The sequence below is a fragment of the Nyctibius grandis genome, chromosome 7 (assembly GCF_013368605.1).
Source record: "Nyctibius grandis isolate bNycGra1 chromosome 7, bNycGra1.pri, whole genome shotgun sequence".
NCBI lineage: Eukaryota > Metazoa > Chordata > Aves > Nyctibiiformes > Nyctibiidae > Nyctibius > Nyctibius grandis.
Window position 1 is genome coordinate 10,206,768 of NC_090664.1, and position 288,358 is coordinate 10,495,125.

Genomic DNA, 288,358 nt, shown 5'->3' on the forward strand with positions numbered 1-288,358 from the left:
TATCAATGCTAGTACAAAAGACACAAAATTATGCTTAACCCATAGAGTGGTGACAAGTCCTTCTTGGGAAGAGGAAAAAGGACAAGAGCAGAACAAAGAAAACCCCCCCCACTAACCGCAGCTTTCCCATATATAGTGACCCTGATGTAAATATTACAGAACACACCTGTGGGCCAGCCTGGGGCGGCTGCCCTGGCTTTCACTGCTAATGGCCTTGATCACCATACCACAGCTGGCCACAAACTGAAACAAAATGTAACAGAAAAGTGATTCTGTAATTTTATCCCCATGAAACCAGGACAGATGTATATGAAGAAGGGAGCATAAACGCTAAGAAAAAACATAAACAGTAACCACGTGCAAGCCAAAAAATTCAGTTTATTGTTCCGTGTACAATGAATTTGATCTAAAACTCAGAAATTGCAGCAGGGATTCCTAGCTATAGCTCCAGCCTCATGTCTCTGTCTCTATACATGCACACGCATACAGTCAGATATCTTTTTGCCTCTGTGGATATACACACCTATCTCTGTGTATCTGAGTATGCATATACGTATACAACTATGCATGTATGCACCTTTTTCACATTTCCTTTGAAAGTCACACACATTAAATGCAGTCCTTTTGAACAATGAATAATAACAAGACAATTAGTGGCTGAGTGGCCATACATACACATGTGTATGTTCAAGGGTAAGTCTGCCAAAGTACAAAAAATATGTATTTGGATGCATGAGGACCAGTTAACACAGGGATCAACAGCAGCTGGAGTCTAATCCTGCACCATGTCCATCAGAGGCAGCTTTGCCAGTGATTCTCTGAGTGCAGGACTGACCCCTGGCCAAGCTCCAGGAGAATACCTTTCTTTATGTCCTAAGCAGCGAAAAAGGGACAGTGGTAACGGTGAATCCTTCCCTCTGTTGTCACAAACATTTGTTTTTCTTCCTGCTCCTGTAAGCTATACCATATTTACACACTTCTCACTATTGTCTGAAATCTCAAATGCAGTTTGCCCACATGCTTAAATACTACGTTACCTTCAGTAGTTTCCTCCAAATACCTCCCGTACTTGTTTGCTGGCCTGAAGAAGGCAGCTCAGCACCTTCACTCCTCCTTGCCATTTCCAGCCCTGTTACTGACACGCACTTTACAGCTGCAGACGGGCTTCTGAAGCCTGTAGCTGCTCCTCAAAGTACAGAAGCTGATCCACTTCAAAGCAATCGCTTGCTCTAGAAACCAGTTTCTCCAGGCGTCTCCTGATCTCCTCCTCACTGGCATTCTGCTGTCTCGCTTGCTTGAGATAGCTGTACACAGTCTCAAATACCTCTGCTCCCAGCTTCCCAATGGCAGACCTGGGGATAAATATTACATAAAGGTCAAGTAAATGTTAATTCACATTATATATTAATACAAGCAACAGCTAGTACTGATATTTTTAAATTTTGTAGCTACCTTTGATTAAAATGATATAACGATGAACTGTATTTGTCTGACAGTACAAGGAACTAAAAATTCCTGAGGAATTTCTCTATGATTTTTTGTTATACAAAGCGGCCGGGAGTAAAAACCTGGCCATAGTAAAGTCATGAGAAGCACGGCCATCGTTGTTATTACAGACTAAGATTCCTTTTCATGCCAAATCTGATGTACCATTTTATCTACAGCAAGCCCAGTATACACACATGTATTATTGCCTCTGGGTCTCATTAAAACCAAAAGGAGCAACCCCAGTCAACCGTACACCAGTGGCATTTTATGTGAACAAACACATTTCAGGATTCATTGCTTTATTTTAGCTTCTATCAAATAACAAGGAAACCATTGTGCCAGCTCAGCATGAGCTAACTGACAATTTTTTCTTTTCCTACAGCACTCTCCTTTTATCAGAAGACAGATCTGTAATTCAGTGACAAAGAATACACTCACAGAATCTTAATGCTGATTTATAAAGACGATCCATTCGCAAACTGCAAGACAATGAACAGAACTTCTTTTGCTAAAGGCAAATATCTTTAAATTTGGGTATCGCAAGCCACAGGTGACATAAAATTTTCCACTCAGTGATGGGTTCATAATATTTTGAGGAAAATATTGGGGTAATTTTCCTTCAGCGTATCAGAAACTACCTGCCCACTCTGCACACGTCTGCCAGAGGAACTGTGTTTACCACACTGTTTTTAAACAAAACAGCTTCGTCACGCACAGCAGAAGTCAGGTCTCCTCCAGCTTCCTGCTGGAACTCAATGGGGTCCATCCATACAATGTCCATGGCAGGACTGCAACCTGAACAGCACCAAGCAAGAGGGTTTGCTGGCATATGTGCTGTGTACTGCTGTTCAGTCCTGGCAGGGTGCTCTCCTAGAAGAATTTGAAGCAGTGGGTGAGATGATTTGGGGCTGAATGGGTTTCAAAAACATCTCCTTGAGTGCCATTTATCAAGGAAGTTTGAGGATACAAGTGGATTAGTGGAGCTGGCAGATGTAATGGCACCACACCTCAGTGCAATGCTGACACACAAAAGAGCATGGCTGGCTGTGCAGCCTCTTCCTGGTCATTTTCTTTCACCAAATTTTTATATGTTAGAGCAGTTGAGATTTGATTGTCTTTAACTTCAGACCTGCACATTTCAGGAGTAATGATGCCCTTCACTTAGTCAGAAACTGAGCTGGAATAATTGGGATCACCTTGTGGAATCATCAATTTGCATTAAATAATGTCTTATTTTGGTTAGGTAAAGTTGTGGTAAGCAGCCTTTCCTCCCACTAGCATTTTGCTAGGATTTCAAGAGTATCTGGGGTTTGGTTGGATTTTGTTTGGTTGGGGTTTTTTGGGTTTTGTTTTTTTTGGGTTTTTTCCCCCAGAAAATCCATTGTGGCACGAAGACCTCTTCAATAAACCTCCTCAGCATATCTGAACAAGGTTTCTCTGACAAAGTATTCTTACATACAGAATAAACTAATGGTATCTGAGATTCTAATGCTCTCACATATTTCTCAAGCATTACACATATTGTGTCTCTAGCATGTTAAAATATTTGATGCCTTAACATTTTCCTTGGTGGAAATTCTTTTAAACAAAAAGGAGGTACTAGGAAGTGAACCATAGAGTATTCCAGAGTTTCAGCCTGAATATCTGCACTCATGTTTCCTTTCCATTAAGTCTCTGTCATACACTGCTTTCTGCAAGTTTAGACCACGGTAAACTGAGAGGATGACCCCCAGAGTTGTCCCAGGATGGCAACTGCCTCATTTAGCACCCCAGCAGAAAGCTGCCTGCTATTTATAAAGGATTAGCATGCCTTTACAGTATTTGCTGTCTCACAGGTATGTCTATACTGTCTCTGATGGGGGCTTTGAGCTGCTCCCCACTTCCCAGAGTTCTGCCCGTGACCCTGGGCTCATCCTGCCCACAGGCAGGGTCTGGCCAGCGCCCGGGGCAGAGGGCACCAGGGAGCTGGGACATGCTCATCTTCTGTCCACGCAGGGGATCGCCCTTTCTGAGCTGTACAGGAGTAGGAAAGGGATCGGAGCCATCTCCTGGTGCAAGCATTAAGGCTTAGCACTCTAATACTCTGCACGTGGACTCAGAGGGAGTGTGCACAAGACTTCCCGAAAGCAGTTTAAATGGTTAAACCTGCACATTGCCCCCTGATAACATCACACACTCCTGTTGTACTTTTTTTTGCTGATTTTGCACTGATTTTTCACTGATTTTGCTACGTGTCTAACACCAGGGCGAGGCCACCAGTTCTAACCCAATAGCATAATTCACCTAAAAGAGTAACTGCTTTTCATCTGTGGTCATCCTGTTATTGCTGAGCAATAACGTCGTTATAGTGAGATTTACACATTATGTAAATTCCTCCATTCCTAGAAAACCGTTGCAAAGAATTTTACTTTATTGTTTCTCAAACTTCATTTGATATGAAAGCATACAGTTTGCTCAGTAACACACAGAACCACTTTATTAGCATACAAGAGACTTCTGAAAAATCCTGTTGTTATATATAGCAGGACCTACTGCTGGTAAAAATGGACAATACATCTAATATGGGTTTTTTTGCCTGAAGAATATCCTGTATGACTGCTCTGATCTCACAAGGAGGAAACACTTCTCAGATCCCACCCGCTCTCTGTTTTTCTGCAGCTCAGTCATGCTCAGCTGTGATCCCCCCTTCAGCTATACATTACCCCTTCTGCTGGCTCCTGACACAGAGGTGGATTGGGAACTTGGGGCAGAGAAAACTGAGATCCAGGATTAGAAGCCACAGGGCCAAGCTGGAATGTCTGCAGGTCCAGACCTGACTTAGTCCTGCTTCCCGTAACTAGAAACTGCCTTTTTTTCCCTACCAACAGTGCTGTTTAGGGAAAACTAAAAATTTTGGAAGTGATTAATTGTCAGACACTGGAAACATAGGGATTAGATTAGCAGAGAAAGATAAAGAAGGATTTGTTTGGCAAATAATGTACATGTCTTCACAAAACTTCATCAGAAATATCAAAGTATTTCTCTCCAACGGTTAAAAATCAATACATGAGAATCTATTCTGAAATCACTGCTACTGCATCAATGCCTTTACTGACTCCTCTCTCCCTCTTAGACAAGTATGTTTCATTTTTTGGCAGTCCTGTCTATTTAAAGATGAAAAATTAAGCAAACATGTACCTCAGGAGTATTGCTTCTGCTAATAAATGTGACCTGCAGGCTTGAATCTTTTCAGTTAAGCTTGGCAGAGCATGCAAATCAGCTAATCTATATAACAGCTGATACAATAGAATTAGGGAAAAAGCGTTCCTACATTGAAAATTAAGGGGTAGGTAACAAAAATTGTCACCTGCTTTTACAAAAGACAATGGTCTCTGTTCGGACTTGAGAGCTGCATTAATGTGAGCCTGCTACCACATCATGCATTTTTGTGTGACGGAGGCAGAAATGTGGGATCTAAGACAGTAAATGTCAAACAGATATTACCGAGTGAATCTATCATCTTGATGGAGGGAGCAGGGAAGTGGTTTCCTGGAGAGCGAAATTTGCCCATTATGGCCCCAGTCCTGTGCTAGGGGATATTTTTCCATCCCTGTGAAGTCCTACAGAGGCGCAATTATGGATTTTGCATTGCCCTTCTGTTTATAGTTACTTCTATTTCACATGAAGTCTGGGACACCTGCCTTTACAGTTTTGAAATGGTTAAAAGCCTTACCACCAAATGTGCTGTGAGAACAAGTACAGAGCTCCCGTTTGGCCCTGTTTTCTCACTTACTGGCATTTATTCTCTTTGTGCTATCTTATAGCTCACTCACCTACAAACTCACTATTTTCCCCCCAGAAATGAGCCATCATCCCTTTCTCAGCCAAGACTACACAAGCAAAGGGGATACGTGACACCTGGGCTTTCATTAGTCTGACAAGCTTTTTGGGCCAGAACCCCATCCCACACTGCCCTAAATTGTTTTTCACTGTGCTGAAATGAAAGGAGTTTACATCAGTCTCTACCAACCAAGGGTCTGACCCAGGATCATACACACTAACATGCTTAAATGTGAAATCTCAGATTGTCCTTTCTTTTCTTTCACTGTGTTACAAAGGCTTAGATATACGGAGGGATTCATTGCTGGCGTTTGAGCACTGTGTTCCCTAACTTTTCAGCTTGTTCATACAATGAGATTTACAGGTCTGTGGTTGAACCCTCTTCTTCCTGTACAATGCAGTCACCCAAAAAAGGCATCCACCCAACACAACAGCCCACAACAACCGCAGAAAGACATATCCTAAATCTGACGCTTGTCTGGCTTTAGTAAAGTTGGGAATCACCTCTGTCTACCCAGGACTCGCAGCAATTCAGCATGACCACATAGGTACCCAGTTGTCCCCTTTTATCCCAAAGTCCATGATTAGAGCATTCACTCAGAGAGCTGGAAACCTGGGGGTAGAAGGAAATTCAAAGCCACACCTCCCAGAGCAGTACCATAATCACCCGTCAGACTGGGGGATGAAGGACTCTCCTTCACCTTCATTTTGATTTGTATGAAAGCAGATGTATTGGTCCAGAAAAGAAGCAGCAATAATGGAGGCTAACTCTGGATGGATTGAGGACTAGGGACAACACTGGAGGTATATGCAAACATTATTTTTATGAAACAGTCCCTGGATAAAATAGTATGAGCAGTGATCGGAGTCCTTGAGTCCTTGGGACTGAAATCCAGGTTACCACATGTAAGTGAGTGCCCTCACTGCAAACTACAAGAGATTCAACAGTGAGACCAACTTCCTTCACTCCTCACTGCAGAGGGCAGTCCCAATGCTCCAGGCAGAGGAGGCACAGGGCTGGGGACCTCCACAGCCTAGAGGCATGCTCTGACCACCAACCTACTGGCTGGACAGCAGATATTGCCAGTCCCCACACTGTCATCCGTGGAAGCTGTGGTTTAAAATAAAATGTCTCTTGCTGCCAGCTTTTGTGCAACACGCAATCATGCCTGGGGAAAATTAACTGAAACAAGCCCCAGAGGGCATAGAGGCAGACAAGATATCTGACTTGTGGATAATGATGGGGTTTGGGCATGAGATAGGTATGGTGCTTCTGAGAATGTGAAAAGCAGTATGAATATCAGCAAAATCATAGGCACTTACAGCTTTGACTCACTGCCAGCATTAGAGGGGAGTTAAACAGGAGCCTTGAGAACTCCAATTTTATACTCAAGGTGTCTAAAAATGTTCCAAGTTGTTTAGTTGATCTGGGCCCAAATGAATTTATCAGGTTATCTGGTGATTTGCAGTTGATTTCCTACGCATCAGTGCAAAATAACTAAAATTTGACAGTATAATAATGTGTTCTCAACTGGCTGAGAAAGTTATAAATCTTTCCCTGAGTGAACAAAGAATTTTCTGTTATCCTGCAGGTCTTTATTTTGACTATTCTGCTACTAGCTACATATTAACATTTCCTTTCTGATCTGGAGATCAATTACAATACACCTACCTTTATACAGCACTGACAAAAGCCACAAAACAAGATTAATGCTTAAGTTTGTGCTCCTCCATGGGCATAGGCAGCTGGGTTAATATCTCTCAACAGCTTGTCATTGCCTGCCTTGAAGGATAACTATGACACAAATCAGCAGCTAAGAGGGTTTTCAGCTTCTCATTTTCAAATGTCATCCGGCACGATAGCAACTAGCACTAAAACCATTCTGCTCTCCCTCATCCATCCCCAAAGGGAAGCAGCACATTTTGCTCGCAAACACCTAGTTTTCACTGGTGTCCCCAGGTAGGCTGCCGTGTGGTCCATGCTCGGGAGCAAGGAGAGGATCTGCAGCTGCTGAGTCACCGTGCTCTGCACAAGTCACTACTGAGCACACCAGAATAACACCATGAAAGTCCCTCTCCTCTGCCATAGCAGACAACAAACACACGGCTCATAAGCCAACCACAGAAAATTCAGTTATTTCAAGATCACAGAATCACAGAATCAACCAGGTTAGAAGAGACCTCTGGGATCGAGTCCAACCGCTGCCCTGACACCACCCTGTCAACTAGACCATGGCACTAAGTGCCATGTCCAGTCTTTTCTTAAACACATCCAGAGATGGTGACTCCACCACCTCCCTGGGCAGCCCATTCCAATGTCTAATAACCCTTTCTGAGAAGAAATGCTTCCTAATGTCCAACCTGAACCTCCCCTGGCGAAGCTTGAGGCTGTGTCCTCTTGTCCTATCGCTAGTTGCCCGGGAGAAGAGGCCGACTCCCACTTCACTACAACCTCCCTTCAGGTAGTTGTAGACTGCAATAAGGTCACCTCTGAGCCTCCTCTTCTCCAGGCTAAACCACCCCAGCTCCCTCAGCCGTTGATCAAGATGTTGATGTTATTCACGGCTACCTCAATGTAAACCTTATAAAAGAAGCTTTCTGTGCATGGAATATCCCCCTTCCAGTGGGCATTTATTTATCCCTTCAGATGCAGCCAGGCTGCCTCCTACACCAACAAGCATACTGTAAAGTAGGAAGCAAATCTGTTGTGATTAGGGCTCATGGGGCATAAAAGCAAGTGCAGGGATCTTTGAAAAAGTAATTTCAGCAGATTTCACTAAATTATGTTCTCTGTAACTCGAAGGTATTCCTATGGAGTCCAGCAGTATTACTTAGGATTCCCATCAATATATCCAACTTTGATTTGTCCCTGAACATGCTATTTCTAAGCATTTATTTATTAACCTTATATTTATCTTTAAAACAGAGTACAAATGTGCCATTTTGCAGCCAACCAGAAGTAACATGAATCTTGGTGAAAATGATTGTTATATTTATCTCCCGAAATGACTCTGCAAAAGAATCAGGAAATTACCTATCTTTGATCTCGTACAAAATATTGTTTTCTAACTGTACCAGAAAATCTTAGGATATCTGCAACGGCATCTCATGGTTCAGTGAACAAACAGGTCTATCTCAGTCACAATACAAAAGGTCCCTTTCCTTTCAAGTTATCTTCCTGTCATTTGGTATGTTGGCATTACTGACTATGAATGATTAAAACTTCTCTGAAACTTGAAAGAAACTGCTCTGGGTTCAAAAATGCATTTGCAGCAAAGCTGCTCTGTTGCTTTATAAAGACCCTTTGAGATCTGCTAGGAGAAGTGCATTATAAGTTCCATGATTTATTTTTCAGGAACTTATTTCTAAAGATAGGGCAATACCTTACTAGTTCTGACAGCTGTTCAATCTTGGGAATGTGAAAAGTATGGCAAAGTCTAAGAAAAGGGCTTATTTAAAAAAATAAAAAGAAAAAAGGAAATTGAAAGAATCATTATATAAAAGCTAGTAAACTAAAATCTTAATTGTTAATATTAGCCTCTACCTTCACCTTCAAGCCTCAGTGGACTTTGAATTTCATCATATTACTGCTGAATGAAAATTTCTTCACTTGAAGACACAATAATAATTTTCATAATTCTTCCTTAATTACTTCATAATTTCTGAATTAAAGCACCTTAATTTGATTGCAGACAAAACTCTCTGACGTCCTACTTCAAAGACCGTCAAAATCTAAAGCATATTTAGGACAGGTTTTCCCAAGAGCTAAGCAGGATCTTATTATTAAAAGCTGTAGACACAGAGCTGAAGAAATACCAACAATAATATTCTCCATGCATCTCATTTTCTGAGATAAATGAATTTGTAAAATAGTAATTGAAGCTGACATCTGCTCTTGGAAGAAGCATGAATTAGAATTTAGAGCTGCTAGTTGAATTCTAGCAGCCCTAGTCGAATTTAAAATATAGTTCGTCATACGAGGATATATTTTTTTAGTTTTTCCCACAGAAAAAAAAAACAAGTCACAACAAAACAAGGCCATTTAAATCAATCTTGAAAATTGCAATTTTAAAGTCTTCCTATATTAACAAATTTACTGCTGATACTAAAAATGAGAGAGGAAACAAGTTTGCTTATATAGAGCTGTTCTTCAGGAAGTAAGACAGGTGAAAATGATACCTTTTAGTGCCCATAAAGGATAATCTGAAACACACTTCCCCAGGCTGCGGTCTCTTTATACACATTCTGAGATTTCCTAGCTTTGGTAGAATTATTTTAAGCAACATCCTGGTTTTTAACAGTGTCATGGCATACAAAGAGTCTCTGAAAAGTCATTAGTTTAACTCATTCAGCATCACTGATCAAGATCAAGCAAAAATTGAAAGCACATTTAACCTGATGCCATATACTTTGTTTATCAATGCATTTGTTTTAGACAGATGTGTCTGAAGAGCAGCGTAATATACTCCTGCATCTTGAATATGGGCATGCAAGGATACAGTAGTTATCTCTGAAAAGTCAAAAATTATATACAGTTCTCATAAGAGTTTAAGAGTAGGAATATGACTGCAATCTCTCTTGTTCAGCTGTGCAGTAATTCAGAGTTAATGCTGATTTCCTTTTACGTGGCTTGAATTTCGGGGGGGAGGGATGTCTCTCCTGATTTAGGGTCTCACACCAAAATGACAGTTATAAAACTAACAATTTGCCCATCAGACAAAGTAAAAGATACAGACTTATACACTTCAATGAAACAATCATAATATTACATATTACTACGTTTATTTTTGGTCAACCTGAGCATTGTCTTTAGCCATATTGTATTAAACGTTAATACTGTATGTAAAACAATGCATTTCTGAGTTACCAATAAGCCAGTCCCATCAAAAGGCTGTCAACACGTCAAGCACGTCAATGGAGAGATTAAGGTAATCATCTGGTATGGAGCTGGACAATTCTTGATAGCGACATCACAAGCCCACAGTAATTTACTAACGAAACCCTCAGCTGGGCTTGTGTACTGTACAGCAACAGAGGGAGATGAAGCAGCACTCAAGTGCTGAAGTATGCTAAACAACCACACAAGGTTATCATAAAAGTAGTAATACTTTTAAGTAATCCAATCAAAAAGACATTTTAAAAGTTAAAAATAAAAACAACTGCTGTGTATCCTGAGATGCCCAGTTATGACAAGTATACATGCATGTATATACGTACACATAAAAATACATATTAACATAGACACAAATAACTGTTTGCGTGAAGTTTTTGTACATCAAACATTTGGGCTTTGTTCACATCTATATCTACTGGAAGGGGCCTGAAGGTAGGTGGATGAAGTCCACAACTTCTTTGAGGTCCCTTTCCATGTCTGGAGCCCTGGAAAAAGTTCATAGCACAAAACAGGATTAAGACCAATTCACCTTCTGGCAGAGCCACACAATGATTACACCACATTGCAGAGGAAGAAAGAAAAGCAATTACCAACTATGGACAGTAGATCTATGATTTTCAGAAAGGCCTAGAAAGGTTTATGCATTCAGTTCATTCTGGCTTTTCATCAAAACAAGACAAGATTGACATTTAAAGAGGCAGATAAGAGGTCTAGTCCTTTTATTTTTTTCTCAAAGAATAAACATTTAATACCTAAACACTTTTCAAAATAGGACCCTGGTCATTCTTCTGTCTCAAATCTCTTGGAAAATCAAATAAAACTATAACTGCCTGAAAATACGACATATAGAAGACTAATTAAGATTTCTATTAACATTAACAAAAACATAGTACATGTACTACTGTAAATGTAGTACAATTGGTTTGGTATCTCCAAACTCTGAGGACCAATGACTCACGAAAACAAGCTGTTCAGCAATGAGGTTCACTGCAGAAGGAGACAGACCTGCAACAAATCTTAAACTTTAAGGGTTGGACCTGAGGTTTAAGTAACATGCCAAATGAGAACTAGGATGAGCATCCTAAGAAAATATATCAAAGTTTAATCGTGCCCTTTTGTATGTCAGCTAATAGATACAGCTACCGAGTTTGTTCACTTTATTCATTCCAAAGTTCTAAGTAACGCCGCTAAGAACTGCTGAAATGATGGCATTGGCAGGTGACGTGCTCTTCCCATCCCCAGATGCAGGATGGAGAGAAGCAGTATAAGCTTCTCAAAGAACAATCTACAACTTGCAAGAAATACAAGTACAGGCAAAAGCAAAGTGAATGGTCACCCAGCCTAACTTTATACACTTACCTTAGTTGGCTACCACCTTTGGCATCGGCATGAGAGAAACAAAACTCTTACAGGTAAATTCAGAATAGGAGCCTAAAACATATGCAGTGAACTATCCTGTGCCTTTCCACAAAGAGGGCCCAGAGAAGTTCATAGGCACCTAGGAAAGGTTGCTAGAATTGGGCTGTGTGAATACCCTCCTGTACAACTACTCTATTCAATGCCTGATAAAGCCAGGCAGTTGAATATTTGCGTAATCTTAGACATCTGTTGTCTTTCTGAAGACAATGGACTGCTTGTGTTTAACATTATGTACATTCTGAAGTACTTTGCTGAACTGGGGCCTTAATCTTTGGCACCTTTACTAGGACAACAAATGAAGCAACTAAACATCAATGTTTGTGGCCAGTTTTACGCTGAGATACAGCAAATAACCTAGTGTTGATTCAATCTAGGCTACATACCTGGGGGCTTCATATGGGAGACTACTTCAGAGAAGCCAACACATGCTCTATATTACAGACTGGTTGAAAACCCAAGAACATTTGGATTAGTGACCTGGGACTTTAATATGTAATTGCATTTTCCATAATCATCGGACTGGAGCAATACATACATACTATTTTCAAAAACAAACAAATCAAAATTGGTAAATCATACTTTTGTCCTTTCAGTAGCAGCTGTTCAATTCCTACATTGCTCATAGCTGGCAGGGCAGCACATTAAGATCTATATAATCAGTACACCCCCATCGAAAAAATAAATTATGGATCAGTTCCAACTTTCGCTGAGCTCAGGCATATTGAACTTGTTGTGAAGAATGAGACATGCCCTAAAGCTGAACAACCACTAAAGTTGAAGGCCAACAGCTGTAATACTCTGGGCACATGGAATGAATGCTCCTGACCATTTTAAAGATGTCATCATTTCCAACTCAAATGTACAGAACTTCTGTCCTGTTATGGCAAGGAAACAGATTCAACCTCCAAGCATGAAACCTGAGGTTTGTTAATTCAATTGCCATTGCTTTCTGTGTGACTCTGCATGTATTAGGGAGAAAAGGAGAAGCCACTAGTAACAAAATATTTCTAGAGAAAATGGGATCTTATCAAGTATTTTAGTTTATTTCTTGTATGGAAGCTAGGCAAGGTCAAAGTTAATACAATGGATTTTTCCAAGGTTCATACATTTTCACACCTCTCCCCACCTGCCATTCTAATCTTGAAGATGCAATTTGATGCATCTGGATATCAGGCAGGGATCACACTGTTCCTGATGTAAGGATGAAATGCTATAAATGCTATGTGCATGCAGTCTGAATGAGAACCAGGACAGTATCCTAAGAGGAGTCCAGGAGATCAGGACCCTGTCAGGAATTGAGCAGTAACTGTCAAACTATCATCAGGAAGATATTCACAGGATAACCATCTCCAGGGTGCCTCAGTCCTTTTGGAAGTGCGTGGAACTTTACCACTTTGGGTGCTCTAAGATTTTACCTAGTTTTCCCTTCCTGGGTGATAACAGTCCAAACCACAGAGGTGAGGAAGGCAGAGGCAGAGGGCCAAGATAACAAGAGATGTAGCCAACCCTCACTGTGCGAAGGAGAACAGCATGGACAACGGGAAGAAGGTGAATGAAGACCCACGGAAAACGCCTGGGGAATTAGACCATCAGCACCAACTTTAGCCTTGAGATGGGACTACTATGTCTGCTGCAGAGGACTCCTACACTCCTGGGCAGTAACCACTGCCTCGCTCATCTTCATTTCTTCTTAGGCAGGAAGAGCCCAGGATTCATCCATTCCCACTTTCTCTCTCAGTTGTTGCCTTGGGACAGCAACGACTCACAAGCTGGGAGCGTTCACTCACTTCTCCCTGACAGGGGCTAAGAACCGAGTTCCCAGCTTGGTCACGTAAAAGCGGGTTCAACTCTCCTAGTGTTCCCAGTTAGTTTTACTGTATTCTCACTTCACTTGCTTGTAAAGCAAACAGTCAAACCAAAATACTTCAGACCTTCAAATCTGGGTCTGGAAGGTAAGTACGCAGTTATCTTGAAATAGATTAACACTAAAAGAAAGAGAAACTCATGGGCTAAGATGTTTAATGTGTTTCTGTAGTGAGCTCATATAGCCCTAAACAATTAAGAGATGGAGACTGGCCTTCAAAAATGAGGTGCGAGAAAGACTGTGACAAGGAGGATGGATATGTAAGTAATATTTTGGCTTAGTCTATGAGAAGCAAAAAGCTACAGTTACACTGTAAGATGTCTTGGGATCACCAGACAGCACTTATTACCAGAAAATGGAGTGTTGAACAGAACAACTGCGGTGTGTGTAAGAGGAAATTTCATGCTCAAAAACATTCCAGGATCAATACTCTCAAAAATAATGTCCTCTATTCATCTGCAAAAAACAGCCATAGCTCAGCCAGCGTCAATAATCTTCCTTACCAAATATGTCTTTTGTGTGTGTGAGAAGACATCTTATTCCTCATGCATGTTTACATCACGACACCTTCAACATGACAGTCAATGGCAATTAAAAGGTCACTGAGAATTTTTTTAAGGAAGTCTGAAAACCCAATTAGCTTTTCTGTATTTGTTGCTTTTGTCTTCACCTAAAACCACCCTCAATGATGTCAATAACAAAACTGGTTTCAGAAGGCTCAGAGATGGCCCTTAGGACAGTCCACCCAGCATCTAAAAGAACACTAAATCAAACAATCAGTTTCTTTACCACAGTAGTTCAGAAATGTGCAGAAATAAATGTACAAAAAGTCTTCTATATTTTAGGCATTTTTAGGACTACTTGTCTTAAAGAATATCCAATGCCTATTCAATGACTTCAATATGACCTTTCTTTCTGAATTTTTAAAATAAGTGATACATTTGACGCCAACGTCACAAGCACAAGCAGCATATATGCATACTGCTCATGAGTCTAAACCAATAGTGTTATGAGCATTCACAGGAACAGAATAAAAATATCACAAAATGCCTTTTCTCCACGACTTCTGAAAGACGGCTTTACTTACTCAGCAGGTGATGATGAAGACTTTTGCCTGATCATAGTATGCTGCTGTGTGTAAGACTTCAGGGACTGACTAAGAGGTGCTTGCTGCTGTGCTAAAGGATTTTAATTTACTTAAAATTTGGGGCATAAAAGGCTTTTCCTTTTACTGACATACATTTTACTGCATTCTAAACTGCACATTAAAGTTCATGGCTATTAAAATGACTCATGGCTACCTCCACAAAGGAGCACAAAACTCTCTGGACTAAGTTTTTTTTCTTCATTTCCTACATGTTTATTTTTCTTTATATTTTCAGGAAAGAGAGAATAAGATATACATTCTCTTCCATAGCTATTCTGCTATTCAAAAACTAGCCTTACTCTGTAAAACACAAATCCTGATTTTACAAAGCCCAAAAATGCCTTTTGACTACAGTGTTGAAGAGGCTTCAAGGGGAAGCCTTCACTCACTGGACACCTGGGACACAAATACGACATGATATAGGGAGGTGTGATTGTGAATATAGCCACAGGCACCAAAATCCCTCATAAGGCTTGTTCTTTTCCACAAATTTCTGCATACACTTGTCTTTTTTCTCATCTTTGCTTTTCCATTTTAGATCATGAAACCCTGCACAGACTTGAGATGTCAAGCATGCATCATAAAACTTTCCACAGGCTTCTGTGCTTCTGCCAGGCCCTTCACTGTGGTCAAATTGTGGCTGAGGTGGTCAAAAACTTGGAAAGAAGGGCCTCAGAATAAGATAGAGTAAGCTGAAAATAAGCAGAAAAACTTTTTCAGTTAGAGATCTAAACAAGTTGGGTCTGTCTCTTTTAATGTAGATTTTGACCTCTTTAGCCTCTTACAAGCTATCAGTGCTGTTAGTCCAACCCTGAAGAAAGCTTTGGATTTGTCTACCAAGTTTTTCAGAAGCTGGCAGAAAACAAACTAGCGTTTGCTACAATGACTCTTCTAAAGTCTTTCCTTAGGGACAAAGTCAGTCTTTCAGGCAATGTGTACTGCCAAAGCTTCTGACATCTTGCAAAGAACAATTTGACAAGCTGCATGGACCTCAGGGGGAAAAAAAAGGAATAGGTGGTATAACAATTTGATCTGATGGTGGAAAAAAAAGCTTTGGCTTGAGGAGTTGTTTCTGAAGAATAGCGTGGTTCTCTTCCGAGACGCATAGTTGGAAAGTGTCTACAGGGGAGCATTGATGAAACTGACATTAGTTTTTTCCTCATGGATCTCTCTGGTGAAGAAAATTTGGCTCTGGATAGTATGTGAGAGTAGAGATTCTCAGACTGAGGCAGGCACCAAGTTACCCGGTACCATGGATGGGAACCACCATAATAATGAGATGGTAGCCATGAGAGAAAATAACCACAAAACAGCTTCTCCTGTTTCCTGCATCTAACATGGTTACTCAGCCTAAAATCCCAATATGAGGAATATGAGTCACACAACTCTGATTTTTATATTTGCTTGACTTCCCACTGTTAACATGAAAGGCTGGGAAGGAGGATAATGAGAAAAAGCTCAGATAACCTTTGATGGAGCTAGTTCAAGAAATAGAGATTTCTTATTAACACTGCAGAAGATCCCAATATCGAAATGCTTAGCACCGAAGTAGAAGGTTTTGCAGAGAGAATGAACTCCACTTGAAAAGTAAAGTTAAATCTCTGCTGCTATAAACTTTATAATGAATACTGATACCAAGTAAAACAAACTAGAAATTGTTGTCACTGGAGTAGGCAATTTTATAATGACTTTTACTGAGAGGACAGCAATTCAAAATGGTGGAACCGAACGGAATGGGAATTGGAAAGAACATGCCAGGGAAAATATTCAGGGACTGTAGTGAAGGAAGCTGGTGACTGAATCATAAACACTATCAGGCTGTTTATAGTTTAAGACCTGAGCCTGTTATTTTACTTAAAATAGGAGAAGACAAAGGACTCCTACCTACTATATTCAAGAAAATCTGTGGCTTCCTTCTGCACGCCTGTAAGGACTTTTAGCACAACTTCCCTCTCACATGAACATAGGTATAAAGCTCTGCACAAGAATACAGTAGAAGCTACCTAAATTGGCACTCTGATAAACAGTAGGTCTCTCTATTGTCAAAGAACGCATTCAGTGCAGCACACTGTAATGACTCAAGCAATGAGCACATCACATCTTGTCAAGTGACTGTCCTGCAGCAGTTGTTTGTAAGCCCATATCGTTCACGCATCGATTACAAATGGCGAAAAGGCCTTTTTGCTGTTAGACTCCATGTTATTTTACATTACCATTTTTCCAGAATTAATGAAAGAGTTTCTTTCATTAATATAACTGCTAATGTGTGGGCACAATGCTTATTTCTGAGCAATTCATGACATAAAAGAGAGTCTCCCTCATCAGAATCTATTGCTGTTAGCATCTGAAAATGGCATCGATCCCAAATCTTCATACTTCTGTTTCTATAGTGACTTTCCACCTAGATAGATTTCACTGCGTTTCCACATTGTCTTCACTGCTCTTCTTTTCTGTTTCCTCATAAGGACTCCAGCTACTCAGTTTCTTTAAGTCAAAAAAACTACATTCACTATTTCATTAGAAGCTGTCAACTGGAAGACCCCACCATAAATCTGTGGATTCCTGGGTAAAAATGACTGGCACAAGTTTAAATTATATTAGCCTTGCCTAAGCAGCACTGCTGTGTGGATGAAGTCCAACACATCATGTGAAGTTTGCTAAGGGATGAGCAGAGCAGAGCAGCTGAGGCTTCATGCATCACTCTGCAGTCAGATGTACTTCCTTCTCTGAAAGTTTTCCACTGAAAACTCCCCCACTGTGCTCTGTGTGCAGACTGGCCACGTGTAAGACTTCGCAGGGATCTCCTTGTGTATGCGTGTGTGCTGGGTACTGTGCTTACTCACTTGTTTCTTAACACTCTAAATTCCAAGCAATTAACATACTCGCTCACCTTTACATATTAAGAAAATGGCAAGGTCATAGTATGTTTAGGAGAAAGGGCATTAACCTGAGTAAATATTTTGACAGACTGCTTTAAAGTAGCTATTATAGTGGACAAAAGGAGATCTGTACTTTTATTTACCAAAAAAAGCCCAAACAATTTGTTCTCTTAATGAATGTAACGTGAAAATCATTCATGGGCATGGTCTGCTGGAAGTTCTCAAGATGCTGGTTGGATGGGTCTTTTGGCCTACAGACCCAGCTGACTCTTCTCGTTCAGGAATGAAATTACTAGGAAAGTGTTCCAAAATCAGGAAGTCTAATGCATTAAATGTGAATTAATGAAGTTAATCAGTCTTTTTATTAGCATATGGCTAGTTTATAAACCATTCTGAAATGTGACATTTCCAAGGGATCATATAACAGCACTTCCAAATTTTTCATCATTTAACCACCACTATGTGCTTATCCTATCAAAACCAACAAACTGAAAACCATGAAACAGCACTGGAAAAACAGAATCTAAAAGAAGCGAGTGATTTAATCGTACCTCAGCCCTAAAGGCAATGACCATGAAGTTCAAATAGTTAAGGTTTATCCTGTAACCATGAGAAGACAAGGTGAAGGCTGTAAGATTAGTGGGCACTTTGACTAAACAATCTCACTTTGCAAATAGTTGGCACAACATTACGCATTTTTTTATTTTTATAAGTACTTCCCATGAAAAGGGAATGGAAAGCAATCAGAGTGGCAGGCTGTGAGATCTGCTGCTGGTTGCACAATAAAGGCTAAGCCCTGAAGTGAAACCCTAGGAGCTGCTGCATCCTGAAAGATCATAAAACTGAACAACTTCTATCTGGAGTAAGTCTGATTGGTATTTCCCTTGAATACATGGTGCATTTGGCACTGTAATTTGTTTTAAACAATGATTGGCATCAATGCTGTTGCATTCATTTTCTTTAGGGGATTCACTTAAATAACTACTAGTATTAACTGTTTGAACTTATTTATATTCTGATAACATACACATATTGTTGGCGTTGTCCACCCACACAAGAGAAAACTGCCCTTTTTTAAAGAGTTTACAATCTGAGATCCATTGAATGTTGCAACACCGCAAAGAAAATTTGAGTTCAGAAATAATACATATCATTATGATTATCAGATCAGTACCTACATTAGGGTGCAACAAATCTTGGAAGGCCAGAAATTACTGAATCAAGATAAAAGCTCAAGATACATTAACCAGCACATTCTAGAAAGGAAGCACAGATCTTTGTTTTATTAAGACACTGAAATCTTTATTAATAAAACTGGGGTTTCAATGATGCTGAATACAATTAGTGAGTTTCAAAGGGAGCTGCACATGTAAATTCCTCTGTCTCATTTGAAAATCTCAGCCAACAGCAATCATGTTTGGTTTAAATCATCATATCGTCATGAGAAACAAATCCATTAGTCTTTTGTTTCAGGCACGAAGTAACTGTGGCTGAAGGAGCAGACATGGTGGGAACATGCATATCTGCAGGTGATTTATGGGCATATGCTGAGCTAATAAAGAAAGCAAAGTTCAGAACGACACTGAGAGCAGTGAAGGCAAACTAGATCCTGGAAGGATGACAGTGATTGTGCAGATTATGAGAAAACAATCAGAAGTGACAGTCAACCTTCCTCCTCTGTGGAGGAAAGTAGGAATCCGGTCTGTAAAGAATACTTACCATCCGCTTCTTTTTGTTGAAGGGATTTTTTTAGGTGGCGAAACAACACAAGGTTTTCTTAGCTGTGTTCTGCAGCCTTTCAAATCCATCCTCTTTGTCTGAATATTGGTATCACATAAATATGCTACTTACTCCCTCATGCGATTCAGTTTGGTCTCGGCCATAGTACTGTTGAGAGCTCTGAATCCCTGGGGTGCCCCTGGAGACACTCTGGTGACAGTCCCCGAGCCTACAAATCAATGCACAGACACACAACCTTATTCACCTTCATCCCCTGAGCTCTATTGCAGAGTCAAGGGCAGGCAGAAGGAGGAGACTATTCCTGCTTCTCACAAGGTAGTGTCACATTAATTAAATATGAATTAGATTATTAAATGCACATTAAGGGCAACTCCTTTCTGAGGGACAAGCAGATTTATAGCTTAAAGGCACTAGAATTGTAACAACAATTTTCCTTCTGTGCAGCGTACGGGGAATTACATTACAACAGAAAGGACAGTCACTTGAGGAGGTGCTGGGACAGACAAATATTCAACAAAATGAAATTTGCTTAAACAATATATATTTTCCTTCATTGTTCTTGCACTTATTTGTAAGAGCAAGAACCTTCTTCCTAACAGGAAAGTCTCTGCTTTAGCTTGACCATTACTGTAAATTGAAAGTATTTAGCTTATGACATCACTTTCCCCTTCAGATGAAGGTACTATTTTTATATATGCGTGTATATATTAAAAATCATACCTGTATATGTAAATGCATATATACATGTGAGAAATATACATATACACATATGCACACTCTTTCTGTTTACAGGCCTCGTGAGCTGCTGCAACATTTAAGGACCTAACACTCACAGACCACTGTGGTATCCATCCACAGGAACACAGAAGTACTGCATCACAGAGGACTGTCAGGGTTGTCAGCTCAAATATCCTGCAATTTCATGTTGCCATTCCATCACACAAGTCCCTGCTTAATCTAAGGAATTTATGTACTTATTCCCCCTACTGCTCCCATTGGAAGACAATACCAGAGCCTCACTGTGACCTGCTGGCTAAAATCTCTCTTCTATTTCCCCAACACAACTTCTTTATTGACCAGTCCATGCTCATTTTTCTCCCATGCCAGTCCTTTTCTTCGGCATACTCAGTTCTTCCCTTGCCTTTTGCACAGTCCTTTCATTTATTTACAATTGGAAAAAGAGATCCTAACTTCAGCTTTCAATTTGCCAAGCTAAACAAAGCAGTTATGTTAGTTTCTTTTTGCAAAATACTTGGCATTAAGATTTCACTTCCCAAAAGAGGAGACTATGTATCACAGTGAAACTACATCCTGCACGAATGTGTGGGCTGTGGCACACAGCACCCAAGTGCTGAACAAACACAGGCGGGCTCTGCACAGGGCATGAACAAGCCAAAAGTCACACAAACACATTAACACATGCCTTGTCTAAGCGAACACACACTCCCCTTCTAGCAGGGGTTATAAGCTTGGACTCAGCTGGGGTTTAGTTCGGATTGTGTTAACATTGACCACATGCTGCCAGAGGGAGCTTGCACCTACCATCCTGCTATAAGCAGTATAGACATCCCCAGAGAGTACTGAATGCTTCCCTGGGATGCGTAATCACGGCTTTCCCGAGAGTTAAGCTCTTATGTCTTACATGAATCTAGATCCTGATTACATAAGGTTGAATACTGAGATAAAAACTTTCTATCATGAGGGAATCCTACTGAATTGCTCACAGTAAGTGTCTGCTGGATTCAGAAGACAGGAAGCAGGTGTGGAGAGAGACCACAGAAGAAGTGGATTCCCGAGTCTGTTATCTGGCTATGGACAAACAATTTGACCTTTTAAAACATTTTCCTAACTTCTCTTTACACCTAACGGCTAGCAGTTGCCTGGTGCCTAAGTATTACAACTCAGGTATAGTTAACCTGGTTTAAAAGATGAAAAATGACAAGCTCAGTTCTTACTAGCAACCAATAACTTCACCCATCAATACAAAAAACATTTCCTGATCATTTACTGTAACACTACACCAGCATATCCATAAATTTTTGCACGGGGTCTGTAAGCATTCAATTACTTTAGCAGTATTGGAAAATCCAGCTATCCTCAAAGTGGCCATGATGAAACCCCAAGCGCTGTGCAAAGCAATGCTCATGACTGACTGGGTGGCACACTCCTCTTTGAGTTGGCATAGAATTAAGGCCCAGGTGTGGGGCTTTGAAAGCAATAAAAAAATTGACACCCTGAGTACCAGTGATCTAAGGAAAATATAATCATCATACAATGGTTTGGGTTGGAAGGGACCATCTAGTTCCAACCCCCCTGCCGTAGGCAGGGACACCTTTCCACCAGACCAGGTTGCTCAAAGCCCCATCCAACCTGGCCTTGAACACTGCCAGGATAATCTTTGCATTCTCTTAAGAAAGAGCACATTTAACCACAGGCCCCAGCTAAATTCTGATATTACTATTATTATGGGATATATCACTGTAGGAAGAGCTCAGCATACTCTTTCTGCTTAGTGGGTTCAATCTATTTATTGCTACAATATCTTCTTCTCCTCCGACATTTCATTATTAAAGACATCCTTTTTGTTTTTTCTGGGATTCCAGGCTAAATAATTTGTACTTTGTCTACTCTCCACGTTGGCAGTTGGCCAAGCAAAATTTATTCTCTACACACAAACTAGTATCTATCTTCCTCTCCATTTAATATGATTTTCTGGGTATTACGAGGCAGCTGCAAGGACTACAGATTGCAGGATGCTGCAAAGGAATGGTTAGTCATAAAAAAATGAGTTCTCGGTGAAAACTGCTAAGAGCTTTCCATGTTGTTGCTACAACAAGCCTCAAAAGTTTTTCCTGGGGCGATTCATAACCTACACCAACTTCTATATCAGAGGCATTTTCTTAGAAGCAGTTACTCGATTAATAATATATTTTGCACCCAGCTTCGAGCAGTTTGCCTACCCATACATCAAAACAGAACGAGGAACTATGCTTCTTCAAAAAGTGGCCAGGTAACTATTTGCATTTTTTATGCAATATATCATTCCTGATTCATTAAACAAAATCAAATGAAACAACAGCAGCATTGACTTTTCAAAAACAGGTATTGTGGCTTTCTAAATGTATTTCAAAGACGAATAGTCTCCCAGTGTCTAGCCCAGTACTGTAGAGAACATAGGGCAAAAGGGCAAAAGATCTTTGTCCTCTCAAGTCATGGAGCACCAGTGTGAGGTTCTCACTGCGTCCTTCCTGCTCTGTTGAAGGGAAGATGAAAGGATCTGTAGGGAAACAAATCCTCTGGCTGTCATTGATTCACAGATACTTGCATTTAAAATGGGTGATTATGATTATCTGGTGAGACTTTTCATACATTATGGCCCAAAGGCATTCCTACCAACATTTCTGCTAACAACTGAATAATTGGTGATAGACATCCACTGCATCTCTTGGTAAGCCAGTATGTGCTGTGGAGCTATTATCCCCACTGAATCATTGACTTCTGTTTGGATTTCTGATTTCTTTCTTCAGCTTTCACTGCTACATATGAGATCCTACAATGCCTTTTTCTACAAGATTAAAAAGCTCCTTAGAATCAGATGTATTTTCCTGAGTTTATAAACAATACAAAGTAACTCACTGCCTCCAACCTTCTAACCTTCTCCTCCTTTAAGCTAAGTAGATTTAGTAAATTGTAAAACCAGGTTTTCAAACTTCCTTTCATTTTGCAGTTCTTTTCTGGGATCTTCCCAATTTTTCAAACTTTATCAGCATGGACTATCTCATTTCAAATATACTCCACATGGAACTGTATAGCCAACCCAAAATGACCCCTGTACCACACTAAAGCACTGGTATTCACAGTGACTCACTAGGTACTCTTGAGGAGAAAACTCAGTTACTTCAAAAGTCCTTTTACCATTCACCACTGAGGTTTATACTAAAGAAACTCCACCGGTGGAAAAACAATGCATATTTATTTCATCGTCTTTATCACAGCCCTTGCTGACATAAAAAAAGTTCTAGTTTAATTCTACTCAGATGTTCTTTAACATCTGCTTGAAATGGCACATAATTTTTTCACAATACCTTTAACAATGAAAGATATTACAAGGAATTCTGGCCAAGCCAGATTTCTGCATCTGCCCTATTATTGCCATGAAATCCATACTGTATTCAGGAGTAGCCATTATAATGGTGGTGTTGCTCTGTAGCCCAAAAATATGGTATTGCCACTGCTAGTACCAAGTCACACACTTGGGTGTGAGTTTGCAAGGCTTCAGGCTTTGTCTGAACTTGTCTTGACCTGTCAGGAACTTTGATTTAATTGCTTAAGCCGAACAGCAGTTCTTCTAATGACTAGGTAGTTGTGGCTATTTTGTTTTATTTCCACTTATTTTTGTATGGTACAACCCACATTTTTAGATGGATAGTAGTATTCTGTGTAGAATAATATATTTATAACTAACTTAATTCAATTAATGTAGAGACACACAGGCCTGGTACAACAGCAGGTGCCTTGAAAAGTGGGGACACAAAGGATGAGGTGTAAAGGACTACGGGCATGGGATGATAAAAGGTGGGGCACAGGCTGGTACTGGCAATCCCATGGCTATAACCAACGTGCTAGTGATAAATTAAAGAAATGTGGATGTGGAAGTGGACATAACTAGCTTTAGGGTGAACAAAAAGAACAAGTACCTAATATATGTAAAATGCACCATATACAAAAAATTTTGATGCAATATGAATTTGCAGCCCAGTGAAGAAAAAGCAAGGTATAAATGAATGTTAGCAAACACATAAAAATTACCCCAACATCAGCTTTGTAGCTTGACATTGGAAGAACTTAAAATAGTAAATGTTTAAACTTCCCCAGTGACACTGAGCATACAAAGGCAAAAGGGACCCTAGCAGATTCCTCTCTTATTATCATCACATACATTTGTTTGGAACTGATCATACAAACCTAATTACTAACTCAGCTTGAAGAAAGGCTTTAAGTTTCAGCACAGACTGGCCAGAGATTTTTTAATGATTAAAGCACAATTTAATTCTTTAATATTATAATTTAAAAAGGCATCTTCTTGTTCTTAATACTGAAAGAAAAAGAGGAAGACGAGTCTCTTTAACGCTAAGATTTTTTTAAAATACCACTGTTTGACTAATACTCTGGGTTATTCCCAGAAGCCCTCAAGGCAATTCCTCTCTTTCATTAAAATAACAAAATATTGAAGCATAGAGCTAAATTTTGCCCCTATTTCCACTTCTGCAAACACATTGCAGACAATGATGCTGCAAATGCATAAATGAGTGTAGAATTTGAAGACCATGAGATCTCCACTAGTGTGAAGACAAACTGGATGTGAATGTTCTTTCCTTCAGTCCTAAGGATCTTCCTGACATGGGATGCAGAAGGTGACCAGACACAATTCAGTGGCTACAAGACTATGACCGCTACAGCTTTGATCACTCCCTTTCGTCCTTTTTCTTCTTTGGTTTTCTCTTCCCATCAGTCCACACTCATGAGCAGGGATGAAACAGAGCTCGGTACTGGAGGAACCTCTACAAGGAGGACTTCCCAGGCTTCCCCTACATTCTCGTGTCAGAACCACAAGACAATACTGAGGTTTATCCTGACTGAATGAGTTTAAATGAGGCAGCTAAACAAGATTGCAGTTCCTGTGGGAGCCTTTGGGCTTTCATGGAACCCACACGCAGGCTGCTACTGGCACAGTTCAACCTGGTGGTCTCCAAGGACAGTTGATTATGCCAGCCTTCAGTAAATAGTCTTCTTTCATATAAGTTTTCTTTTTAGTTTTCAAGTAGAACATGAGAAAACAGTCTTTCAAACTCCAAATTTACAGACAGAATTTGCAGGAGATTTTAGGATTAAATTGCAAATTTAAATTCTCCGTGATTTTTCTGTGCCTATAATGAGATACTGTAAAATAAAATAAATATTATCCAAACCTGGATCATCATTTAAAATTTTTTTTTAAATCTTTTAATTCATTTTCTCTTATTGTTACCAGTACTAAACTATGAAACAAGCTACATATCCTTAAATATTTTCCTCTGGAGAAAAGATGGCAGAAGCCAAGTTTTTAAAACCTTTTGTTATAACATTGCACACTTCTGACCAACATGCTTTATGGCTCTATTATTTTCAACAAAAGCACTTAACTGTGTATGCCTTTTCTTTTGGCATATTTATACTTCTCTGCAGTAGATTAAGGAAGCAATTTTCAAGAATACCATATTTTTGAGTTGTTTTGTAGCAAAATGGAAATAATTGGACTGTGATGAATACAGACTGCGAATAACTGCTGCTATTACATTTAAAGAAGAGATAGCATCGTACCCAATGAGCTGTTATTCAAGACACTTTCCAAATACTTGACCATTGCCTCGATATCACTGTCCTGAAATGAAACAAGGAACAGCATCAGTGTGAGCACAAATTTAAATATAAACACTACATACCAGAGGCATGATCCAACAGACATAAAGGATATCACTTACATCAATGAGTATCAACACTGAACTACAAAGAAGAGTCTACATTGCTCAGGAATTTTTCCATGTTTTCTTCTCCTAAAACACCAGGCTTGGGAATGATATTATATACAAACAATTACGTATGTCAGACTCCTTGCAGAACGCAAATGTGTACAACTGTGTGTGGAGTTTAAATAAGATATGTTTACCATGGATGGTGGTGTGCAATCTCTGAAAATACACCAGCATTTTATCATTGATTAGTCCTGGAATACCTAAAACAATATTACATTGAAAAAGGCAAGTAAGTACTACTTAACCATGCCAAAATTTCTTATGCTTATGATAGTTGCCCACTGCAAATTAAAACTTATGCTTCATGTAATTGCATCTGCTTACATATCTAGTAACAACAACTAATTGAAAAAACTTTAATTAAGAAGAGATTTTAGCACTTTTCTATTTCAAGTTTTCTGTTACCAGATAGATGATTAACAGTTTTGCCATGATATCTTTCATGTAAAATGCTGTTTGTGTACACAGATGAAATTTAAAGATCTAGCCATTAAGCACTGATTGTGCTCCAGGAAGTAGATCAAAATTTTATTAAAGTCCAAGAGAAACTTAGGCTCTCAGTTTCTAGAGCTGCTGCCATATCACATTTGACAACATGGCATTTCTTGACTATTTAAAACTGAAAGTCAAAATCTTGACCTTGCAGAAAAATCTGCCAAAAATCTGTATTTTAAAAAAGATTGAGCAGCCTATGGTTTTAAAATTTAAAACACTGGAATAAAAAGAAACAATATTGACCTCAGCTTCTACAATTGACAATCTGTTTTATATTTCTCTGTGATCTTTCTCAAAATGCTTGTTTTAAGTTTCTCAAACTGAGGAACTGCCAGTATACCTTAACAGGATAACAATAATTGTTGGCCATGACTGTTAGCTGGTTAGTGACGTTTCAGTGCAAGTGAGAGCTGTCATGGATGAGCACAATCTAACTTCTTATCACCCTTAGTTGTTTCATGGGCTTATATTTGAAACAGGCTCTGCTATTTTAGCTGAGATTTGCAAGATGGGAATTAACTTCTTGGTTGGCCATTTCAACAGACAACCCAAAGGCTCGTAGGTTTGAAGGAGCCGCTTTGCCCTTTTGGAGCAGCCTGTGGGGTCCTGGCTGGATAAAGTCAGCACCAGGGTCTTCAGTTCTGCAGCCCATCCAAAGTGCCTGAGTTACCTCAGATGACCAAATAAATCTGACTCTGCTTAACTGTGGCTTTTGCCAGTTAGTAGTAAAGTGTTCAGGAAATGCTACGGAATGCATTACATTTATATATACAATATATATTGAATATTGAATTAAGACAGACTTAATATTACAGATATAATTTTTCTGTATTTGTAAAAAAAAAAAAAGATTAAATGCACCTTTAGGACTTCATTAAAAAGTTATTAAACATTTTTAATTCAAAACTAAAATTCGGTATTATTTTTCTGCTAATCTAAATTTGTAATTATTTTTATTTTCATTATCACCAACAGTTAACTGCAAATCTGTAGACAGACAGACAAAAACATGGTAAATGGCCACAATACAATATTAATACAATTGCTTTAATAAAACCTATTTTTCTTTTTTAATGGGATAAAGATTGTAATTCCCAACCTTTCACTTTTCACAACAGGACATCATATTTACTCCAAATATCACAACAGAGCTGATTTTTTCTCATTATGCTGTAAGGCAAAACATACACTTTCACCACTTTCATCACCACTGGTTTTCAAGGAAACTAGCTGGCTTAACTTGGCTATCTTGAAATAAAATTTCAATGAGGAAGAGAATGTGGTTTTCACACAGTGGCAGATAGTTGAATAAAGGGTTAATCAGCTTACACTGAAGTAGAAACTACCTGTGCCTTTTCTCCACTTGGGTTTAGCAATCCAAAAGGATTTTACCTGATTTATTTAATATGCTTATCTATTTAATATATTTCTTTAATGTTTCTCTTTTTTTGCAGAGAAAGCAAAGCCCTACAGAATAGGCAAAGGACTCTGACAGATGTGCAGAAGAGAGGCACTCTTACACCTAAGAGCCAGCATGGATGAATGCTTGCACACTTCAAATTCAGAAAGAACGAACCCCTTTCTAACAGCAACACGCCATGCCAAGGCGCGTGCTAGGAATCCAGTGGAGCATTTTTTGGGTGACAGCACACAGACCACTCACAGCTGCTGGAGCTATGATAATTTATGCCAGCTGATGATCTGGTTTGACAATATCAGAAGTTACATGGAAATTGAAAATAGGAAGCTAATGTACCACATCAGTAGACTTTGTCATAATGAAGAGGGTAAATTTGCTATTATTGTCACTGAAAGAACACACAAAGAACAAGGGGATAAACTTCAGTAAAAAGCATCCATTAGCATCTCAGCTAAACCAAAGCCAATGAAATCTGCACTGTGTACTAACTTTTTGAGATGAAACCTCTCCTAAGCTTCATATTATTAAATTTTTTTAGAAACAGTTTCTCACAGAATCACAGAATCAACCAGGTTGGAAGAGACCTCAGGGATCATCGAGTCCAACCATTGCCCTGACACCACCATGTCAACTAGACCATGGCACTAAGTGCCATGTCCAGTCTTTCCTTAAACACATCCAGAGATGGTGACTCCACCACCTCCCAGGGCAGCCCGTTCCAATGTCTAATGACCCCTTCTGAAAAGAAATTCTTCCTAATGTCTAACCTGAACCTCCTCTTTCATGTTTTCCTCCTAATTAGAAACCAGTGTTTCTAGAAAAAAAACATGTGGAAAAAGAGCCACTGGCTTCAAGAGGTAGAGGTCTGGAAAAGTAATTGGCAAGTTGCTCCTTGAAATCTCGCAATCTGCATTTCTGCTCCAAAAGAGAGGGATAAAGGACACTAAACTCCAATGCTACAACCAAGTTGAGAGGTCAAGATGTGCTTAGGGTCTGAAATTGGTGGTAACTCCACATCTGTAACTGGAAAATGTAGCTGAAAACACAGAGTCTGCATTGAAAGATACCAACATGGGAAAAATAGCTGTCTCCGTTCCCATCCTAAACCTTTAAAATTATACCATTCCAGTGCCTAACTCTACCTTCTTAACTGAAGAGGTGTTGCATCCCACGCAAGGCCACTACTTCTCAGTCTGTCTTGACATCTGTGGGAGCCTAATATAGCTTGAATAAATACCTCAGATCTCTTTCTACATCATGCACCCCAATGTGCTGTTCAATTAGATGACTTTTCTGACCCCATGCTACTGCATGAACATCAGATTTTTTTTTTTAATCTTTGTTTGAAGTAATGGGGTCACCAGGGAGCACTGCCAGTTGCAGCATTTCCACACTCTGCACAGAGGTAACTAGTAAAGCAATCTTGGCTTTGGAAAATGAAGAGATTTGCACAGTTTAGGAAAGTAAATATCTTACAAGTCCTTATCCTGTGTTGCAGTGGAATGACTTCTTTATCAGCACACACCTCCAAAAGCTTAATTTATGAAGGTATTTTTGAAGAAAGGGTTTAAGAGTATGAATCCAATCATAGAAATAGGAGTAGGAGTTTTGGTATTAAGTAAACAACTGCAAAAGCAAACCCAGTTATATACTAGCAAGGTCAAATCTATTCTGGTAGGATTTGAAGCTTATTATTAATATTGAGCATGATCCCACCTACCTTTGAGTGGGATTCATCTCATGTAACTGTTGACATCCAGAATTAGGATGTCCCATGCATGCTAATAACTGCAGATCCCTTTATAATCACCAGAGAGAAAGAGAGACCTTTCAGTATCTTCCATATAACCTATATTAGATGTTTATGCCAAGGTAACATTATTCCCTAAAAATGCTTGCTTTCTTCCCCTTACTGTATAGACTTTCCATTCAGTTAGTTCAGACACAGGTGTCCAGATTTGCACAGATAAGTTCAGTCTGCTTTGACCTCAGACTTACTGCAGAATTTTTCACTTGAGAAAGGGAAAACTGAAAATGATGCTCATTTCCAAGAAAAAGAAAAGGTGACTGTGTCAATACCCAAAAACACACTTCTGTTTTAGCTAAAGTGCTGGGGTGAACATGAGAAAAATCACAGACAGACAATTAGTTTCTTCGATAGAGGAAATCCCAAAAGGCAAATGCTCAGAGGGGGTACTTCCCAGTCAGTTTATGCATGCCAGTTTGCAGAAGGTTAATGCTCTGTGTACACACAGGCTGCTGGGAGAGCGAAGCCACATGGCTGTCGGGGCTGGATAGAGAAAAGAGGTGCCAGTGGAAGAGCTCTTCCAGTCCACAGCGCCGGTTCTTGTCATTACCGAAGTCTGAGTCACTGCAAGATGAGGGAATGTTGCTGCTCAGATCTGACTGCCAACACCTAATTTATTCTGCATTGTTGAGAAATCTATTTTTGTCTTCTGCCCTTAGTTAATTTTAAGCACCAGTCTGCCTGTTCAAAAACACTACAGATTGACACTTAATGATACCGTCAATGAAAGTTGAATGAAAATCTTAACAGGCATTCTAAAAAGAAAAAAAAAAATTATCTCAGAGTCTGATGAAAGTGAGCAATAATTTATTTTCAAGAGTATCTTGTAGTAGACTTTCTGGGCAACAGAGTGTTTGCAAGTCTGTGTGTTGTGGATAAGCACAGACTCAGCAAACCGAAGAAAAAGCATTGACTTAGATATTCCACTGATTTACAATTGACTAATAATTTCTTTAGACCACTACTGTATAAACCGATCCTGAATTTTAAACCATCGTGCATGTTTAGTTTGAAAGCTAGGAGGACATTTCTAGATTGAATGAAGCTGTTCTGAGTAAACTTCAAGTGTAACTGGTGAGAGAATTTCAGGACTCCCTGCTGCTGTGGTAGAAGTTGAGTTCTGATTTCTCACACAAACATTTTATTTTTGCCTTAAAAACTACATCTGAAAGAAGCAATTAGTCCAAAATTTTCAAAATTCAGTACAAGTTATTTATAATTTAGTGAAGAGTATTAGTGTACTTGGTTGGTTCCCTGAAATGCAGAAGACATCACACTCTGTTCTGCAAAATTTGCACATAAACATGAAATAATATATATGATCCTAAGCAGAACCAGACAGTACCTTTCAGAGGCACTGTATGCAATGCTTTAAGCTGGTGGCCCAGGGAGCAATGAATTGTTCCTGAATATCTTAGAAAGATCCATTTTCAGAACTGACTTGGGCATTTAAGTTCATTGATTGCACTGAGACTTGATCACTGCAGACAAGACTCATCTCAGCTCATTCTGATCAGATCTAAATTAGGTGCCTTTTCCAATAATCTTCAGCTTTCTTCACATTGCAATCCCTAAGATTTTCTTGTGGCAGCCTCACCTGATAAAGCTACTTTTAGCCTTTCAATAGTAAGTTTTCTCTTCACTGACACTTTCTGAGATTCTTGGGAAAGTCTATAGATTTGCTGGTCAAGTCTTGCAGTTGTTTAGGCTCATAGTTCATCACACTGTCCTAGAAAATATGTCTAACACAGGTACAAAGAAGTGGCAACTAGAGGTGCCTATCTTTGCCTGGGAATTAGAGCTGGAACTTAGAGCTTATGCGTGAAGTACACTTTCAGCTTTAACTTAATTTACCCATAGCTAACATGTGAGAGAACCCCGCTCAGAGTGTTTTACAGTCACAAGGAAGTTTACTGACAACGATCCACCTTCAGGCATTCATGGGAGCATTACTCTTAATCTTGAAGGAATGCAAGAATCTTTCTCATCAATGTCTCACAAGAATTACATAACACATACATACATAATTAATTCATGGTATTGATATACACACACATTCCTAACAAAAACAAATTTCAGTAATGTCAGTAGGACAAAATCTTGGAAGGAGATTAATTTTCCCATGGAAAATGAGCATCAAGTGCATACTGTTTTCCAAAGGTCACATATACCTGGTGATTTGTCTTAGAGACAGTCTGTGATGCTTCCGCATCCTCCTCCTCTTCACTGCTTTCTGAACAGGATTCAAACTCATCATTATAATATTCTTCTGCAATTTCTGGGTCTTCAGGGATCTCTAAAGGCAATTATGAGTTTACAGCATATAGACAGAAAAAATGTATGACCTTAAAAAGATAAAATGGATTTTATAGCACCCATCTTATGTTACTAGCAATGCATTCTGTAATTGAAATCAAGGGCTAGGTTCTCAGATTAAAATGTTCGCCTTTGATGACATGATAAGCAGGGTCAAAGCTGTCTCTGGCAAAAGGTCAGATCCTCATCACATTTAAATTAATGACCTTAAAGTATCTATATTGATTTTGGGCTAAAATCACTGAACCATAGAATAAATCAGGCTAGAAGGGACCTCATGGGATCACTCAGTCAAAGCAGGGTCAGCATTGAATTGAATCCAACTTCTGTGGGCTGAAATTATGCCCCGGTTTGGTTTTCTCTAACACACATAACCTGTGGTGAATACAACTTCTAAGTTAATTGGAAAATAATATATACCAGGCACATGTTTAAAAGACATAAGAAATAAAATCTATATCTTTTTCCAAACTTCCCTGAAGCAAAAGCATAACAAAATAAAAGACACTGGGGTAAAGTCAAGCTATGCATACTTGGGTGTCACGCTCTCTCAATTTATTACTATCACAAGTTTTAGTAATAGTAGTGAGTGCAATATTAATATAGCCAATGAGCCTATGAAATACAATAATTGTTATTAAAATTCAACATATTCATCACAGCATGAAAGACACCCCAGCCACTCTGCTTCAAGTGAAATCCTTTAGCATCCCAGAGTCTGTAAGTAAGGAGTTAGTGAAATGGCTCAAGGCCTGATTGCACCTGCTTCAGCGAGCTGTCCTTTCTCTGCAGAAGCACTTAAGCATGTGTTGAATTTTAAGCAGAGGCTGGACTGTGGTGACTATTTGAATAAAAAGCAGAATTCCCACTTTTCTAGACAGAAAGCTGCAATGCAAAGTTACCCACAGGAGACACGGCTCAGCAGCAAGAGACAGGAGGAGAAGACAAGGGAGCCTGGTTTGCCAGCAGTCCCATCAGTAGCCCTAAGTGTTCTTGGAGAGAGATACTCCAGCAGAGCTAACCCCCATGCTTTGGTTTTAGGCAGTCCCTTACTGACTTATCAAGATAAGTTACATCCCAGCCCAAGAACAATACTTTTGTGCTAACAGTTTTCAAAAAGAAAATGTTTGGTATCCATCTTTGCCTGATATTATTACAAGAAATGTTAGCTGAAGATAAAAAAAGCTTCATATTCAGCTGTCATAAATCACCATAGTCCTAACTTCAGCTAATGATGATTTCCACCATTCTCCCCATTTAAATCTACCACTTTAAAGAAATATAAACCAACTTACCTTAAATATTACTGCATTGAAAGAAATTAAATTCAAACAATATGACATAAAAAATGCTTAGTAGATTTTTTTTTTGTTTCACATGGGTAAAAAAAAACCAAAAGGATTTAAACAGGGGAATACAATTAAAATCCATTAAAAGACATTGGAGTTTGGGCAGGAGGAATAATTCTGAATTTTAAAGCATAAGAAAGAGAACTCAGGAAAAAAGCGAAAATGTATTTATCTGCAGCACCAGGTGGTTGAAGCTCTCCTGTTGAGATACGATCTCTACTATCTACTGTCTCCAAAGTATTTTAAAAAATACTTCCTTTTTTTATAAACTTGATTTACCTCCAAAATGCTGACACATTTTCACTCAGGTTTCTCTGTTTTAAGATATTTATGGAAGCTGCATATCAGCACCATGCTCCCTTGCCACAATTTCTAATCCTTCCTGTTTCTATTCTTACCTTTCTTAGCTTGGGAAAAAAAAAAAAAAAGGGAAAAAAAAAAAGAGGATCGATACATGGGCTTCCAGGAGAAGAACCCCCCCAACTGAAAAACTTTTTCCCACAAAAGAAAGCATTTATTACTGTGTTTAATTGTTGGAGTTCTACAAGGTGCCATTTGACAGAAAAACCTAACAAACACTTCATTTTAAAAAAAAAAAGAAATCTTAAATATTCACCCCTTCCCAACCAAACAATGTATCAAAATCAGTCTTTTTACTCATAATTGTAACTTCAGAATGTCTGCTCTGGCTATAGTAAAGCTCTATGCTTTGTGAGTAGCCCATGACCACCCAAAACTACAGATGCCTTTGAACTATGAGGAGAGGCTGGCACTGGCCGTATCCCACTTCCATGCCAGCTTTTGCATCCTTGTCAGAATTGCTCACTTCACCATTTGTGAAATTGTTTTGACAGCTGTTCATATACAGACAGTTAATCCGAGCTCAGTAATACAATTTTAAGTGCTAATTCAGACACTAGAGATGTTCCAGGGCACACAAATTTACTGGTCCAATTCAGAAACTATTTCAAGTTAGACTTCCGAAAGAAGACAGCAGGTCCAGTGGATGGGCACTTCAGATTTAGCTAATACAAGTCCCTAAAACTTCTTGGGTTTTATGACAAACATCTTTAAAGAAGGTGCCTTCAAAACATCAACACATTCATTTAGACTATCTGGTTCCATATAATACTTCCCTGAGTCCTACTAAGTAGAGCCAACTCCCAGTCCTCCACATGCGACAGATGCAGAGTGACATCTCTGGTTCTCTGCAGAATTAATCTGAGTATGGAACAGCTTATTTAGCAGAGTCCCAGGATCAACCACATTTCAAGAACACACAAACCACCTTTAGCACGGCAGATACCATAAATCAACACAGCAAGCTGTACCCATGCTGGCCCCTAGTAAAGTCTAAGTGCAGATGACTTGAGCGAGCTGGTATTTTCAGCTCAGGGCAGGCACTGTCAGAGAAGGCTGGGCCCCAAGTGCTTCCATTCCCGTGTCTGCCATCCATCCTCCAGAATATTTGCTACCTGAGTTTACCCATGATCCTGGCTATTTCACACACATCCCAAATTCCCACTAACCAGGTAGCAAAAGGCCAGTTACTGCCACCATCTCTGAACATTATTGGTGCAGTTGCACACCTCAGCAACGTAGCACGGAAGAAAACTCCTTGATTTGCACTTTCAGAGGAGTACTTTTAATAAAAATTATGCTCTTTGGGCTGGGTCTGTTTGACTTTTGTTTACACACCTTTGCAGAGCCTAGCATGGACTCCAAGGCCAGGACCCTGACCCTGTCCTTTGCTCTGACATAAAATAGAAATTAATCCTATTTGTATCTGGAAGGTATTTTGGTAAAAAATTGGTGCTAGTGAGGTGAACATCAAGTCTATCATATCACAGGAGGAAACAAAACCACTGCTGCAGAACCCAGAGTACCCTGCCTCTTCATTTCAACAGCTGGACTGTGAGACCAGTGTCGCATTTAAGAAGGTCCCAACACTGTCTGCAGCCCATTGGACCCCCTTGCTCACACACCACTCCTGACCTGCCCGAGCACAGCGAGTCCAAATCACCCCAATTCCCTGCATGCAACAAAGTCACCCCGTGCAGCATAAACGCGGTAGGAAGAGTCTCTGCTTTCCTCGCAGACTCTTGGAAAAGAAAGATGATGTTAACAGCCGATACAAAGTTTTCTAATCCTGTGCCAGCTGGTAAAACATGCAGCCTGGTGACTGCAACATAGCTGTAAAACACTTGTCCCTCAGATGCCTGTTTTCCCTCTGATACAGCATGCTTATATGCTCCACATGGAGCACAAAGGAAGGTCCGTATGGCTGCTTATGCTCCACATGGAGCACAAAAGAAGGTCCGTATGGCTGCTTTTGCCCCCTCACGCCCCCCAATCTGTCAGCTGATCTCTGAAAATACATTGTGTTTTATGTAGCTGTGCGTATCGCACTAAGGCCAGCCACGGTACGTTTTATTTGCTTACAAAGCACTTAATTCAGAACAAACTCAGCTACTGCTTCTATACTGCTAGGTGGCTTAGGTGTAGCATTGAGACACTTGATATGTACTATTAGATATTCAAAAGAAAACGAGCTCTGAATAATAACATTCCTCTTTAGATTTCTTTCTGTATAGTAACATGATGCTAACAGTGGAAGGAAGGAAAAAAAACCCCATTATCTAAAAATGTCATAAAAGCATGGTTATTTCCCAAGAAGACAAGCTAAGCAGAAAACAAAGGAATGTGATACTTGTAATATTTTGCTTAAATCCACTAAGAGCTTGTTTCAGGTAGCATGGTAACTTGGCAACAACAACCGTTTTCTCCAAAGAGATGAAAATACTTTGATAAATAGCTCTAATTTTCTTTTGCCTTGAAGTCATACTTATAATTGGTGCATTGATGCAGCATTCTCACATTCCAGAAGACAATAAGTAAGGTCCCTTTTAGTTAAAAAAGTGAGAAGAAAAAAAGAAAACAGAACAGTATAACATATGTTCATTTTCAGCACTTGTATTTGCAGTAACGAAGTCCCACTTAGTTCTTAAGGACTATTGTACTGTTTTTATTCCCAAGGCTTCATCGCATCTCTGGAAAAAGGCAGATTTTCTCAGCTGTCACTTTCCCATCTTAAGGAAAAGAGTTGTTACAGTTCCACGTAGCTCCATTCCTCGGTCTGCGCAGTCCTACAGATAGCAAAGTGAGGAGCAAAGCATTCGACTGCCCTGACAAACATGTACTGTCATGAGATATAATGCACTCTTAATGTTACGGTGCCTTCTGCTTCTGCATTGCGCTGGGCTGCAAGACAGCCCACTGGCAGGACCTCACCAATAACACAAAGGTGCCCCTGGTCCTTTCCTTTCTGTGGAAACTCATCAGCAAATTCCAGTTTGATCCCATCTGAGCAAGTGTTACCTACCAGAGCAAACGCCACAGCAGCCCCCAAGCGGGGCAGGGGGCTGGAGTGCCTGGTGTGCAGGGAAGGGCTGGGAAAGCAGGGTCCATTCAGCCCTAAGAAGGGAAGGTAAAGGGGAAACCTTACTGCTGTCAATGACTATCTGCTCAGAGGATAAAAGGAAGGCAGAGCCAGACTCTTCTCAGAGGTACGTGGTTGTAGGACAAGAGGAAACAAACATCAGCTGGAACATCATAAATTCCAGTTTGACATTAGGAAAAAAATTTTTACAATGAGGGTGATCATTGGAATGGGGCTTAAAGAAGCTGTAGGATCTCAGTCCTTGGAGATGTTCAAGACTTGACCAGATACAGCCTGCAGCAACCTCATCTGATCAGACCTGCTCTGAGCAGGGGATTGAACTAGACTGCCAGAGGTCCCTTCCGACCTAAACTATTTTATGATTCTGTGGTTACATGATGCTTCACAAACAAACTGTTTAGGATTACCCCAGATGTATTTGTGTGTGTGTGTGCACATATTTAAAATACACACTCACAAGCTAAGCAGAAATGTGCCTGTTTCTGTACACCCCTGCAACGTGTACACATTCTCACAAATCACTGGCAAAAGGAGATGGTGAACAGGGCTGGCCAGCACTTTTCAGAACAGTGCATCCATTGTCACAGAGCTTACTTCGAGGGAGAAAACAGAAAGAGATGAAGCATTGTCGCTAGGAGAGAGGCTCGAAACATAGAGATGCTCTGTGCCCCTCTGCAGTTCAGGTCAATACTCATACGATTAGGAAAAATAAAGTAACTCCATTACTATAATTTAAACTCACTCAGATTGGTTTGGGGTTTTTTTCCATTGCAGGACAAAAAAAATCAACTTTAAAAGTTTCCATCAAAAAGAATCACCATCCTTTGGTCAGCCACAGACGAGATATGCATTATTAAGCTCTGAAGCTTCATTGTTCAGAAAGTCAGTGGAAGCTTTTGTCCAGCTCTTCTAAACCATGCTGAAAAAGACTCTCGGAAAATGCCTTGTTTAAGAAATGAACTAAGGGATGTAACAGGACTTTTGTGCCCATGAAAGTCTTGTACGATGCTTTTGGCTAAGCACAAAAGGACTATGAAGTCATTAAAAGAATTACCTTCTGACATGGCCATGTACAGCACAGACGTAAAGCAAAATGGGTTGTTCTAAATGAGAACCAGAAATATAACCAAAGTTAAACATTAGTGTTTTATAATTCTCCTTTTAGCATTTTAAAAGGGAAAAAAGCTTCAATTCACTCGTGGGCTTCACTGAGTGATGATTTACCTATTGTGAAATGTCTAAGAAAAATAGAGATAAAGAGGATGTAAATCAGAGTAGCCTTATGGGGATCTTCTACTACTTGATGTTAGAAAGGAAGTAGTTAGTTTCAAAATGTTTTTCCAAAGAAAATTACTTTTTTTAACCAAAATGAAATTTCCAAGAAAAATGTTTTATTTGAAGGACACAGTTCCTTTCTCCAAACCTTCCACCTCCTGGTATTTTATCAGTATGTACAGAGAAAAAGCACGAAAGGAAGCAAGGAGCTGCTAAAAGGAGTTATTAACAAAAATGAACAGCAAGAAGGAACACTTTTGTCACATTTTTTCCCTAATTTTCTGAGTGGTTCTGGTTTTTGTTTTGTTTTTTTTTTTTCTTTCTTCTGATTTTCTAATTGTCGTGTATACAGAAATGGGAGCTCTCATAGGCAGTGACAATGAAGGTGAAGCATGCTGCCTTTCAAGCACAGTTTAAAGTTCAGCAAATCTAAAAATTTTCCTAATATTCAGAAACCCTTTTAGTACAGGGAGCACTTAGTGAGTCTTGGAAGCCATTTGCTTTATGCACAAAGAGGCCCTATTATTGTAAATGTTGCCCTATTATTTGCACAGTTTCCAGCAGGAACAGAGCAAGAGCTACAAATTAAAGGAAAAATGACCATGAAGCTACCTTATGACATCAATTTAAAACTACCTTAGTCCTTGAGTTATTTTAAACTTTTTTTTGATCAGTCAAAGCATACTTTCAAATAAAAACTCAGTTTTCCTGCTGAATCTGGCAGAGACGGCCTGATACTTTCCCTTTCAATCTGATTACATTGTTGGGAAGGAAAGAGTCCATGTGTTAATGCAAAAAGTTGCCCCTTAAGACAGTCACTTCCTTCTCCCCAAGATTCAGTTCAAGAATGCCATTTTTAAGACATAAATTGGGGACTTTTTCACAACTAGGACTTACTGAAAGAGTAGAAAACAAATGGGAATGGTTCAGATCCAAACTTGGTGTAAGCAGCTGGATGTAGCAAAGATGTAAAATACATTTAATTTGGATATAAGCAGTAATATAAGTTATATGTTGGACAAGTACAAAAGCAAGTAAATTATTGCAACCAAGCAAATCTAGGAAAAAAGTACTGAGACCTTAAATACCTAGATAAAATTAACTGGTGAAAGTCAATGTATTTGCTAGATTGCAGGGGCGCACTTTGCCCCGTGGAGCAGATAAAATAGCAGGAGAACGTAAACAAGCTCTTTCATTGCTATCATCTTCACATTTCCTCCAGCTAGTTGTCTTGAGACTCAAATGCACTGAAAGCTAAACTGGTAGAAACTGCAAACTAATTCGGTATTTACAGCTACTTTTTGAGTAAATTCTCCCTCACTTGGAATTGGCTCCAGCTTCTTACATCACCATACAATTTGGCCTAGCTCCCCAGAAATGCTGTTTAGTTTGATAAGTGAGCCAGAAAACTGCAACTTGTGGGTGGACTGGGATTCCTTATTGAGCCTTTTTCAACACCACCCTGTCCACAGATGCTTTGTTTGCAAGTAAATGCCTGGTGTGTCTTTATTTACATCAGTTTAATCTTGAGTCTAAAGTACAGCATAAAGTTATACTGCCCTGTAAGTAGGACAACATGGAACAAAAACTAGTACCTTTCTGAGGAGGATTTAAAACACTGAAATTATCATAAAGTATCTCCCATAGAATAGTATATAGTATTTTTTGTACATATACAGTCTTGGTGCATTTGCTTCTAATTGCTTCCTAAATTCACACAGTGTTTCGTAAATGTTTTTTAACATAATGCTTTGGAAGGAGTTAAGGGACTTCCCATGTAGGCTTTAAAAAGACTTGTCCAGAATAACTTTAACTGTAGTCATTGACCAAGGTGAATTTTGAGGTAGGCTCTATTTATCAATGCCAAACTAAATCAGTATGAAAAATAGATCAGAAAAAGCTAGGAGCTATAGAGTAACATAATTTGCTCTCTCCCCATACTTTCAAAGTGTTTGGGATTTTTAAATAACTGCTGTGTAAAGACTTCATTCTGCAAGCTTCCCTCTGTGAAGCTGTAAGAGCAAGACTTCTCATAAGAAGTAAGCTGTGAATTTTTGTGAAGCTGTGAAAAGATTGAAGTAGCTAGGCATACCAAACAGTACCTTTGGAAAAGATTTCCTGAGGGGGTTATGAGTAGAGTTCCATTCCTGATGGCCCTCAAATAAGCTAAAGCATTTGAGTAAAAACTTGAAGATAATGAACTATGCATAGAAACCTCTACATAGAATTTTCTAAATTACTCTAAACACTAGACTCCAAAATGCCATAAAATTCCCAAGAATATCTCTTTAATTCTATGGTTGCCCTCATAGAAGAAGGGTTTAAATGACGAGCTATAACCAAGCAAGAAATCAGCTCTCCAAAGACAATACTCCTAAGGAAGATCTCCTTAAACCAGAACAATAACGCTTCAGGTAAATAAAAAAAAAAAAAAAAGCATTGATTCATCTTTGTGGCTAAAACTTGCAAACTTTGTTAAACCTTGCTTTTGCTAGAATAAATAATATCTACTATTCCTTTAATTGAATCTGGGACAAGGTGGGATCTCAGTGTGAAACCAAGCAATGAAAACACGAGACAGATGAGCAGGTCAGAGGGGCACGCTCCCAGCGTGCCTACGCCCTCAAACCCTGCGAGAGTCTTGGAAGTTTTGTCACCCTAGGTGCCAAGGGCAAGTGAAGGACTGGTAACTGCAAATGCCAGAACTAAACAGGCAAGTTTCTCTCAGCAAGTGTCCCATGGTATCATTTCAGCAAGTAGCAAGCCAGGGAATATGCCTTATGATCCTGGAAGTAGGGTAACCATAGGAAAGAGAAGACCAATGGGTAACCCACAGTAGAACTCGCCGCAACACTATCATCTTCTTAATTGAGACAAGTCTTTCTGGTTACAAAGGATACTACAACAATAATGATGCAGAGAGGTTCTTAATGCCACTTCTTATAAATATTAATTCTGTTCTATTTTGACTTGCCAGACTGAAAAACAAACAAGACATGATTTTCCTAGAAGTCTTCAAGTGGTATGATTGCCTGTATGTTCAACTGTTACTCAGTTGCCCAATCAGTATGCATAAGTACCATTTTACAGGCACTAAACAAAATGTGTATGTGCAGAGATGCTCAAAGATGTGCTCAGAAATATTACAGGCTTTTAACCTTCCAAGATTTAAAAAAATACCTCGAAAACCCTTCAACAAAGCTTGTAAAAATAACAATAGAAAAAAACCCCACAATATTTTATAATGAGTGAACATTTCCTTTTTGAGAGTCAAGTGAACTTTGCCCACTTGAAATTCAAAGCAATATATCCATAACTTACAATTAGCAATGGAAATACAGAAATAATATATGCAATTACTGTAATGTACTTAGCTATTTTGGAATTGTAATGAAATCAGGGGTTTGCCAGGTGTAATGCATTGCAACACATTAAGCTAAGGAATTTAACATGTTACAATCTTTGCAGTACACAGAAATAAAAAGGAATAGAATACAGATCAGAGAGATCATACACTATGTCCCTTTAATTTATATGCCTTTAATTTTTTACATTCTTTTTCCGTACAAAGAATTTAAATAACGCAAGTAGCTAGCTTAAGCTATTTTGCTCCTTTAACTTGACCCCTTCCCACACACAAATATGCCTATTAAGAGCAGAGTAGTAGTTTCTGCAGACCTGGGGCTCTCACAGAAATGGATGTGAATGCAGGCGAAGCCCCAACTAGTAACATACTGGCAATCCAAAAATGCAACATTCAATATTTTATTGGTGGCCCTTACATCCAGTGCTGGTTTGCTGCATTTTTTTCATTCCAGGCACTTCAATGCTGCAATGAGGACAAGCCCTTCGAAATATGGATGCATTTGCATATATAATTTCTGGAATGCTTTTTACAAAAAAAATACTTTCCCACTCTTGTTTACCATGTCTCATCAGCTGTGAAATTGATATGAATATAAAGTGGCACTTTATGTGACACGAATGCCAGTGCGTGGCTTTAAAGTTTTCATGCCTGTTAGACTGTAGCTTGTTGAATTTACTGCTCCTTATGGCTCCTCTAAAAAGTATGTGGTTTTGGTAATGGAGATAGCTTTCAACCCAGTATCTTTCAACTGTAAAAACTGATCCAAATCAGAAAGATCAAAGATGATGGTAAGGAAATGGTAGTTTTTGTTGCATCTGTAATTGCACTGAGCTATCTGGAAGCACTTTTAGATACAGTTTCTGATTTTGTAGCCAATTTCAAGGCAAGTTCTACTGTAGAAATTGAATCAGAAACCTTGAACATTTAGCTATTACAGTTGTATAACGGGATTATGCCTTGCTGTTCATGCTTTTTTCAACTGCAAAGACTGAGCTTCTCTACCTAGAGGATTTTCTGTGTAGTAAACTAAGAAACTTCAGATACTCCACACTAATTTCCCACATGGATAAGTACAATGCATGCTCTGATAAAGGTTTCTCTGGATTTTTTACAAGTCAGTCCCCATAACTAGTGTTTCCTATTTATTAAATACGGCTGCAAACTTAGAGCCATTCAATAGGAATCAAGCTGTACGCAGAGCTGAGAGGAATTATGCTGTAAAATCTGGCTTCATTAGAAGACACTGTAACCAAAGCAAAAGGGCTTGCACTCAAATAATTAATGTGATGTAGCGACAGAGCTGCAATATTCCGTCCTACTTAGCCCAGTGTGTGGTAGCCCACACAGAAAAGCCACAGTGGTCTACCAGTAGTACAAAATCCATGGAAAAGACGACCCTCAGCATCTGAAACTTCTCCCAATATCCAGTTCTCTGGAAAAACAGGCATCTGCTCTTCTGGTTACTTTTTTTTTTATAAACAGAAAAGTAGACTATGAGCTCAATAAAGTTAATTAGTAGATGAAGATGAACTATATTGCTATATTAGAAAGCGATGCATTTACACTTATCACTTACATGATGGTTCCAGTAGCTCTTTAGAAGGAGGCCACATCATTAAGCATCTCATGAACCTGCCTAGCTGCAACAGCCTCGTTCTAGCTGGCATAGGAGGGCACTGACCGTATTCATCCATAACATCAAGGCTGCATGTAGCTCATGGATACTTTTTTTTTTTTGGTTGATAATTTTTGCTCATGTTTTAGAAAAGAAATAATTTTATACCAATTGCACTCATTATCATTCATGGGAATGAGCAGTTAAATACAGACAGTTCTTTTTTACAGCACTTTTTTTTCTTATAGATAAACTGACTTCTAGTTGCCAGCACTACAATATAATTTGCCTCACCATTATTTTCACAAAACCACTATTGAAAGCTAAGTGCATGCACTGAACATACAGTGATCTCCAGAAAAATATACATTTGCATATCTATCCTAGTCCAAATGGAGATAATCTCAGAATGAAACTTACTTAGCTCTTTTGTCTCTTGCTTGTACTTGGAGAAACTGGAGATGGAAAAGACATGAAGATATCTATAGTAAAGCAAAACTGTTCCCAGTAGTACAATATATTCTTAACTGCTCTGTCCACCCTAGTTTTAAATTATTTATATGATGACAGTTCCATAAATTCCTGGACACATAAGATGGAGTCATCAACATTTTTCAATGAATATTAAATGCAACTGTAAAATATCTTTCCATAAATATCTCATTATCAAAATATAATTTCTTTTAAGCTTTGTTTCTAATTAAAAATTGAAAAAATTGAATGCAGATTAAAACTATTACATAAAATAGTTGCAAATTAGTAAAGCCATTTTTCATTGGTTTATATTTACAAAGGTTTATATTTCCAAGGAACACGTTAGTGGTCCAATTAGCTGAAACAATACAGTAGGAGCATATACCATTCTAATGATGCACTCAACATACCACTTCAGCTATTTACTTAATATGGTTAATAACAATTATAAAAGTAATTTTTCTAGCTGACTCTTCCTTAGCAACTCTGTTGCCTGTCTTTTTACAAATAAAGGGAACATTTTTTACTCCAGATTGTATAAGTAAATATGCAAAACTGTTAAGAAACTTACAGTAACTTAAGAGAAATAGAAATTTAAAGCACATTTTTTAAACCTTCACTAGTGCAAGGAAGGTTACCTATCTGTCTGCCATGACTCTCTGAAGATGTGCAATGTGGAGAAAAGTTAATAGCTGAACCAAAAACAATCCTTTGCTCTAGCATGCATGCAAAATGCAGCTAAATCAAGGAGATGGAGAGACAAAGTGCCAGAACCTGAAGATTTACAGAGATATTCCTTAATAACCCAGGGTGCCTGCCTACTTACCCTGCTGCCAAGAGGATGCCCCATGCTTGTGTGATCATGAGTTCTCCTAACCGTCTAGCCTGATGTTTCAAGAAAAGACACTTGATTTCCCTTCAAGCTCATCCATCACTGCAGAGCAGCCTTCAAACGCTTCCCATTGCTGCAAGCGTGCTGACCACAAGGAAGGTGGGAAGGGCACAGAAGCAACATGCCACAGGGTAACCAAGAGCAGCACTGCACAACGGGCCAGGGAGAAGTCTGCTCTGCTCAAGTTAGCATGCACAGCACTGCTTTCCAGAAGCTACGATGGAGTGCATCACCAACAGAAAGCAGGACCAGGACAGTATAACAACATACACTGGGTGACCCTGAGAACTGGAATGATAGAGAAAATTCAAACAGAGTCATGAGTTTAAGCATTAAAACTAAAATAATCTGTTGTAAATTGGGAGATAACAGTGTGGAAGCATCTTAAGGAAGGAATAAGTAGGGAAGGTTCAGGTATGCTAAAAGTGACCAGTGTTAAAACGCATGAATAATACAGAAGTATTATATAGAGGTATTACACAGAAGGATATTACTGCTGCCTATGAAAACATGAGGAGAATAAGCAAAGGAAGGAAAAGAACTACTTAAGCTGCAATGCAATAAGGCAATGCATCTTAAAGATGTTGGCCTGACACAGCCAAAAGTAAATTAAGCCAGAAATAAGCAGGTTCACAAGCACTGCAATATTTTGACCCAGGAAGAGCTTTCTATGCAGAGAAGCAGGGGGAACTGTCTAGAGTGTATAAAACAGGTCAAATTCTTTAGGAAAAGGGCAGTGCAAGTACATGCCTATGGTAGCCACTGTCTGGACTTGTGGTCAAATTGATGCTTGTACTCTCTCCATTGAACAGAAGCAAATGGTGGGAAAGTGGTGGGACTGGGGGACAGGGCTTTCTCTCTAGCAGAGCACCAACAGGAGGCAGGATAATGGCTCTGGAATAGGTGTGTTTAACACACAGCTTCCTCTTTTGGCTTATTAAAACAAAAATAGCATAACTTGCTCCTCACATAATTTTTCACTGCTGCCCACTCGCAGGTTAAAACTGGATCCCTTTCTTCTTAAGCTTAAGTAACACAAGCACAGAAGATTTTCAAAGTTATTTCTGTCCACAAAAGCTTGTGTTTCTTTGATGTTTCCCCCTCCCCAAGTTCTCCATTTTCTGCTGAGGCATGGAGGATGCTGCAGAACATGTGTCCAGAATCCCAGAAGTGAACAGGGAGAAAGGCAACAGCATGCCAAGGTGCACCAGCCATCACAAGCTGGTCTGGCTCAGCAAGTGACATCTGAACAGTCAGATTTAAAAACCACACTCTTAATCAGTCCCACAGAACTCAGCAGTGTTCCCAGTCTCTACAAGAAAATAATAAATCTGCATAGTATAGCTGGATGGCACAGTAAGGAACATGATGTTGAAGAACTAACTGAATTTTATTGTTAAAAAATAGTATTTACATTGCCTGAAGCATTTCTCTGTAAGAATAAGAATCAGATTATTCCCTTAAGTTTCTGAAGAAATCGTTGTACCAACTGCCAACAATCTGGATGAACCTTTCCCCTAATAGACTGAGTTCATCTCAACATCAAAAGCACAGGGTCCACTCAGATCTCTTTCATACTCTGAAAAATAAAACCTGCTTGAAGACTAACAAATTGGTCAGCAATTTGTGATTTCAGACAACTCTTTTAAATGTTCCTCAAGTGCACAGGGGTGTTAATTAGATGAAAAATGTTCAGAAGATTATTTCAGATTACATAAAACAAACATGGAGAAGCTTAAACTTCCCAGGAAAGTCTACAGCAGTTAAATGTTTTTGACATTGCTGAAACTTGTCCACCATGAAGTCCAAAACCCCAAACTGTCATAATGATTTTCATTTATCAAACTACACTGCCTTGTTTTTCCCAACTTTCAGTAAACGTAAGTACCACTGCTAAAACCGTATCAAGCTGCCATTGTTTTTAAATCTACTTACTAAAGCTAAACTTTAAGCTTAGTGTTTGACACCTTCCCCAATGACATACACCTGTGTTTCATAATGCTTTAGATAATCTTCAGTGAAATCAGAGTGTAAGTTGTTTTATTCTCTATGCCTCTCCTTAGCCCTTTAAGAGCCTGATCTTCCAGTCCCCCAAGTCCTGCTCTTCTCTTCTACTTATGTTGCAAATTTTTTTGAAGGACTGCAGGATATGAGCCAAACATAGTTTGAACTTTCCTCCCTACCTGTTGGGATTGGGGTACTATCCCTAGCTGTTCCCCACCAGCTTTTCCCATTTCTAAGAGGATTTCTTAGGTCTGCCCTGAAGTAACTTAAAGGCTGTTCTTGCTGTGCCTCCTTGGCGTTCATCAATACACTACCTTTCTCCCCTTCCTCAACTGCTTTTAGCTATTAGTTATAACTAGGGAGCTTTTTAGTCTGGTATTTGCAGCCTAACTTCTTCTGCTAACCTAGTATAGGATAACAAGATTTATTAACATGTAAGACAACTTTATAAAACCATTTCATAGCCTTGCTTCTAATTTTCTTGGTTTTTCTGTTGTATAGCCCATTGATCAAGAACCAAATTCTATTGAAAATCAATAGCTGGAACTGTTTCTACAGTTTCAAATACAAAGTGCCATTAATAACTTAATAATTAGACATGTAGGACATGCATGGCTGCACTGAAATGTTTAAAGAAAAGAAGAGTATGAATACTGAATAGAGTGAGTAACAACCTTTGACATCAGCTTCAGGAATAACAGGTATTCACAAAGCGAAGAAGAGAAACCATGTAATTTCTCTTGCCTATCCGTAACTCCTTTTTCTCCTGAACTCACCACTTCAATGTCAGAGACTCTGGCAAAAGCTTCTAAACATGCATTCAGTTTTGTACAATGGATTGACCCAACTTTTGCGTCACAGATACAAATGCATCTAATTTCTGTCATTATAGTTTAACAGCTTAATGACCTCTAAAGGCAGAAACATCAGTTTCTTTCCTTTCACGCACGTTGTTCTGTTTCTATTTAGGTATCTTTGTATGCTTCCCCTGGTACATCTCCCACCCGCATTTACTGCTTTCTCTTAGTCTTCTGTTTGCAAGCTTCCCCACCCTGCCCCCAGGATGTATTGCTAGCAGCTGGGTTCTCTCCTACACAGGTCATCCCTCCTTATACTCTGAAACAGCAAGCCAACCACGTAGACATAAATGAGGCTACACTGAAAAAAAAGCCATTTGCTATTAAAAAAAAAACAGCTCCACCACAAACAAACTGATTTTGATGGCTTTAATTTAATGGCGTATACCCTCACAGACATACATAAACCAACATTAAAAGGCAGAGTTATTAGAGAAAAGTAGTTTTCATACTTAAAAGTATATTAATACATACTTGCAAGATTCTAACCTGATTAAAAATCTTTCACCATAATAGTGCTTACACAATGATTCTTAAATATTTGAGTATGACACTATTCCAGAACATTGTGGAAATAAAACATATAAATGTGCTCTTAAAAATATTTTCCTCATTAAGCACAACATTTCCACAGTCTGACTCTTTTTGAAAAGCTTTACTATTTGTTAATCTATCTACACAAAAGTACATGTTATGTAGTACTTCATATCCTCCAGACAGTAGCTAAGTATTTGGGGACAGTATAGATAAGCACAGTTTAAAGAGTTTCCATCTGCTTCTCTCATTGTTATAGATAAAGAAAATGGAATCAAAGTGTACCAAAGGTGCAAACGCTCTGAATTCTTGTACTCATTTTTGCACTGGAGAGATAATTTAGGAAATGCTTCTCTAACACCGGTGATTTAATACGTGCAAAGTTAAAGCAATTTCCTTCTAACTCAGCATCTCATTTGGAGAAGGTTCATTCACCTCCACCACTGCTCACAGACCTCCTGCCACATAACCTTGCTGTACATCTGCTGTACTTACACCCACCTAGATTATTTTCCTTCTCTCTTTGTAGTTTTTTTGACAATTTTAGAAATTTGACCACTTCTTATACTGCCGTTTCCCCACCATAAATTAACTACGAGGGACAAAATCAAATCTTGCTTTGTTTATAGGAAGTTTCATTTCAACATCAAATTCTGAATTCTTACCATGGTCTGTAAGTTCAGACATGCAGAGTTGACTTGTCTCATTTCCACTTGGTTCATCATGTCCTACGGACACATAGTTGCATGTAATGACTGGCTGAGAATGAATTAGGTGTTTCGAAGTCTGCTCTTCAGATTCCTTAGTTGAGCGAAGCAGGATGGAGAAACAGGTACAGTTAGAGCTTTCAGCGGGATCACAATACAATGGTCACCATGATCTACACAACTGCTGGGACTTGTATCAGGCAAACACTAAAAAAAAAATCCTAACTTTTTTGTAAATGATCAGTAGCGACTCAGCCATAAGCAGAGACAGATTTAACGTATTTTTTTCTCCAGACACAATGGGAAATAGAAATCAGACTGCATGTGAAAGAAAAGGTAGAAGACAAAAGCACTAACCAAAATCTCATTATTTCTGTGATGCTTTCACTATTTCCAAACTGACACTGTTCTCTCTACAATAAGACGTAGTGCTAGAATTGAACAGGCCTATCTTCTGTTGCAGATAGCTTAAAAGCAAAGGACAGCTTACACTGGGCATCATTCCAAGACTTCATTCTTACTAAAAAGCCAGTGGAAATGTTAATATTCTTAACTAATCAAATTAAAAGAACCCATAGCCATGCCAAATTAGAATGTTTAAAGGATTACAATTCTAAACTTCTCTTGAAAATAAATGTATTTTGAAAACTGATGTCACATAGACTGTCAGTAAGTACATTTCAGAGAGCAGATTTAGATTTAAGGGTGACTTAATAAAAGAAAATTGTGCAATGAATAGAGAGTTTGTTGAATCATGTCTGAATAACTGAATGCACTTTCCCTCATCACAGATCCACAGGTTCACCGAAGCGGTCCAGACTTTGATGTACTTCCAAGTTATTAGTCTTAGAACAGGACTGTGCCTCTAGTGCTAAAGAAAGCACATGGAAACAGAAAAGTGGTGTACACAGAACGTGCATAAATGAGACCTCTGTAACAACAGCCCGTGCTTACATGAAGGACATTGACATTCAGCTGCTGAAAATTACGGGACCTGAATTCTCGCATTCTTTTGATATTTTCTTGATATTTTTCTTCTGCCAGCTGTCTGTAAATACAGAATACTTGTGTTTAGGATGTGACATCAGGGACTGCACAAAAGGATCTTCTAAAAGTAGACGTGGAAAATCAAATTCCACAATTAGACTCCCATGGTGCCAAACATTCATGGCATCTACTGAAGGTGAGGCTAGTTTTAGTGAACTCACAAATAGATTTCAGGCCTTATTTCCAAATGCTATTATATTTTTCTTTCACAATTTGCATAATATAATTGAGAAATCGTAAATTATTAGTCCCAGTCTTTTTTGTTGCTTTCAAAGATCTTAAATACTTTGGACTTTATTCCACCACGTAGTCCAGGGACCTTTCAGCCGAACACAGGCAAGCAACACTTGCGTGCTGTGAACTCTTCACCTGGGGGAGAGTTGGTAACAGCATTTTTTCTTTATGGGACTACTTAAACCAGGTGCTACATGAAGCAGCTCTTACAGTTTCCATTACTATATTCCCTTCCCATCCATCTCTAGATTTGCACTGCTGAAAGCAGATCTTCAGTCTGAGAAGGTTCTGGTTTTGCACTGTTTCAAATACTTTCAATGAGAGTGAGCTGGCAATAACCCAGAGCTGAATATCGATCAATGTTAAAGATTCATGACTGAGAACAAGATTTGGAGATTAATATGTTGCCTTCATATTACAAAATAAATCTATTTAATTTTATTGCCGGGGAAAAAAACATGAAAATCTAAATAGAAAACACTAAAGTGCAAGAAAGCAAAGAAAATGAAAAGCAAGCTAGAACTATCCTGCAATTAGTATTACTTCCTAATCTCCACCCATTTTAAAAAAGTGAAAGGGACAGACTTCTTATTTATAAATTTCACATAAGTACAAAAATTGGCCTACCATATTATTGAAAAAGCCATGCAGAGGAGGTGCTAAATTCATACAGTGGTTTCAATTCAAGGAGATTTTTTTTAAATGAGAAGAAATTGAGATACCCTCTCCAGTACCAAATGCAATGATAGGTGTCACACAGACATACACCCTGATAAGACATGTTTTCCAAAAGGAGATGAAGGCATTTAGTTTTTTTCTGTAGCCTTTAGATGTGGGCATCACAAGTTGGCACAAGTAATGCTAAGACGTGATTTTACTGAGCATTTTCACCCAACTGCAATTGCTATTGATTTGCAGGTATACGTAGCTGCAGAGTTTCTGAGGCCATAAATTCAGGCGTCATGTCACCTCGCAATATTTTTCTATACTAGGATGTCATTGTCCTACTGAATTGCTAACTTGCTTTGGCAGAACAGGGTTAAGATGCCAATTCTCATGATCAAAAATAATTATTCCCTCTATTATCCTCTATAAATAACGGAGTAAACATCTGTTAATTTACATTGCACTTTGCAAAATGCTTTTGAAGAAAACAATAAAAATGAATTAAAAATTAATGTGGTGCTTTTCCAGTTTTCATTCACAACAAATAAAATATTGAATATTTTTAACTGGAAAAACTCAAGTGTGTCATCAAAACGGTATATTCTTTTTATCTAAAAAGGAATCCATGCATACACACATAGCTTTCCAGCTGTTTCTCATATTCCACCCAGAAACAGTACTTATTCTCCTTCAAATCCCCCCTTTTATTATGTCTCACTCACTTAATAAAAAAAAACATAAATCATAAAGCCTTTATATGTCCATTCTCCCCATTTGATCATTTGATAAGACTATCCTCTGAGCTATTCACTTCCATTGGCAAATCTCTTAGGCCAAAACAATTGACAAAAGCTGGATTGTAACTAAATGTCCGACTCCTCAGACTGTGCAATCCTTAAAATGACAAGTAATTAAAAAAAAATCTGCTATTGTAATACATGTGAAAATATCTCATATAATTATTTAACCAGAAACGGTGCTCAAAGTATCACTTTCAGGCTAATGTTCTGACTTTTTTTTCCCTATATAAATAATTACTGTGATTTAACTCACGCAAAATCCCCATTTACTTTGAGTAGCTGAAGACCCTTTCTATTTTTATTTTTACCTTGACAGTTCTAACTCTCTCATCAGACTGTTGGATGGGGAAAACTGCATGGTTAGGGCATGATGCTAATGTTATGCTCAACTTACTTCAACTTCTTTGCTTTCTCATCTGCAGCATTTAACTTCCTCAGCCTCATTCGTTCCCGCGGTGTCATTTTCTGCACTTCAGACAGTTCCTGCAGAGTTTGCAAATGAACTTTCCTCTGCCTGAAATTGAATGCATGGCAAGCCCATTTTCATATAAAAATGTAAATATCAGTATTTTGATTTGATATTGAAACATAGTGACACTTCAAATGGAATAATTAGAAAGTCACAGGTACTATAACAGACTAAATAGACCTTAGGTTGGAAAGCAAATGCCTCTTTTAAATTGAAATATTTTAAATTGAATATTGAACTTAGACTTAGATTCACGAAGAATGTGAATCATTTCAGGTGAGAATGGACAAAGCTAAACTCAGCTCCTTAAAAGAACAAACGTTGAAGCAGAGTGAAATATTTACCCTGTCAGGCTTCATTATTGAGCATATTCCAAGTACAAAGGCAGTTTTTAAATGAGCACCACAGAAAAAAGCAGTATCATCCATACATTTTACATTGATTGTTACAAGCTGTCTAGAATAAAATAGAATATTAATGTGTCTTTAATGACAGTTATAATTATCATGTTCTCCTCTTGAATTTCTAGTCCTAATCAATAATAACAATTCACCAGTACAATGGTCTCCACAGACCATCTCTGAAAGATGAGCATGAATTATTAACATGTATCTCAGCTGTATTTATCAACACAGGAGAGCAAGATTAGTCCTATATCAGAAAAAGGATATTAATCTCAGATTTTTATCTCACATCCTACAGTAACTACAAAAATTAAACCATAGTTTGCAATGCCTTGACAGTCATATTTCACTTACATCACTTTTTCTATTGTTTATATTTATGATACCAAGTATTCATTTCAAATTACTATTTTTGCTGTTAATAAGCCAATTATTTTCTATCTTAATAATAGAAGATAAATTCACTTCTGATCATCTAAGAGCCCAGTTTTGTAACCATATAAATTGCAACACTCCTTCTGGACTATCATTTTGAAATCAGGATTTTAATAAACGAGAAGAGAAGTTTTAATTAGGCTTTTCAAATGTTGACTATAGAGGGAAATAGTGTAACAATATGAATATTAGTGTGAAATATAAAAGGCTAAGGACAAAGACAAGAGGAGCTCAATTATTCATAAGAATGGAACTAACTCTTCAAGTATGAATAATGTAGACATATTTCTTGTCCCCTGTAAAAAACTCTAATTTAAATTGTAAGAACCTCTTGGGAAAAAAAAGCTATTTTTTATCCAAGTTGAAACTGAACTTGTACAGCTTTGTGCTTACTTAAATATTTAAAATTTATGACTTGCATGGAACTGGAATAAAGTAAGCCATTAGAGGCCTTTACTAGAAGAAACTAGACAACTATACATGGCAAAAATAATTCCTGGTGAGAAAAAAATATCATAAATATAAAGTAGCAATGACTGGGGACGACACCATAACAAGTAGCTCCTTGTACAGTCACTCAGACTAGAGTATTGCTTCATTACAGCAGATGTGGAAAATTCACTATGTTTAAATTATTTCTCCTTCATTTTTCTGCTCTCTACCATTTTTCGGGTATTTTTATTTCATTTTACTTACCTCTTTAGATCCAGTATTGCAGAAATTATTTGGCATTTTGCTTACCAGTAGCAATACAGACAGCTAACATTCTCAAAAATACAATGGAAGTTATAATTAGATTATGAGTTTATGCATAATCCAAACATTTAGCCAAAAATAATTAGACTGCAGCACATTTGAAGATAATTTATAGTGAAGCTTCATTTAGGATTTTTTTCTCAAATTGATGCCCTGAATTTGAAAACCGCAAGGTAAATTTCCATGCTCAAACAAAAACAGTTGCCATCCATGGCTCCCCAATTTTTAAGACCTCTAGACCTCTGCACAGAAGCAGCTGACTTTCTATTTCCTTTTAACAAAAGTATAAGAACATGATTTTTGTAGTTAGAACTTGCTCTTCATCTTAGAGACTACAGACTTGCTTTTGAGCAAGAATAGTTACAGATTTTGGGATATACATGAATGTCCTCCCCATATGGTAGCTCTGTCAATATATGATGTCCATTTGGAAGGTGATGAGACTCAATACATTCAAATAATTACAATGGATCGGGGATGGAACATAGTATATGTTACAAGTAATAGGAAGTGATTTTATCAGTCAGGTCTAGAAGCATGGGGATATATGAAGCCCAGGTATATATTTTGCAGGTAAAAATACTGCTTCCTCAAAGCATCTATAATCTATTGGTGCATATAGATAACTTGAAATCCTATACCCACAAAATAAAGGCATGGATTATAAGTTTCTGCAAGATTCTCAAACTTTATGTTTTAATAAGCATTAAGCTCTTAATATAATTCAGATATAGCTGGCACAATATCTGGGCAAGATTTCAGTGCCCCGAAGCTATTTAAGGTATCTCTCTGAGAAACATCTCTGCAGTTAACTATATTTCATTTGAAGAGGCAGGAATCCACTCAGAATTAATTCAATCAACTCAAATACAGCAGCCACAGATGAAAGATACATCTAATATATCCCTGGCTATTGCATATCTACCTGTCTGATTCTTTTATTTCCAGTACAGTAGCAAAGGGTTATTTCTAGCAGAAGCAATCACAGAACAGTAAGAAGGCCCAAAACTTGACAGCAGTCTCAGCCAGCTCCATTTGCTGTTATCTATGAGATAAATGGTACCTGTATTGGCTAGTGACAGCTATTGTTGCATTTTACATCTATGCTTGCAAAGTTCAACAATCTATTTATACTAAAGGTACTTATTTATACCAAAACAGAGAACTTTGGTCTGATAAAAAGACAGATACTCGTCTGTCAACAAGAGATGGCAAGAACAGAAGTGACAGGGTGGAAACCCAAACCACAGTTTCTAGAGATGAGAGCTTTACAGATACACTCCCAGTAGTTAAACTGATGTACAGTAAAAAAGATGTACAGAAGATTTTGCTGTGTTGAATCCTACTGTCTTTGCTCCGCTTTCTTCCTATGGCTGATATTAAATAACACTTTCTCTAGAAAAGCTGAAGCTGGTCACCTCTCCCGAAGGGATGATTGCAAGCAGCAGAATTGGCAGCATCTGCAAAGTGACCACAGCTGCAAAACTGCAGGTCCTCTCGCAGAGGTCACAAAAAAAAGAAGGGGAAAGGCCTATTGCCCCAAAGGCACTGCTAATTCTGGATTGGAGCATGGGCTTCTTTATTGCTGTTGCCTAATAATTCGAAAGAAATTTCAGAAAGCTGTTAAAGTCTTGACAGTTATTTAGAGGAAACATGAAGCAGGGATGTCCATTGCATCCACCCAGGACCACAAACTCCTGATTTTGAGTGTGTTGGCTCCTAACAGAGCAAAACTATGTACAGAAAACTCAGGGACAGGAAGCAAAGGGGAGGAACAGCTGCCATCGAAACTGCAGCGCTAATTTACAAAGGTAAGATGAAATTGCATATGTTGACATTTGCTTTAATCATTGCAGCATTGTAATTTAATGCAATTAATTAATTTAATATATATTCAGTGTCTATCATGTGCAAAGGGACTACTGATGTAAGAGCCAAGAAACATTGCTAGCCTTAATTTCTCACTATAGTTACAAGACAAATATAATCATATCCTACAGATGTATTAGCTGAATATTAGTTTAAGTGTATACACTTTTAGTTTGGTGTCATTTAGGAAACATAGCTTTCACATTCAACAATCAGTAGGTACACAAACAACAGCACCATAAATTAACATGACATAACTAAAATGATGATCTAAACCCTCAAGATGTAAAGACAAAGGTAATAATTTACATACCAATTGGTACTAAATTAATGTATGCATATACTACACATGCATGAGCAATTTACAGTTATATAATAAAAATATTTGATCTGCAAATCCTTTTTTCCCCCCCCTAAATCTTAATTACGCATCTCACTAATGTGGTTTCTTTTCTGTATTTCTGGGGAATGGGTCCTTCTAAATATAAAGCACTTTGAGATTAACACAAGTGTTTACAACATTATATTATTTGGCAACTGTAATTTCATATACTGCTGCCCATAAAAATACTTACACATCATCAAAAATGGGAGCAGCTTCTTTCTGCCACTTAAGTGCCTTGTCTTTCACAGTCATGTTTGTGAACTTGTACTGTATATTCTGCAAGGAAATAAAATAGAAGTGGTATCAATAGTGGAGACTAAAGTGATCCAGACTTCAGCTGGACCCAATACAGTCCTAATGTAAAAACTGACTGAGCAGTTTCCTCCCTCACCTTCTTAGAAAGACAAATAATATATACAGTGGAGGAGGGACCAAAAGAGCAAGATGCACTGTTTTTCATTAAAACTACGACTAACCAGAACAGTTTAAAGATTATATGCACCCCGGCCTGAATGATCTCCACTTGTCACACATAAATGCCCATTCTCCTTATTGCTCATAACATTTAAAAGAGGATACATTCAGCATGTAAAGTGACAAGGGCTTCATTTCTCACTACCTTGCTACCTCGGTCATATTTGTAATTTAGCTCTGAAAGTCCCCTGGATTAATTTCCTATGAACTGCTATCTAATTATTTTTGCTCAACACATTTTCTCTGCCTCCATTCTGCTTTTGCAAAATACATACTCAAACAGTAAGTGTACAGCTATCACTTTTTCTTATATACCTTTAGTTGTTCATCAATATAAGGGATTTTTAGGATCTGTGCTGCTGCTGGTCTCAATGAAGGATTCTTATTTAACATGCTGAAACATTAAAAAAACAGAAATCATAATTAAGTGATTTTCCAAATTAACTTAAAAACCTGCTAAACAAGAAAATAACATACCTGCACAGCACAGCATTCAGTCTGCTTGGATATCGATCAGGAAGAGAAGGTGTATCACCTTCTACAATTTTTAACACAACAGACAAAAAATTGTGTCCAGTAAATGCATGGGTCATACAGCACATCTCATATAAAATGCATCCCAGAGACCTTGAAGAATAAAATAATAGGAACAGTATAAACAGTATTTTTGAAAGTAGCATGCAGAGTGACATTACAGTAAGTAAAATCACAATTGTATGCCCTTTTCTCCTGGGAATAGCATATTTCATGACCATGCTGTCCTTTTCATCTGAAATATTTTTATTCAGATCACAAATTAGTAACTTTATAAACAGGAGAAATCATTCTAGTTCCATAAGCACAGGCACAAACTTAAATTCTGTATATAAATACACATATTCATGTATATATATATAGATATATATATGTAAAAAGAAAGTAAAACCCTATTATATGAACTACCTTAAGTGGTTACTCATTAAATTAAGAATGAAGTTTTTTAATTAGCGACTGACTGAGAAAATACTTTAGTAGTGTTTAGACATAGGTTTCTTTAAATTTGCTTTGCAAATTAATTTCTGACAACAAACTGAGGCTAAAATTCAAGTTCAAATTAAATAATGCCAGTTTCAAATAACAGAAGTGTCTTCTGGTGTGCTTTCACTCATTTGGCCACATACTCAAAATAGATTACTAAATCAATTTGTACTCAAAGAAATATCAAATTTTAGATGAGAGCATCATATTGCAACATCTAAAACTAAATTTCCTCAAAATTTTATCTGGAGAAGAAGAAATCTGAACATGTAGGTCTGGAGACCTAGCTAAGAACCTGTGTCAGTTTAAAATCATTAAAAACCAGGAGGAATGATTACAAACAATTTTAAATGGGCCTCTGGTTTACCATCACGTTATTCACCAGACTTTTATTCACCAGTCCTAATGGAGGTCATAAAAGATCACGAAGTTGAACATTGTAACATAAACACTCTCATAATAATTTATATAATGACTATTCATAACAGTTTGCACTTCAACTGTGTTCTGTCTGACAAATGTTTTTTAAGAAACAGGGGAGTTGAACTTTCCAGGCTTTGAAGGATGCTCAGCGTCACCTCCAGTTTGCAGTCAGGAGAACTGCGGCACTGATTAGTGACTTGATCAAGGTCATAGAAAATGTTGGTGAGAGCCAGCTACAGGACCAGACTCACCTAAGTAACCTACTTAAACATCAGAGCCACTTTACTCTTAATGTTGTATTTGATTGTGGTGTTTATAATTTACAGAAGCAGTATGAAAATAAAGCATAGTGATAATAAGTAGAAGTACATATAGGTGAATGGCTTTGATGAAATGGGTATAAACATTATCTTTGAAAGCGAATAATGAATAAAGTTTCAATTATTCATTTTGGTTAAAGAAGAGGAAGTGATTCGGTCCATCTGGCAATAAAAGAACAAGAGCAAATAATTTTAAAGCTGAAATCCAGGCTCTACATACAAGGCAAATAAGGAAGAGAAGAGAGAATAGGGGGGCTCGCTCACTGGTACTTTTCAAGCGGTACATGAAAACAATTAGCAGATCATTTTTGCTAACAGCTGCATAAAGACCAGCTACTGAGGCACATAAATAATTGGCTAGTTTTTTAGAGATTTAACTGTCAACCAGCTTTCAAACTTCCAAAATCAGTAAACAGTAACACACAGATGATGATCTATATTTATGATGTTTGTTCAAACTCTGAAACAAGATGATTACTACATGAGAAAATACTTAAAAACAAAAAGAACAACAAAAAAAAACCCTGCACACATGGCATCTGAAAGCATCAAACAAAAAGGGAAACCAGCCAGAGGGAAGAAAAAAAGGAAGGAAAATCCCAACCTGACAGACTGTACTATAACTGCTCTTTGCAGAATCAATCTGTTTTGGAGGCTGCTTGATTCTGGCAGCTAGAAATTGCTTAATGAGCCATTAGGAGCAGAGGATTTGCCACATCAGGGAAGCCCATTTATCCAGCTAGTTTAGTACTCTGACTACACCTGAGACTTTGGAGAAAGATGAAAAGAACACCCAGGGCATTCTGCTGCAGTCAGGGCCGTGAACAGGCTACCCAGGGAAAACCCCATCTGTCCCATGAAAGAAAAATAAAGGAAAAAGTAAAAGAAAAATGAGGGGAAAATCATAAAGTTTTTACACAGAATACAATTCTTTGAAATTAAATAAATCCCTCCTAAGCTGAGAAATGCTGCCCTGGGTCGCAGAGCAAGGCTATTTCTTCCCAGGACAGCTGCTGAGCTGCAATTTCCCGAGGGAGTTACCGTCAAGCTTTTGCCTCAAGACTGCATTTCTCAGTTGTGTTACTACAGTTCTGGTCTAAGCATCTTGTAAAGAGCATATTCAGCAAGAGAAAATTGCTTCCCGATTCCCATAAGCAATCTGCACGACCCAAACATATAATTTAATTACTTTTATAACCTTAGCTTGTATAACCGCCAGGGTTATAAAATTCTAAAATGGTCATTAAACAATCCAGCCAGCGCATTTGGTTTGAGAGCTCCCTATATTCATGAACAGGTTTGACAAAGGTCCTAAACAGCACTTCATTTCAGCACAATTGATGTATGACCATTTCACATTGAAGCTACTTACGCTCAATTACATCATAAAACGGAGCATCTGGAGAGGCTTCAGCGTATTCTCTACAGTATCAACTGACAGACCTCTAACTTCTCCTGCTCAGGAGAAATCACCCTGAGGTTTTAGGTGCCAATTGTTTACATATGCATTGCTGTCCTTTTAACATCTTCTGATCTTTTGTAGATCTTTCTAAACTATGTTATGGTTCTTCAAATGCTGTAAGATCCAGGTTAGCTTTGAAATTAAACTGCAAAAGCCAGACAATGTATATGCATATACCTTTGTGGCTTATATCTCCCAGTCTGATCATATCAGAAGGTCTTAAGAATTTGCTGACTCCAGAGTCTATGTATGTACATGTACACACATACCATCACAACTCTCTCAGCCACTGCTTTTCAGGTCTTCACTGCTTTTACTGCTATTTTGGGTAACTATTCTACATAAAATTTGGCAGTAAATAATAAATCATTTTTTGATTGTTAATATTAAAGACGAGGACAAATTGAGGGAAAAGCACAGACAAGCAAGCACAACTAAAATGAAAGTCCCAAGATCTGTGGTGTAGGGAGCCCAATTTACCCAAACCCTACAGACAAACCATCTGTCAAAATCTGAGTGCTTGATGGAAGACAGAGTAAAATGGATTTACATGTGACTGTGATATTGCTTTGTTTCTGAAAGACAAAAAGGAAGTTATTTATACCTCTCTTAAAAAGAATTTCCTAAGTCTTTAAGTGAAAAAAAGCATTTGTTTTTCAACTAAATTATTTCTGTTATCATTTCTGCCTCTGAGATAATTTATGACATATACCATGCACAAATCCTTTGAAAAGTTCCTGGATAGAGTTTACCTTATATGCTCATAGCTTTGAAAAGAAGAGAGAAATGTTATTGCTGATAACTGTTTGCATACACTTTATTTCATGCCCTCAGAAACAAAATACGGTATAGTTAGAATAGCCACTGCACAGATGGGCACTCAGTATTTGCACTCGAGGACCTATACTGATCCTTGGCAGACTCCCAGCCAGTACAGATTTCGGAGTCTCATCTGAGAAACCCTAAGTTCTCACAGTTAGAAAACCTACAAAAAACTGCGGATGTAATACAGGCTAACCACTAGTGGCAGGCAAATCGTGGTAACATTATTCAGCAGCTGAACAGTGATGGGCAAGAGTGATGCTCAGTCCCCAGTATGAATAAAGCAGGACCTAAACTCGCTGGGAGCCCTTGTGCCAAGGGAACCCCAGTCTTCTGGAACAAAAGAGATCTCTGGGGAAGATAAAACAGCACCCTTTAGCTTTAGGACCATTTGCAGGAGTTATCATTGACCTATTTGGTAAGTCTGGGCTTTCTAGGTTGCATGAAGATAATGGAAAGTACAAAGGTCTCCCTGTTGTTCAGAAAACCTCAGATAAAAAGTTAGTGCTCACCTAATGCATTAGTGAGTAGTCACAACTGCCCTGAATGCACTAAATATCTGCTTTTAGTTTATTCTTCCCTGGAAAGAAATGCTTCCATTTTGTTTGAATAGTTCTGGGAGTTAGGGGATGCCGATTCTTCTCAGCCTTATCTCACAAAGCCCGAGTCTGTTTGGGATGGAGTGATGATTTTCAGTCACTGTATGAACTGAAATAAAAGCTGATTAAAATTGTTAGTTTGTTGGTAGACTTTCATGTAATTCCCCTGGATCTCTGATTGCTTTCATAATATCGTTGCTGATGGGTCTCCATCTGCATTTGTTGGTGCTGAGAGACCTGTTCTGCCATTATTCGTCAACAGTCTTAGTTGGATGACACTGATGTAACCTGGGTAGATTCTGACCCACTATTTCCTACCAACAATATTTAAAAAAAAACCCTCCCAAATAACAAAACAAAACCCACACATGCCTTGTAAAACAAAAGAGATAATAAGCTAAACCAGCCTAAGGCCAAAGCTTCTAATATATACACCCGGCACATGTGGTTTAACACCGGGGATGAGTCACACCTGTTGTGCCCCTGTAAGTACAGAGATGGTCAGGCATTTTCCAGGGAAAGAGGGCGTCACTGGAACATGAACTTAGGTTAAACAAGAATTTTGGAGGCTTTGTCAGCCACAGAGGTTTGATGAAATTTTTGCCTGGAGGGGTTTGAAAAATAACCCAGCTGTTCCTCATGGACATGAGAGGTTCAGACCAAGGTCTCTGATTCAGACCAGAAATGCTAACTTTGGTCCCTCACACCACCGGGGACCATCTTAGCCAGAAGGCTACTGGCAGTTTCACATGGCTCCCTCTGTGTTCTGTTTTCTATAAATTATAAAATACCCACTGTCCCAGAGAAGCAGATTGCAACCACGTCCCACCACATGACTTCATCTTTCCTGACCCTAAGAAATGCCTTTAAATGACACACACAGTCATCAGTTTGCTTGACACATGAATGCAGTACCATAGTGCTGGTGGCATGGGAACGCTGTCCGACCCCCAACACCAGCGCCGGTCCCACCACATGGTGCATAAGGCCAGGAAGGGTCACCAGGACCCTGGCACAACAGTGCCGCTGGGTCACATTGTGTTCATGTAAAAGTGAGTCCCAACTGCCAAATGCGTGCACACACATCACCGGCTTATCCTCAGCCTGTCCTTGCCTCTCCAACTAGTCACTGTTTCAGCTCGGCTGCTGGCGCTGCACTGACTCTTTTGTCTGCCGGGTCATTAAGGGGAAGCACCACAGGCAGGGGGGCTGGCGAACTACTGAACTGAGGCCAGCTCCCTGAGAAAGCTCCTCACCTGGAAAGGAGGAAACCCCAGACTGTGTCATCTGCAAAGGCTTTCACTTACTGCCTGGCCAGTCCAGGCTCAGGGGTGGTAAGGAAAACACGTGCCAATTTTAATTTGCCTCCTGTGAATTAAGATTTGGCATAAAGTATGGAATAGCAAAGAACTCCAGCCCTGAAATTCTAGCTGAGGACAAATATAAATGCTGCAGCTTCTCTATCCTAATTGCAGAACTTCTGTACGTAAAAATTGTAAAACAGGAGGCTTTTTCCCATCTATTGACCTTGGGTTATAAAGCATACTTCCTGCACCAGCTGCTGCACTGTGAATATTCAAGCCAGTTTTGAAGAGCCAGTTGCAGAACATTTCAGTGAACCTGAAAAGCACAATGTCTCTTTAGAGCACATCATTAATGCAGCGTAAATGAAGGTCTTTGCAATGAACAATGATTAACCAGACTGAACAGTGAGAGGACCATGATAACTTAGTGAGACAGCAATAGCTGCCTTTTCTAGAAGATATTTTAGATTTTCTTACATTTAACAGGGGAACACTTGTAATTCTGAATTTTTGTGTGTAATATTTTGAGTCCTGCTAGAGATCAGAAGGACAAGTCTGAAAAGAGAACGTCACTTCAGCTACACATAAAAGACTCAGGCAACTTCCTGATGAGCAACTGAACTTCCTGCAAAGTGGCACAAGGATTTCACCTCATCTGGAGCCTCCAGGGCGGGCACTCCTGGGTGCTCAGGGACTTTTTGTCTTTTGGCCCCTGTTAAATGGGGCAAACACAAAAAAACCCACACAGAATCATTATTAAAAGACTAAATGAAGAGATGAAATGATGGAAGTATCAATCAAACATATGAGTCATGGTACTTGACAAGTCCTGATCAAAGAGAGTTTCTTGGCTCAGAAAGAGAAGGGGTTTGTGGGCTGGGAGTCTAGTGAGTCAGGATACACCTCCTCCTTAGTGCCCCTACAGTGAGGGCCCAGAAGCTCCTACTGAAGGCAGTTTCACCCTCAGATGAGTGCTCCTGGTCCTGTTTCGGAAAGATTACAAAATGCAGAAAGCCAATAGCTAGTGACTTGGCGTGGGGGTTTCTGATATTTTGTAAATTTTAAAAGGGTGATCAACACATCATCTGTAAAAATATTGGATCAAACTCTGCTTTCATTTACTCTGTAAAACTTCAATGACTTATAGGGATTGATACTTGTAACCACAAATAGCACTTATACATGTATTTTACATTCCATTTCAACTGCAATAAAATAAATTATTCTTTACAGTAAAACAGCACAAAAGGCAGGTTTCCCTGTCTATTCACTTGTTTTGACATCTTTTGAAATCTTCTCTCAATATATTTTTATTGACTACAAGTAGTAACTGATATTTGTTTTTGATACAGATGAACAAGAGAGGATCTGACATCAAATCCATCTCAGTTTAGCTACACAGACTGTGAGATAAGATTCCTGACACATCCGTTGACTGGATTGAACATGATAACTGTGAAAAATGGTTGCTACCAGTTGAAAATATAGACGACTGTTCTCAACATTTAGAATTATATCCTACAGTCAAAAGTATATTTTGAAACGGCAGAACAGAGCAGAGGCTAGAGTAAATTATCAAGTAAACAAACTACATTCCAGTGGCCAAGTGTTTTATGAAGGAAATTTCCTGATATGAAATATTCATAAAAAAGGAACCTTCAGGTATGCATACCTACAGAAAAGAACACCTCTTAGCAGAAGAAAACAAGCCCATTTTATATAAAAATACTATGACAGAATTAAAAAACACAATAGTTTTAACTGCAATCTTAAAACATGAGATGTTTTAGGACACACATAGAAACAAGCCAGATATTTTCCCCATTCCAAAAAGCATTCATCTTAGCTTGCAATAATACCTGCACACCTAAAGGTTTCCTAAAGTCACAGAATCACAGAATGTTAGGGATTGGAAGGGACCTCGAAAGATCATCTAGTCCAATCCCCCTGCCAGAGCAGGATTACCTAGACCATATCACACAGGAACGCGTCCAGGCGGGTTTTGAATGTCTCCAGAGAAGGAGACTCCACAACCTCTCTGGGCAGCCTGTTCCAGTGTTTGGTCACCCTCACCGTAAAGAACTTTTTCCTCATATTTATGCGGAACCTCCTGTGTTCCAGCTTGCACCCATTGCCCCTTGTCCTGTCAAGGGATGTCACTGAGAAGAGCCTGGCTCCATCCTCATGACACTTGCCCTTTACATATTTATAAACATTCATGAGGTCACCCCTCAGTCTCCTCTTCTCTAAGCTAAAGAGACCCAGCTCCCTCAGCCTCTCCTCATAAGGGAGATGTTCCACTCCCTTAATCATCTTCGTGGCTCTGCGCTGGACTCTCTCTAGCAGTTCCCTGTCCTTCTTGAACTGAGGGGCCCAGAACTGGACACAATACTCCAGATGCGGCCTCACCAGGGCAGAGTAGAGGGGGAGGAGAACCTCTCTTGACCTACTAACCACACCCCTTCTAATACACCCCAGGATGCCATTGGCCTTCTTGGCCACAAGGGCACACTGCTGGCTCATGGTCATCCTGCTGTCCACTAGGACCCCCAGGTCCCTTTCCCCTGCGCTGCTTTCCAACCGGTCTGTCCCCAACTTGTACTCATATCTGGGGTTGTTCTTGCCCAGATGCAGGACTCTACACTTGCCCTTGTTATATTTCATTAAATTTCTCCCCGCCCAACTCTCCAGCCTGTCTAGGTCCCTCTGAATGGCTGCGCAGCCTTCCGGCACATCAGCCACTCCTCCCAGTTTTGTGTCATCAGCGAACTTGCTGACAGTACACTCTATTCCCTCATCCAAGTCATTAATGAATATATTGAATAGAACTGGTCCCAGTACTGACCCTTGAGGGACTCCGCTAGACACAGGCCTCCAACTGGACTCTGTCCCATTGACCACCACTCTCTGGCTTCTTTCCTTCAGCCAGTTCACAATCCACCTCACTACCCGATCATCCAGACCACACTTCCTCAGTTTAGCTGCGAGGATGCTGTGGGAGACCGTGTCAAACGCTTTACTGAAATCAAGATAGACCACATCCACAGCTTTACCATCATCTATCCACCGGGTAACATCCTCATAAAAGGCTATCAAGTTGGTTGAGCATGACTTCCCCTTGGTGAAGCCATGTTGAGTGCCCCTAATGATCCCCCTGTCCTTGATGTGCCTAGAGACAGCATCAAGAACAAGTTGCTCCATCACCTTTCCGGGGATGGAGGTGAGGCTGACTGGTCTATAGTTACCCGGGTCCTCCTTCTTGCCCTTTTTGAAGACTGGAGTGACATTCGCTTTCCTCCAGTCCTCAGGCACCTCTCCCGTTGCCCACGACTTAGCAAAGATGATGGAGAGTGGCCTAGCAATGACTTCCGCCAGCTCCCTCAGCACCCGCGGGTGCATCCCATCAGGGCCCATGGATTTAGGGACGTCCAGGTTGCTTAATTGGTCCCTGACCCAGCCCTCATCAACCAAGACAGATTTCTCCTCTATCCTGACTTCTTCTGGGGCCTCAGGGGTCCGGGGCTCCTCAGGACAGCCTCCAACAGTATAGACAGAGGCAAAGAAGGCATTCAGTAACTCCGCCTTCTTTTTATCCTCTGTCTCCAGGGCCCCCACCTCATTTATCAGTGGGCCTACATTGCCTCTAGTGTTGGTTTTACCTGCAATGTATTTGAAGAAGCCCTTTCTGTTGTCCTTGACCTCTCTTGCAAGGTTTAATTCCAAGGAGGCCTTAGCTTTCCTAGTTGCCTCCCTACATCCTCTGACAACAGACTTATATTCCTCCCAAGTGGCCAGCCCCTCCTTCCACGATCTGTACACCCTCTTCTTCCACTTGAGTTTGCCCAGCAGTTCCCTGTTTAACCATGCAGGTCTCCTGGAACCCTTCCTTGACTTCCTACCTGCTGGGATGCTCTGATCTTGAGCTTGGAAGAAGCAGTCCTTGAATGCTAACCAACTATCTTGAGCCCCCTTACCTTCTAGTACCCTGTCCCATGGGATTTCCCCTAGCAATTGCTTGAAAAGGCCAAAGTTGGCCCTACTGAAGTCCAGGGTTGTAATTCTGTGTCCTGGTTTGGCCTAAACCAGGCCGATTTTCCTTTCAGTGATTTTTACTTTCAGCTAAGTCTCCTCTAAGTAACTGCACTTTCTGAAACTAACTGCATGTTTTGCAGACAGTGTCTGCTTCCAGGACTGATAACGCTCGAAGTTTGTAGTTATCGCTGAGGCACCGGTAGGGATGTTGTGCAGTAAGGCTCTTGCTGTACTTAGTCTTAGAGAAACCAAGGTCACTGCTGAATTCCTCACTGCTTACGAGTGAAGAGCCGAAGGGAGGTCGCAGCTGCAGGGGGGAGCAGACAGGGCAGGTGACCCAAAATTGACCAACGAGGGTATTCCATCCCATACACGTCATTCTCAGTATAAAGCGGGGGGATCACGAGGGTCTCGCTCTCTTTCTGCTATGGCTGGTGTCCAAGGAGGACTCTGTCTGTTTTCCTGCTGCCCCCGATCCCGATCCGTGCATCCCTGAATCCAGCTCTCGACCGTCGCTAGGCCCAGCCTGGGCCTTCCCGGAGCCTGCCCTGCAGTGCCGGTGGTGACGTGGCTGACTTCAGGGGAGCTCAGTCTTGGTTTTGTATATATATTTGTATATATTTGATTATTTCTATTATTATTATACTCTTTTCCATTATTATAGTTTATTAAAACTGTTTTAACTTTCCAACCCGGAAGTCTCTCTCCCTTTTCCCTTTCCCTTTCTCTTTGGGGGAAGCGGGGGGGGATAACAGAGAGCATCTGCCACAGGTTTAATAGCCAGCCCAGCTTTAAACCGTGACATTCTGCTAGCTATTCTGTTCCTGCCACATGAGAGCCTGAACTCTACCATCTCATGGTCACTACAACCAAGGCTGCGCTCAACCTTCACCGCTTCAAGTCTTTCAACAGATCCCAGCTTCTCAACTTGATTCTCTTAATCATCACCTCAGAAGTCTTGATCTCAAGAATTTGTGCCACCTAAGTGCAGAACTGACACTTTTCTTTCTATCTTTGAGACTTTTCTAAAACAAGGTGCCTTTTTGCTTCTGTCATAGAATCATAGAATGATTTTGGTTGGAAAGGACCTTTAAGATCATCAAGTCCAACCGTTAACTTAGCACTGCCAAGTCAGCCACTAAACCATGTCCCCAAGCACCACATCTACATGTCTTTTCAATACCTGCAGGGATGGTGACTCAACCACTTCCCTGGGCAGCCTGTTCCAATGTTTGATAACCCTTTCGGCAAAGACATTTTTCCTAACATCCAATCTAAACCTCCCCTGGTGCAACTTGAGGCTGTTTCCTCTTGTCCTATTGCTTGTTACCTGGGAGAAGAGACTAACACCCACCTCACTACAACCTCCTTTCAGGTAGTTGTAGAGAGTGATAAGGTCTCCCCTGAGCCTCCTTTTCTCCAGATTAAACAACCCCAGTTCCCTCAGCTGTTCCTCTTAAGACTTGTGCTCTAGACCCTTCACCAGCTTCGTTGCCCTTCTTTGGACTCGCTCCAGCACCTCAATGTCTTTCTTGTAGTGAGGCCCCCAAAACTGAACACAGTATTTGAGATGCAGCCTCACCAGTGCCGAGTACAGGGGGACAATCCCTGCCCTAGTCCTGCTGGCCACCCTATTTCTGATACAAGCCAGGATGCTGTCGGCCTTCTTGGTCACATGGGCACACTGCTGGCTTATATTCAGCCGGCTACCGATCAACACCCCCAGGCCCTTTTCCGTCAGGAGAAGTGTCCTAACACTCCAGTTATTCTCGTTTTCAGCTCCCCTTCCAAGTACCTTCTTCCTTTTTACATTTGCCACTGTTTTTCAGTTCAGTTCCTAAGAAGGTCCTTCTGCTTCCCTCTAAGCCAGGAATCACTGTTTCCTCGTCCACTTGGAAGTTTCACAGAAAGCTGCTTCTTTCCATTCATCTATCTCAATATGAGAAAGGAAAAGATTTCCCCCTTCCTAGCAAAACCCGACCTTCATCTGCAATCATCCTGCGTCATGGCAGAGACTGGACCTGAATCTTACTCTCCTTTGAAGTTCCAGATAACCCAGAATAACAGCAAACTACATGCTTCTTAACACAAAGAGCAAACCTTCAAATTGCAACATATGATACAAATGTTCTGGAATAGTTTTAGTGGAGTAGTGTGAGCACCCTACTAAGAGAGCCATTTAAAAAAAAAAAAAAAAAGTCATTCCTAAATAAAGTCAAATGCTGACCTAGAAAATAAATGCCTAATCCAACCAAAATAGCATGCTGACTACTCACCAAATGTCAGATTTTGTGTTATATCCCTGATGCTTCAGTGCTTCTGGACTCATGTAGTATGGTGTCCCAGTAAATGTAGTTGCCAGATCACATGAACCCATCAAAAGACAAGAAACTCCAAAGTCACCTAAAAGTAACAGCAGAAACAATAATCTATTCATATAAATCTATATCTATTCATATAAACCCTTTGTGTTTATTGTTAGACATGATTCCATGACTGTACTTCCAAAAAACCTGCCAGTATTTTAAAATATGGAAAAAAACAATTTTCTGTAATTCTTCAAAATAAAAACACCACAAAATCATAGAACTATAGAATGATGTAGGTTTGAAGAGGCCTCACAAGGTCATCTGATTCAAACCCCTGGCTCAAAGCAAGGCCAACTTCAAAGTTACATGAGGCTGCTCAGGTCCAGGTCCAGCCAAGCTTAGAGCACTCTCAAGGCCAGAGATTTCACTGCCTCTCTGGGCCCCTGTTCCTGTGCCTAACTGTCAAACAAATGTTTGACCACAAATCAAAATACTGCATTAGACATGACTTTATTTAAATCTCCATATTGACAAAATATCTGCTGGACTGTTCTATTGTACTAAAATGTATCTTTTAAAAGAATGGAAATCTCACCAATTTTAAGAAGATTATTTTTCAAAAATATATTCTTGGCTTTCAAATCTCTGTGAAGTATCAGCCTGGAATATAAAAGGAAATTCAGTCTCATCCAGCTTGAAGCATTCACAGTCACATAACAGGTATCTTAAGTATTTATCTTCATTCCATGTTAGGAAGGCCAGCCCACCACTGCTACAGTCTAACCCTGCGACACCGCACAGATGATGGAATTAAGGAGCTTCATATAAACACAGAGGGGCATTCACAGACACCCTCATGCAGGATGAGAGCCTAAGCAGCCAGGACAATAAAAATACACCCTGGGATCCTACCTTGAGAATAGAGATACAGGCTTAACATGAGCTGCAGAGGAAAGGAGAAAGGCAAGTCTTTCTATCTGGCTCTTCTTAAAAGCATTACATCTTATTTTCTACCAGGAGAATGAGATGTCTCACAATAGAATAAGGGATGAGAAAAACAGCAATAAGAGATTCTTAAAGCTCAGGGAACTCTCCTTCAGATAAAATGTATTACTTGAAAGACAAATATGTACATAGTCTAGGCTAGTAGTTCAAATTTTTACATTAATGGTGTGGAAGATAAAAGAACTTTACAAAGACAGAGATCAAAAGGAAAAGAAAAAGAACAACTGGCTTTTGCAGACTTATTTTTCCATCAAAGACCAAAAAAACATCATAAGCTACACACCATGTGGGCATAAAGAGCATCTTCTCGATTTCTTGAAATCTTAATGTGTGACAGTAAGTAATTCTCCAGCCCCTTAGGAAAACAAAATATCTCTACAGTACACAAAACATGTTCTCAATTAATTATTGTTATTAACACTTCCAAAAGGATTCCCTACAACCTCAACTAAACTAGAACTCATCCACTTTTAAATAGCTTGATAACACACAGTACTAGTTATCAGCTTTGCTCAGGAGGAGATTAGAACAGCATTTGGTACATGCTGGCTACAGAAACTGTATTTGCTAATAGAAATACAGTAGTCATTCAGCCATTTAGAACATGTGAAGAAAGCAACTGACGCTCTAAGATTCTTGAAATATGGGCAGGAAAAACAAACATAATAATAGTTTTTAATTATTCTTGAGCAATCCTCAAGTATTATCTCAAATTTCATTGAATTATTAAAGTCTTATGCACTGAGATACTGAAATGATTTCCAAAATAGTTACCATATTAAGACTAGAAATACAAATTCTACAGCACAATTTAAATAAGTCATTTAGTCCACAACTCATTTGAAAATAATTTTTGCAAGAAGATAAAAAAATTATTAAATTCAATATACTCAATTCACAAATGGGAAAAAATGTGAAAAATAACTACTAGAAGACATTGTAGTATGCACAGAGACTGAGCATGAAATGGAAACATCTCTATTTTTATGGGTCATAAAGAAAAGAATTCTTTATGCTTCTTATGGCAATCTTTCCAGTTTTTGTCCTTAAAGCAAAGCTTGTAGAGAAAGGTTTGCACATTGGGAAAAATGGAAGTTTTATTCAGTGTGCCTCCACTGATGTTTATAAATAATTTGTTCTCTATTATTTGGCAAATTTCTTGAGCAATATATGTACACTCATCATACATTACATCAGTAAGGAAATTAAGCTAAGGTGATATTCATACCTCATAAGCCTGTATATACACACCTAGTTTTACATAAATCTTGCTCTGTTAATTTAGATTCATAAAGTCTTTCCTTACCATTCATCACATAGAGCCTTTGAAAAAACTTGACTTCACTGAGTTAGATTTTTCTTGCATATTGTTGTTGAGCATTAGTAGGTTTTAACCTTTTTTTTTTATTATTATTACTTTGTATACATATAACCACAGACTCTTCGAACCTAAAAGTTTCCTGGATATCTGTGATTTGAATAACAGGTATCTTGAAGTGCAAAAACTATCCAGAAAGCTTTCAGTAGCATATTATTTCAAAAGGAGATGAAGAGAAGATATTTGGGTCACATTAGTTTGAATTTGAATGCAATGCTAACATAAGCTTGCAACATATTGATGAAAATGTTATGCACATTATTTGGATCACCAATAATTATAAGATGCTTTTATATGCTAATATGACTAAGAAATACATGGGGTAATTCTTTGGAACTTCCCATGATCATGTCTCTCAGCGCAAACCACCTTATTCTGCCAGGATATCACAGAATCACAGAATATGTTCGAAGATAAACAAGTTACAAGCTGAAACCTTAACTGAAACAACTACTTTAATTCTAGTAAGAAATAAATATTTTGCATGCACTGTAAATCTAGTTTAAGAAAGAGTGTGACTTTTTGTTGTAGCAAGAGACAGACCTATAAAGGTAACGTGAATTAACTGGGATCCAGCGAAACTTAATCCAACTTGATAGTCAGTGAAGTAGTTATTGATATTTTGGATAGAAATTAACAGTTAAGGGTAGTTTCAAATGGGCTATAAATATACCCATACTTATGTTCTATAGAGCACCTGCTTGCTCTCTCACAGTCATAAAAAAGCAGCATGAAGCACTGTGCAGTGGGCAGCTTCCTCGAATAACGCTTCCTCTGCAACGTGCCAGCAAGTGAAGCTGATTGAAGCTGAATTAGTTTACTACTGTGAAATATTCGGCAATTAATTTCTCTTTCCTCTATCTGAAGAGCTATTTAGAGAAGTAAGAGGCTCTGTGTAAGTCTGAATCCTGTACTAGGGAAGACAATGTGAAATCCAGATAAAGTACTTTGGGCAAAGCCTGCTATCCTGTAGATTGAAAGCAACAGATTTGTTTGCATAAATGGTAACCTTGTAAAAATCCCTGTGTTGGCATATTGCTCATAAAGATTAGCAAAGTGATGGATAATGTAATGGTCAGCTTTATTCAAACTGAAGTTAAATGAATCAATGGCTGAATTGCCAGATTGCTGTGGGATCAACTTTGTGTACCAATGTGCGATGGGTTACAAGTGTGCCAGAGAGACTAGATGATGGTTGCATGCTAACTGTGTCCATCTAGATAAGACCACCAAACTATGCTACCTCTCCTTTACTTCTGTCTCTGGTTATGTCAATGACAGATGAAGACTGAATCTATTTAATTCTAGATAATTTAGCTTTCAAGTTTAAAATTAAAAAATCCATCCAGTTATGCAAAATAGCCATCAGATAGCATAATGATCACAAGATATTCATGCTCCCTTTGGGACTTATGAAGCAGAAGTAAAGGACAGGAATGTCTAATCTGTATAATCTTTATTATCACAGGAAAAGAAAAACAATCTCAGGCAGTGAAAAAGTCCTGTATTAAAATAAGTTTTCAAAAAGTGCAGAAGTTCAACTAAAGCTATGCAAGAAGGACAACCAAGTGAACAGTCTATGTCTAAAACCAGAAATAATAATTCTTGCTGCTCTGGAGTAAAATCTCCCATCTACAGCAGCTGGATATTCTAAGGAACGGCACAAGGAAGTCCAATCCACAGATAATGAACGCTTCAAGCTTCTAATTCTGGAGCAAAGTTTTCTTTGCATTAGAACATAGTTCAAACATATTACAGCTTTTTTCCATATCTGTAGAGATGAAATCATATTTGACTCCTCTATACATAAACAGAGGGCTATTGTTATGTTTCAGTAATTCAAATTAATTTCTGTAAGTAGTTTTAAATTCTTTTAAACCTAACCCTTTCCATTTAAGCTATTGTTTGGTTCTAAACTAATAAGACAAAGATTAAATTTTCTAATGTGCATACAGTCAAATAACACATAATATAGCAGAGGAAATGCAAAAAAAAATAAAACTGTCAAGTCATTTCTATGTGTCTGGAGAGGTGCTATTAAATAGCTATGATTCAAAGAGAGAAAATGAAATGCTGTTTGAAAAATCAAATTGCTGCTTTCACTAGAGAATTAAACTGTACTTTTCAGGAAACCCAGTAATTTAATACACATATTTACCAAAGAAAGGTTATTTATAAGATTATTTTTAAGATTTATTTGAGAACAAGTAGAAGAAGATGAGAAAAATAGAAAAGTAGAAAAAAGGGACATGTGGGAAAAGAGGAGATAAAGAAGGCATGAGGAAATATAGAAAATGGAAGACAAAAATAATAACTTATACAATAGAACAGAATAGTTCAGTTGGAAGGGACCTACAATGATCATCTAATCCCACTGCAATGTCATTAATATTCTGCATTAGTCTGCACAATGCATCATCTAAACATATACATTCAAGAAAGGATTTCACCAAAAGCAGGCTTTCCAGATCACCAAAACTTTTAATGATAAATTGTTAAATTGGAGTTCAAGAAGGGGAAAAAACCCCGTACTGCTAGTTTAGTTAAACATCAGGATTTTTATTTCCATTTCCATCTGTCCTTTCCACGTGAGGTGAATGCTGAGGATCTCTTGTTTTCTGAGTACTCACGCAGGATAGAAGACTATGAATTCTAGTTTACCTTCAGCTTGAAAAATTCTGAATTCTCATCTCCAGATTTTGGGTGTAACCTACTCTTCAAACATAAACATCTTCTCCCTACTGGCTGTATTAGTAATTCAGGCCATTATTTTAGTCAGATTAGCTCATCTCCCCAAAACATGGAGGTGATTACAGACAAACATCCTTAGCCTCTGCTAAGACAATCCTTGCAGCCATGACATTCTTATTTCTAAAGGTTCAATAGGAATAATAGTCCAAATAGTTCAGCTTGACAGGATGAAAAATCTTGGACTTCTGGGCTACAATGCTCTTTAGAAAGGATTCTCTGTCTTGTTCATTCACATGACATTTCAGAGCTGCCAATAGGCAAAAGCAACAGGGAGGAGACAGAGGAAATGAGAAGATGCTGAAAGCTGGGTTGACTTCAACTGGCTCACTGCTTCTGAAAAGCTGCTAAGAAAGGAGCCTGGTATTCCCACTTGCTCGGCCATTCCTCCAGCTCTCAATGTGGGAGGCAGCATGCTAACTCTTCTGCTCCTGGCTCAGCACAGTACTTGGTCTCCCTCATACCATGCTAAATAGGCCCACCTACCTCAAATGTGACAGCACTGCATGATGCAGGAAGGGGACCAGGCAGGGCTCATGCACATGTCCAGCACACTGGCAACGGGGAACTGTTTAAATCACTGAAGTCAGTCTGCCTAAATCATATTGCAGGCAAGAACTACACCCATGGATGTGGTCAGGTAGGTATTCACCTGTATCTACCCCTGCTCAAACCAAGTGTGATCTCCACACATCACTGTCTGGATGACCTGCGGCAATTTTCTAGGTTAATCTTTGATGTGTTATTAAACATAATGTCTGTTTTCAAAGAAGGTATGTATGTATGTAACTTCAGTGATCTTAGTGGGAGTACATCAAGCATATATATTGGATTCTTCACATCAAATATCTGCAAGAGATCCTTGTTGACTCCCCTTGAAAAAGCTGACTTTTTTTTAACCTTTTAATCCATTTTCTTCTAACAATATTGAACTACTTCTGTTGTGCTAAATTTTTCACTTGGTTCTTAGAAAAAGTGTGTCTAATGCTGAAAGACATCTACCACTGCGCTGCTAAAAGATATAATACACAATGCTCTTGCAGGATAGATAATTAATTACACTTCAGGTATACAACAAATACTACGGTAGTCTGGTGAACAGGACTTTATATCAATATAAGACAATCCATATGGTCCCATTTCTGTTTGAATATCTGCAACTAGTCAGTAAGTCTACTCACTCCCCTCCCAAGTTAAATGCTCTCATATTAAATGACTGTACCTTTCATGCATATAGTTGACTCCGAGTAACAACTGTATAAACCAGTCTATTATTTGTCTTTGCGTGAATATCTTCCCAGATTCTTTGTACTCTTGAATTTTAAAGTCTAGATCTCCACCCTGAAAAATATCACAACATATTTGTACATTTAAAGTAAGTTTTTAAAGTCTTCTCCTTCATCAAAAAACAGGACTCCACTTTATTAGACCTTCAGGCTCCCTACCACACAGTCTGTAAAATTAATGCTTGCACATGAATTCTGAACTCTCTCAGCACCAAAAGCACATGCAACTGAGGATAAAAATGAGATCAAGCAGTCTGGCTGCACAGGGAAAGGAGGTCAGTTTTCTCTTAGTGTTACACAATATCATCAAAGTTTTCAACTGTTCTCACTTCATGTCACCCAACTTTAGACATGTGCATCTGAGCTGGTCACCTCAACCTCCCTTTATAGTTAACACAAAGGAACAGGCACTTGTATAGTGCAATTATCTCTGCTATCTAGCTGTCTGCCTTAGGAAGGGATGGGTCATGCAGAAATGCTGTTTCTCTGCAAAGGTTTATGATGAGGGCCTACACTGACTGGCTGTAAACACCTAAATCAAGTAAAATGAATCTGCGTCGATTGGTCCAAATAAGTTTATAAATTTGGGAAAAGCATTTCCACATAAGTCAAACATTGCACAGTGAAGAGACACTCTCATTTATTATGCTGGAATAACCATGTCAGCATCAAAGAAACTGTACTGTTCTCTTAAGAATTAAAATACAGCCTCTTTAATTATGATACTTTGTCCTTCTTCCAAACTCACTTTTGCCAGAACAAAGCAGAATTAAAGCTTCAAGAATCTGTAGCATGTGTTACTGTAAATACTTCATTAAAACTACAATTGATCTTGAAGTAACACTAGAAATGGAGCAATATGACACACATTAGGCAGTGAAAATAAACCAGAAAATATATACAGAAAAAGACTACTTGAAAACTGTAAGTCAGACATTTGGAAAAATCACTTGAACAACAGCATGATGAAAGGTTTTTGAGGAGACTTATATGAAAACTGTTCATTTTGCTAAAAAATAGACAGATGGTTGTCAGCTGGTTGTTTATCCTGTTTATAAAATAAATGGATATTGTCTACAAGAATATGCATTAGTGGCAAACACAGTGTTGAAGTAACTAATCCCAAAGCAAAATGACCGTAAGTCTCATTGTACTCTAGTGACTAAGTATCTTATATCAGGGCAGCTTATTCTCCATAAATCATTACTTTTCCATTATACATTCTGCATAAAATCAGAAGTTTTATGTGCCATATATAAGAAAATAGTTTAACCTGTACAACTGTACTTGTACCACCATTTCCAATCATCAACCTTTCCCTTCTCTGCACTGTTGACTCTCAATGTTTCCTGATCTCTTCAGCATTTCTTTTTTTTCTGTTCCCAACACCACAGTGCTTCATACTGCTGCTACAAAATAAGCAAGTTCTGTCCTTGAAGATCCATAGATTTCTGTCCTGTACTTTGACATGAATTTACAGTAATTTCTGTGGTCCCTGAGGTTCTAAGTTACAACATTTAAGAGTGAGTGTGTTAAAAAAAAGAAAATACGTTTTGTCATATATGTAAAGTGTGTTCCCTGACAATGTCCTGCAATTGTTTAATTGAAATGTCTGAATCATCTCATTCACTAGGGAAGGGAATATGGCTTCAGCTCTCCATCTGCCTCCCTGCTGCAGCCCAGAGAGAAGCTCTTCTGGGAACCTGGAGCTCTCAGCAGCTGCTTCCCCTTTGCAACTCCAAATGTTCAACAGCTTTCCCCTGGTTGCTTGCAGCAGAAGCAAGAGGAAGGAAAGGAAAAAGTGTTGCTGGGTACTCTGCTGCATGGCAACCAGATGGGCTGTGTCTGAGCCTACTCACACACCTCAAAAATAATGAGTCACCTATTCCAGACGGCTGCCCCAGACCGTCCAGAGCCAACTGCAGCGACAGCCCAAGACTCAGGGACTGTTCAAACATGTGTCAGCTGGCTACTGGCCACAAGGGACTATGTACTACCCAGGTGAGGAGAGATGAAGTGCAGCACGCTCCAGTTACTGTTTCTCCCTGTCCCAATGTGTCCTCTATCACACATTGCCATGAAAAGCGCAAAGAAAAGAAGTGCAGGACCTGCAGAGTTAGGCTGGTGGGTTGTCTCTTAAGTTGAGGGACATTTCCTGCAAAAGGTCTAAGGAGAACAAAACCAGCTGAATAAAGTACTGCGTGTGCCCTCAAGTAACAGTATGGATTTTTACCTTCAAGCAGAGAAGATTGGTCTCAATGTCCTACAATTAATTTAACCTTGATTTTGTGTCTAAAAAAGGAAAACGAAAATGCACCATAAAAGATTTGCTGAAATTCTGCTGCCATGAAACGCTGAAGAAGTTTGTTAATCCAATTTTGCATTTTGGAAGGTCAGTATAATGAAGTTGATGAAGAATTTAACAAATTAAGTATACAGGGAGTTTCCAAGCTGCAGTTTCTACTTAAATGTCAAGAGTATCAAATATACCAGTAACTTATTTGAAAAAGCTTAGCATCTAGAGCTGATAAAGTGAATAGACACTGATTGCTTTAGTTATTCCTTTTGCTCAGGTTTCCTCAGTATGTGTACACTCATATCACAGCTGAGACCACAATGAAGAGACAGAACTAATTGCTTGGGAGAAAGTACAACTAGTTCCGGTTAATGATGTATTAAAATGATGCAACTTTTAAAGCAACTGTTCGTAAAAACTGTTTTTTATTGAAGTCCAATTTATGTTACAAAATGAAACCCAAGGTTCATGAAGGCATTTTTGTTCGAAATCTGACTTATCTGACGATGTTTATATTGCCTGTAAGATTTTGATTTGGGAAAACTGACAAAGCAGCTCAACAAGAAGACCAAAACAGAACACATACACTTCTTTTCTACAATTTTGAGTCAATTCAGTTATAATAAAAGACACTGAGCTGAGCAATGGAGACCAATGTTCTCTTTTTGTTCACAGGACAGGTAAAGCATGGGGCAGCTGCATTGGAGGCTCACTCTATGCTACTCAAGCAAGAATGAACAAAGTACTGTGGCTAATGAATAAGTCACAGTACTTCGGAGAAAACACAACAAGGCTCAGAGGGCAGTTCTCTTTCCATGCCAACTTAATGTTTCTTCTTTGTTTTGAGTCTGCCCAAGAGTACCAATTACTGCCAATCTGGTAATTATTCTATGCATGAGAAACTGAATGAACTAGATTTCCAAACAAGGATCAGGTAGCAACACACTTTTCTCATTCTCAATTAATGTGTGATTTAAACAGGCGTCTTTCAGGTAAAAAGATCCAAATCCCACCACACACAAAGGCAGGTTATAGATAAGTAAATGCAAAAGTATACCTTCAGGAAATACTCCCACTAAAATAGAAAAGAAACCTTATAGCACTATGCAAAACCTTGCTTTGTTCTTTCCTTGTCTGAACATTCGATTAAATACATCGTAATTGCTTAAATGCAATGCTAGTACATAGTGTGACCTTTTGGAAAAAGTCAGAAGCGAATCCTAGTGGACCCACTGTCATTCTGGCCTGACCTAGCAGACTCAAAACTGAAGAGAGGCAGCTGCGTAGCCAACGCATCCATTTCCTCCTCCTCCATTTTCCTTGCTCTAATACATTCTCCTGGGTTTGAGTATATGACTCCCAGATCCTAGGGTAACTCCACACCAAAATGTTTTCATGCACGGTAGTTTACATTGACTGAATAAAAAAATTTCCAAGAAGTAATCACAGCAGCATGTGATTACTATGGTGATTGCTATCATGCTCTTTTTTATTCACCTATAACTTTATTCCAGATTTAAAAAAAAAAAAAAAAAAAAAAAGGCAGTGGACCAAAGCCACTAGTCCAGCTCTACAATGGTGCTGAAAGAGGCTCCTTTATTCCTATAGGTTTAACTGATCTGGTGTTGGGCCACTTTCTACCACTGGCAGACAGAAAATGAATCTTAGTGCATGGGGATATCTGGGCAGTTGGAATAATCCTTCAGTTCTGAGCTCTGGATTTCCACAGAAAGTTGGCAATATCAAATTTCCGTCAAGCCCCAGCTGTCAGACATTTAAGGAATGATGCAAAGAGCTTCTGCATGAGTGTTAAAATAATATGTGAACAAATACTCAGACTGCATAACTGAATTGAACATTTCAGATTTAATTTTTACCAGCAATAAATAGGCATTTATCTGTCATCAAAGAAAGCTTCTAAGGAAGCAATGACTGGCAGGAATAACACTTCTTTAATTACTCACATCAAAGCTGAATGCTTGAAGAAATGTGATTAGCTAATACAAGTTGGATTGGTGGACAGGTAACCCAGTAGTCCAGGGTCATTAGCTTCCAAAGCATTTCAAATGTGTAGCAGAGCACAACTGAAAAGTCTGCTTCACAGTTTCATGAAAAGATCACTGTATGTATAACAGATTACATTTTTTTAAAACAGCACATCTAATATTTAATATAAAGTAGGCACTTGTTTTATATAAACTCTTTAAAAGCTGGCCTAAATATGTTTAAATTCTTATTTTAAAGCCTTAAGACAGATTTCAGCAATACATTTTTAAACCAAATGCTGGAGTCAAAAAACCTAGTAATTATACTGCAGTATATCCTGCTTTAATATCTGTTGTATCCTCTACACTCTGGTCTTTGACTCACACTATTCTCCATAAAGTCAATGCTGCTACCAAACCCATCATCCATATGATCAGGCCTAAGCTTCTTGTAATCACTACCAAATCACAAGAGAACTTTCTCTTCCTCATTTACATCAGATTTCATACCATGCCCTGTACTCCCAGTTTCATCCTTTCTTACCTACCAGTAGTACATATGTGGTAAAACTTTTGAGTTCACCCAGAGATCTGGTAATGTGTCTGCATTTAAGTCTTTCTTGTAATACTGATTATAGTGAATGAAATTAACTTGTGTTTTAAACTACCTCTTCTCTACTTTGTTTGTCTATGAGCTATGAGTCTCACGTGAGCAGGTAACACTGCTTATTTGAAACAAGTGGTTTAATCCCAGCTAGCAACTAAGCACCACACAGCTGCTCACTCACTCCTCCTCCCCCCTGGTAGGATGGGGAGGAGAATTAAAAAAAAAAAGTAAAACCCATGGGTTGAGATAAGAACAGTTTAATAATTGAAATTAAAAAAAAAAAAAATTGTATGAAAAGGAAGATAACAAAAAGAGAGAGAAATAAAACCCAAGGAAGACAAGTGAAGCGCAACGCAATTGCTCACAACTCGCTGACCAATGCCCAGCCAGTCCCTGAACAGCCATCAATTTCCCCAGCCAACTTCTCCCAGTTTATATACTGAGCATATAACATCATACGGTATGGAATATCCCTTTGGCTAGTTTGGGTCAACTGTCCTGGCCATGCTCCCTCCCAGCTTCTTGTGCACCTCCTCGCTGGCAAAGCATGGGAAGCTGAAAAGTCCTTGACTTAGGACAAGCACTACTTAGCAACAACTAAAACATCAGTGTGTTATCAACATTATTCTCATACTAAATCCAAAACACAGTACTGTACCAGCTACTAGGAAGAAAATTAACTCTGTCCTAGCCAAAACCAGGATGATGCCTAACAAATAGCAGGTAATGCCACAAGTAAGAAATAAGTAAAATTCAAACTAAAACATTAAAGAAAACTGGACTAGGTTTCTTTTAAGACCCTATTTTAATGCACGCATTCTGTCAAAGTTCTTCTAAGTAATCTACATGTCTCACCTCGCAGTATTCAGTGATAATGCAGAAACTATCTCGCTCCGCAAAGCTTGCATAAAATTTGACAATGGCTGGATGGTCTAATTTGGAGAGTAGTTGTGCTTCCAGATTTGCTTTAACTGTTTCATTAGGCTTTAGGTCTCCAACAGATATTTCCTTTAGAACCTTTCTAGAGGAAAACAAGAAATCTTTATATTAATAAAAGTAGAAAACCAGAAAATCACATAATGCTTAAAAATCCATCATAATTTCTTTAAATGCAAAATAATAACATTAACCAAGTATTTGGCAACATGAAATGATGAGGCAAATATGGGTAAACAAAGAGAATGCATTAAAATGCAAATAAATATGCTAGTTACCATAGCAATTAAGCAACATTTTAAAAATACAATTTTGAAGTATTTTTCCCACTAACTCCCTACTACACTTTTTTCTTCATGACATGTTTTCAGTGCTATGGATTAGTGCATAATAGCAAACATAAATAACAAAATCAAATCTAAGTGATTTCAAACCCACTCAGAACATATGCTGAAGATTCATACATGAAATAAGGAGTAGCAAGAAACGGTTTGGTTTTGCTGCTTCTGCCAAAGTCTCTCCATGGAGGCAGGAGAAAAATCAGAGGATAGTATTTCTGTGACTGTTGTTCTGGTGATAAAATCAGGTCACCTATTTTTTTTCTAAAGATCAGCCTGCCCTTCACCTGAACACCTAAGCAGAAAACGCAAATCTGGATTTGTGACCAAAACCTAATTCTACTGTTTCAAATAACTATAAATTTCAGTGTTTAACATTTGTTTTGGGAGGCCCTAAACCCCCTAAAGCTGAAAAAACTAAAGGGATTTTTCATACTCTTCAACTTCAACATGTGTACATGCCATAGGAGAAACTGTGGTTCAGACTTAGCTCTATATGGTATCTGGAGTTGGGGAGTTTACTGTCAACTTGTCCTGGAAAAAACCCTTAGTGCAGGGCACTACGAGGAAGCATATTTTGCTGGGATCTTCCTGATGTTTAAACAAGGCACACATCACACAAAGGCATGCCATTACCATCTACTTTACCAGCCGCTGAAGAATGGATCATTGGTCTACGTCTGAAGGAGCCGTTTGAGACTATTAGAGAATATCATGGTATTTTACTGAAACAAAGTAATGAATTTCCAGTAACTTTTTAATACATGGAAAGTAAGTTCCACACTGAAGGGATGTCTTTACAGTGCTTTTAGTAATTTCCCATTCAATACTGCATGGTTGTAAAGTCACAGTAGCTAAACATGACAGCGATAAAACCACAGTAATTCACTTGATCTAAGGAAAAAAAGCTGTATTTCTTCATAAGAAAATTTATTCTTAAATCTCAACCATCAGTTTCTGACTAACAATGCATGAATTTTTACATAAACTTGCCTAATCCCCATCTGGCAGTGTGAGGAAAAAAAACATACCATTTGATTTGTCTGCATCTCTGCAGACAAGCTTCATACCATGAAGACAGGTAATACCTACTGCAATCTTCTCATCTTCAGTCGACATGGGGACATTATTCCTTCTTTCATATAGATCGTGTCACAGAACTGACAAACAGAATGAGTCCTTGTTAAATACCACTTAATACAAGTTTCTTGAATACCCAAGACAGCAATTAAAGCCTGATGTGTTGACGTGTAGGGATAGCTTGTCATCTTAGTCACTCAGTGATTTTGATGCTGTCATCAGCTGTCAGACAACAAGACGCGTGTTTTTCTTATTAAAATTCATTCCCAGAAGAACAAATCGGGAAAATGTACTTTTGTAAATAAGGTATTGGTTTTCTGCAACACAATGTTGATTCATACCCAGAAGTGGAAGTCATTTGCATCTAGAAAGAAAATGTTTGTGGTGCAATCGAGATCAAGCATATCTGCAGGCCACTGGTATGTGTGTACTGCTTCCATATGTAGACAAGGTTTGACATTACTGAGATTAAGACAACAAACCTACTTTATACTTTCTGCAAAGCTTTTGATATCTACTTTAGTAAATGTGCTAAAAATTAGATATTTAAAAAACTCTACATTGATTAAGTATTGACAAAGAAGTTATGTCAGGGTCTCAGAAGTCTTACAGAGAAAATGAAGAATAGCCTCCAGATCTAAAGTGGCTCTTTCCTGCTAACCTTAGAAAAAAAACAATGAAGCTAAAAGTCTTCAGTCAGAATTTCATCTATGTAAATTAACTATACTTTTCATTATATAAAGCACTTAAAGAGTGCTTAAATTTACTCTACCCCATTTCAGTATTTACACAAGTACCTTCTACCCTAACAGGTAGCTAAAATGGGCACTTTCTGTGATATACAGGATTCCTAAGATAACTCAAATTTGGCACCCCAAAATGATTTCAAATAGGCTGATAGATCCGTAAGCTGATAGTCTTTCTGCCTATCAAAAAGAAAAAAAGGTTAGTAATCATAAGAAACAACAAACTTTTCTTAGCTAAACAACCCTGACTGCATTTCCCCTCTACCAAGAGAGCCCAGTGTTTCTTTTTATACGTTCCAACCTGCATTTTAAGGTTGGCTTATAATAAAAAGTTATCACTGCTCATAATTCAGCCATTGTACTTGTGTATCGTCTGCTGAACATTGAACAGTTTAGAAACACACAGTTAGATAACACAAAGTATTTTAAATAAAACTTTTGAAGCATGTGACATGAATGTTTATTATGGATATTGGGAATAATAGACTCTCCTGTGAAGATTTTGTCAAGACTCCATCTGGAGTATACAGGTCCATCTGAAAGTCAAGTTTTTTCTTAAAACCTGCCCTTATATTTTCTGCCACTTAGGCTCAAGTATTAAGCAGGATTTAAAAGGGCCAAAAGTATTTGCATGAACTAAGAAATCATAGATTTAGGTGGCACATACAGAAAACCAGGTAAAACCACTAAAATGTGGATGCCCTTCAAATACAATACTTAAAACTACCCCTTTTGACATAAAGCTAAGAGATGTACTAATTTATTTATTACTATAAATTCCACTGAATTTAGAATACAGACACATAAGCAGATCATAGATTCATAGAATCATTTTGGTTGGAAAAGACCTTTAAGATCATCAAGTCCAACCACAAACCTAACACTGCCAAGTCCACCTCTAAATCATGTCCCTAAAGATAAGACAAAACATCAGTGAAGGCACAACTAGAAAACTTTGTTACAGAAGTGCTAGCAGATATCTTAAACTTAAATACAGAACAAAAGATTTTAACTGTGTGGAAAAAAACCCATAGCCTTGCAATTTAATAGCGCAAAGATACTTCAAACTTGATCTTGAACTGACCACAACTGGAAGTCTTGTAGTCAATGTATTTGCATCTTAAGAGTAAAAAGCACTGGCTGTCACTATTTACACCCATCCTGGAGGAAGCTGGGTCTGGTACAGGTAACAGCATCCATCCCCCCAGGTTGGGAAAATAACATGAGAGAGAAGCCCACTCACCACAATACAGAAAGCAGCTGCCCTACCTCCGCAGTGCCCGTGCCTCGACACACTCACAGACCATCCCCGGGAACACCTTCTGGCTTTCATCAGCAAAACCTTGCTGGCTTGCTTTGTCACACTTTGAAACGCAGCCAGGCCAGCACACCATGTCTGAAAGCGCAGTAATGTGGAGCAAATGGTGATAAATAGAGCAAGACTTAAAACAAGAGAAAAACAAGCGCAAAGGTGGAATCCTCCAGGATACAGACACCCAGTGGGAATGCCTTTTGGAGCTTTACTAGTGACTGACAATATGCCACAGCAGTGTTTATCTCAGTCTATTTGCACTGATCTAAAACTAAATGTTTTACAACCCATCTGGTATTTATTTACATTGATGACATACTTTATTATTATATAATTTGGTTTATTGGATCAGATGTATTAAAAGAAGACAGCCTTTCTCAAAACGCACTCCGTTTAGGGAGTAAACTGCAACATGAATTATTGACTAGGTACACTTGCTTGTTGATAATGAAGTAAAAGAAATAAAAACATAACTCTCAATGTCAAGAATAAATAGGTCTAATAAAATACCACAGAGAAGGTGTGCTGTAGGAACATACGATCAAAATTTGAAGGTTTTAATTAAACAGAAACTTCATTTTACACAGGCAGTTGTTCATTTAATTGCAGCCTGAGATGAGCAAGACCTGCTAGCAGGTAACCAGTGTGCAAAAGCTGTCAACTTATTATTGCATATAGTTTATATTTCCGAGTCGTCAATATGGAGAGTTGTGGCATAACCCATAACTGCATATTGTATTTCTATCTACTCTGACCTTTGTAGGACTACCTCCTCACCCTGGTAACTCCTCAGTACAAGGACCAGATGCAGTTCTGTAAAAATGTATCACCTTGTACTGACTCTGCAATTGGATCTGAAATTTGTTGTAAACAATAACAATAAAGGGGTGCCTGTCTAATTATTGATGTCTTAAATTCTATTTATCAAACGGCAAACAGAGAAAGTATGGTACTACAAATGGGGACCAAAATGAAGAAGAGGCAACAACCCTCACGCTCAAGTCCCGTCTGCACAACAGCTTCCACCGTATTAAAACTGTTTGGGAAATTCAGTAACAAGGACACCATCTGCATACAAACAAGATGAAGTCACCCGTCATTACTGCTTCTCACAGTCAGTTGCTTTCTAGAATATCGCACAGTTGATAAGATTTGCATGCTACAGCTGACAGCATAGTTCTAAAATCATTATTTTAGATTTCTGTTGATAACTTCCACACTGAAAATATATTACTAGAATCTATTTTTTGATACACAGTCCTGCATATCCCAAACTTAAACTGTCCTTACCGTACAGTTTATATCCGGATATTACAGGATCCCTTTGATTTGACATTCCACTGTGCACATGAGGTACTCCTCATGTAAAGTTATTTGCCCACTGTCAGGCATTACAGTTCCCTCATGTTTCCTTTCAGACCTCTCACATTTGCACTTTTGTACATCCACCTTTTATTTGCAGTTAAGATACTTGACTGATTTTATATGGCACGCTAGTGCCTGGAATCTATTCCCTCACTTAGGTTGATCTTCTAGTTCCATTGTAATTTTCGTCTTATTCTTACCCATCATACATACAGCTATCCTCTTAACTAATAATCTTACCAGATTTCTCTGCCTGGTGTCAGTGACTGGCTTTCCTGCAGTTTACAAGCTTAGTATCAAAAATTCAAATAATCATTCTTTACATTTTATCCATTGTATATGGAGCACCAGTATCTGCATGCTCAGATAATTTAAAGATGTTCATCTATCTGTTAGGGAAAGAAGGAGCTGGTGAGAATATGAAATGCAAAAAGTCAGCGCACACACACATCAGTCCTACCTAGAACGTATGCTTGGTTTTAGTTAAGGAAAGAAACACTCTCAGTAAATTAAGAGCACTTGATTTCTGTGGGAAAATCAAGATTACCACACTTCCAATGAAAAACAATGAGTGCTTGTTTGCTATTCCTACTTACATATATATGTTTACTCATTAGCCAAAACATTTCAAGCCTACACAACTTCTTAAATCAAATGTTGGGCTCCTTTTATCATTCCCATGGCCATTACTGATTTATTACTCAAACCATAAACTCATTTCAAACCTAAGTATTGCTGCACAACTCTTTAAATCAAATCCTGGACTTCTTTTGTCATCCTCATGGACACTATTGATTTATTAGTAAAGCCATAACAGTCGTCAATGACTGTTTTTTACTATCCTCAAAAATAGCCTATTCATGCTGTTCACAAACATTCATAAACATTAAGAACTAATCCCTGAGTTAGCCACTAAGAATTCAATCGCTATATGAGCACTGTAATATCCACAGATGGATTAAATATAATTTCATTTTCTGAATAAGCACTTTAAAGAATTTAACAGTGCTTAAAAATCTTTGAATGGTGCTGAGATTTCATAAATTTACAAGTGAAATGGATGACTCACTTTTCATTTCCATCAGCATGTCACAATTATAGCACCTACAAGCATTTTTCAAGATGCCTCATTTTCAAATGCTCTAACAAATGCACTAACACTGAACAGTTCAGCTCATGATGTAAACAGTTTATGGTTATTTGAAAATTACCAGTTCCTAATTAGTATCCCAAAGAAATGAGAATATATTTTTCCGGGACAAGATCAAGAAAGAGAACACTGTTGAAATACATTAGCTTCAAGGAATATAGCTTTTCTTCTGCAAGGAATCGTTTTCTTCTGCACTGAGCAAAATCTCATGTATACAAAGGGGCATACTTCAAATTATTTTGGGTCAACCATATGTGTATTTTTGGTCAACCAATAATTATAAAGCAAAGCAGAGTACTTGTGTTATCCTCCACAGAACCGAACAAGTCATATTACTCCTGCACAAAAGCAGACATAAACATTATTTATTTAGATATTCAAATATATTTATTTTGAGTAATGCTTTGGGACATTTTGGGTTGTCATCTACACTGATTAAAACTATAAAATAAAAGTGGAGATAGATTAATAAAGGAAGAATTTTCCTCTAAAGCCACATTTTTGAAACCTAGATTTTTTTCGTTGACTGGAATGAAAAAATAAAATGTAATTACATTTATAATCTATTAATATGTTTCAGTTCTAAATCAAATACTAATTGACTGAACTGAAGAAATTTGTGCCTACTCAGGAAAACTATTAAAAATTATTATGAGGTACAGACTAAATACCTGTCAATGTACTTTTTTTTTTAGCAATACTTCATCTCTACATGTTGCATTATCTCCATCTGCTGTTCATTCACCCTTTTTTTCTACAGCCTAGTCTTGTTTAAGAATGTAATTAGATGTCATGCTGCCACTAACCTAAATGGAATTTGAGAGAGAAATATGACAAGGACTACATAATTTGTTTATTCTCTGTATCTTTGAAGACTTAATTCCATCAAACATCAAATCATCTAAACCAGGCATTTCTCCATCGTGATATCATTACACATACTCGATACATTTCACTATTAACTGCTCTCCGCTAATTAATGTTCCCTTTCAGAAAAAGGAGATACTGTTAGAGAACTAAAGCTTGGATACAGCATTTTGTTTTTAAGCATTATAATATGATTAAAAATCTCACAATTGCCATGTTACATTTCTTCAACTTCCAGCCTTGGGCTACAGCATCTGCCAAAAAGAATTGTGCCTGTATAGGAATTAGTTTAAAAGTTGAAATTAGTTTCAATTAGAAATTTTGAAGGAAGACGCTCATATCACCTGATCGGTATGAATCAGTTTACAGAAAACAAACAATTTTGAAGAACAGGAGTTGCGAAGGAAAACCAGACACACTAATAATCGTTATAAGAATGCATTCCATAGACATTCAACAAGAACATTTCCTCCTGTAAAATTTAATCGTTTCTTTCCTGAATGTAAATATATTTGTAAGCAGAATTATGTTCCTTTCAATGTTGCAAGGATATTTATGTCAACAGTATTGTCCCTTCAGTGGAACTAATTCCCAAAAGTAATTTAAATACTAATTGCTGCAACTTTAATAAGAAAACTCACTCTTCCTACATGTCTCTTTCCAGCAGGCATCTCCTTCAATGTTTATTTCTGATATGCATTCAATTATCTATGGTACAAAAAAAAAGGGGGGGGGGGGCGGGGAGAGATAAAGGACAGTTTATAGCTTTACAAAAGCATATTACTAAATAGTCTACAATCAGAAGCAAAGGGAATCAAGCAATGCCGAGGAAATTAATTGTGTATAACATCTATTGTTAGATAAAAATCTTGTATTACTTTCTAGCCCTCCTGTGTATGATACTGTGGTCTTAGAAATCAGTGAAACATGTGCAATTCAAAAATGAAGCAATTACCCAGCAACACTGAAAACTTATTTTAGAACACATGAAGGGCACACCGTGCATGTAAGAGAAATGGTGAACTAGGAATTACATTTACTAACGTGTCACATAAGCACAACCAAAAAAAAAACCCAGAAAAAAAAAGGAGAAAAAATACACTGACTGTCCAGCAAATGCAGAATTTATTCCACTCACTGCAGCAGTTTCCTCATTACAATGTACTGAATGCAACAAAGAGCCAGAAGGCTCGTTCTGCATGGAAAAAACTCCGATATCCTTGATGCAGACTTAAGAGAAAACACCTTGCCAACAAGGGTAAACCGCAACAAGATACAACAGACAGGCATATTCAAAGGCATATTCAAATATTGCAAAAACATACTGCATCCTTGAGGCAGGTGGTCACAGTTTGACCTAAAGTAGTAATGCTGTACCTCTCCATTTTCTTACTAAAGCTAGCTTATAAATGCATAAAAACTAAACATCAGTTTTAACAAAATGAATAAGATAAGTGATCTGAAGGCATTTGCTTAATTGCAAAATCATTAAATTCTGTCTCTGCCATGCACCTCAAAGAACCAGTAATTTACCAACAATGTTTTAAGCACAATTCTCTCCTCAATGTTGAAAATAATGCTTGTAAGCATTTTGAAAAACAATGAACTTAACCATCAGCACCACTGACTGACTGCACACAAGATCACAGCGTGGCGGGGGCTGCCGCACTGAGCTCCCAGGGGCTCAGCTCTGTGGGGGATGAGATTTAGAGTAAACCCAAGTAATATTTTCTTTAAAGAATTCCGCCTCCCACTCACATAATGACCTAGTTAGAATACACTCCAGTCAAATGGACAAATCCCACTGAAAATGAAAAAGTTGGCTAATTAGTCAAAGAAAGGTATACTAAAAGGAGAGGGGTAAAAAAAAAAAAAAAAAGAAAAACCCCAATAACAACACCACCGAAGCTCTAAAAGATGATTGAGAAGATGTAAAAACCATATCAGACACAGCTACAGAGGATTTTCACAGGCAGCTATGTTACACCAGCTGAACAAGAGGTCCTGAGATGTTCCGAGTATTCACCCTTTGATTTCAAAGAACCCACAGAATATCAGGTTTTACATTTTTTGAAAATGAGGGAACTAGACATTTTAACAAAAGGAATTGCTTGCGCAAAGGCCTGCAGCATGGCTGTAGCTTTGAATTGCCAAATCCATCACCAGCATGGGCAGTACAAAATCTCACATCCGTGCTCCAATGCCAGGCTATCCTGCAGCCCCCACTGGGGACTTATCAAGCACAGGGACGTTCCAAACTTTCTTACACTGAGCTCTAAATGAATTGTTCTAGTGCGAGATGGTCCATTTTTTGGATTCCTGTGTGTTGTAACGATCAATTCTGTTGTTATATCAGTTTTAGCAGAGCATGCCTGTGCGAAGATGCACGTGTGTGTCTGTTTCCACACCTTTGTGATAGTTGTGTAAAAGCACAACTCTACTGGAGAGCGGAACGCAGAGCTGTAGCGGGCTCTGACGGTAGCTCCTGCCTTCTGTACCTGTGTGGTACTTCGGCACTGTCACATTCCCACTGCAAGGCTGGTCTACAGCTCCTGAACTCCATGTGCTGAAAGCTGGGAGCTGCAGCTGCTGGGCTGCAGGAAAAGCTGGGCACTGACAGGGATGCAGGAGGTAGGGACTAAAGCACCTTCCACATAGTCTCCAGTGAGAACTGCTTTGAATGAGTCTGGGGTTATCAAACTGGTCTCTGAACCACTATTGGCCTGCACTAGAAATTATCTGAAACAATTGTGGCCACAGCTGCAACTGCCTACCAAAACTGAAACAAAACATTTACAGTTTCACTCTCTGGCAACCTCCATTTGCAGGTGTACTCTTAAACCAAGGAACAAGAGCATCAGCCACTGTGACAGAGGTCTCAGCAAGGACTTTGACACTTAGCTAGGTCTTGACTCCCGTAGCATTGCTCACAGAATATGAAAGTCACGCTCAGCCACTCAGATGGAACGCTCGTGAAGGCTAACTTCCTAAACTGCTCTAGCTAAATCTGCAAGACCTCTCTGCCAATGTCCTTATTATCTCTTATTTGGGGCCAAGAATGACTGTACACCTTAGTAGCGATGGCAGCTCAGCTGATACACAGCAGCCTGAGCCTTACATGAAGAAGCAGAGGCACACTTGACTGAACCAAGCAAAAGACAGTTCACTAAGAAAAGCTTATTTAAAAATAAGCAGCAATCAGGAAGGTCCTACAGGAAATGCGCCTTTGTTCAGTTGCCAAGGAGATCACTACTATCTGTTCACAAATCTAAAATGATCTGATGGATTCCAGTTTTAATTTCTAGTTTTTACTATTAAATCAGGGAGAAGAAAAAAGGAAAGTAGCACAATTAGATGAACATGCACACGACAACTGGCAGGGAGTCATTTGTTACTGTTTTAATCAATTCAGTATCAAACGACCATTCCCTTGGAATACCTTCAGAGAAGCAAACATGCAGCAAAAACAGGGATTTGACAACACAGCAATCTGTTGATTGTCGCTTAGATATTTGTAAGTTACAAAACTCTTTCACCTTTAGATTTTATTTCATTTGTTATAAGAAGCCATAAATAATTGAAAGTCATGGGATAAATTATTCAGCTAAGTGCACAGTTTCCAAGGAATCATAGCATGAGTCTGGATTAATGGTACAATGCCAGTCAGACACAGAAGTTGAGCTGACACCCCACAATTACCACACACAGGAGCGGTCCAGGGAGTTTGGCACTTCTCAGCGTGTGCTTTCCACCACAGGGATGTATAAGCACCTTGTGAATATTTATGAACTCGAAGTCCCTATTGCCTACTGTGTATTGCAGCTGCTTGCCTATGCATGGTTGCAAATTAGTGAAACTTAACCCAGAGCTTCACTTGGCACAATTGATTAGGACATTCATTATCTATAAGTGACAGCACTGTCCTTCAAGACTACTGCTGAATGTAAATCTCTACTTTAAGAGACTTTGTCTTCAACAACCATAATTACCTGTTATAATTAACTGATAAACTACTCACAGGGACTGGGATAGAAGCGACCGGAGGGATATTACTGTTTGCTGTAAAAATGCTGGTACAATCCTGCTACTTTCCTTATACAAACCAAGTTATCTAATTATTTTGGGTAGATCTAGGTCCATGATGTCCAGAAACAAAAGCAAACTCCTCAAAAACTGAGATAGACTTTTGCAAAATCATACACGAGTCAAGAATCTGGAGGAAAAAAACCCAAACACCTGTAGATATCCTGCATTTTGAAGGTGGTTTGTAAATTTAAGTAAATTTGCTCTGCATGTACCAGTAAATTAAAAGCTATACTGACACTTCATTTACAAAAAGTCACATAGACTGTTTCCTAGACAGAATATTGAAAAGCTTTCCTTCTCTTCATCATTAGAGATTGCATTTGAGCAGATCATTGAGATGGTAGAGTTTTATAAGACAGCTTGGTAACTACTGAGCTGCTAAATAAGTTTCGCTTGTAACTTTGCCAATGAAATTAGCATTGTATTCACATACATGTGTGACTTGAATTTCCTATCAAGTAAGATCTAACAAGCTTCAAAGCATTTACATATTATATGTTAGCAAAGAACTGAAGGTAGATATTAAAGATCAAGTACACTGGAAAGCTGCAGAAGAATTCACAGTTTAATTGTCCCACCAGCATTTCCAAATTTTTCCAGTTGTCCTAAGTTTAGTAGCCTTATCTACCAAGGAAAAAATTGCCTGTCTAGCAATCAGCAGTCAACTTCGGGAGTTACCATCCACTTTCAACCAAACCTGTCAGAAGAGCAGCAATTTCACAGATCTTAAGATGACTTTATTTAATGACATAAGTAGGAAGCACAAGAGCCTTGGATTAGTGACCCCCGGATCTCAAAAGGTATACACTGAGCTGCCAAAGGGCCACTGTATGTCTACCAATCATCTCACCTGTGTATGTCCTCAGAGACCACCATGGCTTGACCTGTCTCTTTTTGAGCCACTAATTAGGGAGTACAGAAGGAAAATACAAATATTGGAGGGATATGAGATGGAAGGGAGAAGCTGAAGCTACAGTTAGAGGTAGTAAAAGAAAATGGGGAACATTCCAGAAAAGGAAATGTTGTCATAATGGGTGTGGTGAAAAAGTAGGGCTTCTTGTGGTAGGATAAGGGGACAGAGGATGCAAGCCTACAGGAAACTAGGCTTTCTTCCCACCACACACAGAACAGCTTGTTTTCAAACTGTAGAACTGACCCCCGTGATATTAGGCTCTAGATGAGGATCAAGCACCTACAGTGTAACTAAAGGTTCTGCTAATATTTAGCAAGATTAAGATATCAAGGAATGATTTCTCAGGTAGGGGCCCAGTTATTTTCCAGGCATAACACAGCCTCGCTACGTGAATGCAGGCAAACTGTTTAATCTCCCTGTTTATTGCCCATTGGCAAAATGGATAATAATACTTCACAGCTCTGAAAAGTGTTTTCAGGTCCCAGAATGGAAAAGGTACTAAATGCATGCAAAGAGTCATTCTAAACAGACAGTATTCCATAGTGGGCATACATGGGTGTAAAAAGGTGACTGAGTAGCACTGTTTGTCCCTTGCTAGTAACATTAAATTATACAAATATAAATAAGTCCAACTTCACTACTGGTGCAACTTCTACAAAAGAAAAAAAAGGAAAGCAAACAAAAATACATAAGAAGTAATTTTTACCTTAATTAAAGCTACCATTTTTTCTTGTTAAAAGAGCCAAACCCAGAGCCTCTAAAAATTTGTGAAATTCCACTAATGGGCAACTAGTGATATGCATCCCCATCTAACACGCCTAAATTCAGTTCAAACCCTGGAAAAGATTAAAAAACACAGCAAATATTTGCAGGAGCATCCAATCCTTATTTGGACTCTAGTAACCTATTAGCTAAATCAGTTTGCAATTTGAAATTAAGATTAGCCAAAGCTCATTTTAGAGACCATTAGAATGGAAAGACAGTGTCAATATTAAGCAATTCAATCTCAGTTTCAGTGAATGTACAGTACCTGGCTCAAAATTGGAAGATTTGCAAATATTTAACAGGGAAAATATCAAATAATACACAAACCAAGCCATTTTGTGTAAACTGGAACTAAGAAGCTTGCTTTCATACAAATACATCCCTTGTGTTTAACTGATTTTAGGCTCTAAGATGATATGAATTCTGACCATAGTTTCTTCCAAACTGAGGGAAAATGATGATCTCTCTCCCGTGTGGATTGTCTGGTACATGAGAAATTTCTTTCATAGTGAAAGTCTCCCAAGGTTCTGGCCTTTCTCTTTATGAGGGCATTTTGTTCTCTGCTGTCTGTTTTCACATAAGTTGCAGGAACCTTTGAAGTTTAACCCTCCGTCATACTTGGTGAGAATCATCCCAACAGGATCAAAAGCAGCCAATGGCAGAACTTTCTACACATACATGGAAGAAAAAAGTCACCTTCCCTATCCATAAATCTAAAATCAAGAACTTGCATTTTTCTTTTTAGGAAATTATTTTGAAATTCATAAAAGTTATTCATCACATGTCTGCACAAAGCAGATATCTCAGAATGAGGTAATTGTGATCGTTAAGTCTAACAGCCAGTCTGAAATAACTCCATGGTGGCACCATCTCACTCCAGAATACTAATCACTGGTTTGGTTTTCTCCCTCTCCATTGTGGATAATATACCTTGGGAAAACAAAAAAAACCACAAGCAATACAACCAGAGAAGCTATTGTTCAGTAAACTTAAATGTGAACAGAATCTATGAAAGCATATTTAAGAATATATGACAACTTGCAACTATTTTCTAAAGGAAAATGGAGTTCATCGACAGAAGATGTTGTATTGTATGACTAGGGATTTTCCTGGCTTAGACATAAGGTGTTTAGTCTGTCTGTAGCTGACAGCTATTTACAGCTATGTATCATTTTCTAGTTGAGACAGGGTAGAAGGCAAAATCAAAATGAAAAAGGTTTTTGGAGCCACATAATAAAAAAGAAGGCAAAATTGTAGAAACCCCACAGGACTATGAACATAAGAAGTTACCAGAAAATACAATTTACAAAAAATACAAATTATAAAGTTAAAGCAACAAGCAAGGAATGTGTCATGCAACACAACACTTAAAAGGAACTTAGAGTAAGAGACCTACATACACTACTATACTGGTAGTATGTCATAATCTTATTATTTATACAGTATGCAACTCAGCTATATCACACTGGATGTCTCTGATCTAGTACAACCTCAGAAAGTCAGTAATCCTGATCCCATTCATTCACAGAACTGGAGATCAGCATGAAGCTGGCATGTACTTCTACAAGAGGCAAGTATTGCTGGCCTGAGCAGCTCTGTGTGGAGAGTTTTATGTGAAATAAGTCTGTCAACTTGAGGCATGCCCCAAATAATCAACCTTCTCTCCCTCCCATCTGAAGCAACTGTGTGCTGTGTACTTCACTCACCAGAGCTAAGATCCTTTAGGGGTAACAAGGTACAAGGCATACCCAAAAACTATTTCTAAAATCATGCAAAAGCTTTGCTGAGCATACATGAAATTACATGATAACCATTGTTAGTCCCTGCATTAACTCATTCTGTAGACATTGCACTAATAGAAAATTGAAAAACATATCCCTGAACAGCTTCTGTACCAATTTCCAAGATGCCATTCTTCCTGGGAACTTCTATTCTTATGATTTATTCCTATGCTCTTTCACAGTGCTTTAGACTGTAGCAATTTTCAGGAAACTATCTGTGGCTGAGTTCATGCTGTATATAACATTTATCTCAGCAGGTTCTAGATCATCTCTGAAACAATAAGAATAGACTTCCAATTCTGCTGAGGTCATTTGGGACCTAAATATCTCAGTTCCTTTTTTTTTTGCCTAAGTGCTTTCATAACTGTATTAAGATTGGCTTTTTTTTTTAAAGAGTAAGAAACATAACTACCTAATTTGTCATTCAAAAGTGCATATATACACTTCCCAATGGAAAACATAACAGAAGCAGTAACGAGTACAGTTCCATAAGAGATTATTTTCTGATTTGAAAGTTGAAAATGTGACTTCTAGTATATTTTACCACCTTAAGAAACCAGTATTTTTAAATAGAAGAAAGTGTCTACACTCTATCTCATTATGCTACCTGAGCTTTCATGTTCATCTGGGCCAGTATTTTTGTCATCTAGTAGCATATAAGTGATAGAAAGTTCGGGGAATCTGTTCTTCAAGCTGCATTTGAGGCTCAGAAGGAATGAATAACTGTGATACGCAAGTACCCCCTAGTGATGAAAGGATGAACTACGGTATTACACTAGCACTTTGGCTTGTTAAATATTGTCGTAGTCACAAAAAGATTGATAAAACAAAAAAAAATATGCCATTTGATACTCATCCTCCATCCTGAGGATGGCAGAGGACACCCTCAGCCTCATCCCTAACAGGCATGAAATGCTACAGGCAGTGAATGTTCATTCAAAACACATTCACTCAGAATTAAAGTTCTCAAAGAAAAATTCTTAAGGAAAAAAATAGAGATAACTACTTAAAGGCAAAGCACACATTCCTTGTTTATGAGGTATGGCTGCTTGTGCTATAGCAGCAAATGTGTAAAGACACACATTTCACTATACTGTTAATATCCTAAGAATGAGTTCAGTAATAGCTAAATTCTGAAGGTTCTTACAAGCTCCGGTAGTTCCTGTCACCCTATTTGCATGATAAATTATTTAACAGAAAAATGACAAATATTTTCTATTGTTTTTAATGAAAGTTTTCATTAAAGAACATTTTTGTAGAAAACTGTAGCTGAGGCTAAGAGATCCAAAAGTCTTATAAGCCAGCAGGAAAAAGCTAAGAGCTTAGTAGCCTCTAACCCTAATTCAGGGAGCTAAGAAGCTGTAAATTGATGTAGAAGGAAAACAAGTGAAAGAATTATGTTTTGGCTGCACATTTATTAAAGCAATATTGCCAAGAATGCATTGTCATAAATAGCAAAAGTGAGGCACAAATGGATTCAGAAAAAGCTCTTTTATCATATAATTGGTCATTAATGTGTCCATCAATAAGGACTGATAGACCCCCATATTTAAAGGAAGAATGTATTTCTGGCTAAAAAGCACATTGATTAGATGTTTCAGACTTCAAACAAAAAGCCTCACAAATTTTATAGGATAAAACCAAAAATATTCACATTTAAATTTCACTCGGTGTAAGTATCAAACCAATAGACAAACACAGTTCTACACAACAGGAAGTCCAGCCAGTAATGCATTACCCAGGCACTCAACTTGAAACTCACACACAGAAATGCCAACACTCCGAAAATGTTCTTTTGTCTTTGTGGTTTCAGAATCCTAAAGGGTTTATCAACCAAACTGATGAGACCCGTTCAAGCTCAGGCAGGTTAAAAAAAAATTTTTTTCAAAAAATCAAGATTTGCTGGCAATTTAAAAAAAAAAAAAAGTGCTATCAGTCAGGTATACAGCTAATGGAAAGGTGTTTACTGGAATTTCTGTAACTATTCCTTCTCAGGCTTCATTTAGACAACTCTTTTATAAAAAAATAGGACATCAATACAATACAGTTTCTTTTGAGATCCCTCCAACAATCTGAGTCCTTACAATGACACAGAATCAATTCCTGAAAGCATCCAATTAAGTGTTATCAAGAAAACCTTACCTACAGGAATTAAATAAGAAATCATCAGAAACGAAGAAGAAAGTCCATTAAAATACATTCAGAAATTCTGACGTTTTCATGCTCCCTTTAAAGGTTCCATGCTTTAATGGGCATGTGTAACTGCATGAAGCATTATAGAGCTAGATACTGCAGTAGCTGGACCTGATTAGACTAAGGATTCTCTTTTTCCACATTTTTTAAAACAAAAACATCATGTTCATGAAGATGGTTAAGCATGGGATGGAAGGCAAATGCCCAGCACCTCAGTAAGTGTTCTGAAGAAAGAACCTCAAGAACCTATAAATACAAAGACCTGAAACATAAACTATACAATTATATTATACACATATATATTATATATTGACATATTTATGAAATGATAGCTTATAAATTCTGTGATTCTGTGAAATTATAAAGCTTTAAGACTTTAACAAACAATTTTGTTACAAAGAAGAGCAAATTTGTGAAACCTGCCATATACCTTTGCCCTGTTTCTTGTCAGGACCATAAAATTTACCTCGGTTCTGTGTAAATACAAGGGTCTTTTCCACAGTGCATATCTCACATTAGCAACTTGCCCAAGGTATGACACCAGGGAATAGGTAAGTTACATATATTATTACTGTTTTTATTATTTGTTACAAAGCTTAAGAGGTGTACACCACTATGGAGATGAGGGTCTGAGATTTTCTATCGACCTTCACTCTGTCTTGGACAAGTAAATTAAAAAGGACTTAGATAAGCAGATCGAGTTGGAATGCTGAGTCAGCATAAAGTCTGCTCCTATGTCCTCAGTAAGTTAAACAGTTAAGGTTGCAACGTTAACACCAAACTGAGCAATGAGACACAAATACAAAGAAAACATCTACAATGCAAGAAATATGTTCCAAACATTTTTATTTAAAGTATGTGAAGAATTTACTTACAATTCTTCTCCATGTTTTGCTTTTCTGTCAGAAACCAGATATACACTTCCAAAGCTTCCATTGCCAAGTTTCCTCTGAATAGTGTATCTTCTTGCAATCACAGTATCTGAGCAAGCAGAATTAAATCTGGCAACAGTGACATGCTTAGCAGTTTCTTGAAATTTCAGCATTTCTCTGTGTAACAGAAACTACACAAATTTCTCTAGAATGTAGCTTTCAAATCATTTTACTCTTCCATGGATGCTCACAGGAAACACTTGAAACAAACAAAAAAATGATGTGTCAATGTATTATTCTTATAAATCTTATAAATCTTCATTTAATTCTATGGCAGTGCTTACAGTGCTCAGCTTGCAGCAAAACACATATTAAGTAGAATCATTATTTGCTAAGCTGTGGGCAGCAGACTTGATGAAGAAACTCCAGATAATGTAGATGTGACGTAGTCAGTCTTCCTCTAAATCAACATTAAATGAATTCATGGAACTGACAACACAGGGGAAATGAAATGCAGGTGCTTATACATTCATTTATTTAAAAGTTCACGTGCTTTTTGCAAGCAAAACTGTATCTGTATTTCTCCTGACAGTTCCTCTAAATATGACACTCTTACTCACCACCTGTCTAAACCACCACCACACCTGACACCAAAAATATCTGCATTTCAGGATACAAGTTTTTTTATACAGTAAAGCATAACCTCCACCTGTAATTTGAGTTCACTCCTATCAATAACTACAAAGCTGTTTTCTCTGCTCTTTCATTTGCCCCTCAGATTTCACCATCTGTTTCAGTGCTGACCTCACAGTTTCTGTGTGATTCACTACTACTATCTTCTGCAAATTAGAGCTTCATGTCTACCCACAAGTCTACAAGACTTTCAATAAAATCCAATTCTTCCAAAAGTTCTTCATTTCTCCTTCGCTGTAATAATTCTTTCTTGACCCACCTTTCTAACAATTTAGCTTTGATTCGGAATTCTTGTCTAATTGAGGTTCTAATTCTGCAAACACAGGGACTGCAAAGGCAAACCTCTAGTGTTTCTACGGTTTTCAATAACTGAACAGGAGTTTAGAGTAACTTTGTTTACTCAACCTTCCTCATTCCAAATGATAAAGGGTAGGAGTTTCACTGCGCATAAAACAATATTGCTTTCATTACCTTGCCTTTATACAATGCTGCCTGCATCATTTGTGCTTGAGGATCCTTTGGAACAAATAAAGATGTTGCAAGATCCTACAATCAGTGCAACTAATTACTATCTATCAGTGCAGGGTGCCCACACCAGGTCTGTTCACCAGAGCATTTTAACACCAATGCAAGCACATCAAAATGCGGTTTTTGTTTGTTTGTTTTGGAAGAGAAAAGACAAATTACTTAATTTTAAAAGCTGTATAACTGCTGGTTCCAAGTCACTGTCTTCACTTCCTAACAAATGCAGATTACAAATTTGTGTCTTACAATGTGTGGTGTGTGTGCATGCAAGAACCTACTTTAATACCCATCTGCTGCCACATTATACCAAGGAGCCTCACATTGCAGTGTCACTATATTATGAAACACAGCCAAATTTTAATTACTACAAGCCATCTTAACAATGATACAAACCCTGTTATGGTTTTAAACAAAAGCACTCCTGAGATTCTGTTTCTGTATTCTCTTTCAGACAGCAACAGTGACAAAAATTTTGAATTGCAAATGCTGAGCAAAGAATGTCAGCTAGAAAATTACTTCTTCTGTAACTCCAAATCTGTCTGAAGGAGCATAAAAGGATCATGTTGAGGTGTGGGGGAGGGGAGGGAAGGAAGACGAACTCCATAAATTATTACATTGCCAGTTCTGGGAAGTTCACATATTTTTTATTCACTATTCTATTCTCCTAGGAAGTTGCTGTTTTATGGATACCTTCATAAATTCCAAACAGAATAGCTTTGAAATATGTAACCTTTGGAAATAACTACACTTCCAAAAACTGCTGAGCTCTTTATTCCTTTTTTCTGGAGAAGAATCACTTAACACTGCTCATCTTCAATTTTTCATACTTACTTGGGCCCTAGGAATACAGTACAATGCTTTACACCAAAATATCACACTTCAGATCAAGCAGCCCATTTAGTTTAATTGTTGTGTTTTATTTCCAACCCTGCCTCTCACCTGCTACACTCTATGTTTCCCCCTACATATAATAATAGTAATAACTATCAATCATATAAACTTTGTGAAATACTTTGATATCTACTGCTGAATAGCATTATAAGGCAGGGGACAGTGATTGCCGTTGTAGTGTCACAGGCACATTTTAATGGCACAGAGAGATTGATTGCTGAGCCACTGCATTTGAAATACCCTGTGAGAGTCAACAGACTCTAGAGCCTGACTCAACCATAAGACTGACTGATTCTTCAAGAAGTATACTAACTGGCAGCTTCTCCTACCTCACTCAAACCTTTAGCCCAGCCTTCCTTGTATTTTTTTACCAATGTCCATCCTCTCCACCTGAGCAGGTATTTCCCAAGCAGCAGTACATCAATTGCTTCATTAAAGTTCAGAACAACAAGAGATAACTCAAAGAAATCAACTGTCCAGCCCCCTTTCCTCAAAAATCCCAGTATACCCTATACAGTAACACTCAGGTAAACAGTTTATGTTCTTAATTTTCTACACACACCCCCCGCCCAGCCCCATTCCAGAGCCTGGCAGACTGCTGATGCCAAACTAATGCCATTTCATTGTCTGGATCACTTTTGTAATTTTTCCTTCTTCCTTGGCTAGAGTTAAATCTCCTTACTCTTTTTTTGCTGTAAGCTAAAGCAAAGTTGTTTAGGGTTTCATAGTTCCACCTACGCATGCTAAGTCCACTTCTTCCCCTGACCTTCCTTCGCTTATATAAGTAAGATACTGTTTTTAATTTCCTTTACATAATCTTCAGCTTTCTTTAGCAATGGCTAACACACTCTGACACTTCCTGCCTCCGAGACAAACTCTTCTTTGTCAATCAAGGCCATTTTTCAATTCTATCAGGTTTTCTTTTTATTCCTTAAGAACCCCTGTGCTACATCAACATTTTCTGCCCCCATCCCTTGCAGTACAAATTCCAGAGTTTTTATATTTAAAATCCAAATATCCTCAGTATTTACTACCATGAATTTTTTCCTGCCAATGACTTCACTGGCCTGCTCCTTTAAACTTTTTGAAAATAAAAAAAAAATGAGGTATTCCTTTTTTTTTTTTTGTCCTTCATTTAAAAAAAAACCCAACTCCTGAACACTGGCTCCATTGTTATTTTCTGCACCATCTTTATAAATCTACCCAAGTCTAAAGTAATATCATTTCAGTTGGCTCGGTTTTTTACTGCTCCCAGACAAAGGATAACTAAGAATGATTCTATTAGTAGTGTCAGTAGCAGAGGAGGTTGCCGGTGATGGTAAAACAAGGTCAAATGTATTCGACTATCAACGAAGCTAAGTCATCTCTCCCTGACTCACATTGAGGAAGCCGAGATCCCCAAGGATAACCTCAGAGACGTTGTTACTTTTGAGTCTTACGCGGTCTATTAACAAGGTAACAACGCCTGAGGGTCTGGGGACACACGCACACACAGAGGTACGCAGTGTCCCCGCTTTCCTGCCCAGCTGCCCTCACGCAGGGGGGGCGAAGGCAGCGCGCCACCATCCCGGCCCCCTTCCTCTCCCCTCCAGGGAAGGCCGTGCTCCCCGGGGCCCCGCTGGACTCGCCGGTAGCTAAGCGACCTCCCCACCGGTTTCTGCCCCTCCAGCGCCCGGCCCCGTACGGCCGCCAGGGCCGCCTGATGGCGGAGACTACCGTCCCTCAGGATCCCCCGGGAATGGCCTGAGGCAGGGCGCTGCCAGCCCGGGGCGAAAGAGGAAGCGGCCACAGCCTCCTACCTCGCCCGGCCTCGGGAGCCAGACGGGGCCGCGCCGGGACGCTGCGCCGCTACCCTGCCCGCCCCCGCCGCGCCGCCGGGCCCGTGTTTGCGGCGCCGTCCCTAGGAGACGCCGCGCACGCGCACTGAGAGCCAGCGGGCGGGAAGAGGGAGAGGGAGAGGAGCTCCGATTGGAGGACTCCGTCCTGTCACTCCCAGCGGTACTTCCGGCGGCGTGGTGCCGCTCCCGGGGGAGGGGGGCAGGGGGCCGCCGCCATGGGCGTCCAGGGGCTGACGGGCTTCGTGGAGGAGCGCGGGGCGTTCTTCACCGAGCTGCGGGTGAGGGACACCAAGCTGGTCATCGACGGGAGCAGCCTCTACCACCAGCTGTGCTTCGCCTCCGCCGTCGACTTCCGCCTCGGCGGCGACTACGGCCCCTTCGCGGCGGCCGTGCGCGACTTTTTCGGCAGCCTGCGGGCCTGCCGCGTCGCCCCCTTCGTGGTGTTGGACGGCGGGCGCGGCGCCGACGACAGGAAGCTGCCCACGCTGCGGAGCCGCGCCGCCGAGCGGCTGCGGGCGGCCCACCGCCTCTCCCGCGGGGACGGCGGCTGCTTGGTGCCGCTGCTGACCCGCGAGGCCTTCGTGCAGGCGCTGGGCCGGCTCGGCGTGCCCTTCGTGCAGTGCTTCGCCGAGGCCGACCGGGAGATCGCCGGCCTGGCCAACCGCTGGGGCTGCCCCGTCCTCTCCCTCGATAGCGACTTCTACATCTTCGAGCTGGCGGCCGGCTACTGCCCCCTCACCCACTTCCAGTGGCAGAGCGTCTGCGCGGGAGGGGGCGCGCAGGGCTGCTACGTGCCCGCCCGCTGCTTCTCCGCGGAGAGGTTCTGCAGGCACTTCAGTCACCTGAACAGAAGCCTGCTCCCTCTCTTCGCCGTCATGCACGGGAACGACTACCTCGATGCGGCGGCTCTCGAGGTGTTCTTCAGCAAGGTGCGCTTGCCGAGGGGCTGCGCGGCGGGGAAGGGGGGGAAGCACGTCCGCCTTCAGGGGCTTCTGAGCTGGCTCTCGCAGTTCGCTGAGCCCGCCGAGGCCGTCGACAATGTGCTGAAATACCTTAGGAAGCACCAGAGAGAAGAAATAAGGGAGCTTCTGTGCACTGCTGTGGAGGATTATACTCCGGCTGACGTGAACCTTGAGGCCTTTTGTCAGGATGGAAAGTACGAATGCGAGGCTGCCCGGAAAGCAGACTTACCGCAGTGGGTACTTGATGCTTTGGCACAAGGTAAGCTGGCCCCATTCATCAGCGATGCCCTGATACTAAGAAGCACCTTCCTCCACGTTCAGGTGGAGAACATGCAGAGACCTAGCGCACATAGCACAGCTTTGCCCATTCGACGAGTTATCTATGGACTGCTGCTGAAAGCATCTCAAAAAACTGAAGCTGCTTCTCCAAGTAAGCAGACCAGCGAGCTGCCAGTTGTATGTGAATTTGACAGACTCCAAAAGACACTTAAAAAAACATTTGTTCCAGCAGCAAGCCTACCAACAGATTTTTGTGATGATCATTTTCCTTTGGACAAGTTAATGGAGGTAAATGGTTGTCACAACAGATCACGGTTAACAGTGTTTCACGAGTGACAAAAAATAGCTGGGACTCATGTTTGCCAGCTGGTCACTAAATATGATGCCACCTCAGTAAGTAACTGCTTAATACAGAGGTACCTATAGGGCTCTGAGCTTGGCCTAGGATACTTGAGAAGCTACATAGATTGCCTTTATCTTCTTCCCTTCCTGCCCCCCCCAGTTGTATCAAGACAAATTATATGAAAAGTTGGTTGTGTGTATATGTAGTATTGCCTACATTTTTCATTCTAAGCCTTCTTTCATCCTATGTATTCTGTTACACAAATAACTTGCTTTTATAATTATAAGAAGGAACTCAAGTTTCATGAAATTTAGAAAAGTGCAATTTAACACTAGAAGATTTGTATTTGATCAAGCTATGGATGTTTCAGAGCAATGTTCTGAAACAAAATCTGACCCATGCTTTTTTACTAAAAATCACCATTATTTCGTGGATGAATCTTGCAGCTGCCCAGCAACTTTACCTGCCACAAGTATGCGTCCTGCTAACCTGGAGCCCTGCTGCTTGCCAGACACAACAGCACCTGAAAAAGAGCTTGTGATCAAAGGAAAATTGTACTAGGTTAGTTCCAGTCACCATTAGCAATTCTGTATATTTACATTCTAATGATTAAGACAGTAACTCTTGCTGTGAATGGAAAGTAATCTCCCATTCCCAGAGTTGCATAACTGAGGTTTTGTATGCAGTAATTTCTGAAACATCTAGAAATACAATCTCTGTCTTTTAATACTGTATATTTAAGTCACATGCTCTATCCGCTCTGGCATTCAGATCAACTGTTAACTCATGTCTCTGCGTGGGCTGTGCTGTATGTTTTTATCACTTGCTGGTGGCTATTTCGTATAAGAACCAAGTCTATCACTACTACAACCATTAAATGCTACAGATAGATAGCTATGCATCCAAAGGCCTACATACAGGCTATTTTACACAGGTTATTGTTACAGGCCGTTTAAACGAGAAATATGCATTTGAAAAATCATGTTTTGGGATTTTAAGAAACATTAATAACACCTCAATTTGGTCTTGGTATGTATGCTGTTTGTTCAACAAATTTGAGCTTATGCTGTTTTAACAACTCTCCTTACTAAATATATGGCAATTATCAATTCAACAGGTTAGAAGAAGAAAGGTTATTCTGCATTTAAAGTACTCTAGGCAAAACTGATTTCAGTTTGTCTTCTACTGTGGGGATGTCTGCCTAAGAATAGGCAAAACCATCCCCATCATAGTTCACAAAGCAGTCGAATTACAGTTGAACAGCCTGCTGCAATTCTGCTGCATGCATGAAGTAATAGACAAAGTTTCTAACACCACTTTTTAGAAGTTAAATAGCACAACAAAGAGGGAATACGTCCTAGGAATTAATACATTGCAGGTGAAAAAACGCAAGCTTCACAAACTTAAGATTTCATTGTGATTACAGGTAAGTGTGTTTTCAACATATCAATAACATACATGACCATTACATCTCACAGAAGTTACCCTTGCTTTAATAAGAGGCACAAAATGAAGTTTTTTTAATGTATATATATTTTTGCCATCCCAAGTAATTTTAATGCATTATGGTTACAAGATTTTCCAAGCAAGTCAACTTTTACACAGTAGCTTAAGTCACCTGATTTGAAGATGACTCTGAAACCTCTTAAGATCTAACCTGAGGCAATTGTAAAAGATGACTTTTATCCTTCTACCTAACATTTAACTGTGTAGTTTTTAAAGCTTAAATAGTTAAAAAATATTTCCTGTTCAGAATATCTATGAAACTTAAATAATTTTTTATCGAAAACATGAAGTACTAGCTAGTTTAAACACAAGCTTATTTGCCTTTTGGAGATTGCTCACAGCAAATAAAGTCTCTTACCTTTATTTTTCCACTCCAATTTTTTTCCAATTTACTTCCAGGTGCCCATGTCGCACCGTCAGATGCTTTTACTGGAGACTCTAGGAGTAAAAATGAGTTTCCTAGAATCTATCCCCAGTCACTTACAACTCCCTGTTGCTGTAACGTGTTACTGGATACGTTGTTCAGAACCAAAAGTTAAGTTGCATCAATTAAAGGCTTTACTTCTAATGATCGTATCTGGAGAACTGCACAGGATAACAAATGATCCAGGTATGTCTCCAAATAATACAATTTTAGATGTTCAGCTACTATGAAAATCTAGACCGTAATTCATTTTTCCTCATTTATGGCGAGTTGTCCAAATTCAGATGAATTAGCATTGATTTACACTATATCCTGAGGTGTCACATTCTTTGCATTGATACTGAGCAGAGAAACAGTGCTAGCCATCAGTTTAACATTTTATATAGGTAAAACTACTTTGCCATCTTGTAAAACATTAATTTGCATTTATAAATGCTTCCTTTAGGACTAAAAGATTAATTTAGATATAAAACTTTTAAGAAAATAAGCTTAACATACTCATGCATCAAAAGAGAATAACTACTATTGATGCATTCGATGGAATTTTTTTTTTCTCATGAGTTTTTCTAAAAGCATCTGTACTTAAAAATGTTGAGTCACATAGGCACCCTTTATCTGTCTGTGTATTGCAGGAATTTGAAAGTACTAAATTATCACAGAAATTGTTTCAGTAATATTTATACCTATTAAGAGTTATGGTGGCATTTCCTCTAGGAGTCCTTCATTTAATGGCAAAGATTACACATGCCGGGGTTATATAGTTTCTTTAGGTTCTAGTTTATAGAAACTGGACTGATGTGGTTGCCACCTGCTTCCCAGGTGGGTGGGAGTGAGATGGAAATCTTGTTTGCAATTGATCCACTCACAGAACAGTGTAGCAAATTACCTAACAAATAGAGTTCCTGATTTCACAATTTCAGATTCTCACAGATATTCACACTTGAATTTTTACTCCATTTTATGTCTTAAAGTTCAGCTTGAGACATTTGAAAACATGAGTAATGCTTCCTGAAATAGAACCAGAGGTCTGAAGACCCTATACATTGCAGATACCTTTTGTACTGTTCACAGCAGAACATTTATTTGCATGTCATTTTTCATTTATAACCTAGATCCCACAGTTGTATGTGCTGAAGATGACAGTATTGCATATCATGAATTTCTGAAATGGAAGGAAAAGAAATTGCAAAATAAAGACTTTGACTTGGATGCTGCACACAGTTTTTGCCAGTGGCAGTGCTGTCTTCAGATGGGATTGTATCTCAACCAGCTACTTTGCACTCCTCTCTCTGAGCCAGACCTAAGTAGGTAAGGATGTTTAAGAGATCTGCTTTCCACAGGAGCCCTTGATGAAATGTGTTCACATGTTGCTTTATTTTCTGTGTTAACTACTACATTTGAACTCCCTTCTTTAAAGATACTAACATGGAGAAAAACACTTGAGTACAATAGGTATCACTTAGGAGCCCACTGTTGGATCCTGTGTGTAGTTAAGATCTGTTGTTTCACTAAGCAGCATGTTTCTGTCCCTGTCCTGCTGAGATGCGATTCTAAATGAGGATTCTTTTCTTCCTTTGAGCAGGCTATACAGTGGGACCCTTGTGCACAGACTGTATCAAGAGCTTAAATCAACACCTGCAGTGGAAAATCTGTTTAGTTCATCTCCAAAAATGACTCAGCTTTATCAGGTTTTGTTAAATATGGTGGAGTCAACTGTATCTCCAGAGTTCTTTCAAAAGATGTCCAAGACCAAATCTGAGCCCTGCAAAAAGAAGAAAGCGTCTAGTAAGAGAAGAAAGGCCGTCAGGTGTGCTATACCAGAAACCCAGCATTTATGCAACGTTAATAGGTTTGCATCACTTGGAGTGGATGACTGAAGGTGTTACTTCTGAAATAACTTTTAATGCCATGCAGATGGAAGAAATTGTATTAAAATATGTGACTATTGGAATTTGCTCAGCTGTTTTCACACAAGTTCCTGATTCAGTCTTTACCAGCAATTCTTGCTTCAGGGAACTTTTCTATTTACTTTTTTGTAACAAACACTCTTCTTATAAAAGAGGTGCTGTATAAAAGTTGTAGTGTTTTCTTTTTCTTTAAAGGTATCAGTCTAATTGAAAATGAGAGTAAAGTTGTTCAGCATTTCAGAGCTGGACTATTTTAGAGGAATTCTTTTCCTGAACATTTCTAGTTGGCTATCCCTCAGTCTCCCTGAACACGTTGAACTTCCAAAAAATCCCATTTTTAAGTTTGTGTTTAAGGAACACAGTGATTACCATCTTCAATGGAAATTGCCAAGTTATTTAAAAATATTTTAGAATCAGTCTTTACAGGTGGAGTATTTGTACTTTTGGGGAGAGCTAGCTTTACTCAGAACTGTGTTCAGTTGTGCTTGCAGTATTATATACTCAGGGAGAAACTTCAGCTTCTCTTTCCCCACCCCCCCCCTTTGGTATGTAAGAGTTAAATGCTTACATGCATACACAAAGCTACTGGATGGTAGCAAGTTTCAGCACGTTTGATAATTCAGAGTAATTTTGTACGCTCTTCTGCCATTAACAAATAGTTGTCATTGGACTTAACCTCCTTTCTGTAATGGTTATAAAATTAAGAGACATGTTTAACTTGCCCTGATGTACATTAAGTTACTTGACAAACCCTTACTATCAATGTGGTAATACTGAAAAACAATTTATATTTTAAAAAAATCCTACATCATCAGTATTTCTCAGTTAGTATTCTCTAACTTTCCAGCAAAATTAGTCAATTTACATCAGTGGTTTTCTTATAAAACTCTTTGTTTTTCCAGTGTCTTCCCAATGTGAAATCTAATTACTACATTTGTGTTTTTTTCTCAACAATCCATATAGCTTCTCTTAAATATTCAGGAAAAATCATTATTTCCACCTTTAATCACTGAAGTTTTGCCCATTACTTACCAGAATTCAAGCTTGATTTCTGCGTCGTCACGTGCTCAGCTTTCAGTCCTGGTTATGTCCCCTATCTGACAGTGATCCATGTGGAAGTAACTGACTAGATCTTGTGACTTTTTCAGGAAGGGTCTCTGATATCATACAGCTGAGTCTTGATACTGCCTTAATATATTTAATGAGAAAAGAATAGATTTATAACATCTCTTAAATTAATGAGACTATTTTTGAGATACAGTCTGAGATGATAATATTTAACATCTTCCCGTACAAAACTGCTAGTTATTAAACTACCAGCAGATGGCACCTAAGCTCAATCATACAAGTTATTAGAACTTTGCAACCCATTTCTAAATATGCTTCTATTTGCAGCAGTCTGCAAAGTCATATTTCCATCAGGTGACACTATTTATGTTGAAAGGGGTTAAATTTCAAGTTCTTGATTTTAATAACTAGAACTTAAAACGTTAATAATCTAAGTCATCCTCTGATCTATTATGATCCCACGTTTCATTTTACCAAGCTTCTTCTTTCTTATGGTTTTTAATCATCAGAGTCAGATTTAAAATAAGTCTTAAATATAAAAATACAGGCATGTTTGATTCCACTTCATTAAGTGCTTTAAGAAGAGAGATCTTAATTTACTCTGAATCCCCTACTAGAAAAATGCTGGGGAACAAAAATTATTGAGACTTGCTGAGAAGAAGCATCTTCAATGAGATAGTTCAGAAGACTGGGATGAACTCAAGTATTTCACGTTCAGGTAAAAACGCTGCTGTAATCACGTGGCATTTTGAGAATATCTTTGAGAGTGCTGACTCGATTAAGAATTAACTCTACTGGAAATGTGTTCTCAGTGCAGAATTCAGCTGTTCTTTGTTGCTGATAAAATGAAATACACCTCATTGCGAATACCAGTCCGGTATGCGGAAGAAAATAATTACTGATTCTAGGGTTACTATTCAGAATTTAAATCAAATGTTCTAGTTTTCTTTTTTGAGTCATTATAGGTTTTCAGTCTTCTTTGAGGGAAAAAATAAAAAATAAAGGATTCTTATTAAAAGTTCTCTATTGCATGCTTTAGTAAGAGCAACTAAATTTCTTGGTTGCTGTCTATTTTCACCCCACATTAAATGCCTCAATTTTTGTGGAAAAATCCCACTATTGATTCAATTGTTCTGGAGAAAAATCTCTCAAACTTGCTGTTAGGTGGTAATGATCAAAAGCAAAGCCAAAAAAGGGCAATGGAATTCAGTCCACATATTTTTCATAAATAATGAGACTGAGCTAGATGAATTACTTGTTACTGTTTCATCTTCCATTGGAAAACACAGCAAAACTTAGTTTGGCATATTTAAAGTGAACTGCATTCAATTAAATTCACCCTGCAAGAAGGCAGAATTAATTGTTCTTGAGACTGAAGTTTTATTTCTTATTTAGACTGACATACCTTCTTCAGAAAGTGAGACTTATGCTGGGAAAGGGGCACTTCATAAAATTTGTTTAAAGACGAGGCAATAACATTTCCAAGCTAAGGTGACAAATCGGTGTTCATCTGCACTTCTGTACTTACCTGGATTTCTGGGACTTCAAAACCTAAGTGCAGAGCACAAAGCAGTCAAATCCCATGGAAGAATATCAGCTGGTTAAGACTTACTATTTGAAAGGTAGAGTTGCTGTTACTTTCTCAAAACCCAAGTTGTTTCAAGAGACTCATCAGCATGCATTGTCAGTTTTTACTACCCGTCTTTACTGAAGAGTATGAACTATTTTATTAATAAGCGTTCTGAAACTGTATTGAAATACTGAACACACTACAACAATACTGACCAACTACAGCCCCACTTGCCAAAGATGGTAATGGTTCAACAGGAGGAACACTGACAAATCTGTTCAACTTCTGCAAAGCAGAACTGCTGGAAATAAGAAATGCTTGAAGACATGAGAGCATTTCTGTAACCGGTCATCTTGTTCAGGCGCTACCAGCTCAGTGATTCATGTAACACCCTGAAGGAAGAGATGAGGGCCATATGCTACAGTCTTTCTCTTTACACAATTAGAGTTCCTGCGCATTGGTAGTCCAGGTAACGTGCATATTGAGCAGGCCCAAGGTCAGCCAGAGCGATGGAGGAATTGAATGTGTAAAGCAGACTCGATGGTGCACTCATGTCCTGTTTGCAGCCCCACTTCCTGACCAAGTCTGCAAATCTCCGGGGGGAAAAAAAGAAGAGAACAATTAAAATAACCTCTTAGCAGAGGAATTCATACAGCACTTTCCAAACTGCCTTGTTTTCCATGAAATCCCCAGACTTTGAGCATGGCATGTGGGGCAAGCCACAAAGGTAAATGCAGAATATCCCAGTGCCTGTTTATAACAATTCCTCATTAACCGACAAGATGACCACTGTGACAACATGGCCCAGAGCCAATACCAATGCTACACTTTCAGGCTACAGTGTGAAAAGATGTGTATCCACACACTTTCAAGAAAAAGAGATCCCATTATGTCTCCAACTCCCCCTAGAGATCTTAGAGATCCTCTTTTCAAGACTCCCTATGTGATTGTTCCTTGCATTTCCTCAAGGGATGATGAGTCCTACTCTGATGAGAAGACACCGATGACAACAGCTGCAAGTCTATTTTGAGGAAGAACACCATTTCCAGTTAGTGAATATTAGAGTAGTCAGACATCATATATTAAAAATACTTCTAACATATCCAGACACAAATCTATTATAATGCTTTTCTAGCCACAAAAAGTCATTTTGTAGGTTAGAATTTTAAGTTACACTACCAGTAAAAAGTTTATTTTTATGATCAGGGTGGAAGAAGGAAGAGGAAGGAAAACCAAGCTTCTTTGAAAGAGGGGTGTGGGTTTTTTGCCATTAGAGTGAGGATTAGTGCATTCATTTTCTAATTCAATACACTACAAATCATTTCAATAACAGTGCTGTCTTATAATCACTCAAGTGATCTAACAGTCATAAGCTAAAGTAAATACGGAAAAAGACATGAAACAAAGTTTGTATCTAAAATTATATCAAAACAAGCATGCTAATCTGGTGTAAATCCCAGTTTCTTTTAAAACAAAGAGACAACACACTTTTAAGAAAAGCAAACATTTACTTCAAATTGCAGTATAGGCTTTGCAATCACGGAAAAAGAAAAGAAAAACAGTGATCCAACAGCGGTCACATCCTGTGCAAAAAAAACTCGGGATACAAAAAAACTGTAGCACAAGGTACTTGAGCCGCTTACACATTGCAGGATAAAGTAAATAAATACAGTAGCTAGAATATGGCACTCTTGTGACACTCTAAACCCAGTGGAATGCCTCTGAAATATTTTTTTATCCTTTTATTAGTAACAAAGTCCCACCACCATATAAGTAAAATAGTACAGTGTTTTAAATAAAAACAAACTAAAATATTTATATCTAAGAGAAGGATTTTACACAGTTATAACTTTTAAGTGCAGAAAATGGGACTTGGGCTTAGATTTTTTTTTTTAAATTAAACCCCTCTCCCCCCCCAAATCCTGTTCAATCTCAAAAGTAAATTTATGTTTGAGGAAAAATGTTACCAAAGTTGCATAATTTCATTTGTTACTCCCACAGCTGGAAGTTAAATTCTGAACAGTCTTGAAACATGAACATTCATCGTTAGCCAGTGAAACAAAGGACTTGTCAAAAGCCCTCAGGATTTCTTTATTGTTTTGCTTTCTCCTACATCTTTAGACAGCAATCCCTAAGTTTCCAAACAGAAGAATGCAATATGCATCATACATCAAGAAAAGATGAAGTTGACGAAGAAGAACTTCCACGTTTCTGGATCTTTTCCTTGCTTCTTTCAAACTTCTTTATGATCTCAGTCACTATGCACACAGAGGAAGTGAGTCCCAGAAGAAACAGTAAATCTGGAAAGAGATAATTAGGCCTTTTGAAAATTTGCTATTTAAGGCTGAGGGCAGACTTACAAAAGAACACGACTTAGAAGACTTTCAAATTGTCTCTCCATCATTGGGTAAATTCAGGAGAAATGAAGCAACAATCAATTTTTGCAGGAGCAGAAGACTAACATGCTTAGTTTATGCACAAACCATAAGTACACACATGATATTTCAAACTTTTAAAGTATTTCATAACCCTATTTTTATTAACACCTATGAAAACAAAGAACACTAAGCAACATAATTAACTGCATACTGAAAAAATATTATAATCAGAAATGACACTACAATAAAAAGAATTATGTAAAAACATGTATTTCATTACAATCATTTATCTTTAACCCCAGAAAACTGCAGAAGTAATAAACGTAAGTCTTAATGAGGCCAACAGCATTATGTATGTATAGCTTCTTAAAATCCTCATGTCTGTTTATCCTGTGACAATGCAGTTGATTATTTAATAAAGAATCAAGATTTCTAAGTAAGGTGTTTAGAGAAAAAACTTGCTAAATAGCAAGCTTAATAGTGCTTAAAAAAACTTCAATAAACTCTATGCTTCATTTTTGCCTGCACCAAAATATATATTAAAAAACCTAATATACATAAGCACCTAAGAAATTTAAGAACACACTGATCAGTTGTGTACTGTACGCATTTAAATCATGGTTCCCAAAGAAAACATCTAAAAGGATTTTTTTTTCCTTAAAAAAAGTCAGCAGGCTTTGTATTCCTGTTGGATGCAAACAGCCAGAAAGTGCTCTTATAGCACTAATGCTAATGCATTTACAAATTAATCCTTCATGTACAATTTTGGGAAGGGAACTGTTCTTACCCAAGACACTCAAGCTCTCTGTTTGGAAAACTTTCTGAAGTGGAGGAAAGTAAATGACCAATAACTGCCCCATTATAGATCCAAGGACGGCATAGCAGAACATTTTGTTACTGCAAAGTCCAATCTCAAACACAGATTTTGCCTGTAAAATAAAAAACACATTACACTGTATATGTGATCTTAATTATCTAGACAAGAAAATAATTCAAAGCTACAATTTCTTTTCATACAGACTTTTAGAAAAATGTAAAAAGTTATTGTTGACCTTTTAGATAATTCAGAACAAATTCCTGAACAGGCTAATTGCATTTTCTCTCTGGTAAACAAAGTACAAATCTTCATAGTCAATGACCTGCATATTGAGCTCACTGTTCTCCAAGTACAGTGCATTAGAAGGTGCCCTCGACACTAGAAGGAAGTGTTTTTGTTGACCCTGACAATTCACACCAGCAAATAGACCGCAAATTAGAGTAAACGTAGTAATGTATACTAGCAATGTACTTTTCTCCAACTGGCACAAAATTTCAGACTTGTTTCCTTAAAACAAAAATATAGACAGAAAGAACAGTTTAAGAAATTTTCCTTGGATTATGGGTTTAGGGTTACAAAAGGAAAAAAGTTAAGGCCTTCAAGAAGTTTCAGATTCTGGCCAGGATGCTGAACTGACAGAATTTTCAGGAAAAAAAACCAACCAGGTATACACAGCAATACAAAGTACCATTACACTTCAGCTTTTAATAAAAAATCTTAATTATCTTTGCTTTGCTTAATATGCTTTGCTTCTGTCAGGACAGAAGCATTACTAACAGCTCTGCATCACATAAACAAATTAAGGAAACTAATACTTACCTGTAATTTAAGAAATCCTACCTAGTAAATATGTGAAACTCTGAAGCTTAATAGCAGATGTGAAGTAAATCTGCAGGAAAACATTTGAAACAAACACAGCAAGATCCTCCCTCAAATAAAATTCTGCTTACTGTGTAACTACTGTGTAAATGCACAATACGAATCACTTACCTGAGATCTAGAACTCAAAGCATTGAACATATCAAAAAATACAAAACAGGTGAAAGTCATGGTTGTATCTCGAGGCGTTATTACATTGTCTCTTAACTGCCAACAAAAGAAAATGAAATGGCTTTAGCATGCTTTAAACCCTCCACAACTAAACAAAGTTATTACAATAATTCAAGTTCTACAAGCTAGCAAATGGAAGCAAGAGCAACTTGTTTGCCTCAAGCCGATTTAATAAATCATACAGCAAAAATTACACACCTGTAACTTATAACAATTAGTAATTCCAAGCTGTGATTAAATGAAGCCTCCTGACAAACATTTATGCAAGCACATGGAATACCAAGAATTCTCTGACGCACTACCAAAAGTTCAAACAACATTTTTCTCTACTGAGAAAAGAAAGTCAAATGGCTGTTTCACAACAGTCTGGCTAGAAGATTTGTACAATTACTTTCTATGGGCCAAGGTTTCCCAAGTAGATTTGGGACCTGGAAAAGTCTGTGTGAGACTGGGGAATAACACTGTATTCCTCATTTCAACAGCTACTTTGAAAATCTTCCTCTCTAATCTGCTAGCTGAATAGATTATTAAATAAGCACGGACAAAATTTGCAACTAAGTTCTTACAAATTCTGAATTCCAACTCTGGTATAAAAAGGACTTCTTCTAGATTAGTTTGTTACTGCTTTAAGTTTTGTTCTTTTGTCATACCTCTCTCCAGAAGACGAACAGTGTTCCACACACGATAATTACTGATGAAACCAGTATTTTAACAATCAGATTTTTGGTCAGAATGCTGTCCTTCAGATTTCTTGGAGGCTTCCGAATAACATCTTTATCCACAGGCTCCACCCCAAGACTTACAATGAAAAGAACATCTTAGACTTTTATCATCATAAGTTAGAAGCAGTGAATTATTTTTAAGGACTAGATTTTCTGAGTTGAAAGAGAGATTTTAATCTTCTCTCTACAGCCTAAGAATCATCTCATTCAAATAAGCACATATTTTCACTCTCAGAAAAATGAGTTATATGTATTAGTAAAAGGCAATATTCTACCACTGCAGTTTCAGACTCCATAAATACCTTATATCAGACAGTATTAAAATTACCAGATGTTAATTTTAAAGGAAGCTGCAATATTAGTTATGTTCCCCATTTCTGTTACCACATTTCTGTTCAACCTAGCTAAGGAATTTACTGCTAGTTCCTTTCCACCTCTCCCTCCACCATCTATCTGCAGTGAAGAGGGTCAGAGGAGGAACCCAGAGGGAAACCAGAATCCTGCATGCAAGTTTTGTATCTGTTGATCTTTAGGTATCCATGCTGCTCCCATAATTATCGTTAGATACTAAAGCAAACCAAAAGGAATGAACATAGAACTATATTGCAAACGTTGTAATTCGAGTAAAGAGTTTGCTGCTTTGGAAACATTTCACTGAAGTTTAACGCTTCACAGAGTTCCTTGCTGAAATAAAAGAACTACAAACCTCTAACGTAATTTAAAGTAATTACTTACCTTTGAGCTGGAGGTCCATCCATAATAATATTGATCCATAAGATCTGCATGGCATTGAGAGGATTAGGAAAGTTCATTAATGTAGCCAGTGAGATTAAAGTCAGTGCTGCTATACTCCTGTTGAAAGAATCCATTTTTATAACTGTCAGCATGGAACAATTCTGAAGATCCACTGATAACTGCTTTGTAATCAACATTTCAGCTGTTTAGGAGTAGATACAGATTTTGACAGTGTGAATCATGACTGACATTAAGCCTAACTTTAAAGGTAGAATACTCATCTTGACACAGTTCATATTTAAAACAGTGTTGTTTTGGCAGTAAAAAGACAGCAAATTTGCATCTTAAAAACCCTCCCAAACTTTAAGATAACATTTCAGAGTTTCACTCACCTTCACCTAACTGATTTTTTTTTTACTGGGGAACTGGGTCCTATACTTTTATTGTGCCAGAAGCAGAACTTCTAAACATGGTTTTGAAAAACAACTGCTTTTACACTTTTGATGTAAACACAACCACTCTGCACCTGTCACTAGTCTGACTAATCAGTCAATGCAAGGTACTATCCAAGCTCCCTAAAAATACCTACACCACCCCTCATTATTAGCAAGATGAAAAGGCTACACAAAAGACTGAAAACAGATCAGCTGGTTGCAAGCCTCGTATTAGAAACCTCTCTAAACATGTATGCACTAATTGCTTTCAGTGCAAGATTAAGTGGTTTCATAACCAACGAGAAGAGAGCAGGGCTTATAATAATTCCAAATTTAGCACTCTACTGAACCCTGTTATGCTCTCCCTGCAAAGAGGGACAGGAAAAAAAGGGTAACTCATTCATCAAAAACCTGAGGCTACCATTCCCAAGGCTAACAGGCAAGCACATTTTCCTAGAATATCCATCCTCAGTTACTTTTCAGAAGCAGATTTCTAGTCTTCTACCAATGCAGGACACTAGTCAAGATTGAAAATATATGACACTTCTTACAATTTTAATGCAAGTTTTAAAAGGTTGGTGTTTTCTGGGTTTTGTTGTGTTGGGGGTTTTTGGTGAAGATTGCTTCTGAGTTTTTTGGGGGGGTGGCATTTGGCATTTATGGGATTTTGGGAGGTATTTAGCATTTGTGGGTTTTGTGGTGGTTTTTGGTTTTTTGTTTGTTCAGAGATTTGCTTTTTATTTTTTTTAAATTTCTACAACTTTATTCAACCACTCTGAAATGCCATGAAGGCTTCAAACAAGTACATGAACAATGCGGCGAAGAGGAAAAACATGTTCCTGAATCGAGATTCAATAAGATAAACTCACAAAGTTCTTGAAACTAAGGCTTAATGAACTCATCTTCTCTCTTACGTACATATGATATAGTTAGCATAGGGATCATTATATGCAAGAAAAGGAAGTCAGCTTCGGAGCTCACTCATTCCACAAACCAGTATATGGATTACAGAGAAACTAACCTCTGGCTCCTCCATTTGGTATACATGTTCTGGTTAAGGAGGGAATGACTACTAACTTCTCCTTTAAACAAGGACCCAAAGGTAGCTATGCTGTTTCTCTCAATCCTCTCAGTTATTGACTTTTCACACCTTAACATGAAGAACTGTGACAAAGTTAGATGTCTGTTTATTGCACTATTTTCTGGTTCTTAAAAAATGAAACACGCCACCAAATACAAAATACTGAAAATTCAAGAGCACAGCAGATCAGCATCCTACGTGAAATTTACAACGTTCGCATTAATTTATGCATCTGCTTCATGATGCTTTGATTCATTCACAATGTAGTTAGAACCTTCTGATATTGTCAACTTTCCAAACTTACGTGCTCAGCTGAAATCTAACAAAATTTTTTATGTTATTATAAATTCCTTTACCCTCTTCAATTGCAGACCTGCAATTAAAAACAAAGATTATATCATTAGACAAATGAGACTACTGCCAAAAAAAGCTCTTTTGGTTTGTTTTAAGCTATTACTTCAAGCAGCAACACAAACGTCAATAAACAACTGGAGCTGAGGTTCTTGTAACTTTGGCAGTCATTGTTTTTCACCTTGACTATGAGTTATTTTTCCAGCTGCTTAACTTTCAAAACGAAATGTCAATAGTAAAATCTCCTCCTTGTTCAAGATTCACCGTCATCCTTGATGAGACCATCCAATTCAAGGTAGACAATTTAAAAAAAAACCAAAACAAACCAACAACCCCAAAACACACTTTTACAAAACCACATAAATATAGCATGGCTTTAGGTGACCATGTATTCTTACTGCACCAGAAAGAATATGTATAGACCATCTTCTCAGTCTCTAGCATGTGTTGCCACTTGCCTATCACATTATCACAACTATAGTGGTGAGAAAGTGTTTTCGAACACCTAAATCAGGTCTACTCTGCTGCAAACAAAACTGATTTCTTTCTTCCACTCTCCCAATAGCCAAGAATAACAAGTGATCAGCATTCCTTTTGTAACTTTTAAGACAAAAAGATTAAAGGGGCTGGGGGACAGATGTAAAACTATGGAAGCTCATACATTTTTCTTCCCCTTAGTGTTCACCACTATTTTCACTCTTCTATTGAGAACTTTCCTGATGAAATGAGTAAAACTGGATAAAGCATTCCAGCAAAAGCCTCACCAAGCCCAAGTAAAGTTAAATACCACAGAAGTCCCTCCTATGTTCTCTTCTGAATATCTTAACATGATTCGTTTCTCTTTTGTTTCTGCACAACAGCACACTGCTGTTGGCTGAATTAGTAGGGAAACCTTTTAACTCACAGATCATCCTCTGACATACTATTACCTAGGTAGATTTTCTTATATTGTACTTCTATATTTCACTTCTTCCCAAGGGTTAAGCACCATACTTTCAGACAAACTGAAGTGTTCCAAGGCTGATGCATAATTTCAAAATGAAGGCTATCTCACTAGACAGCAGTCCAGCTCTGCCAACAACCTCTACCTTCAAAAGTCAGACAGCTTAAATTCAAAACAGGTAAGTTTAGCTATGCTCTCGTTGAAGTACACCAAACAAATTAACAAGTAACAAACAGCTGGTTATGAGAAGTTGGTAACTTATATTTACCTGTGATATTTAAATAGCTTATACACCTTTCCTTTTCTGAAACACCACCACATTTACAGAGTTGAAAACAAACACAGCACAGTGTAAATTTTTTGAATTGTGAGAGGAAAGCTCTCTCACATTTTTACGTAACATGCTTCTGAAGTAAGAAATTAAACGAAGATGAATCCCACTGATAGCTAAATCACAATTTCACCTCAGTTAGGTTTCCAAATATACTACTACCATAATTCTACTTGGAGAAGCAGAAATACAGGTTAGTTTTTATAGCACATATATGCACAACCTCCTTTGTTCCTTACATCTGATCTATGTACAAGACCAAAGTAGCAAAAGGTCTAAATATGTAAATACATTCTTATATTATTATGAACATACATTTAAAAGACAGAAATGCCCCTTGTACTATTATGTTCCCAGCTCTCTTAAGAGGATAATACAGGTAATCACCATAAAGATAATTCTCCTGACTTAGTGGAGAACTCGTTAACAGCTGCTACACTTACAAGGTCAGGGAACTTCCTTCGTTTTTTAACCCAGGCAACATTTCATTAAAACTATATAGCAGAAGGTATGTACATAAATGCCACCTACATTATTGTCTGAAAATCATCATCCACGAGGATCATATCTGCTGCCTCTTTACAAACATCTGTTCCGGTTTGTCCCATTGCTACACCAATATCTGCAGCCTTTAGAGCAACAGCATCATTCACTCCATCTCCTGTCATAGCTACTACTGCACCATTATTTTGCAGGGACTAAAGAAAGAGAAAAGAGCTTGAATCAGGGTTTGAAATAACCCATGCTACAAAATTATTCTAGATACAAGATTGATGTCATTGCCCCCACCCTCCCCTCCAATTTCTTGTAATTCCACTGTAAAATCCTAAAAGAAAAAAAATGCAGCTGTTTGTACTCTAATGAATTTTCACACAAGACTTTAGGTTAAACTTCAGTTCGTATATTCAGACATCCTAAATTTTAAAGCTAGGGTATATAAAATCTGCCTTTAAGAGAAAGTAAAAAACTCAGAGAAAGAAAGAAGATACTGTATTTACATTTTAACAATATGACCCTCTTATAATTCTCAATATATTCCAACTGTCTCAATATTTGACTTCGTTCGCCTTATTGTTGCTTTTCTGATTGTTCCAATTGTTACACGGAGTATGTCCCTCTTTGCTATCTTCTTTTGTTAACTTCTGAATGGAAGCATTACCTCAGACATGGCTTGAAATTCATGCCTTTTTATCTTGTTCTGAGAAGTATCAGAAATATGGATCAAGTTCCTAGTCAATTCAACTGCAATGTGACACAAAATCTCAATCAACCCCCAGGTCCCTACATAGGAGAAAGCAAGATGTTGACTACCAGCAGCTGCCTATCCCTTGTGGGCACCATGCATTTTTCTAGGTAATATTTTCAAATACACTTGACTTTGAAACCAAATGCATTTCTGATTTCATCTTGACACACTGTAGCATGTTATAATTTCAGTAAAGGCACCGCAAACAGTACTCATAGCAACAGTCCAGCATTTGAGCCTCTAGTAAGACATACCTTTATAATTTTCAATTTATGTCGGGGACTGGCTCTGTAAAATACTGCAACCTGTTAAAAGCACAAGGAAGAAGCAGTGAAAATTTGAGAAATGTAAAGAATTGCACTGGATTCTATAAAGCTAGAGGATGAAAAATACTACCCAAAGGCCAACTGTCCTCTTTTTAGCTCTAAAGTTGAAACAGCAGTGAGCTGTGTTTTTAACAGAGTGAAATAATTAATTCCAGAGAAAATCTGAAGTGTATTCTGGTAAACAAAGATGGCGCTGCTTATTTCAAGATACAATATGTCATACTAAACCTTCTAAAATTACGAAGCAACTGTGTTACAATGGCTTGTTGCTGGCCTTCCTGACTAAATTCACGCAGGCGATTGCCATGCTGACTCTACATTTAATGTCCTTCTCCCTTGTCAGCACTAGTGACAAGCTACTGAGGACATTTCAATTTTACTAGTTTACGTAGCATACTATGAACAGATTGAAGTTTTAAAGCTAATTAATAAAGATTCCTGCTTAGAAGGAATTATTAATTTTCAGAATTTTTTTGTCTCTGGTCTTCTCTGTAAATTGAAATTTGAGCATGTGGAATTTAGTTTTCCCTAAACTCCATACTGTTAGCATTCACGTCTATTTTTCCTTTTTAAGAAGCTGGATAAGAAGTTAAGACTTCTCAACAGCCACTTTAGACTGTAGACAGGTATCAATCTTATTGGTTGATTTTAATGAATTCCTAATAAGATTTTAAATAAATGCCTAGAAAACTAATTGGGTCTCAGGTCAAACATGCACAAAGTAGATTTGTAGCTATTTCGGTTATTTAAGGTGGACAGCCCTTAAGAACAAGTATTAGCAAATAAACCAAAAATTACTATTTGCCACACAATCTTTTTTTCTAAGTTTGTTTTTGTGAGTCACCAAGGAAAGACACAAAGATGACATGCACATTTCTTGATTGTAAATATCGGCTTTTGGCTTGCTTACATCAGACTCAAGCATGCTGCAGTGTAATTTTGCAGTCTTTTGCAAACAGAACAGTATTTTGATGCATAAATTTTGCAACACAGCCAAGCCTGAACCTCAATTGCATTTGCTTATGCCTTCACATTCACAACTTTGGCATTGGCTAATACATTTAGTTATTTAATGACTAAAAAGTATTAAGTACTAACTTAATAAATAGACCGTTTCAAAATTTTCAACCAGTGACCTCAGACCAAAAATCATAAAAGATACAGACAGCTCCTCTTACGAATTACAAAAGGATGGACTGTCTGAACATGCAAACTGTACAGTTATATATATGAGCTGAGCTACTCAAAGAAATAAAATGGTCTAACAATACAAAATGGTGATGATGCTTGCTGAAAGTGAGGGGTGGCAAAATGGAAGTTCCAATACAGGCGTTGAAAGGTAAAAACCGAACTGAATCATTAAAAGAGACAAAAGTAATAAACTCACTAAAAAGATAACCATGTGAGCTGAAAGAAATGGATTTCCATATGGTCATACATCAAACCTAATGATACTTGTTTGTTCTGGGACAGCTTCCATGTTTCTGTACTAAAAGCTTCTGGTAATTTACTGTATCACTTACTTCTATTAGAAACATGATATTTGTATCTCAGAAGTTACTTTTAGCTTTCCACAGAAAATAGCATTTCTCAATATAAAATATATCCTTTACTGTATTTCAGTAAGTAGTATATCAAAACAAACCTTTGGTGTTATTTGAGAAAGCTGCTGAATATCCAAATCATCTATTTCTTCTCCAGAGATTGCCTGTGAATTTTTGGAATACAATCCTAGTCGATTAGCTGGAAATAAATAATAAAAGGTATTATAATAATTTGCCCTTTTAAAACATTAAGTACCCAATTTTATTTTTTTTAAACCTATTTTCTGCAGTATTTCAGATTTGAAATGCCTAGAGCAGAACACCTTAACGTTTCAGTATACTGGAGTAAATTATCTGAACTCTTGAGTAACAAACACAAGCTACAAGTCTATTCTAATCAGATATATATTTCCTTAGACTTTTTAGGTCTAAAGGTCTCTACTTCATTGTCTCAGGTGCCATATAAACCCAAGATCTCAGTCCTCTCTAAAGAATTCACAGTTCAAAAACAAGAAGACAGAAAATGAAAAATGACATGGGGAAGACAAGGAAAAAAAACCCTCTGAGAAAGCACTGCTGGTTTGGGACTGTACTTTTTAGGTGCACATTCAACTTTTCATTCATCATCTTGTATGTAAAGAATTCATATTCTGGCTAAAGTACTTGTACTTTAATGTATTATATGGTGAAAAGAAGTTAAGTCACTGTTTTAAATATTTATTAACAGTACTTAAACTTCAAACTTAGTTATACGGACAAAACTGTATTGGACAGTACTGAAGTGCCATATCCATCCTAAATACTCATCGTCACTGGCTATTTTAGTTTCTCCCTGTTGCCAGAAGACAGGCATCCAAAGCTGAAGGTAGGGAGGATGGTGTTGAGGGTATTAAGAATCAGAAATCAAGCGTATGTTATAACAAAGCACAGTAAGAAAATACATAGTCTCAAACAGCAGAAGTCATACATTAATCAAATTAGAAAAACTACAGTTTAAGCTGAAACCAAAGTATCACTTCAGGCTAGGGCGCTGGGTTTTGGGTTTTGTTCCCTCCTAATTCCATTGTGCCATATATGTTAACCCAATATACAGAACTCACAAATGCTGAAGACTTAATACCCACTCTTCACAACAATTAGCTAGGCACTGCCAAAATGGAAAACAGCTGAAAAATGAAAGGAAGTAGGTTATTCATACCAATGGCAACTGCAGTCTCCTGTGAATCTCCAGTTATCATTTTTATTGCAACTCCTGACGTGATAAGTGTAGTAACAGCTTCTTTTACACCAGTCCGTGGAGGATCGATTATTCCCACAAGGCCCAAAAAAGTCAGTTGTCCTAACTCAGGACCAGACGCTAAGGCCAGAACTTTTAGGAGATAAAGAAAAAAAATAAGATTTGAAATTAACACTTACATCAGTGTTTAAAACAACTGTTTTAAACTAGTAGGCCAGCATAAAGCAAAGGGCAGGAATTGCAGTTTCCTTTTTTTAAACCTTCGTAGCAATGTCTTGAGTATTCAGAATAGCCTACTTACGTTTGGTAAAACGACTGCTCTTTAGAAGAAAGGAATATACATATGTATTCCAGGTTTTAAGGATAACTTTCCTATTTGTTCTCAGATGAAAGTGTTTATACTTTCACTGTGTGGAAAGAGAACGGCCTCTAGCTTTGTGGTTTCTCTGTACGTGCACTGTCTTTTATGCAAAAGGATGACAGGGAGGATCAGTTAACGTATTTTTATTTTCTACTTTGATTTTTTTCGTTTAGAGAGGCAGATTTCATTGAGTACATGCTGAATATTTTCTGGAATGTCTTTTGCAGTAGGAATCTTAATTCAAATGTATTTAAGTGACATTAGAGTTGTAAGGGAAAAGCAAATTCAGTTTTTTCAAAACATTGCCCTAGATTTTTTTTTTTGACAGTGGTCTGAAGCAGGTACAAAGAACGACTGTCCGAACAAAACAGCACAAAGAGATACCACTCCTAGCATTTCCTCTCTTCTAATAATTTGCATCTTAGGAATTTTCTGAGCCACACAGTATCCCTACCTTCAAAAAAAATTAAAAAGTTGTGGATGGACTTAACAGCCTAGCAGTCTCTTTTACAGAGGCCAAAGCAAGCCAGCCACATAGAATGCTTGTCCACAATCACCTCTTATCAATCACCTTGTGAAAAACACTTTCAGTTATATTTGAAAGTCTACACAGCTTCTTAACATAAAAGGTAATTCTAATGGCATCTTCTGATCTGCAATTACTTGTGCTAGCCTAACTCACAAAGGTGCCAGGAGTCAAAGTAAGAGAAAAATAAACACGCATTTTAAAAAATCCACAGACATCTATAATGAGATATGGAAGCTCTTAGGTAGCAATGTACTGTTCAGTTATGGTCACATGCAAGAGATGACAGGTACCAGCAGTGCCTTTTCTCACCCTTTTGCCATTTAATCACATTATCATACAGGCCTTAGGCAACAACAACTGTTCTTCCACTCCCCCATTTTAAAGAAAAACTAAACACCACCAGTGGCACTTACCAAACAAAAAAAAATATCCTAGCGTTTTTGGTTGTTCTTGGTTGTTTTTAAACAATAAGCAGTGCCATTTTAAAAAAAAAAAAAAAAAAAAAAGGTTATTTTGAGACACTGGAACAGCCTTACCCCTAAGTCCTGCAGAGCCCATAGATGTCTTCTCTTGCTGGTATTGCTCCCTCTGTTGCTGAACAAGAGGTAGGGTCTGCCCCTTACAGTTATATGATGTACAGTACCTAATGACTTGTTCATAAGCACCTTTCATAAAGCAAACTTCAGGTTTGTCCTAAAAGGAAAAAGAATTGTCTGCACATGTGTGTATGTATATATAAATATAGACACATACACAAGTATATACACATGCACACGTAAGAATGGCATATCTGCACTTTTCTTAGGAGTCTTCAGAACATAATGCAAATCAAAGTTACACTTCTAAACCTACAAATCTGTTCTTTTGAGTATCTGTATACACTGTATGTTCAAGAGTGATCATGTCAAAAGAACTAAGCTAATAATCAATATCTCATTTCAGTAGACATCATACACATTACACTGCGGGTCACAGTTTATAGACTAAAGAGGCCATGCAAAGGACAGAAATTAAACCTACACAGAACATTAGACCTGAAAGACCTTCAGCTCATCATCTGCCCAGCTGCACAGGTCATTTAACATCACCTGCATCCTTGTACCATGACTAACAACTCTAATATCTTCCAGATAGCCATCTAGCCTTGATGGTGTCAAGGGACTGAGAATCCACCACCTACCTCAAATGGTTAACTCCAATGCTAAATCAACTCATCCCTTCCCTTCCCCCCTTTTCCATTAAGTATTGCTGCCTCAGCTCAATTTCCAATCACTGATTCTCATCTTCTCTCCTGTTGAACTAAAAAGCTCTTTTTCAATATATCTATTTTCTCCCTGTGAAGGTATTTATGCACACTAGTCAAGTTGCCTCAATCCTTCTGATAGGCTTAACTGATAAAGCTCCAAGTTTCTAAACCCATTGCATTTTCTTAGCCTTCAAATAATTTATGCTCCCTTTAAAACTATTACCAATTTTTCAACAATCTTTTAAAAATGCAGATACCAGAACAGACACATGTGTGTGTAAATCCTTACATGGATGAAAATCATACAACAATTCCTGCTCACCACTCTTTATACAGCCATATTATCCATATAGAAAAAAGGAGTCAAATGCTTTGTTTCCAAAGCAAAGATTTTACTGTGATACTTGAATACTGTCAGCAAGCTTTTTTTTGGTCAGAAGGACTAGGAAATTTTCCATAAATCCAAGATAAGGTCTTTTGTTGCACACATCTAGAAGGCTCCAGTTATCAGACTGGCAGTGACTATGTCAATATTTGTAACAAAAACATTCAGACTGGTCTAAATGAAATATTAATGCAAATATGTATGTGAAAGCACCAGGAGATAGAAAAAGAGGTTAAAGAACGGTTTGTATTGATAATCCAGGACACTGCCAACATCAATAAAATCTGTCAACACTGTGGAACATCCTGTCTGCATGGAAACCAGAAAACACATTGTTTCAAACAGAAGTTGCTTTACTATTGAACATCAATGCATCTTCTTGCTCTTAATTCATTATGTAACTATGTAGCACTGAAACAGCAGCAGATTGGCAGAATTGCTTTGGATGTTTGAGGAGGGAGGTGAAGAAAGAAGAGCCGGGCAAGTAAGTATACACTCAGAGTCTCAGGTATCAAAATACTTAAAATAATTTCCCAGTACGCCTTTCATGGAAAGAATCCCTTGTGATTCTCAATCTCCACTTCAGAGCTTGAAACTAGAACTGTGTCTATTATCAAACCATACTACCAGGACTGTGCACTACTACCAGCCTGCCGTAACTTCTTCAGTAAAAAATTAGGATATTAGACACAGTAGATAAGAGTTCTACAGAGCCAGTGCACAAGGAAACAGTGATTGAAGTTTACCTGCTGCGTTCTGTGAACACATTTAACAGCCATCCATTTTTGTTCTGAGCTGAAGGGATATTCAGCCTTCCTTATGTAGTCTTCCTGGAGTCCATCTAAACCCATCTGTATAAAACAGAAGTACCACCACAATGTCAGGACCTTTTCTTTTCAAACAGCTATGCAATTTGTTGACTTGTTGAGACATCTTAGTTAACAGTCATTACTTAGTTAAAAACCAGTTTCATCTCCAAAGTTGCTTTTGAGGACACTGTCCCAGTTTAGACAAGCTTCTGACAAACTAGCACTGAAAGAACCCAGAAGCTTCTTTCAGGCTTCAGCATAAGTCAGACCTTTTAACACTATATACTATCTTTGATCCAAGGACCTTGAAATACTTTGTAGATTATGACCATCCACAGACACAAGTCTTGCAATGGCTAGCAATGTAGCTATTGGTTTGATAAAACACATCTATTGCTCCAATGCTTTTTTTTTTTTTTTTTAAAAAATATCTTCTATGTAATTTCTCTATTAGGAGGGCCAACAAAATTCTAACAATAAGACTGTGGCAAAGTCTGGAGAAGGCAAGTCACTGATTTTAAGTTTGAATGATCCAACCTGAAATGACTTTTTTTTTTTTTACTGATCAGAATCACCCAAACATTTAATCTGAAACTAACCATGAAGACTCCAGACAAAATGCACTTCATTTAAAATGCTGTTCTCTCCCCACCCCTGATGCAACTCACAGCATTCCACGCTCTACCCTTAACCAAGTCCAAGAGAAAGTGCCAATTAAAGAAGATGCAGAAGCAGCAGCCTGCCATAAGCCATTCTCAGTACTTACAGAGCTCCACACCTCCTTCACTCCCTGCCTTTCCAGCAACAGATCTGGAAGACTGCTGTTCTTCTTGGTTTCTATGGGCTCTTGCCAAAATAACATCACTATGGTCCTTTCCAGTCAAAGACTGGGGGCTTGGAATGAGTCTCAGCAAGAAGATAGATACATCTCTGGCCTCAGTTACACAGGGAGAGAGAGACTATAATGCATTCATCTTCCAATAGTTTTAAGTTTATTCACCATCACAGAAAAAAAAAAATCAAGTGCCAAGATGCCTTGCCACATTTCTCAGTAGCTATAATGGGTGTGTCACAGCATTCTAAAAAAAAACCCAAAACACTTAATCACAGTGTCCACAATTCAAACTACCTGTGCCCCACACTTAAAGGGCACTATAAATGCTATAGTCACCAATAAATCAGTTATCGACTTCCTACTGCTTCTGATGAGAACTGGGAAAGAGACAGCACAATCAATATTCAACAGGTAAATTAGCTTGTGGCAGGTAAAAAGACAGTACCACATGCAAAAAGATGAAAATAAAGATTTTACTTCAGTTCTAAATTTTCTCTTATCTTTCAGAATGCCCAAAGATTTCCAACAGGTAAGAAACACGGGAGATGAGCAGCTGCAATACAAATCCAGGAGACCCAAAGGAGAAAACGAGGGGAAAAAAAAACAAAGCCACAACTTATTTCTGCACACTTCCCACCTGCAATGAATCCAAAAAGCACCATCAATTACATACCTTCATAGCAAGCGCGATTAAAGCCCCTTCTGTTGGCTTCCCCATTAACGTGTTGTTTCTAATCAAAGCATCATTGCAGACACAACCAGCCTAAAAGATGAGGAAGGAAAGGGGAGAAAACAGAACACAAAGTAAATGCCATACAAAGCTCTTGTGCTACATCAACAATTAAAACTCAGCTCTCTATGCCAAGATCTTACCTCAACAATTTTGCTAATGGATGGGTTATTATAACCATGAATAACTTCACCATCAAGCATTACTTCTCCAAACCTGTTATAACCTACTCCAGTAACCTGCAAGACAAACAGCCAAAGGCACTAGCAATGTAATGTTCACCAGATTCATAAACTGTTTTAAACTCAGCTTTTTACTATAAACTACAGAAAATTTTAAAAAGGCCGTTCATAATGACTGATTTTCCTAAATGTGAAAGGATTCTCCTACTCAGCTTCTAATGTAGCAGGTACTAGACGAAGGAATAAAAACTCTGAGAGCAAGCAAGTTCAATGAAATATATTAGAGACTAATTTTTTTTAAAAGTAGCAATTTTATTCCTCAGCATAAATAAATGCAGTTGTTGTTGCTTCCTTACAGTATTAGGCATGCTTTCTTTTTTTCTTCTTTCTTTTGCTTTGTAATTTTTTCCTCCTATCTGTCTGTATCCTGGTTAATAATGCATACCCCCTGCAGGGGAATGGAAGTACAGAGCAGCGTCCTACTTTCAACCAGTCAGAAGTAGTAAATAAAAAAAAAAAAAAAAAAAAAAAAAAATCATAGTTGAACAGCCTCTCAGCTGAAACCTCAGAGAAGTGTTCAAAACAGTAAAATTTATTTTTAGTGCACAAAAACTAGGCATCCCACTAGGATCCTAAAAAAGTGTTCATGTCTACAGCATTAACAGCTAATATATTTTACAGCCATTTCGACTTCTCATTCAATTAGGAAAAAGGAGCTGATCTGACCCAGATGTAAACGAATTGGTGCTAGTAGTAAAGAAAAAGCAATTTCAGTATTCCTACAGAATTCTAAGAATAGAAAAATACATACCAGGATATATAAGCAAACACAGGTAAATAACAGGAAAGAGTAAGAAAAAATGCCAGTATTTATGCTTGCAAAAGTCAATGACAAGACCCTCTGTTAACTGTAATGTGGAAAAAAATCCCTGATCAAGAAAGAGTTTGAGAATTTAAGAACTTGTTTAAAACACTCCCATGAAACCACACATAGTTCCACACCTTGCTGCTTTTGCTTCTCTTTTGTGCTTTAACTTCAGTCTTTGCAGCAACTCCCCAACCTCAACCACTGTTTCATGTCCTGCTCCTACTTCTAACTCCATCCATTACGAATAAGCAAAAATGACAGTACATACTCAGTATGAAGGGTTCACACAATAAACTGTCTTTTAGTCAGAAGCTGGATATCCCTATTTTAAATGTTTGTAACATGCAAATTTTATTTTTATGCACCTGCAAGAGCAAAATAGCCTCAACTTTCTAGACTGAAGAAAAACACAATCTCTCAACTTGTTTTTGTACTGTACCTCAGATCTGTCTTTTATTGTGACCTACAGCCATCAAGAGATTTAAGAACTTAAGATATTATACAAAAAATTCTTCTGTAACCAGAGAAGGCTGGGATAACACAGCTCAAAGGCTACAATACTAAATGAACTGAGGAACAGAACCTGGAAGTTGAGGAACAGGAGTTTGGTGCAACAAATTTACACTTTCTTAACTGAAGCTTTACCTGCAGTATACTCAAGCATGTTTCACCTGACACACACAACAAAGTAAAAAGGAAAATTGAAGTCTAACAGTCTCACTACATACCTCAGCATGCTGCCCATCTGAAGTAAAAATATGAGTAACAGTCATTTCATTCTTTGTCAGAGTTCCAGTTTTATCTGAACAAATTACATTGCAACAACCTGAAACAACCAATTAACATTTGTAAGACAATGCTTGTTTAGAACAATGTAACTAACAAGAACAAACGTATTCAAGATAAGCAAATTTCTAGAAATACTGCAACTGCCTCTGTGAAAAAAAAAAAAATGAGATTTAACAAACGACAGCCAATTTTCAACTATTAATGAACAGCTATATAAGGTTCTTCGCAAGTTTGTCCAATAAATGAAAAAAACTAATTAAAATCCCAAATTCACAACTCATCTGAAATGCCCCCATTCACTACCTCTCCTTCATTTTATTCTGCTGCATCTCAAACTACATTACTGAAATCTCAGTTGTGACTCCTGGTGAGGAGGAAAGCTAAGAGCCTGCTTTACAGCAGTCATTCTTGTTTATCAAAAAGTGCAACATCTATTTAACGCTAGCCACAACGCTTCTGTCACACAAGTGTGACTCACTGCTAAACCTGTAAATTTTAATAGGATTGAAAAGATTACCAAAATGTGAAATTTGTATATGCCTTTTTAACTCCGGAAAATAGTATTTTGAAAGACTGTGCAGTATCTTGACATTTTTGGACAAGATAACTGGAATTGCAAAAGCAACAAAAAACTTTGCAACACTACTGAAACTCTGCTAGAGGCATTGGAAAAAATATTTCCAAACTTCAAATGCAAAACCAAATTCAAATATAGCAGAATTATTTAACTTAGTATTTCTATTTCTTTTCCATGACCTGTGCTTTACATGTTTCATGACTGAAACTGCATAAGGAATGTTTTTAACCTTTAATGTTTTTATATTAAGTTTTAATATGAGCAGCATAACATCCTGAAGGTGCATTATTATTACAAAGCTTTTTCTAATATTGAAATTTGGATTTGTTTCCAACTGTCAACATCATTCCTAAATTTACACCAAAAATTTAGTTTAAAAAACATTTTGCAAGTCTTATTTAACAAGAACATCTTACAGCAAACAAGTATAAAGAGTACTCCATACATCCAATCACTCACACGGTTCAGAGCATTGCTAGTGCAGCATGCTATTAACTGACCGACTGTTTATTTCAGTTAAATAAAAAAAAGTAGTTAGAGGGCCCACAAAAACATATGCCTGAATTCTAACTGTGTAAAATGCATTCAGTTCAGTTGTGTTGGCTGACACAACGGAAGGCTGCGCAGCCATTCAGAGAGATCTGGACAGGCTGGAGAGTTGGGCGGGGAGAAATTTAATGAAATATAACAAGGGCAAGTGTAGAGTCCTGCATCTGGGCAAGAACAACCCCATGTATGAGTACAAGTTGGGGGCAGACCTGTTGGAGACCAGCGTAGGGGAAAGGGACCTGGGGGTCCTAGTGGACAGCAGGATGACCATGAGCCAGCAGTGTGCCCTTGTGGCCAAGAAGGCCAATGGCATCCTGGGGTGTATTAGAAGGGGTGTGGTTAGTAGGTCGAGAGAGGTTCTCCTCCCCCTCTACTCTGCCCTGGTGAGGCCGCATCTGGAGTATTGTGTCCAGTTCTGGGCCCCTCAGTTCAAGAAGGACAGGGAACTGCTAGAGAGAGTCCAGCGCAGAGCCACAAAGATGATTAAGGGAGTGGAACATCTCCCTTATGAGGAGAGGCTGAGGGAGCTGGGTCTCTTTAGCTTGGAGAAGAGGAGACTGAAGGGTGACCTCATCAATGTTTATAAATATGTAAAGGGCAAGTGTCATGAGGATGGAGCCAGGCTCTTCTCAGTGACATCCCTTGACAGGACAAGGGGCAATGGGTGCAAGCTGGAACACAGGAGGTTCCACTTAAATTTGAGGAAAAACTTCTTTACGGTGAGGGTGACTGAACACTGGAACAGGCTGCCCAGAGAGGTTGTGGAGTCTCCTTCTCTGGAGACATTCAAAACCCGCCTGGACGCGTTCCTGTGTGATATGGTCTAGGCAATCCTGCCCCGGCAGGGGGATTGGACTAGATGATCTTTCGAGGTCCCTTCCAATCCCTAACATTCTGTGATTCTGTGATTCTGTGATACCACCACACTGCTAGCAAAATAAGAATACCTGCTTTATTTTAACCATTAGTAATCAATATTTGTGTTGATTTCCTAACATTTATATCAAAATAGTATCTCTAAGTTAGTCTAGTCCTACCTAAAGTTTCAACAATAGGCAGTTTTTTTACAATAGCCCGTTTCTTCACCATTCTCATCACACCAAGGGCCAGCGTCACCGTTACCACAATTGGGAGTCCTTCAGGGATTGCAGCTACAGCCAAACTGTAATGAAAGTAAATATACAAATCTCATTTTAGAACATCATACATGAATACATAGTAATGATGCATCTACACTTCAGGTCATTGTTTCTGTAGCTGTCTGTTCACTGAGGTTAAAATGAAAGGAAGCAGCTGCCATGTGATTCTAGTTGTATACTATTCATTATAAGATACACACTGAGGACAGTAACAAAATGCAATAACTTAAGACATTTCTACTCATTACTCATGCAAAAGTGTGAAGAAAAGTTGGGGGGAGGGAGAAATCAATTGTACATCTGTTTTGCCTGCACAAAGCACTAATTAGGACTGTGCAAAGCAGCCCAGACTGTGAAAAATACGTGTAGTCAGCACTAAACAGAACTGGGAAATGCCACCACTTCAAGTGACAACTGATCCACAGCTGGTACTTCCAGATCATGATGTGGCAGCAAGCTAAGTGCTGGAATGGCACAGAAGTTCATTTAAAAAAAACAAACAAACAAAAAACCAGACCAAACAAACAAAAAAACCACCCTGATAACAGTGTAAACAAGATCACAGTAACTCCTTACACAATACTGAAAAATGCAGGTCCTGGTGTTTCCCCTCTCCCTCCTCCCTCCCCGCCAAAAGGGTACATCTCCAGAGTCTTATCCTGTCATTTAAGGAAACACTTCTGACTTCTGCGCTGTCCACATAATTAGCAACTCAGCAACTTTTCTAAGAGTACAGAGTTAGATCATCTAAATTCATTGTTTTTCTCAGCAGACAACATCTTGGGATTAGGTTTCCATAATATGCGAGAAAATGAGCTAATGAACTACAGGACACAAGGCTTGTAGTAACTTAGTTTTGTCTGATGCCACTTATAAAATTACATTTTCTTTATTTGCTCAGTGACAGAAATTCAAACTGTACAACTCTATTGTAAATGTTCCACAAGACACTCGGAAATCACCACACAAATGCACAGTTTAAGACGCTGACAAGAAGAAACTGTATCATTAACAATGAGTATGAATTTACTTTTTTACAGCACAAAGTTTATTTTCATTTTGAATTACTTATGTGAACTTAAAATCAGAGTTTGTGTGCAAGCATATTATAACACACATCACTAGCTTTCAGACACTTGCTGTAATGCACTATCTACACTATTTAAAAACAAAAACCTTACCTCACACCAATTGTGAACATATCAAGTATATGCTTTCCTTGCAACCACCCAACCAGCATAATAACTCCTATAAAGAAAATAGTTGTCAGGATAAATATATAAAACCAACATGTACTGTAGCCTTATGGAGAAAAGAAAGAAAACTCAAATAGCCAAAACCAAGCTTATCATTGTGCTACCTATAAAAATCTGCTGTTTCTTTCACTGTCAATGCGTGATGCCTTTAGTACGGCAGAGGTGAAGAAAGTTTCTGCCAGTCAAGTTGCCCAATCACACCGCAGTATGTGCACTCACTTATGCACACCTTGAATCAGAATACAAGACACACTGCAATTTAAAAGGAAGCATTTAGAGGACAAAAAGTAAGTCAGAAAAATATGTTTGCAGGAAGAAGCAAGTAAACATCCTTATGATGAAAGTTATGTTGCATTAGTAATCTTCAGATGATTAGTGGCATGAACTCAACATGACCAATAAAATGAGGAGTCAAAATATTTAAAAAGAAGATCAAGCCCTTCCATTTCCCCAAGCCTACTGTTAGTTTCAGTTACAAAATAATTTGTAACTCTTACATAAATTCTCTTACCTATTATACCAAAGGAATACAAGGAAAGCTGTTTTCCCAAGAGATCCATGCTCTTCTGCAGAGGCGTCTTCGGAGCCTTGATGAATAGTAAACATGCAGCAGTTAACAAGCACAGGTTAAAAAGCATGAACTGTATCACATATTACTTCAGATGTGCGTATTTCAAGACACTGTCAGTGAATAAGATGCAGTTATAACCTATGTTTCCATACGTTTACTTTGTGGAAACAGGCTACTCTGTTCCATTCTTGTGTAGAATTCAAGAAGATTCAAGAACACTTCAATGAAATGAAAAATTTATTAGAAATATTCTTTGGGAGCTTTGTGACGACCACAGCAAATCTAATACAAAAGGTCATATCAAAGATTTTATTAAAAAAAAAAAATGAATAAATCATGCTGACTAAAAGCCACTGCACTTCTTTCAAGACCAAAAAGTTTTTGATAACAAGAATAAAACTGACTTTTCAAGACAGAGGCGGCAGAGCCCTGGAAGGCTGATTATATCTTAAAAGGAATTTGTTAATCATCTGCAAAAAAATCCATTTAGCCAAATGGAAAACTATGGAAATATTTAGACAGTCTAGTGCAAAAAAAAAAAAGGTATAGAAAGGTGGAAGGGACACAAAGCAAAAATTTTAATGTCAGTAAGTTTGGGGGTTTTTAACAGTAATTTATAGTGGATTATAGAAAGCGTGGCAAAAAAAGGAAGAGGGGGTCACTGTAAAATCATCTTTGTTCAACAAGTTATGAAAAGAGTGCATACACTCTATATGAGAAAGCTGGTATCAAGTTTGATTCACTCTTACTTTCAAAATTTACTTTTAAAATGAGATTACTGTAATACAAACATCAAAAATAACCCCACAATATCTGTATTTCAGAATGTTGTTGGTGTTGAATGCTCGCATAGGTGTTTTTTCTTGGGGTTTTTTTTTTTTCATTAATAATTACACTTGTTACAACACAAACTAGATTCTATTGAACAGATGATCATATCTTCCTCATGTGTATTAAAGCGGATACCACTTTGGTGACTGGACAGCAGTATTCCCTTGAAAGGTATAGTAAGGCACTGCAGCTAACAACATGAGGTCAGTGATACACTCCTGGCTAATACATTTAATGCCCTTAATTGTTCTGTTTTGTTAGATTTCAGAAATGTATGTATCTGGAAAAAAAGTGCTGCCTATACTATGCCTGATCATGTCCTGACAGCTGGAGATAGACTCTCTCCTTATGATCCTACATTGGTCAGCCAGCCAGAGAAGAAGCTAGAAGGCCCTAGATACACAAAGCACTCAAGAGTTTGAATTCCCATATGGGTCAGTGTACTGCAATGAAGAAAAATCACTGTGGGAGTTTGATATACAACAGTCTAAGGGAGATTATAAAAGGTTAAAGTGGAGATCAAGAAGCAGCAGGAGACACGTGCATAACCCTGAAGTACATTGCTAATCAAGGGAAAACAGTCCTGTGCATGCAGCACACAAATCTGTCATACAAATCCCTTTTGCACAAGTGTAGTTCCACTTGAAAAAAATACCCTTCTGCAAATTGAAGAGAGATTGTTTCACTGAACAGGTTCAGAATATTATTTTCACAGTTAATATTTTTAGGTCAGCTATGGATATTTTGTGGCACTGAAGTCAATTACTACTTTCATGTTCAAGAGATTTGTTTCACTAGGGGAAAGAAAAAATATTAAAAGCAATGTAATTAAGTTTAACTAAGTTCCTATGGAAAAAATTCAAAGTTTTAATGAATGAAATATACACTTACAAAATATATCTTTGTTTCTAGATATTCACTCTTACCTCTTCTGCTTGCATCATTTTGAAAACCTCCCCAAATTCAGAGTTTTCTCCTGTTCCAATAACTATCCCCTAAAAAAAAAAAAAAAAAACACAAAATAAAGCCAATTCAAATCTGAAGTTTAATTTTAATGTTAGTAGTTGCTCTTGACAGCTTTGACTCAAATAGTGGGTAAATGCCATTTAGCCTGCTACAATTTTGTGAGCTTTGTTTATAAAATTCATTCTTGGCACAAGTAGAAAATATTTTTGCTAAAAAACATTTTGCCTCTGTGAATCAAACTGCTATTCTGTGCACTGCTGAAGTATTTAGTAACTACCAGTAACAAAACCCAAATAGGGTGACACCTATCTAACACTAGCCAAAATTGTATTTTCAGTTACAGATTTTCAAACACGTGAACATAGCTCTACAAACAAAATACCACGTCCTAGACAGAAGAGTTTCACATCATCTGCTCCCCATAAATTTGAGCTCTCCTGGCCCTAGATTAGTTTTCTTTTTAAACTGGTGTCTGAAAAAGCACCAATGAGAAAAGCTCTGCAGTGTATCACAGCAAAGTCTTCCATATTTCCAGTAAAAAAATTTATTTCTATTACATCTCTATTGTTTCAGAAAACTCAAAATATCTGTAGTCACTGAAGTATATTTCTCAATTGATAGGTGAACTTTAAAAAAACAACTGCCTTCAGATAGTTGAAACATGGAAAATATTATTCTCTATTGATTTTACCTTTGCTTTTCCACATCTGACCAGTGTTCCCATGAAAGCAATATTGCTCCTAGAAGTAAGGTCTCCATTGGTTGCTGCTGGCTGAGGAGCTGTCGATTTAGAGCAAGGAGCTGTCTCACCTGTGAGACTGGATTCATCAATAGAAAGGTCCACAGCCTTCGAAAACAAAATACATGAACTAGGTAAAAAGCATGACAATCTTTTGTAAGTAGTTGGAAGTGCTAATAGAAGTTTCCCAATTTTTGACCATTAAAAATACATCCAATTTACTCACATGGTAAGAAGCCATGTCAAGATCAACCATATTTTAAGTACCAACAAAGCAACAAGCATTCCTACAGAATATTGCAGCAATGCAAGAAGCTCTCACTTTGAAGAGTCGAAGTTTACTCATAGTTTTATGTTCATGATTGTTTTTCTATAAACCGTTCAAGAGCTCACAACTGCAATGCATTCTGTCACCAAACAAATAATTAACTGGGAATGCAAGCGCACGTAATATGTTATCCTCTCAGCTCTTCCTCTGTCCACTTCTCCTGTCATGGTCCATTAAGGACTCGCTAACAAAAAGCATATTTCACACTGGTGTTTGTTCGCAAAGTCTCTACAGGGAAAATGCTATTTAGGCAACAGGCAAGCAGACTAGAGGAACAGAAGCTGCCTTTTTTTGTTTTAAGTTTTACTTCTATGGTTTTTTGGTAGCATGTGGAGGCAGTTAGAGAAGGTAAAAATGAATTATTCTGTATTAATCAGATTAAGAAAATAAAGCTTGTGTTCTATAAATATAATCCAAAACAAAAAATAACTTATCAAAATATAAATTGAAGAAAAATGTCTTTCCTCAACTGGCATCAGTTCTTACATATTAATCTACTGACTTTAACAACTCTTGAACAGAGTCAAAGCCTGAATCATAAAATCCTGTTCACAAAATTTAAGTAAAATAATTTTGCATTATTAAAAAGTATAAAGCCACTATTGATGACCATACCACTAAACTTCAAGATAACCTTCTCAAGAAAAACAGTGTTAAAGGATGCATAATAAAACTCAACTGCCAAAACTCTTTCAAAGGCTATCACTTACAAACAGTAAGTAAGAATCAGTTACATTGCACTCGGTACCACCACACTATAGCAGATTACTCCCAGATTCAAGTTGGGGTTTTTTTTTGGTGATTTCAGTTTGTTTTTGTTTTTGTTTTTGTTTTTTCAAGTGGCATGGTAACTCTGATGCACTCCAGTTCTAGCTGGACAACAATACAAACACAAGCTGCTAGATCAAAAACAATTTAGTCAATGTTAAAAGAGGATAGTACCTTTACTAGAGTGCTTTCTGATCAGTCAAATCCCTCTAATTCCTGCTATTCTCACAATAGTTACCAGTGTAGCACCCATTGTTAAAAGATGGATGCTGTATCAGTAAAGGAAAAGGGACACTTGTCAAAAACTGCAATGAATCTTTCACAGAACGGTTAAGGGTTGGAAGGGACCTCTGGAGATCAGCTAGTCCAGCCCCTTGCCAAAGCAGGTTCCCCCAGAGCATGTTACACAGGGTCACATCCAGGCGGGTTCTGAATATCTCCAGAGAAGGAGACTCCACAACCTCCCTGGGCAGCCTGTTCCGGTGCTCTACCACCCTCAAAGTAAAGAAGTTTCCTCTCTTTCAGTCAAAGCCATAAAGAATGATTAACTCCACAAAGTTCTATAGTAATTTTGTATTTGTGATGTACTCCTCAGACTCCAAGCTGAAACAGGATGAAGATGCCACTTCGCTACTGTTCAGATTTAGCCATGAGCTCTGAAACATTTATTATCGCTACCAAAAGGAACTGTGTTCAAAGCCTACACTGTTATAGGTATGTTAGTTCTTGATGTAATATTGTGGCTTTAGAGAAGATTACCATAAAACTTGATGGACCACTCATTAACATACAGAAAACTTAGGCCAGAAAAGGTCTTTTGGAAAACAAGATTGCCCCTGCAAGATTAGACCAGTGAAGAAACAACTTCTCACATATATGAAAGGCTTCAGAAAGTAAACAGTGGCTAATTACCGTTTCTAGAATTTTCTAGGACACCATCAATCAGAATATGCTGAACAGATCTAGCTCTTTATCTGAAAAGATAATCTCAATTTAATTTTTTTAAAACCTACCACCCCAAAACGATGCCCAGTAGAGACAAAATGAAAATAAGATTACATGCTTTTATTTTCAAATGATCTGCAAGAGTAGTCAAGATAAAGACAGCACAAATTTTCATCTGATGTAGGGCTACAGACAGCTGAGAAACTTCTAATTCCCCTTCTGCTTTCCTTTGTAAGAGGTGCAAGAATGCTGCTATCATAACATGCTATAAACTTTCGAGCAAGGAAGCAGATGCTGCTTCAACAGCAGTTTCATACCAATGCAGAGACTATACAATTGCTGAGGGAAGGAGAACGTGTTCGCAGTCACAAAAACAAACCCACTCAAGTACTAACTATATTGCAAGGGTTCACAACAGATGATCCAGACAAACTTCTCAAGAGCACCACAAATTTGCCTCAGAAACTAGCGCGTCTCGGCTTTTTCTATGAAATGAGCACTGATTAATCCAGTATCAACCGTGGATATACTGGATATACAGCTCATTGTATCAGGAAATTACTTCAACATAATAGCCCAGATAATGGGCAACCTGAGGATGCCCAATCTGACAGAAAAGTAACATGACATTATTCAGCCAAAACTATCAAAATAAGCAAGATGAATATATATACACACCACTTCATTTTTAGAGAATCTGCAAGTACTATTACAGTGCTATTGCTTCAACTCAAGCCCTTCCAGCAGTGCTAATATTACAAATCAAATATTTAGTAAACTAGAAGATAAAACAACACACACTGATGAAAAAGTGACAGAGATAAAAGATTACACTGGCACAGATTCACAATTTTTTGTAAGTATTCCATTATCAGAGAACACTGAAACTATACCCTAAAGATTAATGCAAAAAACACCTGTAACCAGCTGCCAAAATATCTTATAATTCAGACTGAAAACAATCATTTTACAACTTGTTTAACATTGAGGAAAAAGTACTCAACTAGAATTTTCAATAATGAATTACTACATAAAATTGGAAAATTCTTTACTCTAATGTCCTACAATAAGAAACTACACGTACTGTTGAGAACGCAAAATTACACTTGGAAACTAATTATTTCAAAGGTTCTATCAAAATAGTTGTGAATTCCAAACAGTAACACTTACTGCACTTCAGTATTCAGTGGCTGTTTTCTCTTCCCCTCTGTTCCACAAAAATAAAAGTTATTCAATATTAAAGTAATATTAGGTATATACCTCAAATAATCGTAGATCAGCCGGGACTCTGTCTCCAACTGACAGGCAGACTGTATCACCTGGGACTAAATCTCTTGCAAGCGTATGTTCCACCCTACCTTCTCGTACACTGTAGGTAAAAACATGAAGAGCAGTAAGAATGTCTTTGGGATTTTGTCTGAGAAAAGCATTTACACTGTTGACTACACATCACAATGTTACTGGTTTCAGCAAAATATTATTTCTAATTTGCTGCTTGTTTCTTGGAAGTTACATACTAGTAACATCACTTGAAGTGTTCAGAAAGTCAACAATGTGGAGCAATTTTAGGTTCATAAAACAATCTGAGCCTAAAATGAGCAAAAGCAAAGCACGTTCTATGTCAGTATAAGAGCTTGATACAAAGGCAGTAAGTTCAGTAAAATCTTTCATTTACTCAGATTAAACTTAATATGACCTAATTTAGGACTGAAAGGACAGACAATTACATACCAATGGCATTCTGGAGGCACAAGTTTACTAAGCTCTTCAAGAGACTTTTCTGATCTGTACTCCTGCAGAGACAGTTAAAAAAATACAGCAGGTAACATTTTTATAACAGGCAAAAGTTAAACAAGAAGAAGATACATCCACACCTACTGAAATTTACCTTATTAGTGAAATTGCATTAAAGTAATATTCCAAACAATCAGATATGCGATGCCCTTCAACAGTTCTATATTAGACATTTTAAAGAGTAAATATGGTCCAAACACTGAAGAATTTACAGATTTAAGAATTTGCCTACATGCATTTCTTCTGAAATAACAGCAGAGGTCCTTTGCATTTTCCTTCAGTATCTTCAGGACTTTGTAATACTTGCAGTAATGCTTCTAAACTCAGGGATCAGACACATGGTTAAGTTCTACAGTTTAACAAGTTAGCACCAGAAATACTGTGTTCATGCTTTTAGCCCCAGGAGAACTATGGTATCACAACTCATCTCTAACTCAGTAAACAGATTACAGAATTAAGATAAGCAAAGATATAGAGCACAAACACAAAGCAATTTTGGTTCAGGCACACAGTGAGTAAAGCTGTGTATTTAAAGGATGAAATTTTTTTATGGCTTAGAAAATCACTTTTTTGTAATTTTTTGTAAAATTTCTGTACAAAATTGAAGCCAGAGCTACGTTTTCAAAATCTATTTTATACCAAAAGTACTTCAACATTGTTCATTCTGAGTGTTTCTTTACAACTACTCTTTTATGGCTCAGTATAATACCCATATAGATGCATAAATGTCAATGTAGTTAAAGCAGGACAAATCATGCAATTCAGGAAAGGCAAGAGACTTGGATGAAAGCAGAGAGCTCTTTACTCAACCATTCACAGCACAATGCATCAAAGACAACTACTTCAGTCTCACAGAAGAGTTTATAGAACAGCAATAACCTTATTTGGACAACTGTCTTACCTGAACAAAGGCAACTGTAACAACAATGAGTATTGCCTGCAAGAAAACAAAAGTGAGTAAGATAAAAGAACTCCAAATGGCCATGAAAGTGAAAATATTTGGTTTTGCTCAGCCATAGCTGTTACTACATATTAACAATATGATTTGGAAACGAACTTTCTCATGCTCAAAAATACTCAGTAATCCTTGGGTCTCTGATAAAAGTGATGCCTTTATCTATTTACATCTGCTCTAGTGATGTCCAAGAACTCAATAACCTGACTTTACTTTAAAAAAAAAAAAAAAAGATTGATAACTAGATAGTGATTTTGAAGAAAAACTTCCTCTGCTCCGTGTTTCTAAACAGTGAGCAAGAGACAGCAGTGGAGAGAGATCCACGACAAATAGAGAAATTGGTCTGAATGAAGTGTGAGTGGTGTTCTCTGTGAACAGAACAAAGGTTAAAGGAATGATGTGTTAACTGCTACAGAGCACCACAGATGTGGCTTCATCCAAATAACCGTATAACAGAAAGACTAAGAATAAACTGAAGACTAGAGATAAAGTAGCAAGCTGAAGAACAGGTCTGGAGCCATAAAATATCCCAGCAAGGAGAACAAGATGAGGATGAGACTCATAACTTTGCCCAAGACTCCCAAGGAGTGAGACAGGACACTGACTACACCCCAAACAGCCAAGATCCCAGAGATTCCAAACACAAAAAAGCTAAAAAAAAAAAAAAAAAAAAAAAAAAAAAAAAAAAAGGCTCATTAGGTATAATCCAAGATAAGTACTACAGCCTCAATAGCAAGCCTTCATAGTCCCCCGTATCACACACACTTCTGGTCACAACACTTCAGCATAAACATCCTGGGGCTTGTAAGCATGTGATGTGAAAGTGAGTGCACGAATGAAATCTATTACAGGAAGTAACAAAGATCAATTTTGTGTAAAGTAAGTATCATCTTCCCCTTCAATACACTCTCAAATTGAGTTTTGTTACAATAATTGAATTTGTTACTCAAATTGAGCCGTTACACTGATTTCGTACAGAACCATAACATAACAGCCATTAATTAAGCCTTTAAAGCACATAGTGTAACCACTAAAAAATAACCAAGATATTACCATTTTTCAAAAGAAAAACTTTCTTGAAGAACTCTTAATTAAATCAAGGATAAATCCAATAAATCTGCCTTATTTGTGATACTAACGTTAGCCTCACCAACTGAGTATTAGTAAATGACTACATACATTCCATCTTTCCATGGAATATTTCCACCACAGCTCCACATTTCTTTTGAAGGCAATATTATCTTCTACAGTTCATGCTACCTGACACAGCTTTGCATTCCTAGCCTCATGTCAGTCTCCCAGCTTGTGTCTACGTGCAATGGCTTGCATCAAGAAGCCAATACCCTCCAAACAGGAAAAGGTAAGTAATTTTTTTTTTTTTTTTATCTTCATCAGTTCCCAGTCCAGACCAAAAAGCTTTACGATACATTTGTATCAGCAAAGCTAAAAAGACGGCAAAAGCTGGTTGAGCCAGCTTTGCCACCAGAAGATCGATGTTATTGATCTTTAGTAGTAAATTAGTTTTGTTGCTAAGGCTCTGAGCACAAATACGCAGTCACAGAAAAATCACACTATCATCTGAAAATGAAGCAAAACAAATATTCACCAGGTGAAATAGTGGGCATTAATAACAAGACTAAATGGTAGGTTAGTCAGAAGTTACCCAAAAAACACAACTGATGAACTTTACCTCAACCACACTTTTTCTCCATATTTTAAGACACCTCTACCAATGTTCACGAGGCTGTTAAAGATACCTTCTGATGTTGTAACATAGAATGCAGAAATTAATACTCCCTTACACTAACTGCCCTGTTCTCTTCTCATTGCCTTGCTCAGGAGGGTTAGGAAATAGACTTAAGGGCATTAACCAAGAAAAAAAAACAAGAAGTAATTCAACTTTCAGCCACAACAATTAAATATATTTCATAATACAGTAATTTACCTATATTCAACTTACGAACACAACAGACCATTCCAAACTAACACTATACTCAAATTCAAAACTGCATGTTTTTTCTTAAAGAAGCCATATAGTTTATCTTCCAAAGAAAACTATTCTTTCTAGAGAATTAGAGGCGTTAGGAGCAAACCTCCAGTTTCCTTGAGTTAATTACAAAAGTAAAACTCAACATAGAGAGTGTAGGGGTCAGCCAAGACAAAAAAACAGCTAGAACTTCCCCCTGATCATACAGAAATCCTGATTTTCAGTTATTGTCTATCACCCCAAAAAGGTCAAAGGGATTATAATGTTCTTCTCTGTGTCATTTGCAATGACAAATGTTTAGCAGTACTATAGTTGCTTAATAGTTTAGTATCCTATTTAACTGCAAACTTCTACAAAAATTCATTATCTCAGCTTCCATCTTCCTTCTGCTATTTCTAGAGAGTTTGGGTTACATTTATTTTTCATGTTTTTAAATATTGTATCTTTTCAAGTAAATTCACAGAAGGCTTATGCTGGTCTCAATTTGAAATTAAAGCATAATTTAAGGGAAAAATTACATAGAAGACACCAAGAATTGCTCCTCTGAACAAACGCCTAAAGACAGACGTTTCAATCAATGAAGGAGTAAAGATGCAAGATGCAACCAGGTAATTACTCGTTGATATACTTTGCTACGTACAGCTGCTATTAGTCAAGGGAAAAAAAACCAAAATCCAGTCACAAATTTAACAGATTTAATGACAGCACCAAATTCATTAATTAGAATCAAGTGATCCCATCCCACATTGGCATTCATGTGATGTTGAAAGTACATGTGGTCACACATTCTGAAGTACTCTCAAAGAAGGCAAAATTTTAGTTCCTTACCACAGTGATACTGACAGCATCATCAAACTGATACATTAAAACACTGATGACTGCAGATGCCAGGAGAAGCATAATAAGGGGATTTTTAAACTGAAATGAAACAGAACAGTAATTCAGCAACATTATTGACAGAAAGACCATTTCATCTACCCCTCAAAGCACATCTGATCTATTTTTTGAAACATATTATTCTATAATAAAAATATTTCTAACCTACCAGTCGAAACAAAATCTGACTCTGCACAGTTCAGATTTTACTTCATTTTTTTTAAATATCAAAGACCTTGAATGAAGCATATTCAATACAGGAGAAAACTTTCTTACATTTCTTGATTCACTTTTTAAGACAAAAAGAATAATCTCCTGTATTTATTTAAACACACAAAAAGAAGCCTGAAATATATTCAAAACGACTTTGAGGTAACAGGCAGATCTTGTTCCCAGCAACTGATCACTATCAAGGCAGCAATATATTTCCTAATTTCAATTCATGATTTCTTGTTTTACAAGACGCAAGTTTTCCTTTTAGATCATATCCTTCCTTCAGATTTCTAAGGCTAAAACAACAAAGGATCTTGCTTCTACGTGACAGCTGGTTGCTAACGTGGTCTTTTTTTGAGAAATGTCACAAAAAAGAACATTCCTACAATTAAAGCGAAGAACATTCTAAAAGCACACATGATAAGCACATTCAAAGCAAATATGTATCTTAATAAATCCCACCTAAAACAGACTTGGTGAACATGCTTTAGAAGCTTTCTGATGTATCTCACTAATGTGACACTGCACATGGGAAAATAAACCATTACTGCCAGAGGACAGCTAGTATGTGATGATGTTCCTGCTAACACCAGCAGAGCACTGAATATCTTTGTAGTCACTCCCAAGCAAAACAGTTTCTCTAGAACCAACCATCTATTATTTCAGGGTTTACTCTAGAACTTAACTGCACTGCTGCTCAGACAAGGTGCAGGAAACATTGACCAAAATGTTTAACATCACAAATTCATTAGAAAAATCTTCCGTATGAAAAGTTGCTGTAAATAGCTTGTGTAGCCAGCTGTCAGGGGAGGGCGGGAGGAAGCAGTGACACTTCCACACCATTGCAAGAAGCTGCATGGGCTCATATATATATACATAATAAATCACACTGAAAGGAAAAAAATTCACACTTGACTTCTGCCAGTTCTGCTTAACACCAGCATCAAGGCTGGCCCCACCCTCAGTTCAAAGGCAGTGGTTTTGCTTTTTAAAATTTCCTTTGTCTAGCAAGTCATTCATACCATGTTCCATTTAAATGTTTACCACTCATATGCATTTGTCTCTGACCTTAATGTGATTCATGCTCAAGTCTTTGCCTACAGGGAACTTTATTCTGCTTCTCCAGCCCTCAGGGTAGTTATGAATGGTACCCTTTGGCTACTTGTGAACATACATTCAAGAACAAATCGTGTAATTAAAACACTGGCATGTACCTAAATAAAAGCTTTTTCAATAGGTAAATTAGATATAAATTATAGAAGTTGCAATTTCCTATTCTACTAGAGTTTCCCCACTTTTATCAGAATATGTTCATGTACACAAAAGCTAAGTAATAAAGAGCAAAATACTGACAAGTATTAAAACCCAAAAGCAGACAGGACAAAATCTTAACCTGGGAAATATATTTTTTCCACAGTGGTTCATCTTCACTAATATCAAATTCATTCCATCCATGGAATGCCCGTCTGTGACAAACTTCACAGTTTTTTAAGCCATTCTGAAGATTAGCCTATTAAAATATACAAAGAACAACACAGTCAGCAATTACACTGGTAAGCTAGACTTCAAAATAAATTCCAACATCAAAATATATAGCCTTAGATTATAAAAAATTGGCCAACATCAGAAAGACAAGCTTGGTACTAATGTTTGTATGACAACAAAAGCTAACTAACTACTATTTTAGAACTCAATTTGGCAGTACTTAAGAATAGTTCGACAAAAAATTCACAGAACTACAGAAGCAGATGCTGTTTCACATCTCTAAATGACTGTTGATCTTCCCTGCAGAAAACTCTTCAGCAAGCCAAACTGTGGGCACAGTTCAGACTCTTGAGGATTACATCAGGAGTTCAGTTACACAGCCAAATGACACAGCAATAGCTTCAAAGTCTTGAGTTGTCAGTGACCAGTATTTATCATGGTGTACTCCTCAAGCACTCAAGCATACAGAAAATTAAAAAAGACCATCTATCACAAAAATTAACCCAGATTCAATGGTTCATAAATCTATCAATGGGTAGCTTTCTCAGTCCTGTTCCTCCACTTGAGATGGAGGCTACTGAAATAAATTAAGGACATCAAGGATTCCTTAGAGAAATAGAAGCAATAGCTATAAAAAACAAAACAATGTTATAGGAAGATTGACTCTAGGAGTTTTATGAAGAAAAAGCAATCTTCAAAGCATACAGAAATCTGTCCATTTTCAAGTTGAATCTCGCCCCCCCTCCAAAAACCCGATTTTTTGGAAAATTTTAGAGATTAGAGCATTTCAAGCAACAATTTAAGAAACAACATGCTTTTAGAAGTAGACAATAGTTAAAATCAAACTGCATGATAATGTATAGACTTTCAATTACAAGACCTGTCTTTAAATATCATACTTATTCTTTGGTAACATCAGTGCATTCTTAAGAGATGCAAAAACCACTTACTTGCAGAATGCTTGCAACTTCATCAACTGGCAATTCACTTGCTTTTTTTGAAGACAGTACAGGAATCATTGTCTCATTGTCACCATCAGGGATTTTTTGAAGACGTGCAACCTAAGAAACAAAACCAAAGTCTGAAGGGAAGGGGAGCACTAACATTTCATTTCAAGCAACATATACCAGAGCAATGCAGTATTAATGCCATTAAACAGTAGTTTTTGATAACCATTTGTACTTTCAAAAGAAAAAAAATGTGCAGTTCAGCTTATTTGCATGCAGTACCATCTGCAATAATAAAAGAAAACACTGGACATGCAACTGAGAAGACTCATTTCTGTAACGATGTGTTAAGTGATGAGAAAGATCTTAACAGTTTAATACATTCATAATCCTTTAGCTCACTACCGTCAATACCTGGTCAGAAGGTAATCACTCCAGATAAGTTTCCCTCCCTGCCTCTACTTTCTACTCACTGATGAATGGGGTCTAAGCAGGCCTATTTACATTTCCTTGTACACAAAGGAAGGAGAAACAACATTAAGAAAACCTCAAACAAGAGCACAGGTACAAGTGAAGTCATAAAACTTGACTACAGTACAAAAGCTTCAAGTCAATGCTATCAAAAGTAATGTTTTCCTGTAATTTTGGGAAGTTAAAATTTTGTGATCTGCAGAGCAATAGCAACATTGATCGTGCAGCTCAGCACTCCTTTGATATTTAATGAAGCTTCAGAGTTCCCGAATTCTTGCTTATTAAATGAGAAGCTGGAGTGATACTCTTTCTTCCTCTTCATTATCTTACTGCACTCGCAATTAATGTGTCTATCTTGTCACACACACATCCCCCCTCCATTAACTGGCAGACACTTGCCATGCAAACATGCACACCACAGAAATGGTTTTCCCATTATACTTCCACCAAATTCAAATAGGGAGTTTTATGCTTTTATACAAGACAAAAACTATTTTTAATCTCCTCTATGGATGCTGAGACTTAAAATATAAGATAAAGTACTTCAAGACAACAATAGATTAAAAGATTCCAGCATTTTTACACCCTAAAAAAGGTACGACAATCTTCATTTTCTATACTGCACATTGTTTGCCATGTACTCAAATACGACAGCTGAGATAAATTCAACTCAATATTTGTTCTTCTATCTGCTTACCTAAACAGATTCCACAAAGACTTCATCACAGGGGCCCAAGGGAACAATGAACAAAGGTGGAAGTGCTACAGTTGGAGCTCACATGCTTTCAAGAGAAACCCTTGGAAACTCTCTACACTTGCCATGTAGTTCCTAGTGAAACAGTAAACCGACAAGACTTGCTCCTTCACCGTAATTATAAGAAAGCACGTCTAGAGACCAAGATGAGAAACAGGGTGATACGTGGCGTGGGTTTGAGCTCTTGGGCGGGGGGGTGGCAGAAGAAAGAACTGCACCTTAACAATGTGTTTACTGGCCTCCAAAGAGGGAGAACCCCTTAGACCCCACTCAGCTTTCTGTAGCCTGAAGCCAGTGGGACTGAGCAGCTGGGCTGCCGGAGTGCAGCTCAGCAAGGGCCAAGAATGGAAGCTCAGCTACGCTCTGCCACACCTCCACTCCAGGTCCCGTATTTCATTCCACTGAAAGATTTGGGTTGTTCTTTACTGCCCTTTCAATGATGCATTTATGCAAGGACTGGAACTGGAAAGTCTGTGGCCAAATTTTTAGAGTATTACAAAATATGTGATTTAAATACGCTTTAGCATTGGTTAGGTACTTATTGAAACCTTAAGTATATACACTGATGCAAGTCTGCTTGAAAAATGATGGCGAATACACATTATACCCTATAAATATATACATATACAAAAATTAGCTAGCAAGTTATCATTTACATGTTTCAAATTAGACGAGAAACTGAGTCAAAAAATATTTCAGCCGTGGTTCAACAAAATAACAGATTTTTCTCTCTCAACATTTGTATATTTAAAGCATTTTAGAAGAACTATTACTTTCAACATCAGAAGAAAAAAAAAAATCACGAGTATAATTCTGTTCCTAACAAGGGGTCTTTTTACAAAATCCAGTGCTAACAAGCCCTTACACCAACAAGGTTACACTATTCTGGACCAGAGGGACAAATATTTGCTCCACAGTTTAAGGCTTCTCAGAGAACACAGCATCATAAGACTCCCTCTACAAAATAGAACTATTATTAAAGCAACTTAAGCTGACCACAATATCAGCAGAATGGCCGGTATTTCAGTTAGGAAAAATACAGACATTGTGACCCTAAACCTTACAAAATAGTCTTTGGCATATACAATTTCATTTCCCTAAAACTTCATCATGGGAAGTGATGCATCATCATGACCACTCAGTCTTCCATGCAGACAGACAGCCTTTGGTTAAGTGTACCACCACTTTTACCAGCATCCACAAAGCACTTCATGCTCACAAGATTCAGTCCCTAGGAAGAAACAGTCTCAAATTCACCTATTCTGCTATTAAGAACACACCCAGTTACAGCTGCTGTTAAGCCTACACATAAAAACCAATATTAAATCATTTCATTTCTCAGGAAATTGCCATTAGAGATGATGACTTCTCATATTTTAAATATTTAATTTTCTTTGGATTTTAACCTTACTTCTGTTTCAGTTTTCTTGGACCACACACTTTTCTAAATCAAACATTCTCCCAGAATTCTGCCACAATCTCCCCTCTTTGATAAAACACCCTACCAAATAGGTCACGTTCTTTTCTTTAATGTTTCCCGTCCTAAGTACTAGCTTTGATTTTTGTTGAAAGTAGATACCACATTCATGGTATTAGCTACCAAACACCAGTTTAGGGCTGAAAACCATTAAGCCTGAGTGCTGTTTCAAAACAAACCCACAAACATACGACTTTGACCAAGATGACTCCACATTCTCAACAAAAATGCTGAGCAACCAAGCTTTCCCAGCAAGAGTAGGCAGAAATGAACTGACAGCCATTACAAATTTTAGTGCTGAGAAAAATCTTTTGCCCTATACCAACTGACATGGCTGCTAAACACAAATAACAATTCCAAAAAGGATACATAACTGATCATTTCCCTAATATTATCAATTAGGACTTCAGAAAGTCTAATAACAAGCTTTTAGAGGAGATTTTAAGCAGTTAAATATCCTTAAACAGAAATGTTAAAGTACTCTCAGAAATCAGGCTTTTCCAAATAAATCTTCATTGGAGCAGAATAACTGTGCTACAACAAAGCTTATTTTCACAACCTTTTTGTGACAGACTCAAAAAGGCATTGATTTTGAATGTGCATTTCATTCATATTATCTCCCACTTTTACAAAGAATACTCTACTGTATGCAGTAAAAAAACCCACAGAGAAAATCTGGTATAGGGTTAGAAAAATAAAGGCTCAGGAGGTCTTTTTATAGCCAGCTCCTTTCTCTAAAGCGAAATTACATAGCGTAAGATAATTCTGGATGGATCCTCCTCTAATTTCTCAAAAACCTACACAATCTGTTTAGATTAAACTACACTTGTAGTTCAGAAAAGAAGAGTTTCAAGTATCTAACACTTTGCCACCAATTAAATTCAATTGCTTAGCTAATGAGAAACTCATCACTGTTCCCTTCATCACTACCTTCCAAAATATAAAATGGGTTACACCAACAGATTTGGATCCAATAAAATAGTTGGAAAAAGTGCTTGCTATCTCCTGGAACACAATAACTATATTCAAGCAAATAATTTTGCCTATACTATGCATTACTTCCACAAAGCAAGAGAAAGATTACTTATTCAATACTGTCAGGAAGTGTTCTACAGTCCTTTGCACTGCTGCCCATATCTGCACACTGGAGATCTGGGCTTCCAGAACACCTTTTAAGGTATTCAAGAGAAGCTATCCCCAAAACCACAGTGTTCTGTATTAAAGGAGTCAACCCACATATAGTAAGATGTCTTCCCATCCTATGCTGCAATTAATTTTCAAGCACCTATCAGCTAATACCTTAAAACACTTCAGTACTTCATTGCAGGCCAAGTTATTATATGGATAATTGGGCTAAGAAATGATACTGGCCTATGCTGCTATATCAGATAGGCAGCACGTACATGATCACTGAAGCTTTTGGAGATATGACTACAGCTTCCCCTTTTCTGCTTGCAGCTAACTCTACCAAGGGACACAGCAGCAGGATGGTAACTAACAAAAATAAATAGCTGCCTCAGGAAGGACTTTTCTTGGACTACTTCCAATGTACACACCACAATTTCTAGACCAAGAAACGCATCAATCATATGACTAGGGAACTGTGGCCAAAGTATGTTTATCAAATGTAATACAAATTAGTCTGGAAGGTTTACACTACTAGAAATTCAAGTTCCCTTCTATTTTCTCTAAAGAAAAATCTAGTTAACAGTAATGTGTTACTGTTTCTTCTTCCCCATACACTACAAAGTTCTTCCTATCCTCTTTCTACCATGACTGATACCACGTACCAACAACCTACCTCTACCATTCTGTTTCTCAGCTTAGCAGGAACAGTCCATTATCAATCAGCAGGGCTCACTGACATTGAGATTTTACAATTATTTTTTAAGGGGAAATTTTAGCTCTACTTTCTCAGAGAATGCAAACGGCAGGACCTACATTCACTGAGAGCGATCTAAAAATTTAGAACATTCTCACAGCAAAATCTATTTTTAGACAAACTTGTGACCAAAACATTTTGGCTAATTAGCTAATATAAAGTCCTGTAAATGCTACATGCAGTTACTCAACTGACCTACAAGTGCAAAATACAAAGGTGGTGTAAAAACAAAACTATCGAGAACCGTGGAGGCGGGGGGGTGGAAGAGGTTTAAGAAGCAATGAAATTTGAGGTAATTAAAGAGAAATGCTGATTCTTCCTTTGAGAAGTTCCTTCAGAAATGTGAGAGACAAGAATGCACCTGGGTTTAGGCACTCTACTCTCGGAAAGAACTGTTTACCCCTCCACACAAGAAGTCTCACAGGCAAACTGCAGGTTAATAGAGCCAGTTCTTGGGAAACGCTGCGGCACAAATGGAAATGTAAAAAGATGACTGGAAGCATTGCCTCCACATGCTTTCCAATATTTGCCTCTTAGCCGTACCTATCACTTTCTTCTGAATCTTACTGTCCACCTGAAGAGCTGATTCAGTCAGTTTGAATCTACCCCATCAGTCCCTGTAAAACTGAACCCCTTTCAAGCCAACTCAAGTACTACAAAGAGCTTTTGACTTGTTTGGAGTGATCAACCTGTAAGACTATTATTGTATGAGCAGTCAGTGACCCACAGCCAGGTATATGCCTCTGCATCATGGATACTGTGTGATTGCTACTGAATCATGCTGTGTCTAATCAATAGTGAAATTAATGAATGTACACATAATCAATGTGTAATTAATCGATGTGCATTTAATCTCAAGTATACGTACAGCACGTTGTGTTTTCCATTGGAAATGTTACATGCACCTGCTCAAGAACTGCAGCTTTATTAATGAAATAAGGATATTAGAGCATGTTGTCCAAGGGACACTTCGAAGCCCACATTCCAGACCCGACTGCTATCGGTGATTGATGAACCTGTACTGTGATCAAAATCCCATAAGAGTACTAGCGAACTCAGAGCAGAGATCTACAGTGTGCCATGCCCTGACCAGAGATCCATCCAAAGCCCTATCATCTCAGAGTTCCCAGCATCAGAAAGGACATATGATTTTATACCTTGCTACCACCTTTTCTGAGGTATTAATAGTCTGCCTTGCAAGTGTTTGTGCCTTTCTTATTGGGATCCCAAAAGATCCCACTTCCTCACCCACCATAGGAATTAGCTTCCATTTTTTATCTACCTTCTCTGTGCTGAAAAAAAACTGAAGTGTGCAACAACATAATAAAAAGGTGTTTCACTGAATACAAAACAGATTGAAACTTAAAACCTTCTAATTTCCCGAATTCTCTGTATGATCAAACTATATGTGATGTATACTAAAAGGTTTAGAAAGCTCAGATCCTCCTAAGCGTGCTCTTCTCCAGTTCTGCACAATTCAGAGCCAGGATGGTGGGTGTGGAGGAGTAATTATAGATAGATCAACTACATCAGTGCACACGGTAACATAATAAAATACCAAGTGCTTACCTCTTCTGCATTGTCTGGCATCCTTAAAGTACACAGGGCTACAGATCAACTAGATGCCAACAGGCATAGAGGCCTGAGCCTCCGTGTGTGTGCACATGAACTTTGGAAACAGTTCCAACTAGGCAAAGACTCTTGACTGTGAAAGGTATCTTTAAGGAAAAGACTCTACCCAGAATGGAAGTAATCCACTTTTCTGTCAGTTCTGTCAGATATGAAGCATCAGTGCAAAGTCTCCTACTCATAGCTAGAGGTTTTGAAGATCCAGATCTTTAACCATCTTATTGTCCACCTTCAAACTCTCCATTTAAATAGGTCATTGCTCAGCGTTATGACTGTGATTCCACAGAGACACTTTCTAGCAATGACCTTAAAAATATCTATTTCACTTTGCCTCCTTCATTTGTCTGGAAGGCAAGGTGCTCCTAGAACCTCAGTACAGGTCCTAGTCACAGAACAATGACCACGTGATAACAAGACACAGCAAAAATCCAAGCAAAAAAAAAAAAGCATTAGTCATGCTCAATAGTTACAGTAACTCCTAGACCAACTGCACACCCAGAAGCAAACCCTGGATGCACAACAGGATTCCGGACATGGAGGCAGGGTGGAGAAGAGCCCTCAGACCATTCCGAACAAGCAACACCCAATGTGGTTGTGACTATGATGCAATTTCCTTGGTGAAATTCTGCCAGATCTTAACAGGAATTAAAACTTCAGAGAAATTCACCAGTTATGCTAACAAAAGAAGCAGGTGGAAGTAGCTGAGTGTGGTGGATAGAGATTTAATAAAATAAATAAAAATCAGTGCAACCAAGTTCACAAACTATAAATGCAGACAAGTTACAAACTTCCCTTGATTAAGTAAATTCCATTATTTAATGCCTTATTCTTGGCTTTTGAATTAATTTTTTAATGATGGGCAGAAAATTGGAAGTTATATTCAGGAAGGCTTCATCTATACAGACTGCACTGATATAGTTGTTTGTACCTCATATTTGATCAAATCACAAAGACAGATTATTTCCTGTATTCTCAACTAGCAATTTCTCTGACAAAAGTCGCAAAACCCTGTAAATCTAGATATGAAAAATACTCAAATACTGTGACTGACCAATAAACCCCTATAACAGAAGGCTCAGAGGAGATGGGCAAGGGCAATGCACCCATGAAGCTCAGGAAATAGTGTAGGGTGTGACTAACCACAGCTGTTGCAAAGAGACTTTACCTCAACACAATGGGGACTGGAGGGTGGCCTTTGCTTTGGACAAACAATTATGTCAGTTGAGTGGATCAGCTGGTGGTAAACGTTTCTCCCAGATTTCCTCAAAATATTGTGAATGTCTGAGTTAGCCAGACCAGCACGGCGAGCCGGGGGGGATGTATATGTGACTCAGCCCAACACACGCACTAAACAACCAACAATATTTCAAAGAGAGCAACAGGCTTGAGCTGGTTTAAACCCACATATTCCTTTCTGGAGACTGGGGATGCCCACCAGCATGACGGTGAGCATATTATAGAGACTGATAATGGGAATCACATTGGTATTGTGATTGAACTGTGTATTGCAATTTCTGTATTTTGCTAAGTGTAGCTTACAAAATATTCTGAAAACACAGTACAAATCTATCATTCTGCTAAATGAGAAATCCCACGTAACATCAAATATCTTCAAATACACACATTTGATATTAAACATTACACCTTCCATATATGGATTATCTAAAAGAACCTGGTGAGAGAGTATTACACTCTGACAAATACCTTTATGGGAAACAATGCTGCTTCCTAAGAGCAACAAATAAAGTGCCAACACTTATTCAACATAAGCATCCACGACCAATGTGCAAAAAGAGTATTTTACTTGCCATTGCAAAGAGCTGTCCCTTCTCATCCCCAAAAGGTTGAAGTCTGCAGACTAATGAGCCACTTGTTTTCCACTGCACACTGTGCGCTGAGTATAAGAAATACTTTTTTGAAAGCTTTGAAGTTACTGCCTATTGTGTTCATTTGAATGGACTCCTTTGGAAAAGGGTGATGATTTTTCACTTCTGGGGAAACAGCTGCAGCAACCCTGTATTCTAATATTCAAAGAAATTTGTTCCTATTCAACAGTATTTTAGTTTAAACATTTTACCAGGAGTCCCCACATCAAAGGAAGTGCACACAGAAAAGTCCTGTCTCTAAAAAAGCCAGAAGGAAAGAGAAACACTAGTTTGCATTAATGAGTTCTCTTTGCAGAGTAATTTCTATCCTGGGAGGTCACATAGCTCCAGCCCCTTGCTATTGTGTGTTATTTCGTAAGACTTTACAGAAAAAGGGTGATATCCAAACTGGCGCAGATACCACCCATTAACCAAAGAAATAAAAACATCCAAATTATGAGAACAACCTGCTAAGCTGCCCTGTGAGCCTGAAAAAAATTGCCTTGTATTTGAGTACTATTTCAGCAGTACTTAGGACTTGCACTATGGCCAACCAGCAGCCATAACACAGAACTATACTCCTTGGTACACAACACTTCTGCATTTATGACCAACTAACAAACAGAAGTCCGAATACTGGCACCAACCATCTTAAATCTCAAGGTTTGCCCAATCTTGAAAGTTGTTAAATATTTAAGAGAGATCTATCCTCAACCCCTTCTACTTCAGGCAATGTAATAAAGACTACGATGCTCCATTTAACATCCAACTTACTAACTCTACAGTAGTCTATAAAGCTCAAGAACTATTTTCAAGTACTAAAAATACTTAAGTACTAAAAATATCTTCTAAAAAAACACTTATCTGCGTGAAATGCATCTTACTCTTTCAGGATGTTTCACCATGTCTTCTTGAATTTAAAAAAAGAGAAAGGAAAGTAGGACAAGTTCAACTGAGGCTACCAGCACAACAGTAAAGCTGAGCAATTTTCTGTAATCGTTGTATATGCCATGTGGTTATCTTGCAAGCCTTGTGAATAACAACTGCCCGCTCTCTAGCTAGAGAAAATATTTCACAAAAATAATGATACCTTAACCTGACTGCAGTGCTGTAGATTGTAGGAGTAATGGCAACAAAAATTCAGACTAAACCCCCAACAGCACGTCTGTCCAAATCACCTTATCTTCCTTTAGCCCATTTATGTAGTATACAGTTGAAACTCAAGAATGCCAAACATTCAAACTTTGTATTCAATCACTACAAAAGATTTACCATTTATAGCATTTCTGTATACTCCAGAGGACATACTAGGATGAATTTAAAGCCTTGTTGCTGAAAGCCTTGAGGTGGCATCAGAGTTACCAAGAATGCGCTGACAAACACACCAGACCAATCTGTATTTGGTTGGCCACAATATTCAGCTTCAATACTTTCTGGAAAAGTCCGCTTGAACATTTCATGCATTTGTCATTACTTATTAATCAGAAGAACAAAAAAATACAGAATCCTAACACACACTAAAATGATCAAATCAATGCTAATGCCTTGATGAAAGCAAAGTTTATGTATAATAGCGTTGGGTCAGTTCAGAAACTCATCTCCCAAGGAAGAGAGCACCGACAGCCATATCTCACTTGACTCCAAACAGCATACACCTCTGCTTAAATCCTGATTTACATCAAGCCTTTTAAAAGTTGAAGGCCAAAAGACTTTGGGTCTAAATATCAGCCATTTATCTTGCTAGAGAGTTGCTAACTTTCTAGAAGAGAACATTTAAGCTTAGAAATAAGATCATATGGCTCCTCTCCAATAGTCTGCTTCTACCTCATAACACTTTGAAGTGCTAAGCTTCTCAAAATGAAGGACAGCACTTGAACAGCAAATGCTAATAAAGAATTTTAGCACCCTGTGATAAACTACTAATGTACCCATAACATGTCCAGACTTTAATTGTCATATAATTGTATTAAGCAAAAATGCCAATAGAAATATTTGCTCAGTCTTTGTTTAAAATAATGAATGAAACTCCAACACCCAATCATTGATTATATCCTTGACAGCTATGCAGTTACTTCATAATGTCACAAAATTAAATTCTAATTAAAAAAATCCTGAACTTACTTGTTACAACAGTTCTCAGGACCAAGCTAATGTCAGTGTCAATTTAAATGCAAACATAACTCACTGCATAATTACTCTACTTATGGTAATACCCTTTCTTATAATTAGTATCAAGAAAGCAGCAACATTGTATTCACCAAGCTTTTTTTTGTGAATTATGTATGCAGAAAAAAAAAGCACTGCAGAAAATTTATGACCTAAAAATATTTTAAAAGCCTTTGTAAAAGAGCCTGTAGGCTGCATCTGGTCACCCATTATCCATTTTATCCCTTCTAATTGTTTAGAGTAGAATGTTTACCAAAAAAATAACTATAAACAGATGCTTGTCCCAAATTTATATCTTGATTATTTTATTTTCCTTCTCTTCTCTGCATTGTAACCTTATCATTCCTTCCAGCTTCTACAAAATGCATTGTAAATGCCAATTTTATCACCCAGTGTCAATTAGGTATCACCTGAACTCTTCCACCAATTCAAAAGCACGCCTCACAACTAAAATCTACTTATTAACTTATACCAATCTTGCAAAATTCCACTGTGATCTATGGGTGAATTTATATGGAACTGAAGCTATGACTACACAAAGAAGTGAGTCAAGCTAATGGTCTGCTTATGCTAAAAGGAGGAGGTCTCACTGCTTTGTCCCTCACTGTTTTCAACATTAACTGGACACTTCATGAGCCCATTCAACTTAGGAATTCAACAGAAAGCTGTCCAACAGGGAGCAAGGGGAAAGAAGGGCTGGGCTAACCTTCTGCCAAGCTAACAAGCCAGACAAACTCAACAACCATGACAGCCAATGCAACACATAGGCAGCAACACAGCTGAGAGTAGGATCTTCTTTCAGCAGTAATGAGACCATTTCATTCAGTCCTATACAAAAGCATCCCAATATCACTACACGCTTGTCAAACTCTTCACCAAAAAAGTAAGCAAAAATGTTTGTTTCTCTTTTGTTAAATTAGCTACCCTGAGAATTGTCTGCATTTTCATTACACCACTGTTTTTCCTGACTCACTAAGGAGAGATTATGCCATAGACTCCCCATGTAAAGGAGTTACAAAGCTAGGAAAATAATAAACATACATTCTGCAATGTCTGAACTCAAAGCAGATTCCACATTAAACCACTTCTAGATTATTATAGATTAACAGTTATGACTTATCTACATGGGAGAAAAGGGGGAAAGGAAAGACTAAAACTATCTAACGCTCCATCAACCAGTCAAACAACAGATTAAAAGATGACACTGAAGTGTTCAGTTAAACAGGAAATCTATTTTTCTAATGCAAGACAAGTGCTACGTTAACTTAGCAGTTATTTAAGTTATCAAAGCACTGTTAAAAGATAGGAAGGTATCTACTAGAACTGGTCTTTACTGAAGACTCTCCACTTTTTAAAAAAAGAAAAAAAATATCTCTTCTCTCACCTTATCCTCCAAGTTAAACAAAAGAGATGTGACTTCTTTGCCAACATAAGTGCAAAGTATTGGGTGCTAGTCTTCTGCCAGCTGCAGATGGTAAGAAACAGTAATCAATGAATATTAAAAGTCTTGTTTCACCTATTAGTTTATTAAGAAATCATCTACACGTCAAAAGGAATGTGAACTGCTGTGATAACACCAAGTCCATTTCAGAATTTCTAACATATTACATCACAAACTTCATTCTGATTATTTTGGATATTACTTTCATGAAACAACTGATGATGCCACTCTGGAACAATTTAAATTGTTTTCAAGTCACTGCTGCCGCAGGCATCCCTTCCCCCCCTTGTTTTCAGTTGCATGTACATATGCTCCACCCATTTGTCAGTACTTAGAGCTGCCTAATCCATGATGAGCTAGTCCAGGGTGCTAATTCACTGCCCCCAAAAAACAAAATCTATTTACTGATCTTCAATCTGTCAGTTTAGCAACTAATCCCATTTTCACAGTTTAATAAAAACACCCATGAAACTCATTAGGAAATTCGAGTGCACTTCTAGCACACAACAAACAAAAACGATTCATTTGTCATCTCAGGATTATGTGAAGAACTAAAGCATCTTTTTTCAAATATTATATTTTTATATATATATTTATAATTATATTTTTCTTTGAAAAGCAAAGATGCTTTTAAAAGAAAAAAAATTATTTTCTTATATCTCACTATACATCCAGTTATCAAAATTATCCTGAAATTACTACTGACAGACTATAGGCTGAAATTAACAGTTGTCTTTGAAGATGTGCTTAAATGAACCAAGACCCAAAACAATGAAGATTAAGGAGGATTTCAGAATCACCACATGATGTTCTTACTACTTACAGTAAGTCCGGTCTGAGTTTTTGTACCAACCTTCTACATGATTTTGGGAAAGTCTTTTTGGTTTACAGGTGGGAAAATGTTACTCTGACCTCTTCTGTTAAGCACTTACTGATCTGAAAACAAATGCTACAGAAGGCCTTGGTAACAAAACAGTACTTCTGTTTAACAATTTGTATTTGTAATCACAGTCTGACCTCAGAGGAGAGAAGCTCTAAGTTGATGTAACCTAAACTGTATTCTTTATTTTTCTACTAAAAGGCATTCTTCTACAAGACAATCTTCAGTAGAACAAAGAACCTGTCCCAATCTAAAAGATGGTATTAAAGAAAAAGACTACAATTATAGAAAATTACTTAAAACGTCCCAAAGGCATCGATGGAGAGATCCAAAAATTACAAAGCCTAGTTTGCACTGAGTTATGTTTTGTCTAAATAGCTTCGAGTTCTCTTGACTGCCTACAGTTTAAGAAAAATCTCTGCTTATGGAAAGAAGTCACAAAATACTATCTTTCCAAACAGAAGTCTTCCTATGATGGGAAATTCTCTCTTCCCCATTACCATGAGACACATGAATTTTTCCGCAAGTTTAATCATCCCAACACAAGAGACAGGAACCACCAAGTCTTGTGACAAAACATTAACCAGCTTAGAGTAAACATATGATACTGCTTATGAAAACGGAATTAACACAGGAAAACACCAGTTTTCCAAACCATCTTATCGCTTCCTAATCTTGAATATTCATCCAAATACAGGGGGAAAAAAATCTGACATCTCTTGCTCAATATCCAAACTAAAGAGACCTTTCAAACACAAACTTGCAAAACAAAACAAAAAAAGTTTAGAGATACTCTAACTGTAATCTTTGTTCTACAAGATCACAAAGATTCAGCTGTCTCCTGGAGAAAATACATTAAGGATCCTCTCAAGAGTGCTGATAAGTTCCAATACGAAAGCTGCTAGTGTCTAGCTGTCTCAAAATGTGAAATGAAGAGCTCAGAAATACCAAGAACACCAAAACAGACAGCAGACAGTTGTAAATATATGTGCCTGTCTGGAGACTCAATTATGAGACTGGGGAGGGGGAGTGGAAAGAGTGGAGAGGAAGTAATTCAAGTGTTAATCGACCCAACTCAGCCCTTTTATTCACACTGAAGTTTAGCTTTCCTCCAACCCCCAGAAGCCTACTCCATTTTGAAAGCCCTCAAGAAACCATAGCATTTATTTCTGCCTTTGAAATACAAATCTGATCATATTTTGGTTTTCCCCTAGATAAAGCTCATTTTTCATAAGTTACTTCTATCATACAAATATTACTAATTTTTAAATATCATTTATTTATTCCATAAGAAACTTAAGAAATGCCATCTTTGTGCTACCAACATTCAGAAGAATTAGAATGGGCCATACTACCATACGCAACCTGATTATAAACTACATCTATGATATACTATTTATTTGGTAATAGAACTAAAAGGCATTAAAAGTCTTCCTGCCATTTTTGTTTTGGCACACAAACGTCAAAACAGCTACTTTTTTTCCCCCTAAGAGTATTTCTATTCAATGGCATTATATCTGCTTTGCTTCCCCCACCCCCAGTGCTGCCCATTCAAAAATCTTTTATTTGCAACGCAGTGACCGAAATGCAAAGACACTGACACTACTTCTACCAGCTATCTAGCCTCCCAAAACAAAGATCAATCTTCTAGAGACATCCCCCCCCTCCAAAATCCCTTCTACCTGACAAGTTCCATGCTCTTTATTACAAATATTCAGTTGGAAGCCATGATCAATAGAATTAAGAAAATTCTAACATTATTTTAAAGAGTTCTGAAATGCCAGATTATCATAACCTACATAGTTTTCAACATACGTTGGACTTCACACTACAACTTTCCAGTAATGGAAGACAACCATATTTCAAAACAGAACAATATCCAACCATAGAAAATAATTTAGTTAGTCTACCCCACAAACTCAATTCAGTTCTTCATTCAAGTCAAGCTATTAAAAAAGCACCTCTCTTTTCAGAATGGGGTGGAAAGGAGCTCTTATGTCTCACATAAAAACCTATAGCAAATGAAATCTAATAGCCACCTAAAAATACCCATTTAGTATCTTCAAAGAATACTGATGACGTAAGGGGGGGCAGGGAATCAACAGCTCTCTTCTTACATATATAGTAATAAAAATAATACATTTCAGAGATTTTCAACACCCAGAGTCAAACAGAAAGGAAAAATCAGTGAAGCTCACAGTCACTATCACCAATGCAAAGGGGCTTTCAAGGTTCCCAGAGCATAAACTGAAGCCCAACATGGAAAAACTGAAATAGCTCCCTGGATTAAGTCACTTCCAAACTAGACAAGAAGGAGAAAGCAAAATAGAGCCACTTCTTTCAATACACAGTCTACAACTTTATACGAGATCTTTCAAGTGGTAGAACTTGAAACTTCAGCGCCACTTTTTAATTAAATACTGTCCAAGAGAGAAAAATTAAGTCATTTTTAAGAACACAGAATATGCACAAAAATATTTCAACACAAAATGCAACTAACACATCTCAGTTTCACCCTTAAAGATAAAATTTAACAAAATCATATAATCTAAGCAAATAACAAGCAACTAATGCTCAGAAGACCCTACCTAAATAAAACAAGAGATTTCTATTCCTAACACAGAGAGCACTAGAACACTCAACAGATCTCGTGAATATCTGTCAAGAGAGAATAAAATCGGTCTCATCAGTTCAACAAGCAGCAATACAAACAAAGAAAAACGATGGTCCTACAATTCTTAACCTACAAAATGCAGATCAAAATTCCTACCACAAGATTAACACATGAGAGCAACCCTGCAAACCCCTGGAACGGTAAAACGTACACACGCACCAGTAGGAGTTGTCACCAAATTGCATGCAAAAATCCTCTTAGCTCCAATGAAGTCAGTGACTCTGATGAGACCTTTACCTTCATTTTCCATCGAAATTGTACTTGGGTCGATAGTTACAAAAGTCTTTAGCAACAGCAGCACTGGAGTGGCAGCTGAAAGGCGAAGAGAGAGTGCCCCAAGATCCCAGGCAATCACACTGCTCCCTCTGCCCCCACCTGCAGCACCATCTGCAAGAGAAACCAGCGCTAAAAGAGGGGGAAAAAAAAAATAAAAACACCCAGAGCCGAACCCTCTAGGTCTCCACCGCCTTTTCATTCACGCCAGCGCGGAGCAGGCACAGGCACACAGGTAGCCCGCAGAGCTGTCAGAGGCCACCAAGGATCAGGATTAGTTGCCCAGCAGCTACAGCGACACAGAGCAGCGCCGCAGCTCCCCCCTCGCCACCAGCGCCTCCACCAGCCTCGTCCCGCCCGGGGAGGGGCTCCGCGCGGAACGAACGCCCCGCACCTAAAAATAAACCCTCGCCCCAAGTAACCCCCCGCACCCCCGCCGCCCTGCCCGCACCCCCTCTCTCCTCAGCGCCAGGCGGAAGGGGAACGGGTGGAGGGAAGAAAAGCGGAGGCTCCCTAGAGCTCACCGGCCCCGGCGTTGCCCGTGGCGACCCCCGCCCCGCCGCGGCTCCTTCAACCGCCCCGGCCCCGCCCGCTCACCCTGTGGCGCAGGCCGCCGCGGGAAGCACGGAGGAGGGGGACAGGCGCAAGCGGCAGCTCCCTCACCGCCGCCTCCTCGCCGCTCCTCTCACCCCCGTGGCTCGGGGCAGCAGCAGGAGCGGCACGGCCGCATCGCCCCTCCGCTCACTTCCGCGGGCGGCGGGGAGAGGCAGCGGACGGGGCGGGGCGCGGCGGCGGAAGGGCGGGCGGATCACCCCCTCTCCGAGAGCGGGCAGGCGCCTGCGCCCCGTGAGTGGGGGCGCCCGCTCCCCGCTGGCAGGGGAGGGTGGGGGGCTGCTGGGGGCGGGTGGCCTTCATGTCCCCCCAGGCCAGGTGGCGCGGGCTTCAGCCACAGCCCCGGGGGGCCTCGCAGGCTGCGGGGGCCCCGCCACAGCGTAGCGAGCCACGAAAATAAGCGCCCCAGCCAGTGCTGGGAGCGCTGGAGGTGCCCCCGGCGTGGGGGCCTGCGCCGGCGGTGCCTGCCCGCGCGGCGAGGTCTCCTCACCTCCCTGCCCGGGCAGAAGCAGCACGTTACCGTGAGGAAGACGGAGCCGTGCGCAGCGTCAGGCTGCCTGAAGAGTCCCCGGCGCGGGGAGCCGGAGGGCGGGGAGCACCGCCGCTACACGCAGCGCCCTGGCCCGGGCTCCGCGTGCGGGCCCCCAACCGCCAAGGAGCCCGGCCCGTGCCCTCCCTCGGCCCCGGCGGGCTGTGTGCCCAGGGCTGGGAGCCAAACCCGGCCCTCCGGGGCCGTGCCCGGGGCTGGGCGTGGGAAAACAATCCCGTACCACCCGCTCCGTTAAGAGCTCCTCTGTGCTGCCCTCCGCGCTGTGCCGCCGGAGCGGTACTTGCATGAAAACGAGTGGCGCACACAGGGAGTAGTCGCTGTTTTCAGAGTTACAGTACGCCCGGGCTAGATTTCTAGTCAAGTTAGTTTAAAGTTACCAAATTATCATGTTCTTTCAAATGTTAGGGGAAAAAAAGAAATCAAGACTCAATACAAAATCTTAAACACATCTGGGAACTACTTTTAAAACCTAGTTTTAGCTACCAATCCTGTAACCACCAACCCCTATCACTAGTTAAGTACTGGGGGGGGGGGGGAAAATGCTTTACCAATTCAATTACGTTTACCTAGATGCCAAAGGAATATTATTTGAACCTACAGTTCCAATGCTGAGCTCCAAGGCTGGGGAAGTTTTTATATAAAAGTAATTTCCACTGAGATAATAAGTTTTATGTTTAAGGTATGACACGCAGCACTAGTAAGAACAAAATGCCTTTTGACTTTCAAGGTCAAAATCTAATGACATGCTAATTGCAGGCTTTACACCCCGTTTCTAAAGGAGCATGACAACATGGTCCCAGAAATACAATTGCATTGACATCTCATGATTAATGACCTGTCACCTTGGCTTTGTTTTTCTTAAGCAGCAGAAGAAACGCAAATCAGTCTTTGTCAGTTCATTAAAAGAGTTTAACAGAACTAAATTTTAAACATTTTAATTAAATCTCCCAACTCATATTAGCACGCCTCTTGAATTCGTCAGCTAAACAAGGTGAAGTTAAAGAGCATACTTTCCACTTTTGAAGCTCTTGAAGATAAATTTGAGTGCTAAAATAGTATAAACTTGTCAATACATGGCGAGAGGTAAAGAAGAGTTACAAGTGCTGATTTAAAGTACAGGCCCTGGATATTTTCATTCAGGAAAATAAGATGACAACAAGCAGGTTAATTGTTTGAGAATACCTAATACATAATTTCAGACCTGTCCCATATAGTTGCCATGTTACTTGAATGCCTCCGTGGTTACTCCATGAAGTATCCCATTGCAAGTAGGTAGCGCTGTCATTGTAGCAATGAGACTTCTCCAAGATACTGCTTCTGTTAACTTGTTTGAAAGGCAAGCAAAGAATCATGTTGAGCTGCTTGTGACGCTAGTTATGACGCCTCGATTTCAACACAAAACCGATGCACAATAACTCATTAGGAAAAACGTTTAGTTACTTTGTTAAAACAGGTAGCTCTTTCTTTTAATATCAGATGTTACCATTAAATATGAAAAACTTACGTAAATATTTTCATGAAGGAAAAAACCCAAAGCCTGTAGGTCCTAATACTGTTTACGTCCACAACATATTTGGACTTCTTTACACTATGCTATGAGAAGTTTTGGGGGGGAGATTGGAAGGGAATTCTTGAACGTTACTGAGCTTGTTCACAACTGTAGCTATTGAGATCTAAACATCAGTGACAAAGTCTGTCTACTGAGAAACATTCTTTGTTCGTGTGTCTTAAAAGAGAGAAGGAAGTCAAAAGCAAGTCCTACTGTATAGTGAGAACTAAAAAAGCTTCATCTCTGGGGCTTAATCTCTTTCACATTAGTGTACATCTGCCAATCATACATGCCTGTGATGCTGCCAGGCAGCTGGGAAGCGCATTATACCTAGCCTACATCCATCCTCAAAAGCTCTGTTACTGTTTCTGCCATACTCTACACCTACAAACAGTAGCTGTTTAATAAACAATGCTCAAAGTGTTTTATAGAATCACAGAATCATAGAATGTCCTGAGTTGGAAGGGACCCACAAGGATCATTGAGTCCATTATCTTCATCTGCTGCTGAATATTGTTCCTTAAAAAATCCTGACCTTAATGTGAGCTTGATACCGAAGAGTATTAGGACAGTTCTAGTATCTTCAGGAAGCCTCATGAAAGTGCGTGGCAAAGGCATTTTTTGGCAAACCAAAGCAACGTTATTAGAATATGATTGTGGAGATAGTCTGAAATTAAAAAAAGGCTTCACTTACAGGAACCAGTTGTAGCCAGTCACACTCACAAATTACAGTATTTGTTTTACATCTTTTAATCTTGTAAAAAAATCTTGCAATAAATGCTCCTCTGAATATCCAATGAGCAAACGTGTCTAGCCACAACTGAATAATTCCAGTGAAAATATATATACAAATTAGAAGAATAATTACAAATTCAGATATGAAAGGCCAAACAATCTCTAAACTTCACAGTTAGAATCTCTTTTTTAAAAAAAGTACTTGAAAGGATATGCAATACTGATAGTTTTTTTGGGAAAAAAGACTGAACATCCTAGTGGTTGTTAGATCACTATTTTCCTCTTTCTAGTTCGCAGACCTGAAAATACTTTCTAAAAAAAAAAAGTGAACCTGCTGATAATAGGCTTGCATTTAGGAGAGCAGAATTTCATGAGTGTTCAATGCCAACTTAAGAAGCCTCCAGCCCCAGGCATTCTCCTTCCCTTGGTGTGTTGACAGGTTTATATGCCACAGCACACCACTTAAGTGCTCTGCATCACGAAAAAAAGAGTTCCTGTCATCCTGTCACCACACCCCACTCCCCATCCCATTCCCTCCCCATCCTTTTCCCCACAGAAGTTTCCTAATTTACCTCTTGTTGATGCCCAAATCAGACCTTTCCTTCTGCAAGTGGCCTTCAGCAGCAGGGAGCCATTACATTATCCCAGAACCACAACCTCAAACTGACCAGCACCTAAGTTTATGTGGGAACTGATTCACGTCCAGAATAACCCAGCAGATCACTAAATACAGACTTCTCAAACTGAATCAGAAGTGGTTATTCTGGCACAGCCAAGAGAGTGGAACAGGTATGAGGAGCATAAATAGGTACTGCAGCTTTCAGTACTTTTCTGTGCTCCCCTAGGACTTCAGGGCTGAAAACTAGTCTTTGATTAAATGGTTTGGTTGGTTGGTTGGGTTTTGTTTGTTTGTTTGTTTTTTAATAGTCAGCTATAAAAAAGCATACTTAGCTTCTGTATGAATCTAAAGGCAACCCAAAAGATTGCTTTTACTTGCCTTTATACACCTTCAGAAGAATTAAGGGCCTCTTGGAAGGCTTGGAAAAATTAAAAGGTAATAAATATGTGACATTCCAGGTAGTACCATCGATCAGTTGGAAAGAAAGAAGGGAGAAGTCAGTCTAAAGGCGTTCAACAGATAGGCCTTAACGTGCAGCAAGTTTATATGAAAGCTTAACTTCAAGTTTGGTTTAGTCTTCAGGATCACGATCAATGCAACTTCATCTCAACTGCTCCCTTGTGCTACCAGAAGTAGTTAAAAAAACATAAATAAAAATAACAAAGATACCTATAACTGCATGGTTCTCAGATTGGAGATCTATTATACAGAATTTGGCTGAAGTCACTTTTCAGACCAAAACAGCACTTGAAATGCTTGTTGCTCTGAAGTGAAGTGAGCTTCCAGATCCTTTTACAGGATCCTGTTAAAGATGCATTTGTTTAAATTCTGTCAGTGCTGAGTAATGCTAATGAAATCTACTACAAATGAGAAGTTTATTTATGCATTATAATAAGGGAAACATTTTTCTCAATCATAACATCTATAGTATTTTAATATGGACAAAGTTTTCTATAGCACTTCAGTTTGGGGCAGAAAATGTTCATATGTGATCCTTGTGTCAAAACAGGTTTCTCAACTATTTGCTTACTTTGCTTTAGGTATAATTGAAACCATCCTCAATAGCCTGAGCACAGATTAGCTTTTCTGGAAGAAAAAATGACTTTCTGTTAAGATGGACTTTCATCTGATTTAATCTCATTATTTGTTGTCTTTCATCTTGATGTCAAAACCTCACCAGTGCTTTTACAGTTCTCTACAGAGTACTTGTATGACTGGAGTCAGGACAGGGGAGGGATGATACTGGAGCTTCTCAATTACACACTTGACATGTATCATTTCTAAAGCCTGTATTGCATATTTCCTCCCCACATCCTTTCCATCCACGCTGTTCAACTGATAGCTGATAGAAGCAATCACCTCATCTCTAAATAGAATTCTCCACAGGAAAATCCATGGTAATTCTACATAAAGTTTGAATGTTTTTATATATGTGTGTGTATATATATTCACATACATATATAAAATCAGTTCACTAAGTTTAAAAGAAGATAAATGATACAGTTTTCCCAGAGGAAACACATACTCATTTCATTTTATAAATCTGAGCATGTTAAGATGTAAGAAACATAGCTACATTTTTAAATTACCTTAGCTCAGCCCTGTCTTGACACTGTGCAATTATGCTAATTAAGGAACTTTGGTTTATGGCAGTCTTAAATTAGATTTCACTGATTTTTAAAACACCACTAAATTTAACCCTCTCATCCCATCCCTAAGTAGCATCCCTACTAACATTCTACTTTCAGAGAGGGGGTGCAGCACCACAGCAGTTTAAGTTGACGTAAAATCAGGCTTTTGTGATTCTTCTTTTATGCTTCCTGTGTGCTGGCCCTGGCACTGTTATCTCTTGGTAACCCAACTCAAGGGGACTGATCCAGCCAAGAAGCAAGCCTGCCTCAAAAAAAGCATTACTGCTGAACTCCCAGGACTGATACAGGAAGGCAGTGTGGGGCAGTGGCAGGACTATGAGAGCTCCAACCTTACATCAGCTTGAACTGTTGAGAACCTAACACTCACAAAGGATTCACAAAAATCTGGTTTAATCTGTCCTTCAGGGAAAGACTAGATGACATTTTCTGACCATAGCACTCAGCTGTTGTCTCAAACCTGTATTTCATCTTCAGTACTTTTCTTCTCGATACCTTCCATCTCTCCCACATACTCCATACTCACCTGCCATCTCTTCCTTCAGCTGCACAATTTTGAAATAGTTAAAAATATTAATGGCATATTTTCCATAGGGGTTTCCCCTCTCCATTTAGGGCATGCAGAGCTCTTCAGCTATTTCTGTTTTACCCTCAGTGATTGTTTTCAAAGTTGACTACTCCAGTAAAAGCTTCACTACTAAAGTGGAAGCTCTCAGAAGTGCCTCTATCCTATCTACTGAGGCTTCACATTTCCAGAGACAATCCTACACATTTTGTGAAGTAAAGAGCTAGTTTCCTGTTGCCTGTAAAAGACAGCCAAGAGACACATCCAAGGAGATTGTGCTCTAAAATTGGAATATGCTGTGAAGCAAGTTACTATTGGAAGCCTTAGCTGAGTCAGGCAACATGCCTTGTTAGGAGTCTGCTACCGGACAAAGGCACCACTCCTCTGCACAGGCAGCTGCAGCTACAGTCTTGTTATGGCCTGAGTATAGCAGAAGGTGGAAAACTGCTCCCTAGTAAAGGTTTATGTCTTCCCAAAGGATTACTGCAATTTGTTAAATGGGAAAGAAGAGCACCCTGTTTACTTTTAAAATATTTCAGTTACATTATGGTAATATGTCTGTGGTGGAGAATAAAGATGTTTCAACAATGAAACTATAAACAGTTAAAAAAAACAGCAGTAGTGAAGTACTTTAGTTTGAATTGGTTCAAGCCTAATGTGCCAAGAATTTCAGGAATGCTGCATATATTAGAGACAAGTAATCTTGCCAAGTCTCTCCACACTTGGAAATTCTTTTTCAAGACTGTTGGGGGGGGTAAAATAGGGTGAAGGTAATACTTAGTAAGGAGCTGGCAGTTAGTAAACAGATGTTTATGTAGTTATAAGATTTCAGCTCCTGGCAAGAATAAGATGATTTGTTTGATAAAACACTTCAGCGTAATGTGTTGGACTGTGTAATTTTATTCAGACACAGAGCCAAAAATTTTATCAAGTGAAAGCATGTGGTAGCTTTTCAGTTTGGGAGAAATTCATTATAAATTTTTGTTTTACAGGAGAGCTCACATTCCACTTTCCTTTTTATTTTCAGAATTACTACTATGTGTATGTAAATGGAAGTCAAGTATTCAGAGGATCTTTTCCTCCCTTATGTCTTAACAAAAGTGTTCTGAGGTCACATTTTTAAAGCTGGCAGAGGTTACCGATAGAAGCAATTAATGTAGTGTGCTTCTCTTGCAACTACGTGCTCTAGCGTAAAAGACCCCTAACCTTACGGTAACCCCAAGTGGTGAATTGAAAGAGTAAATCTGTATTCAGATGCATTCTTAATTGCATGGAGAGGAGTAAAAACTGCACACACAGGTTATGTAACACTTAGAAACTTAGTGAAGTGCACTTAGTAAAAATACCCAAATTTAACAAGGTTGTTCTGACCTGGTTCCCCACCCAGCTCTACAGGCTTGTGCTAGGACAAAATGGAGGTGGGAGCAAGTGCTCAGAAGTGTTCCCCCATACCACTGCTGATGAATATCAGCACAAGGGAATTAAAAAACAAACACCCATTCCAGGGCAGCACAAAAAAGCTCCTGTCTGTCTTGGAAATAGGTGCTAGAGTATCTTCCAGCAACATCACCATCTTTAGCCTAATTCTTACATTAAATAATAGATCACATACTCAAGTCCATACATCACCAAGGGCTGGATACAGCCCCAACTGAAATTGGCAGGAGTGGATATGGGAGGGACAAACCCCATGGCTATATCATATGAATTCGGAGGGTATATCCCACCAGCCTGTCACAATGGGAGGGTTAAAAGGGCCCTGAGGTGCCCCTCTCTCTCCCTTCCAATAAATCAGTTACTAACGTCAGCTGCATTCTGTGCATCTGCAACAAGCCAAGAAGCACCAGAGGGGGATTTAATTTAAAAGAGTTGAAACTTGTACCGTATGCCCTCCTCCCTACCATCTGGCTAGCGGGGACATCCTGTACAAATTCAGCACGCCAACTGCCTATTCAGAAGGAAAAAAAGAAGTTTCTCTTTCAGGAAAAATATTAGGCAGTTCCCATTCCATCTTTAAGGGCCTCCAATGTAATCCAGATCTGTTGAGGAGTTCTGAGGATACAACCCTATTTATAGACTACAGAAACTGGCAGTGATAGATCAGTGAAAAGCTTGTTTCCTATTTTAAGTTCAGCTTAAAGTAAATTATAACCATAAAGATTCTATGTACTATTTGACAATTGCCCAGAATCTGTTAATATCTAATCAGAGACATGATTTCTATCATATATCTTACATATTTCATATAATATATTTAAGGTCAGAAGATTATAATATTATAAGATGTATTAAGATATTATTGTTATGAGATCATATTTATGATATCACATCAAATATATCTTACATTGTATATTTCTATGATTCCTATCACATCTATGATTTACTTAATAATAAATTTATATATTTATATCTATCATTAGTTCATCTGTCACTAGGTTATATCTAATCATATATCTATCCAGCCATATATCTATGGCTTATTTAATATGCTGAACTAAAAAGATATCAAGCTGTAAACATTTCTGATTTATCACTCATTGACCTGTGCAAAATCATCCATCCAGGGGAAAAAAAAATAAAACTATCATTGGAAGCATCTGACATTGTAGGAGCAATATGGATTAATTAGAAGTTACTTATGCGTGTATGCAGTGGGAACAGAGATCTTGATTTTGCTACTCTTGAAGTTTCAGAACAGGACTCCTACAGAATTTTCTTCAGTAGAAAGAGATTCCAGTAAACCACATGCTTTTAAGAATTTGTCTTTTATATGTCCCATAATTTTCACTCCAAATTGTTCTCCCTTTTTGAAAAGTTGATCTGTGGTTGTTTACAGCCTCACATCTTCAACGTGTGTACACAGTCTGATGCTGTTTTTCACTTCCTGGGACAGGTTACAAAGGATTTTAAATAAGCCAGCCTTAGTGTTTCAGTTTTCCCTGTTGATAAAATCTGTTATATCCTAAGCCATAGTCTCACTGGAATATCTGAAGAAAGAGCTAGGTTTGGAGAAATTAAGCTTTGCAGCAATTAAGCTATTACAGAGTCTAACAAGTCTAATCAAGATCCTGCTTCTAGGGTTGAAGCATAAAGAATGCAGAACTGTAACAGAGAAACTGAAAATCAGTGAGAAAAAATAAGGTCCATTTTTAGATTTACCAAAACCTTTAAAATCACATTTTCTTGTGCAGTTTGCGACAAAAGGAAAACCACCATTTTTTTCCCCCAAGTCCTAGGCCACTTAAAGAAGTACATCCATTCTGAAGACAAGAACAAGTGACTTCATACATTTCTGCAGCCTTTCACACAATGGTTTCTGATCCCAACAGGAACTCTTCAGCAAATATTTTCTGATGAGTTCCAGGTTTACTGGAGGTATACAAACTTCACAAGCACTTATCTTTAAGCAGTAATCTTTTTTTTTTTTATGTTTACATAATTTTGAACCAGCCTAGTCATTTGTGACAGGAATTCCATTCGACCTTTTAAAATAGCCGTGCCATGACATCCTGTCCTTCCCTGTAAAATTAGCCCTACTCAAACACAGTGCCTCTTGGAGCACTGTAATTGAAGGAGCAACTACATGAAATTTGTTGAGGTTTAAAAGTTTTTAACATCAGTGCCAGCACTTCTGAGTCCTATATATAGGATGGTTGCAAATTTTCTTTTTTTTAATGTTAGCCCTCATTAAAAATACCACACGTTACTATGAAAGGCAACCACTATTAAGATTGCTATCACTAATTCAGGTTCCTCCCTTTGTCCTAAGGACTGAGTTCAGGCTGTAGTAGCCTATAACAAACTTTCTGTGGATGCAAAGCAAATACAATAAAGAAAGAGGTGTGGCATGACATGAACACCAGAGAAAGGCTACAACCAAAAGCCCAGTTCCTATAATACTGCTGTGTTAATAGCATTTGCAGTTCCTGGGCTTAAATATCATATTCTTTGATATTACAGGCTGGTTCCTGGAACTGTGCAATTATATCAAAGATGTTTGCCTATGCTGAAAAGAGTTTCTAATCCTTTTAGTTGCATAGAAAAGCTTGAAAGCATGAACCTGGAAACTTGAATAGAAAGGCCAAATGAAATTTCTCTGAAAAGAAATCAGAATTTGAAAGGCTAAGTCATTTTTGTAATTGTTGGGATTGACAGTCCTGGAATTTCTAGCATTCAAAAGCATTTTCGACTAGCCTTTTTTAATGCCTCTTGAGCATTTTTCTGCTCTAATTAATTTTAAAATATGGTAAAAAATAGGGCTGCTATATTTCTGTCTAATTTCTCAGTAACACGTGAAATGTGTTACTGAGTGCACGTGAGCCCAGTACCTCTTAATTGTCACACGTTCAGTACATCTGATGGTGTGATAAGCTGGTTTGACAGGGCACAGCTGAAGAAATTCAATTAAGAAAACAGGAATCACAAGCATCTGTTTTGTTTGACTGTCTCAGAACTTTAAATGCTACTTACATTTTGGTGGGTTTCTTGTCTTTCTGTGGCATTAGAAATGCTACCATGAATGTCCCATAAATTAAATCTAATCTATCTGTATCTGGCAGACTTATTAATATTTTAAAAAGGGAGGAAACAGTGGGATGGGACAGAGAGAATTTTTTAATTAAAAATAATGTGTTTCATTTGTACACAAATAAAGCTACATAAAGCTACAGTAATGGAATATATCTTAACTTTGAAATCTTTTCCCTTGGCTTTCAATCCTTGGCATACTTGTGTTTACATACACTGCTCTACCAGTTATTCAAATAATGCTGTAAAATTCCAGCTTAGTCCCTCTCTAATCTTTAAGCTTTCTACTGCTCTGCCTATTCTGCTTTTCATTTACTAGATTTCAGAAGTGGCAGCCAGCCTGCTCCACACAACCCCCCTCCCCAAGCAACAGTTGTCATCAGCAGCCATTCAGTCATGATACTGGCCTAAGTGAAGAACCTGACCGTATCTGATTGAGATGATGTCAGTGTCACTAAAAGTGCCTAAATGAAAAATTGTATTTCAGGAAATGTAGTACAATGCTATTTTAAATGTCAACGATGTAAGAATTCTTCAGCAGACCATCTCAAACTTAGACTCCAAAAAATAAATAAGCATTGACCATTTAGACCAATAAGATTTCAACTTCTTAAAATAAGAATTTGAATAGTATAAACCATTAGTCAGGAGTTGCCACAGTCCATAAACAGCTAGACAGGTTCTTCAAGATGCTAAGGGACCACAGCTCCTCTTTGCTTTTGTCAAAAAGGCAGAAGCTCAACACCTTAAGATTAAGATCCTTTTTTAGCATAGTGCTTCCTTCAAGTGGTTTGTGTTAGTTGCTGTTTTCTTATGACAATACCAAAACCTACTCATCTTAAAGTGTGTGTATATAGATAGACACAGCATATGCTTGAAAAATTGACTAGTCATGTCTGACACAAAGCAGTGGAGACCCAGCTTATATTTCAACCGTAAGATGGTAATTCAACAAACATGTTTATCTGAAGGGCAAAACATCCAAGCTTCTATACCAATGATCATAATTCAAGAAGAAAATCTACTTAGGGGAAAAAAAGAAGAATCTGCACATCCCTGGAAAACTTCATACAATCCTGACAGGAATTTCTGTGCAACTACAGTAGAAAGTCTAGCATAAAGCCAAACCAGAGCAAATGTGGATTTCTTCTGATGCAGTCTCTCAAATATTGATGCAAATGAGCTTAGAAGAAGCTAATGTGACAAAGAGGATACCTGAGCTACCCATCTCTATTAGAAGATAGAGTTTTCCCAAATGAATTTGTGAACTGCAAGGAACTGTTAGGACACAAGAATCATTTTGACATGATGGTGTAAAGCATAAAATATTAAACAACGTAATACCCATCAGCTCCAGAGAATCACAAAGTATTTCAGATTCTGTACATACCACCCCAGGGATATACAGTAATCCGTTAGCACTTTTATGTTTCAGAGCAACAAAGAACAGAAATTAGGGAAAATGTTTCATTAGAGAAATGAGTCAAGCCTCTGTTTAACCACAAAAATCATAGCAGCTTAGTCATTCAATGCAAGCAGGACTTTTAACATGTCATTTCAAATTTAATATATACATATTTTTTACATACCAAAAAGCATTCATTAAACAAACTTAACTCGACATGTCTAAGCCATTATAATGAAGTTTTCATTAATAGCTATATAGGTTTCTTAGCTGTCCTAGTAGAGAAGTACAATGTCATTTGTAATACCTACATATTTCATAGAGCACTTATACTAGAAACTTGAGGCAGCTACACCAAATGCATCTTTAGATATAGAAATCTTTAGAAAAGCAAAACAAAGCCAGACTACATGTGCCCCCCTCTCTTTTTCTAACCCAATAGTAGCACTTGGACTACCACAGCCATAATACAAGCATTATCACTGTTACAACAGTGGCAATAATAGATCTCACATCTCCCAAACACACTAAGAGACAGCATCATTTCCAGCTAGAGGTTAACTTGTGTGTGATGGGAGGTACTGTTAATCTCAGAGCAGAGATCAAGTGCCAGCTATTTCAGCAAAAGCTGCTGGATCTTTTACTGGGCAATGTGTCTTGTTCAGACCCTTTAGCTGCATCCTCAGTATCTCATCTCCAGGCTGACTAGATGTCTGAAAACTTTCCCACTTGGAAGAGCTGATTCTTGCAAAAGTCTTAGATTGTCACTTGAGGACATGAAAAGTGTCCTTTAAAATGCCTGTAGTCCTATAACATCAGGAACTGCGTGTCAAACATATGTCTGATTCAGTCATACTAATGTTGCTTGGCATATAACAACTACATTTACAGACAAAGTTCAACAGTGCCATTTTGATTCAACTAATGTAGATTTTAAAGCTGTGAGGAATTATTTCTGTAATGCAGGTTGGCTGTATATGTAACAGAGAACTTCTGTAAACTGTGCACAAAGACTATAACCTCTATTTCATCTGTATAAAATCTTTTATAAGCGCCTCTAACTAAAATTTCAGAGTATGGGCTGACAACAGATAAATTATTCCAAAAGTTAAATACTGACTGAAGGGTGTACCTTATTTCCTATTTGCATGCAGCCTGCAAGCTTTTTTCTCCTTGATTAAAGACCCATCCTTTGTGAGCATTGTCGTCCTGAAACAGTTACTTTGAGATAAGACACTGACAGTTAAACAGGGCAGAGTTGCCATTTTTGAGGAAAACAAAAGGTAGGCAAACAAATGATGCACTACACAAGGAAACATCTGATAAACTGTGTTACGAGAACATCCTCACAAGAGGAACTGTAGTATGTTCCTACTCAGACCTTAGAGCAACTTAGAAATCCTGCCTGGTCACACTTAGGATAGTGATTGGAAGGAAAGACAGGTTGATGCAACTCAGCATAGGTGCTATTATCCAACTCTAATCAAATTAATTTAGAAAGCAGTGATTGAACTGTGAACTCGAGAAAGACAAATACGTTTTCATGGCAGGGAATAGCTCTCTCGTGACAGTTAGGGGAATATCCTGCCTGGTCTCCAGCAGTCTGGTGTCCTCTGGTTGATTAACTTGTTAACTGACTAAGCTGCAGCAGCGAATCAACCACTACCAGATATCTGAGTCAAGGATTTTCTCAGATATGTTCTCCAGGGTAGAGTTTGGGGTTTTTTTAAATACCTGAGAGGTTTTTTTAAATACTGACTGGAGCTTTTCCAGTGTAGGATGTGCTCATGGTTGTTCTCCCCTGCATGATCTCTTTGATGAAATGCTGCTCTTAAAGGCAGTTTTAATAGGATGCCTCCCCTCTTACCAGTCTTTTTTTCATTAAGTGTGTGGGTGTTTCACATCTTTGAGACTCCTCTATCCATGAGTTCCGCAGTTACTGGGGGAGAGGGACAGATACAGCTCACTTCCTTCAGAAAAGAGGCTAAAAAGGGTTCTGCTGTTTTTAGCAGCTGCGTTAATTGCTAAAGACATACGTACTCTAAATGCCAAGCACAATGTACAAATCATTCTGTGCTGCCTAAATTCTGTGATCCCGGAGCTCATTTGGTGATTTCCCTAAAGGATCAAACCCCATCTGTTAATGCTCATGTATAGAAGCTCACTGAGGGTATCACTATAATGCATGAACTGTTAGCTAGAGAAATTATTTTAGCATTCATCTTGTGGCTGGTGTGTAGCTCAAAAGTAATTCTAAAGAAGTATTGGCTGGAGAGGCTGTAAGAAATGTCTGTTTACTGCTAGGATTCAGAAGGATAGTTGGTGGTTTCTCAGCACAAAACGATGGTTCTTGACCAATGTTAAAGAAAATGGAGATGTCCTTTGGAAGACGATTGTAAAGGAAAAAAGCATCCTGTGGTTCCTTTCAGGAAGAAGTTTTATCTGGGTCCAACTGGCATTTTCAACAGGAAATCTTAAGTTTTACAGCCATGTTTTGGAAAGAGGTAACCTTACAATACTCTTGAAAAGTCATTTCCTCAAATGCTAATTCAGGTACACTCAAACTAGCAACAAAGGCAAAATTTATTTCTCGCTTTGCCAAATGAATTGAAAAATTACTTCAAGGAAAGGATATACCCCTCCCAGCATATACATCATTAAACAAGCCACATACATGCTTTCTATTGTATTTTATCTAAGCAGAGAGGCCTCTTAAACACCTTGAAATAATAGGCCTTTTATGTTTGACAAGAAAATAACTGGCATGTTTAAAGCTATACTACAGCTTTAGCAGCAGAAGGAAACAAAGTTTTCTCATTTATATAGTCAGAAATGAGGTTGACTGGTATTAGTCGGCCATGTCATTAGAACCACAAACCCATTGCATAGTCACTGAGGAAAACTCATTTCCAGGGCTACTCAGCTGCTGTTTCAGGATTGCTTGCAGTCACTTTCAAGGCTAAAATTCACAGGGCTTTGGATTTTCCAGCCCCCCAAAAGAAGCAGTAACCACATCAAAACATACGTTATATTTTCACCTTCTCTCTGGTGTCTTCCTTTCTATATCTTCTAAGTTCCTTCATTATAATTTTTATTTGGAACTTATTTTTTAAGTTATAAGAAAAAATTCTACTTCATCTGTCAATGACAGTTCCACATCCTAGGACATTGTTTCATTCATTTCCTTACTGAGGCTGAATTAATATTCAATACCTCATACCTTCTAAGAACTTAATCGTAATCATTTTTATGGAAAAATTCAATGTATAGAATTAAATAAGAATTACTCTAAAAAAAATACAGATTCCCATAAGAAATAGCTACACAGGTCTAGATAAAAGCCTCATTTAACCAGAATTAACTCCTAAACTCAACTATGCTGTTAAAATGTCACTTACTCTCAAAGAAACTCTACCATATAGCCATAAAACACATTTTCATACCACTTCTATAAAGCTTGTCAAGAAGCTTTCAGATTTTTGTGCTTTAAAACATTCAAGATGATTGAGTTAAAAGTAGGCGAGAAAATCTTAAAGATCATAAATAATTCCATTATTGGCTCATACCGATACTCCATGAAGTCCATGCTCCTGGGCCTGGTACGTTCAGTAATCAGTAGAGGAACAATTCCAGAAGGTGATCCGAGAAAGGAACAATTATTTAATACACTGCCAGTATGGAAACAGTCTTCCTAAACCATCCTGTATACCTGAAGCAAGCAAGTTTATCCTTCTTAGTATAAGTCTGGATGTTCTTATCTATACACATGTCCTTCTTATAATCTGTTTATCTCTTGCACTTCATAAGATTCTGTGGTAATTTCCAGAATCTGTCATTTCTGAACAACACACATTTATTTCGCAGCTTTAGTTTTTACTGAAATATTTGATGTCTAATGCTCTTACTGACTATCAGTTTCTGTAAAGTTTCTAAGCAACTAGTAAACAGAATTTTTAGTTCTCTAGTTTCCAGAGTAAAATACAACGCACTAAAGTGAGCATGCAAAGCTGACCTCAGATTGAAACCATTACACTTATTTTAATGTTGTATTTAATTTAAAATGTTTGATCAATGAACAAGTCTCCTAGGATGCGTATCTTTTCTGGAACATCGCAGTGAACAGCAGTTCTTCAACAAGCCTCATTACATTCCCTGCATAATATCAGGCAATGTAAAGAGAATGAATAGTAGCATCACATTCAGTTAATTTTATATTGATAAAGCTTTGTGTCTTGGGACTAACATGCTAATAACCATGTCAATGCTTTTTTTGATTAAATGAATTTCTTCCAGCAGTTTGGAGCAGCAGTGCCAGAAGTATATTGCACTGAAGATATTCACATCCTTACACATAAGGAATGATTTAATTTAGCATCAAGTTACAGGTTGCTCTCTAAACCATTCAATCTCAGCAATTAATGTTCAAGTTATGACTGATCTATGCATCCTCTGAAGCTCAGCTGTCAGGACAAACCTTGACCAACTCAAAGCTATTAGCCAGCTAGCCCTGGATACATCCTCTGCTTGTGATTTTTGCCTCCGTGACTGTACAAGCAGCACTACGAGCATCAGACAAAAACTGTCTGAACGGAATATGACAATGGCACTGTTAGCATGGATCCACCAGCCCTCCCGCGCTTTAATTTGATAGCTGTCCAGATCAGCAATGGGTGAATATTGAGAAAATAACAGAAAACCCTCAAAGAAAAAGCAATTAGTCATCTACTGATAATATTTATTAAAAGGCATTGAGCCAGTATGAAGCAAACAATCCCAAGGACTTAACTTGCTAGATAAAAGAATGTGATCCTCAGAAACAAAAAGTTTATTTTCAACACCATGCAGGGCAACATGCTGAGCCCAACTGCACTTCCCACACCTGTAAGCATTTGTAGAATCAAAGAAGCAAATGTTAGTATTTGGTGAATATCAACCCTGCCAACATCGGACTAACCCAAGGAGAATGATTACGATGTTTTGTTAAGCATGTAGTGCTTGACCTGTTAGCCATTGTAAAAACATTAGGAATAAGGAAGGACATAATGAACATTACTGTACCAAAACAGGAAAAGCAGATTTCTCCCCCACCCCCCACCAGTTATAGCCCTGGTACTTTTTTTCCAAAATATATCATGTCAAAAGAATGTGCCTTTCTTTGCCTGCTGACCTCTCATTTAGAGAAGTATGCTATTCAACGTCATTTAGCGCACAGAGAGCAAATAAGTTTAACTGTTTCAAAGGAATGCAGAATTTCAGCTTTTGTTACGGGCTACTCCTGAATGCTCATCACATAGCTCAATATTGAGCACATATTGGATGAAAAAGAACAGTAACTCATCAGAGATGGCCCTGTTCCAGACTCACCCCTTCTCCCCTCCATGCTAAATAGCTTCCATTTCCTTGTGAAACGGCAACAACTTCAGATAACAATTCAGTTCTCCTAAGGATATTCATGTTGCATTTAAGTCAAGAAATCATGATCTACCAAAACATTTAAGAAACTAAGTTACAAGCCCTATTGCCAAGAACTCAACCTTTTATTTAACACAGATTTACATTGCAAAGAGCCCAAATACTGACCAGTCCCTACACCTGATCTCAGACTAATTAACATCTCTTAGTAGAGAAAAAGCCCTTACAGCACAGAGAACAGCAGAGCATAATGTTTATGGCCAACAGAAGAGTTAAGAGAGGGGAAGTCCTCTTTATTTTATATACATATTTAGGAATTAATTTTCTCAAATGTACCCCCCTTAGTGTAACAAGGAGATTCAAGACTATCAAAAGTAAAAGGAAGTTTAACAATTTCTTCAGCCAGCTAGGATGAAGATGAGTGACTCAAGTTGAACTGGAATTACACTGAAAATTGCTCATGACAGCAGTAAAATAGGGATTTTTGTGATCCTCAACACAGGTAATAACTACTTAAAGCTTCATGGTCTCAGACCCCCATTGCTTTAAGTGTCCAGTAATTTCCTTAGAGTCAAAAATTATTTGTTCTCAGGGCCAATTTTCTCAAAGTCACAAAGCTGTTATAAAAACTTAAACATAGCCATTACTCCCGAATACTGACATTTAGAAAACAGTGCAGCTAAACTTCTGATCCTCTCCCTTTAAGATATAGCTAGGTCACCCGCAGGGTTACAATTGAATGACTTTTTTTTTTTTTTAATTTGTTTTTACCTTTTCTTGAATCCTCTTGTCTTTCACTGTCGATACAAGTTTCCAAATTGCATGGATAGGAAGCTTTATGAAACAGGAGAAGACAGACTTATGCAGCAGGTGATCCATAATTTAAGCAATTTCTGTTACTGCACAGTTAAAGAGGCTTCCCTGTCTGGAGTTTGAGATCTGAATGCATGTTTTCTGCCTCTTCCCAAAGATCGGTAGTCCTCGACTCTTGCACAGTCCTTTTCTGCAGAGCAACTGGTGAAAATCAAAATATCGAATGCAGAGCCTACAACAAGTGACCAGTGTTGAAGTGCTACAAGGGCAGCATGAGCTGGAAGAACTGAGGGGCAGTTCTACCAAATGCAAATCATTTCCCTGACAGCACGCTCTACCAGCCCTACTTCTGGTAAGAATATTCTGCTGCAAAAATCAAATAACAGTAACTACGTCCTGATTTTTCTTACCCCTCTCGCTACAAAGAATAATCCTAATGCCTCTTAAAGCTTGCTCAGCTGCAGTAAAGAGGTTAGAAATCTGCTGTTTCTAGCATATTCCCCCCTCCTCCTCAAGCTGTATTTCACTGACTGCACTGTCTGATTTCACTTTTGTTTCGCACACAATCCTGTTATGTGGATTTCAGCCAGATTAATGCTTTCTTTCATTCTCCGCTTTCTAAACTGGAACTGCAAGGCACCAGTTACAGAGCATAACAATGTAAGCTCAGATAAAGCTTAGCTTGCAATTGGAGCCTTTGCTTTGAATCTTACCTGCAAACTCATTTCCTTTCAAGTCATTACATTTCTCTTTCCGTGAGCCCTTCTCTACTTAACACCTTTGATCAGCAGACAGGTAGCAAGCGTTTACCTGGCTTTTGTAGTGGATGGAAAAGCAGCAAAGCACATTTCCATCAATTATCATCCTAAATTCTTAAGTTTTAGAGCTATGGAAGTTTGGGTTGGTTCCCCCACCCGCTTTGTGGTTGATCTTTTAAGCAGAAAAGTCGCAGAGAGGAGCTGGCTTCTTATTACAGCAAGGTCCTCACTACAACTACACAGCCATTATAGATAAACTCAAAGTCTTTTAAGTCTTTACTAAGGTGTATTTCTACCCATAATAAATGACTTAGAGCTTGGCTAATACTGCAGAGTTTGTCCTAAAGCTATCAAATACAGCTGCCAAAGACTAACCAGCCAGAGCAATGTTATGGGCCTCCTGCACATCAACATCTCTGGGAGGCAAAAGATACTTCTTTACCTTGTCAGACCAGATTGTGGAAAGTGATCCATGTGGCAGGGAAATAATACTGCTTTGCAGGACTCTTCTCCCACTCATCCCTTCTAGGTCTCACAGCTACGAAAAAAAATCTTTCAATGGATCCAGGAAAGGATCCAAGACAGATTTTCATGTTTGTTTTCAGTGTTAGCTCATCCCACACTACTTGCATGAATCCTTCCCTTCAGGTTTGGAGGCTTGACACAGGCAACCATTCTGACATTTCGTGCTTGGAAACCTGCCTTCAACAAATCCATTTTGTGTTCCTAAATGACTGTTTGGCTGCTTATACTTCAGCCCATCTGTTTGGATGGCACCAGGCCTGCTTACAAGGTGATCTTCCAGTTTCACTTCACTTCCTATCCAGAGATGCCAGCCAGTTTGGGGCACTCAGCACAGTACCTCTCCTGCCCTCACTTTGGCACAAAGCCCTGCTGAATCAAAAAACACTGCTTCTGTGCTTTATCAAATTTGTTGGCACTTGTGTGGCTCTGACCACCTGAACAGCAGAGGAAGAATCCTGGAATTGTCAGCACTGGAAATTGCCGAGTACACTTGTTGCTGTGAAGCCAGGGGAATGTTATGAAGATCAGTGACACATCATAGTAGAGAATTTTAATTGCAAACACTCTGCAAAGCCAGGATCACTGTAAGCAGAAAGAGAAGGATAGTAAAACAAAAGACACAAGCCACAGACACAGAAGATTCAAACAGGTGAAAGCATTGAGCTCCACTTTGCTGTAATGGTTCCTTTAAAACGGACAAATACTAGGACATATTTGTTTTGTATAACCTCTAACTTTTATCTAAGATCACAGTGTTACAGTTTATGCCATTCTCTGAAAAATCATACCAGCCTGAAGATGCTTCTTTGCAAAGTTCTGAAATGCGTGACCAAGCTCTTCCAGAGGAATGGACCACTTGGCAGTAGGCTTGTTTCAGACTGGCCTAACATCAGTGCTTCAGTAGCCATGTGTACACCCACCTCTTGTATGCTGCATATGGGTACTGAGTGAGCACAAAGGGAGACATCTGCAGTAATCCAGATGGCTGGAGCCTCAAAAGTGTAGGAGGACATCATCTGGTTGCTACATAACTTGGCCTTGGCCAATATCAGAATTCTACGTTTTCTTTAACAGCCCCTTAAGTTCTTTATTGAAACAGAGATGAAATAGTGAAGTATTAACCTGGCTTCTTAACTACAAAAACTTGCACTAACAAGAGTAATTCAGTGGTACATATCACTAATGTTCTCCCTGCCTCTGCCCCTCCTCTAAGAAAGGCAGTAACGAGTCGAGGAAAGCAAAGACAAGCTTTCAACATACCATATCAGCCGTCAGAATGTTTTAGTTTAAGAGTTTTAGTGAAAAAAATCTCTTTTCTCTGGTTTAAAAAAATGTGATAAAAAATTCCAAACATGCATTCTGACACCTGAAAGAACAGTTTCTTCTTGTTCTGCCCTGTGTTTTTATTAAAGAAATCCTCTGGCTTCTTATGCCACAGTATATTTAAAAGGAAAAGAAAGAAATTTAAACACTTTAGCTTTACCTAGCAATGAACCCAATTTATAGTAAAACAATGATCCATTATATGTACAGAAAGCAGCAAACAACAGAGACTAAACCCCTCAGCTTTGGCATGGCAACTATCCAGTATCAACAGGAACAGCATTAACCTATTTGTTCAACTAATGCATGGGGTATCAGTCAAGGCGAATTTAGCAGCTCCCACACAGCACTTGGACAACTCCCGCCCCATATTATAAAAATCTTTAATGATAGTAATAAAATATATCACCAGCAGCCAAAATCCACAAAGAGCATCCAGATCCTGTTGTAAAAGAGCTAAATAATTATCTTTTCACTGAGTGAAAATAATACAGAGAGATATATATGGATCTATATAGGTATATGTGTATAGCTATATAGATGCATACACACAACACCCCCACCCTGATAACACATATAATAAGGAGCTGATCAACAAATACAGACTTTGTCCTACTACTCCCTGCAAGCTGCTAGTAGCTGGACAGGTAGCAAGATGTAACTCTTGCTCATCGTGAGCTGTTTTGTTGTCTTCTCCTATCATCCTGGTGTCTCAGCCAGAGACCTTCATCTTTCAAAACCTTTCATTTCAAAGTTCCTTGGGCCAAGACTTCTCTATCCTAATGAAGACATGGCTTTTGGATCCTTCAAGCATATCCTATATGGATGAAGCAAGTATTGCATTTTGGGTTTGTCTACTGTCACAGTTAGAATTTGCTGCTTCTCCCATCTCCCCCCCACCTTATTGCTTTGATAAATAACAATAATTCCAGCATAGCCGTTAGTATAAGATTTTCAAGTAATTTAATTTCCTGTTTCATTGTGAGCAGGATATATTAGTTCAATTCTAGTTAAAACTTGATCCAGTTCCTGTTTAATTTTGAATGATGCAAACTCTTATCTTCAGCATGCATCACTGATTTAGATTTTCTAAGATTTTAATGAAACAGTATATTTTTAGTTCTGTGTCCAGTTACAGGCTCCCCAGTACAAGAAAGATATGGGTATACTGGAGCAAGTCCAGCAAAGAGCCACAATGATGAGTAAGGGACTGGAGCATCTGTCATGGGAGGAGAGACAGACAGCTGGGACTGTTCAGCCTGGAGAAGAGAAAACTCAGGAGGATCTTCTTAACGTTCATAAATACCTGAGGGGAGGAAATGGAGAAGAAGGAGCTAGACTTCTCAGCAGCGCCCTGTGAAAGGACAGGAGGCAATGGGCACAAACTGAAATACAGGAAGATCCATCTAAATAGAATTATTTATTTATTAAACCACTAATAGTGATGAAGCACTGGAACCTGCTGCTCCGAAAGTTTGTGGAGTCTTCAACCTTGGAGATATTCAAAACCTTACAATCAGTCCTGAGCAGTCTGCTTTTTCTGACACTGCTTTGAGCAAGGGTATTGTATTAGATGATTTCCAGGAGTCCCCTCCAACCTCAGCTGTTCTACAGTTCTGTGAAATTATAAGCTATTACTATAAAAGAGTCCTAAGCATATGCAAATGGTATCATCGATTCTGTGTAAAAATAAGTGCTTTTTAAAGAAAGAAGATATAGTTTTAAAAATGTCACCGGTAAACTGATTCCCAAATGTTGGTGCAGTGCCAAAATATAATATTTAATTTTACTGCAAGAAAGAATTTACCTGAGTTTTCATAATGCTTCTCAAACATAATGCAGTACTCTTGTGCAGAGGCATTCACACAGACACACAAATAACTATATATATATTACAAGTTTTGTTGCAAATAGCTTACTTGGAACTGTTTGACCAGATAACTGGTCTGTAACTCCCCCTAGAAACCAAAGTATTTTGAGATATTTTTCTGCCTCTCCCACACATGCATGTAGCAGTTTGCTTCTCCTTTTTCTTCCTAGAGACATTTCATTTCCCAAGAATACCAAGTCATGAGAAACAACTGCCTGCAACGGTACCTCTGCTTTGCCAGGGCCTCAATATAGATGAGGTCACTCTTAGAAGAGAAAGACCACAGCTCTAAAAAAGGCTCAAAAGCATCACTCATTTCTCAAAACTTCTTTCCTTGGTTACGTTATTCATGTTCACCAGCCTTTCCCATCAATCAGAAGATACTGTTAATTCAGTTTTGTAGCTGGTAGGAACAGGTTGATAAGATGGTAGACAGAGGCTGAGACTTCCACACTTACATCCTGCTACATTTTCCATGACCAAAGCAGCTCCCTCCCGTTGCATTTTGCCAAGTACAGGAATGCATCCAAAGTTAGCATCAATGGATCATATACAGGGTGCCTGATTAGGTGCCACATGGCTGAGAGGTGGACGGTCAGTGGACCATGCTGTGCTCACATGCCTCTTGGAGCCTGTGTACACACATTTATCAGCTCTGCATCACTTTCAGAAACTTTATTCCTTTACCATCCAACCTTGAGGTCACAATTCAAGAGTTTATTTTATGTGGATAACAGCTTGAAGCTTTACATTTGCATTGCCATGCTAGAACCACAGAATAGATATCCTTATGGCCACTGTCCTACAAAGGACCCCCTTTTACTATCTGTACAGCCAGGAAAGCTATTTGTCTTTTTAAAGCTCCATGGTATTGGGATTTGTGCCTCATTTGTTACTCACTCTCCTAAGTTCTTCTCTGCATTACCAATCTCTAGTCAGCAGCCTTCCATTTTATAAAGTGTCACCCTCTAGTGCATTGTTTAACATTTATCTAAATTAAAATCTCACCCTATTTAAAATTTGCCTTTTACTCTAAAATCTCTTGATCAATTATTCTGTAGCTACAGCCTGGCCTCTATAAATTTGATCAATGCATGCTTCATTTTATCTTCCAGATTGTTTAATAGAAACCTTAATTAGTGTTTTCATTAATTAATACCAGACCCAATACTGATCCAGAGATTCCCCATTTGATAGCTCCCTCACCGCTAGTGTTTCATTGTTAATTATTCTGACATTGTAGCCCAGGCAATTCTGTATTCATATTACAGGATTGTGAAGCAGAGAAAGGCTTTTTTCCTACCGAATTCTCAAGAAGCCATGGCAGAGTTAGATAACATAAATCCACTGTGTTTTATTTGTCTACTAAACACATAATATACTGTGGTCTATTAACTTTGTTTGAATAGAAAAGATCAACTAATTATTCACATATGTCTCAAAGGAGCATGAAAACGTCTTCCTCACTGTACTGATGGACTGTGGGTTAGTTTTAGGGTGCTTGACAGAGCAGTAGGGCTAGAAAGGCCAGGCTGAAGTCTGCTGCTTGTGAACCTGGCAGCCAGCTGAGCTTCTTCTCACCTCTAACTCTCTCTCATCCAAGGTCCAACATGTTAGATCCCCACAGTCATGTCTGCCTAACACAATTAATCTTCCTATAGAGTTGGTGTGCAGTAACTATCCTCAGATTTGCCTTCAAACACGGGAAATCAGGTAGCCTATCCAAAAACCCACTAAGCTCCTAGCCAGCAAAAAATGCTTGACAAGAGGAAGAAGTGTTGCAATGAAAGGTGCCTTTTCTTATTAGCCTTCGTTTTCTCAGACACACAAATCTTTCAGCTCTGAAGAGGACTCATCTGAATGTTTTCCTTCTCTTACTCAGAAGAGTGCTACGCAAAGGCACTTTCACAGGAGGTTTGCCTTAGGTGTAGAACACTTACAGTATAGCCCTGGTCTTTAATGGGCCCACTTGTTTAAGACATAATCAGAGACATACAAAGTCACATTATCGAGAAAACTCTCTTATTTAAGTACAAGCTTTACAGAAATTGCATACTGGACATCAAGGACTAGATCTGCAGATGTACTTAGGGATAAAAGACTCATTCTTGCTAGGAGCCCCACAAGAGACTTTAGAAATCTAATTTTATTTTATTTTTGAAATCTTATCAGAAGAGTTACAGTAAGAGCCAGAAGTGCTGCTTGCTTTTGAGATACCTTCCTCTTCTTCACACCTAAACAAGAGGAAGGTCTTTCTCAAACTGTGATCCCAGCAATTCACCCTTAAACACCTGGCACTAGCTTTTCAAAATATTTCTCACATAAGACTAGGAAAAGATAACAGGGAAATTCAACATGTATTCTGCTAGATTTAACATACAACATTCTCCTTGAAATTAAGGAGACACTTCACTAAAGTGGAAATAGCACCTTCTAGCAACTCAAATGTGCTCCTCAAACTTGTTGCACAACATACTCCGCTATATTTCCTTATGGCTTTATATCTATGCAAAACATTTTTCTCTCTAAATGTAGCTACTATTCTCAAGATAATTCAACAGCTGAGAACCAAAAATAACTAACCTTTTTCCCCATCTCCTCATGGTCTGTAATTCTTCTTTTCCTTTTCCAAAGCCCTTCCAAATGTTCCCCTAGGAACATATCCCTTGATAAGACTGCTACACACCATCGTAGAAAGGAAGGGGATGGCAATGCTGGCTCTATAAAGGCTCACCTTGTGGCCCCTTCCTCTCACTTAAAAAGACCTAGCCTAGCCTATGGTTTAAGGAGAGTACTGATAGGTAATTCTAGATTTTTTCCTCTTGTCTTTGTGAAGATGTCAGATTTGAGGCTGGTGAAGTAAGCAAGCAAGGAGAGGAAATATTGTGAGTGCATGAAATGTGACTTATCCTAGAGTGCAGAATGTGAATCCTGCCAATAACAGGGTATAAAGGATCTAATTGAAAGCATATATGATGTAATTTGAAAGCTGATGGAGAGTAAGGACCAAGTGCTGAGCACCTGAAACTCCAGGTGCAATTAATAGTTCAGCTGCTTAGCATCTACTGAAAAAAAAATACCCTACTTTATGAGAGACTCCATTTTTAACAGGTCTGCCTCCCAGGCCAGTTCATTTCCTTACTGATCAGATAAAAAGAAGAATGTGTTGGAAACCTACATACAACTAAAAGGAAGAATCAGCATGATAGTTTAGAATAAAAGCTTGGCCAACAGGCTCTGAATTTCATGTAGTAAATTGGCAAATGCCTGACTTGGAGAATGGTATTTGAAAGTAAAAAGACACTCAGAAAATGGATTCTGGAAAATTATATCTGGTTTAGACTTTATCTGTTTATATATCAAAGGACACTCCTCGTAGCTGCATGTCAATCTGTTCTTTCTGCTTTGTACACACTCTAAAAATTATTTTAGGATTGAATTAGCTGTCAGTTTTGGACAGCCTGGTTCTCTAGTGCAGAGGATATACAGCCACTTTAAAGACATCAAGCAGAAGGTATTGCTCACATTATGAACGGATGATCAAAAAAGTATGCCTAGAGAATGAGATGAGGAGGAGTATTTTCTATTTTAGAAACTAAGGATGTGTCTAACTGGGAGCACCCATAGCCAGACGTATCATCATCTCACACAGAACAGCTGCAGAAATTCAAAGACACGAGACAGACGATGGTCATGAATAGTCATACAGAAGCTTTTATATGAAGGATTGAAAAGATGCAAACTGTTTAGAGCAGGGAGGAGACAGAAACAGAGAGAAATAAAAGACAGTACAGAAGAACAAGGTACAGCAAGGAAGGGCTGAGCTCTTTTTTATTTCCACCCTACATAGGGGAAGAACGAAGCCACAGCACATCTGAAATGCAGGAAAGAAATATATATATCTTTTTTTTTTTTTTTTAGTTTTTCTTTTGAATAAAATAGGAAGTGATTATAATGTGGATTTTTTTTTTTGCTGTAGGTCATCTCAGAGGTCAAATGTTACTCAGATTCAAAAGAAGATTGGACAAGTAAGCATATAATGGGAACATTCATTAGAAAGGGTACAGGCTGGGATATCACACTGTATGCTTCATGGCATAAGTCCCTCATCAGCTCTAAGGAATTAGAAACCAGACTTTTATAAGCAGTTATACTGGCAGACAGGGAAAGAGTTGTTAATTTATTTATAATGCTTTTGACCCAAAATACAAGGGGAGTATATAGATGCAAAAGGAAATACAAATAAAATTAGCAAAAATACAAATGAATCAACATGTGATGACTGACAAGGAAAAAACCCCAACTTACTCTTTAGAAAAAGGAAAGGGATGAAACATCAATTAATCAGCCAGAGAGAAACAGATCGAGGGTCTGAAGTTAGGCCCAGTAAGGTGGAAATACGAGCAGACAGGAAAAGTGCTACCAATTTTTGATTAGAAGAGAAAAATGTGTCACAGTTATAAAGAGGGTGAAACAGAGCTGCAGTATATTGAAGAGATGAATAAATGGATTTTTTATTAAAACAAAAATTACAGTGAACCAAATTACAAAGCAGATGCAATATTAAACATTTAAAATTTTGTTAATATAAGTCGATGCTTTACTGAGGGAAGCAATTTGTCTAAATTATTTGCTATATGTGTTTTCTCATCCTGAGCCTGGACATGGTTCAATTCTAGCAGAGGCAGAAGGTAACACAGAAATGATCCTTCCCTAACAGCGCTGAAACTTGTTGACAGGAAAGGGTGATGAAACATGAATTACATGTTTTGTGCACAGAAATGATCATTCGTCAGGGCTGTTTGTTTGACAGTAGCTTCCTTTGACACTGAATTCTCAAGAAAGGAAGGCAGGAAGAGAAAACCTGCCACCGATTTTCTGTCTCATGAGGCAAATTAGATGAACAGATTCCAATTGCAGAGTGTGCTGTGTTATTAATTTCTCTCGACTCTGAACACTGCATTTGTTGACAGACAATCTGTTGGTAGCTGATCTTCTTCATTATCCTAGCTTATGGTCAGAAGTGTGCCATAAGCTATGTTTCAGCCCAGGCTATTCTATTACCTCCCGTTTGAAGTCAAAAGAACCCCCTGGCAAACTTCTACAGATCGCAGGCAAGACATGTCAGTCACTTTACCATCATTGCTGGAGTTCATTGAGCAGCCATGTCCATACATACCCCTAACCTTTGTGTTTGGCATGGTAACTTTCAACCTTATAAATTCTTGCAAGAGAATCTCTGTGAAGATGTAACTGAATTATAAGATCCATGGTGCTGCATGATCAAGCATAATATTACTGTCAGGCCTATCACTTTTTCTCTCAGTGTGTGGGACCACATGTGCTAGATTCACATGGCAAAAAGGCAAGCAGGCAATGGGATGGGGGGGGGGTCACAGCTGGGGTGTGTGCCTACGCCGCACAGCTAAAGTTGCACAAAAGACATAGGTGCACAAAACACCAACCTTTCATCACCTTCTCCATGCTCAATGGTCAAGGGATCACAAATTGTGTCAACGACCTGGTCATGGCATATCAGACCTCAGAGTGGGCTACAGACATTGTTGTGGCACTGCAAAGGAGTGAGATATAAAGCTAAGAGACAGGTAGATGTGAGCCATGGGAGATCTGCAGGCTGGAAGGGCATGGCCTCACCAGCCAGGTCCCATCCCACTGCCCTCATGGAAGGAGCAGGGCAGGCTGGAGCGCAGGTCATCAGGAAAGTCCATGGGTGATGAGGCAGGTCCAGGGTCAGGCTGGGAAGCTGGTTCATGGGTCAGGGTCAGTGCATGCATCAGCAGGGTCCACAGCCCAGCATGACCATAATGCGGCTGCAATATAGATTGGTTGGAACCCAGTGAGCCAGAGTCTGAGCTTAAAGCCAGATCCTAGGGGAATAGGAGGTGGGGAGGGACCTCACGGAGTCCTTGAAGCTCTCTCCCTAAGACCACCAGCTGCACCACAGGGCACTAGACTGGCCCTGAGCCCAGTCAGCCAAACCCTTGGAAGGGGCTGGGGGTGCCCTCAGGGCCCTGACATGAGGTGAGAGACTGTCCTCACCCATTTCTGCCAAACAGAAGGAGTATTGTCGTGTTCTTGTATCACAAGTTACGGTTCTGGGGGTTCTCTTTGTAGGTCCCACCATTTGCCTTAAATGATTCATAAGAGCAGCTGTACCTGGTCAGAGTACATGTCCATTGAGACCTGCTTCCTGCAATGGGTGGTACCAGATGCATAAAGAACTGACTAAGAGCAAAGCAGGCACATAGTGTCGCTTCCCCAGGGTATTTTCATCAGCTTCCAGCAATCTGCAGGTCAAGGATTTCTTGCACCAGAGGTGGTGTCTTTAGGTGTAACAGCCCAGATGAATTTTTCGTGCATGAGTTTGTCTAATTCCTCTAAGAGCCCATATAAACTGATGGCGCCCACAGCATCCTGTAGAAATGAGCTCCCCTTCTTATCTTTCCTGCGTCCATCAAATTCCTTTATGAATCACTCTAAAAAGCAAAAAATTATATATACGTGTAGCTAAATTACTGCTGAATTCTTACGGGTAACTGAGAACAGACCTTGATCTGGTATAGCTATAGAAGTATCAGTTGCTTTGAATGATTTGATACTCCTGTGTTCACATGCAAATACAAAATTTCAGGCTTAGAGATACTAGTAAAAGGACTCTTGGGAAGAAATGATAGAATGTGTTTTGTTTTTGTAAAATCTGGCAGTCAAAATGTTGAGCAGATTAAAAAAGAAAGTAAAGGGCATGTTAGTAAAAATTTTATTGCATAGAGGTACCTCCAGAGACTAAACAAACAGAGCAGTCACAGTGTCAGGCCATTTATCATTGAGAGAAGACTCGGCATTCCCACTGTAATCTTGTGTTTCTATGGAGAAGGCCTTCTGTTGGCTTTCGCCCTGTTATGATCAATATGATACACCAAATATCCACGAATGCTGTTTCCAGATTCAATTGAGTTTTCATGATAGAGAAACAGTACACAATTTGTTACTCAGGAAAGAAAATTCCTGTACAAGTACTGTATTTGGGTTATTCAGTACAGCATATAAGTGGGAAATGCTTGCTATCTCTATGGATTATGGAGAAAATTTGACAAGTAACATTGCAGAACTGGGACAAATCAGGACACCAGCAGAATGATACCATCCACTGCTGGTGTCAAACGCAGGGACCCTTCCCCACGTCTCTACGATGGGAACATGCACACTGGGGATCAGGGTACTGTGCAGTTATACCTTTGTCACATTGCCTTTTGAAGTGCAAGAAAACTTGCTCCATCCCTGAATATTTTTTCTTAGCATTACACACATTCGATTGAAGGAGTGGTTTTCAAACAGCACTCTTGAGAGCTTGTTGCCAAAGCTAGCTGGGTGTATATGCTGTAGGGCCAGCTTAAGGTGTCACATACAGCGCACTTCCAGCCTATCTCGAGTTGCTCCAAGCAACTTCAGGCTGTTGCTGCTGTCCAACAGCAACTTACCTTGTAAGAGAAGATACCCACTTCCCCGTCTGATGCAGAAAGCTGATGCCAGTGGTGCTCTGCTGGCTTTAAAACAGTGATGAAAAAGGAAGCCTCTGTTTTCCTCATGCCTCCATTTCAGGGTTTTCCTTGCAAGAGTCACCTCAAGGGCTTCCCGTACACAGATCAATCAACTTACTGAATTCCCTTCAGCCGCTATGATTTTTGTGTTTGAGAATAAAAGAGTTACATTTCATGCTCTCAGGGGATCATTTCAATATAGGGTTTCTAGTGGAGTTAGTGGTGTGACTACTGGAGTTAACAGGGCATCTCACCCCTCTCTTCCCCCTATTTTTCTATTTAAAGCCCATCTTCAGCACACGAGTCACTCAATCACCCTATAGATACTTACAGTGCACGTGTAAGACATAACACTATTCTCCTTCCATTTGTTTTTCCAGAGCATCCCATAAAATAATGTGATGCCATTACCCCATGATTTACTACTGTTCCCTTTTGCTTCTCATATCTCTCCATTCCAGAGCGCAGGAAGCTAACCTCCTGCTCTGTTGTCTCAGTGCAATTTCCCTTATCACCTCATGGGAGCTAAGTCCCTATCTTCTTTATAAGTCTTTGATTCTGCTTTAAATAACAACCTTCAGACTGACTTTACCAAAAGCACACTGTACTCTCTGCTGTCAACACATTGTTAGATTCTGTAAATAAATGTATTATGACACAGTTAACAAAAAATTATTAACAGTGCAAGAAACTAACATTTGCCTAAACTATCAATTAACCACCTGGGAAGCCTGTATATAGGAAACATCTGCATTTATTTTTACTATATCAGAATTTGATTCAACAGTACTGGGTTATTTCTTTCCCTTGATTAAATGGTTGCACAGAGTGCCCGTTAATGGAAATAAAATAAATGTACTGTGTGAGATAGGAGAAGGTTGTGGGTATAGGAACAAGCACTTTTGGTGAAAAGGAAAGCAATCTTTATATGCATTTTTGTGTCTCAGGTAGAGTATTTGTGCATAATTTTTGGTATTCTATAAAGTGGATTTTGCCACCACTGATTCGTTGCATATTAATGATAGAATAGCCATATATAAAAATATTTTCTGCCCACTGGCCTAGATTGTAACTTACAACTATTCAATGTTTGGTAACTGAGCTATTTGAGCACTTCCTAAATATGGTGTAGGGCATAGACAGAATCGACATGTTTGTCTCCCAGACCTGCTACCTGGACTCTCATTCTTCTGGTTGCCTCCCCATCTTCCTGGTAAATAACCACTCAGTAACCACAAAATGGTTACACAGACTAGCTGGGATATTAAACAAACCTGCAATGCTCTAAGGTTCTAATAAATAGTTGCATCTGTTATTAAACATTTAAAACAAATCATTCCAAGTGTGTAGTAGTAAATTACAGGATGTGCTTGCTTCCATCTTTCAGCCACTTGCTATCCACTGCAAAATTACCTCATGTATTTTGTCCAGTGATGAGCACGTACATACAGGTAGCATAGATGAAGCGCAGTTGTAAGAGGAGTGTTTACCACATGCATTTCCTGCACAAGCCATGAAAACCAAGCCTTGCCTCCAATTCCTAAGATTCCGCTGAGATCCTCTCTACCAAAAGCTGAAGGAACACTAGAAGGCAAAACAGGCATTTTATAAGAACACTGCACATGTTACATCTTGGCTGCAAATAAAAGACTCTAGTTTCTACAGCCAATGTTAGAGCCCCTTTGTATAACTACCATACTGAATTATAAAATAACAGGGAAGTTTGAACTGGAGGTATCAGAGGACACTTTCCCGTGAATTCGCTCTCGTGTAAATCCAGAGTACCTCCAATAAAGCCATGTCAAGCTTCTAAGGGTTTACACTGAGATACTATAGGATGACATTTATGAACATGGCCATAAATTCACAGGAAAACGCTTGTCACTGTTGTGATACCATTTTCAAGGTCACAAAACACCGATACAAAAGTTCACTTACAATACTATCCTTTTTTCACTCAAAAGCATACGTATTTTCAGAACTGAAGCACTCCTTCAGTACCATTTAAGTTCTAAAATGGCCACAATGAACGACGATCAGCAACACTCACATGCTCTTCCAGCCAAAGGACAACTCTAACATTTTACCCTAAATATCATTTACCCAATGGCACAATTGTCCCACTGAGTCACTTCTGCCAGGTAAACACAGCAAACAAAGACTATCCTATAGAGCAATGTGTCATGAATAAATATTGTCAACAAACACAGAGCAATTTTGACTGAAATGAAAAACAGAAATTTCCAGGCACTAGAAAAACAACTTTCTAGGTAAATCATGGGCATATGGTCTCTACTGTCAGGGAAGTCACTCTGAAATTACATTCCTCCCTCTTCAGCATGAAATTCTGATTGTACTGAAAATAATTGAAACACCCTTATCAATTTTACTGAAAGAAGGTTTTCAGCCCATTTTTTTTAAGGCATTAGTCCAGAATAGCATTTACTGAGCTACTACACTTACAGCCTCCCTTCAGGGCTCACAGATGGGTGGGAAGTGCTTTGCCCTCACTTCACCTGCAGTCCCCAGGTTGTGAGTTGGAGTTTCCATCTGGAGCAGCTGAGCTATTGATACAAATTAGCAAATCAGAAAATTCAGCCCAGTATTAAAAAAGTGGTCTTGCTTCCAGTGAAATGAGTTGTCTTCTCATTTCACATGAGATGGTGGGCTAAAGTCAGACCTCTTACCACCTGTGTAACCACTCCTGAATTTTTCCAAGTCTTCTCAAACTCTCTGACCAATTTAAAGCATTAACTTTGCACTAGGCAACAGAAGGGACAGGTTGGACAAACCAATTTCAGTATGCATCATGCAAGTTCCTGTGAGAGCTTTATCAGCTGTTTATTAATGTTTGAGGAGAAAGTTGATAAAAACAGCTGTTCAGAAAGATTATATGTATTTCCCATGCTGACATTCCTACTGACTCGGAGTTCACAATAACCTCATAACATATTAGCTACAAAGCAGTATCCATAAATATTAGCTGTAAAGCAGTATCTATCTAGGCTGGTCTTTAAAGAGATTACACTTCATTTTGTCAATCACGACCTTTAATCAGAAATAAAACAGGTTGAAATAAATGAGAATTTATAGACAAATCCCTTGCCTTGAAATTTGCTGCTTTTAGAATCATTACACACAGCTACTTCAAGAAAGGTCATGGAAAGAATGAATTTTGGATGAATGGACAGCAGACAGCAGCAGTAAAATTTCTGTTTGCCCTGGTAGCTTAACAGTGTGTGTAAAAGGACCAGAGGAATGCAAGGGAAGATCTCGCATTCCTCTTACTACTCTGGAGTGAATGGTGCAAGTTGGGTGCCAGGGAACACGTACTTGCAAACACCTGCGTATCAGAGTTGTAAAGCAAATGGATAGAAAGGACCTGTAGAAGTTACCTAGTTGAATGCTTCTCAACAGTTTTTCACCACTGGCTCATCAGACCTTAGATGGCACATTTACCAAACTATTTAAAACCCCATAATATTACAGAAATACATAGCCAAATATAAGCAAACAAATGAATAAAAATGACAGTAAAAAACCTAAAGCATGAATGATCCCATTTCAGCCCACGTGTTGTTTAGTTATACAAGAAAACAATTATGACAAAACCAAAAAAAAAATATTTTTCTTTGCTTAACATTTGGCTTGTTCTTCAACTAAAAAAGGCTGAGAAACATTGACTATTGCTCTGTCCTAAATTTTGTGTATGTTATTCCTCACAGCGTTTGTTTGCTCTGTAACCAAAGACTTTCAGGGATGGAAATTACACAACTTCCATGAGTGACACATGGACCAAGGTAGTGGTTGGTTGAGTTGACTGAGTAATCTGTTGGTCAAAGTGTGTTCCCTGTGATTCAGTCATCCAGCAATTTCTTAAGAAAATTGAAATAAGAATGTAAAAACCATGTATAACCCATGTTCTTTCATTCTTTGCTGGAAAAGAGCACTCATTTTCAGAGAGAATTAAACAAGGAATAATTAAAAACTAAACATAAAAGAATGCAATAATGAAAGTCATTAGCTCCTGAGACAATTTTAATGACCTTACTCAAAACTGTCCTGAAAGTCTGTAGAAATGCTGATGTTAAATCAAATACCCAGGAACTAGCTTTATGTGATACTGTGGTATTAGAAGATGTTATGATAGTAGCCTCTCACATTTGCAGATCCTTCTTTACTCACAAGATCTGAAAGGCAGTTTGACAGTATTATCCTAGTCCCTATCTATAGGTATCAGAGAAAAATGACTGTTGCAGTTGCAAAGCTGGCCAAGCCTGTTCAGAAAAGACTTGGCATGGGAGTAGGAGTGATGCTGTACCTCAGGAATTTGGGATCACATGCTCCTGTTACTAGCACATGAAAATGTGCAGCAAAATGTTACAAAACCTGCCTGCTAGTCTTAAGCACAAGCCAAGGCGTCCCATCTGGTACGCCAGGCCAACATGGGGATCTGCGTGCTGCTGTGGAAGGGTTGCCAAGAAGTGCAAATGAGAGTGTGGTACATGGGAGGTGGGTGCCGCTGGTGAAAAAGCAATTTGATTTATGGTAATATTTATTCCTGTAACAACACGGTTAAAGTAGCAATAACGGTCATCTCTGGGAGTGCAATATTGTGCTATAAAACCAAATCCCTTACTCTCCAGAGAATATAGCTCATCTTGCCTGGTTACCTGAGAAAGTCCATCACTCTTTTTGCTTAATTGTCAAAATCAGCTGTGAAGTTCTTGGTTGCAGGTATCTGGGTTTAAATGTCTAGAGGCTGGGAAGGTGCATAATCAGTGGAGATTCCTCCTTCTGGAATTCATTCTTCCTTCCCGTCTAACACAGTCATGGTGCTTTGATTGAAGGAGGCTGTGAAAGACAGATTATATCAGTAGAGTTTCAAAATATATGTTTGTTTGTTGTGTGCACATGAATATGAATTAATAATACTTTAACATGCTTCAGCACTAGTGGAAGCAAAGTTTTGTTGCTCAAAGATTCTCTGTATGTAGATAAGGACCAACTCTTACTCTTCCTTTTATAGAAAAAAGGAAGATAATTTTCTGTCAGTTTAGCTTACTGGACATGAGATAAAAGATAATCAAATGGCTAGTAATTAGATGGTTAAGAACCAAATTATTAGATACAAAAAACATTTTTTCAAATAATCCTCTGAAACACCCTTCAGTGCAAGGCTTCAAGACTGAACTAAATGTTGCTTGGCATTCTGTGTAACCTTAGTTTGTGAACCTCAATTAACCGAAAAGCCTTCTTAAGCAAACAGGTTAATTTCCCCAGATGCTGATTAATTATATTGAAAATTCCCTCAAGTATCAAATCACTTGGTTATCTGAAATTGTTCTGTGGCCACTTTCTGCATATAGGTAATCAAGCATATGATACAGTACAGATGTCAGCTTGTTATTTTACCTAGTAACTCCAGAAACAAGCATTAAATTGGAAGGAATACTGTAGCACAATTATCTAAAGTTGTAGATAAAGTGAAAAGAATTTCTGTTTTCAAGACCATGCGGCTCCTAATGACCGTTTAAAATTATTCCTTACTCCTCATGAGAAATGTCTGGCCTACAGAATTATCATGTTAGCCTTGACACCGTGGGCTAATTAAATGTTAAGCATAACAGCTCAAAAAGGAAAAAGCCTTCTTCCAACATTAATTCTTAAGAGGATCGTTTGAAGAATTTGTTTGGCAAACTGTTCTTGTGCACAGTGCTCAGAGGAAGCCAGAGAAACACCAACGTTGCAGATAATTTCCACCCAGGAAGAGAGCTGAGCACTCTGAAAATCAGGATTCTGCCAAATCTCAGTCTGCAATGGTCACACATCTCTTTTAGAGAAACACCTGTATCAAACAGCAATGCCCACAGACCATGACGGTTTTGCTGACTTAGCTGAGAAAGCTGACCATTAGCTGACCATTTTGCTTAGCTTAGCAATCTTCCCTGCCCCAGGAGATGCTGGTGTGGAGATGCTTCCCTGCCTGCTCTTCTGAAGAGCAGCTACAAATTCCTTCTCTTAGCTATTGCTCAGGTTTTTTTTCTGTCAGAATTATGTTATTTGTATACAATCGTTGGTATAGTACAAACCTTTTAACCAGGATGGTCTTAACCAGGACATCTCCATGGTTGCTAATTTAGCACAATTATACTTAATGACAGTGAAACTGCTTAACAGGGATATAGTCATTCAGTGACACAGGGAGTTAAGTATTAGCAAGCCCTTAAATCAGCGTGAAATGTCAAACTTCACTTCCATCACAGAGATTCCAGTAATAATAAGAAAATAAATACCAAAGAAAAATGAAGTGCTGTGAATAATCTCCTTACTGCTGTAATTTTAGCTTGGTGGGTACTTTATGCCCACTTTTCAGAAGCATTTTTGTCTCTCCTTATCAGGATAGCTGTTTAATTGAGTTGGCTGCCTACCAGTTCAGGGGATACTGCTGAATTAACGTTCAGATTTGCTTAACTTTAGCTAGTCAGATGTGCAGGTGTGGCACTCCTGCAGGTCTTTCAATTAGAAAAACAAAGCTTATCTGTTGAAGAGTATAGGTTAGAGCAATGAAGAAGATATGTTGCAGATATTATACGTTCCTTAGTGTAGCAGACTACTTTTCCATTTCAATTTTACATCACTGTTACAAATCACTACTGGAAGAAATCTGTGTTTTGTTTACATTAAATGATTATATATGTGTAAACTGGATGTGATGATTGAGAAAATAGGACAAGAATTAAGAAATTAAAAACCGAGAAAAGAAGTCCAAAATAAATAAGGGAAAAGTGGCTACATCATTATTAAAAATGCCTAGCAGCTCCGATGGCTGTTTTTTTCCAGCAATACACCACCAATCCAAATTGCTCTAGAAATAAGGGCACAAACACAATTTCCATTTATCCCTGCAGGTTATCTTCATGCCACAAAAACACAGGAAGAGATGTCTACTGGAGGAAAAAAAAAAAGAAGAATAATAAATTACTTCTAGAAAGGAATTAATGAATAGTTAATGAGTAGCTTTACTTTCAGCAGCCCACATGTAATTTCAAGACCTAAGGCCAAACCTGGCTGTTTCTGTGGAGATTTCTAGGGTGTGTGAGAACAGGATGGTCCTCATCTTTTCTGAAACACTTATGCCTGCCCCAGGGTGCTCAGGATGCTGGCTTTTGTACCAAAGCATGAGGCGAGAGGGTTTCTTCTGTTGTGGCCAAAGGTGAAGTGGATGTAGTGCAATAAACCCCTTGCCTGGGTCGTTGTCCCACGCTCCCCATGCTCACATACATTCCTCCAAGAAAAAGGCATGAGGTCTGTGCCTAAACACAAACCCTTTCCTGCTGAGTTTTCTCCCTGGCCCAGCAATCCTCTGTATTCGGCACTTCTCCATTCTCAAGGCAGGGTGCTGTGTTGCACGCTCTGCCCTGCGTACACTTGGCCAGCCCAGGACAACAAATAATGAAAAGAAGCTATTAGTAGGGTTTTTATGCAGGAAAAAAAATCATTACTAGCAAAGTTTCTAATTTGTGAAGGTGTATTTCAGATAACAAAAAGGACTGGGAGAAAGATATACAGCATCAAGACTTTGTTTTGTGCTTCTTGAACGTCAGAGTTCTTTTCTTCTTTCATGGTACATTTTTTGTTTTCCTCTTTTTTGCCACTAAACTCTTCCAGGGAGGATACGGAATTTCCTTCCTACACAGGGACATCCTGTCTTCTGGTATTTTTTGGAGTAAATATGCAGGCCCAGCTCTGCATCACTCAGTCAGGCTCTTAAGGTACCACTGCCTTCATCAGATAATGGCCTATTATTGTTGGCTACATCATAGAAATAATTTTTTGATGCATGTTGAGGCTAGAAATTAACCAGCTTCGGCTATAAAGACAGATTTCTGTGTGCTGCTGTCTTCAGAGGAGGAATGGGCTTATTTTGTACTTAAACTCTCCAGTTGCTTAGGAGTTGGCTGTATGCTCTTCACACCTGAGCCTTTCGTCTTTCTTCCCTTGTTTTGCCATGGCTTCTTTTAGGACTCATGGTGAGCCAGACCACTCCTGAGAAGAAATTTACACCTTGGCACATCAGCTCCAGAAGCTGTAAAAGTGCAACAGAACTGATGGAAATTTCTTACTCTCTAAAGTACCCAGCAAACTGTATGTATTACTTGAGTAAAAAAAAACAGATTCCAGCCTTCCTGTAGTGATAGGACAAGGGGCAATGGTTTTAAACTGAAAAAGGGTAGATTTAGATTGGACGTAAGAAAGAAATTTTTTATGAGGAGGGTGGTGAGACACTGGAACAGGTTGCCCAGAGAAGTTGCGGATGCCCCCACCCTAGCAGTGTTTAAGGCCAGGTTGGATGGGCCTTTGAGCAACCTGGTTTAGTGGAAAGGTGTCCCTGCCCATGGCAGGGGAGCTGGAACTAGATGATCTTTAAGGTTCCTTCCAACCCAAACCATTCTATGATTCTATGATTTTTGTTACTCAAATCATATTTCAGAATACTTACAGTATGGAAATGCCTCAAAGAAGCAGAAAAGCGTGACTTTCCTGTCTAATGCAAAATTACGGAAACTTTCTGGTAAAACAGGAAGGGTATGTACCAAAGATCAGCATGGAATCTTAATATAAGCTATATAGGATCTCCTGACTATTTTCTTCAGCTGAGTGCCAAGCTGTTAATAATGTAAAGAATCTCAAACAATGAACACAGTTCATGTTGTCTGCAGAAAGAAAAGGTGATTTATTATTTACAAGAAAATCTAGCAAATAAGTACTAGATGTCAACTCATGGGTAGTTTTGTCCATACCAACAGGTTGCTGAGGGTATATACAGCAGTTTTGTTCTCCAGTTTATCCTGGTTTGATTTCATTCATAATTGACAACTGCATTTGCCTTTTTGTATTTGCAATGAAATACTGTGCAAACAAAATTTGGGAGTGTATGTGCAGTAAATCTTGTATCAACACTGACTGGCTGCCAGACTTGGAATCGATTCACTGATTAGTTTGAGAACGATTCATGCAAGTGATTAATTTAAATCCCTGATTTAAAAACATTTATGAAAAGAGAACTGACAGCATAAAGAGCACTTCAAAGTGCTACAACTGTTCCTTCCACAGACTCTGCTTTTGTGAAGTGTATGGGTGAGTTTTTGCTCAGGTACAACATGCCATAAGGTGATGATGTTCAGATGCCAAATTTTTCAGCCCTTCTTGCAATAAGAAATGATAATTGTTAACACATTTTCTGAGGAAAAAGTGGAACAAAACCCACTTTTTTTCAACTGAGAGGAACACCAAGAAATGGCTGAATAGGGTACAACTGTTAAATTTTCGATATAGCCACACTTGGAATTTCAGTGTGCTGTATGTACACTATTTCTAGTCAGAACACAACAAGTAAAACTGCATTTTGAGTTCAGATAATAAAAGAAGCCCCTGTAGAGATCCAACAGTTTGCTGGTGCAAATGTTAACTAGACTAGAAGCTTCTTCCAGCACTGTCATGTCAGACCTGGTGCTTTGCTTCTCTGTACACCTCTGCCCAATATGCATGGGAAACCCATAGTCCAGGTCCAGCCATGGCCTTCCAGGCTGGTCTGCTATCCCAACCGCTTTGCAGTTCTGCAGGAGCAGTACAGGAGGGATCTTATGTAATGAACACACTAATAGCCAAATGTCAGGGCTAATGCTGGAAAAGAAGGGGTTCTTGACACTAGGCCTTGTTTTGAAAGACATTATGAAAAAAAAGAAGTCACAGCATTAAAAAATGCTCTCTTGCATAGATTATGAAGGAAATAGCTCTGGGAGATCAAATAAATTCCATTATTTCTTTTTATTAGGACACAGCTGCATGCTTCCCCTTGAACAGACTGAATACATATCCTCTTGTATCTTTGAACTCATCCTATTTTGGTTGTTTGCCATGGGATACTGTCTTCTGATCCTTCTAAGGCACTTCCTTTCTCAAACTCAAAATCACAGCAGCATTTTAATAGATAAAATAAATTACTGGAAGCTCTCATGTCTTAATTTATGTACATGTACAATCATTGTTTAGTTGACCCTTTCATCCGTTTAAATTTGCCTGGACATGCTGGAAGCAGCCAGTTTTTAACGGAAAATGACAAATGCCCAACTGCATTATAGTTGTTTTCCATTCTCCAGCTACTTTGGGAAAGATTTATAAGTTAAATCCAACATGCGTCTAACACTGTCCACTAAGATCCAACATACTGTGCTGTCCAGGCAGATTTCCCAGATATCTGGAAGGTACACAGTTCAAAACTCATGTTCTCCTCAGCGAATTTATTTTCGTGAAGCACTTTTGCAGCCTGGAGCAAATTCCACTATTTCTTATGGACATATGCAACATGAATAACAGTACAAATTTGTTGTGCTGCTCTGCCTGTACCCTTCTAGGTAAGAAAAGAAAATTGCCTCTTTTTCCTATTCAGTACTTCAGGCTGCCAATAAAAGTGAAAAGTTGCAGTAATCACCCATGACGATTTAGAAGAGATTGTCATTGTTTTACAGAAGTCAGGCAACACAGAGCTGACCTAAAGTGTTCAACATTGACCTGGATTATATTCAATTTAACCACTGAAGGGAGAAATTCTCCAGACTTATCATTAGTCCCTCCAAAGCAGCTCCACCTTGGTTTGGAGTGAATTGAACCCTATGGAGTTGGTATGTAGAATCAGGGAGAATGGATTCTGGTCCTTTATCGCCTTCTGCCAAGGGAAAAAATTGATTATAATGTTAATACTTGACTAGTGGGCACATACAATAGGGTAATTTTGCTGGGCTTATTCACTGTTCTTCAGAAACACAAAAAACACAAGTTCTTGTGCCTTAAAAAAAAGAAGGAAAAAAAGGAAAAAAAAAGAAATTTCTCTGCAAAAACTTTTTCTTCATCTTTTGAAATAAGCTCATGGCAATCTGTCTTCATTTAAACGGCAAGAGATCTGGCTTGGGTCCTGGAATAGACTCTGGTTCCTTTTAAAACAGGCAAATAGCTCCTAGATACATTGAGCTGCTTTTTGGAATTTATGAAGCAGAACACAAATCTAAGAGCTGGCAACATTTAATGGTAATGAGGCAATTCTTACATGAGAGAGTTCATTACAGGATCAGCTCATGATGTTTTTCAGCAGCTGGAAAATGGAATCTTTTGCAGGCTGGGAATGAAAAATCTTGCTTTAAAATTATCTTGTCTATACCCCAATACACAATTAGTTTAAAATGAAAGCATAGCAGAATTCATCCTGCTGCTTCTAATGCAATGGGCTTTTTACTGAAGGAAGAAAATACGTTTTCCTCGTACGGTGCTGCTGTGCCAGCTGAGCTGCAGCACATGGGGGAGAGTGGGCCCTGCCTGTGCTTTGCTCCTCTGCAAATGTTTTGAGACGGTCAGCCCTGCTCTTGTACAAGGCAGAAGCTGTCCTTGTATTCAGAAAGCACAAGGACAAGGGTTGTGCCTGGTTCCGTGGTGCAAAGAAGAGGCATTTCCTTACAAAGGCACATTTGTTAATAATCTGCTGTAACTCCCCAAGTGGTCCTTTCTACTGCATTTTTGCCATCAGTTGGCTTTGCAGCAGAAGTATGGCCCAAGAGGACCTTGAAGTCTCTTTCCAGTCTCATAGCTGGGGCGAGTTTGCCAGCACTGAGACATGTAGATACGATGCCTACCCCCAGCTCACTCTCACTGTTCTTTCACTACTCAGATTTTGACCAGGATGAGTTGCAATACATTGTTTTTCAAAGTGACTGTATTGGTTGGCCAGTGGATGCTACTACAGTAGAAAATCCAGTTGTTTAGCTTCTCATTTTGCATTTTTTTTTCTGGTGGTCTGCAGTGTGCATGCTGAGAGATTCTCTAAACAATCTGGGGCTGCAAACACAACCACCTCAAAATGTCCAAGTCCCACGGGAAATATTTTCCCTCTAGGTTGCTCTCTGCTGCTCTTCAAAGTATTATTTTCCAAAGATGCTAAGAGGACTATTTCACTTCACTTGCTACCTGAATACTGTCCCCAGGTTTAAAAGGGACATAAATCAGTTAAAAGCAACACAGTTGGGGAATCAGGAGGGGTGTGGGGAGAGAATGGAGATGAACTGTAACCCACAGGGATTTTTCAAAGAAGGGCCTCTATAAGAAGGAGCCGTGCGTACTTTCTTGCAGAGGCTTGCAAGCCTTACGTTAGCAGCCTCACTGAAGTCAACACATAGGCAGGCTGGGCACAAACAGCACTGTGGGTCAACACCAGCAGTTAGCATCATGCTCTTATTTGTTGTCTCAGAAAAATGAATTATAGAGAATTACATAAGTTAGGTAATAAGCAGTATTTTTTTTAAAAAGGTGGATCACATGGGCAGCAAAGAAGCTTGAAAACTCTTGACTGGAAATAGTGTTGAGGAATCACAAAGTAAGATGTTAGACTGCTGAACCAAGATATTTTTGGCTTCAGACAGAAGATGTAAAAGGAAAAAAAAACAAACCACACACAAAAAAGCTGGCAGGAAAAGAAACAGGTATCCCAGCTGCAAAGAAGGCCAAACTGTGAGCTAGAAACAGACTGCTGAAGGAAGATACCCAAGTAAGTCAGCCAAGTATTTATTCTGATTTATATCAGTGCTTGGCCCAAAGCCCCAAACACTTTAAAATATACTAGAGGAACAGCAAAAGAATGAATGAAAACACAACTTCAGCTTCAGGTTCATTTTATAGCAACTTAAAATTATTGTTGTCCTTTAAAGAGCAACAATTAATGGTCTGAATTTCAGAGACAAGTGAAGTAAGGAACAGTAAGCTCTGAATGGGACATGAGACAGAGAGAAAATATCCTTCAATAAACCAGTACCAGTAGTTTTCCTGGTAAGCGTTTTTGTTTTTGAGACAAAGAGGCTGCAATTCTTGGTCTACAGCTCAACCAGGATGTACAGGCTTGCAGCAAGTTTCTGGCTGAATTTTTGCCTCTTTCCACAAGAATTCAAACTAGCTGGTAGCAGCAATTTCAGTTCTGAAATGCAATCTGTGGCTCTAAGAGACTATCATGTTGTCATGGATCAGTGAGATCAAAAAAGAATTTCACTGGTGTTTGCAAATAGAGTGATATGGGTGGAAGCCTGGCTATGCTCTTCTGTGCTGGAGAAGATATAATTTAACACTCTTGGACCCAATTTTACCCTCATTATAGGCAACTGAGAACTTCCCAGTGAAGTTGGTGGGCAGAAATCAGACCTCTTACTGTGAGCTGACAGCACATAATGATCTGCTACATAAGAGAATGTGATTTACCCTGCATGTTAAAAAAGTGATTTTTAATAGCTCTGTACTATCAGGGATTCTTTAAAAATATAGGAGCGGCATATTAAGATGCATAAATGACAACATCAATATGAAAAAAGCTGAGAGCTCAGAAAAGTTGCAAAATCTTTTGGTGAACACCCTCCCACTCCTGGATGCATTAGAGGTGCTTTTCTTGAAGCAGTGGAAAGAATAGAGTGAAGGAGAAAAGCCTGAAAATAAGGGAAAGGAAGCAGGAGAAGGAAGTTCTTCAAAGATGAATCTGCTATTATTTTTAAGACCTTTTTGTTATCACCAGCTTAATTACAACTGGATTTGCTAGAGAGGATTCTGTTGAGCGTTGTAGGACTCAGTCTTGCTTTTTCTTACTGTCTTGCTGTACCCAGAAATGGCAGCGATGTTGCAATCCTTGAAGTACGTGCTCATAAAACCAGAACTCACAGGGAAGCCCGGTGTGTTTCTTTCCACGCATTTTGTGTGCAAGGAGTGAAACCATGGTTAATTACCTGCCTCCAGCCACTCCTTAAAAGCTGAAGAGCTTTTTGTATTTGTATGGCTACAGTAGCCATGGCAGCTGCTCATTTATTAGTTGCAGCACACATTAAAGCAGGCTGGGTAACTGGATTGTGTGGAAGGTGAAGATGTGTGCAAATTTCTGTTAAAAAAAAAAGCCAACAATCTGTTTACTGAGAGCAGGTAATCAAGATGCTAATCAAAACCAGAAACTGCCTTATATTTTGCCACAAAGGAAGAATGAGTAACAACTTCATATTGCATTGGTGTACGTAATTATGCACCTGATATGTCTCACTATCTCAGGCACCTGATAATTGATCATTCACTAAAGATGGGCCTGAAACAACCATTTTCCTCTCAAATTTGAATAACCAAAATCTTTGACAATATTAGATGTTGTATTCAGACTGGGATTTAGAGATACACATAATTGCCAACTCCAGCAAGACAGAAGACTCTAGGAGTGGATTTCCCTGATATTTTAGTGTTTCAGTGAGGAAGGGTAAGAGTGGAGGAGAAAAGGCACTGTTTGATATTAAGGTATAAACATTACTGCTTCTGTCTCTGCCAGGAAGTTGTCATTGAAAGAACATGATGCAACCATTTTTAATACTGTATGTCCGCATGAGGAGATCATGAGGAGCAGCAATTCTGTTCTCGCTCTTTTCTCATGGGGACAAACCCAGTATCACAGTGGTTGCTCTCACACACGGGTCCAGAGGGCAATTGTCATACTCAGTTATGGGACTGGCCATAACTATTTCACCGCCCCCTTCCCTGACGTTCCCATAACCAACACCACTGGCCAAACAGATGTTCCCAGCCCTGCATCACCTCCCCAGATGTTGACATTCCAGTTCCCCTGACAGCTGTGTGCCAGGCAAGCTGACTGCTTAACAACTGAGTTATCTCAGCAGGCTTTCTCCGAACTGTACCTGTTCTCAAAGAGCTCACACTCGTATCACCATCTCCCTTGCAAGAGAGGAACCTTTTAATTTGATCCAGATTTCACAGCAACCAGGACCTGCTTGCTGTTCTTCACTTGGAATTTTTAAGTTCAACCTCAGTTCCACGCTATCTTTTGCCTCTAAAATTCTAGAAAAGGGTAGTTTAATAAGCACATGCATTTACAACGTAATACTGAGCCTGTTGTCAGTGGATGCTTGAACAGTCCCCTCTATGTCTTCGTAAAATTATTTCCTGTGGAGACAGGACCAAGTAGGGTATGGGGAGCCCAAGCCCTGGAAATGGTGAGTTACAATTGTTTTCGGAAGGGCTCTGCTTTCCATAGAATCTGCCTAGAGAAACAGACTTCCAGAATGCGCTGGCTACTCTGTTAGTCCTTCCCAAATTCTAATCAGCATATAAAATAAACAGACGAAACACATAAACCCTCTCAGCTTCCAGCAGAGGCCCGCTTGCTTGGAAATACTGCACTTTTCAGAGCGGTCGTACCTAGACCGCAGCCCCTGAGCCCCGGGGTGCTGCGAGGCACCGGCTCCTCCAGGGAGGGCAGCGCGGAGGGGGAGCGCTGCCACCCAGCGGCCGCCGCGGGCCTAGCGCCGGGGCCGGGCCGAGCGCCGGGGCCGGGCCTCACGAGGGCCGGGCCTCACGAAGGCCGGGGCCGGGCCTCAGGCCTGGGCTCGGCTCTCTCCGAGACTTAACCTTGCAGATTCAGATCTTGGTAAAATCAGCTCATTTAGCAGCGGGCTGGTTATTTTTATTGAAGGACACGTTAAATATGTATTCAGGGAGGTACTGCCTAAGAGCACCGATCTGGTTTTGTAGCCAGGATTTCTAAGGAAGACTAAATAGTCATAGTCTTAAAAATAAAATAAAAAAAAGAACATAAGATGTTAGGCTGGCATTGGAGCTGACTTAGGCCAAGAAAAGATGGCCATTACCCGACTTGTGGCTAAGCCACATCTGAGTGTCAGGCAGAAGAATCAAATGTAGGAAGGGGGCAAAATTACATTGGTTAGTCCTTGAGGTTAAAGAGTTACCAAACTTTCACTTGAAGCTCAAAATGGCTGAAATTCTCCCTGAGAATTTCCATATTTCTGTAAAACAAAAAGCAAAACATTATTCCAGCTGTGCTCTCGCTGCAAGGGGGTGGTTGGTAAGCACTACCAACAGCTTACAGGTATGTGTAGGGTATAAAAAAGCTTGGGTTTTCAATTTCCTGCTTTCACTTTTTAATCCCCAAAGTTAAAAGTAGCCGCAGATGCAGAAGAAAATTGCACTAGTGTAAGTTAACAGCAGGAATGTATGCTAGTACCATTTAACTTACTATGTGGCTTGTAGAGATTGGTATCAGAAATACTAAACTTGGCCTGAATGAAACATTAACAGAAAAGTGCATATGAAAGCATCACACACGTCTTGATGCTTCCGAGTACATGATGTGGGAGTGCAAGGGAGTGACATGTATAACACAGTGTGTTCGTGCCTGAAATCAACTTTGTTTAAAATAAATATCACTTTCCACTTCCATATGGTCTCTTGCTGAGTTTTGTGAAAATAATTTTGTACATGCTGCTTTGGAAGCATCAAGGAGCAAGTGATTCTCATTCCGAAACAATTAGCACATGGCTTTGGAACAAATCTGTCAGTACGTCAGTCCGGAGACTAAACTTCAGGCAATTCTCCTGCTTTAGGTGCCTTTAAAGAAAGTATTCTATAAACCGTTTCTCTCACCTGTTTAAGTCCCTGGGATCACTGCCATATTGCATGTGGTGAAGTCGTGCTAAATTAGCAGGACAGACTGTCAGAAGATTTGATAGAGCAGAATGGTGCTGCAGAAGGTTTTAAAACGTTTATATGTACTAATCCTGGGTGAGATGCACAAACCTTGAATCCCTTTACAAATTAGTAATGAAAAAGGTGCCATTTAGATAAAGTCAACCGATATATTAATAAACCATTTTAAAGGCAAAAAATTATCCAAAACACTGACATAAAGAATAATTTAAATGAAAATCTCCCAAGCCCTTTTCAGTAAAACATGAGTTTGAGAGTTTCAAAAGCTTTGTTCTTATTCCAAGATGCTTTAGAGTGGAGATGCACTAAATCTGTTTTTTTCTTCTGAAGCAGTTTTGGTTTCAGACAACATGAATACCTCCATAAGCCCTGGAATTAGTGAAATGGAGTTTCCTACAGAGTTGTCTCTCCTGGTTGATTTAACTCTGGTGTCCAACAAGAGCTCATGCTTCCTTGAAGTTCTTCCCACAGCTGAGACATAGAAAAGATGATTGGTCTGCCCTAGGGATTCTCTGTCAGCAAAAACCTGGGAAGTCAGAGAAGGTGCCCAGCCAGGACACCCACAGAGGTTTGTGGTTTGTTTTTTTTTTCTTCCTCCTCCATTTTAAGAAATTTGATTTTTAGAAACTGCATCTCTCTCACCTTTGGCAGAAATCAGCTAGTAGGTTCAAGAGTTGGAAGGGACACATACACAAACATCCCAAAGCACAAACAATCTGTCTGAGTGTGATTAATTTGAGCCTTTTATCTATAGCAAAGCAGGCTAATAAGCATTGCATTAGGCATTCTCCATCGGTTCTATACTCCACAATGGCAAAGATTTTAAGCTTGCCGAACAGCAACCCCACTGTTTTTTTCAGTATCTTTTCCTTCATTGCCTAATCTTGCACTAGCATTCATGTGGTTCACAGACATAATTCTTCCCACTGTTACAGACAACCTGCTGTCTTTAAAGAATGTGCATGTTGATCCCTTCCTGCTCATTTCTATGTAGGGGGTAACTTCTTCGTACTGGGGCAGGAGGTCCATGGACACAGCACTGAGCACAATGAGTTTCCAGGATATTTCTAATCCTCATCCATTATTTAAATGAGATTACTGGTACCATAACATTTTCGCTTTTCTGTATCTAAGCTCAGCTCCATAGAAGAGCAGAGTTCTGACATTTTCAAGACACGATGAAAAGCAAAACAGTTTGCATAGATACCCATGGATGTTTGCTTTAGAAGAGTATCAGATTTGGACAACAGGGAAAAAAGATGGAAATGTACTTGGCAGTTTATTTCTTTTCCATTAACTTCAGCATGGTCAACAGCCACTGCTAAGTGTCCCTTTTTACTTCTTGTATATGTCTGAATAAATGCAGATCAAAGATACAACAGTGAAATTATAGGTTTTCCCTTCTATTAGTTTTCGATTTGGAGGAGCAGCTAAATGGTATGTACCTTAGGAAGGGGAGGAATGGTAGGAGAAGAGCATACACACAAGTCTCTTTTTTTCTATTTTATTGCTATGAAGCCACAAATACATCTTCTCCATTTGTTGTGGCCAGTTTAGCTTAACTAGAATTGACTCCAATTACAGTGCATGAAAACATGCCACTGTTTTTGTCTCAGCACCTCTGCCTACTCATGCTCGTCGCCTGGCAGTACTGCAGAGGCTCTCACCATAAAGAAGTGGTTGAAAAACTGGCTTGAACTGTGACTCTAGCCCAGCATGACTGCACACAGACAATATGTCTTGGCTAGGAGGCAATAACTAACGGCTTAGCTGGGAGCAAAGTCTGCCTACAGGAGTTACAAAAAGCCGTCGTTATTAAAAAGCCTTACCCTCTTACCTTTGAAAACTGAACTTACCTCCTATGAGCAAAGGGAGGAGAGTACAGCTAAGCCGCAGGGGCTGAGGATGCTCCTCTCCAGCTGAGTCTGGAGCTTGGCTATGCAGTCTCTGGCACCTGTTCACAACTGAGATGATGGGTACTCAGTCACCGAGGAAGTGTAAGCACTCATGCACTCTGTTTTGGGAGGCGTAGGCTCTTACACTGTTAGCAGGAACGTGTTTCCTATTCAAAGAGGCATATCACCAGGGCAGGCTGGCCTTCTTCTGACCAAACCCTGACAGTTTCAAAACCGTAACTAGGGGCTGCTGCAGCTACAGTCACAGTTCAATGATTTGCGCAGCAAGTAAGTCACAGCACAATACAGGTTCTGTTCTTCATAGAACGCACAGCCAGAGTATAATTAAAGTCATTTTCCTGGGATTTATGTTTACTGAACAGCCTCAGATACTTTCTTCTGAACTTGTACTCCATGCATCTGATTCAACTGAGAAAATCTTTCTGCTTTAAATCCATTAACTTTTGCCATTAGAGAGAGCAACCCCTACATAATTGCTTTGCAGACAAGCCAATGGAGATTTTCTGATTACCCACTTACTGACTTACAAGACAATCAATGTCTGACTTAGCCACAGACTTTCAGCAGCCACTCAGTTTCCTCCCCACACAGCTGCCTCCACCCATGTTATGCCCTAAAAGGAGGGGATGAAGTTTTAGGTGATTAGGAGTGATCAGAACAGGGCACCATTAGCTTACTGTCTGTTTCAAAGTCAACAAGGGAGCGCAGGAGTCACAACTCCACCTTCCCTTCTCTACCCACTACGACAGGAGCTAAGCAGTGGGGGTCAAGAGCATTGGTGTCACAGCATGAAGCTGACCTACCAAGCCTCAAGCAGAGCAGAAAATTCACTCCATTTTCCTTCTCTTCCAGATCCCCTTTGGCAACACCTGATGCATACCCTGCCTGCCTTCCAGGTAAAGGTCTTGTGAGTGGAACGGTTATGTCCAGATCATGGCATCCCAAGGGGAATAAAAGGGCACAACAGCAAGCTATGACGCTAGAAAGAACTGTGCCTAGGCACCAATCTAATGCCTATAGGTTTCCTACTTCTCACTCTCCTCACCCTAGTCCCAGCCCCAACCGTAATCCTTCTGCCCTGGGACATGCTGAACCTTCAAGTATCAATTGCTAGTGGGAGAGTCCTGCTGGCAGGAAGCCCTCGCTAGCACAACCTGAACCACTCTGGAGACAACGTGATTAACTGACCTTATGCATGGCTGGTGGAAATCATGTATTTGGGCAAATTTCAATCGTACAGGCACTGGTGTATGGGACCCAAACATCACTTCTTTAGTGATGTGTCACAGGTAGCAAAGAAAAAACATGGCAAAGGCAAAAAGCAAAGGGAAGGATGAACAAACTGCGCTGGGCTTCTGCTTGCTCTCAAGCACTTTCAGATCAAACAATAAGAAAGGCTCCCTTTTTGTTTCACTCTGAGTTTGCTATGAAAAGCCTTTTTCTCATATTTCAGATACATGAAACCCTGTCAGGACAGACCTAGTAGTGCAGTCATATAAAAAATGCCTCTTCTCCCCAGAGGCATCTAATGCTAAGCATGAAGAGAAGGAAGCATGACAGCTATTCTCCCGTTTGCTTGGCTGAGAGAAGGTCCTGACTGATGCATCTAAGGCCCTTTCTACCAACATACCCGATCTCGTCCCAGCACTTTCTGATCCACACAGCTTGCACTGTGTCAGTACCAAGCTCACAGAAGTAGATAGTAGTGAGGGTGGTGAGACACTGGAACAGGTTGCCCAGAGAAGCTGTGGATGTCCCCTCCCTGGCAGTGTTTAAGGCCAGGTTAGATGGGGCTTTGAGCAACCTGGTCTAGTGGAAGGTGTCCCTGCCTGTGGCAGGGGGGTTGGAACTAGATGATCTTTAAGGTCCCTTCCAACCCAAACCATTCTGTGGTTCTGTGGTTCTATATGCTGTGCCCTCCGCAGCTCTTCCTTAACATCGCTGAATAAACAAAAAGAACACAGAGACTGCTTGAACGCATCACGGTTACCGGTGCCGTCACTCCTCCGCCCATTACAAAGCACCGGCCAAGCAAGCAGCAGCCCTTCCAGGGAACATAACCCCCCAAAAAAGTTCATCAGAAGAAAACCAGCACCAGATCACACTAAAAGCCAAAAACCGTGTCACTGAGGCAGGTACGAGTCCAAACCCTTTTCTCCACAGGCTGGGCGAGGGGCACAGCCCAGCAGCCTCGGAGGACACACCGGCAGCCGGTGCCCCGCAGCCGGGCCGGGGGCGGCGCAGGATGTGAGCTCACGGCGCCGCCCCTTCCCCGCCCGCCTCATGGTGCCGGTTCCGCCGCCCTGAGTCCCGCCTCGCTCCATCCCGCCGCCGGGGCTGGGGGGTCCCGGCTCTGCCTGGGCCGGGCGGGCCGCGCCGGTGAGTGCTGTGAGGGGGGACCCGCCTCCGCGGCGCCTCGCTCCCCTGGGCCCGGCCCCCGCAGCGCTGCCCCGGCGGCGGGGCCTGGGGAGGGGCGGGAGGCGCAGCGGCAGGGCCCGCTCGGGGCGGGGGGAGCGGGGGCTGCGCTGCGCGGGGCGGGGGGGAGCGGAGCGAAGCCGTAGCTGTGGCCGGTGTGAAACAGGCGTCGTGTTTTTGCCCAGGCTGAGGCGGGAGAGCCCTGGTGCGGTGCTGCGCCCGAGAGGAGGTGCCGCCATGGGGAACCAGCTGGCCGGCATCGCCCCCTCGCAGATCCTCTCGGTGGACAGCTACTTCTCAGACATCCACGACTTCGAGTACGACAAGAGCCTGGGGAGCACCCGCTTCTTCAAGGTCGCCCGAGCCAAGCACCGGGAGGGGCTGGTGGTCGTGAAGGTGTTTGCCATTCAGGATCCGACCTTACCCTTAACGAGCTATAAGCAAGAGCTGGAGGAGCTGAAGATAAGGTTACACTCGTCACAGAACTGCCTTCCCTTCCAGAAAGCGACCCTGACTGAGAAGGCCGCGATGCTTTTCCGACAGTACGTACGGGACAACCTTTATGATCGAATTAGTACCAGGCCGTTCTTGAACAACATTGAAAAAAGGTGGATAGCTTTCCAGATCCTTACTGCGGTGGACCAGGCGCACAAATCTGGAGTCCGCCATGGGGACATTAAAACAGAGAACATCATGGTGACCAGCTGGAACTGGGTTCTTCTAACTGACTTTGCCAGTTTTAAACCAACTTATCTTCCTGAAGACAATCCCGCTGACTTCAATTATTTCTTTGACACATCACGGAGGAGAACGTGTTACATTGCTCCCGAGCGCTTTGTTGATGGCAGTATGTTTGCCACGGAGTTGGAGAACATGCGGGACCCTTCAACTCCTTTGGTAGACTTGGCAAATAGCAATCAGCGAACAAGAGGGGAGTTAAAACGTGCAATGGATATCTTTTCTGCAGGTACTTGGAGCCATCAGGAGAGACCAGTGTGTTGTTTATGATTGTGTGTTGTGGTGCAAAAAAGCTTATTTGTGTGGTTTTTTTTGTTTTGGTTCTTTCTTTTACGGTGGGCTTAGAGAACAGCATGTGGAAAAACTTGCTTATTTTAAGCATAAGACCCAAACCTTTCTTTCACAGAGAAAGTACAGACACTATACAGTAAGCTACATGACTTAAGTGTGTCACCATGTTATCTGAGGAGGGCAATCACAAACTGTTCTGATTCAACTCTGTGCAGGGAAAGACATGATTCTGCAAGCCACAGACCATGATCTTCTCGTGGCTGAGGTTCTGGGGACACATAGCATGTGCCTCTTGGGACCCAAGAGGAGGAACCGGTCAGTGGTTCACCTAAGGTCCAGTTGCCTGGGGACTGAGCCAGCTTTCAGGGCAATTTGGCAACACTGGCTTTAGAAGACCCTTCTTATTTCATTTTCCCCACACACAGGAAGCTGGATAACTAAGTAAGCTCCTGTCATAGTCCCACTCACAAATGCTTGATAGAGTCTGACTGTGGGTGCATGTCTTGAGTCTTGGGCTTGTCTTGAGCAGTTTGAAAGCCATAAGTTTGGCCACTTTTTTTTTCTTAAAGTGATTGAAAATCTGAGTTTAAAGGTAATGGTTACTTCTTTTTACAAGCTGCTCTTATGGCCAAACTTCCAGGGCACTGATAAAGCAAGATGCTGACTGTTGGGAGCAAACTGCAGGAGTGGGACCTTTGAAGAGAATGTGTGTCATGTACACAACACGGGGGGCTGTGTTTGGCAGTCTTGTTATTTCTCACTGTGCTTCTGAGCTTGTGTGGGTGAATGTATGCTGTGTCCCAGCATCACTGTGGAAGTAGAGGTTATTTACCTTCTGTAAAAGGGCTGCTTAGTTTTGGCCTACTGCCCAGTCCATGCTGACTTACTAGCACTTTTCTTCCACGTGACATTGATGTGGGTTCCTTTTCTGGTGGTATATTTTCCAGCTGGCAGGTGGCTGAAGTCACTGCCTCATGTTTCCTAATTGCAAACTCCTCTGCTGTTGGGGCATGTTAGAAATAAAATACTTGGGAGACATTTCAGGGATCGAGTGTAAAAGCCAGTTTTTGGAGCTTGAGATGCTATCTCCTTTCCGCAAGTTGATTTGGCAAGTCATTTGCCTTATTTTTAATCGAGCTAAGAGTCAAACAAGGGTTTGTTCTTGTCTGCATATAGAAAGGAAAGTTAAAGTGTCTGTTTATAATCCTCTTGACATCTTTGACTTGTTTGTTGTTTTTTTTCTGTTGTTCCCCAGGCTGTGTCATAGCAGAGCTCTTCACAGAGGGCGTACCCTTGTTTGATTTATCTCAGCTTTTGGCTTACAGAAATGGCCTCTTTTCCCCTGATCAAGTCCTAAACAAAATTGAAGACCGCAGTATCAGAGAGCTGGTAAGGAGGGACTACAGCATTAGAAACATTTGTGTGCTCTGTTTGCAGTTTATTTCACCTACTTTGGTGACAAATTGCTTATTGTTTGGGTGTGGGGTTTGTATTTTTTTTTTTTGGTATTACAAATGTCTAAACCTTTAATCTTTCTCTCCCACTCCCTCCTACTTCTGCCTTTCTCAAGGTCACTCAGATGGTCCATCGCGAGCCAGATAAACGTTTAGCAGCTGAAGATTATTTGAAACAGCAACGTAACAATGCATTTCCTGAAATATTTTACACTTTCCTTCAGCCTTACATGGCCCAGTTTGCCAAGGAAACGTTTGTATCGGCAGATGAGCGTATATTGGTCATACGTAAAGATCTGGACAACATCATTCACAATCTCTGTGGGCATGATCGCACAGAGAAAGCCGAGGGAGAGACAAAAGAGAATGGGCTGGTTATTCTAGTGTCTGTGATAACTTCCTGTTTACAGACTCTCAAATACTGTGATTCAAAACTGGCTGCTTTGGAACTGATTCTTCATTTAGCACCGAGATTAAGTGTAGAGATTCTTCTGGATCGTATTACTCCTTATCTGTTACATTTCAGCAACGACTCTGTGCCCAGGGTGAGGGCAGAATCTGTGAGGACACTAACTAAAGTTCTCGCTCTCGTCAAAGAGGTGCCACGCAATGATATTAACATTTACCCAGAGTACATTCTGCCAGGCATTGCACACTTGGCCCAGGATGAAGCCACCATCGTCAGACTTGCATATGCTGGTAAGAGGAAATCCAGTCAAAACTCCAAATCTTGGGCTTTTCTGTATATCCTTAACTATTTTCTCTGCTCAGAATCATCACATAACTTGCTGTTTCTGTTTCAGTAAATCTCCCCAGAAGTCTCAGAAATGACTTCACGTAAAAGACACCTGTATTCAGTTACGCTGACTGGTGCAGGTGGTGGCAGCAACTTAATAATTAATGAGTTGACTTACACTGACAGATGAGTTTCCAGTGTAGATCTGTACCCAAAATAAATAAGTACCTTTTAGATAGTTGACAAAATGTGTTTGCTCTCTGCCAGATGAATTAACTTTTTTAAAATGTAACATTCATTCTTCTCTGTAGTTCTGCATGTAAAAGCAACTTGCAGAATGTGTACGTGTGCTTTGGGCTAGGGCCTGTAGCACACAGGAGGTCTGCCCACAGCTAAGGTAAGGGGTCGGAGTTTAGACCCTCATGCTCAGAGAAGCAACCCTGGCTTTATTCCCTGGATAAGCAGGAGCGTAACGAAGAAAAGTGCTTGTCCAAGCAGTCTTTGTGTAGCTAAATGTGTGAACGGGGCTTTCTGAGCTTGCCCACCCTTTGCTGCTTTTATTAATTTATCTTAATTGACATTTCATTAGCTCAGATTGCTTAGAGTGGCCTGATTGAACTGAATAAATACGAAACTAACTTAAAGCATCAGTGTGTTGCTATGCTTCCGAGTTATTTTCCCACAAAATAAAATTTGATAATCAGGGGCTGAAATTACATTATTTGCTATGTAATAGACTGGCTTATACCATAGCAGGTGTTTTCTTCATACATTATTCAGGTATAGGAGTTCTGCCTGTTTCAGGAAGAAGCTTTGTAGTCATGCCCATATATGCTATTTACCATGTACCCTTATTTGCTATGACTAGTATGTTTTTAAGTGTGTTGTTTTCGGTTTGGTTTTTTTTTTTTTTTAAGTTACAAATGCAGAATTCAGTTGAAAATGTCCCAGATGATGTTTTTCTTTTGTTTACTAAGTAAGCTGATAAAACTAATTATTGAAGACAATGTATAGTTAATGAATAGAACCAATTGCTTTTGGTCGCCTTGATCTTCTGCATTTAGGGCTTTATGAAAGAACTGTTTTTTTCATGCCTCATTTTTATTTGTAGATGAGAAAAAAAACCCACAAATCTTGTAAAATTGTAGTCTGTTCATAATTAATTTTTAAATGAACTAATATAAAGCTGAACTTGTTAAATAAACTGAAATGGAAGAAACAAAATGCAATCTTCTCTGCAAGTGCAAAAAGGCTGCAGGTCTCAGTACCCGTAGGCTCCAGTTGCATCAGCTTACACAGAGGTTCTCTCTGTGTTCAGTGGTGTGACTTTATTTTCAAACTAAGTACAGGTAGAGTATTTTCTGAAATTTGAAAAGGTTATTTGAACTGTATATGGTTAAGTCTGATTAAGTTGGCTTAATTTTAAATAGCTGTTCTTATAAGAAAACAATTTAAATTTCAAATAAATATATATATATATAAAAAATATAAATATATATATTTAAAGATAGTCTAATACCTGTGTTAACTTGTGTTACTATAGCATACTTTTTGGAACTGGTCAGACTGGTGACTTACAGGATTTGATCTGGGCTGTGGACAGGCTCCATTGGCATGCTGCTGTTGTCTTGGACGAGACTCAATGCCTGCTTAAGTGGGACTTGTGCCTTGATGGGATTATTCCTGTGCCAGCAGCAGCCTGACCCATATAATATAGCCTGAGTTGCTTCAGCAGCTTCCAAACAGTGCAGAACGGTGCCAAATCGCATGGACAGATATGCAGACAAATGTTCTAAAAGTGGAATCCAGCCCTCAAGGATAACCCTGTTGTGATTCCCAGGATACATATCCTGGCATGATGGCTTGTCGTTGTTTTGTTGCAGTCTACCATATGGGTGCATTAGTTAATTCAGGTTAATTGGCCTTTAAGTTCTATTAAGTTATTTAATCATTAGCTTGAGATTAGGTGGCATTTAGGGCTAGTTCCAGAAGACTGAAATTAGTCATTGTTACACTTGGTATCCTTACAATGTTTCCACTCGTTACGTGACAAAAGTACTGTGTGATTTGCTGTACTTGGTAGCTAAAACAGAAGTGGGTTGACAAGGGCATGTGTAATTTCAATCCTATTTGCCCATCACGACTGGTATTGTCAGTGGTTATAATCTCTCATCAGAGGCATCATCAGACTGATGTAAATTGGCAAAGTAGAACAATTCTTAACCAAAATGTTGTCCTTTGCAGAAAACATAGCGTTGTTGGCAGAAACAGCTCTGAGATTTCTGGAGTTAGTACAGCTGAAAAACCTGAATATGGAAAATGAACCAAATGGTGAAGAAATGGATGAAACATCTCACCCTAGTGATAACTATGACACAGGTAATGTCACTTCTTCTTCCCTTGCCCGCTTATAATAGCGAATCATGAGCCAGAGCTCCTAGTTAGCCCTGATCTTCCTCATCTCTTAAAGCTTAGACCTCCTATTAAATGGGAAGAACGCTTTGCCTCGACCAGTATCAAAGCAAATGTCTTACAGCTTCATGCAGAAACCCACACCTCTGTTCTGAACATTGTGAAAGACAGAAGAAGTATATAAATGAGCACACTTTTCTTCTCCAAAAGTTCTCAAGGTATTTGACTGTGATGCTGGCTGCCTGGTTGCATATCCAGCTTCACTCACAGTCCCATAAACAAGTCAGCTGCAAAAACATGGCTGTACTCCAAATACTGCTTCTATTGACGTGCCAGGCAGTGTTAGCTTTGGAAAATATGACAAATTCTAGCATAGTCACAGTACTGTATTTTTGAGTTGTTCTTCTATTCCTATGCCTGGCAATTCTTGTCTACTTTTTTGCCTAAAAATGCTGAATGTATGGATGCCATTGGGCAGTAACACTGCTGTCTGTGCTATTGTAACTGTGGCACAGAGAATGACTTAAAATCCTAAGGATGGCTTTTCTTTTTCTTTCCTTTGGGAAGGAGGGATGGTAATAAGTGACCTGTGTGTCAGCTCCAGTGCTTTCTAGTGATGCATCAGTTTCGGGAACAATGCTGGGCAAGTCTTCTAAGCTGGGAAGAGTTTGTGGTTAAAAACTGTCATTTCTCTTTTGGGCCAAGTAGATGAATCTATGACTAATCATAATTGGTAAACATCCCAGTCATACTCCATTTAGGAGGGAAAAAGGCATGTTTTGATTATCTCTTAACTAGATGCGGAATGATACTTTAAAAAAGAACAACCTACCAAAACCAAACGTAAAAAAATCCACTTCAAGTTCCTTCACGTAAGGCATGGGCTGCTCAGAATTGCTGAGGAGTGAAAGGAAGCCCCATTGTACAGGCTGTATTTCTAAGAAGTACTGTCCCCTATCCCTCAAAATATCTTGGAGATGAAAGAAGTAACAGAAGGAAGAAAAAAGTTTGAATAGTTCTATTCTTTTTACCCTTTTAGAAACCAAGCATGAGAAATTTGAACCCAGAAGGCAACTTTTTCATGTGACTGACAGACAGAGTCACAATAGAAAGAAAATTAGTTGGTCTTCTGACTGCAGGCAAATGGTAATCACCCCTGCAAAGCTGGGACAGCAATAGTTGAAATAGCTGCTACTTGTTTGAGAACCTCCCTTGTACAGCTTTCAGTAGTAGCCAGTGCGTTAACAATTCTGTTATTTCCATTTAATAGAAATTTTTTTTTTAGTTGCATCATGGAGTGGAAGGCATGGGCAAGGTCATCTTCACATTTTTCATCAGTATCGCTAGTGTGACTGCTGATATTTAATGAAATTGGGAGTACTCACTTTTTCAAGTACTGTTTATTCCTCTCTGTATCCTTAATGAAGCCAATCCATCTACCTAGCTAAAAATATACTCTTGATCAGTTGTCAGTTCACAGATTTTGAAACGGATAGTCAAATAAACATATCAAACCAGAATTGCCTTGAAGCATTTTGTTTACTGTTGTAACATTGCTGCCGACTCATTCTGATGTTTGTTCACACCTGCATTTCACCTACATATATAATGAGCTGGATCGTCTTAGTTGAAGTTATGACAAGTTTAGAATATATTGATCTGGTAAGAAGGTCTCATGTTTCTATACTCTTTGGCTTTGCCACCACCTCGTGCTTAGTCTGAAGTCTTTGGTAAGCCAGTCATTGGAATTGTTGAGGTTCTGTTGTGTTGCCCATCTTACCGCGTCGGGTGTTCTTCAGGATGACCTATCAGTGTAACACCTGTAGCAGCAGGTAGTACACATGCACATATTGTTTCTCACCAACCCAAGCGTTCACGCTGTCTCTTGCAGAGTTGCAAGCCTTGCATGAAATGGTCCAGCAGAAAGTTGTGACTTTGCTAAGTGACCCAGAGAATATCGTGAAACAAACACTGATGGAAAATGGAATAACACGTCTCTGTGTCTTTTTTGGACGTCAAAAAGCCAATGATGTTCTTCTGTCTCATATGATCACTTTCTTAAACGATAAGAATGACTGGCATCTTCGAGGAGCTTTCTTTGACAGCATTGTTGGTAAGTGTTTGGTTTCAGACAGAGTAGAGAGATAATAACGTAAATAAATTAACTTTTGCATATCCTGGAAACTGTTAACGGTCATAGAAAAGTCCTTTCTTATAAAGATTTCTATAATTTATAAGAAAAGACTTTGCTGAATTATTGGGCATAAATGTTTATTTAGGGAGTGAAGACAAGACAATGTAAATACAAATATCTTTTTCTTTTAGTCCAAATATTTAATACAAATGAGACTGAGGCATTTAAGACTAGGTTAGATTAGCATCATAAATAAACTTCAAATGCTATTTATTTTTATTTTTTTTGAGTCTCTGATAAAGCCACTAACTGAAAAAGCCTAAATTTATGACAAATAAATGCTAAGATTTCTGCAAGCTGTCTAGTAGATGCATCACTTCACAGGTGTATGTCCCCTTTAGTAGACCTGTTCATACAAAGAGAACTACACATCTGTATAGGCTAAAATTATAATTTGAAAACTCTTTTTTAGTGCCTTAAAAGCTCACTTAAAGATTCCTGTCAGCTCAGGAAACTGAATAATGATTTAAAAAATCTTACTAGTGACATCATGGCTTTTTGTATCAGGTGTTTTGTATATCTGACGTTCCGTGTATGTTGGAAATTATGCACATGACTATTGCTGAGAGTCAGTGCTCAGGATTTGCAGGTCAAGAAAACCTTCCCGTAGCAGACTGCAGTACCTGGGCAGGGGGGGAAAATGGTACGTCAGGTGCATGGCATGAAAAAGGAGCATGATCAAACATCCAGCAGGGCTATTATGGTAGGTACACATTTCATTACGACTGGAAGCCACAAAATGCTGTGCTGGCAAACCCTGCCAAGATGTGATGCTGATAACTTGTCAGAATTCGTTTAAAAGGAGCAATGAGGTAGCCACAGCGCAGGTCACAGTATCCTGGTTTCTTGCAAAAGGCATGTAGAGAGAGAGGTATTTTTAACTCCGTTCTCTCCCAGTATCTGTTCAAAACCTCCACAGAAGAATTCATATAAAGTTTTACTTAAAGCTTTTGCACATCTTTAAAACTGAGCTCTCTAACTCATGTTTCAGTGTGTGCAGACACTGCTGGCTGTGGCTGTGGGCAGATGTCCCTCTGTAACAGTGGCACCGAGGGGATTTCTCTTACCTGTGCCATTTCTCTGTTCTTCCTCTCTTCCTTTCAGCAAATGGTTGCAAAGCCCAGCATTAATACATGAACTAGTATATTGATTATTACCTTATTAGAGTAGCAGTGATAAAGTTATTTTATGTTTAATCTTGATTCTGATGCGAAGATATTGAATTTTCTGGTATTTATCGATCCCAAATAACTGGGTTAGAAGTAGAGGCAGTTATGGTCTATACTGTGTACCACGTATGACAATAGCAATGATAAGCCTGAGCTATTCAATGAAAAACTAATTTTTTTCTGTGGAGAACTGTCAGAGGTTGTGGGAAGGAATGTTAGCTGGATGGATGTAAAGCTAGAGGAAAGATCAGAAATTCCAACAAGGTCCCTCTCCCTGACCATTGCCAGAGACTAATTATTGTAGATGGGTTATCTAATCTAAACAGGCAATTCCAGGTGAGTTTCATGTGGACACTGGCTGGTTTTCATGTGAGAAAGGAAGAATAGGAAAACAGTTTCTTTTACTGGGATGCAGTTAGATACATTTTTGTCCAGCAGCTTCAAAGAAATTACTTTCATTTTGCTTTTGCTCTGGGCTTCTTTCTAAGATTTTGAAATGTATTTTAAAACTGGATTTATTTTTTGAAACTAGGGAAAAGGTAGCTTCATTATGGCAAATAATTTGAGACTGGTTAACTAAACAGCAAATCTTGCAACCATTTCAGGCAGGAAGAGTTTTAGAAGATTGGTCTAACAGTTCCTTTTTGACTATTAGTGATTCTTTCTTTTGTGGATAAGTAAATGTATGTTATAGACTTTTCTTGATGATTATTAGTCCAGTATCTAGTTCAGTTGTTTCAGGAATCTGAATGATACTCAAATTACCATCACTGCTAAGTTAAAAGACAAAATCCTGCTAACAGAACCTTTCATCATTGGTCCTTTGTCCTTTCCATGTACAAATGCAGGCACTGCATCCCCAGCCCTTAAGAAGGTTGCTGGTTTTGCCTTGCGGTTTCAGACTTCTGCTGGCCAGCTGTGTGCTGACATCTGTGCCAGGCATCTGGAAGGACCTCTGCAGGCACAGGGATCTGCTTTTGTCAAACAGTGTTCAGAATATTGGTCTAACTTTGAATGGAAAGCAGCTTCCTTTTTTTCTAATGACTAATAATCTGTTTTGAGATGTCTCTGTGGGATAGCAATTTTAAACTTTGGTGAGGAAAGGCAAGGAAGTGCTACTTTGGATTTTTAGGTGTTTTTTTTATGTTTCAGGTGTTGCTGCTTACGTTGGCTGGCAAAGCTCATCAATACTGAAACCTCTGCTTCAGCAAGGTCTCAGTGATGCTGAAGAATTTGTCATTTATAAAGCCCTTAATGCTCTTACTTGTATGTGCCAGTTAGGACTCTTGCAAAAGCCCCATATTTATGAGTTTGCTTGTGATATCGGTAAGTTGGAATACTGGAGAATACCTTGTTTTCCTATGTAAGAAAAGAAATCTTAGTACTACATAAAGCTTCATGGTCAGCTTAGCTTTCCAATATGCAAACCAATATGCAAAATATGTACTGTTTTAGAATCTACACAAAATTGTGTTAATAAACTATTGCTAGATGGACCATGTTAGTGCTCAAAACTCTAAGATAATAATTTTGGTGGAACAAACTGGAAGCATCTTCTCAGATTTTATATAGGACAGCAGCAAACAACACTTAACCTTGAGTCCAAAAACCTTCTTCTTTAAGATCTTTCCTTGTTCTTAATGCCAACCTCCTATGAGGAAGAACTCCTGGTTACTTTTGGAAGTTGGTCAGGCACATAACTTGCAAACTCTTACCCATCAGCCTTTGAGGAAGTGGGGGACCCAGTCCTTCAGACAATACATGCTCCTTTCTTATCCCATTTCTAACACCATAAAATCCCATTTAACTCAATAGAACCTTGAATACAGAGTTGGTGTCTCCTTCCTCATCAGGCTTATCAGTTTAATTTAGACATGTCCAAGATTTACCAGCTATTTACGGCAAAGAAAAGACTAGCTGATATTTTGAGATGTAGTCTGCTTCTTCCTAATGTCATGGCTTTTCAAATGCACTCAGAATTTGGGGCCAATGATCTGTGATTATATCTCATACAGTTCCTTGATTACAACTTCTTAAAACCCATGTAGTTGAGATGCACTTCTGAGCCTGACAAGAAAACCTACTGATAATCTTACAATATAAATAGTGACTATTCAAGGAAGAGAGGGGAAAAATGAAAGAATAAAGTATTCACTTAAACAGAAAAAAATAAATCACTGGTATTAAGATTCTCCATAATTGTCCAGAACAAGGTTGGGCTTTATTTTTGGATTTTTCTCCTTTGCAAATCTGGAGTTGACAATTAGGGAGTGAAATGAATGAATAGGAAAATTATGCTGTTTGGCAACAGCAAGGAGGCTGAGCACCACAGGTCCAGTCAAGTCCATGAGATAATTTTCTTATTATGGGTGCTTTAACCTTGACCCTCTGCAAGAGGGAAGGCTCAGTTTGGGGGTAATTCTAGGGGAAGGAAATGACATCACAGGCTGCCATATACAGGATGATCCCCTCTCATTAATATGAATGATATATTTTCACAGCCTAATTTTCTTTCAGCACCTTTCCTGTGCCATCCTAATCTTTGGATACGTTATGGTGCAGTTGGATTTATCACTGTGGTAGCACAGTATTTAAATATTGCTGATGTCTACTGCAAGCTAATGCCGTACCTCCATCCTTTTATCACACAACCAATAATACAGGTAATATTTCAAATATCAATGTGAATATATCTTGACTAGTTATAATTCTTAAGTCTCTCTTAGCCATGGACCTGGCTGTAAGAATATTAGATTTTTTTTTTTTTCAATTGATGTTAGAGGTGATATAGTTTTGTGTTTCAGTGCTTTGCCATGGGCAGAGTGCTCAGCATGAATGACTTAAGTAATTTCATAACAGCCTGTGTCTAGGAATGACCTGCATGATGCTGGTAATATGATTATATAGGCATCTTTGCATATAACTTTAGGACATGTAAAATGCATCTCTCAGGTTTTTAAATAGATAAGAAACAGTTGCAGTACTTACATTGAAAGGTGTATCATGTGTTAAACACTTTCTTGTAAACTGTGCAGGTGGTAACTTCACTAAAATAATGTTTTTCCTTGTTCACACATCCCTAGACACCTTGTGCTGTGTTTTAGGCATTGATTGATTAATTTCTGTCTTGTTCACTTCCTGCTTCATTTTAGTATATAAATATTTTCTTTGCTATGCATACAAGATATAGTAAGCAAGTAGGAGGTAACATTGAGTTGGATTGTAATAAAGAAGTCCTCACTTTGGACTCATTTTGAAGTTGTTTTTCATGTAGACAGTCAACTGTGAGCAGCGTGTTATAGGAATGAGGTCTTCTGACACTGTTCTGAAGGAAGAATTGTAGTCCCAACCCCACCATCTCCCATTAATTATTTTGAGTATTCCAACTTTTATACAAGCACTTATGTCGTAATTTTGGGCCAAATTAGGTTTGGCCATTTAACTGTGGGACTGTAACTGGGGGCCTGTTTCATGGTTATGGTTTGCCCTCCCCCCTGCCATCTCAAGACCTACTCTTGAAACAGCAAAAATCAAGTACTAAAATAAAAGTATCAATTCAAAGGAATGTTGAGGCTGCAAATAATCTGGATTGCATTCAGGATTTCATTTGTCCAGATACATTCTCTAGACACAGACATTGAATCGCCACCTGGGAGAGTAGAAACTTGTTTGTTTTTTTCTGTTTTAATAGTAATGATCAATCTTTATAAGGACTGGCCTAGTTAATGATTCTAAATTATGCCCTAATTCATCAGTTTCTTATAACTGTTTACTAATGTCCAAATATGCTTTTGAATATTACTTAATTACATGCTTGTGCATCCTTATTCCCTTGCATACATAGGAGGAAACCCAGTAATCTGACTTACATGGGGGAAGAGCTGTTCTAGGTGGTATTTTTACTGGGTAAATGTAGCACAAAGACAGACAAAGTTTGAAATATCATTGTACTAGTAATAGAATTTTCAGTCCCATCTAGCAATGCCAAGATAATGTTCCGAGACTGCTGGGAGAACAGGGAAGGCAAATGGAGAAAATCTGATATGACCAACACAGGGAAAGATCTTATTTTCACAGAAGGAGAGAAGTTGACTCTAGATTATTGGCACAATTGTCTGCAATAATTTTTAAGTCCTACATGGTTTCTTGTTATTGTAGTTTGAAAGCATGTCTTGAGGACTGAGCAGGAAACTGGTTTTTAGAACATGCCTTGAGAGGAAGAGATTGATTTTTATATTAATATTTGCAGTTGTCCAGTTACTGACTTTCAGGCTAGGAAAAAAAATGTGCAAACATTGCAGACATGAGATGACAGCAGTTACTGCTGGATTTCCCCATGTTTATATGGATATCATCCTCCACCACGTTGACTGATCTCTCTATTTGAATTGCAGATAGATAAAGAAATAGTCCTGCTAAGTGTACTTAAAGAGCCTGTCAGCCGTTCCATATTTGATTATGTCTTAAGATCAAAGGATATCACAAGCCTCTTCCGACACCTTCACATGCGTCAGAAGAAGCGGAATGGTGCTCTCCCTGACTGCCCACCCCCCGAGGACCCTGCCATTGCACAGCTGTTGAAGAAACTGCTTTCACAAGTGATTGGTTTTTATTTGTACTTTGAAAGCCAGGCTTGAGATTCTCGGGCTCTGTATGTCTCCACAGACCCTAACCTTGCAGTTGCTGCTCTGAGGGACTCCCAGTCTCAGGTTCTGATCCTGCAAACCACTGATTTCATTGATTTCAGTATATGCTTGCAGGACAAAGAGTTCAGAAGTTAAGGAAGATTCTTAAAAGATCTGCCAGAAATAGGGCAACCTTTTGTTGCCCTATTATGTTTGGATTTCCCAAATACATCCTCTTTTTAAAGACTTTAGTTGTATGTCTCAAGATTTCTGACACATCTGTGATGGTATCAGTGTTACAGAATATGTGCTGTGTATTGTGTTGGAGAGAAGAGTATGCATTTGTTGAAGAGACAGACATGCAACTAACCGCACAAAAGCCAAAGGGAGCTTGAAAGTGTTGAGACTTATATGTGAAGAGGGGAAGACTAAGAATCACTAACACAAAGTAGTGAGAACTGGGAAGAGGAAGGACTGCAGCTGAATGTGGCGGGGGGGGGGGGTGTTTTCCCTATGGCTTGTGGGCTTTAAGCATGGCCTAGGTGGCAACTAAGCAGATTGCATCAGTGAGCTAATATTAAATCCTGTTCTGCCCTTTCACAATTCCTAGCCCTGTTCCTGAGGAGGAAGGATGTTCTTATACTACAACAGCTTACCCAAAGTCTTGTATGAGTGATAGACTGATATCTTGAGTTCTGGGGATGTGCTCTCTCCTTCTGCTTCTGACCCAGTCATTAATTTTACTGCTTCTTACATCTTCGTGCCTTGATGCATGTTCTTGTTCAAAAGTAAATAATATTATCTTTTCTTTTATTCTGTAGGGGATGACTGAGGAGGAGGAAGACAAACTTTTAGCACTGAAAGACTTTATGTTAAAATCAAATAAAGCTAAAGCCAATATAGTGGATCAGAGCCACCTGCATGACAGCAGTCAGAAAGGTGTGATTGACTTGTCAGCTCTGGGAATAACTGGGAGACAAGTGGATCTGGTGAAAACAAAGCAGGAGCCTGATGACAAACGTGGTTGGTATATTTTGTGGTCTATATGGATAAATAAAGTATGGCCTTTCTTACAGGGTCAGAGAATTAAATCTTTAATATACTTCACAAGTGTTCTCAGTAATTCAGCCTACATAACTATTGCCATCCTCACTGAGTTTGCAATAAGAAAATCCAGCATGGCTTCTCTATAGCTTGCTGCTGTTTGAAATGTGAGGTGCTGGAATGCTCTCTGGATCAGTGAAAGATGGGGATATTTTTTGCCCCTGAGAGTATTTAATTAGTTTGACTGTATTTGCAGTAGTAATATGCACAGGTTATTTAGCTGGTTGTGACAAACAGGACTCTAGTGACCCATGGTAACAGTGTAAGTTATGAAGGCTACATTTCTGCTATCTTTGTTTCCTCTCAAGAAGTGATAAGCTCTTAAACTGTGAAAGTCCAGGAAGTTTTATTGAGGTAGCCTGGAGAAAACTGTGGCCTAGGTGTGATGCTGAAACAAGCTGGCACTGAGGAACACCAGCTGTTGCTCACCCACCAAGTAGGTGCTTTTTCACCTCAGGATTCTTCAGCTTGCTAATCCACCCCCATTTTACTTTGTTGCCTGCTCCTCTTTCAGCTTGAAAAAAACTCTTATATTTCCTTGTTCAGCTTTGAAATCCACTTGCTGCTAACTCTATTCCAGTTCTCTGTATCAAAATTCTCTTCTAGACAGTGAGCTTCCTCTTTGCTCTGTCAAGCTTGAAAGGCCCTCCTCTGTACATCACTAATAGGTTCTGTGTTTTCAGATGTAAAAATACAGAAATATCTGCAAACCAGGTAGCTATTGCCATCTTATTTACAGAATTAAGATGCTAGTCTGCAAATGTTTTTCATATGATTTTAAAGGAAAGTACATAAGTACAGGATTTCTCAGGTTTTTGCATCCTGCGGAGTCAGGAGTGGACGGGGTTTAAAAGTTAGTATTTGAAGTCAGTATTTGAACTGATTGACTTCACCCAAAACTGTCACCTGCAAAGTTTTCACGCCTTTAACTTCTTCACTGACTTTGTCCAAATTTGTCCCATGCTCTCATTTAGCTTTCTGTATCCCAGTTTTAAGTGACTCCAGAGGAGTGCTGAAAATAAATAAATTTCCTATTTACAGATAACATTCTTGTCTTATGCCAGTAATGGAGTAGCTCTCATAAGAAGAGTTATCATGTGGAGTCTGATCCTGCAGCCTTCTAGACACAAAATTTCCCTATACTGGAATGATTTATTGCATGAGTCAACTGTAGGATTAAGGAGGTGTAAACAGAGCACTTGCCACGTGTGTTCTGTTTGCCTCATAAATCCCTGTCAGCTGGATTAAACAACATAGCAGGATGTTTTTCTCTATTAACTGTATAAATAATAAATTGGCATGTAACCATTGGACTCGCATGTAGTCTGAAAGTAATGACCAGCCTGAGTGAATGTTGTCACAATTATGGTTTTTTTTTTCTCTCCCTCCCTCTCCTCCCCTGTGATTGCTTATAGCTAGAAAACATGTAAAGCAAGATTCAAATGTAAATGAAGAATGGAAAAGCATGTTTGGGTCCCTGGAACCAGCTAACATCTCTCAGCCAGTACCCAAAGGACATGGGCAAACTACTGATCCTGAAGCCATCCAGGCTGGGAAACCACTTCGTTCAGAGTCCTCAGCTGGTATTTGTGCCACTTTGTCATCTTCCCCACAGGTACTCCTCAAAAATACTATCTTTGCATCTTAAACCGAAATGATTCAATTGTTTTAAAGCCAAGTGGGAGTATAGGGATGTGGTGTTCTTGTTTTGTTTGGAGGTTATTTTATACTGGTGCTATTCCCTGTCATCTTCTCCAGCAGAGTAGCTGACTTTCAAGTTCTTATTTTTAAAATAGGGATTGAGAGAGGATGGAACTAAGTTTAGTCACTTGAACAGAAGAGCTTCACTAACAAATAAATGCTTTTCATGAAGAGATGGGGCTTTTTGGATTAGCCAATTATTAGGTGAACTTCTGGCAGGAAAGGCTTTTCTTCAAATTACACACCCTGATAGGTGTTGTGAGGAAGAGAAGAGATGTCATGATTTTAACTTGGAACTGGTGTATCACATCATAGCTGCGTTTAGACATCCTGTACCTGTAATATTTAGTATCGGCTACAGAAGGATGGGCTGGGAGCCCTGCAGGCTGTGGAGGCATCTCTTGACACTGAACACTTCTTTCTATTCTGTTTCTAGTTGGAGATTAACTTGTGCTAGCTTTAAATGAGTGTCCACTCTGAACTAAGAGGGAAACGCTTCACACTTTTATTTTTAAAGCCCAATATAAGCAAATGATTGTTTAAGAGCTAACCTGTGATTCTGTCAGTCTTGAGAGCAATAACTGCTTCTGTAATTATCACATTAAGAGGTGTGCACGGCACATTACAGTTTCTACAAATAGAATACAGAACAGACTAGGCAAACAGGGTAGAATAAGTAAATGGTTAAACTTTTCTGTAATAATTTCACTATTTTTAATTGTTTTCATGCAAGCATGAATTTTTTAATGCTAATCATTGCTAATTGATTCAAAAAAAAGAGATTTTTCCACTTTTCTTCAGTGTGACCCCGTAATTTTAAGAGCAGAATTTGACCGTGTGTAGAATGTAAGGCATATATTTTTAAGTGCTTGTCTCTTACAGGCATCTGATGGAACAGTTGTTCAACCCAGGAAACCAACCGTGCAGGTACTGAGCAGTACAGCGTCCCCGTCTGCACACCAGTTACGCATCACCACTTGCAAAAGTGAACTCCAGCAGCTGATCCAGCAGAAGCGAGAACAGTGTAACGCAGAGAGACTTGCCAAACAGATGATGGAGAATGCTGAGTGGGAGAGCAAGCCCCCACCTCCAGGTAAATCACAGGCCACTGAGGTTATTATGCCAAAAAAAATACATATACAATTTGAGGCAAAACATCATCATCTCAAGGAAAAAATGCAAAAGATGAAGAAAAGAGGAAATTATTAGTTTAGGAAATGCATCTACTATGCAGAACACCTTTTTGACAAAATACATGCATGAGCTGTGAAAGAGGGTCTGGAACCGAGATCTTTACCTTGCAGTAACAGACCCAAACCCTGGTCTGAAGTCCGGGTTGTGTGCTTTGTTCCAGTGAATTTTCTGAAGCGGGTTGTTTGTAACCAGGTATGTGGCAGATAACTTGCCATCCTGTAACAGCCTGTAGCTTGGTTTGGGCAAGGGCAGAAACACTCTGCAGGGAGGTGAGAAGTGTCAGTATTTTGCCTGGGGCGGCTCCAGATTTTCAGCTATCCTGTGAGTGGTGTAACCTCTTGGCCAGTTTTTCTTACCCAGTGGCACGCATACTGGGGTGGGTTGTTTGAGCTGCCCTTGTTTACAAAGGAGCCTGGCCCCACCAGCAGTGGTGATAGTGACACAGTGCCCAGCCACAAGGAGTTGTGTGTTCCTATACTACACTGTGGCTTTCAGAGGGGAAGGTGAGACAGTTTTACCTCTTGTTCCCCTTTCTTCACCAGAAAGGAGCAACACCCAAGTTTTGCTAATTAGGGCTCTGGCAGCCACTCTGGGAGAAAACAGATGGTTTTAAATCACAGTCATCTTATGGCCCCACCTTAAATTTTGAAGCTCCAAATTAAGATTGGGATTTACCCAGGTTAGTTCTCAGCATTTTCTGCTGGTGTTCTCCACTCCGTGCACTTGTTGCTGGGTATCCCATATGGAGATTCCTGACTGTCCTCTACTAATGGCAGTTCCTGTGCTTAAACCTCAGATGCTGGGAGCAGAATCTGTACCAGCTAGGCTTGCAGTAACCGACACAGTAATGCTGAAGTCTTTTGGTAAATCTAGCAAAAAACCACACACACGGGCATATACATCTGTCATGTCAATTTAAGGCAAGTAGTAGAAAATCATCAGGAAAATGGTCCAACCAGATGGCATTTGAACACAGCTAACCTCGACTGAGCTTGGCTAAGCCGTGTGTTTGTCTTCTGAAGAGAGTTTTACAGCCTATGAAATAACGTGTCCCAATACAAGCAGCTGACCCGCTCTGCCACGCAAGTGAGTGAGTGCCAGAAAAATGTTCATATTTAGAGCTTGTGTCATATTCTGAACTTTGCTGTGGTCTGTCCTTCATTATTTTCATCTGCTGTTAATCCTTCACTTACAGTAGATGTGTGTTAGAAGTGCAGCCAGATACTTCTGCATTGTGTATTCCAGAGGAGGAAACATAACACACAAATGTTGGCAATTTCTTGGCAAGAGTTATTGTGTGGCAGCTGAACTCCTCAATTTATTTTTGAAGTTCTGGAATAAATTTTCTATGGGATTTAGAAGAGCTGTTTTTTCATTTTGGTAGGTACATAAGGCTGGTAGCGTAGTATATAGGGCAACACTGAGCCTGTCACTTCAGGCACTCTGCAGACAATCCAGGAACTTAATTCTGTTCAAATGTGTTGCTCGTTGTGTGTGTTTTGGGCATTTATGGCACTGTCATTTGCAGCACAGCCATCTGCATGGGCTGATAGCAGGAGAACTGTGCACTAGTATCTCTACAAAGTCTGGGAAGAAAGGTTCTTTGTAATTTCAATGAATGTACGTGGAACCCATCTAAAAGAAAACTCTTACCCAGATCTGTCAATAGGGTTTCGTTTAGAATTGAACAAATAGGCTTTTGCCTTTAATATTTAAAATGTGTTAGCTCTGTGTTTTCAGTGCCTTCTGTGCTTTGCAGCTGTAATGACTGTATCCCGATATAGCTGTTGGTGGACGGGATCGGGGGATTTTCTCGTTCCTATTAGGTTACGAAATCAACACCCAGCTTTATGGTTTTGTTTTTTCCCTGCAGGATGGCGTCCCAAAGGATTGTTGGTAGCTCACCTTCATGAACACAAGTCTGCGGTGAACCGCATTCGGGTCTCTGATGAACACTCCATTTTTGCCACTTGCTCAAATGATGGCACAGTGAAAATCTGGAACAGCCAAAAAATGGAAGGAAAAACCACTACAACCAGGTAGATTTAAAACTCATAGGATTTGGGGGCTGCTGTTTTAGAGTGTAAATACATTAGAGGAGGGAGCAAAATATAAATCACTTGTGGGTGTGCTGGAAATTTCAGTAATGAAACATACTGATGTTCCTCTTTGCATGCAACTATAAATTATTAGATTGCTTTTTCAATTAGTTAATGAAAGAAAAAAAAATGCTAGCAAATGCAAAGGGACTGCTTTGCAGTTGTAGTAATTAGAGGCTTTTTGATTTCATTTCTATACAAACATAAATATATTCTGATGCTGCTGGTTAAAGCCACCTGAGGTTTTTGGAACAAATTAGCTTTATGCTTAACTGTCTCATCCACTGATATTTGATGCAGGAAAGCTGTATTGCTCATTGAAACATGTGTGGTATGGGGCTGACCATCTCTGTGAGAGAGAGATCTTTGGGAGAAGAGGATGTCTGTCTCAAAACACTTTGAAAAAGACGTAGTGGACTGCAGCGTCAGTTAAATAACAGTAACTACAGTGTGATACTTTGATACGGATCGAGGTTAGACTTTTATTTTACTGGTAGACAAATGTGTGCATCTGCAGTTGGAGACTGTCATAACCTAGAGGCTTGAAGATGAGGAGTTAAGCTTTCAGAGGCAGCTTAGGCTATGTTGCTTTCTGATTTTGGAACATTTAGAAAACGTTATTTTGAGAGCTCTCTCAAGAGCCATTGGTTTTAAGTAGGTGTTTGAGAGAAGTAATTTTTTTTTTTCACGTGCCACAAAAGATTTCCTCTTTTTTTCCCCTCTCCCTCTCTCTACTGTTTAGATCGATTTTGACATACTCTCGGATTGGAGGACATGTAAAGACACTTACATTCTGCCAAGGCTCGCATTACTTGGCTATAGCTTCAGATAATGGTGCCATCCAGCTTCTTGGTATTGAAGCTTCAAAGCTCCCTAAATCTCCTAAAATTCATCCAATACAAAGCAGGTATGTACTTAGAGCAGTTAAGTCTCACCGCAGAGCTCAGGCTGTTAGTGTATCCCTTGATTAGATCCCTTGATTTGCTCCAGGCTTCCTGCTGTGTGAGCCCAGGCTGTACTGGAAGGCTGTAATCCATTATTTTATCCTGCTTCATAAAGAAGGGTTGGAAGGCAACCATGCAGGGCTGAGGATTGATAGCTGGAGGTTATCGGTGCCTCCTGTGTCACTGGACTCGTTATGAACTTGAAACAATCAGTCAGTCTGAATAGTTTCAAATTCTTTTATTTATGCACTGGGATTGGTAGTTTCTTACCTCCTCTGTTATGATGTTAATAGTTATAAAGTAATTTTGGAGATTTCTTTTACAGGTCATTAGATAAACTTTTACAAATTTACAACATGTGGTTTGACCTCAGGCCTGCAATTTTTTCTCGCAGGCTTTTAATGTAAGGTGACAAAGACATGGAGGATGGGATACTATTTAGGGGAGCATTTGGGGATGGTTTAGCTCTTTCTTACCTATCTTTATATGAGCAGTTTTTGAATATTTGGCACCGATTCAACAGCTTAATCTTCCAGCTTGAGTGAGGCACATATCCAGGCCCCAGCCAATCTAGCAACCATCTCAAAGACCTTCTTTCTGTCCAAAGTAAAAGTAAGGTATGTCTCAAAAGTCCTCTCTTATTTGGGATTAAGTTCAGAAATTAAATAAACCAAATCTAATGGAGATGGAAACTACAAACCATATTTTCCTTTTTGATATACACTGCATTTGTATCTGAAGAAGGTCTCCATTTGCACACACAGTAAGTTATTGACAGTGCTGGCAGTATAACAGAGAGGGCTGTTCCTGCCTGTAAACTCTGGGTAGATGAATATCTGATAAATGTGGAGCAAGAATGGGAGAGAAGTATCAAACACACTGAGAGACCCAGAGCACAGAGCTGTGTTTGTTTGCAAAGAGCTGCTGACAGCATTTTACTAGCCTGTAGAACGCTTGTGGGTCCTTATCAGCAGAGAGATTTGAGAGCATAAGCATCTGTTGCACCAAAATCGGAAAGTTGTTTCTTGCAGATGCCTTGAGAAGTGACATGAAGAGGAAAATGCTGCTCAGCCTTAGCTATTTAGCTATTGGAAGGAGTCTTAAACTTGTAGGGAGGCATATCTGTTTCTAAATTAGTTTATTCTTTTAACCCAGGTCCTTAGATCTGAAGGATGATGGCTGTGTGGTAGACATGCATCACTTCAATTCAGGAGCCCAGTCAGTACTGGCTTACGGTACAGTTAATGGATCTCTGGTTGGATGGGATTTGCGATCTAGCAGCAATGCTTGGACACTGAAACACGATTTGAAGTTAGGCCTTATAACTTCATTTGCTGTGGACATACACCAATGCTGGCTCTGTATTGGTAAGCCTGTATTTCTTGTTAGCTTCTCGCTCTTCCCCACCTGCCACCTTCTGGTTTTCTTTTACAATAACTATAGCTCAAACTTTTGCTTAATCTGATTTGACTAGAACATGCTTTTCTCAAACAAGAGGAGAGAAATCTGGTCTATTTATGGGAAGTATTCTGCCTTCTAAGTACTTGAGGCTGAAGTCCATCTCCCTAGGAACAGAACACAAGGATATGGGCAAAACACCATACATTTATCCCTCTGACTATGGGGAGCTTTTTCTCACCAGGAACAAGCAATGGGACCATGGCATGCTGGGACATGAGGTTTCAATTACCTATCTCCAGCCATTCTCATCCTTCCAAGGCCCGAATCAGACGCCTGCTCATGCATCCTGTCTATCAGTCCTGGGTAATTGCAGGTAAAAGATGTCTTAAACTTACCTTACAGTTGCCAGAGGTTGTGATTAAAGCAGCTTCTGTTTTAGCTTCTACTTCAGACCCTGAGGGGAGTTGGTTTTTTTTTCCTTCCTTGTAGTTTCTCTTGTGCTTTCCTTGGGGAGAGGAAAAAGGGAAAGTTCATACTTGTGTTGTGGCACTGTGCTCTTCCTGGCTTTTTGAAATTAAAAAAGAGGGGGGGGTGGGAAAGTAGTGTTAAGCCATTATGAAAATGACAGACAGCCTTTACAATTCTCATCTTCTGTACATTACAACTCTCATGAGGGACCCTCCCTGTGTGCTGTCTACCACTTTTTAAGGACAAAATGTTATAAAAGATAAAACCCAAACTGATGACATACTTTGAATTTGATGGGAATTCTGCCACTGCCTTCAGTGCCTCTGTAGAGCAGAGGCTGAAGGGTTGTCCAATTCCCACTTAAATCTAACGCAGCTGTGTCATGGGTTAGATCTTTCGAAAATCTCCCAAGCTTCCTCATCTGGTGTGCTCACAACTGCTTCATCCACACTGCATGTAACACTGTCATATTATTTTAAGTGTTTGTGTCACGAGCGCATTCTGAAATGGACAAGTAGCTTAAACTATTCCTACAATAACAAAGTTTATAAAGTTGCTGTAAAATAAGAGTAATTTGAGTTTCGTATTTTACTTGACTCTTAGGCTTCACTTCTATTTTAGTTATTAACCACCCTGGGAGATAAAACACATTTCTTGAAAAAGCATGCAAATAAAGCAGGCTTCTCCATGCTTTCTAGTTTGTTTTCTCCCTGCTAAAGAATAAATGAGTGACAAAGCTCATCACTTTGGAATATAATTAAAAAGTCCTTGCCTGCTAGGTTGCTGCCAGGCATGTAAACAGTCCCTTGAACAGAATTCTTTGCCTGTCCACACTAAATATGGGTGTGGAACTTCACTGTAGCTACTGAGCTCTGTAACTTTGGATTGCTGTCGTACCTGCCCAGGAGTAATCTCCAAAGTCCCTGGTGACCATGCTGAACAGACCATCCATCCTTCTCAAATAAGGGTGAGAGGTTATCTACAGAGGAAAGTGAGGTTTTAATACCGTCTTAAAAGGGTTGGAGATTAAAGCAGGTTTCATTTAAACTCGTAAATTAGGCACTTTTAACTATAGTGAAGTTGCTTCCAAGCAGTAAACTGAACAACATACGTGCATGGCTTTACTGCTAAAGCAAGACTAACACAAATGCTGCAGAGAGCACGTGGAGAGTGTCTCTGTGTCATACCCTCCGTGTCATGTCAGTAGAACAGGTAGCAAGAGCCAACAGACCTGTTTTATATTTTTTGCATTGGCAATATCTTTCCTGTAGCTGTTCAAGGCAATAATGAAGTCTCCATGTGGGATATGGAAACTGGTGATCGACGCTTCACTTTGTGGGCCAGCAGTGCACCGCCTCTTTCAGAATTGCAGGTCTGGTCTCTTTCTTTTCCAGTTTCTGTTGTGTAGCTGGGGCTAGAACAACCTCAGACTCCATGCTGTGCATCAGTACAATTACCTGTCTCCGTGGCCATGCCAGTTTGGCACAGGGAACTTGCCCTGGGATTTATTTTGGCACCGTAATTGTTTTGCTGTCAAAATTAAATCCCCTTTGTGAAACAGCAGCGTAATCTTAGTGGTATCTTCCACTATATGTGGAATGTACTTGCAACACCCGCTTGCTATATCCAGTCATGTTCTTAGAAAACCAGTGAGTCAGTCAAGCGTGTAAAGAAGAGGGCAAAGCCAAAATTCATGCTGTGGCATCTTGTACTTTTACTTGCTGTCTCTGGGATTGTGCATACTTCTGTAAGCATCAGCTCTTTTGCACATTCTTTCTGTATTATAATGCCGCTACTACGCTTAACTGCTAGTTTAAAGCGTGAAGCTGCTCTTCTTCAAGGAGTTAATTGGGGAAGAAGTGATCTGGGATATCATTCTTAAAACACAAATGCATACACAAAAATAACCACAGCTGCTTCTATAAAGGTTGTAAATGCAGACCTGGGATCTACCTAAACTTGAATTTGTACATGCTACAAAGATGGCAGGTTGAGTTCATTTTAGTCATGCACCTTGCACACAGGGACCTCTGTGGTTCAGGCTAGTTTTCTGTTGTAAATCTGTCCCTTACTGCCTTCACAGCATAAAAATTTGAGCATCCATGTGCTTTTCAGCATGATTTGCCTGCCTGATTCTTTTAGAAATAATCTCTTTCATTGGCCGTCATTGAGAATGTAATTTCCAAGATTCCAAAAAAGCATTATGGAGAGTTAAATCTGTTGCATTGCTCTGTGAATTGTAAGGAAGCAATTTACCTTAATATATTAAGATGTGGCCCGTTAAAGTGACTTGGCATTTGTCAGAAACATTTAGAAACTGGGTGGATGAATGTGGTAAAGAATGCATTCCCTTTCTGAAGCATGGCAACAGCTATTGTGATAATTTATTTTACATATCCCTTTTCCCTACTAGCCTTCTCCTCACAGCATCCACGGAATATACTGTAGTCCAGCATCTGGTAATCCCATATTACTGACAGCAGGTTCAGACATGAAAATAAGGTAATAAAACTAACAACTTTTTTGTTTGACACCCTCCCCTCCACCCCTGCTGGTGTATTAAATTTTGCCAAGTATTGCCTAAGTCAGCTCCAAGAAGTCAAAACAATAATGCTGAAGATGTGTTCATTAGTAAGCATCAGTGAGCTGGGAGAACCATTCTCGGCAAAAGTAGTGCAAAACTCGGTGCTTCTCTCTGAAACACAACGTGTACCCTTTTGTAAGGTTCTCGATAGGCCACATGACAAGAAACAATAACTCGTGTAAGCTTGATGTGAATGTTGATTTCTCTGCATCACACTCTTCCACTAAGTGTAGAAAGCATGTAGCATTTGTGCCCACTTGTTTTCATCATAAGAGCAAGACAGCTTTTAAACAGCTGTATTAAGCTGATAAAATTGAACATCTCGGCTTGATTTTGTTTCTTTGTGTTTAGGTTTTGGGATCTAGCCTACCCTGAGAGATCATATGTTGTTGCTGGAAGTTCTAATTGCCCATCTCTTTCCTACTACAGGAAGATAATTGAGGGCACGGAGGTGGTTCAGGTATTTTGCTTTGTTTGATAGACGCCTGTTCTGCTTGCCTTTTGGATGGCCCCATGGGTTATATTAATTACATGATGGCTTTAATTGTAACTCTCTCTCTCTGACCTTTTATGGATGGTGTCAGCGTTGTATTTTCAGGCAGTTAGGAAGAAGTTATTTTAAAATAAAAAAAACTGTTGTTTTTGACAGAATTAGACTTACCAAATACTATTTACATGCAGAAGCCAGAGTCATATGTTTCTTTTGGGCTATTGAAATCTAGTGTTTTAACACTTTTGACTTTGATCAGTCTTTGGAATGTCTTTTGTGTCGGATCTTAGCAAGGCAATGTGAGATGTATTGGGACCAAAATAATATGGTAGCAGAACTCCGCAGTTTTTATTACATCCTTCAGAGTGACTGGCAGTGTTGCTAGTTGTTGAACAGCACAGTTGTTTGTTTCAGTTCAATTGAATGAATGCTACTTTAAAGGTGACTGAAAAAAAAGTCAGTGAGGGTCTACCTATGCACTATGGTATTTTAGTGTTTCATCTTAAGTTCTTAATAATATTCATGCTATTGAACTAGTTTTTATAAGACCCTTGGGGAGCTAAGATGTATGTGTTGCTGTAGCCTTTTTTTTTCCCCTATAGGAATAACAAATCTTAGTGTCATTGAAATAAGCATGAGGAAAAAAAACATTCTTTCCCTAATCAGAGACCTGTAGTGTCAGTTCAGATTAAGACTTAGGTTGTGTGTGATGAAAAGAAATGAACCAAGGAGTAATCCTAAGAAAACTGTCAAAGGGTGGGAGGTTTTGTGTTTGGGGTTTGTTTTTGTTTAAGAGGTTTTTTTGGTACTTTTACAGTGACAACCTAATACGTGTGACAATTCCCCTTTGCAAATGCTCACCTTTCTATAAATAATACTTCTCACTTTGTTCTTGTACAGGAAATTCAAAACAAGCAAAAACTGGGGCCAACTGATGAGACCCCTCGGAAGGGCCCAGAGTCTCTCCCCGTCGGACATCATGATATTATCACAGATATCGCAGCTTTCCAGACCACGCAAGGGTTTATAGTAACTGCATCAAGGGATGGAATCGTTAAAGTGTGGAAATAAAAGTTGTACTAATATATAGTATGTAAATATTTGTAATAAAGAAATAGTGTTATAATGAAGTTTTCAAGGACTGTTTCCAGATCATGGAATAGAATGGACTTTAAAGACTATAAAGGTGATGATAAAATTGGTTATCTGTATCCTGCCACCCTGTTAGCACTTCTTAATCACTTCTTTTATTAAAGATGTTTGGTATCTATAGCATTTCCTTGAAATACCAAGCAGTCTATGAAGAAATCATTTAGCCTTGTTTTGACTACATTGTTCTTCAAGGATCGTTCAGAAAATTATGTAAAGATGTCCCACATTACATGTTCTAAATGTGCAAAAAGCAAAGAGCTGGTACAAGTACTTCCGTGTCTGACTGCTCCTATGTTGAATCTGAGAAATGAAATAAGAACCAGTGCACTAATGTCCCTGTACATTCTAACAACTATTAATAAAGTCCACTTGAACTTCCCTGTTTGGTACTTGGGTTTCTTTATATCCTTTGTTCCTCTGCAGTGATTCTGTAGTCGCAGCTGCCAGAGCCATTGGGCTGCTACTTGTAGTTTGAGATCAGCTTAACTTTGTGTCAGATCCTTAACTGTGCTTTGTACCTTGCATCCAGCTTGCTTTAAACTTGAGTCTAAGGGTCAGCTCTGCTGTCCTGGGCACCTAAAGCAGCACCACCACAATGGTGTGCTCTGTCATTTGGTACAGATAGCAGAAATAATCAGGGACAAGTCAGCAGTTGGTGCTAACACAATGGAGCCTGTTCTCCTGTGCCACAGGCAACGGGGCTGCTTGGCTCATGACAGCAATTTCCCACCACAGGCAACTGCCCACTTTGCCCACAGTCTTAATGGGACTTTGTTTCCTGTTCCATTTTCTACCATCCAAAGTAAATGCAGCTCACCATAAAGGGCCCCAGTGTAAAAAGAACACCACCACGATGAAAGGTAAAGTATGTGGGCACTCACACGTACCCACGTGCTAGTGCACGTGCACATAAGCACCCATGTTGATGCTTGCAGCATCAAACTTTTCTTGGAAGCAAGCAGTCTGGTGCACCGTCTCCACTCTGCCTGCCTACATCAAATTAAAAAGATGAACGTCTGGACTCACAAAAGCCTTGGGTCTGTTGGCGAGTGGTTGGGTTGCTGGAGGCTGTGTGTGCTGTGCCTCTCATTAAGATTTTCTGGTTGGTGACTGTTGAAAGAGCCTGTCAAGAAAGCAGAACAAAGAAATCAAGTTTATCATCAAATGTATCATCAGAATTCACTTTCAAAGGTTTTGATTCTCTACTGTTCATAACATTGATACACTTAAGCTTGAGGAATAACAAGGGCGTGTTTCTCCACGATTTGTTATTACGTTGCCCAAATTGCTCTCAAAGTTATCTTACTGATAGATTTAAAAGCATCTTTTTATCTGCATACACTAATTATTTACACCCATGGGAAGCAATGGTTAGCAGAGCTCCAGTTAAGTTTTTTTAGGTTAAGTTTTTAATGTTTGCCTAGAGATTAAAATATTTTTTAAAATCAAAACATTATTTATTTTCAACATCCATTTGCTGGCCACAGTCGAGAGCCAAGGTGTTAAGTCAGTTACAGTATGTTATTTCCTCTGAACCTATTCTAGCAAGAATCTGCAAAGCAGCAGAGATTGGAAAAAAGAGTCTGTCTTCCTTTTATACATCCTTCACACCTCTTTGTGGCTCATGCCATGAGAAGTCTTTGCTGAGATCTTTTTATGGACACATTTCAGGGTCAGAGGTTTCTCTTCTTTAATTAAAAACAAATACAAAAACCAAAGTACAAACAGATACCCCAGGAAAATGGCAATGGAAAAAAAAATTACACTTTTAACTGGATTTCACTGGATTCTCCAGCAGATAAAATAATGATGTCCTTGTGGTTTTTCTGACTGGTATCTTTTGAGAAAATATCTTTAATTGTCCATTTTATGGCAAAGCCAACAGTAGCCTCTGCATTCAGCTGTTGAAGGGATTCTGTAACATGTACTCTCATTAATTCTTTAGCACTGTAGCTTACAAGATCAAATTTCTAATTCCACTTGATTTCTGTTTGCTCCTAGAAGACCATGATGGCTCACCATACCTACCCTATCCCCACTATGCTGATGGGAGATCTCCAACCATCAGATGTTTTGTTCAGGAAGTCCCTAACTTTCTGGGATTCATTGCTGATCATTTTCCATGAACTACGCAACATGACAGCAGCATTCACATATTCCTGGAATGGAAAACATGTGTGATGTTTACAAGGATAGACATCTGGGTTGATAGATAGATCTGGTTTACAGATAGACATCTGTAAAAGAACATAAATTAATTAGTACTTCTTTTTATAAAAAAAAGCTAAAGTACATTAAAATAAAACAATGAAGATTATGAACTTGCATGTGCTTGGTTTCTGCAAAGTTTTATTGCATTCAGATCCAGCCCTGCAAACTAATCCCCCATTCTGGGCTACACCCCCCCTTAATATTGACTGAGGGCCAGAAGCTACATCAACTGAAATTAATGTAGAAAATGCTCTCTGAGGTAGTGAACACTGGATGGGCAATTGAATAATAAGGCATTGCAATTAATAGAAATACCACATGACGCTCTAACAGCCACACTTACTGCAGCACAGACGATCATTTCAGGAATGGCTCAGAATCAACAAAACACCTGCTGGAGTTTTGGAATCAGTTGTGTTCACAGGCTTGTTGGCTGGGAAATGGCATATTTAGTAGCATAAAGTAGCACTGAGGACTGAATAGGTCTCATCTTCCTTAACTTCAGCAACACAAAAGTTACATGTCTAGGCTGAGAGTTTGTAGTTAATGGAGGGTTCTTGAGTCAGTGATAAATCTGTGCTGACTATAAATGGAGAGCATACAAGTGTATACTTCATGTTTAGACAGGTAGGAGAAAATAAGATGTACACCTGATTTACGCTGAGCTCTTTTTTTGCTTCCCACAGAGGTATTGTTTAATATTTCTATTTGCAAAGGAAATGCTCAGCCAAAATCTCCACAAAAGTGAATGCTCTTTACAAAGTGATGAGGCCCATTAATTTGATGTCTCCTTGCACGGAAACCACTAAAAGTTTAGCATGTGCTGAAATGAGTAGTCTGGTTTGGTAGGTATCTTTCTTATATCTCTAAAATTATACTTGTTCCATCAGTGCATTTAACACCTTCAGATGATCACTTCAGTGCAATCACATCACACTGCTGCTGATAAATCAAATGCGTTACCACCTTTCCTTTAAGTACAGATGCTGATACTAAAATTCCCTGTGAATAAACTTGTTTTGTCTTTCACAGCTAGGATTAAACTAGTACTGAAGTGAGTTGTGATGGATGAAGTTCTCAATAATCTATACTCAGATGTTTGAGAAATAATTAAGAAATAATTGAAGTGATGATTAACAAGTAATTGAATTTATGTAAGTAAGTAAGTGAGCTACTAGAGCTACCACAAAAGATAGCAGCATGAACCAGTTCAGTTCTTCTGGATAAAATCTACCATTTCTGCATGTCTGCAGGAAAATACTATGTGCAGTATGTATTCTAATACAGTATTCTGCTCAGTTTCAGCCTTATTTAGTAATCTCTGTGAGTCATATATTTAGGTTTTTATTGTATACAATTTTTTACCTAACAAATTCTGATCCAAAAAACCACACACTATGCACCCATTTCATCTTTAGGTAAACTCCATGTTACACCAGTCACATCTAGGATGAATATGGTCCCCAAAGTTTATAAATGATATTTTAAAATAAAGCATTCTCACCAGATGTTAGACAGCCTTTCACAGGAGTTTACATTGATAACAAAAATAGAAAAGAAAGCAGTAATGTGGAATTACTCCATGGGGTCAGAGCTCAAGGTTGAAAGAGAAACAAATGTACGAATACTCAGAAATACACTCACCCAGTGGGCAGCCATGAATCCCTGCAGGACTCAGCACAGCCAGCAATTCAAGGGACTAATCCAAGTTATGAGAGGTAGTCAGAGGACACGGGTTTGCACAACCCTGTAAGAATTGGCAGGAAGTTGTTAAAGGCATGGCTTGCAAAAAACCTTTTAAATACTGTTGTTAACCCACTAACACACACGAGAATTGATTAGGTGTGGAGAAAGAGAGGGAGGAAGGCAAGTGTGAAAGGAAGTGGTGGGAAAACCATGAGGCTATTCTTTATCAGATTCCTGAGGCCCCTTAAGTTTTCTTAACTACTGATTTCCAGATGCAATAGCTTTGATTCTTGTAATGCCATAAAACTAATTCTAAACAGAAACATGCAGTTCTTGTAATCTCTCCCTTGGCCCTTCCACATTGCTTTGTTAAACTGTCAAGCTGTCCTCTTCTACATCTTTCTTAGCCTGTGTAGGTCTTTTTATGGACTGCAAAAAAAATAGTAAGCAAATTTATTACCTCAAATGCTTTCTCATTACTGGGGATATAATTAAAAGCAAAAATGACAGGAAAAATATCCAATTCACTCTACTTCAGGACTGCAGTGTTTAATAGAAGACATATTTGTGGTGGGATCTGGCTAAAATACGCAGCTCGCTCTTCTGTTAGGACCTCGGATAATTCACTTGAAAAAGTTTCTGGTAGCGACCTCAGCGCATTGCCAATATTATGTCCACTTGAGGATCTCTGATAGTTCAGATTTTTAAGACCTCTGAGGTGTTTATTCTTGTTGCAGGACTCTGAGAAGCAGACCAGGTTGTGGACAGCCAAGGTGCAGGAGACAGCAATGACTCTGACTCTTGTAAGGAAGTTGTTGTCTCTGATTTTAGTGACATTGGCTATTACAGTTATCATTTCTCTCATTCTTTCAAATATTTGAGGTGTAACTTCTGTGTGAAAGCCTGAGCAAACACCATGTCAGTTGGAGGCACAGGGCATGCTGGGATACCTGAAACCAAGAACAGAGAGTCACAAATCACAAGGATTAATAAAAGCAGGCATTTTTCTCACGTTTAGTACCATTTTGATCCACAGACCCACAACGTACTGCACTGAGGACCCATTACATGGAAAGATGTTGCTGCGTGCTGGGCCACGCTTCAGGAAGACAGTGAGGTCTTCTCTGATGTTGCCTAGGTTTACTTGTAGTCCTGAACTTTTAAAATCAGAGCTGGCTTATATGAGCTTAGGAACGCCTTCAGACCAGGGCAAGGAAAAGACAACCACACTGCACTGCTGTGCCATAGACAGATGCAAAGGGGGAAGTCTGCAGCACTTCGTTTCTGAGAGTTCAGGGAAGGACGATTTTCTGGAGACAAAATAGCTTCTTAAACAGTAACATTATTCACTGCGCAGAGCTGTGCTTATCAGCTTATAACACTTGTACAGTTCCTAGCAAAGACGCTTTCAAGGTGCACAGCTCATTTATTTGCCCAAATCCATGCCAGTGTTTTCAATGACTGCAGTTACAGCATCCTGCAAGAACGAACTGGGATAGCATTAATGACTGGCTAATTTAGCAGGAAAGGCAGGACAGTCAGAAACAGGGAATAAGGCAGCTTAAGGAAAGACTGGGAGATCAGCAATTATAAAAGAAGAAGGAAAGAGCTCATCCAGTGTGTCCTTTTGCCTGAAGTAGGATCAATATACCTATTGATCTCCCTACACAACTGCTGCTATTGAGCTCTGCCTTTCACAGACTAGCTGTAGTGGAGCTGTCAGGAGCTGGTGAAACCCAGGTACCAGTTTAGACAAAAGCAGGATTTAGCTAGTGGGATTTAGCATGTTTAGCTTTGCTTAAAACATGTTACAATGTGAATAAATCAATTTTACATTGCCATAAGTGATACTCAGTTTTCCAACAAGCTAATCAAATATTTATCAAAACTCTTATATCTTTAAAGAATACTACTCTATTAGTAACATAGATTTTGCACCTACTAATTCACTATGTTCCCTGTAACAGGTAAGGCTTCTGGCTAATGTGGAAGTGCTGATTGACCCACATAACTCAGGATCTGTCTTTAATTTTAATCTGTGTTCTCACAGTAGCAACAGTAGCCTAGAGAAACAGCAGATACAACTCAGCAGGTTTCATCAATATTTCATCAAAAGCATCTTAGAGCCCAGGAACTTGGCATCTCACTCACCGTTCAAAAGACATCTACACATTTCAAGCAGCTGGCTAAACTAATCCCAAACCCTGAATTAGAAAACTGGTTTAGGAGTTTTGCACAAAGATATAGGCCATTGTGACAACCAATTAATCATCCTTAATTAAATAGAAGCACTAACGGCTAATCAAGGAAAGCAGCCTTGTTAGATTATCTTTGGTATAGAAGTCCCACCACATAGATAAATGTGTGAGCCAGAAAATTCCCATGGTTCAGGTAAAGCATACAGTGAGCCAACAAGTAAAGGGCAGATTAACTGCAAGGGCAAGGAGCTGACATTCCCTCCATCCTTAAGAGCAGAGTTAAGTCAAAACAAGAGAAATCAGACAGGTCTGGGCAGCAAAAAGACAAACAAACCCAAATGAAGCAGTGTGGGATGGAGACCCCAGATGACAGCATTTGGTAGGTGATAGCCAGGATTGTAATGCCGAAGAATATCAGAGGGTGGCTTGTCTGGTCACTGTGCAAACATAATACAAGGTGTCCAGATGGGCTCTTAGGAAATCTGGAGAGGTCCCACTGATTAAATCATTGCGTGGACATATTAAACAATAGGAAACATGTTATGGAGCCAAAATTTGGGCTTTTAAAAAGGAGGTAAAGTGCCAGGACTGGCATAATAATATTTTCCAAAATAGTTTCCCAGAATCATGTACACTGCCAGAAAGAGACGATGTCTTGACAGGAAAATTGTGTAAGGAGGAAGAACCGAGATTCAGTGAGTACAGGGGAAAATTTTGTAGCTTCTTCAGGAAAGATGGTCTTTATTTAAACTAAAATGATACCACTTTGCTGACAGTTAAAATTAGACAGGTTTTGGCAGAATATTTAAAGGAAAGACTCAGGAAGTGGAGAATGGATGTGAAAGAGCATGATATTTGCAGTGACGTTTCCTCTGGGTCGATGTCAATAAAAGCTTTGTATCCTCAGACTAAGCCTGGGGCAGAAGTTGGCAAAACTCAAAAGGGGGGCTGAAGAGACAGAATCTCATCAAAAGAGAGCATAGATTTTCTTACTAGAAAGGTGATGCCACCTGTGGTGTGTTAAAGGAAAGTACAGAGGCTGCAAAGGTGGAAAGCCCAACAATTAAAGACTCCATTTAACTGCCATGATGATGACATCGTACTGCCGCCTGACATTTAAACAAAGATAATATTTTTAGATAACACATTCACACCAATGTACAGAAGACTACTATGAGGTAAAAGAAACCTTTCAAAAGGTGTAAGTTACAGTAAAATGGAAAACAGAGAAAAAGAAACTTTGGAAACCATATGTAAAATACAATAAAGCAAGGCAAAATATATTCTCAGGAAAAAAAGTCTGCAAGACATAAAAACAAATAATAAACCCTTTTTCAAATATATCAGGAATGAGAATCTGACAGTGTTTGTATGGCCAATAATTGATAAAGGTGTAAAAGAATTTCAAAGAAAACAAGGCCATGGCAGGTAATTAAACGGGTACTTTGCGTCTGAGTTCACCACCGAGGAGTTCAGGGAGGTTCCTATGCTAGAATCCTGTCCCTTTTCTGCACGTGTAGGTGATGTGCCACAGGATGTCTCTGCCTGAAACATCTGCCAAGTTGGTAGGAGAGGTTTCAATCAGTAGTAAATTGCCAAGAGCAGAAAATTCTCATCTAAAAGATGATATGTTCCAAAGGGCATCAGGAGTGCAACAGCCAAACTGCTAATTGTGGTTTGCAGCTTCTTGCTTAAAACTGCTCTAGTACCAGAAGGATGGAAATTGGCAGAATTGACATCAGGTCCTACAGAAAAATTCTGGGGAGTTTATAGACCAGCCTAATGTATGCAGTAGGCAAACTAGTATGAGTTATATAAAGAAGCAGAGTTGGTAAAAACATCGATAAATGTGCTCTATCAAGGAAGAGTCAACATGTAAGGTGAAGCCTTTTATCATAAACCTATCTTTGAAAGAATCACTAGCCATGTGAACAATACAGGTCTGGCTGATTGTCTTGGATTTCCAGAAGGCTTTTGACAAAAGTTCCCCAATGGAAGCCTTCCAAAAATAATTAATGTTGTCACCTGATATAACATCTTTTCACAGATTAACATTGTTAAACGTGGTTATTAAATGAAATACTATTTAATACTAGTTAAAATACAGTAAGTGATATTAAGAATAGATCAGTTTTCCCAGTGAGGAAAGCTATCAGTAGAGACACATGTATATTTCTGCTTAGACCTGTGTTGTTCAGAGTGTTTATCAGTGACTTAGAAAAAAGGGAACAATGACGTGCCCAAAGTGTCTGAGGACAGTAAGTTACTTGTGGACAGTAGGAATGGAAACTGACTGCAAAAATTTTACAGAAGGATTTCATGATAGTGGATGACTGAATGTCAAATGAAATTCTTTGCCGCTAAAAATGGTGCACATGATAAACACAGCCCAGTCTTAACTTTGTGTTTATAACGAACAGTCCTGAATGAGTCCTGAATAGCTTAGTCCTATTCAGGGAAAAAAATGTTGGAGTTAAAACAGTCCTATAAAAACATGAACTCAGTGTTCCGTATTGATCCACAAGTTAAAATGAATGTTAGGCTTTATCAGGGAAAGAACAGGATAATACAGCAATGAACAAATCCATGGTTCCATCTTACTGTGAATAATCTGTGCAGTACTTCCCCCTAATAATGAAAATATGTATAATACAACTATGGGAGACACAAAGAAATCTATTATGGCTAAAGAATGGTTTCCATATAAAGAATAATTAACTAGACTAGGAGTCTGCATCTGGAAAACAGAAGCCTGAAGAAAGAGATGACAGAGATATGTAAATAAGCAATGACACAGGGAAAACTGAAAAGGCAAAAACTGCTTGCTCTCATAACATGAGAACTATAGAGTATCAAATAAAAGATGAGATAAACACATACAAAAGAAGGTACTATTTCATAAAGTACATAATTAAGCAATGAAACTCATTGTTTTGGGCTGTTGTGAACACCAAAGGTTTGCCTGTATTCAAATAATGCTTAAATTCAGAGCAAAAAAAGAATACATTAAGGTCTATTAATCACAAAACTGCTATATACAAAAATGGCATATTGAAGATTAAAGCTGTAGTTTTGCAATAACTCTAGCATGAATTTTCTGACAGGGATGCCCTGTAAAAAAAAAATCATTTTATTTGTGTGGACAGGTTTCTGTACAATGGGAGAGAAAATTATATTTTTATTTAAACAGCTTCCCGAATGGAATTCAGACCTCCATCAAAACAGAAGTGTTTCAGTGTTAACAAGACTGTTACGAGTTACTTGACTATTCTGAGATTTTAAAAATCCCACCAGGATTACAAATCCCCTTGCCTTCCAACTGTAAACTCTCATGGGGAGTATATCCTGGCCATAGAGAAGGCAAAGAGGTAGCTTTGCTCAGGTAGTTTACTTCTTGTCAAAATTAGACCAGCTGCCATAAGGCAGCCAGGTGCCATCGATTCTTTAAGAGAGGGAAAACAATTAGCACTGCAAGTAAAGTAAAGGTGGAAAAAGCCCTGAAAGCAGAAGCAGAAGTTCTGTTTCTACCTGTGGAAATAATGGTCCAGATTTTCTTCTCCACCAGAGGGAAAAGTAAAGAGTTAAAAATCACTGGTTTTCATCCTCCACTGTGATGAGGTTGTGCTGTGCTGGTTGGAGTCTCCAAAAGACTCCTATTCCAGCTGACACACTTTGGCACTCATACTCTAAATTGCAGGGTAGGGGTAATGACTGAAATGAAACCTGTTTTCTCACTTTATGATTTCCATTGCTCATTGATTTCTTCAAATGGTCAGCCTCAAAGCACGTAATTATGCATAAAAGCATCATCTACATACATCTGTAAAGCTGGGTTTTGAAGGACAGGATCAGAGACTAGAAGAAACTGCAACGGAATATTATTACAATATATTCCATAGGTATTACCTAGAAGTGATTTGCTAAGAGACACCTAGTCTCTTGGGAAGAGAGTATATCACAAGAGACTTTGCTAGCATAATTAAGAAGAAAGAAGTCAATATTCTTAGGTACACAGAAAGGGACTGCCAAAGAAAGTGGTCTTTCAAGGATTTATGGAAAGAAAGAAGAGGACAAGCAGAGTATATCTAAAAATCACAGGGGAGACAAAGAACTGAGAATTATGCAAGCAAGCCGAGTTACAGATGTAACTTTATTCTCAAATCAAGGATGGTTGATGTTACTGTTGCAGATGATCATAAGAAGAATATTACATCTTTGAAGGCAACTGGGTCAGATGGGCTAAACTGCAAATGAAATGAACTTCATCCATTTCACTGTGTGAAAAGGTGGCATTGCAAGAACAAAACACATTTAGTTATTTACCTCATTAAAACACTGACCACTGAATCTGAAATGAATTCATAAATGCACAGATCAACATGAGTTACAGTAAATTGTAGAACTCACCATGTTCAGGAGTGGTGATGGCAACGACACAATCATCTTCCATTGTCTTCAGAATGTCAACATTTTTTATTAAAAATATAAGCTTGGGCTTTCCACTAGTCTCTTTAAGATGAGATTTACCCTGGCAGATCTGTGTGAATATCAGATCTGCCAGTGAGATGCAGTATAGAGGCTCCACTTCTGACATGGTTTAGATGATTGCAGTGAAAGCTGTGCTTGTGCTGAGGAGGGCAGAATGCTTAGTAAAAGGTTGGAAATGAAAGCCAGGCCCTAACTGTCTGGTTTATTGCCAGCAGCAGTCACCAGAATGCAGTTCAGCCTTCTCTTCTTCACTCCTTCGAGTTGATTACTAGCCAGGTTTGGATATATCAATTTTTATTACTATTTCTAGCAATTTTGGGATACGTGAGCAGAGATATCTATTTCAAACAACATTTAAAAAATTATTCTTTTTGATATCTTGCTTGTGCATGGTTTTAAAAGAATGATTTCTCAAACAAAAATAGCAAGAGTGCCTTAGTATCTGAAAATGAAATAAAACCAGGAAAAAAAAAAAGAGTGGCAGAAGTGAAAACAGAAATAAAGATAATATGTAAAATCAGGAGACTCTCCTGGATGGTTTGTAAAAGCAAATTTTTAAAAGACTATTTATAAATATCAACTGAGTGAAATATACAGGGCAGAATGAAAAGGGGATTGCCTAGGGAGACAGGACACTTAAAATTTGTAAATCATCATCTTAAAATAAAAAGGTAACATGCATAAATGCATAGCTTTGTATTAACTAGCACAAGCCAAAAATTTAACCTAAGACTGAAGCAGGAAAAGGCCATTATGTCTTAAGCCATAAAAAGATGGAGTGAAAGAAAAAGCCCCTGGCATTCAATGACACTTTTCCATCATATGCAAGTCCACCAATAACACTTGACATTTATTCACTCCTCGTACCAAAAAGTAACGTGTGCCACAGAAGTCCATGCATAGCAATGTATCACAGTACAAGAATGACTATTCTGGGACACCTATTGGTTTTTCTGTATCATTTGGGGAAAATGAGCATTTTATGCTGGGTTGTGTTTTGTGAATGTGTTCTCAAAAGTTATACTAGACTGAGGCAGTCAGAACAAACCAGCCACAGGAAATCATAGAATCACAGGCAGTGCTGTGGTTACCTTTACAGCATGCATGAAGGACTCAGGAAATTCAGAGCTGAAAGCATGAACAGTATTAGATACACATACAACCCATGGATGTAAGGATGTCTTGTGAGCTGGTCAGAAACACCTTGACAATTCTTTTTTTTGGTTTAAAATGGTGTGACACATTGTTCTTTTATCTGCATTAATTTCTTCTCAGGCTTCTTGTCACAAATTCTTTTTCTGCTAAAGTAATGAGGTGACCAACACAGAAGATAGCACTGGGCTGCTTGACACAGCTGCCACAAGGAGAAGTGCAGCAAAGATCCAGAACCACAAGCTTAGTAATGTATGACATAAATTACAGAATAAATTTCTGGGCCAGCTTTTATTGGTCGGTTTAGTAAGAGAAAATTAGGTGGAAATCCCTTTCCTGCTTCAATCCGAGTTTCATTTTTAGTTTAAAAATATGAGATCCTGTAAAATTCTTGAGAATCTGATGAACAGGGCTAGTTTCAAAAAGAAAGTTTTCCATGTGTACAATGAAAATTTGGCCATTTTGAGAAGGGAGGGTGGACTGCACTAATCCTGTTTTTCTACAGTTCTTTTTCACCTTCTTTCCAAGGAAAATAAGGTTAATATTGTTAGTGTCTCTCTGTCTATCTTGCCACAGTAGAATTCTGAACATGTTGGCCGATTTCAACTAAATGTGATGGAAACGTAAAGGTCTCAAAGTTCTGAAGTTCCTGCAAACTTCATGAAGTTGACCAGCAGTACTAAGGCTAGAGACAAATTTAATGCCCTGTCTCGAGGAAGAGCAGAGTATGAGCTCAGCTGCAACCCGTGCTGTCCATGAGACACATTGCATGTACCCAGCTATGGCAACGGAGAATTATGTGCATCCATTTCATTTTAGAGATTCCTTAGGTTTCACAGTGCGATCATCACCAAGAAAGTCCAAGTGTTTCTATGCTAGACATGTTAAGACGTGAAGCAAGAATCAACGGCAAGCTTCACAAAGATAGGAGCAGAGGGATTGAACAACTTAACTTCAGCTATGGCACAGAATTAATACGTCTCCAAGTACTTTGTTGAGTTTTTATTTGGTTGGTTTTGGTTTTTGTGAAATAGTTAAAACAGATGCAAATTTCTTATCATAAATAAACGGTCATTTTTTGAATTTTTTTTTTTTCTGTGGTAGAGCAAAGAGAAGGGTTTGAAAGAGCAAGAACTGCTAGAACTACTAATTAAATGGATTTTAGTGTTCAACTGTGCTGTGAAAGAGCAAGGAGAGAGAAGAGGAAAGGATGCTGAGAATACGCTTATGGGCAGAAGCAGGACAGCTGGGGTGGTAGCAGAGAGCAGGAAGGGAGAACCCCACTTTCCAGCCTTTTCCTCCTTACCCTCCCAGCCTGGCCATTGATGCAGCTGTTTTCAATTAGAGTATTAACTCTTTTTTTTTTTTCCATTTAAATGAACAAAGAACAAAACCCAGGAACTTTGCACAGGAGAAAGCATTTTTTCAAATGTTGTGGTGTTCATTCTCTACCCCGTCTTCTTCAGAAAAGACCTCTTGAATAGTAGAATGGATAGTGCACTGTTTCCTTATTCCCCCATAGTCACCTCATCATTTCTTATAGTTTAATAAAAGAAACAGTAACCAGTCCTTTAGGAATACCCAGATCCAAATCTTCTTTTACAGAAATAACATGAAAAAGAATCTTTTCTATACAGTTAATGTTAGACTCCTTTTGTAAAATAGGTCCAGTAACTTATTATTAAAAGAAGTTTCAATCAGCAAGAAACCCATTATTACAGACATATGACATATCTAAGGTGTTTTTACTGTCAGTTCTGATATAGTTGATATATTTTTTGTTTTGAGGCACAATTTTAAAACCATTCTTCCATGTCATACTGGGTACAGCACAATTCCAAATTAAAGAATGCAATGTGAGAAGTAGTTGTTAATTTTAATGACATTATTATTTTCCTGAGATTTTTAGCTTTATCTATAAAAAGAAGCTGATATTCTGTGTTGGATATATTATAATTAAGAAGCTATAAAGACCTATGGCACGTGCTCATTTCTAGCTGTTAATTTATTAAAATCATTACCTGAAGCTTCCTGAGATGTGCAACCTTTGAGCAGTCACGTTTTTCATTTTTATGATGACTTGAAATGACATAACTCAAATGCAACAAATGTGTTCTCTCTTTACAAATCTCTTCTGTTTTTCTGTATCAGAACTCCATTATGGCCCAGCTCCTCACAAGGATTCTTGGAAGATAAAGAAAACTATTTTTTCTTGCACTCTACCCTCACATTTCCCAGATTCTTGCATCTCTGAGGGACAATTCCATTTTATGAGGCAAGAATGATGCTGAAATTGCAAAGGGGATATACATATGCTATCTCACAAAGATACCAAATTTAATTTTTACTTTGCAGTTCTCTTTAATCTGAAATAAATTGCTCTATGGATGCTTTTTGTGGAGAACATTTTAATAAGTATATACATCTTACAGCAGAGCCATCAAGACAAATGGAAATCCTGCAGTGCACTTTAGTAACAACAACAGAAAAAACAAAACACAAGTTCATGACACCTTGCAAATCAGTTAGCAACAGTGAAGAGCCCAGATGAACTGAACACTGTGGTAGAATGCAGGTTCTCAATAGCCTCAACCGTGCAGTACAGAGGCTACATATTAACATCAGACCTCAAGTACATTTTCAGGTTTCTGAAAGCAATGGAGATCTTCTAATTCTCTGAGGCATGAGAGACAGGTACTGTAATTCTGAAACATGTATCTTTCTAGTGATCTTGGTCTCTGAAACACAGAAGAGAAACAGACATATCTCTGGAATGCAGTGTATTTCCAGAGTAAAATCATGAACTGCTTCTGTCTGTCTTCAGGTTACTGTGTACCTTTTAAGGGAAGCACATTCCTTTTCCCCTTCCCAGACATCTGAGAAGCAAAGTAAACTAAAACATCTCCTTATGAAGACAGAAATTTATTTCTCCCCATCTTCTGCATGCTCTTTGTATTTAAGATAGCAAGGATTTCGTTGAGGAAATCTCTTCCCAACTCATATGCTTGATTGAGCCCACAGACTTAATGAGAACCCTGTGATGGAAATAGATGGGAATAAAACATCTCTCATCACTGTGGAGCGTTGTAGTCCCTAACAATGAAACACACCCACTTTCCCTTCTTAAGAATGCAGGAGAAAAGGAAAAATGAAAAAGCTACGGATATGGAAAGTGGAGAATCCATGAACTCCATCTGCAATTAATCTGATATAGTCTGATCTACTCTCTCTAAATCTCTCTCTGAAGGACCTGAAATCCCTGCCTTCTGGCCTCCCATGGACCAAATGTCTCTCTGCATTCATCATCATTTTTCAGAGCAGATACTGCTAAAAATTTCTCATCTAGCAGTTTTCAAAAGCACCATCATGATTTCAGCAAACATTGCTAATGCCTTCTTAAGGGACGATGACCAGCAGAAAATTGCATGGGAAAGCCATTTCATCTCTTCATGGTACTGATGATTTTCTTCTTACAGCATGGTGTCTGTGGCTGGTATTCACACCTCAGGGAGGGCATGAAAGCTAGAAAGAATTCAGGAAAAAGTTATGAAGCATGATTTAACATTTGATTGCAAAAACCCAAAACTCATTCTCAGGAAACTCAATCCAAGAAAAAGTTAAGAATGATTTGCAGGACTTTTTCCAGAACAAGGTCTGCACCTTTTAGCTAAGCACCTACTGACTATTCTGGTGTCTACTCCGCAGTTCAGTTTGTATTCACTTAAATCTTGGAAACACTATGGAGCAGAGAGAAACCAAAATGCAACTCTGCTTTAAAAGGCTAGCTGGGAAGAGACAGCAAGTGAGTAGAGAAAGCATCAGGCTTCCCATCCCCCTCAGAGAGGGTTCTGTCAGAAAATGGACAGAGGTTTATGTGAATCATTCACTTGCAAATAGAGGAGAAAAGTAATGAAAAGATCAGCCTGAAGCAGAGGCAAGGTTGGAGAAGACATCCCTCTCCTTCCACTTGGTATTGTAAGGATTAATTAGGATCTATCTAGGGCTAGCTGGTGTAATGATGTTACTGTTTTCCCTTCTTGCTTGTTTCTTTCAAATACAGATTATACTTTCACCCACAGACCCCACTGTCTTCAGCTGGACTGAAGGACTTCATATTTCTGAAAATTGTGCCTTAAATTTCTAGTTACTCAAGTTTTGTTTCTTCTTGGTGAAAACTCTTGTTCTGAAAGGAGTATATTTTCCATCATCCTGTTACAGGCTATCAGCCTGTAACAATCTCTTGAGTACCAAGGGAGGAGTGAATGAAGCAGCCTCTATGGTGACATGGTCTGCAGACATCTCTTCTGTTTCAAAGCTAGAGATAAACACAGGACACTGCAGTGTGTGTTGCTAAACATGTCTGGCGATAAAACATTCACAGGTAGCTCCTTCTAAGTCAGAAGGGAAGTGAATTTCTAGAGAAAATGGCTCAAGGCTGTTGACAAAGTTGAATGCCTAATTATAACAGAAATACAAACAGGCTGAAATTACAATTTAATAGGCTGAAAAAAAAGAACACATTTTCAGCTGGTGTGGGGTGTTCTTCCCACCCCCACCATAAAAGATGCCATTTAAGAGAACTGCAACCTCTTTATACACAGAACAAAAAAATACATATTTTCTCTTGGTATCAGAACAATGTTCTCTTTCCTGACTGCTTGCAGTCAATTCTCTTGAAAAACTAAGTCTTAAAGACTGATCTATACATAGTTAAAAAAAATGTGAGTGAAGGTTAGAAATGCTTTGCATAGTGCAAGGAAGTGCAGAAGAATGTATACATAGCTCTGAAGAAAATACAGACTTTAGTGGAAATAAGAAACAAAGTTGATTGTTACAAGTCAATGATACTGCTACTATCAACCGTGATCCGAGGTAGTGTATATGTGAACTGCTGCTAGAGAAAACTCGGAACAGGGTGACTGCAAATAAGAGATGGTGTTTCTAAACATAAGAAAATAGAAACAAGAACTCTTAACCTACTGCTCTAGCTATTTTCCTCCAAGAGCAGGAGGAAAGGATTTCCAAAGCTTTTATTTTGCTCATTATTATCACCATTATTTTTCTAATCCAAGAATTCAGATTACACCCCAGGCTCATGCTAAAGCTGCCCTAACAAGTAGATATAAGTTGACAATGTGCCTGCCTACATAACAGAGATTTTTATGGTCTATACAGTACTAATGCAAATCAGGAAAATTTCCAGAACTTTCACATTGTTCTTAGTTGTGTTTCAGGGAAGTAACCCTGAAGACAATGGCTTGGAGTCTTTGAGTTTCATGTTTTGCCTTCGTGTTTCCTTTGCTGACCTGAACACTGGCCTTGCAGTCCTTTTGCAGCACTTTTCCAGTGTGTGTCCTACTGGGCAGTTCCCTAGTGAATCTCTGCATTGAAAGTGAGCCCTTTGCACTTTGATTCAGTTTCAGAACCAACCAATGCCTCTGGCAGGAGGAATCACAAAACTGGCTGTCATCAGTGACTGATTTCCTCAGTTTTGACTTCTCTTTTCTCATTATATATAAGCCTTCATGTAACAAAAAAGTAACATTTTAATATTAAAATATATTATGGCACTTGGAATTTTCAGAAGGACACAATGAATAGTTTTGGGTGACTACAAAGGTATGTTTAAAACACAAAAATAATACAAGGGATATCATTAATTTTGTACAACAATTTTAGACTTGTTTTAAAAGATACATGGTATGCTGTTGATTTCTAATGTGTTTATTACGGTCCAGTTCCACTCTTTACCTTTGCTAATCAAGCAGACCTTTAACCAATCAAACAAAAAACTTGCTCAAAACACCCAATAAGGAAAGCACTCTGAAAGCAAATCATATTCACCATTAACCCCCCAATATTCAAATAATTATGTAATGGCTTTACCCAGGTCTTTGGCTCTGAAAGCGAAGTCTGCTACACTTTCCCTTGAGCACTTCTGGTGGGTAATTGTCCTCACCTGTTCAGAAAACAGTAACACAATTCATTAGTTTTGTGGGATTTAGAAGATTTTGGCAAAGCTTTGCCTTTTATCCAAGAATAGCTGCAAATCAAGTGACTTCATTAATTTTATACACATATCACAAACATTATATATAGAGAGATGAATACTATGGTGGTTTGATTCTGCACCCATCAACAGGAAAAAAGTGCAATTAACTTGAATTAAAAAATGAAGGATCTAAATAAACTTAAGTTTATATAAATGTGAAGATTATGTTTATATTTTATTTATTTCCTTAGTAAGTTGTTCTGACTTTTTAGCTAAAAACCACCAACAAAGTCTATGAATAACATAATGTCCAATGTCTTTTCACGTGGTCTATATTCACAATTTAACACACTTTGTAGAGGATACAGGCAATCATTAGACTGTTCTCATTTTCATTTGACAGATTTTATATTTTTACAGCAGAGAAAAAGTTACGTCTTGGACTTCCAAAGCTGAGTGATGAGGCAGAAGTACCTAGATGCCACTGAAGTTCATCTGGAGTTGATCTTTAATGGGAGCAGGGCACTTGTCAATATTTCACTCCAATATAGAGCAGTTAGCCCTACAGACAATTTTTTTCCTCTAACTCCCAGCAGTGTAGCAGGATTTCCATATACGCATTAAAAAATGAATTTTGAACTCAGTTCTTATTTGCATTCTCCATTGGCCTTTATTTAAACAACCCTGATAATGGCCGATTTTCCTCTCTAGCTATACGTTTTCCTTGATGAATATACAATACATGACCAGGACAAAGTCACTGAAAGAACTGCACTGAGGATTTTCTATCCTATTAGAAGCCACAGGTCTCAGCGATGTTAGAATTTAAAGGCAATGGAAAACCTTAACTATCTGTTGGTGAGGGTGCCCTGCACAAGAAAGTTGGTGGTGTTTTCACTTTTGAAAAGAATATTTTTAAAATCAAATATTTATTTCTCAAACCAGGGATGTCTCTAGGCAAAGAAAAAGCATCTGTGCTCCATGGCAATGGCAATCTTAGCAGAACTGCTTTTGGCATTAAAGCCACATGCTTTCCATCAGTTGTTCCTGGCTAAACTCTTAGTGAAACTGATGGCAAACAACAGGCCCTATAGGTGTCAGTCATCAAAATAAAGACTCCTGGAATGAAAGAGGACGGATATAATCCCTGATTTTACCCAAAGAACGAGGCTGAAGACCTCTGTGAAGAGAGAATGAATATAACCGGCCCAGCAATGCACATCCATGAGTATACCCCAATCTTATCCATCCAGTGCTTTTGCAGAATACTGAAAATTCACAGAAAACAAACAAACAAACAAACAAAAAACACAAAAAACCCCAAACAAAAATAACCCCAACACCTATGATGTGATAACTTACTCCTGAGGAAATGTATGAATGGCTTCAGAAACTTCATTACACAGTCAAGTTCAGGCTTGTGGATCCTGCCAAGCTGAACCAAACGCTGTTCCAGAGCAGTGCTTGTGAGCTCTTCCAGTTCATTTCTGTCGTAGGGCTTTCCTAGTGAAATTGCAAGAAGTGCATAGCCTTGGCATGTAGCTTGCAGGTAAATATTTTTTAATGTTCCTTTGTCCCATTGACTCATTTTTCCAGCAGATATAATTATGGTAAGTTTGAGGGTCTTGGACTGGGAGCCCCTGAGAAAATGTTAGCAATTGTCCACTGCATGGCATAGCTGATGGCAGCCTCTCCATTCAGGTGTTGAAGAGATTCTTTAATATACCTTCTCATTTGGTCTTTACTGCATTAGGTAACAAAGTCCCATTCTTTCTTTACTGGCCTCTTCCCTATGCGTGCTTTGAAATCCGATAGCACATGGCTCACACAGCTATTCTATCCCCTAGAACAGATGTTTTTGGATCCGAGGAAATGTTGAATGCAGTGACTGCTTTGCTCATGAAGTCTTTGACTTGCTCAAATTCAGCACCACTCATTTTCTGTGAACTATCCAGAATGAATGCAGCGTCAACATATGCCCTTGGTAAATGGCGCCTAGGACATTCACAAAAAGCATCCGGTTTACATTTGTCTACAAAAGAATGTAAAATTACTTAGCATTTTTTTAGACAAATCAAAAAGCAGATATGTAACAACGAATGTGACCACAGATCTGAAGTGTCAGAATAGCCAATTTAAAAAAAAGAAAAAAAAAGAACGAAAACACTAGAAAGACCTCAATGCATGTTAGGAAAATAAAGGCTGACTCAAAATACATAATTATGCACCAGGTTCTGCAAGACAACTGGTGCTCTATTTCCCATTGAAAGAAAAAAAGATCACAGGAATAGAGTTAATTACATTATACTTGTTTATTTTTGGACAAGTTTAAAAAAAAAGCAAGATTTGGAAAATATGTGAAATCAGGTCCTTACTTCCCATTAAAATCAATAAAAACCAAAAACTCTCCCATTTACTTCAGTATATATTTGATAAGGTATTTAATTTTTTTGTTATGACAGAGATCACAACACACACCAACTGTAGCAACTTTTTATCATTTGAGCAACATGTCAGAATGTATTTATGTGGCTATTTAAATAGAAGCTTTATTCCTAATGAAAACAACTTCTGGAAGCTTTTTGAGGAAACCTAAAATATTATGGCACTAAGAGGAGAAATCAATGCTTTTTGAAAAAGCACTTTGGGTCAAGAAAAGAAAATGGTATTTTCAAAACTGCAATTTTTCCCAGTATTGCAGAAAGCACAATGGTCAATCTTCACAATGATGTTCTTCACAGAAGAGAGTCTTCGTGATATTGGTGACCTTTACCAAATTTTTGAGGACTCTGGTGGTCAGGAGTCAAATTTGATCAATATTACAAAAACTGAAAAACTACTGCAGTCAAGACTTTCAAAACATTTATTGATCTTTGAAACTACTTTCTGTAAGAGGTAAATCCAACTCAGACCCAGAACATACAAGTAGATTGTCCAGATTCCAGCAGAATAACAGGCCTTTCTACCCAGCTGTTAGGTGTGCTAATAGCTGCTGCACTGCACAGATTCATCGTAAAGAAGACAGAGCACCTCACATGCCATGAACGTCAGACTATCAGCTGAGTCACAAAATGTGATATTCCTTGTTAATACTTCATCTGTCTTTCTGACCACTGTGTGTGTCAGTAGGAATACATAGGGATACTCTCCAGCTTTACATAGTAATGGAAAGACCAGAAATGGTTTTCTGAAGAATAAGGAAAAGAAAGAAGGATGTAGGCTCTAGCACTATTATCTCTCTTCACCAGTCTGGGAAGATACTGGTTTCACAGAAGAAAGCGTTGATTACCACTGCTGCTGCTTCTTAAAGGTTAGTAAACTTTGTCATGCAGGGGTTTAAAGCTGAAGTACACTGGTAGCCTTGCTCAGTTACATTTAAATGACACTTACTTTTAGGATGCAATTCAAGTAAATGCATTCTTTTCAGCCAGGCATTCTGGTCAGACAAGGATTCAAATACCCTGAAAGAAAATCATGTGCTCATCCTAGGTAGAAGGTGTCAGAAAGACAGGAGTAAGGAAATGGCTCAAGATGTTGAACACCACATTTGATGGAGCTTGAGGTGGACAAATATGTTCTTCCAGTTTAAGTATTTTCCTTTGAAATGGATTTGGCAGCCATGACAATGCAGGTGATAGGCTGCCAGTAAATAATGTTCACTGGAAACAGATTCTACTTTAGGAATTCAACACATCAATAAGAAACAAGGCCAAATAATTTTGCTAGGGTTACATAAAGCCAGAGGAACGCCTTAGCCGTTTTGCTTATCTCACTGCTCTTCACTAGGCAACTCTACATAATACTATATTTCTCCTTTAATGACAATTCACAATACTGTATTGGTCTTAACATAGCACAAAGTGCAGAGCTGAAATCTTTGTAATGCCTTGTTATATTGTCCACCAAGAACATTTAGCACCTGAAACAATCCAGAATCATCCATCTAGAAACAAAAAATAAAGACAGCAGGTAAGTACTGCTAAGTGCTCTATGATTTCTTCCTGTTGATGAAGTGTAAATTTAGTGCACAAACTTGGCCCAGAAGACCCATTGCAGGGGTATGTTGGGGGAGAAGGGATGCACTGCAGACAATTGGTGCACATATCCCAGTTGTGGTAATTTCATATAGACTTGTTCCTAATTAAGCCCTAAAATGAGATAAACCCATTTTTCTAGTGCTATTGCGAAACAAGACTTCATATCTATCTGCGTCTATGCTAGATCCTCGGTTGACAGATCCCAGTGGAAATTCTGCATTCTCAGAGCACAATAAAATGCATGACATACAAAGATTTTCATACGTAAAATATTTAACATGGTCAGAATGTCTGGCAAAAGCTTCCGAAAATCATCTATGGAAAAAGCAAACTAAACAATCTGAGTTGATGGCTGTGTCTCTGACATGCAGCAACCCCTTGCAAAGCTGGGACCTATCTGAAACAGTACCAAGGGTTTCTGACACCAGATTTCTTGTCCTCTTTAAAATATTACTTTAACACTTGTATTCAAATATAGCTGGTTATTCTTAAAATATTTTTAAAAGCTACCGATGGACACAAAAGGAAATCAAATCATGTTATTAACAAAAAATCTTACACATTTCATAAACATCCATAGATGTGTTTAGATATATATATTTAGACATATGTATTGTTTCCATACATTATTATATATTACTAAACTGTGAATAAACTGTTGTTAAGTCTGACAGTGAAGTCTGGTATACATGTGAAACTGCACAGAGCTTTGACATCCTCCTAAAAAAAGAAGTTCTTTATCTTACAGACACCCTGGTTCTGCTAGATATCAATATTTACGCACCTCATGGGAAAGACACCAGAATGCTTTTTATAGCACTATTTGTCTGAATCCACAAAAGCTCCACACTTTCTCGTGTCCTTGTGCCAAGGCACAAACCCCTCAATGGATATGTCTGCCTGGGTTCTCTCACAGCTTAAAGGAAAGGACAGTGATAAGCAGTGATAACAAACAATTAGCTTTATCCACACCAGTAACACCTTCAAGAGTTGTGGTTACTTTGTGCAAGCAACTAATTTCCTTCCTTCCTTCCTCTTTTCCTTCCTCCCTTCCTTTCCCAGTATCTGTTATTACAGTTCACCTTCCAGGAGTTATTTCAACAAGTCCTATCTTCAGAATAAACAAAAGGAGGATTTTTGAATTCACTGTCCTAAATACAGGGAATGTAATGACCAGAATATCACCTGTCTGGGTCAAAACCCCGGGGAGGCTTCCAGGTCATTGGGTACCACCTTTTTGGATTGATTTCATCCGCTTTTATGAACTTTGTTTCCAGTCAACTGTTGTTGTTCCTTACAGAAACATCTGAAACAGCAAAACTAGTTCTTTGTTTTTGCCTGTGCCCTATCTGTGTCTGCCCTCTCACACCACCCACTCTAACAGATGTGACTTGAAATTAATTTACTCATATTTACAGGAGGAAGACAGACAGTAGAATTCCTATCTGCCTAGTATGTGACTCCTCCCACACAGAAAGCAGCAGCAGTGATCACTGGCACCTTGTGGTGGTTTTGCAAGGTGAACAAAGTTTAAATCTGTGCCGGATCCCAGAGTATGTATACCTTAACCACACTACATAATATTTTACAGTGGCATTTTAAAGTGATTTTTTTTAATTCATTGGTTTTAGAGAGAAGTGACACCTCTTTGGATGAAGACAATTAATGCTTTAGGAAATAAGTAAAATCTAGTGAATCTGAAAGAAGTGGCAGGCCATATCCTGCTGGGCTTGCTCTCATGAGGAGGCCTGAGGTGTACGCACAAGAACAGAGATATTCAGTAAGTTTCTCATCTGTAAAGCCCTAAGCTGAGCATGACACTTGAGGAAAAGGAAGAGGTTTCCATTTCAAATAACTAATCTGCAATAGAAATCACAGGAATGGAACTAAATAATTCTGTTTTAATGAGAAACACGGTCCCCCTTTGGGGTTTTCCACATGAGTCCCACTGTACCTAATACATTCTCTTAATAGGCTATGTGTGACATGGAAGTCTTTTTCCCAGATAACATTATTTAATTATGTAAGTCAGCATAAAAACCTAATAGGCTCAAATAATCTTGGACATTGCTCCATGAGTTTCAACTGCATGTTAGAGAAACAAACATAATCAATTTTCAAACAATAGTTACTTTATAAGGTAGGGAGGAAAGGAAGAAATACATCCTTTAAATTCATAAAATCTTTCCTATGTAGCAGTATTATAATTTCTGCAAGGTCATGCATTATTTTTGGTGAACATTAACACAATATAAATCAATAACTCCATTTTCTTAATGTAAAAATCTTCCATGTCTTGCTCACAATTCTTTTTTCATATATCCTTTCTCTTATTTCTCATCAGACAGAAAAATAATTTACTCTCAACACAAAATTTATACTTAGTGCACAATCTTTTTTACATTATTCCATAGAAATACTCCCTCACTTCATAACATATTCTTTAATGCCAAGTATATGTCACTGAATTTGAAACTTTCTGTCTAAAATGAAATTACATTATTTCCTAGGACATTTATAATACACAATAACATTTCCATGTAGGACCACTTGGCAGTATCAAATGAAGTGCTACAATTATGAAATCCTTTCTAGCATCTTTTCTTTACAGCAAGTGATGAGTATAACATCCTTTCAGAAACTAAACAGCAGAATAATAAAAATTAATCCATACTTTGGTGAACTTGCAGTATATAGCAATTTATTTTAGGGGATAAAACCTACCTGCAGCCCTTGTACAAAATGCCCTATGAAGAGCAACGTGACTACTACTAATTTTGAGCTTTATTACTTAAAAGATAAGAAAAAGGCAGAAATCACCTCAGAACAGGTTTTGAATTTTCATGAGCTGCTCTATGGGCACCATTGATTCACCTCATACTTTTCAAGAGAAACAGTTTGTTGCTTGAGGATTTTGAAGTCACCTGTGATAAGGGCCGTCTACCTTAATAACATAACTCTAATACAGTTACTGCAACAACGCTAGGAGATATTTGCAATGTGGGCCACAACATCTAAACTAAGTAGCCAGGCTACTCAGCTGAACGATGTCTTCCAGCTCCAAAGACTTCCTATGCTCATGCTGTTTCACAGTTTCTTCTTTGTGAAAATAGTGCATGGAATGTGTCAGATGTACTGCCTCAAAATATGCCTTTGCCCAGTGTCCCTTCCCTGCACTGTGCTCCTAAGGCAAGATGGCAGAAGCCCAGTTATCAGCCTTTCATCCATTTTTCTGTGGAAATGTGTCAGAGTAAGGTCAATAAGATCACAAGACGAAAGCACATCAGGTGGCAAAGTGCTACTCATGTTCCTGAGAACTTATTTTGTAAAGTGAATGGGTAAAAGTAGGACAGACACATCTACATATAAGATTGCTCTGCACCAGAACAGAGAAGCAGAGGCATTTTACAGTTTTTCTCTTGAAGCAGAAGCTCCACACCATTCCTCTTCACCCAGTTCCTCACAATAATGAACCGCAACCAATATGAGGCAGCACAAAGCAGGACACCTGCCAGGCACAAGGCTTTGAGACAGAGTACCCTCATAAAAGCTTTTTCAGAATGATACCCCACACATATAACTTCCCAGAAGCCCATGAAAGTAGAAGGGAGGAAAGGATTTAGCACCATTCTTGATCATGAACAGCTTCACAAGTGATAGAAATATGATGCTGGACAGAGATTTACCTTTGAAATGCACATCCCTATACATCCCTAAAACTGGCCTGTTTTATACATTTTGTATTTAAACATCCACCTAAGGGTCTTTAGCAACACAGTACAGTGCTGGTAACCCAAGGTTTTAGGAAATTACTCCTTCCACTCTCACAGAGTCCCAAACACATTGACCCATAATGTTCCCACCGATATTCAGTGCTTTTAGGGCACCTCCATGATAAACACTAAAAAGAGTACACACCTTGAACTGCCATAGATATTTCTGTGACAAAACTCCAGCCAACGTCTGCCATATTCTAGAATACTGAAAATCCAATCTACGAACACAAGTCTACTCCTAACTTTGTGTCTCCAAGAATGTGATCTTCTTTCATTTGTAGACTGTCAGGACACTTGTTTTACAATTAGGGAAGGAACTTGGAAACAAAGAGATAATGGAATAGGCAGAGAAAAATCTTTAGTTGCATTGATCCTAGATAAGAAAGTGAGACAAATTACAAGATAAGCACTCTCTGAGATAAAGCCAGCAACCTCATTTCAATGTTATTTCATAGAAAAACAAATTCCAGTGCATGAATCATTTGCCACTGAAAAGAAGAGAGCGCTTCTGAAATACTTTGCCAGGAAAGCACAACATATAGACCTTGGGAGAGATGACCACACTTCTTTACTACTCACATTGCACTTGTTCCTAGGAAAGAGCATTCCAGAAGGATGATGAAAAGGAGTCTCAGTAAACGCTCTCGAGTCCCACTGGCCTAGAAAACAAAGCTTACCTTTTAATCTGAGAAATTGGTTTTAGAATCTCTAGTATCCTTGGCAATGAAAGTGGATGTCCTTTTGTCACAGTTTAAAGCTGGGCCGGCTATTAAACCTGTGGCAGACGCTCTCTGTTAACCCTCCCCCCCACCCGAAGGGAAAGGGAAAGGGAAAAGGGAGAGAGACTTATGGGTTGGAAAGTTAAAACAGTTTTAATAAACTATAATAATCAAAAAGAGTATAATAGTAATAATAGAAATAATCAAATATATACAAATATATATACAAAACCAAGATCGAGCTCCCCCGATGTCGGCCACGTCACCACCGGCACTGCAGGGCAGGCTCCGGGAAGGCCCAGGCTGGGCCCAGCGACAGTCGAGAGCTGGATTCAGGGATGCACGGATCAGGATCAGGGGCAGCAGGAAAACGGACAGAGTCCTCCTTGGACACTGGCCAAAGGCTCAAGCTGCAGAAGCAGCCCGAAGCAGCAGAAACACCCAAACACAGCAGAAGCAGCAAGGGAAGGGCGCAGCAGGAAGGGGCCGAGACCCTCATGATCCCCCCACTTTATACCGTGAATGATGTGTATGGGATGGAATACCTTCGTTGGTCAATTTTGGGTCACCTGCCCTGTCCGCTCCTCCCTGCAGGTGTGACCCCCCTTCGGCTCTTCACTCGTAAGCAGTGAGGAATTCAGCAGTGACCTTGGTTTCTCTAAGACTAAGTACAGCAAGAGCCTTTCTGCATAACATCCCTACCGGTGCCTCAGCGATAACTACAAACTTCGAGTGTTATCAGTCCTAGAAGCAGACACTGTCTGCAAAACATGCAGTTACTTTCAGAAAGTGCAGTTACTTAGAAGAGACTTAGCTGAAAGTAAAAATCACTGAAAGGAAAATTGGCCTGGTTTGAGCCAAACCAGGACACCTTTACTAATGTTGCATTATCACCTTGATGAAGGTCATTTACATCTAGTAACAGGGCCACAAGAAGGAGGCACGGAGCATGCTCCAGGTGCACTGGAAGAATTGTCTTCTTCAGAAATCTCCAGTGTTTTAAAACACTACACTTTTATCCTCACAAGAGTTGACTCCTGAAGTCCAGACAACAGGAAAACCACAGATAGTTCTTGCTATCTTAACTATTCCTGTGATTATTTCTTGAAAAAACTTAGCGTGCAAACATGCCAATATCAGACATTAGTAGTGTTTTACCTAGTGTTCAGTCTGTTAGTTCTTTGATTTTTTTTCTTTCTATTCATTGCTACACATATTTCATATACACTAAAGCTATGGAAATGCTAGTATGAAGAACAAGAGGGTTTTTAAACTCTTAATAATTTATTATGCATTAGAAGCATTTTCCATAATTTCACCCTCTTTTGGTACTTCTTTGCCAAGTGATAAAACAAGGAATTTGTACCTAGCCATTTACTATACGAGGTTTGCTGCTACATTGAAGGTTTTTCTACTAAACACATTCTGTGAGTTTTTACTATTTTAGAGTGAACCATCTAGAGAGCTGAGAACCTGCTGTTCCATGATCTGCTTCATAGGATTGTAAGCAGATGGAAATAGTTCCAAAGTATTAGAGCTGCAACAGATGCTTTAATCAGAAAGTTATTGACCACGAAATCTCTCCTCTATAAAGCTACCCATGTATTTTATGGTTTGCACACATTATCTTTGTTGTGGTCTGCTAAGGTATTCTTATAAAATCTCCAGTATTTCCATACCTTTCATTAGCATCACTAAAGATTAACTGACAGCTACTGGTGTGCAGAATTTGGATCAAAGTTTGATACAGGTGAGTCACTATGCTTAAGAGCTTTACATGTGGGACAAGCATGAGCTAATACATTTAAGGTTTCTTGTTTTAAACTAACGTTACTGAGCATAAAGAAGAAAAGTTTAGTAAATTTCTTACCAGGAAAGCTTGGGAGATATGGGGTGTGTTTTCAAAAGCAGTAAATACTGGAACAACTTCTACTGCACTCATCCCTAGGACAGCTTGATTAACAGAAGATGCATCTGTGGCTGGTCCACAGATGAAAACCACAGCTGTTTTTCTCACATTAGGACCTTGTAGAGTTCTCTTGAAAATGTTCTTGGCAATGAATTTCCTTGCATCTCCAGTGTCCCATTCACTGGACGATCTCTGGTAAGAAATATTTTTTAGTGCATTGAGTAGCTTATTCTTGTAGTGAAATTCTGAGAAGTGGATCAGGTGGTGAGTAACCAAGTTGTAGGAAACAATAGTACTCTGGCTCCCACTGGGCAGTTGCTGTCTCTCATTCTGGTATCATTTACTATCAGTATTATAATCTCTCTCATTAGTTCAAAAGTCTCAGGAGTGAATGTCCTAGAGGTGTCCAAGGCAAACACCAGTTCTGTTGGATATACTGGGCATTTCAGTTTTCCTAGGATAAAAAGAGCAAAAAACATGCCAAATTTTGTTCCCTTGCATCTCAGACACGCAGAGTAATGCACATAAAAGTCATACATAAAATGATATAATACTAAACTACATCCTGCACTTGATACATGCACAAAGAAAATGAGGGAGCCAGACAAAAATCTGCTGAACTTATACTGAAGTGAGACATAGAAGAGCACAAATTACTCATTCTTATGAAGAGGTTTTACAAAGATATTTGAAAAATAGTGCTAAGTTACATTATCACTATTTTACAGATGGAGAAGCTGCAGCACAGAAAGTAAAAGTGGCTTTTCCAGCATCACCCAAGCAGGACAACAACAGTGCCAGGAGTAGAAATGATCTTGGACTTTGTTCAAATTCTGACAGGCTCCACATTCACCTGCACTCTGAACCAGGGGGATGCGAGTCTGCTGCAGGCTGTGCTCCCCTTGCTGGGTGTGCCTGCAGAGGCAGAACCTACACTACCGACCTCAGAGAAAGCTTGCAACAATCTGCACTGGGTTGCATAGAAATATCCTGTATTTCCAGCGCTCAATATTCCCTTCTAAAGCTCCTCTTGGGAACAGTGTGGGCAGTACTCAGGTACTGCCATGCGGCTCAGATACTGATTTGATGCTATTATTACTACATTATTCTTAGAAGCACTGTTAAGATTTGATAATGCATGTGACATTTCTGAAGTAAAACACATTTCATCTTGTAATTACTCCAGCCACGATATTACATCTAAAAGCAGAAACTGTGTTGAAGAAAATAATCTACTGCAGCATGAAGAAAAATGTAATTTAAAAACCACAGGTTATAGCAGGTAACATAATAACAGTAATAACAAGATATTTATCTAGCACTCATGTAGGGAGGAGATTACTGACTCACTATTCCAGCCAAATTCAGTGTAGGACAGAAATTCCATTATCATTTCCTATACATAACTGGTATCAGAAACATTTAGACATGGAACACACCAAGTACTGAGGGACGTTGAGCCATAATGGAAAGAGGATAGTTAGGAAGAAAAAAAAAAACAAAGCAAAACAAGGGAGAGCAGTACTGAAATCAGAACAAATAAAGAGGAGAAAGTTTTAAATTAATAGGTGTGATAAAATTATTTGGCAGCTCAGTGTAAAGCAGTGGAAGAACATGGTGGGAGTGAAGAACAGAAAAGGAAGTCAGAGAAGGCACAAGGAAGAAAATGAATCTGCAGTGCTGAAGCTGCAAGATAATTAGAATTATGAAGGGTCAGAGAAGGACAACGCTAGCTATATCTCTCAGGGACAAGTAGAAAGAAACAACAAAAAAGAATATGCACAGGAACTGAACACCACCACATAGATAATAGGGGAAAATTATAAAGGAGGAACTCATGCTATTTTGGTATTGCCAACAATACTCTTACCAATGGGGTTAAATCAAACACTGCTGAAACAAAATGACACAAGGCACTAAGAAGGCCTGTGAACCTTTATTGCAAATAGAAATTTGTGATATATAAAAGATTTGGAAGAACTGCATCAAGTTTTAAACATACTTTTTCAGTTCAGTTTCTCTTACCTACATTCACATGAACAGTTCACAACACCTTGTATCATCCAAATACATGCACTGATCAACTGCTTAGTATTACACCTATTCTTGAGGGAATGGAAATGAGGGTCATACATGCAGTAGTCGTTAAGATAATTACTACCATTGGCATTAAACAAAAACGGTATGCCTCGGCTTTGAAACTCGTAGCAGTCAAGCATATCCAGGAGAAATTTATCACAAGTAAACAAATCTGAGCTTTTGAGAAGTTTTACAGAACAGCAAGGTAAGGGGACAGGATAATATTGAAAATGTCAAAAAATAGAAGGTGAGTAAATAAGTAAGTAAATAACATTTCTTTTTGGAAGAATAAGGAAAGCAGATGTGCTAGATGGCTCAGCAGATCTGTTCTAGGACTTCAGAGACTTTAACTCTCTGCTCTCCACAGCTTTCCTAGGCTTAGCATTTCTATGCCACGCTGCTCTACCTGCAAAATGGGAGTAGAACTTAGCTAGATGGCGAGAGCATGTATGCATAGTAGGAGAAATGTCTGTGTCACAGTGTGCGTACCTTAGAGCATATAGAAATTCTGAAGCCTCTTGTTTGCTTAGGCTCAGTATAGCCAATCACAGAGATGTGATATTTGAAACTGAGCTAGTGATGGCCAAATACTATCTAATGGTTTTAATTAAGAACACCTACCACAGCTATGAATATCGACATGTTTAGTCTCACTGAGTCATTAGTGGAGAGAGATAAACTGCAGAGGAAGCATCTGGTAACTGAACACTTGCATTTTAGATAGCTAAATTAAAAGGGCATATATCTCATCCTACACACAGATTGACAAACTAAAGCTCCAGTTCAGTAAACACCTGACTCTCAATGTAGGACTTAACCCCTGTGAAGTAAATACACAACTCAGAATGTTTGGTTGAGTGGAGCCTAATACTACAAAGGCAAAGTGGTTCCCAGTTTATGAGATCTCTGCTAGGCCAGTTTGACAAACGAACAACACAATTCTGCCTGTCTAGTAACAGCAATATAGGAGTAAGCAGTACTCACCATCCCAGCAAGCTAAAGGAAGAGAAAAAGAAAGTTTAATTGAAAAAATTTGCATCTGAAGAGTTTTAAAGATAAAAGCTGAAATCACTGGTGGAACAGACACTGAACTTAGTTTCCATAGTTCCACAAATTTTATGACTTTTAGTGACTTAGGATGCAGGCATTATTGTCTTCCACTGCTATGTATGCTTGCAAAACTTTCTTTGGTTTTACTGAAGAATGGAGTAAAAGGACAAGCAGGACCTGGTCCTGCTCTAGACCAAAAGTTTTCATTGAGGGATTTCCACCAGAGCTGAGAAATATAAATATACCATTAGTTGTAGAAACTCCCCCTATTTGGCACAGTTAATTTCTAAGGAATTAGGCTAGATAGACTAGGAAAAAATAATGCAAGCTTACTTCATGGTAACTGGAACCACTGGATACTAAGACACAACATTTCTAAGAAATTATATTACAATAACTTTGGCAAAAGAAATTATTCTAAACAACTAAAAAAAAAAAATCTTTGCATTCTGAGCCTTAACTTCATTTTTCAAGCACCTGCCTGCTAAGACCATAAATTCACAGGCACGCTGAACACAGAACTCATGTGATATTAACAAGACAGGGAAGAAAGGAAGTGGTGGTTCCTGGGCTTACAATATTGAAACAAGATTGAATGCTTACGGCTGTGTTTGCAGATGTAGTCAATGAGTTCACGTGGCTGTGGACAAGAAGAAAAAAAGACTTAAATGAGCACATGGCTACTCAATGAGATGGTGCATTGTGTGTGTTTGTAACATGGAGTGTGCTAGAGACACGTACAGAAAATAAGGCTTGTCCATTCAGTCCTTTACTCCCCTAAAAAAAAAAAAGATATTACAGTAATGTTATCTTCATCTCACCTAATTGCTCAGGTATCTTACTAATCACAGGGGAAAAAAACAAAACAAAAACAAACAACCAAAGCCAAGGGCTGGTCACATTACACATTTTAATATATTTTATTTAACGTCTACCATGATTTGGGGATATTGAAAGTCTACAGGAGAACTGAAGGTCTCTGCCATCTGTTATCTGTGTACGTTTTTATTTCAGTAAGGGTGAGAAAAGATCAGTATTTTTGTTTGATAGGAAAGACCTCTAGTACTTTGAGGAATTTTTGTACATGGCTGTTGCAACTAATTTCAGCTATGATCCCATTTTGAAGCTATAAGAAATTAACAGTATATCATTTCATATCTGACAAGGATGTACAGGGAAACTATCAGCTTAGTATGAGCTGCAGACTTGGCAGTGGTAACAGTTAATGAGAGAAAAATGAACCCAGTCTCTCTTTTATACCATGTTGAATTTGCAAAGCTGAAAGTCAAAGAGGAAATAAATATTTCTAAATTGAGTCTCTTTCATTCAAGACTTAAGATACACACCGCTGAACTCCCACAATAGTACTTCTAAAGGGTTTGTTAGAAACACATAATTGCAAAATTTACTGTGCTACTGACAGCCAAAAAATACAGTAAGCATTGTCCTTTGCATTAGTTAAAAGGAGAGGCTCAAAGTATGAGTCAGGTACACTTTTCAAACATGCACAAGCTAGGCATTTAGATGATGACTTATGAAAATTACATTTATAGGTGTACAATTAGCCATTTGCATTCAGAAGCACCTGATTTTTGCTTACATACAGACAAATTCACAATCTTTTTTTTATTTAATAAAATATTGAAGTTCACAGCGTAATACAATCATGCAATTTACGAAATCTGCACAACACATCAATGTCAGTCATCAGAACCATCAGAACATTGCACATATTACCACTCCAGAACACCATAACAGGAAGAAAATGTTTTGTTTCATTCCTTAGTTTCCCTTCAAAATGAAAAAGAACAAATATCTTTTCCGGTACTGGCAAAATATACGAGGTCTAGGACCTACCCTGCATCCTGGAGATCCCCTGTCTCCTGGACTGCCTTCCAGACCAGCAGGTCCCGGAATACCCTATGAATAGTAGCATGTTACACATGTGATGTTCAAAGAACATACACAGGTGACATAAAATTTACATTTTCTATTGAAAATCAACAGATTTCCTTCCTCTTGTTTTATTTGTGACATGCTTAAGTTCCATTGACTTAAGTGTAAACAAGAAGTAAGAAAGAAGAGCATCAGTTCTGACATCATTTTCACTTCTAAGAGAGAAACAACCTGGATAGCACCAAAGCACCAATTTTCTTCTAGTAGTTCAGCTCATTTTTGTCAAGTCTATTGTTCATCCCATATGTTCAAAGCCCCTTTAGAAATACAATAAATCAAAATAAAATTAGCACATGCACATCTTTGCTTTTGGGTGGCAAAAGCCTTGTCTAATTTCTGACCTGTCTCCATTTTTTGGAAATGCAGTGCTGAGTAAAAACAGTTCAGTGGGATTGAATTCTTCCTGGTTTGTTACCAGCCACAGCTACCAGCTCTCCTTTCTGTAGGGAGCAGCCAACCCTTGTTACCCCCTGTCACAGCAGAGATCTGAAATTAATATTCAGTCGTGGAAAAGCTTGGGGGGAAAAAAGGGAAAAAGAAACCAGAAAAATCAGGATAAAGAAGTTAATGGGGAATAAATGGGATCATCACACTGCTCTTAAACCAGCAAGTTTCTTCTACAGCAGTTTTTTATTTAAAAGGCACAAAAGAAAAGTGAACTGGAACAGCAGGCAGGACATTCAGAAATGGTCATTGCTTCTGTTTAGCGTGATATACACAGGGACAGAGCATGGCCAGCATTAGCAGCCTTTGAAAATGACAGACGTAACATCTAAAAATTGCACAGAAGCGTGCAATCAGCACATCATGGAGAAGCCTATAAAAAAAAAAGAAATCCATTAAACGATAACAATGATAAGGTACTTGCCATTCTGCCTCTATATCCTTTTAATCCACATTCCCTTATAATTCCCTTGTCCTCACCTTCACCCTAGTTAATTGGAAAAAAAAAATGTAATTAAAATGTGAAAACAGGCTCTTCTGATAAAAACGCAAACTTCTCAAGAAATTATGACAGCATTTTCCCACTGAAACACAGGGATATGAAAGATTGCACACAAAAAATTAGTCATGAATTCATGTAAAAAAACGAAACCAAACCTACACAATGACCAGCCAATGATTTTTTACTACGGAAAAAGAAAATGACATGCAGCTGTTACTTTAATGCGGCATGATAAGATAACAAAAGAGATGCAACATTTTGTTTCACCCAAGTGAAAGCACTTCTCCCTCTAATCTGCCAAAACCATACTGTTGACTGGAGTGTATTCTCTGCAATTAATACCTTCTACGGCAGAAGCGTGCTGCTTCCAAAATGTGATTTATCTACTTGTTTACTAAAGCACACACTGATTTCCCATGAGAACACTGAAGACCTGGCAGTTCAATTTATTTAACGAAACTTTTAATTGCTCCCTAATTACTGTGTAAGTAAAAATATTGGAGAAAATATTTAACAGGCAATTTCTGTGCACAGAACATTGAAAATGACCGGTGATATCAACAAGAACAAGCCCCTGTCAGATTTTCTGCATCTATGGGGGAATATATATCAGTCAGAAAACTGTCAGAACATGATGCATTCCTTACTCTTCTTTACTCCATACACAAATGGCCATTTACCAGGAAGGTTTGGGTCAGAGATCTGGCACACAACTTGCCCACATTGTCTCCAAGCCATGATGTTCAGCAGAATAACTCTGCTTTTGCTGTGGCCATAGCTCTGCATTGAGACAGTATAGATGTTAAGCAACCTTATTAGCTAAAGCCCAATGTATAATACCAATTTCATAGCTCAGTCCTATTTATGCAATCTGATCATCCAGCATTTTCATTGTTTTTAGAACTGGTTGAAAGAAAAAAAAAGAAGCATTGTGTTTTTCATGGGATGATAGAGACCTGGTGTTTCACTCAGTTGTTATTATTGTATTACTCAATAAATTAACTTAATAAATTAACTCCACTTGTAATTTTTTGAGCAATTATGGGTTTCTTATTAAGAAAACAGGTTCTATTAAAAACTTCTAGAAACACCAATTTTGTTTTGCAAAACAGTGGAGGGACATGAGATTTTTTTCCCAGCTAAATGTATTTTGGCATTTCAACAAAAGAAACCTAAAATTCGTAACAAACCCATAGAGATATTAGTGGTTGGTATATATCAAACACAAGCTTATTAAACAAAGACTGCCAGAATGAATTAGTTGGATTTAGAAACACACATCAAGCTAACTTATTATCTTACTTTATAAATTATCAACTATTTTTTTTAATTTCTATTATTTCTGTGGTTTAGTTCTCTTTTTTAAAGTCATGACATATAAAATATGATGTCATCAGACTGTTGGACCTGCAAAATGTAGGCACTTGAAAGTAAAAGAATATCCTCTTACTTTTTTGAAATCAAGGGACAGGCTCATGGCTCATTTAGCCATTGCTGGATCCAAAATCTCTCTCCAGTATTTCTCAGGACCAAGTCAATAACGCTTCTGTCAGTGTGTGGGATGAGCATGTCCAGTTTGTCTTCTCCTTCCTGCACATTCCTTGCTCACAATTTCACGAAATGCCAGAGTCTCTGGCTCTTCCCAAGGAAATCACCAAGGCCACACTACTCACTTCTCACCAGGACCTTGCTAATGACTCTTTGAATAGCATTACTTGTTTCAGTTGTTTGCATAAAGGAGTTTAATGGCTCCTTTAGACATATTCTGAATAAAAGACATTTTTGCAGCCACCAGCTCTTGCAAATTGTAGGAATGTAAAACTGGAAGGAAACTTGCTACGTGATTTGCCTGGTGTTTCTGCCAAGACATCATATAATCTTGCTTCTGAAAGCATCAAAAATTATCTAAAAATCTAGTGAAGCCTCCTGCATCCTACACCACTACCAGAAATATAATCTAGAATCACAATATGAACTAGCTTCATCGACATGACAAATTATGGCTCTTCACCACAGGGACCTTACAGTCTAAGGTTAAGGGTAAAAACCCACTGTGATCCACACTGATTTTAGCAATTCGTTGCTTGGTCTCGGGTATATGCTTACATAGAACAGCTAGTGAGTTAGTCATAGTGAGTGATAATTAGAAATAAAATCAACAGTTGCGTAGGTTAGAGCTCTATCCCATATGCCTTGGGATGAAGGACCTGGGGGTCCTAGTGGACAACAGGATGACCATGAGCCAGCAGTGTGCCCTTGTGGCTAAGAAGGCCAATGGCATCCTGGGGTGGATTAGAAGGGGTGTGGTCAGCAGGTCGAGAGAGGTTCTCCTCCCCCTCTACTCTGCCCTGGTGAGGCCGCATCTGGAGTATTGTGTCCAGTTCTGGGCCCCTCAGTTCAAGAAGGACAGGGAACTGCTAGAGAGAGTCCAGCGCAGAGCCACAAAGATGATTAAGGGGGTGGAACATCTCCCTTATGAGGAGAGGCTGAGGGAGCTGGGTCTCTTTAGCTTGGAGAAGAGGAGACTGAGGGGTGACCTCATTAATGTTTATAAATATGTAAAGGGCAAGTGTCATGAGGATGGAGCCAGGCTCTTCTCAGTGACATCCCTTGACAGGACAAGGGGCAATGGGTGCAAGCTGGAGCACAGGAGGTTCCACTTAAATTTGAGGAAAAACTTCTTTACTGTAAGGGTGACCGAACACTGGAACAGTCTGCCCAGAGAGGTTGTGGAGTCTCCTTCTCTGGAGACATTCAAAACCCGCCTGGACGCGTTCCTGTGTGATATGGTCTAGGCAATCCTGCCCCGGCAGGGGGATTGGACTAGATGATCTTTCGACGTCCCTTCCAATCCCTAACATTCTGTGATTCTGTGATTCTGTGATTCTGTGAATTTCCCCCAGCTTTCCCCCTTGCTGGAAATCACTTCTAAAATAATGGAGAAAATAATAATTTCCTTATGATTCCTCTTTCAGTTTTACCTTTACTCCTTTTTCTTGAGGTAGGCCATATCCAAAAGGATCATCATCTCCCTGTAAACAGACCATTTTTTATTTAAGTATTTGCATTTGTACTCTTCTTGCATCTATCTGCACCTTATTTTACTGACCAGGTGTTAATTCAAGTGCCTTGGAGTACAGAAGTTATGAATCACAGGAAGTCTGACATAAGGAATTGCAATAGTTTGGGGAGGAGCAAGATGACTTCCACTCCTTTTCACCTCATACATATGCACACTGTGCCCCTGAACTGGTCCAAAGAGAAGCAAAATCTCTTCAGTCCATGGGAAGTAAGATCTTAAAAGTGAACACAAAGGTGGATGTTGGTCCTGGCTTGACCCGCAAAGACAGGGGGGATGGTGGGACTATGTACAACATAGTCTCCAAAGCTGTCCCAGTCTAACAGAAGGGAAGGTATTATACGTAGAGGAGAAAGCCAAGTCCACACACACACAAAAAAAATCCTCCTGCATCATTGATTACTCTGAAAATACTACTACACTGTCTGAAACTGCACCTCAAAGCAAATCTTTAGAAAATCTAGCCCAAGGATAAACTGTCTTCTTATACTACTAGAAATCAATCAAGCTCTTGTGTATGCCCTCTTCACAACCAGCACAATTAGAACTATGTTCCAAAATATCAGAAAGTTTCAAACTCAAAACCTGAAGCACCCGGTCATTCTCTATTTGCTAACTCAAATGATATTTCTTCCCAATACTATTAATAGAAATATTGTAATATTACAGTAGAACGTACCAAAGGTTTGGGGTCATATCTGCACTTGTAATTCATACATGGATTAATTCAGAGTAACTCTTCATATAATTGTTGGGAGATTCAGCAGCAAAAAGTAGCTTAAAATTCATATTCTCTCAGTTATTCTGAAATAAAAAAATCTATGTTCTTTCTCTTATTACACTTAATATAAGGTCTTAATTGACCAAAGTGATATTCTTCTTGAGTTACATAGCTTTTAGGACAGGACATGCCCCTGATTTAGATAGAGAGCAGCCTTCTGCTCTCATCAATACGACCCCTCCCTTTTATATATGTAATTATGTTTTCAACACCAAAGTCTCAGGGAACAATGTTACAATTAAAACAAGACTCATCTCCTATAAGCCACTAATTGAATGGCATTCCAGCAAACGAGCCACGTAAGCAATTTAACTTGTACTGCTTCATATAGAGCAACTAGTACTTTCACTCTTTTTTAACAAGAATCAACAATTTGCTTAAATCCTGACAGTATTTATTTTCAAAAAGACAACAGGAAACAGCAAAGTGAGGGACAGAGGGAGATCTGGGAAGGCTGCCATGGGTAGGAACTCAGCATCATCTCCTTAGTGTACCAGACATCTACTGAATAGGAAAGAGGAAAATTTCTGTGGGCAGGGGCTACACTGTACAAATGAGCTGGGTGAAAAAATACCTGCAGAGAGTCACATCCTCCACCCCTCTCTTGCTTTCCACCCAGTAGCCCTGCCAGTGAGTTCAGGGCAAGGGCAATCAGACCAGAAAGCAGCAGGTTGAGCTGGTTTCATGACCATTGATGTGCTCAGTACAAAAGGCAGCAGCTATAGTTCCCTTTCTCCTCATACCCCTAAAAATGTCTGGAGTACAAGGGAAGGGAGCTCATGAAAACACATGACTGTATGGGAGATGGGGAATGTTTGGCAGTTGACAGAGAAGAGAATGGTAGTTTCAGAGAAAGAAGTGGGAAGCCTATCACCAGGAAGCCAATAAGAGGGCTTACAGGAACACACACTTTGAGAGGCATTAGTTCATATATATTACTTATGTATTTAAGCACCAACTTTTAGCCTGTTCGGCCAAATTATTCCACTGGGTTGTGAAAATCAGTCTGTTTACTTTGCTTTTGAATTAAAGTATTCAATTACAATTATACAGATCAGTTGGCAATGCACAGGAGGTTGTAAGAAGTCAGAGCATGGACAACAAAAAGGTTAATACACTCATAACAAAACATCCCATGCCATCACTGCTCTTGAGAACAAGCCCTTAGAAAAAAAATCTGTGCTACAGCACTTGGAACAAGATTTATACCCAGAAAGGAGACTAAGGAGCAAAGGCAGAAAACCTCTCTAAGATAGGTTTTCCTTAATGAAAGAACTAGAATTCCTACGAACTAAAAAGATGATCATTGTTAGATTAATAACATTAATTCATACTTGATAGTTTCTGCATGACCAAATCTGTGACCATTCTTTTCTTTTTCTGTCTTAGCTTACTATAATAAAACTGTCAAGTCCTTTGTTAATAGCTCGTTATAGGTAACTACAAAAATGTATGAGGTATAATTGCAGAATTTATTACAGCTTGGAAAAAATGCTGATGCAGGAAAAGTGCCCTACACTATCACTTTTTTTCTCCATTATTGCTAGAAAGGTGGCGTTATTAGAAAGCTAATACTTTATCAGTAATAATTCATTTTAATGGAAACTTTTTATTGCTTTTGTCTCTTAGATATATGTATCTTATTTTCTGGTCAATACCATGTATTGAAAAGAAACTTGAAAAATCAATGTAATGAAAAACATTCAGATTGCAATCCTCAGTTGGTTACACACCCAGCACCTCACATTTAAACATGTGAAGCATTAAAATCACTTAATACTCTAGTCACCAGGAAAGACTTGCTGAGAGCTAAAAGCAGCACCTTCTGCTTTCTAAGGTCTAATGCTGAAAATTGATACAAACAAATCAGAAAAGAAGTTTTATGTATCTAACAATACTTAAATTTAAGCTATAAATACCGATAATTTGCAGTTTTATCCATGTAATTTTTGGAACACACTCCTGCAGGTGTTTTTGTGTAATAGCATGAAGCACACACATAAAAGTCCAGATGAGGCTCCTGGTCAAAAAAAAATGTTTCTCAAACATATCTATTGCAACTACTTTGAATTCTCTTTTTCAAAATTTTTGATTAAGCTCCTATGTGGAAAAGGGCAGACATACAAGAAAAGAACAGTTCTTACCTCTGGTCCCCCCTTTGTCCTGGTATTCCCTAGGACAACATAAAAAAAAATGGCTGTGAGGCCAAGTTAGGTATCATCTGAATGCTGTTAAAAGTAGACAACTCATTGCAAATACTTCATTAAAACTTTTCAGCTGAAAGATAAACAAATGCAAAATTTATGCTTTTTTACAAAAAAAAAAATATACTGACAAAAACATTTGGCCTCCAGTGCCATTCTGAATGTTGCTTAGGAAAATGGATTTTTATTTAACATAAAAATATTTGGTGCTACTCACCAAATTAAGTATTGCTATCGAAAGTGCATTGGAAAATATACCAAAATCATGCCATAAAACATAGCTAGATAAACATCTTTACATCATTTACAACTCAAACCTAGCAATACAAAGCTAGGATGTATTCTTACCTTTATCCCTTTTTTTCCCCCCTATCTCAAATTTCACCTTCTTCCCCAGTACACTTGCAAGACAAACAGCAGCAGACCCTCTCAGCAATATTGTTCTTAAAAAGAAGGTACTGCAGATGAAAATGTATTTTCCAAAAATTTCTTCATGGCTCTGCTCCTGCTCTTGCTGGAAGCACTCATCATAAGAATACAACTGGACTTTATGCTCTATTAATAGCATGACTCCTTTGTTAGTCATATTTACCAAACTTGATATTTATGGTCTGATTGTGCAGTTCTTTTACCCAAGATCTTACTGTGTACATTGGTTCTTTATCAAATAACTTACCAAGAACTTAGATAGCCTGCTAGCAATATCTGTCATGCCAATATCTAAGTGAGTTCCATATTCAAATCCTTTTCCAAACTCAACGGATTGGAGGTTTTGAAAATTGGAGGCTCCTTCCAAAACAACAGTTATAAGACCATCCAAACCTAATTATAATGAATATCAATATAAATATCAGTTCCACTGAAAAACAGTTTCTGTACCTTGTACATACATGCACCATAAAGAAGGTGAATGATATCTATTAGAAATGTTGCTGTAAAAGCCACACTTTTGATGGTATACAATTCTGTAAGTGATTCAAATGACGTGCAAGTGACAATGAAGAGACAATAAAAGGCTCACCATAAAAATCTTCCTACTTGAATAATGATTAATGATTCAAGACCATATGGTTGATTTGAGTGTCAACATAAATATTCACTTAATCATTTAGCTCTTAGGAAAAACAGCAGCTTTAGGTTGCACTTCATTTTGTATTAGAATAATAACAAATATTGGTGGCTCCAAGTCATCATTCCATCTGCTACAACAGCAGATCTAAAGCTGAGGTAAGTATCAGAGAAATTACAGATCTGAATTCTGTTTCTCCAGCCCAGTTTTGCTGTAAGAATGCATGTCTTTACATTGATCTAGAATGACACTGGTGTTAAATTAGAGTAAGTCTGTGGCCCCAAGACACTTCCTCAAGTTGCAAAGCAAGAGGCAAGGAGATAACCTATGCAGTCATGTCCTGAAGTGCTCCCTTGAACTCAGATCATTCAGAGAAACAACAGGGGAAAGTCTATTTCCTTTTGTTAGGGAAAAAAAGCACAGTGAGACAACAATTAAGTTGAAAATGCAGTTACATTGAGATTCCAGGGTGAGACTTAGGGAAGGAGCCAAATACACAGAGGAGTACACTGATCACAGCAACAGCAACAAGCAGCACTTTTCCAGGTTTCTGGCTTGGTCCTGGGTCCCTTTTATACAGTTTTACAACACAGCTGGCAATAGCAGCAGATCCAAATCCAAACAAACTGAATTTACTCTGATTTAAGTTCCCTAAATTAGCAGACAGACTCCTGACTCACTTGAACAGAGAAGAGAGCAGTCTCTAGCTGAATGATGCTGCATAGCCCCAGCAAATGAAATTAAAAAACAACAGAAACAAACAAAAACCACCCAAACCTAAGACCAAAGATGCTTTAAAATTTATTTTAAAACTCAATCCCAAGTCACACTTCTACACCTAATTTGCTTATTGACATAGGACAACTGACCATCAATACACAACACCCAAAGGAATACAGTCTGGTATAGCTGACCGAGCTGTTAGGCATATCTATCTGTCTATCTTCTCATCTTTCCCATGCAGCTGCCATAGCGTCAAAAGAAGCCTCAATGTTCTCCCCATTGTTACTGCTCTGCAGTTAATAGCATCTCTGCTAAAAGGACTGTCATGCTCCATTTTACTGCCTGCACTGATCACCCTTATACTCCACTATAGCTCTTGCCACTTGCCTGCTGTTCAGAACAGGGAATTCTTTGCAAGGTTGTTGTTGGGAAGAGAGGGAGACACAATAGACATGAGACAACAGTTGTCTGTATGGGATGACGCACAAGCACACACCAAAGGGACTGGTACCAATTGAGAAGCCCCTTGCATCTCCCTTCAGCAAATCTAGACCTTTAATCACCAGTTCTGTTTTTCACTGTTCCTAGCATGACAGTCTCCTGCACACTTCAAAAGGGCTTAGCCTGTGGCTGCTTCTCCATTCCTCCTGCCCTGTTCCTCTGATCCTGGGCTCTGAAATCAGGTGCTGATGCAGATACTGAAGGCTTCAGGGCAGACAGGGAGATAACTACTCTATCTTCTCCCCACTCTGTTACCTTTCTGGGTGATAACAGACAGTGAGGACAAGGCAGATTGGTGAAACACAACAGATATGTGTGGCTGTGGGAAAGTGAGTTAAACATTGTAAGGAAGATTGTTTTCAGATCATAGAATCCTTAAATGGGGAAGTCATCCCAAAGAAGCATTACTATTTACTTATCCCTGTTACTAGGTGTTTTCTGAAACATCCACTACTAGCCACAAAGATAAGGGCCAAGCTAGGACAGTCTTATCTGGCATTGTCAACCTCACTTCAATGGAGCTATTCTGATTTATTTCAACTGGGCATCTGAGACTATAACTCCATTATTTGCTGCTAATCTCCCTCTGCTCTTTCTGCACAAAAAAATTAAATATCTCTTCTTACCCCACTGCTAGGCTGCCTGAGAAATGAAACATTCTGACTTTTCTAAAATACCTTTCTTTTTAAGTTCTTCAGATTTTTGTTTGAGTGCTTCTAAGTCATCATCCACATCATCTGAAAACACAACTAACACCTGCAAAGACATAAAAGAGAGAATTTAAATCACACACAAGCAAAGAACAATTGTACTTCAATCTTTCTTATACAATTTTGACCAAAGGATTTTGCCTAAGTCATCACATTACCTTTTGTCGGGTCTCATCCTTGTTCTGAAATGTTTCACAGAGTGACTGCAAGAATGCAACATTAAGTTGGGATGGTCTCTTGATCACAGCATCTGACAGGTTATGCAGGACAGATTCACTGTCAACACAGAACTTTGTGGATATTGGAGTAACAGTATTAACTTGAACAGCCATGCTGTTCTGTACCTTGGACCCAACATTGCAGCTCATGTCCCTTAGACACAGGAGGGCTTGCAAAATCTGAGGGAAATGCTTTTCCAGTCTGGTCTGTCCATAAAATAAGTGGTGGCCTTGCCTCTTGGAAAATCATAAATAAATGCATCAAACAATTTTCATTTCAGCTAAAGAAAAACAGAAGAGGGAAAAAACACAACGAGGGGAGACCAATGCACATCAGCTAAGTAGGCAGGAGCCTCTGGAATCTGCCATCTCCAAGCCTCAGGTAGATTATCTAAAAGGAATCTTTAGATCTCTAATTCATTTAGAGATATGTTCATCTTAAACCCAACTCAGTCAAATTTTTTATTTCTGGAGGAAAATTGTGGAAATTAAAAGCATATTGGTCAGATAAAGCTGTCAAAATTCCCTAAATACCTTTAACTGAAAATGCGTTCTGTAATTATCCTTATATAACAAATCTGAGAGCCCATCCTTCTTAATAGCAACGTCAGCATCAGTTTCATAAATTACTTCACTGGAGGTACTTCTCAGTTCAGCAGTTTATTTCCCTTCCTTCCCCTACAGGCAATTGAGTAGGTACAATTTAGAAGATCAGAGGACTGTTTGTTTTTAACATGTGCTGGAGAGTTAACACGTAACTGCTGTAGTATTCTCATTACTTTAAAAGTAAGCTATGCCTGGTGTTTCAGATTTGGGTCAATACCAAATCACTTCCCTTCTTTGCTCCTCATCATGCTTTTTTACCTGTGCTTGCACATTCATTGTGGCATGCACAGCTCTGCACAGTTAGCAGACAGAGCAGGGGCCCCCAACTCTCAAAATGCATTTTAGCATAATATCTCACTGCATGTGAGGTGATGGGAAAACCAGATGTGAAATGAAAGCACATGCCACAAAATTAAAAGTACTGCTACTGTGCCCCTTGTTTACTTAGATGTAAGGTCACTCTAATCTGTAGTATGACTGAGTCACTGCACGGGTATTTGATGAGATTAATCTCATTCTCATTACTATTTCTATCTGCAACTCAGGAGGAGAGAAAATACACATTTTTAAGAATTACACCTATTGCTAGTAGCACTTTACTTCTGCTCTGCAATAGTTGTAAGTGCTTCTAACTTTCTCATATTAGTGTTTGGTTGATATGGCTGTTAACCCAGAAGCAAAACATATTTGAAAGCGCTAAAGCTGCACTTTGAGTAAGGAAGCATATGAAAATTATACACTCTAAAGCTTCGACAGAAGTTTAAACAATTAAAACTAAAATCTTCAAGCTTGGGTTGTGTGATCTCAATCAATCCGTTCAAATTTGCAGAAATGAGAACATAAGTACATGGATAAATTAATGGGGAGTACAGTAGGGCATGAGCTTGCAGTAAACTTACTAAATTCACAGTAACTGTTCACATGCATCTTTTTACCCCTCCTGACAGGGAGAAAATGGAAACTACTTTATGTACCAGAGAAGGAGAATATTTGCATGGGCAGCAAGGGAGAAGCTAACGAACACAATGCAAACTGACATGGGGGGTTGTTTGTCTGGACACTTCCTTCTCTCTTATTTCATGAGAAAGAGCAGGTCCCAAGAGCAGAGCGCATAGCACATAGAAAAGGACACAAAGCTCAGCCTGGAAAGATAAAACAGACAGCAGACATTGACCTTGCACAAAGCAGAGGTGATACCAGTAAGCAGAAGGCAGCACCTGGATGAATTTTCATCTGCAGAGAAATCTCCTTTGCTAAAGATCCCAGCGTGGTGTTACTCTGTCAAATCAGCTTCTTGGTTCATAAAAACTCTTGGATTTGTCATTGATGGACAGCCTGATACAACACCAGCACCATCTGCAGGGGCTGGGACAGTGCCTTCACCTGACAGACCTGACAAAGGTCTGGACTATGACAATACCCAAGTGTCACGGTTTAAAGCTGGGCCGGCTATTAACCCAGTGGCAGACGCTCTCTGTTAACCCCCCCCCCCCCCCCCCCCGCTAAGGGAAAGGGAAAGGGAAAAGGGAGAGAGACTTACGTGTTGGAAAGTTAAAACAGTTTTAATAAACTATAGTAATGAAAAAGAGTATAATAAGAATAATAGAAATAATCAAATATATACAAATATATACAAAACCAAGATCGAGAGCCTGGAAAACCTCCTCAGGCAGAGTTGCTCCCCCCAGCACGGGCAGAGGGGAAAATGCAGTAGCTCCCCCTGCCATCACACCTGCAGGCTTTTAACTGGAGAATTGGCAAAGCTGGTACCAATCAGTGGGAGACAGGAGGGCCCCTCCCTCCTGGGCCCCACCTCCAGGAGGCAGTGGGTTAGTGATAAATAGGAAAGTGAGAATGACGTGTATGGGATGGAATACCTCGTTGGTTAATCTTGGGTCACCTGCCCTGTCTGCTCCTCCCTGTAGGTGCGATCCCCCTTCGGCTCTTCACTCATAAGCAGTGAGGAATTTAGCAGTGACCTTGGTTTCTCTAAGACTAATTGGCCTGGTTTGGGCCAAACCAGGACACCAAGCATGAAATTACAGCCTTTACAAAACTCTATAACAGACTGCTACCAGGTTTCCACAGTAACGCAGGCTTTGCTTGGAGATTTGGCCTAGCTAAGGGGAAGAGGAGAGACAGGAAAGAACGGCTGATGACCACTGTAACATACTCCATTTCCAGAAGTGCAGTTTTATGTGAGGCTATAAAAAGGGCACAGAGAATCAAATCTAATTGCTTGGTTTAAACATATTCGAATTAAAACTTGCTAGGAAGGGCTCGCTATTGTACAGGTGACTCCTTTGAATCAGAGCAAAGCCTATATTTTTAAAGGGAAATTTTAAATTTTATTTTAAGGGGAGCTGACATATTGTTCTGTACTCAGTGGCAGCCATCTTCGTGTATAGAATATAAGTCATTATTTCACTTTATTTCTTCAGTAAGAAACATTTTGTGTATGATTTTACAGCTATTCTTCCAGTTTAATTTTTTTTCAAGGAAGCATAAAGAAAGCTGCTGCTATATCTATTCTTGTAATTTCTAGTAAATCAATAAGGTCAAGCCTACTGCTAATCCTTTTGGCATTACACTTTGAAAGCAAGTTTTCCCCAAGAAGAGAGAAGCAGTGCTTTTATTCCTGAAAATTAAACAAATTCAGACCAAATGTGTTCTTAAATGCTCTTTTGGAGATGCCTATTACTAGTTTGTTATTTATTCTTCTCTTTTCCTCAGTGACATACCATTTGGTATAACACTGCTCTGCTGTCCCGGGTTATCCGGTTTATCTGCACATAGTTATAAAAATGGAATCAGCCTCAGTGCAAGTTAAATACTCTTCACTTCTGCCACTGCCACCACACAGCCAATAACCCAGCACACCCCCAGCTGCCTTAAGGGAAAGCTAAGGTTTGCCATGGCGCTAGTGGCATTCCCTCAACAAGTGCAGACTGCAATGGCTGCACTGTTAAAGTCACAAAGACTTTGTTTTGGCCACCAACAAACTATAGGAAGAGATCAGCCTCTACTTCTCCCTCCCACTCCAGGGAAGTGTCTCACCCTGCAAATCTGACAGCTAAACTTCTTACATGACAGCTCCCAGATCCCATCAGGTAAAATGTTCAGGCTTAGCCCTGAGACTTGCAAAACTTTTGTTTTGTTTTTTCCCAAACCAGGATTATTTTGTCAGAAGTTGGTTAGGGAGCCTTAACACCAGCAGCTACATCAGCAGATCTGAGAGGGTGAAAAGACAGCAAAGGAGAGGCAGTGACCTCCCAGTTAGTACTGCTACCCACAGGTGTACAAATGGCAGGCCCTCAGCAGTACAAAGGTTAAGGTACCTCCGGCACTATGCAACAATTTATTTGTAGTAAAGTAAGATTTACGCTTGCCATTGCAAAGGTGGAAGCAGGCAGTGGGGCTGGTCCAGAGCACCACAGCCCTTCCACTGCAAGACAAAGCTACTAAGCAGAGATGAATCATACAGAAATCTGCCCTCTTTGCAGGAGTTCTCAGTATGGAGTCAGTCAAATCTTTCAGCTGCCTCATAGGTGCATCCCAACAGGGCCCACAGACTTACGTATGTCCAGTTTGCTTAAGCATTCCCTGACCTGATCCTTTTCCACCAAAGGTAGTTCCTCCTTGCTCCAGCTTATCCCCCTGGTCTCCAAGACCTGGGATTCTCGAAGGCCTGCCACATGCTGGGAAACAGCACCAGGCCACTACCAGCAACCCTGCAAGCACCAAGGCTCTATGGGTCAGTGAAAAGAGCAACACTGACTTCTTACTGTGGGGATCTGTCCCCTTCCTTTTGGGCATTGTCTCAGAA

At 38.9% G+C, this 288,358-nt stretch overlaps 4 protein-coding genes across 9 annotated transcripts; 2 read left to right on the forward strand and 2 right to left on the reverse strand.

Moving 5' to 3' along the window:
* Nucleotides 1–400: 400 nt before the first annotated feature.
* NEK11 (NIMA related kinase 11) lies at nt 401–101,928 on the reverse strand. 4 transcript variants are annotated; one of them, XM_068404760.1, is made up of 16 exons: nt 101,839–101,928; nt 97,934–98,189; nt 80,382–80,547; nt 74,575–74,693; nt 68,817–68,881; nt 68,189–68,315; nt 56,411–56,560; nt 56,249–56,327; nt 55,650–55,735; nt 51,536–51,655; nt 49,349–49,442; nt 48,353–48,488; nt 31,716–31,840; nt 25,611–25,671; nt 19,362–19,458; nt 401–1,352 (listed from the first exon to the last, which is right to left on the reverse strand). In XM_068404760.1, exons 2-16 carry the CDS (start codon nt 98,101–98,103, stop codon nt 1,148–1,150), a joined length of 1,800 nt encoding a protein of 599 aa, XP_068260861.1. In that variant the 5' UTR covers nt 98,104–98,189; nt 101,839–101,928; the 3' UTR covers nt 401–1,147. The 4 variants fall into 4 exon arrangements, with proteins under 4 accessions (XP_068260861.1, XP_068260862.1, XP_068260865.1 ...); XM_068404761.1 differs by lacking the exon at nt 56,411–56,560; XM_068404763.1 differs by lacking the exon at nt 25,611–25,671 and having other exon boundaries at nt 1,264–1,352.
* A 134-nt stretch (nt 101,929–102,062) lies between these two features.
* Nucleotides 102,063–107,466, forward strand: ASTE1 (asteroid homolog 1). Its single transcript, XM_068405575.1, has 4 exons — nt 102,063–103,406; nt 105,367–105,577; nt 106,504–106,699; nt 106,974–107,466. The coding sequence occupies exons 1-4, from the start codon at nt 102,093–102,095 to the stop codon at nt 107,266–107,268; spliced, it is 2,016 nt and encodes a 671-aa protein (XP_068261676.1). The 5' UTR covers nt 102,063–102,092; the 3' UTR covers nt 107,269–107,466.
* Nucleotides 107,467–111,424: 3,958 nt separating this feature from the next.
* ATP2C1 (ATPase secretory pathway Ca2+ transporting 1) lies at nt 111,425–163,589 on the reverse strand. 3 transcript variants are annotated; one of them, XM_068405573.1, is made up of 28 exons: nt 163,436–163,589; nt 162,268–162,417; nt 146,795–146,905; nt 145,753–145,869; nt 144,099–144,188; nt 141,230–141,265; nt 140,266–140,327; nt 139,795–139,903; nt 136,446–136,601; nt 135,715–135,783; nt 133,898–133,973; nt 133,312–133,378; nt 132,029–132,153; nt 129,805–129,902; nt 128,170–128,265; nt 127,970–128,059; nt 126,399–126,503; nt 124,558–124,714; nt 123,093–123,263; nt 121,996–122,093; nt 120,279–120,329; nt 119,310–119,476; nt 117,458–117,526; nt 115,639–115,755; nt 114,832–114,979; nt 114,122–114,217; nt 113,102–113,243; nt 111,425–112,236 (listed from the first exon to the last, which is right to left on the reverse strand). In XM_068405573.1, exons 2-28 carry the CDS (start codon nt 162,271–162,273, stop codon nt 112,100–112,102), a joined length of 2,766 nt encoding a protein of 921 aa, XP_068261674.1. In that variant the 5' UTR covers nt 162,274–162,417; nt 163,436–163,589; the 3' UTR covers nt 111,425–112,099. The 3 variants fall into 3 exon arrangements, with proteins under 3 accessions (XP_068261674.1, XP_068261675.1, XP_068261673.1); XM_068405574.1 differs by having other exon boundaries at nt 163,406–163,589; XM_068405572.1 differs by lacking the exon at nt 163,436–163,589 and adding an exon at nt 162,901–163,048.
* A 49,985-nt stretch (nt 163,590–213,574) lies between these two features.
* Nucleotides 213,575–240,820, forward strand: PIK3R4 (phosphoinositide-3-kinase regulatory subunit 4). The gene is made up of 20 exons (XM_068404653.1): nt 213,575–213,650; nt 213,872–214,653; nt 215,971–216,104; nt 216,286–216,868; nt 219,150–219,284; nt 221,209–221,430; nt 223,833–224,006; nt 225,198–225,343; nt 227,075–227,278; nt 228,127–228,328; nt 229,825–230,024; nt 230,993–231,203; nt 233,178–233,343; nt 234,146–234,310; nt 235,503–235,714; nt 235,990–236,121; nt 237,488–237,588; nt 238,630–238,718; nt 239,152–239,260; nt 240,191–240,820. The coding sequence occupies exons 2-20, from the start codon at nt 213,924–213,926 to the stop codon at nt 240,359–240,361; spliced, it is 4,086 nt and encodes a 1,361-aa protein (XP_068260754.1). The 5' UTR covers nt 213,575–213,650; nt 213,872–213,923; the 3' UTR covers nt 240,362–240,820.
* The last annotated feature ends 47,538 nt before the right edge of the window (nt 240,821–288,358 follow it).

What these genes read in the sequence shown, in the direction of transcription:
- NEK11 (XM_068404760.1), bottom strand. Translation starts at nt 98,103, where the DNA reads ATGCTGAAATTTCAAGAAACTGCTAAGCATGTCACTGTTGCCAGATTT. An exon ending in GCTCCCATTTTTGATGATGT is followed by an intron (nt 51,656 to 55,649) that starts GTAAGTATTTTT and finishes ATTCAATTTCAG; the next exon opens with GCAGAGGAAAGTTCATTTGC. An exon ending in TGAATGTCAATGTCCTTCAT is followed by an intron (nt 48,489 to 49,348) that starts GTAAGCACGGGC and finishes CGCTCAACTAAG; the next exon opens with GAATCTGAAGAGCAGACTTC.
- PIK3R4 (XM_068404653.1), top strand. Translation starts at nt 213,924, where the DNA reads ATGGGGAACCAGCTGGCCGGCATCGCCCCCTCGCAGATCCTCTCGGTG. An exon ending in TTTCTTTGACAGCATTGTTG is followed by an intron (nt 221,431 to 223,832) that starts GTAAGTGTTTGG and finishes TTTATGTTTCAG; the next exon opens with GTGTTGCTGCTTACGTTGGC. An exon ending in GGTTCAGACATGAAAATAAG is followed by an intron (nt 238,719 to 239,151) that starts GTAATAAAACTA and finishes CTTTGTGTTTAG; the next exon opens with GTTTTGGGATCTAGCCTACC.
- ATP2C1 (XM_068405573.1), bottom strand. An exon ending in AAATGATGCAAGCAGAAGAG is followed by an intron (nt 133,974 to 135,714) that starts GTAAGAGTGAAT and finishes CTATTCATCAAG; the next exon opens with GCTCCGAAGACGCCTCTGCA. An exon ending in GATGGACCTCCAGCTCAAAG is followed by an intron (nt 114,980 to 115,638) that starts GTAAGTAATTAC and finishes TTTCATTGTAAG; the next exon opens with TCTTGGGGTGGAGCCTGTGG.
- ASTE1 (XM_068405575.1), top strand. Translation starts at nt 102,093, where the DNA reads ATGGGCGTCCAGGGGCTGACGGGCTTCGTGGAGGAGCGCGGGGCGTTC. An exon ending in CTTTGGACAAGTTAATGGAG is followed by an intron (nt 103,407 to 105,366) that starts GTAAATGGTTGT and finishes ATTTACTTCCAG; the next exon opens with GTGCCCATGTCGCACCGTCA. An exon ending in TCTGAGCCAGACCTAAGTAG is followed by an intron (nt 106,700 to 106,973) that starts GTAAGGATGTTT and finishes TCCTTTGAGCAG; the next exon opens with GCTATACAGTGGGACCCTTG.